Source organism: Ictalurus punctatus, chromosome 24 (assembly GCF_001660625.3).
Source record: "Ictalurus punctatus breed USDA103 chromosome 24, Coco_2.0, whole genome shotgun sequence".
Taxonomy (NCBI): domain Eukaryota; kingdom Metazoa; phylum Chordata; class Actinopteri; order Siluriformes; family Ictaluridae; genus Ictalurus; species Ictalurus punctatus.
Genome location: NC_030439.2, coordinates 9,267,843 through 9,545,342, shown reverse-complemented (window position 1 = coordinate 9,545,342; position 277,500 = coordinate 9,267,843). Strand labels below are relative to the sequence as shown.

General features: G+C 38.2%; 22 protein-coding genes and 1 long non-coding RNA gene across 59 annotated transcripts in view; 17 read left to right on the top strand and 6 right to left on the bottom strand.

Moving 5' to 3' along the window:
* The first annotated feature begins 985 nt into the window (after window positions 1-985).
* Window positions 986-66,201, top strand: si:ch211-199g17.2 (uncharacterized). 10 transcript variants are annotated; one of them, XM_053675430.1, is made up of 68 exons: window positions 986-1,161; window positions 3,339-3,454; window positions 4,663-4,731; window positions 4,961-4,985; window positions 7,831-7,848; window positions 7,976-8,041; window positions 8,147-8,283; window positions 8,369-8,476; window positions 8,630-8,687; window positions 9,483-9,530; window positions 9,628-9,696; window positions 10,431-10,570; window positions 10,680-10,808; window positions 13,711-13,768; window positions 15,983-16,063; window positions 16,154-16,240; window positions 16,667-16,719; window positions 18,397-18,465; window positions 19,160-19,184; window positions 19,397-19,408; window positions 19,611-19,685; window positions 19,929-20,077; window positions 20,226-20,327; window positions 20,647-20,704; window positions 20,798-20,848; window positions 20,966-21,028; window positions 21,384-21,523; window positions 21,626-21,733; window positions 23,764-23,821; window positions 23,982-24,062; window positions 24,433-24,951; window positions 25,400-25,474; window positions 38,689-38,822; window positions 38,926-39,033; window positions 39,482-39,539; window positions 39,709-39,822; window positions 41,127-41,234; window positions 42,463-42,534; window positions 42,637-42,770; window positions 42,869-42,967; window positions 43,060-43,114; window positions 44,608-44,676; window positions 44,789-44,872; window positions 44,997-45,115; window positions 45,219-45,329; window positions 45,406-45,463; window positions 45,548-45,628; window positions 46,418-46,516; window positions 46,644-47,231; window positions 52,220-52,303; window positions 52,708-52,797; window positions 53,628-53,696; window positions 53,789-53,922; window positions 54,053-54,142; window positions 55,554-55,611; window positions 56,282-56,371; window positions 56,472-56,594; window positions 56,680-56,925; window positions 59,960-60,085; window positions 61,081-61,140; window positions 61,252-61,320; window positions 61,403-61,536; window positions 62,731-62,859; window positions 63,020-63,077; window positions 63,177-63,257; window positions 63,505-63,573; window positions 63,649-64,838; window positions 65,698-66,201. In XM_053675430.1, the coding sequence occupies exons 2-68, from the start codon at window positions 3,419-3,421 to the stop codon at window positions 65,707-65,709; spliced, it is 7,770 nt and encodes a 2,589-aa protein (XP_053531405.1). In that variant the 5' UTR covers window positions 986-1,161; window positions 3,339-3,418; the 3' UTR covers window positions 65,710-66,201. The 10 variants fall into 10 exon arrangements, 8 of the variants coding, with proteins under 8 accessions (XP_053531405.1, XP_053531406.1, XP_053531409.1 ...); XM_053675431.1 differs by having other exon boundaries at window positions 42,457-42,534; window positions 44,608-44,667; XM_053675429.1 differs by having other exon boundaries at window positions 987-1,161; window positions 16,670-16,719; window positions 42,457-42,534.
* A 7,139-nt stretch (window positions 66,202-73,340) lies between these two features.
* si:ch211-199g17.9 (SYCE1 domain-containing protein) lies at window positions 73,341-78,783 on the top strand. Of its 2 annotated transcripts, XM_053675426.1 has the most exons (10): window positions 73,346-73,682; window positions 73,794-73,841; window positions 74,269-74,328; window positions 74,486-74,560; window positions 74,667-74,714; window positions 74,940-74,994; window positions 76,278-76,367; window positions 76,490-76,553; window positions 78,270-78,336; window positions 78,456-78,783. In XM_053675426.1, exons 1-10 carry the CDS (start codon window positions 73,670-73,672, stop codon window positions 78,551-78,553), a joined length of 618 nt encoding a protein of 205 aa, XP_053531401.1. In that variant the 5' UTR covers window positions 73,346-73,669; the 3' UTR covers window positions 78,554-78,783. The 2 variants fall into 2 exon arrangements, with proteins under 2 accessions (XP_053531402.1, XP_053531401.1); XM_053675427.1 differs by lacking the exon at window positions 76,278-76,367 and having other exon boundaries at window positions 73,341-73,682.
* Window positions 78,784-78,787: 4 nt separating this feature from the next.
* fam83hb (family with sequence similarity 83 member Hb) lies at window positions 78,788-92,328 on the bottom strand. Its single transcript, XM_017454287.2, has 6 exons — window positions 92,084-92,328; window positions 85,056-85,525; window positions 84,696-84,860; window positions 84,446-84,570; window positions 81,427-84,364; window positions 78,788-80,118 (listed from the first exon to the last, which is right to left on the bottom strand). Exons 2-6 carry the CDS (start codon window positions 85,503-85,505, stop codon window positions 80,098-80,100), a joined length of 3,699 nt encoding a protein of 1,232 aa, XP_017309776.2. The 5' UTR covers window positions 85,506-85,525; window positions 92,084-92,328; the 3' UTR covers window positions 78,788-80,097.
* A 7,537-nt stretch (window positions 92,329-99,865) lies between these two features.
* Window positions 99,866-126,386, top strand: kiaa0319l (KIAA0319-like ortholog). Of its 2 annotated transcripts, none has more exons than XM_017454405.3 (22): window positions 99,866-99,980; window positions 103,364-103,495; window positions 103,626-103,744; window positions 110,446-110,795; window positions 111,089-111,320; window positions 113,821-113,919; window positions 114,019-114,116; window positions 114,213-114,300; window positions 115,275-115,367; window positions 116,634-116,766; window positions 118,381-118,609; window positions 119,702-119,825; window positions 119,936-120,068; window positions 120,215-120,363; window positions 120,497-120,648; window positions 121,208-121,346; window positions 122,934-123,093; window positions 123,810-123,952; window positions 124,055-124,177; window positions 124,276-124,366; window positions 124,631-124,719; window positions 124,806-126,386. In XM_017454405.3, the coding sequence occupies exons 3-22, from the start codon at window positions 103,633-103,635 to the stop codon at window positions 125,000-125,002; spliced, it is 2,934 nt and encodes a 977-aa protein (XP_017309894.1). In that variant the 5' UTR covers window positions 99,866-99,980; window positions 103,364-103,495; window positions 103,626-103,632; the 3' UTR covers window positions 125,003-126,386. The 2 variants fall into 2 exon arrangements, with proteins under 2 accessions (XP_017309894.1, XP_017309893.1); XM_017454404.3 differs by having other exon boundaries at window positions 99,867-99,980; window positions 113,818-113,919.
* Window positions 126,387-127,934: 1,548 nt separating this feature from the next.
* On the top strand, window positions 127,935-136,158 carry cap1 (CAP, adenylate cyclase-associated protein 1 (yeast)). The gene is made up of 13 exons (XM_017454413.2): window positions 127,935-128,091; window positions 130,878-130,982; window positions 131,198-131,298; window positions 131,407-131,484; window positions 131,586-131,729; window positions 132,117-132,202; window positions 132,290-132,395; window positions 132,513-132,690; window positions 133,296-133,474; window positions 133,601-133,724; window positions 133,877-133,959; window positions 134,674-134,817; window positions 134,930-136,158. Exons 2-13 carry the CDS (start codon window positions 130,880-130,882, stop codon window positions 135,011-135,013), a joined length of 1,410 nt encoding a protein of 469 aa, XP_017309902.1. The 5' UTR covers window positions 127,935-128,091; window positions 130,878-130,879; the 3' UTR covers window positions 135,014-136,158.
* A 645-nt stretch (window positions 136,159-136,803) lies between these two features.
* Window positions 136,804-142,737, bottom strand: ppt1 (palmitoyl-protein thioesterase 1 (ceroid-lipofuscinosis, neuronal 1, infantile)). 3 transcript variants are annotated; one of them, XM_017454417.2, is made up of 10 exons: window positions 142,719-142,737; window positions 141,171-141,274; window positions 139,896-140,005; window positions 139,621-139,748; window positions 139,467-139,537; window positions 139,214-139,316; window positions 138,292-138,382; window positions 138,011-138,109; window positions 137,857-137,928; window positions 136,804-137,659 (listed from the first exon to the last, which is right to left on the bottom strand). In XM_017454417.2, exons 2-10 carry the CDS (start codon window positions 141,265-141,267, stop codon window positions 137,537-137,539), a joined length of 894 nt encoding a protein of 297 aa, XP_017309906.1. In that variant the 5' UTR covers window positions 141,268-141,274; window positions 142,719-142,737; the 3' UTR covers window positions 136,804-137,536. The 3 variants fall into 3 exon arrangements, with proteins under 3 accessions (XP_017309906.1, XP_017309904.1, XP_017309905.1); XM_017454415.3 differs by lacking the exon at window positions 142,719-142,737 and adding an exon at window positions 141,672-141,772; XM_017454416.3 differs by lacking the exon at window positions 142,719-142,737 and adding an exon at window positions 141,554-141,754.
* Window positions 142,738-142,983: 246 nt separating this feature from the next.
* si:ch1073-513e17.1 (sialin) lies at window positions 142,984-152,985 on the top strand. 6 transcript variants are annotated; one of them, XM_047150768.2, is made up of 12 exons: window positions 143,000-143,230; window positions 143,591-144,024; window positions 145,471-145,628; window positions 147,509-147,729; window positions 147,895-148,128; window positions 148,237-148,411; window positions 148,657-148,775; window positions 149,084-149,245; window positions 149,411-149,543; window positions 149,751-149,898; window positions 150,430-150,520; window positions 150,636-152,985. In XM_047150768.2, the coding sequence occupies exons 3-12, from the start codon at window positions 145,532-145,534 to the stop codon at window positions 150,780-150,782; spliced, it is 1,527 nt and encodes a 508-aa protein (XP_047006724.1). In that variant the 5' UTR covers window positions 143,000-143,230; window positions 143,591-144,024; window positions 145,471-145,531; the 3' UTR covers window positions 150,783-152,985. The 6 variants fall into 6 exon arrangements, with proteins under 6 accessions (XP_017309898.1, XP_047006724.1, XP_053531199.1 ...); XM_053675224.1 differs by having other exon boundaries at window positions 143,591-144,569; XM_053675225.1 differs by having other exon boundaries at window positions 143,002-143,133; window positions 143,591-144,569.
* LOC124626273 (trichohyalin) lies at window positions 151,596-155,959 on the bottom strand. The gene is made up of 3 exons (XM_047150717.2): window positions 154,998-155,959; window positions 153,805-154,203; window positions 151,596-153,686 (listed from the first exon to the last, which is right to left on the bottom strand). The coding sequence occupies exons 1-3, from the start codon at window positions 155,539-155,541 to the stop codon at window positions 153,412-153,414; spliced, it is 1,218 nt and encodes a 405-aa protein (XP_047006673.2). The 5' UTR covers window positions 155,542-155,959; the 3' UTR covers window positions 151,596-153,411.
* A 4,794-nt stretch (window positions 155,960-160,753) lies between these two features.
* Window positions 160,754-164,023, top strand: LOC100526699 (elongation factor 1-alpha). Its single transcript, XM_017454316.2, has 8 exons — window positions 160,754-160,910; window positions 161,533-161,690; window positions 162,056-162,235; window positions 162,338-162,634; window positions 162,717-162,867; window positions 162,942-163,198; window positions 163,295-163,529; window positions 163,623-164,023. Exons 2-8 carry the CDS (start codon window positions 161,547-161,549, stop codon window positions 163,745-163,747), a joined length of 1,389 nt encoding a protein of 462 aa, XP_017309805.1. The 5' UTR covers window positions 160,754-160,910; window positions 161,533-161,546; the 3' UTR covers window positions 163,748-164,023.
* Window positions 164,024-164,191: 168 nt separating this feature from the next.
* On the top strand, window positions 164,192-168,518 carry LOC108256978 (elongation factor 1-alpha). The gene is made up of 8 exons (XM_017454317.2): window positions 164,192-164,318; window positions 165,221-165,376; window positions 165,872-166,051; window positions 166,183-166,479; window positions 166,685-166,835; window positions 166,948-167,204; window positions 167,884-168,118; window positions 168,194-168,518. Exons 2-8 carry the CDS (start codon window positions 165,233-165,235, stop codon window positions 168,316-168,318), a joined length of 1,389 nt encoding a protein of 462 aa, XP_017309806.1. The 5' UTR covers window positions 164,192-164,318; window positions 165,221-165,232; the 3' UTR covers window positions 168,319-168,518.
* Window positions 168,519-168,656: 138 nt separating this feature from the next.
* LOC108256977 (cyclic GMP-AMP synthase) lies at window positions 168,657-176,882 on the top strand. Its single transcript, XM_017454314.3, has 7 exons — window positions 168,657-169,551; window positions 170,925-170,986; window positions 172,119-172,357; window positions 172,858-173,083; window positions 174,729-175,004; window positions 175,409-175,508; window positions 175,605-176,882. Exons 2-7 carry the CDS (start codon window positions 170,944-170,946, stop codon window positions 176,125-176,127), a joined length of 1,407 nt encoding a protein of 468 aa, XP_017309803.1. The 5' UTR covers window positions 168,657-169,551; window positions 170,925-170,943; the 3' UTR covers window positions 176,128-176,882.
* Window positions 176,883-178,088: 1,206 nt separating this feature from the next.
* Window positions 178,089-181,613, top strand: rpl11 (ribosomal protein L11). Of its 2 annotated transcripts, none has more exon segments than NM_001200111.1 (6): window positions 178,089-178,097; window positions 178,762-178,912; window positions 179,008-179,114; window positions 180,652-180,783; window positions 181,306-181,416; window positions 181,536-181,610. In NM_001200111.1, coding segments are annotated over 6 exon segments (537 nt in total). In that variant the 5' UTR covers window positions 178,089-178,091; the 3' UTR covers window positions 181,566-181,610.
* A 3,901-nt stretch (window positions 181,614-185,514) lies between these two features.
* On the bottom strand, window positions 185,515-193,448 carry klhl43 (kelch-like family member 43). 3 transcript variants are annotated; one of them, XM_017454311.3, is made up of 7 exons: window positions 193,261-193,448; window positions 193,108-193,167; window positions 189,283-189,904; window positions 188,693-189,039; window positions 188,049-188,348; window positions 187,790-187,965; window positions 185,515-187,689 (listed from the first exon to the last, which is right to left on the bottom strand). In XM_017454311.3, the coding sequence occupies exons 3-7, from the start codon at window positions 189,692-189,694 to the stop codon at window positions 186,942-186,944; spliced, it is 1,983 nt and encodes a 660-aa protein (XP_017309800.1). In that variant the 5' UTR covers window positions 189,695-189,904; window positions 193,108-193,167; window positions 193,261-193,448; the 3' UTR covers window positions 185,515-186,941. The 3 variants fall into 3 exon arrangements, with proteins under 3 accessions (XP_017309800.1, XP_017309799.1, XP_017309801.1); XM_017454310.3 differs by lacking the exon at window positions 193,108-193,167; XM_017454312.3 differs by lacking the exon at window positions 193,108-193,167 and having other exon boundaries at window positions 193,266-193,448.
* Window positions 193,449-194,813: 1,365 nt separating this feature from the next.
* Window positions 194,814-203,918, top strand: eloa (elongin A). The gene is made up of 12 exons (XM_017454313.1): window positions 194,814-194,967; window positions 195,769-195,825; window positions 196,561-196,673; window positions 197,545-198,023; window positions 198,168-198,439; window positions 198,581-198,704; window positions 198,856-199,008; window positions 200,746-200,843; window positions 200,973-201,153; window positions 202,194-202,329; window positions 203,018-203,163; window positions 203,282-203,918. Exons 1-12 carry the CDS (start codon window positions 194,896-194,898, stop codon window positions 203,341-203,343), a joined length of 1,893 nt encoding a protein of 630 aa, XP_017309802.1. The 5' UTR covers window positions 194,814-194,895; the 3' UTR covers window positions 203,344-203,918.
* Window positions 203,919-204,417: 499 nt separating this feature from the next.
* pithd1 (PITH (C-terminal proteasome-interacting domain of thioredoxin-like) domain containing 1) lies at window positions 204,418-209,099 on the top strand. Of its 2 annotated transcripts, none has more exons than XM_017454679.3 (7): window positions 204,418-204,954; window positions 205,338-205,544; window positions 207,621-207,664; window positions 207,827-207,904; window positions 207,991-208,095; window positions 208,213-208,321; window positions 208,781-209,099. In XM_017454679.3, the coding sequence occupies exons 2-7, from the start codon at window positions 205,350-205,352 to the stop codon at window positions 208,880-208,882; spliced, it is 633 nt and encodes a 210-aa protein (XP_017310168.1). In that variant the 5' UTR covers window positions 204,418-204,954; window positions 205,338-205,349; the 3' UTR covers window positions 208,883-209,099. The 2 variants fall into 2 exon arrangements, with proteins under 2 accessions (XP_017310168.1, XP_017310167.1); XM_017454678.3 differs by lacking the exon at window positions 204,418-204,954 and adding an exon at window positions 205,145-205,231.
* A 1,213-nt stretch (window positions 209,100-210,312) lies between these two features.
* lypla2 (lysophospholipase 2) lies at window positions 210,313-217,973 on the top strand. Of its 3 annotated transcripts, none has more exons than XM_017453935.3 (11): window positions 210,313-210,335; window positions 211,793-211,855; window positions 212,234-212,325; window positions 212,750-212,781; window positions 213,835-213,900; window positions 214,402-214,449; window positions 214,588-214,658; window positions 214,860-214,933; window positions 215,035-215,136; window positions 215,757-215,933; window positions 217,275-217,973. In XM_017453935.3, exons 3-11 carry the CDS (start codon window positions 212,248-212,250, stop codon window positions 217,323-217,325), a joined length of 699 nt encoding a protein of 232 aa, XP_017309424.1. In that variant the 5' UTR covers window positions 210,313-210,335; window positions 211,793-211,855; window positions 212,234-212,247; the 3' UTR covers window positions 217,326-217,973.
* A 4,920-nt stretch (window positions 217,974-222,893) lies between these two features.
* On the top strand, window positions 222,894-225,932 carry gatad1 (GATA zinc finger domain containing 1). Its single transcript, NM_001201273.2, is given in 5 exon segments — window positions 222,894-223,297; window positions 224,688-224,810; window positions 224,902-224,961; window positions 225,055-225,238; window positions 225,322-225,932. Coding segments are annotated over 5 exon segments (735 nt in total). The 5' UTR covers window positions 222,894-223,117; the 3' UTR covers window positions 225,510-225,932.
* Window positions 225,933-230,211: 4,279 nt separating this feature from the next.
* Window positions 230,212-244,941, top strand: LOC108256774 (protein naked cuticle homolog 2-like). Of its 3 annotated transcripts, none has more exons than XM_017453980.3 (10): window positions 230,212-230,524; window positions 230,722-230,748; window positions 230,847-230,929; window positions 239,721-239,781; window positions 239,993-240,069; window positions 240,148-240,243; window positions 240,337-240,469; window positions 240,565-240,631; window positions 241,376-241,503; window positions 242,314-244,941. In XM_017453980.3, the coding sequence occupies exons 1-10, from the start codon at window positions 230,500-230,502 to the stop codon at window positions 242,748-242,750; spliced, it is 1,134 nt and encodes a 377-aa protein (XP_017309469.1). In that variant the 5' UTR covers window positions 230,212-230,499; the 3' UTR covers window positions 242,751-244,941. The 3 variants fall into 3 exon arrangements, with proteins under 3 accessions (XP_017309469.1, XP_017309470.1, XP_017309468.1); XM_017453979.3 differs by having other exon boundaries at window positions 230,215-230,524; window positions 239,978-240,069; XM_017453981.3 differs by lacking the exon at window positions 241,376-241,503 and having other exon boundaries at window positions 239,978-240,069; window positions 240,565-240,651.
* Window positions 244,942-246,909: 1,968 nt separating this feature from the next.
* On the top strand, window positions 246,910-251,690 carry lrrc14b (leucine rich repeat containing 14B). The gene is made up of 3 exons (XM_017454625.3): window positions 246,910-247,916; window positions 250,535-250,894; window positions 250,981-251,690. The coding sequence occupies exons 1-3, from the start codon at window positions 247,018-247,020 to the stop codon at window positions 251,294-251,296; spliced, it is 1,575 nt and encodes a 524-aa protein (XP_017310114.1). The 5' UTR covers window positions 246,910-247,017; the 3' UTR covers window positions 251,297-251,690.
* Window positions 251,691-254,189: 2,499 nt separating this feature from the next.
* Window positions 254,190-257,930, bottom strand: LOC128629109 (uncharacterized). Its single transcript, XR_008393412.1, has 3 exons — window positions 257,634-257,930; window positions 255,883-255,975; window positions 254,190-254,716 (listed from the first exon to the last, which is right to left on the bottom strand). It is a non-coding gene; the product is annotated as an uncharacterized LOC128629109 (long non-coding RNA).
* A 2,021-nt stretch (window positions 257,931-259,951) lies between these two features.
* snrnp25 (small nuclear ribonucleoprotein 25) lies at window positions 259,952-267,718 on the top strand. Of its 4 annotated transcripts, none has more exons than XM_017454632.3 (6): window positions 259,952-260,513; window positions 260,903-260,993; window positions 262,012-262,117; window positions 262,224-262,298; window positions 265,200-265,265; window positions 267,344-267,718. In XM_017454632.3, exons 1-5 carry the CDS (start codon window positions 260,289-260,291, stop codon window positions 265,255-265,257), a joined length of 555 nt encoding a protein of 184 aa, XP_017310121.1. In that variant the 5' UTR covers window positions 259,952-260,288; the 3' UTR covers window positions 265,258-265,265; window positions 267,344-267,718. The 4 variants fall into 4 exon arrangements, with proteins under 4 accessions (XP_017310121.1, XP_017310120.1, XP_047006340.1 ...); XM_017454631.3 differs by having other exon boundaries at window positions 265,707-267,718; XM_047150384.2 differs by having other exon boundaries at window positions 265,625-267,718.
* A 144-nt stretch (window positions 267,719-267,862) lies between these two features.
* On the top strand, window positions 267,863-274,797 carry LOC108257145 (cell death-inducing p53-target protein 1). Of its 4 annotated transcripts, none has more exons than XM_047150383.2 (5): window positions 267,863-268,110; window positions 268,292-268,402; window positions 268,491-268,571; window positions 271,267-271,414; window positions 273,079-274,797. In XM_047150383.2, the coding sequence occupies exons 1-5, from the start codon at window positions 267,963-267,965 to the stop codon at window positions 273,185-273,187; spliced, it is 597 nt and encodes a 198-aa protein (XP_047006339.1). In that variant the 5' UTR covers window positions 267,863-267,962; the 3' UTR covers window positions 273,188-274,797. The 4 variants fall into 4 exon arrangements, with proteins under 4 accessions (XP_047006339.1, XP_017310117.1, XP_017310118.1 ...); XM_017454628.3 differs by having other exon boundaries at window positions 268,292-268,411; XM_017454629.3 differs by having other exon boundaries at window positions 268,289-268,402.
* Window positions 274,798-276,578: 1,781 nt separating this feature from the next.
* Window positions 276,579-277,500, bottom strand: part of mrtfbb (myocardin related transcription factor Bb) — a 42,602-nt gene continuing 41,680 nt past the window's right edge. For all 5 annotated transcript variants that reach the window (XM_053675205.1, XM_017454622.3, XM_017454623.3 and 2 more), the window contains one exon: window positions 276,579-277,500. This exon is cut by the window's right edge and continues 682 nt beyond it. The gene's annotated coding sequence lies outside the window, so the exon portion shown is untranslated.

Below are 277,500 nucleotides of genomic sequence, written 5' to 3'. Positions count from 1 at the left end.
TCCTCTGCATGGATGAGTCTGATGGTTTGTGGTATAGTCTGCGTTGTAGGCCTATATTAGCTCCAATACTTGACAATGGAGGTGGCATCTGATATGGTTTTCTTGAAGTTATCATAAGGACTAAGAGATAACAGAGGAAGTAGCAGTTATCGTGATTTATGGTACAAACACCTTAGACAGGATATGGAGTGTCTCAACTCAGTAACTGATGTTCACGGGTACACAAGTGTCAGAAGCTAACCACAAAGGGTGTGTATTCAGAATTGTTAAACCGTTTGTGGTGACCTAATAAGATAATATATATGTATACAATAATATAATAATATAATATACATATGTATGTTTTAGAGCCTTGCCAAACCTAGGGTGAAAATCACTTGCAGAGGGGACAGCCAGCTTGGTATTTATATTGTAAAGTACAAGCAACAAGTAGATCTAGTTATTGTTAAATAGCGAATTAATCTCTGTTTGACTTTTAATCATTTCTTTTAGTGCAATAACCTTTTATTCTTTAATTAAACAAATAGTTGAGAGAGAAGATTCAAGAAAAGACAAATAATTGTTTACAGAGTGATTCTATAGAGTTAGAAAAATGGACAAAGTTTATTATTTTCTTCATTTCAAACCCTTGTTGTTTTAATACCCTGTGCTTCTCTATCACACATATATAAGCAGAAGCATATCAGCATCTCTTTTAACATTCTATACTTATTCAGTTATCATGTACGCTATAACAATGTGCATGTGATTGTGCTCTGCGATGGATTGGCACCCTGATTGTACCCCACCTTGATTGGAGAGATTTTCTACCACAAAAGGAATCATTTCACACATCAATCCTTCATACTGTTGGTAAAACAAGCTTTAATGACGCTATCTTGCCTCAGACCATGCTTGTGCTTAAGTTTCGGGCACTGCTTAAATGATCACTAAGGACCCTCCCCGCACACTTTCCTCTGGTTTCAGATCGTGTTCATGGTCCAGGGCGACCACGTGACCTGTGCCTTCATAAGCGCGAGTCTGTCAGGCAGAGCTGGTTTCCTGTCTGAGTACAGAACGACTTCGTAACTAAGTTTATCGGCTTTTGAGAGCGTGTTTGTTTTCTTTTTTCTTAGCAAAATTAATGAAAACGTTGTTCTTTTTTTTTCGGTCGGTGAAAAGGTGAGTACCGTGAGCATGTAAACTATAGTTTATAGTTTAACTTACATAGATTTCAATCCTACAGCTATTCGCACATTCAGTAGCTGTATCTTGGAGGTTTTTTTATTTTTATTTTTATTTTTACATTTTTTAAAAAGAGTTTATATGGCGCATTGTTTGAGAAAATTGTGGCTTCTTTCCCATGCAAAACATTTTTGGGGATTTCATTCCTAGGAAAATCCTGTAACTTGTGTTTTCGTAGTGCTGGGCGAGTTTCACAATTAATTCGAGAATGTAAATGTAATGGATATGCATAAATTAAAATATATATACATCCATGAATACTATTCAAAATTTTAACCGGTTTCGAAGGCGAAAACACAACCACATACTTCTTATCCTGATTAACGCCTCCTACAGCCCCTGCTTTTACTTTATTTTTCTTACGCTGTGGGCAGCCATGTTGGATTGACGTCACTCAATGTACTCGGAAGAAACTCGGGTTTGAGAATTTGACAAGTTTCATGTCACAAAAGACACGGTCCCTATTTACTCTGGCAAGAACTGTCAAGAAAGAGGGTAACAGTTCCATGTTTATCCAAATGTTGTGTTTTTTTTTTTTTATATTCTTTATTTAAATATTATTTATTTAAAATCACCATTGTTTGCACTATTGGCTGTTGATGGAGCTGTTACTGTTTTTGCACATGTACATTTTCCAAAGTCCATTCTAATAAATAAAAAAAAACTTTGGAAATATTATGCAACTTATTTATAATTGCACTATGTAAGAACACAAAAGAAATTGCAATTGTAATCAAGACTTGTTCATAAAGTTGAAAAAAGAGCCCCCCCCCCCCCCCAAAAAAAAAATAAATAAATAAATAAATTTTTTTTAAAAAATAAAATTAAATTAAAAAAAAAAAACTGCACAGCCCTAGTTTAGCGGTGTATTCACCATGGTCTCTTGCACACTCATGTGTTTGTACTGCTGGGTGGGTTGAAGGGTTTATGTTTAAGTAGCCCACTCTATGGACCACTTTCACTTAAACTTACAGAAAAGGTTAATTAGATATGAATTATGTGCGGTGAAAAGAAAATGGAGTAAAAAATTATTTTATATAATATAAAATCTCTGTTGTACCCAGGTCATCATGGACACAAAGCACATCACACAGAGAAACTGCTTTGTTTATTTTATTCAAAGCGAAGTATCTATGTGACACTTGGCCAGAAATCCCCCTCACCTTTTCCAGCTTGAAAAATGAAGGCTGTTGGCATTTTCTGCCCAAGCCCAGACTTATAGCTAGCTGAGTGGGATTGGATACTGACATGGAGCTCAGGTCACTAAATGTGCTATTTTGGACAGTGCTATCCATGCCAGAATTAAATATGCAACTGAGCAAGGATTTACTTTTGAAGGACAACAGAAATATCTATTGAAATGTTCAGAATTCTACTGCGAGTGGGATTTTAAAATCCAGTCCTGCAGAAACTTTTACTAGATGGAAATATTTTCTCCCTTAGTTTGCCTACTTTTCACAAGAACCAAGGTTATTGAAAATATTAACCAAATGGTGATTTGAAAGGAATAAATCTTAAAACACACAAAGTATGTTTCTTCTCAAATGTCCTTTGAAAATAAAAAGAACTTGTTATATAATATTAAAATTCATTTTATCACAGGTTAGTGTTTTATATATTCAGAATATGACATTGTTGTGTCTGAGACAAATATGGACAACTTAATACAAATTTAATATTTATTTAATTGATCATTTCTCTGTTTACTCAGATGATACTGTTGTGTGAATATAGTAGAGTCACAAGTAGAGTACTTATAATTGGTCCCAAAGTACAAGTCATCAAGTACAAGCATGCAGTAATGGAGTTCAATATGATGATGCAGTATGTGTGCTATAAACATGTATATTTTGCAGCATGCCTAAATCTAAAACTGGGCAAACCCAGGGAAACCTGGCCCGTCTGAGCATTGTTGTTGGAATAATTTTTTTTTTTCTTCAAGATCATTTCCACTTGGGCCAGGTTCCTTTGTGCCCAGTTTTAGAAACCTCTGCTGCATGAATATTTATAGTGTGTACTTTGTGTGCTAGAAACCTCTGCAGAATGTGTTTGGGTTTGTTCCCCCCCACTACTGTTAATTGACTAAAGCAAACAATGTGCTTTCTCCTTTTTAGCCTGTGAACAGAAATGCAAATTGGGAAATAAGTTCTTGCACATATCAGAGTAAAACTGCAAAATCTCACTGGATTCTGATATGACCAAGATGATACGCTTCCAGCTCATGTGCCAGGTCAGTTGATCCTTCTGTTAGAAACCACACAGTGGGCAAACAAAGGGTAACCTGGCCCCCATGAGCGACGTTGGTGGAATAACTTCATTGCAAGACCATTGCAGTTGGGTTTTTAATAATCCTTCCCGCTAGGCTTTGATTTAGCCTTGCATAAGAAAATAATGATAGTGACAATGCCACAGCCATCCGTGGCTGGAAGTCAGGAGAGCAAAACTGGCCATGCTCATGGGGTGTGAAAGGTGGCATACTCCGTCTCCCTAGTCAGTCACGTCAATACTAACCAGTCAAGGCTGTCTGTAAGCTCATATATGCAGAAAAGGGTAGATGCTGGTTTCCTCCAAGTGTATTGTGCTGCCCTGTGCCCAGCTTGAGCAGCAGTTGGAAGAAAATATGCAGACGATGGCTTCATGTGTCTAAGAGGAAGCATGCGTTTGGGGGAAAACTGGGGGGGGTTTAGAGTTTTTCAGGGAAAAAAAAACTTGATACAAAGTTATAGATTACAAAGGTAATCTGTCTTGTTTAAACTGATGATAGAATGCTAGAGATTATATACCTGAAGCGATATTATCCCAGATATTAACTCATTGGAAAGACAATAACTTTTGACAAAGTTTAGGTAAAACATGAGACTGTTTCAACCAATATTTCAATTCCTCATTTAAATGGATTCCCTGTTCATCAGACATGCATTCTGTAACAGGATGATATTTTAACCTTCTGTTGTGAAACAAATCTCACAACAATTAAAATTTTGTGGAAATTAAAATACTTAGAATCTAAACAATGCTTCCAAGTTGGATGACAGTAAATCTATTGACTAGCTGAAACATATTACTTAGTGAGCACTGAAGAGATGAGAACCCTGTCCCACTACTAGAAATGTGCTGTGATGGTGCATTGTGCAACAGGAAGCTCACAGCACATCTCAGTTCTCGCAAGGATGTGTTTTGTGTCTTCCTGTTCTTCAGAATTTGTTCTTTCAAGGTAGCCTGGCAAGACCGGTCTTCATGAGAACGCAAGCCACTTATTTAGCAGCAATAAGAATCAGGTGGATTTGCACGTCACTTAGCCAATGGTCCATATACTATTCTTTTTTTTTTTTCTTTTTTTTTTCTTGTCTTCTAATTTTCTTTTAGATTTTTCAGAAATGTGTCCATTACTTTTTTTTCTTTTTTTTAAATCTAATATCCATTCTTTGTTTTGTACAGAACTGCAATGTGCAGTATGAGAAAATTAAGGACTTTAAGGCTCATGTCCGGAATTACAGACATAAGCAGGTATGCTAGTGATGCATGGGAACATTTCAAATGCCCTACATGCAGAGAGGAACACCACATGGCTCCACTGTTAGCTTACTAAACCACTGTTTAAAATCAGCAGCCATTCACATGCATAGTTGCTCAATATTGGCACAGCAAATCAAACACTTGACATTAAAGACTAAACCCAAAAATGAATTGGAATATGATGACCATTGCTATAAATAAAATTTGTTTCTGTCCACAGGAAGTGGCGAGACTTTTTCAGACAGGTAATTTGTACTCCTTTTGTGTTACATATGTGGGTGTGAAGTTGTGTATGAATGCGTGTACCCTAAGTATGGGGTACATGGGTAGGATAGGATTCTTCGATTCTTGGCATTGGATAACATGAGTCAGTCCCAAGCACTCACTAAGCACTTTATTAAGAACACCTGTACACCTACTCATGCATGCAATTATCTAATCCGCTAGCTGTGTGGCAGCAGTGCATAATATCATGCAGATACGGGCCAGCAGCTTTGGGTAATGTTCACATCCACCATCAGAATGGGGTTTCATTTTCTATAACTGCTGATCTCCTGGGATTTTCACAACAGTCTCTAGAATTTACTCAGAATGGTGCAATAAAGAAAAACATCCAGTGAGCGGCAGTTCCGTGGACGGAAACGCCTTGTGGATGGGAGAGGTCAATGGAGAATAGTCAGACTGGTTTGAGCTTACTGTACAATTGTGGTGAGCAGAAAAGCATCTCTGAATGCACGACTCGTCGAACTTTGAGGCGAATGGGCTATAACAGCAGAAGACCATGTCGGGTTCTACTTCTCTGAGTCAAGAACAGAAAGCAGAGGCTGCAGTGGGCACAGGCTCAACAAAAGCCACAACCTATTTGAATATTGTTGCTGACCATTTGCATCCCTGCATGGACACAATTTGCTTATCTTCTAATACTTACAACGTAATGCAACATGTCACAAAGCAAATTTCTCGAACTGGTTTCATGAACATGTTCTTCAGTGGCCTTCCCAGTCACTGGATCCGAATCCACTAGAACACCTTTGGGATGTGGTAGAACGGGAGATTTACAGCATGTAAGTGCCCCTGAAAAATCTGCAGGAATTGTGTGATGCAATCAAGTCAACATGGAGCAGAAAGTCTGAGGAATGTTTCCAAAATCTTGAATCCATATCACAATGAATTATGGCTAGAGATGCACCGATACTAAATTTCTCAGCCGATACCGATAACCGATTATTCAGAGTGATATTGGCCGGTAACCTTTTTATACCTTTTTTAAAAAATAAAAAAAAAATTATAATAATTAATTCCACAGTTCTGAAGGAAATGCAAATAAAAACTTTATTCTCTCCATTTCAACAAGTTGTTTCACAGTAACTGGTTTCATAAACAGAAAACACATTAACATTAACACGAACTAAATTCTGAAGAATAATGTAAGATTTCTTGTCTTATTGAATGTTATTTATTCATATTAACATTTACTGAATTTTAAAAAACCTCCTGTTAGTCTCCCATTCACTCACCACAAACAAAAGCATTTCTACTTCATCATTGAACATCAAACTGGTAATATATAATAAAACCTTTTAAAAAAAAAAAATTATATTAACTCATTAACATTAACTGCATATGAAACATACTACTCTACAAATATATTTTTTCTGTGCATGCTATATACTTTTTGTCAACTCCTCTTCATTTAAATCTTTCAATGGTGTACTTGCCCTTTAATTCAGTGGGGGGGATCAGACTAGATGCTGCTTCACTGTATATAATGTAATAACTTTTGTCATAGATTACTTTTATCTTGAAACAGTGGCAGTAGTGCAAATGAATAATTATCCACCTAAGGGTGACAGAAGAGATGGGTACAGATTTAGATAATTAAATTTAATGAATGTAGCTAGCGTTAAGTATATTAATAACGAAATAGGGTCTGTAGAAAATCTTACTTTTCAATTTTAATTGACTGCCACAATGACAATCCCAGATTCCTCTTCTCCACCATAGATAGGCTGCTTAACCCCTCACCTCAAATATCAGAACTTTTCACAACTGAAAAGTGCACTGAGTTGTAAGCTTTCTTCAGCGATAAAATTACTATCATAAGGCAAAACATAGCCAGTATTTGTCCTGCTGGTATGTCCATATAGCTCAGTAATTCTCAACAAGAATAATCGAGACATTTGAGAAAGTCTGGCTTTCGGTCCAACCACAGTGCAGAAACTGCTCTTAAAGTTTTTAATTATCTGCAAAAAAAATAAGGAGTCGAGTAATGTCAATTCTAGTTCTTTTAGATCTCCGTGCTGCCTTTGACAGTCAACCATGAGATTCTGCTTGACCGACTGTAAAGCTGGGTTGGCTTATTAGGCCTAGTCCTAGATTGGTTTAAATCCTACTTGCGTGGCAGGGAATATTATGGCGCACTGGGTACACACATCTCCAGAGGTCATGTGATATCTTGTGGTGTTCAACAAGGCTCGATTTTTGGTCCTTTTGTTATTTGACTTGTATCAATTAATTATACCAGCTAATGGCAGCATATATAACATCTCCTTCCATCAGTATGCATATCTCTCACCTGCACCAGATGCCCACAAGTCGATTAGCAACCTTGTAAACTGCAGCTATGTATCCATAATCTTGTGGATGACACAGAACTTTCTGCAGCTAAATAAAGATAAGATGGCGGTATTTATTATCTGAAATGATGCACGGAGAAACTTAATTATGCCATATCTAGACTCCTTGTCTCTCAAAGCTAATGACATCAAGAATTTAGGCATTGTGTTTTGACAGTGATCTCAGTTTTAACGAACATATTAGTAATCTTTGTAAAACAGCATATTATCACCTTCGTAACATCTCTAAAGTACGTGATATTCTCTCCCCCACAGATAGTGAGAAACTCATACGTGCATTTGTTACATTTAGACTTGACTACTGCAGCAGTGTTATGGTTGGCTTAAATAAGAGCTCCATCAAACACTTACAAAGAGTTCAGAATGCAGCTGTAATTATTCCATCTGCATTCTGAATCAGGAAGTCATTTTAATACAATTTATTGTTTCCCTATTCTCTATTGTTTCTTTTTAGCTGTACATAAGGGACCAGGTAAGATTTGATACTATATTCCTACTACGTACAGTATATGTAATGTATCTTGTGCATAAATAAGTGTTGGTGGCTGGTCAATATTACTAATGTTGTCTTTTCGCATATTGTCATATTATTCCCATAGTTTACTTTCCAATGTTTGTTTTCCTGGATTACATGAGGAACCCAAACCATGCTGAACCACTCGTTGGTGAGTCTTTGCGTGTGTGTAGTGTGGTGTTTAGTTTTGGGTTTTTGTTGTTGTTTTTTTGGGTCAGTACTTTCCGATTTTATCCACTAATAAAATTGTGTGTAGGTTTCGACATGATGACCATGTTTATTACTCCTGAAAAAATTGGTGCCCTTTACCTGTGCCACTTATGTGAGGAGAAGTTAAACTCTGGAAAAGTTGTATTGCATCTGTGCTCTGATAAGCATTACTCAAGATACTTGGTGAGTGTATGCTATCAGTCAATCCATATGACATTTGTTTTAAATGAGAAAGTCTGAGGCATGGTTTGTTTTCTTTGTGGTTCAGGCCTACACTAATCCAGAGTTGCTGCGGTTTGCTTGGCTTAATGACTCCTCTTATCTGCAATCCAGTGCTACAAACGAGTACAACACCAATGGTTCTGGTAACCTACGGGTAATAACTTTTTTTACATAGAGGAAAAAAAAAAAGGTTTCCTGTTTTTCTCTACTTGAGAAGACACAGCTGTGTGTGTGTGTGTGTGTGTGTGTGTGTGTGTGTGTGTGTGTGTGTGTGTGTGTGTGTGTGTGTGTGTGTGTGTGTGTGTAGGTTTTCGAGCTGCCCGGGATGATGTTGAGGAGGTGTCAAAAACTGCCATATAATCAAGGTTAATTTGTGGTTTTCATGTTTGTCTAATGTTTATTTAATATGAATCCTTGAACCACTTTTGAATTCTCAAGTCTGATTGGTTAGAAGGTGTTGATTAATATTCTATAATAGCACAGCTGTAAAGGCAGTGTTGGCTGTAATGCAAATACTTGACTGTTTCTATAGTAACAGCTCATGCACAGGCACTTGTATGGCAAATGCAGCATGTAATCCAATTGACTACAAATAAAAAAAAAATCTATTTTTTTAAAATATATATTTTCTTTGATAAATAAAAGTAACTGTTCATATGGTGGAGTTCTTTAAGGAGAGATTTCTTTAATATTTTGGGAGGGTCTTCAGTGCCAGAGATAAAGCCGTTTCATTAAGTTTTCCGCTACAGGAAAGTCTATGGCCTGAGAGCTCTGTACTTCAAACTTCAGGAGAAATTGAAGGAAAGTAGTGTTTATAGTGTGTGTTGCAGACAGTCCACAACAATACATGTAATTATAAAAGGATAAAATGTTCATTCTTGAGTAAAAAGATCTAATTTTTGACCAGCTAATGTGTTATAACAGGAATAAAAACATTTCAGGATGTGCTGTTAAAACAGATTTTCTGTTTATTGGGCATGGACCCTTGGCAGTCCATTCTTTGTTGTGGCTCCAAATCTTCTTTAGTAATATAATAAAGCAATGCTGATTTCCTGGAACTTAACGTAGACACCGTCATTTCTCAATAACAGAATGATATTCTTACTATATTACTTCTGATCCAACATCTTTTTTTTTCTTTTTTTTCCTATCATCCCTAGTCATGTCAGTGCTTTCCAAAACAGACAAGCTAATGGAGCGTATCCAAGGTCATTAGTCATTTTATTTCCACCTATTCTCATATATTCTGTGTACTTTTATAGATACTTGTAATGTTTTACATTTATTTAATGTCTTGGTACCCAGCTGGTATACCACGGAGGAAATGCATTCAAGAGTACATCACTGACCCTGCCAGAACTAATCCATTATTGGGTAAGGCATGTTCACATACAGCAATGGTCAAAGATAAGTTTTGGAATTGGATGCAATTTTCTATACCCTGAATGTGAGAATTGTTTTAGCAATGAAGAGCACTGAGAACAATAGAGCAGAATACAATTTTAATAGCAGTCCATGCAAAGCAAAAGCAGGTACAAAACGATGCGAGTCAGAACTGCAGATGCAGACTGCATCTCTTGTTGAAAAGGATAAACCAACATGAAAACTAGAGAGCTGTTTATGGGAGAAAAGCAAGCAATTTTGAAGCTGAGAAAAGTTGCAAAATCTATCGAAGTCCTTGCACAAGCATTGGTCATAGCCAATATAACGATTTGGAATGTCCTGAAAAAGAAAGAAACCACTGGTGTAATAACTAGACATGGGAAAGGTGTTGGATGTAAATCAGATAAGAAATAAAACACAAGGAAGACAATGTAAAATAATTTTTTTTAAAAACAATATTCTAGAATTTCTGTGCGACCCCTGGCGCCATCTGGCGGCCTACCCAGGGAGCCACGGCCCACAGTTTGAGAACCACTGGTACAACATATCTAGAAGTAAATATCAGGAAGTGAAAACTGAAATTCTGATTCTTTTGATCTCAAACCCAAATTTCTTCAATCTATAGTGAAAACTATAGAAATGGCTTCCTTGTTCCAATACTTTTGGGGGTAGATCAAGATGTTGTTGTCTTGGACGGATGTCATGGCTGTCTTTTCTTTTCCCAGGCCTGAGCCTACTGCTTGAGTACTCTTGTCCAAAGAATGAGGGATATTGTGGGTATCTCTGTATTCTGTGCAAGACCAATCTTTCAGCTACTCAAAGCATCTCCCATTGCATCAGCTTTGATCATGTTTACTCATATCTGGTGAGTGCTTATGGGTACAAAATAAACTTTTAATGAGCTTTCATTTTACAGTTTTCAGTCTTGCATCAACAATTTGAATTACTGAAGTTTTTTTGCTCTGCTTTTTTAGAAAGCTGCTCACCCAGCCACTTTAGACTCTCCCAAGAGCAGTTACAGTCAATTCTCCTACAGTTTCCACAAGAAGGTTCTTTATCTGGCAAATCAAGCGCAGACTGTCTGCCCTCCGACGGAAATACAGGTTATACAATAGATTTTTCCCCCCTTTTTTATTTTTGGGATTCAGCTTTTATTGAAAGATGAATGTTAGTTTCATATGTTGTCAGGCAACAATAAAGGATGGATTTGAACAAAGATTCAAGTGCAGTTGCACTGTAGGGAAACTCAGGGTTGGTTGAGTTTGACCATAAAAACACAACACAGTGGGACGGTTAAAACCATTCATCCGACCATAAAACAGAGTAAACATAGGGGCCCATAGGTACACAGTATAGAGCAGATAATGTTAGAATGTTCACTCACCCATGGTAGAAGTCTCAAGAGTAAATAAAGAGGAAATGGGTAATGGGGCAAGTTATAGACTCCTCAATGTAATGATGTGGAAAGTGTAAGGATTTGAGATAAAGATCTAAAATGTTGTGAAAAGTCAAGCCTGAAAGAACAGATAAATGTAAAGTAAGACTAAATATCTAATGGATGTGTAGGAAAGGGCAAGAAGGAGATGACATGCATGACCTGCATGACAGCTGCCCTAATAATGATATTACACACAGGCACAGTTTTTTTTTATTTATTTTTTTATTTTATAAAACAGTATAAGGTTTTGCAGAACACCTCACAGGGCATGTAGTCTTTTATTAACATCCCAAGGCCATTGAGTGATCCTAATGAAGGGAGAGAGGTTTTTGTTTATTGAAGAACATGATCTAAAACTAAGAATTGGAGAGAACAGAAAAAACAGGAATTGTGTCTTCATATGGAATGTACAGCTCAAACAAGAAATGAGAAGTCTCAATTCAGAGACTGTTATACAGCAATGTATGGGTGAGTTTCAAAAGGCCAAGGCATCACAAACATGTATATTATTGTTCTGCAAATGTATAACCATCTAGCCAAAAAAATTCCCCTTGAGCCTCATACAGCAAAGCAGCTAAAATGGGACATGCGAATTCACTCAGTGCATGGGAACTTGTGTAACGAGGATAAGTGTGGAGACACCTGTGATGTACAAAAGGGGAAATGTGTGATTGGTTAAAGGAACCTGTAAGAAATGTGTATATAAAGAACTTGTAATCAGTGGGACATTGGTGCAAGTTACGTCCTCATTTGGTGTACACACCTGGTACCAGCTGGTTTGTTTGCCGTCTTGCTTGACTGCTAATAAACCTACCTCATCTGAATCCAGTCTTTGTCGCTTTGGCTGTTTTATTAATTTCAAGTGCAAGATGGATCTTTTTAATTAATTTTATAGTTTGAATCTGAGCTAGCAGGGACGGTGTTAGTTGTAGAAGCAAAAATATCCTGCAAAAGCAAACCAAAGTGAAGCTAATGGAAAATGTTGAGCAGCGCTAAGTGGAAAAAGATCTTCTGGAAATGATGGGAACTTACATAGCTGGGATATGTGTGGAGAACTGTGATTGGATGTAAGCAGAAGAGGATGCGTGTGATTGGATAGAGGTAGTTAAGAGGAACATGCATGAAATGTATATAAGGATATTTGTAACCAGTGGAACCTTGGTGCAAGTTGCATGTTCAGGGCATTTGTTCTCCTGGTATCAGTTGGTTTGTTTGCTGTCTTGCTTGACTGCTAATAAACCTAACTATTCTAACGGCCAGATGTGACTCAGGTGGTAGAGCGGGTTGTCCACTAATCGTAAGGTTGGTAGTTTGATTCCCGGCCCACATGACTCCACATGCCAAAGTGGCCTTGGACAAGACACTGAACCCCAAGTTGCTCTCGATGGCAGGTTTAGCGCCTTGCGTGGCAACTCTGCTACCATTAGTGTTTGTGTGTGAATGGATGAATGAGACCATTTACCATTCTGAAACCAGTCTTTGTGAACTCTGCTTTTGTTCATTTTAAGTATGATGTAGAATCTTTTGACTAATCTTATGATTTTAATCTGTGCGCTAGAAGGGTCAGTGTAGAAAGGAGGAGTAGAATGTTCTGCAGCATATATAGAGTTGAATATAGAGACCTTTTTCCATTTCAAAACTGTAAAATGTATTCTTTCAATAAATAAAATAACTGATCTGTATTTATATACAGTATATACATACATTATTGTGAATTTCCTTCTGGGATATCTAAAATGCAAACTGTACTTTTTTGTTAAATTGAAATTTAAAAAAAAAAAATTAAGTTTAAGAGCTTTATTTAATTTATCTGACTTGCAGCTTGTGGATTTCTCGTGGCTGTAGGGTATTGTGGAACCATTTGGTTTCCCTTTCATTTCTCTTATGCATAAAATATGTTCTATTCTCTTTTGGCTGACTTTTATTATTTGTGGGTGTATTACTTGGATGTTCTGACCTGAACTGTCATGCCATAAGATAAGTGTATAGAACGTGTCTAAAGAGATGGATAAGTGGTACATATTGTCATGTGAAAGACAGTATTATCATTTAGTGTGATGAGCCTCTCTGAACATGTTATTGCATAAATGACCTAAATATTGGGTTAAGCTTTCAGACATGTAAGGAATGGAGACAAGTTGCGTGGCAAGGCCGAAACAGAACTCGATTACACTCCTGTATTTCACCATCGGAAGTACTGAATATCCTGTCTCCAGACTTATCCTGCCACCTATTGCATTTGACTGAAGCAGTATTCTGATGCAAGAGAATAATATAACATACAACAGTATAATGGTCATTATATCAGCCCATGACATTCAAACCATGCAATTTTCAGTGCATTTCTCATTCCATTATCATATAAAAGGGCTGGGACTTTACTGTCAACCTTTTTTTTATTGAACATATTACATCACTAGATGAGGCATTCAAAGTGGTCAATTCCTTACTTGATTTGAAGACACTATCTTGTGTTTTATTTCTTTTTGTATGTGTGTAGGTTTGTAACATGTGCTGTGCTTATGTGGTTTTTTTTGTTTGTTTGTTTCTTTTCTATTATCTTTTAGAGTGTACATCTGGATCTGGAATGCTTTAAACTTGTTAAGTCCTCAAGTTATGCAAGTGGTAAGATAATACTGACATTAAGGACAGTAAATCAGGTACTGGTTGCAGTCATGATTTCAGTACTGCACTTTTCAGCTGCACAGGAAACTAAATCCACAACAGAACATCTAAAACCAGGTGCAGTGCACTGATGTTGATGTGTATATAGTTTTTGATGAGAAATTGAAGCCACTTCTAAAGTAAAGTAGTTAAAACTGATGAAAATTGATTGTTTGATTTACACGTGGCATGCTAGGCTTTGTACTAGTTTTTTTGACCAATTAGCATCTAAATAACTGTATTACTGTAGATGTATAAACTCACCAGAGGCACCACCAGCCACCTTCCTTACAAGCTTTTTCTTCATAATGTCTCTACACATTTAATGTTGGGTTGTATATGACAAGATAAAATTAAACCACAGTTACAAGGTTGTTTTTTTCTTTGTTAAATAGTAAATGGTAACATTTTATATACATATATATAAAAACACAGAATTGAGAAAATCTAGATTTTTAATGTTACTTGTATATTTACTTGTGTATATACAGTATCTCACAAAAGTGAGTACACCCCTCACATTTTTGTACATATTTGATTAAATCTTTTCATGTGACAACACTGAAGAAATGACACTTTGCTACAATGTAAAGTAGTGAGTGTACAGCTTGTGTAACAGTGTAAATTTGCTGTCTCCTCAAAATAACTCAACATACAGCCATTAATGTCTAAACCGCTGGCAACAAAAGTGAGTACACCCCTAAGTGAAAATCTCCAAATTGGGCCCAATTAGCCATTTTCCCTCCCTGGTCTCAGGTGTGAATGGGGAGCAGATGTGTTAAATTTGGTGTCCTCGCTCTCACACTCCCTCATACTGGTCACTGGAAGTTCAACATGGTACCTCATGGCAAAGAACTCTCTGAAGATCTGAAAAAAAGAATTGTTGCTCTACATAAAGATGGCCTAGGCTATAAGAAGATTGCCAAGACCCTGACACTGAGGTACAGCACGGTGGCCAAGACCATACAGCGGTTTAACAGGACAGGTTCCACTCAGAACAGGCCTCACCATGGTCGACCAAAGAAGTTGAATGCACGTGCTCAGCGTCATATCCAGAGGTTGTCTTTAGGAAATAGACGTATGAGTGCTGCCAGCATTTCTGGAGAGGTTGAAGGGGTGGGGGGTCAGCCTGTCAGTGCTCAGACCATACGCCACACACTGCATCAAATTGGTCTGCATGGCTGTCGTCCCAGAAGGAAGCCTCTTCTAAAGATGATCCACAAGAAAGCCCGCAAAGACGAGCAGACTAAGGACATGGATTACTGGAACCATGTCTTGTGGTCTGATGAGACCAAGATGAATTTATTTGGTTCAGATGGTGTCAAACGTGTGTGGCGACAACCAGGTGAGGAGTACAAAGACAAGTGTGTCTTGCCTACAGTCAAGCATGGTGGTGGGAGTGTCATGGTCTGGGGTTGCATGGGTGCTGCCGGCACTGGGGAGCTACAGTTCATTGAGGGAACCATGAATACTAACATGTACTGTGACATACTGAAGCAGCGCATGATCCCCTCCCTTCGGAGACTGGGCTGCAGGGCAGTATTCCAGCATGATAACGACCCCAAACACAACTCCAAGATGACCTCTGCCTTGCTAAAGAAGCTGAGGGTGAAGGTGATTGACTAAACCCTATTGAGCATCTGTGGGGCATCCTCAGTCGGAAGGTGGAGGAGCACAAGGTCTCTAACGTCCACCAACTCCGTGATGTCGTCATGGAGGAGTGAAAGAGGACTCCAGTGGCAAACTGTGAAGCTCTGGTGAACTCCATGCCCAAGAGGGTTAAGGCAGTGCTGGAAAATAATGGTGGCCACACAAAATATTGACACTTTGGGCCCAATTTGGACATTTTCACTTAGGGGTGTACTCGCTTTTGTTGCCAGCGGTTTAGACATTAATGGCTGTGTGTTGTTATTTTGAGGGGACCTCAAATTTACACTGTTACACAAGCTGCACACTCGGTACTTTACATTGTAGCAAAGTGTCATTTCTTCAGTGTTGTCACATGAAAAGATATAATCAAATATTTATAAAAATGTGAGGGGTGTACTCACTTTTGTGATATACTGTATGTTATGTTAGTGTATGTGTGCATATAATACTTTTGTTATTCCAGTTTAAATGTTTGGGCCAATATTGTTAACATTCTCATATTAAGTTACGGTTGTTTGTCTGTAGCTCTGGAAAAGCTGCAGGTAATATGGAGAGAGAGAAACCAGAGTGAACTGAATGTTAATATTACACCCGGAGAACGGATCAGTAAGTCTCGTTTATTATTCGGCTCCTTGAGCTAGTCTTTTTTCTTCTGAGAATGATACACATTTCAACATCTGCTTGACATCCCTGCAGTGTTTGTTCCAGAGGATTCTAGGTCATCTACTAGCACAGTGACTACAGACAGCTCAGCAGAGCAACAAGAGGAGAAAACACAAATGGGTATAATGGCATTCTTATCTGCTGTTACAGTTACTAACACAGTGCTACAGGCACTTTTGGATGGTTCACCATCACAGGTCTTAATGTTTGAGGTTAACATGAGCTGTTTGTTTTGTTGCACTGTAGATTCTAGTAAAGCTTATTAGTGTAAGATTAAGGAAGAGCATAAAAAACCATCTAGAATTTATCCTCCTCCACAGCCTTCTCTGTTCAAATACCTAGCTTGACCTCAGGGTTCTGGTTAAAACCTGAAACGCAATAATGCTGAAATATTACAAAGTGGATGGAAGCGAAGAACAGGTTGCTCTCCAAAAAGAAACTCCATATATTATGTCTAATAAATATATAACATACAAAACAGAACGAGTAAAATTAACAAGGAAAAGGAGTTAGTAAAGGAATAACATTTTATTACTTTTGTCCCAGAAGGTCCTGTCACTCAAACTACAGATGATCCACCGTGCAAAATTTTGTGTGTAGTAAGTACTGACATGTTATTGTCTTGTCACATACAAATAAGAATTTAAAGGGTTAAGCTTGTCTACCTAAAACTATCTGGTGAATTTATTTATTTATTTATTTATTTATTTATTTATTATTTATTATTATTATTATTATTATTATTATTATTTAAAAGTACCACCAGATATAGTGCTGTGAAAGTGTTTGCCCAATCCTGATTTCTTCTGTTTTTGTGTAGGTCCCATACTAAATAGTTTTAGATCCTCGATCTAAAACGAGATGCAACATAAAACAGCAACCTGAGTAAACACACGATACAGAATTTATTTATTTATTTTATTTTATTAAGCAAAAAGTTATCCAACATCTATTGCCCATGTGGAAAAACTAATTGCCCCCTTTAATGTAAAATCTGCTTGTATCATCTTTAGCAGCAATATCTGCAACCAAATGCTTCTGATAACTGGAGATCAGGCTTTCACTTACTTCTAGGACTCACTCCTATGCTTTGGATCATTGTTTTGCTGCATAATCCAGTTGCGCTTGAGATTCAACTCGCGGACTGAAGACGGGACATTCTCCTTTTAGGATTTTCTCCTAGAGAGCAGAATTCATGTTTCCCTCAATTATTGTTGCCCAGGCCCTGAAGTAGCAAAGCATCCCCATACCATCACACTTCCACCACCATGCTTATCTGTAGATATGATGATCTCTTTGTGGAATTTTGTGTTCTCATCAGTTCAAAGAACATTCTCCCAAAAGGTTTGAGGATCATCAAGGTGTGTTTTGGCAAAATTCAGATGAGCCTTAATGTTCTTCTGGGTTAGCAGAGGTTTTCACATCGCCACTCTTCAATGGATGCCATTTTTGACGTGTCTTTCTGATAGTGGAGTCATGAACAGTGACCTTTATTGATGCAAGAGAGGCCTGTAGGGCTTTGATGTGGTCCTTGGGTCTTTTGTGACTTCTTGGATGAGTATTTGCTGTGCTCTTGGAGGAAATTTTGAAGGTCTGCCTCTTCTGGGAAGGTTTACTACTGTGCTGAGTTTTCCATTCGGAGATAATGGCAGGCTCTCACTGTGGTTCTTTGGAGTCCCAGAGCCTTTGAAATAGCTTTGTAACCCTTCCCAGACTGATGTATTTCGATCACCTTCTTCCTAGTCATTTCTGGAATTTCTCTCAGCTTTGGCATAGTGTGTTACTGGGTAAGACCTTTTAACCAACTTCATGCTGTCGAAAAAGTTCTATTTAAGTGTTGATTTGATTGAACAGGGTTTGCAGTAATCAGGCCTGGTTGCGTCTACTCCAGCTGAACCTCATTATGAATGCAGTTTCATAGATTCAGGGATTTAGTAACTATGGGGCAAATACATTTTCACACAAGCCCAGTTGGTATTGGATAACTTTTTTTTTTTTTTTTTGGCTTAAATAAATAACATTATAAAACTGTATTTTGTGTTCACTCAGGTTGCCTTTTGTTTTATTTTAGATTTTGTTTTCACTTCTGAAAAATTTTGTATGAGAGCTACACAAAAACAGAAGAAATCAGGATGGGGGAAATACTGTACAGTAGTATGCTTGTTTGTGCTACTGAAGATTCTTCTCACCATCCCCTGGGGGTGAATTTTAAAAGTGGTCTAATCCCTATTGTGAACGTGATTTTAGTTAAGTCATTCTCCTGATGTCTGCCATAGGAATGTGACAAGACAGTAAAGTTTATAAAAGATTACAAGCAGCATATTAAGGGAAAGCAACACAAACAGGTGGGTTTTTTGGCTTCTGCCTTCATCCACATGCACATATAGGTGTACAGGCTTTTATCTATTCATTTATTCTTTTTCCTCCTCTTATCCACTCCTGCAGATGTTGACCAGTCCAACCATTGTTATTTATTTGTACTTGCCCATGATCATTTCTAGTGAACATGGTTGTTTGTGTTTCTTATTGTCTCCTACTGTTTTCATAATATAAACAAATTAGTCATTTTTACCTTGGCGACCAGAGCAGTTCCTGAAGATTAATGAATTAACACAGTAAACATGTCCAGCATCATGCAAGTACTGTGGCCTGTTCAGTGTTATCACGTGTAATTGACATGGCCTTTCATTGTCTCGCAAGCTTTATATCTGACCACTTCCACACATGTGACGGTAAAATTACTTGCTGCTCCACCCTTTTTTTTTTTTTTTTTCTTTCTTTTCTTTTTTTTTTTTTGCTGGGTGTTCTCTAAGACCCCATCCTTATGCACACCTCTACACTATGTCTATAATTTATGTGGTGGACTGGAAGACTGCTCTGATTCTGTCATACCAGTGCCTCACATGCACTACCATATCAGTTTCATTGTCCTGATCATAATAAATTAGTAACTCTTGTGTATTTAAACACCGTATGTATGTCGATGCGTATTTAAGTGCCTATTACTAATTTTCATGTTTTCAATGTTTGTGATTACAGAAACTCATTGAGCTGTTTGGACCAGGTAATATGCTAAAGAAATTTTCATTTTACCTTAAAAGGACCTGTATCAGTTGTTTAAAACATGATCATTCTTTGTAAACTGTGACCAGAAGAACCCTAGTAGGAGAAGGAGACCATTATCAATAACAATTTTTAATGTGTGGCTTGGTGTTAGTTGAGATTTAGTGGTTAATTTTGACTAACCCTTTCTGTATCTCTTGTTTCCCTTTCCAGGCCAGTACAGTGGTGGGTACATTTAATTTCAGAAGATTTTTTTTGTTTAATTTGTCAAACTGAACAGTAAGTTCAAAGCAGAAGGTTGCAAAGCCATTAAAGGAGAAATACATAATCATACAGAAGTAAAGCAAATATACAAATGAAGTCCCACCAACACAGATTTTACAACTGAGGATGTGCGCCTACCATTGTTGTTGGTGTCTCTGGTTAGGAACCGTCTCTGAGATTAAACTGTACCAGTTCATATGGAACTGCTATGGCAAGAAGTCGTTTACACCAATCATAGGTGAGCTGCATGATGAATCACGCCATGTCATTTTATGAAGTATTTTGTTAAAATTGTGCTATGCTACAAAGTAAATTTAAAGTATTGTTTTATTTATTATTTAATCAGTGATTGTGATATGCTAGATACTACATGCATTTTCATTGAAGTTAGTCTGTTATTCTCTTGTTTACCAATGAAACTCTGATTATCTCATGTCAAAGTTGCTCATGTTTTGGTTTTATTTGGGGTTTTTTTTTCTAGGCCTTCCATTGCTCACTGTGTTTGTACAGAGGCATAGTGTGGATTTTAAAACACCACCATTCTACCTGTGCCATGCGTGTGAGCTTAACATCCCTGTCTCCTCCACGTCCATCCACCTTACATCCACAATGCACTACCGCAATGTCTTTGTAAGCATTTCCTTTAACAAATTGTTTAGAATGGCTTGTTTAATTGTAGCAAGGCAGATAATTCACGGTACTATTATACATCCACTTTGAGTAAAAAAATTAACTATCGGTCACTTAAACTATCTTACTAAAACTCTATTTTTAATAGGCATACTCCAAACCAGACCTTGTTTTTCTTGAACACCGGGATTTCACCCAGGTTGCACAAGAAGAAGAACTGAGTCAGGGAAAGCAGAAGATGGTCCTACAAGTAAGAAATAAACTGTGCTCATTTCCTGTCTGCAGTTTGGTGTAACTTAATCTATTATTCAGATGTTGTCTCACATATTCAGTCCATTTTCTTACAGACGGGGCAGTTGGCAGGGCTAAGCCCCTCTGTCTTTCAAAGATAAAAATGCATCAATACAATGGTTAATTGCTGTTAAGAAAGATGGAGTATTTTGGACTTTTGTAAGAAGTGTGAATGAATGAATGAATTTTTGAAAATTAAATAAATAAACACACAAATGGCTCATCAGGATGACCAGCTATGTGCATACATATTCACTCATACTGACTGCAATCCCCAGGTGTGTGAGCTTCCAAGTCAGCAGTTTACAGAACTCAGGACCCTGGCATATGGAAAATGTAAGAATTCCAAGTAACTCTTTCAGTCAGAGTAAAGACAAGATGTAACCTTTTCTACTGATTTAATTCCTCTGTTTCACCTGCTCTTTCTAGTCATGGAAACAATTGGGAAGAAATCTCCAAAGCTGAGAAAATGTGTTCAAGGTTGATGCTTGTTTTAACTGGATATTATGTTTGCTTATTTCCAACTCTTATTTCTTGGGTTACTTTATAGATAATGCATCAGCTAAATAACACCATGTTTAATTTTATGTTCTATAGTTGAGAAGCGAGTGACACTGCAGTCATACTCTAAAAGTTGTGAAAGGAAGTCTCCACTGCTTGGTAAGCACTACTACCTACTGTGGTAGTTGTATAGTTACTCACTGTAGCAGTGAAACTCTGTACAGTTACTGGCCACTCTGCAATTGTGTTCAGTTTAGCTTCAGATGGCTGCTACTATATCAATATCGCTATTACCATAACAGGGTCACTGCTGTATTGAGAATGCTCCACCACCTTGAGAATGTTTGGTTAGCTGTGGTCCTTTCTATTGATGATAAATGGTGTAGAGAAGGGCTAACAAAGAACAAAAATTTGTGCATAGCTACTGGAATAGTGTAACTCTCAAATGGTGTGCATGTGTGTATATACTGTATATGTAACATGTACTTGGACTTAATGTTCACTTTATCACCAGGTCTGCAGTTCATTGTGAAATATTCTACAACCCAGCATTATTACAGATGTGGTTATCTGTGCTTGCTGTGTGCAAAGAAGTTTTCAGAAAGGCATGTCATTATCCATGTTTTGAGCTTTCCTCATATTTTCACCTATCTTGTGAGTATTTCGGATAAAAATCAACAGATTATTGCAAATTGAGTCCATAGGGAACGGTGTGTATGGTATATTCAGTAATACCTTGGATGTGCTTTTCTATAGAATATGGCCCATCCTGGTTCCTTGAAGAAAGAGGATGCTGAGCAGGTGGCTCTGATCATGGATGTGGCACAGCAGGCAGAGAAAATCACTCCTAATATGACTTTGCAGGTGGGAACCCTTTTAATGTTTCAATTGCTGTTTTTAAAAAAAAAAAAAAAAAAAAAAAAATCTGTTTTTTGAGGTGTGTTTGTTTTGTTTGTGGTTTTTGGAGAGACCACATTGAAGTGGTCTAAATGAGTTTGTTATACTGAAGCATTAAAAAAGCCCCTGCTCCAACTTAACCCTATCACCCAACAACCCCAGGGTGGAGCTGGGTGTGGTCCAAACAGAGGGTGAAGACCCTTCCCAACAGATGGTACCGGAGGGGGAGGACCGTCCAGTTGCTGGCCAGACACTCCTTTTCTATTGTGCTGCACTTCATCTCTTGCATGTAGAGCTTGCGGCTGATGTACAGCATGGGGTGCTCCTCCCCCTCAACCACCTGGGACAACACTGCCTCCAACCCCCTGTCTGACATGTCTGTCTGTCTGTCTGTCTGTAAAATAAAAGGGAGGGAGAAGTCCAGAGAATGTAAGAGTGGTCTGCTACAGAATGCAGCTTTTACCCAAGTGAAAGCCTGCGGTCATGGCTCCATCCACTAGACCGGATCTGGCAGTGTTTTTTTGTGAGATCCCTTTTTACTCAGAATAATTAAGCACTAGCGGATATTTGTGAACATCCCCGTGCATACACTCACCTCCACCAAACGGCTTTCCCCAAAGCCTCACCTTGAACCAAGCATTGACGAATCAAAGTCTGGTTACAGCCGAAACCACCAATGCATGTTATGTACACCCTTGAATACCCCAATATACAGTATGTCCCAGCTCAGTCAGGGGTGGCCTGCAGTGCGTCGGGGATCTGGACCAACGCTCCCTGCAGCTCCCGAACACCGGCCCAGGCTTCACTCCCACACCTGTGGCCCCAGGGAGGAGGAGGAGGGCAAGCATGGGTTCGGGCAGCTGGTTTTGGGGGAATTGGCCCCCATTTCTGTAGTGCAGGGATGGAGAAGTGCAGAGAGAGAAAGGAGGGGCTTACCTATCCCTGGATACGATGCCAAGTGGTCTTCTGCCTACCAGCCCGCCTCATCGAGCGACCCATGTTGGTGGCATTGGACCCAGTCCTCCATCCCTTCCAGAAGTCAGGTGACGAACTGCTCCAGCACCATGAGGTCTATTACCTCTTTGGCCCCCTCAACCAGCAACCACCTCTGGCAGGTGTCTCAGAGCTTCTTGGCGAATGTGGACGGTCATCAACCAGAAGTGCTGATGGTGCTGTTCTGGGGATGTGGCTGACCTGTTGCAAAATCACCCATTTCAGGTCTAGGTATTTCAGCATGTTAGTGACCAGTAGCTGCTGGGCCAGGAGTTAGGCTTCGCCAGTCAGGAGCAGCAACATGTAGGCCGTTGGCCTGGTCCACTGGCCCTCGGTCCAGCCCCACACCACCACGGAGCACTTGTACAGGTCCTGAATGCGCTGTTCTTGGTCTCAGCTAAGCTGGAGGAGGGCCTGATGCTGGTTCTGGTGGAGGTTGGCTAGGGAAGTGATGATCTCGGCCAGCTCTTAGGACTCCATGACTGCTTCTTCCTCTGTTTTTCCAGGTTTCAGCACCATCGTAACACTTTTAGGGCTTTTATTCTCACATAGGCATGTACGTGCACATGGCTTGGTTCTTTTTACTCTCTCACGACACTCGTCTCCCTTGTCTCAGCTCACTGCAAGAGAACACGCACTTGTTAGTAGAATTCCCTGCAGGTGCGCATTCCTTACCACTCGCCTTCCCCTGTCCCAGCCTCTATTCACAAACAGGCGCTCGAGCATGCCCCTGCTTCCACAATACGAGATATAGATATGAGAACTATAGGTAATGTCTTCCATGTTTGACTAGTAAAATTGAGATAGTAAGACTTTTTAATGTTGCCCTGTCTTGCTGTCTTCAGGTGAATCTCTAAGTCTTTTTTACATCACTCCTTTTCCACATGAATTAAATTTTCACATGTCAAATGACCATTCTTCTCTCAGTCACTGAGGCAACCATTTCAATTATGTTGTTTATTTTTATTTATTTATTTAACAAATATCCTATCGTTCATTTTAAGGAAGTGGACTTGAGCTTTGGAAAATTTATCGAAATTGAAAAAAACTCCTTTATGTCTGGTGAGTGGTTTCTTCCTGTGAGTGAATTAGTTTTAAAAATATGCTTAATATAAATACTTTTAGATTTAATTAAATCTTTAAACAAATTCAAAGTTTATGTGGATTAGGCTATAGTGAGACCCACTGTAAGTAACAAACTTTTTTTTTCTTTATTTTGTAGCTGTGGATGTGCTACAAGTGGTTTTTAGAAATAAAGGACTGGGAGAACTCAAACCTTCTGTTGTTCCTGGAGCAAGATTGGGTGAGTGGAGCTGTTTACTCATTTTTTTTTCCCCTGTGTCCTTTGCTAATGGATGGAGTAGAGGTGGACAGACAAATTGTGCGTAGCATCAAATAATTGGGCTACAGTCAGTTGTTGTGTTGTGCTACAAAATGCAACTATATGGTGTGTACCTGGGGGGGTTTTTTTTTTTTTTTTTTTTTTTTTTTTTTTAAATAGCCAGTGAATATAGCTACATAGTGCCAAATAGTAGAGTCTACAGTTATTACTAATTATTATTATTATTATTACACTTCAGTTAATTTGTGGGCTTTTTTTTAATTAAATGAAGTTACTATTATTGCTTGTGTTTCAGATTATTAATTTATTGCATTTTATTTTTTTTAACCAGTGTCCAGTTTTGAGACGAACAAGAACAATAACACTTCAAAGTTTGAAAAACAAGGGCATGCATCATCAGACACAGACAAATTGAACATAGATGGTACACGCACCGATACACCCATGCCCAAAACAGAAGAGAACATGAATTCAGAATCTCCTGATCTCCTACATAAAGAACATGAAGAGCTACGGAAAACCCCACATATACTCATAACACACATACAGCCTGCTGAACTATCATTAGCCACAACACATTCCAACTCGACATCTTCACAGCCTCCAATTACATCCTTGCCCAAAGAGCAATCTGAGCCCCTGAAATTGGCCCAGAATTGTCTGAATCAAGAAAGACTTCCTGACCACAACTCCACAGAGCATGTTCCAACTGTAAAACATCGTGAACCTCAAGACTCCTGTGTATCTGAACAGCAGAGTGCAGAACTGGCACCAAAAATTGCTATGCAGGTGGAGGATCTGCAGACTCCAGCACAGTTTCCTCCTTACTTGAACTCTGGGACCCCAGCAGGTCTGTATAATTGGATTTTTTTATTTTTATCCATATTTTGTATTCTTTTATTAGGTACTGATAATGATGGCAGATGTAATAATTCTATTAACTATGACTATTCAAGTGAGTGAGTCTTTCATAAGAGCAGTATAATGTGTGCTAATTGTAATGGAACTAATATAAAGTAGAAATTCTTTAGAATTACTCAAGAAGGTAATTAAATCCATTATTGGAAGGTGCAAAACTGGTAGATGCAATGAAGAGTAGTTTAATGCCACACTATTAATACTCCAGGAGGGCATTAGTATTGCAGTTGCTTAGTTACTTTTTAAGGTAATTGTTTGGTTTAAGGTAACAATGAAAGCCCTAGATTAACTTTAAAGACAAAATGTATAAAATGTTAGATCATACCATTAGAGTTCACTCCTTCCTCATAGACTTAATATCTATTTTATATCTTCCACAGTTCCTCAGACCCACTTGTCAACTTGTACTGACCTCCGGTACTACCTGAAGACACCCAACAGACAACCTGTAATAGGTTAGTACTGCAATGAAAACTGTCAGAAGTTAGCTGCCAAATGAGCTAAAGAGGTTATTAAAATGAAAGATCAAGAAGTGGTAGAAGAATGAGGAGACAATCCAGTTAGGTTAGCAGTTTTTGAAATATATATTGCATATAATAATTTTATTTATTTTTTAAACAATTGTAAGTGGGTGGAAAATGTGGAATTAAATGTATGTTGGATGTTATTTTGAGGTAAATCCTACACACAGCAAAGCGAAGGTTTGCTTATCAATATGAAAAATAAAAAAAATGATCATGCTGAAATAACCAAAATAAAACCATTGTGCACTGAGGTACTTGGAGTCCAGGTACCAGTTTATAGGAGAAAATCTTTTTGTTAAGCTTCCTTGATAACCGCATGTTCTGATGGTTAAACCAGGAAAACCCTTGTGTTAGAGGTACATGTCTTGCCTGTGTGCTTGTCTCCACAAAAAGTAACTGGGCACTAGGACAAGGTGTGAAGCTCAACACTAAATGTCTAAACTGGATATTTCCATCAGCCTGTGCATACATGGACGAAAGATGGTTATGGATGAATATTTGTGTATCCTATGGGGGGGAATGCGAATGCCAAAGCTTAGTTTTACAGTTTATGAAGTTCTAACTAACTTCCCATCAACTTTACAAAAGGACATTTGAACAGTTAAAGAAGCTGTTCCTTCTGGATTTTAAAAATTATAAAGGAGGCATATATGACTATTCACTCCATGAAGGTATGTAGGCAGCCAGGACAATTACCCATGCCTTTTTTCTGAGTAAGCAGAGGGTTGTCTATAGCTGAGGCCTGAGAATGATTACCTAACAGGCACAAATATTTTGGTGAGGCATGATTGCCACAGACTAATTAGATTTTTGGATTTGCATTTGTGGAAATATCCACAGTGGTTATGTTGGTTAAGAAAACAATGAGTAAGCAGGATGGAAATAGTCCTGAACGAAAATGAGTTGCATGCCTCTGCATATGCATAAAATCATGATGATGGTGAGTTGGTTATTGTCATCCGTAACAAATATTGTATGAACAATGACCAAACCTCACCAGAAGCCACTTCTTAGTAAAAGGATCAAGATGGCTCACTTGGAGTTTGTGAAAAGGTAATTAAAAGATTATTGGGCCTTAAGAAACAAAATTTTGTGGTCTGATTAAAAAGATCAGAGTCTTTGGCATGGACCTCAGATTTGAGGGAAGCGTCCAGTACTAGAATGACCAAAAACACCCAAGGTCAGTCTTGAACCTAGTTAAAGTCTCTGGAGACAGTGCAGCGATACTCCCCATCAACCCTGGCTGAGCTTGAGGGGTTCTGCTGAGAAGATCCCCAAATGCAAGCGTGAAGCACCAGAATCAAGAAGACTCACGACTGGTAATCCCGGTCAATTGAGCAATTACTAATGTATTGTTTATATGTTAGTAATTAATAGTAATTTTTTTAATTGTTAGAAAAAGGAGCAAAAACTACCGTTGGTTTGTAGGTACTGTACATGTGCATGTCATTAATTATTTAATACAAATAAGCCTCAATACAGTAGCCATATATGGCATATACATTGTCATTCCTGAAAATGGTACTTGCATAATCCTGTTTGATGATTTTGGAAATGCCTACAATGTCACCATTTTTTTTCTGAAATGTGCTTGTAGCCAAAAATCCTAATTTGGACATGTACAGAGCAACATGTCTTGATTGAATTTCCTCTGTCCACAGTTTAATCCGATATGATGTGTACTATTATGCTATTTACATGACCACATGTTATCTGGTAACATCTGACCTGGAAATGTACTCATTTTCTTATTGCTTATTTAATTAGGGATATGCATTTTTATTGTAATGTGTATAGGTGCATCTAAAAAAAAAAAAAGTGAATATTATGGAAAAGTTCATTTTTTTCCCCGTAATTTAATTCAAAAAGTGGAACTTTTATATAGTCTAGATTTATTACAAAAGGGAAATATATCAAGCCTTTTTTTTGTTGTAATCTTGATGATTACGGCTTACAGCTCATGGAAATCAAAAATTCTGTATTGTAAAGAATTTACAATACAGAAATGTCGACCTGAGAAGATCTCTAATCAGCCAATTAACTCAAAACACTTGTAAAGCTTTCCTGAGCCTTTAATCTCTCAGTCTGGTTCAGTACACACAACCACAAGCATAGGGAGCATGAAAGTAAATTTTGCATTTCATTTGGAAATCAAGGTCTCAGAGTCTGGAGGAAGAGTGGAGAGGCACAGAATCCAAGTTGCTTGAAGTCCAGTGTGAAGTTTCCACAGTCAGTGATGTGGGGTGCCATGTCATCTGCTGGTGTTGGTTCACTGTGTTTTCTCAAGTCAAGAGTCAATGCAGCGTCTACCAAGAGATTTTAGAGCACTTCATGCTTCCATCTGCTGACGAGCTTCATGGAGATGCTGATTTCCTTTTCCAGCAGGACTTTGCACCTGCCCACAGTGCCAAAACTACTATTAATGGGTTTGCTGACCATGGTATTACTGTGCTTGATTGATTGGCGAGCCTACTTGCCTGACCTGAACACCATAGAGAATCTGTGAGAGACACCAGAGCCAACAATACAGACGAGCTGAAGGCTGCCATCAAAGCAACCTGGGCTTCCAGAACACCTCAGCAGTGCCACAGGCTGATTGCCTCCATGCCACGCTGCATTGATGCAGTAATTTGTGCAAAAGGAGCCCCGACCAAGTATTGAGTGCATAAATTAACATACTTTTCAGAAGGTCGACACTTCTGTATTATAAATTCTTTATTCTAATAGTTTGATAGCAGGAGGGACACCTGATTCCACCTGTTTAATCAGTTGATCTTGGCTTTCAATAGATTTAGGTGTGGCTTCTGCTTTGTTGGAATGAAAACCTGCACCCATACCGGCCCTTTCCAGATAAGATTGCCCACCCCTGAGAATGACACCAAGGTTTTTGACACAGTTGTGCATATTGGTAGACAGAGGCACTAACTGATTGAAAATAGCAGTAGTTGAGAGGGATGGGCCAAACAATTTTCAGTTTTATCACAATTTAGCTGTAAAAATTCATGTCCGTCCAGCATTTAATGTCAGACATTCAAACAGATTTTACAGAGAACAGCTATTATTCGAATTTACAGGAAAATAAAGCTGTGTTATCAGCGTAACAGTGATATGAATGATGTGACCAAGGAGAAGTGCATATAGAGCAAAAAAAGAGGTCCTAAAATGCAACCCTGAGGAAACACAGCATAAGAGATCTGTGCATGAAATGAGAAACAATTTCCTACATTAACAGAAATAGTTCTCCCCTTAAGATATACAGGTCCCTGAAACCCAGCCACATACTTTATCAAAGTCTGTGCTTAAATCCAGCAGGATTAAAACTGGGAAAGCCTCTTTAAAAATGTGTGAAAGCAAAACATCTAAAGGACAGTTTGTGTACTTTATATAAGAAACTGTTGGATGTACATCAGATACGAAATAAAACACAAGACAATGTATAAGAAACAATTTATTTTATTAGGGATAAACTGGACTGGTGGGAGAGTAATCAGTAGGAGAAGGGGGTTGACGGTAAGGGGAGCGATCAGGAGAAAAGTCGGGGCTGGCAGGATTGTAGGGAGGAGAGAGGTCAGAGCCAGGATCAGAATATGTCATGTCGTCATCAGCATGTTGGTCAGAGGAGTTGTCGGGTGAAGCAGTGAAAAAGGGATCAGTCTGTGTGGAAGCATCCACATATACCTTAGCTGGACTGATTCTGTATCTCAGAGTTGGTGGAAACCCAGAGGCGACAGAGGGAGTGCGTAGAACCTCAATCAGGAGGGCCAAATCCGCAGAAAGATGTGCAAGCTGGTAGCGAGTGTTCAGGTCAAAGCCCAGATCCTCAAAGGAGGGAGGAACAAAAGAGTTGACATTCAGCTGAGAAAAACAAAGAAAAAAGGGACAGTCAAGGAAAACGGTGAAAAAAACTCAAAACACTCTTGTATGAACAGGAGGTCATTCAGTGACCGGCTCCAATAGACAGGAGAGGCACTCACACACACACACACACACACTGTCATTGAGGCATGCAATTCACTGAGTCAGGTTACACTCACACACACACAGAAACATAGGGATAAAGAAAGAAGCCGCGCTAGGAGTTACGTTACTTACACACACACACACAGGAGTAAAGTATGAGGAAACACTTCCAAAAAGGACAAGATATATAAAATATAACTTACCCATGATTAAGGAAAAATAAAGAGCAATACAGGCAAGATCCTCTCTCGATGAAAGTCAGCTCAGAAATGACACAGAAAAGCAGAAGTTAGTTTTTTTAAAATGGAAACCAAGCTATGGCAAAATAAGGGGATTGGAAACTACCTGAAACTCGATTATAAGGGTCACTATAAAGTATAGAAGCTTTGAAATGAGCGAAGCGACGAGACGCACATTAGCTGACATAAGGGGTTTGGAAATCATTCAAAACTCCGGTATATTGGTATCAGGAAAAACCATGGGCTTTATGCATCACCTTGGGTCTTTGTGACCTAAGGGGGGAAACTGAGTCCAAGGTAGCAATGCAAGTACTGTTAAAAAGACCAACAAATTCATCAGGATTGACACAAGAGGATAGAACTTTCACAGCATTTGGCAATTGAATAGATCTATAGACATCATTGAAAAGCTTGGCAGTAGTAATATTGAAGCGACTGGAACAGCAGGGTGGGTGATGAGATTTGGACATAGCACATGACGGCACAGATTCAGAAACAACTGAACAATGATCAGAAATAGCAGCATAACATGCTTTGAGGTTTGCCACAGAAAAACCAAATGATTACACTAAATCAAGAGTGTGACCCTTCTAATGTGTAGGTCCAGAAATGGATTGGACAAGGTTAAGAGTCCACAAGGCATAAAAATTCTTAACAGAGGTTTTGACTGGCAACAGACACGTATAGTAAAATCTCATAGAATCAGAAGGCTATTTAGTATGTGGCACCAGAAAGGCCAGAAAATCAGAAAACTCTTGAATGAAATTCTTGTTAAATTTAGGTGCTCTGTAAACTAGCGTACATAGCAAGGAGGTAGAAAGATCAACCTTGAAGAGCTGCACTTTGAAGCCTAAAAAAATCTCATTTACAATTGAAACATTTCTTAAAAATTGATGCAATTCCACCTCCGTGACCTACAGTTCTTGGAGAATTAAAAACGAACAGACTAGAGGAGCAAGTTCCTTCAGGGCAGTAGAATCACCATGACTGAGACAGGTCTATCACAAACAGAAAATCATAGGAAGTCATAGACCTAGCATAGTCAAAGACCTAGCATTTAGTAAAGTAAATTTAACATGGAGCTCCGTAATCCGCACTGGGTCTGACGTGGCGTGTATTGGTGAATGTTCCAGTGATGTAAGATTGCTGAAATTAACCCCCCCCCCCCCCCCCCCCCCCAATTTCCAGTGCTTCACCTAGCATGAGAATGGCAAAAGTGAGACCAGATGGTCAGCATTTGATAATCAACAAAGGTATCAGTGAGACTGGAAGTTCAAAGTTTGCGTCACGAGCCGCAGTGAACATAGCGTGGGTAATGAGCAACTCCCAGTGTGACACAGGTTTTATAAACTATGGCCAGCAGGTGCAATGACTAATTCCAGTGATAAAGCTCTGCAGATGAGTACCGATTAAACCATTGTAGAAAAGATCATTGTGAAGAACAGCATTACCGCTGCAATGGACATGCCATCTATAGTGAAAAGAAAACTGTCCAAGTATGGAAAAAACACTCGGTCATGAGCAGTGCATCTTTCTGCTCCGTCTGCACGACCAAGATTAAAAGACGTTAGCCTGAATACCTCAGGACCAACCAGAAAACCACTGGGTAGGAAAAGAGGAAACTGGTAAGAACCAGTTAGGCATCTCCTCCGAATTTGAGTGAGAACAGTGGAAACAGAAAAGGCTCACCAGTTATTCTGTTATGGTCTGGAAGAGATCACAAGAGTGTACATGAATGTGACTACACAATTACTAAAAAGGATATTCCCAGAAGTAGACTTGGCAGAGCTAAGGAGGCCTGAAAAGATAGAACTCCTTCTCAGTCATTGGGAAGGAAAACTTGCACCACAAAGGGTGAAAATTTTAGGAGACCTACAATTGGAAAGATGGTGGGTGTGTAGGAATAAAATTGAGAAACAAAACGACACAAGAGGCACCAGTGAGAATAAAACAAAGTTTATTGAGAATTGGGAACAGTGGATTAATTAATAGACAGGTCTGGTTGGGGAATAAGCTGTGGGACGGGCTCAAACTGAGAAAGTCATCAGAACTGTCAGTTAACATTGTGGGGCTGTTAGGCCTAGACTCATGACAGAACAAAGGGGCCTAAAATGAAGGCTCTAGGCTTCTGTTTGAGTAGACATTTGGACCATAGTTACAACTGGAACTATGCAATACAGTGTAGGCGATGGGAAGGCTGAAGGTGTAGGACAAGAACAAAGCCAATCAAACAGAGCCACAAAATCTATGGCCAGATGGGCCAACTGATGAATGAGATGCTGCTCCAGACCTGCAAAGTTAAACAGATGCTGGAATGGAGTAAGAGGACACTTGCCAGCTGACAAAGAGAACACATCAGCACACTATACTCATATTTTAGTTGAACCATGTAGTTACAAATATACTGTATTCTGCATAAGCTAAAGAAAAGTAACAGTACCTTTACCTTAAATGTGACTAACAAAATAAAATATGACCACATGCAGTTGTTATTTAGATAAAGTTGTAACTCGCCCATAATAAAAGAATATACCAAAAATAAATCCAACACAGCAAGAACGGTTAGATCCTCACAGCACGGTGGTCAGGAGGGGAATGCGACAGGAAGATAAGGGGATTTCAAAATGTTGAAACTGGATTCTAAGGGTATTTCTAAAGAATGAACATGGATTTTAAGGGTATTTCCAAATAATAATAATGGGTTTTAAGGGAATTTAAAACAGAGAAAAACATAACGTAATGGGAAATTCTAGAAGAACTGGTGGAAGTACGAAAAGGGGCGTAGACCAGAGACCCTGAGCTGTATAAAAGGAGAAGGAACACCGTACAGATCACTTTGTGACATCTCACTTTGGATCTCATACTGCTATCTGGACAAAAAACTGGATTGTTGCTTCCTCATCTGCTGTGTTCTTGGCTTTATTTGAACATTAAGTTTAGAATTTACTTGTTTATTTGAAAAAGGCACTCGGCACCCCAAGTCGTTTTATATACGACAGGTGGAGCTCATCCGGATTTGTTTGAGGTAGTATGCATGACCGCATACGAATCTGAGAACTGCTGTGGTCAGGTACAAGGAAGTCCTCAGAGGATGTGAACGACTATGGATCTCCAAGCTCCTCAAGGAAACAAAATGGCCTGCGCTAATGCAAGAGGCAAAGAGTTGTGGAGCTGGGATAGTATTGGAGCTGCGTGTGAGCCAAAGTGCGGAGACTGCCACTGCGGGAATTTCCAGCTGGGGGGGAGAGCAGATGATTCTGGAAGAGGAGAAAGAGCTGGAGATCATAAGAAGGGGTCTTACTTATGTGCAAGTGGATTCTCACAGTGATTGACCTCATTGGGACACAAAATATCCATGGATCCAAGAGCCTGCCTCTCTTCTGTATAATCAAAGTGTAGTGGAATCGACTTTCCTGAGAACAGAAAAGCTTGGGAGAGTGCCTGAGTGGGGAAAAAAATCTACACTCCTCAAATTCACAATATGGTTGAGAGCGGTGCAGCAGTGAAGCTTACAAAAGAAGAACTTGACAAGTGGAAAGGTCCAGTCTGGTTCACAAGTCACTTAGTAACACCAAACCCACATTCAATTACCACGCCTGTGCGTCTCATGTGGAATAGCAGCCAGAAGTTCAAGGGCCTGAGTATGAACAACCTCCAGAGGAACCTCTGATGAATCCTATCAGAGCCATCCTACTCAGGTTCAGGAAAGGGGTGTTCGGAGCTTTGGGAGACATCGGAAAGATATATAATTTGGCATGGCTAGAAGAACAAGAAATGCATCTCCATAGATTTCTCTGGAGGGATACACCAGAGGGGGAAATGGAGGAGCACGCCATAATCGAAGTTAACGTTGGAGATCGTCCGGCTGGATGTATCGCATAGTTGATGATGCAGGAGACAGCTGGTCTAGCAGCTTTCGCTCACCTGAAGGAGGGGCAAAGAGTCCTACTAGAAGACAGTTACCTCGATGACATCCTCACATCTCATAATGATCAGAAGAAACTGGTTGAGATAGTGAAGGGACTTGAAGAAATCTTGAAAGTGGGTGGATTCTCACTGAAGGCTTGGGTCTGGTCTGGTCAAAGTGGGAGGTCTGGATCCGGAAGGATAAACAGTCTTCAAGCCTGGCTCCTGAGAAAACAGTCATACTTCCTAACCAGCTGGGTGAAGAGGACAGTAAAGCCCTGGGAATTGGATAATTGGCAGAGGAAGATAGGTTGTATGTCATGGCTTCTGTCAATTTTTCAAAAAGGAAAAAAGAAGTTGAAGTTGAAGACAGCAGGATCTACTTGAAGAGGAGGTAAGACTGAAGACACCAAATCCATTGACCAGAAGGTATCTCTTGAGTCAGGTGGCAGGACTCTATGACCCAATCAGTCTTGTTACATCAGTATGATTCTAGTCAGAAAAGCAGTCCAGGAAGCTGGAAGTAGATGTCTAACGAGGCATATGTGGGGCAAAACACTCTCAGATGTGCGACTCCAGAAAGTCAAGTTCCACAGAAGTCTTACACCTGCCAACTGGTGAGGAAAGCCATGGGGAGTCACGTTCTCAGATGGGAGTGAAAAAACTTACGGAGCAGTATTATATCCATGTGGACTTCAAGCCAAGGAGTGGTTGTTGGACTAGTTGAGACTAAAGCCAAACTAACGCCACTAGAATTGAAGGGAGATCCCGTAAAGGCCAAAGTCTGCAGCACTGTATTTGCAACACGTCTCAGGAAATACTTTGAAAAGTATGGATGGATCAAAATAAAGAAGTGGTTCCATCTTGTGGATAGTCAAATAGTACTTCGAGCTATCCAGCACGACAGCTATGGATACCAAACTTTCTTCGCAAATAGGATTGGAGAGATTCAGAAGAAAGGAGCAACTAGTGACTGGTGGTGGATTCAGGGAATCTGTACATTGCAGAGATCATGTGAGGGGCAAGCCCTAAAGATCTTGACGAAGATTCCATCTGGCAGAATGGACAGGAAAAAGGTCAGTGGAGGAAAAGCACTGAAGAGAAGCATGCATCAGTACCTGAGGAGTCTTTTCAACTGGAAATTCTGAGCAAACTGCTCACCGAAGGATTGGTGGACATTGAGAAGTTCAGTAGTCTGTCCAGGTTGATCAGAGTCCTTTGCTGAGTGTGTCGCAGATTGGGGAAATAGACTGAATCAAGGAACAAATATTCAGCACGTGGAAAACAAGATCCAAAAGGAATTCATGAGCATGTGCTGACTTTGAAAGAAAGAGAGGATGCTTTGAAGGGCTTCTTTCTAGTGGCTCAAAGAAGTATGACATTTCCTGAGACCACACTCTGCAGACTGGCTGTATTCAAAGAAGAAAACAACAGACTTCTTGTGTGCAGTGGAAGATATGTAGCCTTTGGAAAGGAGAGGATTACCATTCTAGTATTACCCATGGAAGCAAGAGTATCATTGCTATTGGCACATAAAGTGCATGATGCAAACCATGAGGAGATTGCTGTAAAAAAGTCGGAGGTTGTCCAAAAGAGTGGTGGAAAGTTATGTAATCTGCAGAAAAGCAAGAGCAAAGAGGTGCAAGCAGATCATGAGTGATCTCCCACCTGAAAGAATTGGACTAGCTGCACCTTTTGAGTTTGTAACAGTATTTCTATTTGGTCCCTATGAAGGGAGGGACAGTTGTTTGGGTTTTTTTTGTTTTTTTTTTGTTTTTGTTTTTTTTTAAAAATAGAGTTCGACTGAAGGTCTGGAGGATTGTCTATTGTTGCATGGCTTCAATGACTGCTAACAACATCTTCCGTGAATAATCAATCCACTGAGGATTTCTTGTCCCAAGAAAGTGTGGTTAGATCCAGGCTCAAACTTCATGGGAGCGGAGGAGCCTTAAAAGATCTGATTTTCTTGGAAAGAGTAGGTTAACCAGAGTTTGAAGAGGAAGCTGGATAGACATGTAACCGAGTGGTCCTGGAAGTTTCATTCAGCGAACTCACCCCATAGGAATAGGGCAGCTGAAGCTGCTGTTTGTGTGGTAAAGAGATCTCTTCATAACCTGGGGGGTGAAGGTATCTTCACATGGGGAGAATTCCAGACTTTTTATATGGCAGCAAACTTAGCGAATGAAAGGCTCATAGATGCATGAACACAAAGTTGTGAGTACATTACACCGAACTCTCTTTTGTATGGAAGAGCAAGTCCAAGAGGAGATTCAGGTGTGTTTTATTTCGCAGGAGGAAGGTTTTAGACTGGCCAATCTATAATCAGACCTAAATCCAGTTGAGCATGCAGGAGACTGAAAGGAGAAACTCCCCAAAACCAACAACTGAAAGAAGCTGCAGTACAAGCCTGGAAAACAACACAAAAGAAGAATACAACAGTTTGGTGATGTCAGTGGGATTTACGTGAAGACTATCTGTTCCTATACTTTTGTTCACCTAAATATTGGGTGGTCTGCCACCAAAGGTGCCATGTTTTAAATGGTTTAACACATCTATATGTAAACATCAGGAAATGAAAGCTGAAATTCTGATCCATCATCTCACTGATCATTTGATCTCAAACCCAAATGTTGTCAATGTATAGTGAAAACAATACAATTGGTCTTGCTGTTCCAAAACTTTCAGGTGGGACTGTATAGTAAATATTGGACAGTGGCATTGCAAAGTATGGTAAGGTTACCAAAATAGCTAAAAACTAAAAATTACCTAGCCATATTATATTGTGCCTACATTTTGTGGATTTTGCAAGGAAATATTAGCATAGCTACCTTGTATTGATTTTGCACTCTAAAATATTCAGTGGTAGAAAACCTGTCAAGTTAGCTGGCTAGCTATGGAATTGCAAGGCCAATTCTTTGGTTTTATTATACACTGAAGACATTTGGGTTTGAGATCAAAAGATGAATGTGAAACAGTAGATCAGAAATTCAGCTTTCATTTCCTGATATTTACATCTAGAAGTGTTAAAAACTTTAAAAATGGCACCTTTTTGTTTGAACCCACCCGTTTTTCAAATGATCAGAAATATCAGGAACATGGGACTGACAGGTGTTTCTTGTTGCCCAGGTGTGCCCTATTAGCTGGATTACTTAAACAATTAATAGCTTTGAATGTCTACTCTTGGTTTGAGCCCTAGCTTTCACCTGCGAAGACTATATTTGTTGTTAAAAAGGATAAACCAACATGAAGGTTAGGGAGCTGTCTATGGGAGAAAAGCAAGCCATTTTGAAACTGAGAAAAGAGGGAAAATCTATCACTGCCATTGCACAAGCAATGCAACAATTTGGAATATCCTGAAAAAGAAGATACCACTGGTTTATTAACAACCAGATATTTGACACTGCAGTTGATGATGGTGATATTGTGAGCTGTGAAGAAACCCCCCCACCCCCACCCCCCCAAACAATGAGGCACTGTGTATAGAACCCCAAGAAACTTAATTCCCAATCAGAGGGGAAGTGTCTCTTTTTCACCTGAAGGGACCATCTGACTCTATTCAGGGAGAAAATTGTGGCATGTCCACTGGCTTAAGGAGTTCCTCAAAGTGCTCCTTCTGTCATACAACAATATCCCCAGTCAATCCGTAGATGATTGTGTGCCTTTTTTTTTTTTTGACTGTTGTAGCCAAAAATATTTGATTTTGCTGCAATTTTTTTTTTCTCATAATTTTCATAGTTTTTGTTTTGTTTTACTTTTTTCCTGGAAAACTACTTGAATTGGTACAAAATTGTTGTTTTGCACAGTCTTTCACAGTGATGTTTGTTGGTAAATGAGACCTTTTTAACTGTACTCCTAATCAGTGCAAGTGAATCGAAAAGGGCTTTGGCTGAATGCATGTTGTGATGACATCACATGACACGTCTTGGCCCAAATCTGCGGTGATTGTAAAAAAATTACAACCACCTCCTGAATATTGCGGAGCTTGCTTGATTTTGCGTTAATTTCTGCAATCATGAAGTCCTAGGGGGACTGCCCAGTAGAGGTCAACACTGCTTAGCAGACCATATGCATGGTCTCCTCTCTACTTCCTGAGGTGCAGATTTAACAGAAAATCTTTGGAAACACCTTAAAGTCTTTTTCCATGGCCTCTTATTTCCAGAGACATTAAATCTCATGGAGGCAAACCTCTTGTCTCCAACTTCGAGGCTATGATGTCTGCCTGAAACCTTTTTCTTCTGGGTATTCTGGAGTAGGAAGCCTTTACTATGTGTTAGGGATATCCTAATATGAGTACATAGTTCAAAATCAACAAATAATGTTTTACTAAACTAATACAAATAAGATGTGCACAATTCTTAGAAAGTTTGCCAGAAACATTCAGAGGGCATCTGGTTGAGATTAAAGGTGTGTATTGGTACTGGGATCTCACAGGACACAAAAAAGTCACCCTAGCAAGAGAGTTTTACTTTAATGTGGGCACTAGTGAGTGATTTGAAGCTTCTGCTCAGATATGAAGCTTGCTGGCCAAAAAAAAGTCCACGTTCATTAAAATGAATGTACAGTGTTCATTCATCCATCATTAGTAACTCCCTGGTCAAGGTCATTTAGGCTATTAATTTGTGTAAATCAAGACACAAATACAGATATTTGAAGCACTAAACAGATGCAAATAGTGGCATTATGTTATCTAGATCAGTGGTTTTCAAAGTTGGGGTCACCAGGGGGCGGCCGGGGGTTCATAAAAAATACGAGGGGTGTACTCACTTTTGTAAGATACTGTGTGTGTATCTATGTATATGTGTGTCTCTCTCTCTCTCTCTCTCTCTCTCTCTCTCTCTCTCTCTCTCTATATATATATATATATATATATATATATATATATATATATAATGTATGTATATTTATTTATTTATGTATATATAGTGAGGTCTGCTTTAAACTTCTATTAAATTTAACATTATTTTCTAAGATTAAGTTTCATTTTGAGTGTTACTTATATGTGTGTGTGTGTGTGTGTGTGTGTGTGTGTGATTTGTTAAGGTTTAAAATCTGTGATTGAATGTTGCACCATTGGTCAACAACCATTCTACATGTGCATCACATGTGCAGAAAGATGTGCGGAGAGCTCCATAATAAAGCATATTTTAAGCCACAATCACCGACTCCAGTATCTGGCAAGTGTTACACCCCCATACATAACTAAACACATTGCTTATTAACTAGTATATTTGTGTATGTATATTTGTAATTGTATATCTGTTTGCTGGCTTGTTTTAGAAATCTCTAGGCATTGGTATCGAGCAGGGCAACAAAAAGGCGATGACTAAATGGTTGCAAGCCCAAGCAGTAATGGTAGAGAATATGGAAGGATGTGGAGAGGCAGAGGTATTGCTTGTATTTTACTTTGGGCTTTATATCCCTTAGGGCATTGGTCTGAATATTTGGGTCCCTTTTACTGGCATCATGAAACTTGAAATGGGAAGTAACACCATGTAATAACCTGATGCAGACTGCACCACATTTCGGTGGAAGCAAACCCCAACCCACTGTTTTCAGGAGGACTAGGGATTGTTTGGTTCTCTGGGCCACACTTGACCTTGAAGTGTTCACACTTCACCAGTCAAATGGTCATTCAGTTCAGGAAAAAAAAAACATTTTGTGAAAGTATAAAAACGACGTAAAATTAAGTTTATTGTGGAATTACTATGGCCAGATAATTACATGTTTTTTTTTATAAAGTTAGTTCAGTAGGCAGTGTTATATTTAGGGTCAACTGGAATAGGCAGTTAGACTCATTACTATCCTGTTACTGACAATTTCCATGTCTCTACAGACAATAAATTTGGATGCTAAAAATTACCATGAAATCTCCAGTGCATGTATCCTATCTGGTGAGCGAAAATACAGTTCATAACGCAATGCTCATAACACATTTTTGTTCACAATGCATACTTTACTTATAAAGCATGTTTATTCTTATTACATTTATTTCTGTAAGAATCATAATACACTAACGATAACCGTTTCCTTTTTCTGTACTTGTGATTGTGGTGTTTGAAGCTTTGGGAACTCTAAGGGACTCTCTCCTCAAGCTGACATCTGAGATGAGTGTTGAAAGCCCAGAGGAAGCGTGCTCTGACAACTTCAAAAGTGATGAGAGCCACGGACCTGAAAGTGCATATATAAAATAAATGTGGGAAAAAATTGCATTAGGGCTGCACAATTAATCGGATATTGATTATGATTTGGACTGCCCACGATTAAATGAACATGATCGACTGTGATATTGACATTTAAAGTTCGTCCTCCGCTCATAGAAAACTCCGCTGTTTTCTCCACTCAAATCAAGCGCTTCCTACATTTACAGCCAATCACATAGGGCAGCGCAGGGATGACATCATTCTGTAGCGCCAAAACCCGGAAACGGAGTTAGCTCTCGAGCTGCCAGTTTCTCTGCGAGCTCCAGCGCTTTGCGCGAGGGGAAATCATGACACTAGCTAGCACGATGCTAAATGGCACTACAGAGGTTTTCGGGGACATTAAACGTCATCACGCTGAAAAGGAAAAAACTTTGCAGATAAACTCAGGGCTCTACAGTGCAACCATTTCACTCGCGTTTGCGACTGAAGTACTTTGTGCGACTGTGAATAAGTATTTATTCGCACTGGTGTGAGTGACCTGTTCGGAGTTGTATGATACAGTCGGAATAAAAAGTACAGGAAGTCCAAAATGCATCTACACCGAGCAACAGTTACTTTCACACTGCTTTTCATCTCCTCCGTCAACCGAACAAGTGTGGAAATACTGCAGAGTAACTCTGTACATCATCTGCTTCTGTCAACTCTCTGATCTCACAACCGACATCTTTTATTGATCACGCACGATGTTCCTAAATTCTGTCATAATTGACAAGCTCAAGTTTTCTCATGCATACCTGTGTTATATTGTGGCACATTAATGCTACCATCTCTTAAAAAAAAAAAAAAAAAAAAAAAAAAAAAAAAAAAACTAAACTTCAATTGTGCTCCTAAATTTTTTTTGTCTTGCGTCTCTCCTCCTGTAAACACTCTTATTGCCTTTTCTGCATACGCTGAATTGTTTTAATTTAGTTGCATATTGTTATATGTGATGCATTTTTACTTATCCTATATTTTGGGTACTATTTTATTTATATTTTGCTTCTACGAGATGCACTTTAAGGATCAGTCTAATTTGATGCAAAGATTTGTACATTAGCAGGAATGTAGCACAACATGGAGGTGAAAGCAGCGGTCTGTTCATTTAAAATGTGAAAGTACAATAAAAATATGTTGTCCCTAAAATCAATGAATAATCGTGATAAATAATTGAGATCTCAATATTGATCAAAATAACTGGGATTATCATTTTGGCCATAATCGTGCAGCCCTAAATTGCATATTTACAAAGTCAGTTATTGAAGAAAAGTTTAACTATCGTTTATGGTGTGTTATTTCTAGCATTCAAAAGAGTAAAGGAAACTGAAGAAAAGGACAGTCCATGTCCTCACCTAAATGAAACTGTGAAGTCCACAGAGCCTGACACTGAGCCTGAAACTCCTAAGCAAAGTATGCAAAAGTGTTAAAGACAAGACACAGAGTTCCCAGTTTATTAGATATTCCTATCTAGTAATGTGTTTTGCCACCTTTGGCCTTCTTAACAGCATGAATTTAATTAATGCTGGATGTGTTATGTAGGAATATTGTATTATAATAAAATTATTGCAATTTTTTGCAATTGTTTTCCAAATCATTTTTTGTTATTATGTTTTTCACTTCATTTTCATTTGAGCATGGCCAATTCCCACCCATCAGCCAGCTCTCCCCATCTTAAGACAGATACCAAATGACAGATACCAATTGACAGCTAATGTGTCCTCTGAGACACAAGGAGCCAGCCAACCACATCTTTTCGAGCTGCTGCTCACTGCTGCTGCTCTAAGGAGAGAGCTATATGGCCTCTTCTACATACATGAGCATTTCTGCGTGCCATAACGTCCCCCTTTGTGTCACTAAGTAAATATGCATTAACACATAAGTGGTTTATGCTTGAAGCATGACTTTGTGTGTTCATGCAGCAGCAGTGGAAACGTGAGATTGTTCACATACTCACCCATGTACTTCTCAAGACAGCCCTGCCTATCCAGTCGAACTGTAAAATATTTAGCAATTTCGTGCATAGTGAACAGACTGCCACGATGTCTGACCTAACATTCAAAAGTATTTATGAATCTGGAAGCTCCAGAAGGCCATGTAAAAAAAAAAAATAATTAAAAAAAAGACCTTTCAGTACATATTAAGGCTACATGAGAGGTTTTTAAAATTCTAACACTAAACATAACTGGAATATGTGAGGCAGCCATCTTACAGACACATACTGTAGTATAATACAAAAGTATAATCCAGCCTTTACACTAGTCTGGCTATTAAATATTCTGCTTCGAAATAACATCAGGTTAAAATCTGAATCTAACATTTAGTAGTTTTTTTTCATTGATATCTTTGCTTTCTACTCTGTTCTCCGATCATTTAAAAATCCTTGAAATTGTTGTCCATTTCAACACTCAACTGGACCCTGCTCTGCTTAATTATTATTGTTGTTATTATTGTTTTTCTTTATTAATATTATTATTATTACACATGCCAGTTATATTAAATATGACTTGCTGAAGATGGAGAGATAATAAACTGGCAACTCTGTGTATGTAATTTTATAAACAACTTGTGTAATTACTTGTTACTTATATACTTGTTGAATTTGCTGTGGAATAAAACTGCATGATTGTGCCAGATCCAGATGACCCTGCTCGAAGTTCACCGTATTTATGGTCTTACCTCACAAGCCCAACTCGCACAGAGCCAGTAATCGGTCAGTGCTGTTCTGTCCTCCTTCACTGCTTTCTGCTTGGGATCAGGATTAGGAGTATTCTTGTCTAACTTTTATAATAACTTTTTTTTATTTCATTTTTAGGTTTGAGTATGATCACAGAATATCGTAATTCCAATGGCCAGAACTCCTTTCTCTGCTCCTGCTGCAAAATAATCCTTCCTACTACTGGTTACATGGACCACCTGATTAGCACTCACCATCGCTTCAACTACATTGTGCGTTATTACACAAATATAAATATTAGAGTGTCTGAGTCTGCCTGTCCTTAAGTTCATCCTAGAGTTGATGATCCCTTTATGTGCTGTTTCAACAGAAAAGTAAGCACCCAGAGTTCAGCATGAACACCAATAATACAGAGCTCCAAAAGAAAGCACAGCTTGTACAGGACAGAGAGGGCTGGGGATGCCTCAAGGTTGTCATCTTATTATCATTATCCAATAGTAAGATATATATAAAATATAACATATATATTTCATATTTGTGACATGATTTTTCATTTTTTAGGTGGTAGAAAAAGAAAATAAGCAGCCTCAAAAAAAGACTAAGCAGCCATCAGAAGGTAAGATTAGAATAAATCAATTACCTATAATTGTTCACCCATTGATCAAATAAATGCATTTTCTAGACTATTATTTAGAATGATCAGTTTAGAGAAGAGATGGTACAGCAAAAAAAGCAACAAAAAAAATATATATATATTCTATGCTCATTTAAGTGCTTGGTGAAGGGGGTGTTAGATTTCCAAGTATCTCAGGAATCTCAGATTATGTCTTTCAGTCCTTCGTCAGCCCTTTTCAGCCTTTTTACTTCTATTAACTCTTAGTTGTATGCTATGAGTTAGAAAGTGTGGTTTTCCTCAGAGCGTTTCAGATCTGGGGAGTCTAAATGAACACACACTGACACATGCATGCTCACAGAGACATCCTGTACTTCATGCAAAACAGAAGTATTTATACACATTCATAACAGCATTGCGTAGTAGGTGGGTTCCAACTTCTGCAGGTGCTAGACAGATTTAGACAAAACACACAGCACACAGGGTCATACAAAAAAAAGTCTTCATGTGTCAGCTATAATAAAGGATGGCAGTTGATCAGCTTATTTAAAGAGGTAATTAAATGAATACATTCATCATAGGTATTTGATAGCACAGAGACACACAAACAGAAACTATAACCCAGTATTCCCCGTATCTAAGGTGTCTTAATAGCAGTTCATAATATAAGAGATTACATGATATAAGAGAATTTCCTTTCAGAGGGTATATTAGTGCATGTGTGTTGTTAATGTTCACATCAATGATCAGAATATGGAAAAATGTCATTGATTTTGACTGTGGCATGAACGTTGGTGTATTCATAGTTACCACGGCATGCAACAAATTAAAGGAAAACCCAACATAATGCATTTTTAAAAGATGTTCAGTCACCATGACACACCACAACGGCTTCAATACACCTTCGCATAGGTTCTACAAGTCTCCATAACTGTACTGGAGGGATGAACACCATTCTTCAAAAATAGTCCCTCAATTGGTGTTTTTATGATTGTGGTAAAAAGCATTGGTGGAACTTTTCATTGCTTTTCACTCATCAAACTATTCAGTCCTTATGTCCTGTGAATAGGGACATTGTCATCCTGGAAGAGAACACTTCCATCGAAATGATAGAAATGTTTCATCATAAGAAAAAACTGATCATTCAGAATAACTTTTTATTGATTTGCAGTGACTCAAGCCAGGCACAAAGGTCACAGTTTTTCCTTTAATTTGTCACCAGTCAGTGTACATATAGTAAATGCTACATAGTCATTTTAGACATAACTGCTGAGCTGACCTAAAGCCAAGAAAATGTTCATCTAGGAAGTTCCCATGTTAGCTTGCTAACTGTCAAGGGCCTAACAAGCCATATAATGTAATATCTAATTACAGTCAGAGTTATAGCTAAGAAGATTACCATTTAGGTAGTTGGCCAAGCAACCTTCTGTCTCTGCTTTTTTTAAATTGTTGTTGTTTGACTGTTTTAGTATTGTGTTTGTGGTGTATTGTTCCAGATGCTGAGAACTCTGGGCCAGATGCCAAGGCCCAGAAACTGGAGTCGTCACAAACTGAAGGTGATGCTGGTGAGGAAAATGTGCTGAGACATGTTGAAATTCAATTGGTTTAGCATCACTGATACAACTATAAAGCAAGTATTAAAGCTCGTCATAATATTTTAAAATATGTTTTCCACAGAGCCACAAGACCATAACAGCCTTAAGCCAAAAACTACAAAACAGCAGAACAAGAAAAAAAAGAACCAACGCAATGCTGTGATTGGTCTGTACCATCTAAGATATTAACAGAAAAGAGACCAGTGTCATATATACTGGTACCTTCAATACATCAGACCAATAGAATGATTCTAACAATTTGTACTTACCCAAATGAAACTGTCTTGTAGGATTGAATTTTGTTACTTGTGTGCATCATGACAAAAAGAAGCTGTTCTTCTGTGAACTCTGCTCTGTCCGAGGTCATTTCAATCACATGTCTAGTGTGACCCACAGGGAAACCTATGTGGTAGGTCATTTAAGGATCATTCTCTCTGCATTATACTTCACTACTACTATGTCTATAGCAAATTATGGATGACTGAATGTTTAACTAATGTGTATATGTACAGAAACTTAAATATCCTGGTTGGACTGCAAGTGACAAAAACAAGGACAAGAAGCTGCATAAGATAGCTTTGCGCTTATCACCGGTGGAGCGAAGCACTGGGATGGGAATGAAGGTAGGAAAATGAGTTATAAAGAGCTTAATTATTGCTTTTCTGGCATATGCTTTTAACTTTGCGGGGGTTCCCACAGAAACTGAATGTCACTGCCAAAGTCTTCACAGCCTTACGTACTGCTCCTCTCAATGAAGGTAGATCATATTTGTTGTCATTCATTAGGCCAATCTTGTTTTTGATGTATGAAAGCATTTGACTGACTATAATTGACTTTGCAGCCCTGAGTCAGCTAAAATTGCTACAGACAAAGCCAGAAGATGGAGTGGACCTGCAAACTCCTTCTTCCCAACCTGAACATGGTAAGAATTTACCGGTATTGAAAACTTCAATTATCCCCAGAATTATTGAACTGATCCCCTTTATTGCATTATTGAGTTGATGCTTTATTTTAAAAAAAAAAAGAAAAGAAAAAAATTCACCTTTCATTAATAAATTATATGAATGTTTCTGATTAAGAGCTGCAGGGACTTCTAGGCCTTTTGAGGAGGCCCTAAAGTCTTTTTGGAACTAAAAATAAATAATAGTGACATTAAGTATTGGGTGGAATTGAACGGGATAACATCTTTTGTGTCTTTGTAGCTGAATGCCAACTCTGGTCCATTGGATTTTTATATATATATATATATATATATATATATATATATATATATATATATATATATATATATATATATATATATAATTAATTGTTTTTGTCAGTGGCTGTTTGTGTGTGCCAATGTCCTCGTTTTCTGTTAGGGTGGTTGCATATTAAAGCTTTGTAAAGACAATTCTCTATTAACTCCATTGTGGTATATTATACTTTAACCCACAACAGAGGGAAATAAAACACAATTCAGATGATCACACTGCCTGATATGAGTTTAAAATACAACAATATGGAGAAACTCAACACCTCAACCAGTTGGTCACTACTGCCTATCATGTGTTCTCTAGCTCAACAACTTCTCAATACTATGGAGTTGTCCATAAAGTATTCCGTTACCACTAGGATGTTATCATTTAACTTTACTTGCTGTTGTTAGTGTGAAGCTCCTGTTGAAGCTCTGTTGTAGTGTAATTAAGGATTGTATTCTGTTGTCTTTTAGGTACATGCATCAGTTCTGGGGATCACATATGTCCTGCTGCAATTACCAACTCTTTGCAGCAGGAGAAATCCCCCCTGCTGGAGAATCGTTTAGTTCCAGGTAAGATCATTCCAGGACTAGCCATTGTGAACATACCGAAAAGAGACTTTTTTTTTTTTTTTTTTTTAAACTTGGAAGGAGTTAACAGCATCTTAATTGTTCCCTATTTTTGTGGGTTTTTTTCTAGATGAAACTCCTAATCCTCTAAATACAGCCTACTCGTGCCACACCCCTCCTCTGATTTCATGCTGTCCTGTCTCAGTTCCTGTCTCATTCATTCCTCATTCATCCCCCTTTTCTACAACTTCTCCTATGTCATCCTCAAAAGAGCTTCATGCTCCCTCCCACCACTCCAGCCACATTTCTCCTCCACCACCACTCCATTCTTCACCATCTCCTGTCCATATTCCACCTCCTCTATCCTCTCAACCTGTAAGTCAAATTCAGTATTTGTTTGTACCACATCCCCTGTATGAACCCATATCACCTCCATCTGCATCAGACTGCCAGGACGTAAACGATGTTGCGCCTCCATATTCATATTCTGCACCTCCTGTGTATGAACCTGTATCACCTCAACCTGCATCAGACTGCCAGGACATAACCGATGTTGCTCCTCCATATTCATATCCTGCACCTCCTGTGTGCGAACCCATATCACCTCAACCTGCATCAGACTGCCAGGACCTAACCGATGTTGCTCCTCCATATTCATCTACCCTTCCAACTCCTGTCAACCTTACTCATCACATGGAACATGAAGAACCTCCAAATGGTAGGACACATACATACATTCTCTCTCTCTCTTCACTTAGTTTGTCTCCATCTATGTTGTCCTCTTCTCCTCGCCCTGTGTGTGCAGGATTTTGTTTCTGTGGTGAAGTAGCTGATGGCCTGCAGGTAGAAACTGTTCTTCAGCCTGCTAGTTGTGGATTGAATGTTGCAGTACCATCTGCCTGATTTCAGTCCGTTAAACAGTCTGTGTGCTGGGTGATTGCGGTCTGTGGTGATTTAGTGTGCTTTCCTCAGACATCATGTATGGAAGATGTCTTGTAAGGCTGGGAGTCTGTTGCCAATAATGAGTTCAGCTGCTCTCACCACTCTTCGGAGGGCCTTGCATTCACGCAGGGGGCAGCTGCCAAACCAAACATTCATGCACCCAGTCAGGATGCTCTCTATGGGGTATTTGTAGAAAATGGTCAGGATTTTCGGAGAAATTAAACTTCCTGAGTCTCCGCAGGTGGCTGGCACATGATTTGAGGACACCAGATTTGGTGCTTTGCTTGTATTGGCCGTCTTGAAAGATCTGATCACATAAGGCACAGTGATGGTTAGTGCGCAGCTGTTGCAGTTCACCGGGAGTTTTTCTGCATGGAAGGTGTTGCTGGCCTTAAACTGAGCATAGAAGGTGTTCTGCTCATCAGGTAGTGAGGCAGATAGTCCCCATTGCAGATTTTCCAACCTTTGTAGTCTGTAATGGAGCACAAACCATTCTACATGTGCTTGAGGTCTGATCTTTGATAGTTCAACACAATCTTGTCTCTGTAGCCATTCTTTGCAGTCCTGATGATCCTCTGTCGGTTGTATCCGGCTTTCCTGTATGACAACAGGTCCCTGAGTTGTAGGCTGAGGTTTGACCTCTAAGTTTGGCCCAGAAATCAGCATTAACCCGGAGTTTCTGGTTCAGGAATGATTTGATACAGACTTTTGGAACAATCTTTTCAGTGCACATACTGGTGTGTAATTGGTGACAGAGTTTTTGTATTCATTAATGTCTGCTGCATTCAGGAAAATCGAGAAGGTCCTGGCTCCAGCCTGTAGAATGGAGTGGGGCTCCCCATTCTAACCATAACCCCTAACTCTTATGGGTGGAGTGACACATGCAGCCCCACCCCACCCCTTTCTGCAGGCTGCAGCCAGGTCTTTGCTCCTATTTGCATGCAAATCACTCTCAAAGTCCATTTTGAGTGATGATCTGATGTCTAGTAGTGTTTGGCGATCATACTGTATGATCAAGGAAGAGACATTTACAAAAAAGAAACTTACTGTGTCCCAAATGACATACTATATACTTATACTATGCACTATACACTCTGCCATCTAGTGTATGAATTTTAGAAGGGTAATATCATCTCAAATGGCACACTTTCAGTATTGTACTAACCAGAAATATGTGCTGTTTCTTGGTCGAGGGCAAATAGCTGCAGGGATGATGTCATATTGTACCGGAACCCTGAAGTTAGCATCAGCAAATAGTTGTTTATTTTCCCCTACATTGTCGCTCCCCCCCCCCCCCTTGTTTTCGCTATTTTTCACCTGGTCATCCACACCCTGAATGTGAGAACCAGCAGTATAATAGCACAAGTAGATTAAAAAAATTCAACCATTGTCTAACTACACTAGAAACTGGACAAAATTATTAATTAGTTAATCTAGAATTTATTGTACTACAATTCTGAAAATACTATAAATTGATAAACTGACAAATCCAATAACTGCAAGAACACGAGGCTGTAAACGCAGACTAGTGAGTATATTTTCCTGTTCACCGGGATGACGTTTAATGCCCCCGAATGGGTCTGTAGTTCCATTTAGCATCTTATCAACCGCCTTTTTCAATACACGTAAAAGCATTTAAAAAATCATGAGTGGGGTATTACCCGTGGATTTTATGTGGTAGAATAAAACGTGAAAATATTTTGAGCTTGTGTTCACCACAGACCTTATTTCAGGTTTTTAACCAAAATCCCATGCGAAAAACCCCTTGACATCTGGACGATGGAAGCGGAAAGGTTCAAATGCTAATTCGTTTTGGCGTTACACAATGACGTCATCCCTGCACCACTCTATTATGTCAAACGCATGTAATGCCGCTAGCACTAGCGAAATAGCCAAACGGATAAAAAAAAATGAATTGCTACATTTTACTGTTGATATTAATGTTTTCCTTTTATGCCCAACAAGACCTCAGTCACAGTCAGGCGGAGTCGTCTTCACAGGCGAATTTTGCACATAAAATGAGGTGTTCATATCTGTTGTGTTTAATTGTTGTGTTCTTATCTGTTGTGTTTAATTGAGCTGCTCTAACGAGGGAATTTCCCCCGTGTGGGATCAATAAAGTTTCTCTCATCTTATCTTCTCCAATTTAAAATCAACATAATTGGTTGTGGTTATGGCTGCTGGTAATGTCAGTATCTGAGCCTGATATAGCCCCTCCCCATCCGTTACGTAAGGAAACCTGCAACCGTTGATTTGGAACGCACTACTAGAAATAAAAGAATTTAAAAAAAAGCCGAGCTCTCACCAGTGGAGACATCTCGCGGTGAACCGGAACTGTAGTATACTAAACCGGATCTAATATTTCAAATCCTTTGTATTATACGGCACATGGATATCGGGGCAACCATGGTCCGTGTTTACCATCGCCAGTTTCTGCTAAACTATAGATATCATCCGATGACCAGATTGCATGATGGTCTGCTGGAGAAGTTACGTGAGCTCGGCTTGTTGCGGGAACCAAGCCTCCAGTCTTCGGGGTCTTGTGATGCCGGTGTCCGGGGGAGAGGGCGTCGTAAGCGCTGTGCGAGGAAGCAGAAGCGTGGCAAGAGGGCGGGGGTCCGTGTTAGGCTAAAGCTAAACGGGCTCCCCTCGTTTCATGACGACAGCAATGCAACTTTGTGCGGTAAGGCTCGCGATGGTGGCTTGTGTGTTTACATCAACCCCGAATGGTGCAAGAACTCAGTGCTAGTTTCTAGTTACTGCTCCTCGCTGGTGAAGTTTAGTCGGAGTGTGCATTCCCCCCAGCGCTAATGTTAAGGAGGCGCTTTGTGAACTGTCGGGGGCTATTACTGCGGAACACAAACCCTGACGGACTGTTTATTGTCGCCGGACATTTCAGTCATGTGAAATTCCAAATCAGCGCTCCCTGACTTCCATCAGGATGTGGACTTTGCGATGAGAAGCGCGAACTCGCTGGATTTTGTTTACACAAACCTGGCAGAGCCCCGCCCCCTCCCGGGTACTCAGACCACCTCTCTGTTATGTTAATCCCAGCATACAGACCGCTCGTTAGACGCTCCAGACTGGTTCTGAAGCAGATGAAAACCTGGACAGCAAGAGACATCTCTGCTCTTCCGGACTGTTTTGAGCACACTGACTGACACATGTTCAGGGAGGTAGCAACTGATGGCAGCTCCACCAGCTTGGTGGAATACACAAGCTGTATCCGCTACATCAGCAGGTGCATCGATGACGTCACTGTCTCCAAGACCATCACCACACGCTCCAACCAGAAGTCGTGGATGACCGTGAAGAGTCAATCCACAGAAGGCTGCTGGTTTATACAACATTCCTGGCAGAATGCTCAGGGGATGTTCAGACCCGCTGGATGGTAGATGTTCTCACTGACCTCTTCAACATTTCCCTGAGCAGCGCTGTCATTCCAATGTGCTTCAAGGCCTCCATCATCGCCCCCCCGTGTTGAAGTCTTCAGCGTCCTACCTTAACAGCTATCCTTGCATTCATCGTCATGAAGTGCTTGGAGTGGCTTGTCATGTGGCACATCAAGACCCTGCTACCCCCTCACTGGAGCCCCCGCAGTTCGCATGTCGTCCCAAGCTCTCAACAGACTGTGCTGTGGTGGGTCTCATGAGCAGTGACAAGTCAGCATACAGAGAGGAGGTGCCGTGGCTAAAGAACTGACCCCACACCCCTCACACAAACTCTTCTCCTTCCTGCCATGAGGCAAAAGGTACCGAAACATTTGGACCCTCACGGCCAAATTGTGTAACAGTTTCTTCCCCCAAGCAGTCAGACTCCTCAATACCTAGAGACTGACACTGACCCAGACACCCATGCACGCATGCGCGCGCACACATTTAGTTCTGTGTAGTGTCCTGTAGCTCTGTGTTGTTTATGTAGCACTGTTCTGTACCAACTGTATATGGTTGAAATGGCAATAAAGCCACTTAAACTTGATATTGTGCTAATATAACTATACTAAGAATTGTTATATTTACCATTTAAATTATGCTTTGTGGCATAGACAGACATGCTTTCTTTAGCCCTATTTGGAGGGGATTAGTTTTCCAGACATATGGCTGCAAAGTAATTGCTACTATGGACACCTGTGATATTTATTGTCAATTCGCATGGCATGAGAGATTTCTGTAGAAATTGCAGAGATGGGTGTGGCTTCATCGTTTATGCTGCCTGCCCATCACATCAGCCCCGTGTGTCATGCGTAACATGGTGCTGCACCTCAGTATTTGGTAATACAGCATCACGGCACTGATGAAGCAAAAGAAACGACGCATTTGGACGAGAGCTGAAACTTTGTTTAGTTTCAGTTTGGGGAGAACGACATTATGAAACGCTGTTTGAACAAATGATATGTAATCATTCTGTTTGGGAGGAGATTTTTCGAAAAAGTTTGCGATAAAGGTCCCTCTGTCAAAGTGCCGTTTGGCGACAGGACTTAAATGCCGAGAATGAATCGACTACCTAAAAAAATAGAGTGCGCATTCGCACGTGATTAGTTTAACCTGGGGTTATTTTTAAAGGCCGTTTTATAAAATGTAAAAGATGCTGTAATCTTCACGGGCATGGGAAAGCGCAGTCCGGAAAAATATCCGGCATGACCAGTTCGCACGGGATTATCCCTTATAAATCTGTTCCCGTCCGAATAGCCCTTTTCACAGACTGTATTCCTAGTGGGGAAAATGCCATTAGTGATCTCTAATTCATCATTCGTCATTGTTCTAGTTGCAGGTCTTGTTCATCCTGAAACAGGGCCAGTTGCCTCAACTTCATATGCAGAGTCCGAAGGTGCTAGTGGATCGAAGCTCAGTAAGTCTGCATTTTACTGCTATGCAATGTGCAGCCACTTCAGTCAGTCTGAATGTATTCAGACAGGGGTGGTTGAATATTCTTAGGTTAAGATTGAGACTGATCCGTTCTGCTTGTATAGCTTAATAAATTAAAAACATCCCATTAATATGATTTAGAATACTGAACTGACTATGCCAATGATGTTTTGTTTCCTTAGTAACAGTGTCATACCTTTCCTGTATATATGTATCTGCTCTTTATGCTCCCTCTTCTCCAAAATTTATTCCTCCCCTTCTCCAAACTCCAAATGCTTTCAGTAATTAGAAGAAGAATGTATTAATAATTCTGTTAATGTTCTAACTGATGTTTAATGTAAGTATTTAGTTTCTGATTGAATTTGAACGTTGTGTCTGTATGTGCAGCGTATCGCCAGTCCGTCCTGAGAAATGAAAGCGAACTTCGACATGACACTAGACCATCAAAAAATTACTATTTTCCAAACCTACCCACAGGTTTGTCACTTTTTTCAGATCCTTAGCATTTCCAGTAGCCTGCGCAGTTTATGCATATAAGCATCAGCTTTATTTCCATTATTTCGCATTTATTGAATGGCGTATACTTGGGCTGCAACTAATGACTATTTTCATAATCGATTAGTTGGCCAATTAATTTTTTGTGATTAATCAGATGGGGGCAAACTTTCAGGTTAGTAAAAAAAACGAATGTATTTCATTTGAGATGATATTACCTTTCTAAATTTTATACACTAGACCAGTGGTTTTCAACCTTTTGTGAGCTTTGGACCCTAGAATATTTCGAACAATCCACAAGGACCCCCTCACTCCACAACAATTATAGGCTATATATTAAACAGTCATTTCTATATATGTTGCTTTATTTTATTAATATTTAACATTAATAATATTAACATTAAAATTGAATCAAAACATTTCAAGATTACATTTTTTACATTTTATTGTTGGTGTGACATTTAATTTCACTCTCTTAATTATCCTTTGTTTATTTTATCCATCAATGCAACACTTGAACTTGTCTACCACTCAGGTTTTTGCAAATTATCATTTCATTTGTAAATAAATTTAAAATAAATCCATCAATGAACGATCATCAGCTCAGCTGACATGATATTTGCGAATAACCGAATTGATCAATTTTAAAACATCTCATTTGAATACGTTTTGATACATTTAAACCCCCACCCCCCAAAAAATATATATGTAGCGTGGTTTCAGATTAGTTGGACCACGCACGGACCAACTAATCGATAATGAGATTCGTTGACGACGTTTTTTATAATCAAGTATTGTCGATTTTATCACAGTGCTGGGACAGAGTCACGCCTCCTGGTTTCTACATGTGAAGGGACTTCCTAACACCGTTCCAATTATAGGTACGTGTGCATGAATCTTTTCATTAGTGTGCCATTGTGTCTATGGGGGAAAAAATTTGTTTGTGTGAAATTTAGCTTATTTGTATTTGCAGGTCTGTCTAATATATTGGAGTGCCGAGGTATTTCACAGCCAACTTTTTTCCTGTGTCTAAACTGTGCTGAGAATGTTAGCAACAAGAACTTTTGTGCCCATATGACCAGTGAACGGCACCAACACTTGTCCATTGTGAGTTCTAGAGTGTTAATATTCATATTAACACTCTGCTCTGAATATGGCCCGTTATGCTTAATAAGAATATGCTCAAAATGTTACGTTAGTTTTGCATTAAATATGTTTGCATATGCTGTTATTTTAGAGCACTCAGTATCATGAGCTATCTCAGCAGTGGCAGACCATTCGTCAGATGACCGTTCGTGACTTGGCAGAGAAGGGGTTAGATGCTAAGGTATGCCATCTAGCGTATTAATCTTCAGACTGCTTCTTTGAAGAAATGAAAATTTTGTCTGATATTCAATTTTAGGAGACACGGAGACACACACACGCCCACTGAGCACTTTATTAGGAACACCTGTACACTTTCATTTATTAATTCATACCATTATCTAATCATATGGCAGCAGTGCAATGCATAAAATCAATGGGCCAGCAGCAGCTTCAGGTAATGTTCCCATCAACCATCAGAATGGGGGGAAAATGTGACCTCGTTGTTTTTGACCGTTGCATGATTGTTGGTGCCAGACAGGTGGTTTTAGTATTTGAGTAAATGCTGATCTCCTGGGAGTTTCACGCACAACAGTCTCTAGAGTTTACTCAGAATGATGTCATAAAGAAATCAAAAGGACATTTTGTCTGTTGATGTTCTGCGGACAGAAACGCCTTGTTTATGAAAGAGGTCAGCAGAGAATGACCAGACTGGTTTGATCTGATAGAAAGGCTACAGTAACCCACATAACCAGTCTGTACAATTGTGGTGAGCAGAAAAGAGTCTGAGAATGCACAACTCATTGAACCTTAAGGCGAATGAGCTACAACAGCACAAGACCACGTCGGGTTCTGCTTCTGTCAGCCAAGAACATAAATCTGAGGCTGCACTGGGTACAGGCTCACCAAAACTGGACAGCTGAATACTGAAAAACTTCACCAGGTCTGATGAATCTCTATAGATATAAATCTCTAGAATTTGGCAACAACAGGATGAATCCATGGACTCAGCCTGGCTTGTGTCGACAGTCCAGGCTGGTCAAGGTGGTGTAATGTTTTCACACTTTGGGGCCCATTAATACCAAACAGCCATCACTTGAATGCCACAGCCTACTGGAGTATTGTTGCTGACCATGTGGATCCTTTCATGTCCACAATTTACCCATCTTTTAATGGCTATTTCCACCATGATAATGCACCATGTCACAAAGCAAAACTCATCTCAAACTGGTTTTATGAACATGACAATGAGTTCAGTTTTCTTCAGTGGCCTTCCCAGTCACCAGATCTGAATCCAGTAGAACATCTTTGGGATCTGGTAGAACAGGAGATTCACAGTATGAAAGTGCACCTGAAAAATCTGAAGGAATTGTGTGTTAACATGTACAAGAATCTCAAAGGATTGTTTCTAACATCTTGTGGAATCGAGGCTTTTTTTTAAGAGCCGAGGGAGGCCCTGCTCTAAAGTATAGTATATATCATTAGTAAAGCGTTCCTAATAAAGTGTTTGGTGAGTGTATATACTGCTCTGATTCCTTTGATATAAGGCCTGCAGTACCAAATTGTATTCCTTTAACTGTATAACTGCTTTCCTTTAACGTTCTCTGCACTAGACCATAATATAGACCTCAGACCCCAGTGTTTTTATTGTACAGGTCATCAAGCTGAACCAAAACCAGCACGAGTCTCTGCGTTCTGCAGACTTCCATGAAGGTTAGTGTGTGCATGTATGTGTTTGTATATGCAAGATATCACCAAAAGTATGTGGACACCTGACTATCACACCCATGTGTGATTCTTCCCCAAACTGTTGCCACAAAGTTGGAGGCACACATTTGTCAAGAATGTCTTTGTATGCTGTAGCATTATAATTTTGCTTTCCTGGAACTAAGAGGCCCAGACCTGTTCCATCATTGTTGTGCACAGTGCGAGGTCCAGAAAGATATGGCTTGCCAGGGTTGGTGTAGAAGAATTATGGTGGCCCGCACAGAGCCCTGACCTCAATCTCACTGAACACCTTTAGGATTAACTGGAACGCCGATTGCATGTCAGACTTTATCATCCAAAATCAGTGCCTGACTTAACTAATGCTCGTGTTGCTGAATGGGCAGAAATCCAGCCACACTCCAAAATCGAGTGGAAAGCGTTACCAGATGAGTGGAGGTTATTGTAGTAGCAAAGAGGGACTAACTTTGGAATGGGATGTTCAACAAGCACATATGGATGTGATTGGTCACATGTCCACATACTTTTAGTGATATAGCGTTTAGCAGAACAAAAGGTTTAATAACTAACTCTCTTAGATGGTTAGATGCATAGTAAATGCAAATGTGTATCACCATGTCATATGTTTATCAGCTGGTTCTGTATTTGCATATTTTAGCAATTGAAATACTACAGAGGATGTTTGGACCATGTTTGGATGAGAGCTCCCAGCCATCATGCCTTGCAGGCCAGAATCAGAGAAGCAATGGTAGTTGTACAACCACAAATTACAGCCCCATAGATGTTTCAATAAGCTATCATGGTCACATTTCACATGCTCATGTCCTTCATGTCTTTCTGTGCTCCAGAAATGGTGAGGTCACCACCAGAGTCTGTGGAAGCTGAAAAAGAAAGAGATCATACCTCACAACAAAGCCATGACAAAACAACACAAATTCAGGAACTTCACGTTAGTCAAGTACCACTCAAAGGTGAAGCCATGAAAACAAAACAAACTGCCTCCTGTGATTTGGTTGTTGATTATCAATATATGAACTGATTCAGTTGTTCATGAAGATTGTTTTCCAGAATTTGATAGTGTGCAGAAAAAGCTTGGTAAAAGCAGTATAGCATGCACCAGCACACATAATCATCTGCTGCAGAGTCAAAGCTCTCCAGAAGCCTTGCCAGAGAGTGAGGCTCAAACACCACAGCCCCAGCATCAGTCTGTGGTACACACAGATCTGACAGCTGAGTCTGACAGGAGTTCACTCCACTCTCATAAGCCAATCTCTAAAAGAACAATGGAAAACCCTGCTGTAGGTGTGTAGTCCAGTATACCTTTCCCTAAAGCCATCCACATCTATCCTTCATGTATAAAAATGTGATTCTTTGTTTTATTGTGCTAATGAAGGCTATCTCTAAAAAAAAAAAAAAGTATTAATGACAAGTATGGATCACATTAAGATATGAGTCATTCTGCAGTTTTGGGTACATTTCATGTCCTGTGATTTCATATTTTTCTTCAGAAATATCCTATTTTATCAATTAAGGGGAAGTATATTATAATCTCAAATATTTTGTGCACCCTGTGTTTCAGTTTGCTTGAAATTGCCTTGATGTTTTTTAATTGACAGTTTTTGCAATGTCAATTTTTTTAAGTGAGTGGGTCTTGAGTTCAAAATAATGAATAAAATTTTTTTTAAAAAATTATCTATATTTATTTCTAAAATTTAAATACTTAAGATTTTTATTATTTATTTAATTCCCTTTTTTTTCTTTTACACTTACAATAACCTATTTTCAAGGAGTATATTCATTGACCTTCAACTATGTTGGGTACATTATGGATTGCAATGGTTAACATTTTTATGATATTAATTCCAATATATATTCAAATTTGAGGTTCACTTGATCAAGAAAATTATGTTCTTGGCCTGCCACTGAAATTGATTCAAAATGGTGAAATCATACCTGTCAACTAAGTTACCCTTTATCGCCATCTTTTGGGTAACATTGTCCACTGATGATAATGAATTACTTGTCATAGATCAGTTTTTGTCATAATTTGATCCTTTGTCAGAGGTGTGTGTGTGTGAGAGAGGGAACATGAGCATGTCTGAGTGCATGAGTGTGAATCATGATGAGTAGGGATTAAGGGTTATTTCACTGATTTTACAAAGTTAACTAGATATTATTCCTTTGCAAGTTGAACATAGAAATCTTCACAACTAATTAACTTGGGTGTCATTGTTGCTGGATAGTGCTTTAATAGCATGTCTCTTAAAGCAATACATTTTAAAATCTGCCCATGATTTTTAATAGATGTCCGCAACAGAGAAACAGCTACAGAGCTACCCTTTGTCATGGCCAAAGACCAAAAAGAGATCAGACAGGAAGATGTCACATCTAGTGACCGGGCGCATCAATAAAAAGTATTAATTACAAAAGCATGTTCACACTGCTTTGCATCTCTCCAAAAAGAGGAGGAGGAGGAACCCTGCTGGAGGTAATATGAAGTACAAAAGCCTATGCTTCCGATTGCAAGACTGTCATTGCCTATTTGACAAGGGATGAAAACAGCTTGAAACGGTTGACAGCAGGTAAAGCCCAGTCACCAGAGGGAAGACAATGATACACAAGAGGTTCCTAAATGATACCTTTTAAAACCTCCACTGAAAATTTCTCATTAAACTTTCTAATTCCAACCTCTCCTAGTCCTTGTTCTGCTGCATTTGTCCCTTCTGGGTAGTCAATCCTGGTGGAAAAGTTACATGCTCTCAAGTTAATTAGGATTGTGGACTTTGAAGACATGGCTGAGTCAGTAACCTGTGATCCAACCTCAAAGGATTTACACATGTGCAACATGTGTCCCAAGTGCAAAGACCAGGAGTTTGCCATAGCAAAACAAGGTGACCTGCAGGATTACCATGCAGTCCAAATCACTCGGTGGTCGACTGAAAAAGTCATTAGGGAAAATAAACATTAATGATTGCAACAGGGAAAAGCTTCCAATTAAAATCACTGTTAAGAAGGAAAGGGACATAGTGTTGGTACAGATGTTTCAAGAACAACTTGGACATTTCAATCAGCATCTATATAACATCATCAGTTCACCCACTATCATTAATTAAAAAGCATGAATAATAAAGTTTTATACGTGTGGACTTTTCGGAGAACTATTCATGTAAGCTTTCAGCAGAAATCCAGGCAAACCAGAAGCAAGCAACACTCCACACAGGCATTCTTCATGCAGATCACGTGCTTTGGCACAATTCTGGGATTAAAGGAGAAGGGTTTATCTGCCATCTGGGCACACCGGCCCCTTATTTTGGATGAAGTAAAGGCCTGCTATCTATCTGGTGAATTTTTAAATAATTTTTTTCAGACCCTGCACCCAATACTAGCAGAAGGGAAATTTCTTCCTCTTCAGCATAGAGCTCACGAACCAATGCTTCAAAAGCAGGACATGGAACTGTATTCCATTACAAGCCATGAGAAGTGAGCTCCAGATGGAGTGGGAGGCCTCCTAAAGCGAACAGCTGATAAGCTTGTCAGTCAAGGCCATGCCATTCCTTCAGCAGAACAACTCTACAATGCTTTGTAGTGTTCTACATTCAGGAGAATCTGGTGGAAGAATTAAAAAAAAAAAAAAAAAAAAGATGCCAAGTAGTCGTGCCCTCCTCTATGCGGATTCACCAAGTGATCACAGTGGCAAGAGGAGAAATCGTGTACTGAGAAGTCAGCGGCCCTTGCATCGCCAATGTTTTTTTAAAGTGTCAATGTGATAACACGCACAACTGTAGCTTTCAGGTTCAAGAAATAAACACTGTGTTGCCACATGGATATCTGCACACAAAAAATACAGTTCTTAAAATTCCTTTAAAAGAATCACTATCAATATGGCAGAATAGATGAAAGATCCCTTAAATATGTGTGCTCCTTGAAGTGTAGCATTTAATCAGAGTAGATAATGGCATACAGTTTGTCTATAACATAGTTAACAAACTCTCCAGAGAAAACATCTTTTCCCTTTTAATATCAAAATGGTGTTTAATGATTAAGCTTTGCATCTAGCAGACATGCTACACTACCGAAATATATAAGCTGAAACCAGTAGCTGTTTTATTGAAAAAGCATATTGTTTTTGTACTTTTTGGTTGATGTGAAATGTACCCCCAATTACAGAATGATTCATGGTATAGAATGATTACAAAAAAAAAAATATATCCTCAATGCTGTTGACTGGAAATTTTCAAATAAGTACAGATAACCTACCCTTCTAATTACATTTAAAGCTAAAAACATTTAACCCATAAGTTCTTTCTATCAGAGCGTACATTATTTTATATTTCAGACGGTCCAAATGTAACTGCCTTAGAAACTCCAGAGTCAGCCACAGCAGGTTTAAGAGAAAGAAGGCCAGATCACACGTCTCCTCATACACCCACAATCAGACAGGAGCAAACTGGTCATGAGGAAGGTAATTTAACTTTTGCATATTTTTATGTTTTAACAAGTTTTTGTGTTGAGCCAGTTTTTAAAAGTCCCCCACCCCAACCTAATCTCTATGTACTGCATTCATACCATACGCGTGATTACCACAGACAAGAGTTTTGATGCATTTCCATGTACTGAGAAAAAATAAATCTGTTTATTTTCTGTCAATATTCACTTACAGTCCCCTGGAGGCCAATTCAGTTGTTTTAGCTGTAGACTGAAGACATTTGGGTTGGAGATCAAAAGATGAATATGAGAAGAGAGTTTAGAATTTCAGCCTTTATTTCTCAGTGTTTATATGTAGATGTGTTACCCAGGTGCATTGTTAGATTGATTAACAGTAAATAGCTCTGAACATCTACTCTTGATTTTAGCCTTCAGTTTCACCTGTGAAGACTGTATTTGTTGTTAAAAAGGATAAGCCAACGTGAAGACCAAAGAGCTGTCTATGGGAGAAAAGCAAGCCGTTTTGAAGCTGAGAAGAGAGGGAAAATCAATCCGAGGCAATGCACAAACATTGGGCATAGCCAATACAACAATGTGAAATGTGTTGAAAAAGAGAGAACCCACTGGTGTACTGAGCAAGACACCGAATGGGTCGGTCAAGGAAAACAACAACAGCTGATGACAAACATTGTTGTTTTGGAGTTTTTCCCTTGACAGCTCTGACAATGATCACCAACAACCTCCACAGGGCAGAGGTGAAGGTATTACAATCCACTGTTTGAAGAAGGCTTCAAGAGCAGAAATATAGAGGCCATGCCACAAAATAAAAATTGGGTGGTCTGATATAAAAGCTTCTATGTTTTATGACATTTAACAGGAAATAAAAGATGAAATCCTAATCTCATTTCACATCCATCTTTTGATCTTTTTTTCCATGGTAATCACCCATACATTTCAAATATTGTGGATAGAGATTAGGTTTACAAAATGCTGGAGTGTTTATTTAGAGTAATTTGTGCTTTATTTTCTTAGTTTACTGTGGGGTCAATATCACTCCCACTTTGGAAGCAAAAAGTTCTAAAGAACCTACAGGTGAGAGAGTGCAGATAAACCTTAATCCTTTTTCAAATGTATTCAGGTTTATAATTTTCATTGTAATGTAGGTCCATATATAAATAAATGGTAACTTTATTGCCTATACAGGGAATTCCCTCAAGCACAGTGACTTGAAGTGTATAAACAAAACTAGAACAGAGGCAGATGCTGTGGTTGGTGAGTATTTGGTTTTACACTGTTTATAAATCTGTACCATTCCTCTGCATAATTATCTGATGCGTGTTCATGTATGTCACAGGTCTGCCAGCAGTGATTGAGTGCAGAAGTGAGGGTCAGTCTTCACTGTACTTGTGTGTCTCCTGCTCCAGCAAACTCGACCATGACCTCATCAACAACCACCTGATAAAGTCTGGCCACAGATATAGTTACCTGGTGAGTCTCATTGGGTTTGAGTCAATAAGATTGTGTTTATTGTTCAGCTAATTAAGGCATTTTGTGGATCAAATAGGGGATGGAGTGCGTAAGTGTTATTGAGTATATACTTTAGTAAAAAGATTTGTTTTCATTTATACTGAATCAACTGCTCTAATACAATTCATTTCACACAATACATCTTTGGCAAGCAGCAGTGCAGCGGATCATCCTTGTCATGGTGCCACGTAACTATGTTTGCTAACTAGTTACATTATGTTGAAGTTAATCTTCGTAGTAAGTATTGCTATCAATAGCAAAGGTTAGTTAGCTGGCATTAATTTTCCCTATAGTTCCCCCCCCCCCCCCCCCCCCCCCCTGACAATATACCCTGTGATCTTTTACCCACCCGGAAATGAAAAGTAGGATGGTAGGATTGGTAGGATTCTTGTGGCACGAAAAATATACCAACAAACACAAATTTGGTCAGTTTAAAAATTTCAAATATCTGCCGGTTTATGTGGACAGTTTTTACATTATAGGACCACTGTATATTTTATCAGTTTTGTCAAGAACTGTTCATTCTCTTCTGAAGTAAGGTGAATGACTTTAGCCATTCTTCACCTTTACAATTCAGTGAGAATTTCAGTCACAAATATGATGCCCACAACAGAAAAATCACGTAACTGAAATACTAATCAGAGTAGCAGCTTTGCAGCTGCGTGTCCTTGACTGTGAACCCAAACTGATATCACTGAGACTACACAGCATTTTGCAGATAAGTGAGAGCTTAACAGAGCCCAGTTTGTCTACAGTGTAAATTCGGCAATTTAAGTTAGTTTTAGCTCTAACAGTTTGAGGCTGTTCTTCAAAAAATATAGTTTTACTTTTAACCCATAACTTCATTAGTATAAAATTGCAGTCTTTCATAAATTTATAATGAGAATAAAACTGTTGTCTATCCCACTTTAAAATGTAAATGTTTAATAGAGTTGAACCAAACCATTTGGATGTGGTGCCTTTCCTTGATGCTTTTTATACTTGATGACAAATAGACCACAGTTATTGTTGGATGTTGTTTTATTTATTTTATTTTTTAATCAGCTAATCATCCAGTACAGCTTATGTTTGAACAGGCAAAATGGAAAATGCAAATCATATAGTATCACAGCTTAAGACACAGATTTGTGTTTTCTTTCCCTGTGTTTTCATCAGAAAAAACGTTACCCCTCTTTGTTTGAGGACTGGTCTGATTCCGATAGTAGATCTGAGAGATCCATGAGGCTCATGAGGCTTGCTCACAGAGTGGAGATGACCAATGAGGATGAGCCTGGTGAGCTACAGGTAAATCACACACTGCTCATAGTTGATTGCAGCAGTGGACGACTTAATCCTTACTCAGCTTTAGAGGTGGGCCACATAGTAGTCATATTATTATTATTATTATTATTATTACTGTTGGTGTTATTGATGTGAATGTTGTGTTTTGTCCTGTCTATTGTAGGTGATGAACCTGAACTGTGATGACTTAAAGGAAATAAAAGGCATTCCATTTGATAAAGGTAATTGCATTGACATTTTATCGACAGGTGATTCACGTTTTCATGTGTTCCAGTTCTAAACATATTTCTTTCCACTTTCTCTGTTTTCTTTTCTCTTAGCCATCATACATTTGCAGAAAATCAGAAAAGAGCAGAACCTTTGTGCACTCAAAACTTGCATTTCTCCCAAGATGGCAAAACGTGAGCATTCTATAATCATTTGCATTGGTTTTATATAAAGACACTTTATATTGTCATTTACAGAGTTTGTTTGCTTTTCTTACTTATTAATGCTGAGTTTTGTAATGATATGGCATGGCCAGAGGTTTGAAAATATATAGTATGATGGATAGATGGAGAGATAGATAGAGAGATTTGTGTGTATCAGAAGAAGCCCTGACTTAAAAACCTCCAAAATAGATCATGATTTACGTTTGTCTTTTACTAGGTTTGATAAAACAGGAGAGAATTGAAACAGACGTGACAACCCAAAATTCATTACAGCTACCTGAGATGAGTAAGTTATGAGACACTTCTAATTGAACTAGTCATTTAAACATATTGGTAAAAACTCTTTTGTCTTCTTTTCTAGTTTCACAGGGACCAAGGAGATCTGCTAAGCGCAGGGCTGTTGAACAAGATTTAGCTCATGGATCGTTTTCAGGGAAAGAACAATGCTCTGATGTCCCATCCAGTCATACGAAACAGTCTCCTGCTGTAGGGAATAACCAAGAACCGTCAGATCTCCCAGTAAAGCGAAACAAGATCTCAGGCAACGATTTAGACAGTGTTACACAGCTCCAGAAGGAGTCTTTTATTTTGACTACAGCCAATCCTATTAAATCATTACATTGTACACCAGCCACAGTTCTAAAGACTTCTAGAAGTTCTCCCATAGACTTAGACCCCAGTTCTCAGGCTTGTAAGAGAACTACTTCCATGGATGAAACTGTGCTTCAAAACTGTATAAAGCAAGAATCTTCATCATCCATTTTCGAACCTCAGCAAACAGACTCCTGTCCCAGCACTAGTACCATCACTGCTCTCTCACCCATGAAGGGTCAAGAAATTGCTCGACTGTCTGAAAAAAGACCTTTGGGGAAAAAGAGCTTAAGTGAGAATGTCTGGAATTATGAAAACCGACAGTTTAGCACCGAAACACCCAGTATGACTAATACGTATCCAGTAGCTGACTATTCTACCAAGTCTGCGGCTATGAAGCAGCAAAGCTTCATGTATTCACCGCACAATTACATTGAAGAGCTCAATCCTCACTATAACTGGAAAATTCCTGATACAATTCTGGACCCCAATCTGACTCGTAATGCAAATGTGTACCTTTCAATGGTCTCTAGATACACCACAACAGCCTCTGTCACTAGTCAAATGTCACCTGAATGTGCAGTGTCTCATCAGTATCCCATGTATACGCATACGGATTACCCTTCAGTTATTGCTGTATCTAATACAGTGGCACCTGATTATTTAGTGCCAGTAGATGAAAGGACCATGAATTATGAAGCATCTGCCCCAGGTGTTTCTACAAATGGTACATACTTCCCGAATGCAAACTCCGCTCCCCCACCGCATACAGTTTATCAGTCTCAACAGGTGTACCAGCCGATTCAGTCATTCCAGGACCCAGAGACATATCACGCCTACTATGCTTGCTGTACCTACAATCAGGGACTTCACACTAACCAAACGGCAGCAGACAGTGAAAATGTCACTTCTACACCTGCATTTGAACATGATGTTTACCCACTGGCAGGCTGGCCACAAGTAAGTCCCATTCTGAAATCCCAAACATTAATTTTATATATTGGAAACTGCTTAATAAATAATTAACCATATATCTACTACTTTCTTTTTTTTTTCTTTTTTTTTTGTCTTGAGCCTCAAATAAGAGACTATGTCCTCTATCTAAAAACATATCCATTTTAAATAGGTTTAGACTTAGGTTTTATCAGCGTGTGGATAACAGTACACTAGTATGTCTCTTAATGTGCTGTGTATAATTAATTTAATTTATTAATGTCTCATTTTTATGTACGTCATAGTTCAAAGGTTGACAATCCCAACTTACATACGGGTAAAATACATTTTTTTAAATAATAATGTTCTAGAATTTTTATGCGCTCACCCTGGCACCATCTGGGGGCACCCCAGGGGGCCATGGCCCCAAGTTGAGAACCACTGCCCTAGACATCTTTCTTCTGGTGTTTTTCAGAGTCAGTAGAAAGGTCTCTTTAGTGTCTTATTGTAACTGTGACCGTAATTGCCTACCGCCTGTAAACTGTTCGTGTATTAAGGACTGTCCCACAGGTGCATGTGTAATAATTCTCTATGGTTCATTGAACAAGCATGAAAAATATTGTTTAAAATCTTTCCAATAAAGATCTGTAAAGCTTATTTGGATTTGAGAAATTATCTTTAGAACACAGTCTCCCGAAAAGGGACTTTTTCTGGGTATATTTTGAGAGTTGAGGAGAGTTTAATGAAAATGTGTGGAATTCAGTGGCTGAAATGGGGTTATCAGTTTTAGAGAACTTAGTTTTAGAGTGTATTCCTGAATTATAGACAGCCTACACATGGGTGTTTTCAGTGGTTGTTAATTAGTTTTTCTGTCACTCTTTTACAGAAAAAGAACTGAATAAGAAACTGCCAAAGGACTTCACAGATGTTGCTGAAAACCAAAGTGAATAGCCAAAACAATAAGCATTAATTTTTTATTTAAAAAATGACCTGCTTTTTTCAGTTCTAAGTCATTTACATAGGGTCTTATAATTCTGCTCTATACATTACTCTGAATAACTGTGTCATGGCTGGCTGTTACAATTCCATGGAATATTAATGATGCATGTGAGATGTTTTGTAAAATTTACTATAATGGTATTTATTGGCCACATGGGCCTTTCCCTTGTCTTATTAGAGATAAGGCTGCTTTGATATTTTTTTTTTAATTTAAATAGTTTTACCCAAACTCTTTTGAATGTATATTATTTTGAAAGGGAATACATGTTTGGAGATTTGAATGTTTTTGAGAAACCTGAGGTTGTTGGGGGTTTTATTTTTTTTGTTTTTTTTCTATTTTGCTGTTGTATTTTTGCAGATATGTTTTGTTAAATAAAATCTCAGAAATGTTTGTCTAATTTGGTTCATTTCAAGGTTGCATGTGCTGAGTATGTGAAGATAACATGTAAATGTAGATACATAACTTTATAGAACATCACCTGCTCATTTTAGGATTTCTGACAGAAACATGGTTGTGCTTTTGTGCGGTTTGTTTTATTAGCTGTGGTATTAGAAGGATGCCAAACAGCATTTTGTTTTACAAATTTACAAACAGATTAGTATGTATTAGTTGTACTTACATAAGTAGTCTTGTATGTAGAAACAGTGTAAGTTTTGGTGTTCCACAAGACTCTGTTCTAGGGCACTGGTTTAATAAGGTTGAGGAATATGTAAAAGACATTAGACACTGGAGCAATTTCGTCCTATTCAAGATATGACAAGACAAAAGTACTACAAGGGCCACGAGTGTAGCAAATAAGCTTTCTTGATGGCCTTTTAGTTGCGTCAAGTACAGCAGTGAAAGAATTTGGGGTAATTCCTTGCATCAGTCTCTTGCTTAAGAGAGCTTCTAAGAACTGCTGCTGTAATAATAAACATATCCAATATCCTTTCAACACACACTATAGTACTCTTTGATTTTTCTCTATATCCGTCAGTATTACTTTAACATTTGGATTATAAATCATTACTCTCTCAAGATTTCTTCCTTGTGTCATTGCAAGAAGTTTTGCCTTGCCATTTTTGGCTTGTTCAGAGATTTAGACCTATGTCTTGATTTCTGTAAAGCTGCTTCATTATTAAAATTAAACTGAAGCAGAGAATATTAAATGTTTTTATGAGTAACAACTAGTGAAAAGTACAAGTATGTCAGGACATCAGAAAAGTACTAGCAAGTGATTTTCTTTTCAGATGTGTCTGTTTAGCTAGTTTAAAGGCTTCACTGGATCACTGATCTTTGCCAGAAAATAATAGATCATATTTGATACCATAACTATCAAAAAATAAAATGTAGCTTAAAATAATTGTAAATAATATTTTAAACTTTTACCACATTTTGATTGTTTTTAATGGAGAACTCCATATAATAAAACATTCATTTAATGGTACTTTACCCACAATGGGCCTCATTATCAAGCTGGATATAAGTGTATTTTGTTTGCTAGAGCATTTACAAAAGAAATTTAGTTTTCAGGCAAATTAAACTAGTTAAGAAATATCTTTATCCTATGCAAGCTCCTAAGTTTGTGTAAATGTAAGAATAAGGAGACTTGTTAATATGGTAGTTGACATGCAGCAGTGGCTGAGCTGCTTTACTGGAGTGTTTAGCGCCTACTGTGCTTAAGACATACTTTTTTTAGCGTTTGACTATCATTTTGTGGTTCTCACTTTGTGAGCTTTTTATATGTTATATTTATAGAGATTTATGGACTTCAGTAAATGTAAATCAGCTATGCCTTGAACAGATTTGGTGGCCCTCATTACAGATGATTGGTATTTACCAATATACACGTGTGTATGAAGAAAAGCACTTAGACCTACATCTTGATTTCTGTAAAGCTGCTTTGTGATTTTAAAAAAATTGAATTGAAATTTCAGTGGATCCAAGAATATGAGCTACTTTTTCCTAGTTTATTTGTTAGATACAGTCATGTGAAAAAATAAGTACACCCCATGGAAATGGTTGTCTTTTTTGACATATTTAGACAAGCAAACATTTGATCATCTTTGAAACAGTGCCTATTAATAAAGTTGATATTTGAACAAAACCACAAGGAAAAAAAGCTTTTTAAGTCATTCAATCAACGGAAGTATCAATAGATGTGATAGTACACCCTTGGCCTCAGAAGCTAGCATTGCCCACTTTCGCAGAAATAACTTCTTGTAGCTGTTTTGCATAATTGTCCACTAGGCTTGCTGGAACTTTTGACCATTCGTCCATGCAATATTCTTTCAGTTGCAAGATGTTTGAAGGATTTCTTACATGTACTGCCCGTTTCAAATCACCCCACAACATTCCAATGGTCTTCAAATCCAGGCTTTGGCTAGTCCATTCCATAACCCCCCATTTCTTCTTTTTGAGTCATTCCTTGGTGGATTTCCTAGTGTGCTTAGGATCATTATCCCGTTGAAAGGTCCATTTTAGGTTCAACTTCAACTTTCGAACAGATGGCCTCACATTATCTTCAAGCACTCTTTGATATGATGCAGAATTCATAGTTGAGTCAATGAATGCAAGCTGTCCAGTCCCTGAGGAAGTGAAGCAACCCCAAACCTTAACATTTCCACCACTGTGCTTCACAGTTGGTATGAAGCGCTTCTCCTGAAAAGCTGTCTTTGGTCAGTGCCAAACATGTCTGCTGTTACTGTGACCAAACAACTCTGTCTTTGATTCACCTGTCCAGAGCACATTATTCCAAAACACCAGGTCTTTACCTATATGCTCATTGGCAAACTGTAGTCTTGCTCTAATGTTCTTTTTAGACAGCAAATGCTTCTTCCTGATATGTCTGCCATGCAGGTCAAATTTGTGCAATCTGTTTCTGATTGTAAAAGCATGCACTTTGACACCAACAGTTGCGAGACTTACTAGTGTAGTGAAAAAACAATCTTTCCAGCCTAAGGCAAAAAACTTCAGAGACAGACGGTTTGTAGATGTCAAAAAGTAAATGAACTTTATTGAAACAATAAAGTGAGAGAGTCTGCAGAGGGTCTGCATTATACATACACAAACATGTCTTTATATATGTCTCTGAAACAGTAAAATTATCCCTAGGTGGGGCGTTCACCTTTTCTTTCTAGAAACAGTCCAATCTCCATTACCTTAACTAATTATTCATGTCCATATGATATTTGCAAGCTTATGTGGCTTTTGTTTGGAAACCCACTTGTGGAATGTGTCGATTTGCTTTTTTATTTCCACAAAGTGAGACTGCTTTAGACAAACACAAGGTTCTTAATTTACTGCCATAGAGTGAAGCTGCTTTAGACAAACACAAAGCACTTAATGTACACATTTCGAATACCACTTGTTAGAAAGTGTTTTATAGTTTTAGATTATGCCTGCTGTGCAGAAGTACGGATTGACACAGAAAACAGTTAGCCCTACTGTTTAGTAAGACAGAGAATTCTTCTAACTCAATACATACTTATAACTTGATCAACAAGTGTACTATGAATTTAGATAATGCTTCCCACAAGTAATTCTTAACTGTTGGGTATACATACCAGATTATACCTGATTAACATATTCAAACATTAGTAAACTTTGTAGTTATACACATTGAAACATTAGTCAGCTTTGTAGTTACACACATTGATTACACTTTATATCCTATACTATCAGGTCCTGTGATGAAATTTTAGGGTTCTTGGAGACTTCTTTTTGCATCAGACCACCTACTCTTGGGCTGAATTTGCTGGGATGGCTGGTCCTGGACAAATTCACAGTTATTTAAAATCTGCACCACTTGTAGATGATTTTCCTTACAGTGGAATAATCATTTGCAGATCTTTTTAAATCCCTTGCCAGACTCAATGGCATCCACAACCTTTCTTCTGAAGGCCTTACAGAACTCTTTAGATCTTCACATGATGACACCACACACCTCAAAAGCAAAGGGAACACCAGACACTAGATATGAGAGGGGTATAATAATACAGGTTCCACCTGCACTCCCTAATCACGAATCCCTGGCTCCCAATATTAAACACCTGATTAAAATTTTATAGATTTGAAGGTGTGATAAATGTAGGGGTGTACTTACTTTTTCCATGTGACTGATCTGTTTTTTTTTTTGTTCATTTAAATTGTGAAAATTACTACAAAATGTAAATTTTATGTCATTTGATAGTTTATCCCCTATTAATCAACACTGTTTCAAAGATGATCAAATATTTGCTTGTCCAAATATGTTTTTTTATTTCCATTTTTTCACGACTGTATCTCAATTAGGTGAGAATGAGCCCATCATAGACTAGCCAGGATAGTCAGAACTCTGACTCATTCCTGTTTTCAGCTGAATTTCCATGACTGCAATTGTCAAGTCCCAACCCGGGTGAAAGGAGATGTAAGTCTTGGAAATTCCCACATGAGAAAAGCTGTGGGTCTCTCAATAGAATATTACAGCCAACAACAAAAATTGTTGGTAAGGATTGTTCATATGTTTGAGTAGTGAAAGTGCATGAATTTGAGCTTTTGCCTTTAATCGAAATATGAGGTTGTTTTTGCCAGCCTAAGGGCTTCATTACTGGCTGTAAGGGAAAGCCAGTCCTGTAGGAAAGAGTTTCCACAGGAGGGGTGTACACCAAGGGTAAATGATGAGGGAAGTGCCTTTCCAATTTATTATAAGGAACATGATAATTTTTATATGATAAGTTCAGTGTATGGAAATATGTTTGGTTTTTTTTGTACTACAACTGTGCCTTTCATGTATGAGCACAAGCATGGAAAATTAATAAGAAATATAGAAAAACAAAACATTGTTAAGAGATGGAGAATAGCATATGCAGTGTGCATGGAGAAAAGTCCTGTTTGGACAACTTCCTGATGGGGTTTGCCTGATTTGTATTCTCTTTTTTTCTCCTGCTATAATATCAGATGATGAGGACAACTAGGGGAAATTATCTATTCAAACTACAATGTCAGGGTCAGGAAAGAGTTGGGGGAACAATCCAAGTGTGGTGAGGCAATTTTAGTTATGGGATGAATTAACATGTGCCCTGCGATGGATTGGCACCCTGTCCAGGGTGTACCCCGCCTTGTGCCTGATGCTCCCTGGGATAGGCTCCAGGTTTCCCGTGACCCTGAAAAAGAGTAAGTGGTAGAAGATTAATCCTTTCCGTTTTAATCCTGTCCTGTAAAGTTTTGTCCAGTAGATGGCAGTGGGCACCTGTAATTTAAGAGCCTGTAAATCTACTTTATTCAAAATACCTTATTCAAAAGTGCTGGTGAAGTTGTGATGCAGATATTTACTGCTCAATAGATGTGTCCGCCAGGATGTGATGTCAAACATCTGTACATCTTTTGGCTCACTGTAATAAACAGTACCTTTTTTCTTGAATATGTTTACACAAATAATTGTTTATTATTTTTGAAAATGTTTTATACCTGTTTTGATATTGCATATACTATATAATTATATTAGCATATTTCTGAAATGTTATAGCTCATGGCATAGTGCTGAACATCAGCCCCTGATAATGCACGATTCCTCCTTTGTATAGACCCCCTTAAAGTCCCAAGAGCGCATATTTGGAATAAAAATGCAAAAAGGGTAATACGTGAATCCACACATCTTCTGTAAAATACATCCGAGTAGAACGTAGCATGTCCATGATATTATAGATCAGATTCTGTCACAATTGCAGCTTCAGCACATATTCAGTTTGTTGCAATTTAAGCAAGTAGCTGACATAAGTTGTTTTTTTGTTTGTTTGTTTTTTGTTTTTTAATGCAGTGGTCACTGTGTAGCCCTGCTGTAATGTTTTACTGTTACTTCAACCATTTCATTATTAAAGGTTGTATTTTCCATGATTGAGCTACCCATGCAGTTCTAGGTAAAGTTTTGTGATTGTATGGAAGTATTACTTGTTTGGATGTAAATATTACCTGTTTTGAGTTTCCAGGTCAGTCGAGCAGCATCAGTCAGTCTGACTTTGTATAGGTTATGCTTATTCAAATTGAATCCTATTTTGTTCAACGTGCATTATGTGGAAAGCCATGTTGTTGTTGTTTTTTTAAATAAAATAAAAATAATAAATAAAATGAATGAAAATAAAATTAAACAAATAGTAAATATTATTTGTGTCTTGTTTGGTGGTAACACATTTTCCAGTTTGAACTGAGAAACTGAGGAAAAACTAAGTTATTTATGTTCTACTGAAAGCAGTATTTTAGTGACACTGACATAATTGTTAAACCTTTCTGTTAAAGTTACTGTCTTTCAGCAATGACATTCATGAGAGGTTACAGATAAGTACTCTTTTCACCATCATGTAATGCATGAGATCATACCCATGTGACATCCAAGGTATGGTGCACGAATAGTGCAAGAATTTTATAATGAATGAGTACTAGAAATAGTTCTCTAGTTGAAGTTTTAGAAAATTAGACACCTTTTGAAGGAGACCTCTGACAAATAAATAGGAAAGACCTAGGTTCTTCAGGTTATTTTTCTCCATAATATAAAAATTTCAAATACTGATTGATTGATTGATTGTTTAGCTGTTATTCCTGAAAACAGGATTATGTGATGGTGTTACCTTTGTGAATAAAACAAAATAATCTGGGTTTGTATATCCGCTGCAGTTATATATTCACCGTCTACTTTATTAGGAACACCTGCACAACGCTCATCGAATTTGTAATGGAAATTGTTTTAGTTTGATTGGAAACTGTAATGGTCCCTGTGGGCCTCTGCTGGTAATTTGTTGCCTTTTATTGGTGGCATGTTATGTCTAGTGGAAACCGTTAAGGACCTACGTCCTTAATATGTCCTACTACATTATGGAAACTATATTTGGTAATGGTTTTAATGGTTAACAGCTGATGCTTTGTAAGGTAGTGGAAATTATTAGACTTTCTGGTTTCTATTGTTATTTTTTTTCAGCAGGGAAGGCAGGAAATCATACAGGAAAGCTGTTCCTAATAAAGTGGACGGTGACTGTACTGTACTGCATGTCATTGTTCTACATGTCATATTTCACTTTGCTTAGTGTTTTGGTCACTAGATGGCGCTTACAGGACTTTCTGAGAATAAGAAAACTATCCCTTTTCTCTCTCTCTCTCTCTCTCTCTCTCTCTCTCTCTCTCTCTCTCTTTTAACCTCTTCAGTTGACTGAAATAAAACCTGAGTCCACAGGTGAGTCGTCACTGCGAACCGAATAACCAATTATATAAATATATGAACCGAATAACCACACCTGGGATACCATGTAGAGCAAATTATTTTGTTGTGTTACTGCTGGTGGTACGCTATTTTACCAGAAGATGGTGCTAATACCCCTTAAATATAATATCAAATGGCTCCACCAGATGTTCAAGGGTGTAGTATACGCTTATATGAAGGTTTCCTTGTACTTCTAGACACTAGAGTATTGAACAGGGGGATTAACCTTAACGCTTTAACCAAGGACTAATCCCTGTTAATGTGAACTCAGAAAGAACTGTTCCCGGAAACGACGCAATAATACCTCCCTGCTGGTATTACCACGAAAAGCACTTGTAGATGTCAGCGGTGTATACCCCTCCGTCAGTTCCTAAAACGTTGCTATATTTGCATTTTTTAAACCGATATGTAGAACTTCACGCAAATTTCCTTCATAGTTCAAAGCACGGTTTAAAATAGTTTTTTTTTTCTGCGCGCGCGCGCGCGAGGAGGCAGTTGGTGTCCGTTGTGTAACATACCAACCGACATATTCTTTAAATTTGGGCTAAGCTAGCTAACAAAGTATTTTCTCACCCACTAGCTGAGCTAACAACAACTTATACATTTACTTGATAAATTATTTAGATATCTGTATTTATATCTAAGAAGGAAATGAGCGTAGTTGGTAAGTCTAGGCAAAAAATACCAGATTTAGCAAGTTGGTTAGCCAGCTCTACAGGTTAAAAAGTTTAAAGTGCTAGTTTAAAGTACTATAATAAATCAAATCTTTTCTTAGAGTCATCCTTCAATGTTGAAGATGTCTTCAGGTTTCCACAGGCTCCTGGTAAGTTGTATTTTGATCAGGATAACAACAGCCAGCAAGTGAACACTTTGGGAAGTCATTTCTACATTAGTATAAAGACAAATGTCTATACATCAGTAAATGTATACGCATTTTACTATATCACACACTCACTTGACAGTTTTAATAGGTATTTAAACTACTTGACCATTTTATTAGGTAAACCTACCATACAGTGCCTAAGTATTCACCACCACCACTATTACCCCCCAAAACAACACCACAAATAAGGTAGCTGTGCCTAATAAACTGTCAACTATCTGTGTCTATCATTAAAATCCAGTAACCTGAATCACAGCATGCTGCAATGTTTGTTTTGTATTATGAACTGTATGCTGTGTTTGTGTGATATTAAAGATAACTATTTCTCAGGAAATTCATAATATAATTCTTACATTTGTTCTAACAGGCAGGGAGAAAGACCTGAAAATAGAAGAGCTGTTAAGCAAACTCAGAAAGTTACAACAAGGTCAGTTTACATACACTTAAAACGTTATTCTTTCACACAAGACTAGCACCTCCTGGCAGAAGTTGTTGGGGCAGATGTATTGTATAAGCATTCCTTTTAGTGTTTCGGTCTAAAAGAAGCAACCTCGTACCATTTCATATTTCACTTCCACTGGCAGTCAAGCTAGTCCTTGAAGAAGAGGTGAAGGAGGCCCTATCACTGTGTAGCACTTTACGTGATGAAGACAATGCATGTAAGTAACGTTGTATACATTTTCAGACTAATGGAATATTTTAGAATATGCCCAAATAAAGTTGTATTACCAATACACATGACCGATTTATGTTCTTCTTTCACAGTGACTGCTGAGATCTTACAGTTACAGGGAATTTTGAGTGAAAAAGAAGGTACAGTAAACTGTCTGAACCATGTCCAAGCACACTTGCAGCCATAAACAGTGTCCACTGGCTATTCAGTAGCCTATGCATATGACGTACCTAGTCATGTGCATAAAATTATAATGGTAATGGTTGTGTGTGGTACTGCCCTTAGTTAAAATTAATATTCCTGGAAAATGTGTTTGTATGACAATTATACAAAATATAAATTTTCCTATTCATATGTTATCATAGAGACATGCAGATCTCTTCAGTTCAAATTGGAGGACTTAGAACAAGAGTCACAGAAGTGAGTACATGAGTACACGCAAAACACGTCATTTGTTATATTTTTAGCCTATCATATTTATTTATGCTTAAATTCAGTGGTGTTGACTAAACTCCTTCATGGCCAATATATTGTAGTTTTAACCATGCATTAAAACAGTTGATTTTACAAACTGGGCAGTGGTTTGTAGGCACCACAACCAACCTTGACTCCAAGGATTTCTTTTTCTGTTTCAGATATCTTGCTTCAGATTTACTGTCCAGTATGAAATTTAAAAGTTAGTTAGTATTTTTCTATACTCCAGCTCTGAAAGCCAAGTATTAATATGTAGATTACGTGGCGCTACACGTTATTATCCTGCATTGTTGTAGATTTTGCCTGCAACTTACAATATTACAATATACTCCAAGCCCAGTTTTTCCATTTCTAATTTGAGATGTTACTTGCCAATTCCTGCATGCAATCTACATCTTTATTACATGAGAGCAAACATTTGCTGCTTAACAATAGCAGCTGACTAATTAGATTAATTAGTTGTGTTTGGAGGAGTGTTAACTACCCAGTTCTGTATATGTAACCTCATAGATGCCCATAATTGATGAGCATCTCTCTGAATTGACAGAGAGACATCAAACCATCCTTTTCACTTAGGAGCTTAGCCATTTGTGTGCTTGTGAACTTAAGCCTTGGTGCACTGTTTCGTCACTAGAAAACAAATTCTGATCCCAGTGTTAGAACACAACCTTCTTTTAGCCACTTAAGAGCTTCTAACACTCGGACTGGTAAAGTGAAGAAGATTTTAGCAGCTGATGGGAAAGGACAAGGACAAATTTTTGTACGTTGTTTGATGCTTTATTAGAATAAATATCTCAAACCCTTGATAAAAAGCATTGTTTTAGACTGAGGAGCAAAGTGAACCAGGTAATATCAGCACTCATTACCTTAATAAGGGATGCTGAAGAGTAGAATGGTAAAAAAGAATTGACTACCAGCCGGCTTCAGGTGCTCAAGTTTAATTGGTGACCCTTACAGCACAAATGATCTGCTCTGCAAGCCATTAACAATGTTATTTTTTAACAGTCAAAATAGTGGTGTTTATCCTATTGAGAGTTTGTAGATGCTGTTACTGTCCTTGAATCTTCAACAGCTTGTTTGTGTTCAGTGTATTACTCACACACCACCTGTCGGACTAACACAATGATGTTTGCACATAGAACTTTGGAAGGGCCTGTTATTAAATTATTACTCATAATAACAGCTGTTAGATGTTTTACTGTAGTAATATCCCAGCCATGTACATGCAGGCAGTCTGAACTGAAACAACAGAAAGAGGAACTTGTACAACAGTACAGCTGTCAGATTCAGGAAACCAAACTGAGACACAGGAAAATTCGGTATTGCTTTATATTCTGAATTATTTAACACATTTTGTTAAAAATGTTAAAAAACTGTATAAGTGATTCCAGAGCTACTCTGTAGCTGCACAGGACATTGATTGTAGCCAATACTCTCCTAGGATGAAGTTTGAAAATCAACTGCAGCAGCTGATTGGACAGCATAAGAATTTCTGCACTTTGTTTGTAAGTAGACTCTAAAGAACAGACAAATAGAAACATTACATTCTCAAGCCTAATGTTCTTTACTTGTATATTCCTTATACAGTCTAGACAAGATACACATTGGGCATACTTCAGGATAACCCCAATTCCGGACAGTATGAAAAATGCTAATAAAAAGCAAAGAGTCATTTGTAAATGTACTTTGACTTGTATTTAAACAAATATATAAATGTATAAAGACAAGATATGTGATGTTTTAACTAATCAACTGCATAGCTTTTTAGAAGATAAATATTTATTTTGAAATTGATGCATGCAGTAGGCTTGAAAAAGTTGGGACAGGGGCAATTTAGGACTAATAGTGATGTGACAAGTTGAAATAAGAAGGTGATGAGAAACATGTGAGGCAATCGTCTAATCATAGTATATAAGGAGCCTCCAAAAAAGGCAGAGTCCTTCAAGAGCAAGGATGGGTCAAGGCTTGCCAACAGATGCATCAGTGAATAACCCAACTCTTTGAGAACAACATTCCCCAAAGACAAATCGATAGGATTTTGGGCATTTCACCTTCTACAGTGCACAATATAATGAAAAGATTCAAGGAATTCGGTCAAATCTCTGAGTAAAGGGCAAGGCTGAAAACCACTTCTGAATATGCGTGATCTCTGATCCCTCAGACGTCACTGTCTTAAAAACCGGCATAATGTAATGTAAGAGTCTGTAATGGATATCCTGACATGGGCTCGGGAACACTTTTGTAAACCTTTGTCACTCAACACCATTCGCCGCTGCATCCATAGATGCAAGTTAAGGTTTTACTATGTAAAGCAGAAACCATACATCAACACTGTCCAGAAGCGTCACTGACTTCTCTGGGCTCGGTCTCATCTGAGATGGACAATAGCACAGTGGAATCGTGTTTTGTGGTCTTACCAGTCAACATTTCATATAGTTTTTGGACAAAACAGCCATCATGTTCTCCGGGCCAAAGAGGAAAGGACCATCCAAGCTGTTAACGGCGTCCGGTCCAAAAGCCAGCGTCTGTCATGGTATGGGGGTGTGACAGTGCTCATGGCATGGGTAACTTGCACATCTGTGAGGGCACCATTAATACAGAAAGATATGTACTCATTTTGGAGCAACATATGCTGCCATCCGGAGCAGGACAACACCAAACCACATTCTGCCCGGATTACAAGCGAATGGTTGCATAAGCAGAGAGTGCAGGTGCTAGCATGACCTGCCTGCAGTCCTGACCTGTCTCCGATTGAGAATGTGTGGTGCATTATGAAGCACAAAATAAGGCAACGAAGGCCCTGTACAGTTGTGCAGCTGAAGAAATGCATAATGGATGAATGGGGGAAAATTCCGTTTGCCAAACTTAACCAACTGGTTTCTTCACTCAGCACCCAAACACTTAATAAGTGTTATTAAAAGAAAAGGTGACAGTACACAGTGGTAAACAGTCGACTGTCCCAACTTTTTTGGAGTGTATTGTTGTCATCAGATTTGTAATGAGTGTATATTTTCATAAATAAATTAATTTCACAAAGTAAAACATGAAATATTGTGTTAATAATGTGTTTTCAATATAGTGAATTGAATTTTCAAATGACTCTGTTTTGTCTTTTTGCATTTTCCATACTGTCCCAACTTTTTCGTAATTCGGGTTGTAAATTATTATATGATTGCTGATGTTTTAAAATTTTTGCCTCTATATTCTTTCATCTTCCTCAGACTCCAGAGAGAATCCCTACTGAGATACAATCTGCTGAATATGCCACAGAACAGTTGCTGAAAGCTGGTTTGTAGATTTATGTACAGTGTGTGAATGAATTTTAGGTGCAGTTGATACAAAATGTCATCCTCTTTTAATTAGTTATATTTTATGTGATATATGTGTCTCTGTGAATGCTGATGTAGAGAAGCAAAAGGTGGAGCAGGTGGAAAATTTACAGGAAGAGCTGAGTAATGCCCAGAGCACAAACATGCCTCAGGATGCTAAGACAGCTGCATGGTGAATCTTTTTTTACATGTTTCACGTACCTGAGAGAGTGTTCATGAAGAAATAGCCACACATCTTCTCAGAAAATGTATTACTTACTCAGTAAAGCTGTACAGACTGTACTAATATTACAGAAAGGTTTATCAGTACACTGGTTTATTAATTTTTTTCCTGTTGTTGTTCACATGCCAATGTTCACAGTTCTGGCTGAGCACAAGTGAATAAAAAGTAAAAGGTACAAAACCACCCATTCAGAATTTCAGTTTTTATTTGTTCACATAATACAAAATTTACAATATGTTCACCAAAATTTTAAATGGAGACAAAAGTATAATCAACATAGTGTCAAAAGTAAAATGTAATAATCATACCCCCTATCAAATACCTAATGTTTTACAGCTTGCACCTGATTAGATGCCCTGGGAGTTCTTTGGTCTTTGACAGTACCTGTTTTTTTGGTACTATAATTAAGAGTTTGCACTGACAAAATAGAGCCTAGGCCCAGTCCTGAGTCTATAGTTATCTAACCATGTATGATAAAAATTACCTTGTATTATCAAGGTTATCTTCGAAATGTCAACTTTGACTCATATACAGTATGTTGTCTTCCAAATGTAATGAGACTGTGAAGTCAAAAACTGCTACTGATTATAATATACTAATCATATATTCTCAAAAATACCCAAAAAAAGAAATATCATATTCTAAAATTTTGGTCCATTGTTTCCTCCATAATTTTGCTAATTTGTTTACAATTTTGACTTCACTGTCCATCATTTAGGGAGATCAATATAGGGCCTCAATAATCCATAAGTGAATATCCTCAAAGTTTTTATTGTTGCTGTTAAGATTAGAACATGTCTACCCTCAGTTACTCTTAACTCTTGTCTGCCATCATAATAGTGCCTTGACTGCCTTAACAAACCTCAAAACTTTTTTCTTACATTTTCTTTTATCTCTCCCTTCTGTCATAGTGTCTCGTGTTGAGATTTCCCACTCACACTCTGTCTTTTACCTCTCTCATACCATCCTCTTCTACATTTGCATGTTACTTTGTTTCCCTTCAACTAACCCTGTTTGGACTCTTTAAAACATTGGATTCTTTAAGACATGTATTCCATTGGCACAGCTAAACCACAGGTGTGGTTGCAGCAAGATGTGTCTTGTAGAGTGTATGATTGGGGGGGGCATCGGTTCTGCTATACTTATACTTTTGTCTAGGCATGTCGGTCCACTTCACACACCTGAGAATGGCGTAATATTGAAAAGTCACAAACACTGAACTGATGCATGCACGAATCATGAAACTTGTTGAAATACTTTTTTGGCCAGTTGTGTTTACATATCCAGCGGGGATAATGTTTGATTTCTGTTATAAGGCAGTGTGCACTGATGCCTTTTAAGGGCAGAGTGAGTTGACTGCGGGCCCCTGGTTGGCACAGACTCCTCAGATTTGAGGGTTTTTTATGCTCTTTTTCAGAGTTTATCATGTCAGTTGCTGGCACCTTTTTGAAGTCTCAGACCTTTTCGTAAACTGTATGCCCCCTCTGCCATGTTTTGTTATCCAAGGTTATTCCCCATCTGTTGAGAGGAAGGAAGGAAAGACATGTAAGCGGATCAAGACCTTACTAACATCTCAACAGACTACAGAACTTTTCTATAAATAGCAAGTGAGCTTACATAATTTGGGATGTAATATAAAATTAAAGGTTGGCATTGACCAAATGCTAAGCCTATCTGTGATAAGCCTACCTGATAATAGAAATTTGTAGGGCTGCAACTAACGATTATTTTCATAATTGGCTAATTGGTCGAGATATACATATATATGTACATTGATATGCATTATTTTTGGGGATACATAAAAAAAAGTACAGATAATTAAACTACAGTCCTAAAGTAATCATAAAAAAACTAATTTTCACTGCACCTTATGATTTCTATGACTCACTGCCTTTAGGCATATTCTTTTTATGTTTACTTTGTTCGTAGCATTTTAATTAGACATTACAGATGGTACTTGCGCTACAACTGTCCCCAACCCCTTACACACAGTGGAGCATTTTGGATATAAACATACGTTTGTGCTTGTGCATCACTGTCATGTTTCCATGCTACACAAGCTCCACTTTGTAAAGTTTGCAGGTTAGAATTTTCTGAGGCATTTAATATAAAATCACCCCTGCCTTAGAGGACTTGGAGGTCGCACACTTTTTTCCGCTGTCATGATAATTACACCTCCGTCTGAGGTCATGCTGGGCATAAAAAGATTCTGGACAGCGTTACGCTGACATAAACAGTAAACTGAAGAAATCCATTTTAGTTGATTCTGGGTATTCTGCTAAACCTAGAGGTGTCGCATTATGTGCATTTGATGTCATGTGCCATCGAATGGGAAACGGCTTATACTTCTGGCTAGTAAATAAAATCTAGTGTTCCGTTTGAAACAATACTACCCTACTAAAATTCATACACAAGATGGTAGAGTACATAGTGTATAGTGTGTAGTATGTCATTTGGGACACAACTTTTGTCTGTACTCTCTGCCACGTTTCTGATGCGTGTATTCGGAACAGAAGTAACGCAGCGAGTAAATGAGATTTGTTGACAACGATTCTCATACTTGATTATTATCGATTTTATTGATTAGTTGTTGCAGCTCTAGAAATTTGTTAACCTACAATAAAACATATTGTGGAAAACTAAAACAAATGGAAAAAAACTAATATAAACACAAATATAATACAACTATTTTACAAAGTTGCTACATTTTTCCCATTTCCTACATAAACTACATTATGAATCATGTTTACTTCTTCTACAATAGCAGTGGTTTTGCTTTGTCTTTCCTACATCTTCAGGTCACTATTCTGGACTTTATTAGAGTACCTCAAAGCGACTGTAGACCTTCTTCTCTTTGCGCATACTCTCTATTCTCTTCAGTAGGCTGTCCCGCTCCTGAGGATTGACTTGAGCTCGGTTGAACCGGTTTCGACTCTGGTATTGCGGGACTGGCTCATGTTCAATATTTGAAACCTGGCCTTTTTCCCCTTCTGCTTTTACAGTCTCATCAGCCTGCTTGGCCAGCTCTTGTCTATTCTTCTGGCTGTTTGCAGAGATTTGCTCAAGGATTACCTTGGTATCATCCCTGAGGTTGCTGCTGAATAGCACAGTAGAGGTAGAGGACTGATAGCGAGAGGGACTTGGCTTATTGATTGATTTAGAATTGTCAGTTGTTGATGTTGACACTGAATCGGAGTGAGTTTCTTTCCCTTTAGAGGAAGTTTCCTCTGATAGTTCAGGGACAGTTTTCATTTGCTTGTCATCTGCAGTACTTAACCCTCCTGCATTCTTTTTTTCTCCTTTGGGCCCCAGAAAACCCTTTAGTCTCTGTGTTTGCTTCTTCAGAAAATCAAGAGCCTTTGTGTCTTTGCCTTCTGAGCCTGAAACATTTAGGGACAAGTTGGAGCCATGTCGACTTAAGCTAAGACTTTCCTTGGACTCTGTGTGTGGCGTGCTTGATATGCTGAGGCTTCGAGACTTTTTAAGTTCGCTTTTTTCAGCATCTGTTGCATCTGTGAGAATATCGTCACCACAGGAGGTGCGCCGTGTGTGAGAACTTTTGAAAGGTTTCAGTGTAAACTTAGGTGAAGGAAAAGGTTTTGGTGTCTTTGGTTCCTTAGCCGTCTCTTTCTTTGCTGCATCTGTAGACTCCTCCATCTGCACAGAACTATCCATATGTATTTTTTCTTCACCAAGTCTTAACTTTGTTGTTACCACAGAGGGTTTTGCAGCAGAATCTATTTGTACCGTTGTTGCTGTTGTTGTTGATCGTGTTGATGTTGTTAATGTTGTTGATGTTATTGATGTTGATGGCGTTGTTGTTGATGGTGTTGGTGTTGCTGAGAAGGGATCTGCATGGGTAACTGAAATGGATGGAACTACGGCTGCTGTTGTGCTCGGTTGAATATCAGCTAGATCTGGCTTTTTTGGAAGTGGCTCTTGACTTTTATTTAAAGCTTCCTCTGTTTGTAAGTTCTTTCTCTTTATAGACAGTTCTTTAAAGTACTGCAGACGGCTTGCTGGATCATTCATGTCCAAGAAGAGGGGTTTCGGTTTTGGCAATGTAGGCTCTGTTTGTTTTGTAATCTCTTTCTCTTCAAGCACAGGATTCTTCGGTTCCTCTTTCATTTCTTTAGTGTTCTTAGCAGGGACTTCCTCTGTTTTGGAAGTTACTTCTTCTTGTACCAACCCCTTACTGTCTTTTTCATCTTTCTTTTTATGCTTATTCCAGTCAAAAGGCTCCCTAGAAAATGATCTCCTCTTTTCTAAAATCTCTGCTACAATTGAAGAGGTTCTAATTGAGTTGTTGTCTTCATCCTCTTGTAGCTTATCTCCAGAAAGTGCAGAGCTGTGTTGCTCTACCTTAGAGGAGCTGAAGATGAGGGAGGAGCGTAACCGTGAGCTCCTCTGCAGCACTGGGTTGATGCGGGTCCGGAACGACTCATGTTTGGTGATGCTGATTTCCTTTGAATTTTTGGAATCCTTTAAATTCATCTCCTTTTCACTATCTGTTTCTGCTGATGTGAATGGTGTCGCTGTAATAGCGGATTTATTTTGAGATTCCATTCCTGCAGAAGCCTGATCAGTGATTATATCTTTTACTTGTTTCCTGTCTGGTAAAATGGGTTTACCAAAGCGAGGCCGTAAATCAAGTTTTGGTTTACTTTGTATGGTAGGTGGCTCTTGTGTGTTAAAGCGAAGCACTGGAGCCTCTGGGTTGTACTGTCTGCTTTCAGGTTGTTGTTGTTGTTGTGGTGGAGGCTCATCAAAAGTGTCTGGGCCAAAAGGCTGTTGCAAGCCTTCTTCTTCAGCATTTTCATAAGTATTAAGGTAGGAGTTGATCCTCCAGCTCCGCAATCCCTGCTTAACATTTTCGTCTTGGGACTGTCTGTCCTGCTCTTCACTGGGGAACACATGTTTATGGTCTGGAGGATGAAGTTGAGTGGGTGAGCGCTGACAGGCATATGCATGACTGAGAGTTGGCCGTTTTTGGTTTGGTTGGCCAAAATGAGCCACGCCTTCATGAAGCTTGCTTTCTGGATCATTGCTAAGATCTTCAGAGGATAAGACATTGTGACTTTCTGGTGCTTCTAGTTCAAGTTGATACATAGGGTCAGAGTATTGATCTAGCTGGTAAAGACTAGAGCTCCGAAGAGGGTCAAAGCGTCCAGTTTCTAGTCCTGTACCCTCACTTTGATAGAATTGTTGGTCTCTCTGATAGTGTGTTTCCATCTCATCCAAGTTGTTCATAACACGATGCTTCATGTACTGTCGAGAAGAGGAGTAGCTCTCATGGGTGCCTTCAGCATAGCTATGCCTTTTATACATGTTCATTTCTAGCTGGCGTGAAGCAATTATTGGCCTGCCTTGCTCCAAGAAAGACTGCTGCATTCTCATCTGATGTGAACTGAATTTGCCAACCTGCAAAGCAATACCTCCTGGCTCAATGGAGTGGCGGAATGGGTCATCCCTTCTGAAGGGCAGAGCGGTATCAAGGCGGTCTCCTCCAAATGGGTATCCCAAATGCTCAGAGTGCCGAAGGATTCCTCGAGGATTCCTCAGAGATTGTGACCTTTTTAATCCGAACTGGTTGCTTAAGTATCCACTAGTGCTGTCAGGTGGCATAGGCACCAGGGAATTTTCAACAACAAGGGGCTGGGACTGAGCAAAGAGAATGCGAAATTCCTCATCAAAAGTGGCCACAAGTTCTCCCAAAAACAAATGAGCTATGCAGCGGTGTATCTTCTCAAATGACCACATAAAACTGAAGAAAAAAGAAAATTTTGAGTGACAATTATTGATTTGGTCTATTACTATTAGACTATTTTAATCGTCCGAAACTCACCTATAATTCCCACTGAGCACTGCTCTGCAGTCAACTAGAAGGAAGCGGTCCATCAACTGTCCTTTAAATGACTTTCCTGTGCGACAGAAATATGTAATGCCAGCAACAGTCCTCACCCGCATCATCTGTAACATATTCAACAGGAAGCCACTGCATAATATGTCCATATATGTGAATAATTATAGTCACAATAACATTCCAGTGTTTTGTAGAAGTAATTTCTTATTACAGGAAGGCAATCAGGTCTTACATGAACCATATCCAGGTTAACTTTGCAGCTTGTCACCATGGCAACAAAGTGATGGGCATTTTGTTCATCCAGTAGAATATAAACAGGCACATGCCGTTGAGCAGCATCAAGCAGATCAGCAAATATATCAACATCTGTGAACATATCCATTACCACTGCAATGACCTATTGGGTAAAGGGAATTATAATGTGGTTAGATATCAGTTCAATCCTGAATCCTTATCTAATTGTTGCTTGGGGTGCTAGTCAGTTCATCTATCCCATGTGTTAGATGCTACATATCATTATACATTATATCATTTTTTTAATCGTCATTATTTTTCTTCAATTAATTCAGTTACTGTATTCTAAGGTACTAACCTGCTGTGCATTTTTAATGAGCCGTCGGGCCTGTTCCTTGATGCTAGGCATTTCAGGGTCTGAGGGGTTTACCAGTGTTCTAACTTCAGTGGGGCCTACAAAACTGTGTTGTTGCAGTGGCCAACCAAGATCCAAACCTGGCGCATCCAAATCAGAGTGCAGTGGCCAGTATGTGTCTGATGAACCATCCTGATCCATTTCATGGTAAGGCAGTTCTGGTACAGATGAAACTCTTTGTGGCGTTTTCACAGTATTTTTAATGTGCTCAATCTCTGGCCTTGACAGGAAATCAACAATATTTGCATTTTGCAAAAATGCATAGTACCCATCAAGATCATTTTCCACCAGAGCATCTATTGCCAGTCTGTACTCTTCCCGATAATGTGGTGGTAGATAGTTAGGATCCAGAGGGTTGTCTCCCATTGAAGAACACTGGGAGCGATGGGCCATGATGGAGTGGGGGGTACAATCTGAGTAAAAAAAACCCACATTTAATATAATGTATCCTTAAATGTTTTATTTACTGTCCTTAGTTTCAAATTGATAAGGCTTAACTATATATAAACCAAACATCAAAAACTACCACAACTGTAGATATTTAGGTTTTTATTTAGAAAAGGTCTGCGTCTGGAACATAAATTCCTATCGGTTGTGTGATTTGCCAGTTATAGCTCCAATATATTATTTGTGGCTTGCCTGTGAGTGTGTGCATTTATTTGTACTGAGTTTCACCATGGAAACATAGGCTGAGGGTTTTTGAGTGACTCACTGTGGGTAAAGGAAGGAGGGTGGCAAAAGAAGGAAAAGTTTTCTGAGACAGGCAGTTTTCTGTAGCAATGCTGTGTTATTCAGAGTAAATCTTTCTTAAGATAGACTGTCTTTTTATGGACACATGAGTATCAAGTATTAACAGTTTAAATATTAACAATGTTAAAATATATTTTCACATATCATTAAATAGCAACGGCTCGACTTTCCTTTCACTGAACTGTCATAATTTAGTTTCATTCACACAGATAACAATATTTACTTTATCATTTATATTCATGCCTTTTTAATGCAAATAGACACGTTTTCTTTCAGTGCTGTAAAAAGATTTACACCTATTGAACTCAAAAGCAATATATCAACATAAAATGTCCCAGCAAGCATGCACATGCCTGGGCATGAGGCCCTGACATTTCCTAATGTTTCACCACTGAAGTTTAGTTTAGGTATGCTGCAGTGTTCACAAACAGTGAAATGAAAAATGTTTTGTAACTGGTCAGGATTTTTATCTTACAAAATTTTACTTTAATTAATCCTCATGCTGATCATGCATGACCAGTCCTAATGAGCCTAGCTCTGTTTGCTAAATCTCTACTATCTTCTAATTTCATTAACAATATAACATATTAACAATCTAGAAACTACAACACAATGAATACATATTCAAAACAATGCAAACAAGTCTCAGTGTAAAGTAATGCATTGGCTTCTGAACTGCACATAGCTCCTGAAACCTGTTTGCTTGACCGTTGCTGTGAAACACTCCCTTCAAATAAAAACAGAATTCGATATATATATATATATATATATATATATATATATATATATATATATATATAAACAAAAGCTACCAACTATCTCATGCTTCTTTTAAGGCAAGAAACAACAACCTAAATACTTAATCATACACAAAATTCCAGATGTACAGTGGATATAAAAAGTCTACACACCCCTGTTAAAATGTCAGGTTTTTGTGATGTCAATTTTTTTTAATCCAAGTTAAAGGTTCATAATTGAACCTGTCAGAACCTTTTTCAACTTTATTGTGAAATTGTAACATATAAATATCACGTCACAAACACCCAGAAAAGTTTTTTGGGGAAAAAAGAAAAACCTTCCAATAACCCAGCTTGCATAAGTATGGACACCATTTTATAATTGGGATTGTGGCAGTGTTCAGAATGAACCAATAACATTCAAACTCATGTTAAATACTAATTAGTATACACCTGCTATCAATGAAAGTGACTGATTACCCCCAAATAAAGTACAGATGTTCCTATAGGATTTTCCTGACATAATCTTGTTAACATCCACCTGGAAAAGCCATGGACTGTAAAGAGCTTAAAAAGCAGGTATGGATCTCATTGTTGAAAAATATAAATTGGGAGAGGGTTACAAAACATTTCCAAGGCACTGGATATGTCATGGAACACTGTGAATACAATAATCAACAAGTGGAGACGTACCTCTAATATTAATGAGAAGACCAGGGGAAAACTGGTCAGGGAGACTGCCAAGAGGCCTACAGCAACATTAAAAGAATTGCAGTACTGGTTGCTCCCCACATGTGACAACAATCTCCACAATTCATCATATATCTGGGCTATGGGTAGGGTGGCAAGATGGAAGCCTTTTTTTAACCAAATAAATAAATAAATAAATAATATTATATTATTATTATTATAAATAATAATAATATAATACATCAAATCTCCCAAAATCAAGTGGAATAATGTTATGGTCTGATTAGACAAAGTCTAAATTTTTGGCCATAAAACCAAAAGATTTGTTTGGAACAATAACAAAAAAAACCCAGCACATTACCAAAAGAACACCATCCCCACACTGCAGCATGGCGGTGGAAGTGTTATATTTTGGTACTGTGTTTCTTCAGCTGTAAGTGGGCCTTTAATCAGGCTGGAAGGAATAATGAATAGTTCCAAATAACAGTCAATTTTGGTGCAAAAATTTAAGGCTTATGCTTAAACACTTAAGATGAGGAGGAATTTCATCTTTCAGCCTGAGAACGACCCAAAGCAAACCTCCAGATCAACAAAGGAATGGCTTCACCAAAACGAGTTAAACAAGGTTTTGGAATGGCGCATAGTCCAATCCTAAATCCAATCAAAGATATGTGGGGTGACCTGAAAAGGGCTGTGCACAGGAAATTCCCAGCCAATATGACAGAGTTAGAATGTTTTTGCAAGGAAGAATGGCAAAATATTGCTAAGTCAAGATGTGCCAAACTGATTGACTCTTAGCCAAAAAGATTGAATGCTGTGATAAAGTCTAAAGGTGCTTTAATTAAGTATTAGTTTAAGCATACTTATGCAACCAGGTTAATGTTAACAGGGGTGTGTAGACTTTTCATATCTACTGTAGCTGCAACATAAAATATAACAAAAATTACACCCTTGTGGTGGTTCTCCAAAAGATTTCACTCCTCAGTACAAGCACTTGCTCCAGCTTTTGTGTTTAGTTGTAGAACTCTCTGCTCTGCCTAAGGCTACTTTGCATTTGTTTCTAGTCTACTGGTGAAAACTGCTTTTGCTGCACTTTTAGCACTGTTGATTTATTTAAATGGATTGTCTTTTACCTGACTTATATGCTGCTTTGGCTAGAAGTGTCTGTGAAATGAAATGTATATGTTAATATTGGTTGTAAGGTTTCATTACAGTACCATAATGTGAACGTAGCTTAAAGGAGGAGCCTCAACAGTGGTTAGAAATGCTGACACAATACTTCTACACAGCAGTGTCCTAAATAAAGTTCTTAAATAGGTTGTATGTTTTCAGACTGTATTTCGTATGTAATATACGTTATTACAGTTTTATTTGATAAAAACTATAACATTTGTCACTTTAAGGGTGAGACAGTTTATTAAATTTAAATCATTTTTAAGATTTAATCTCACACAGCTCGGTTATTTTCATGGCCTGACCCCACTACATTGTGCAGTGCAGGGCGTTGGGAAACACCGGTAAAAGGTTACTGCTTAGGCCCTGAGGGTTTATGTAATGCACTACCCAAGAATCCTCATATTATTACTCACATTATTGCTGACATACAATATGCATGAAACTATGGTCACCTTTAAGCTACTAATTTAATTTTCGGTTAACGAGATGATGGAATACCTACATAGCATTTCTCTTAAAATGCATTTATAGTAAGAAACTTCCAAAGTGATAATATACTATTATTCTTTTTATAATGAATATATAAATATAACTGTTAGCATTACAAAATGTTTTACTGTCTGTTTCAAATAATGAGATCAATAATGGGAGCATATTTAATTGATCACATTCATAACAAGCTGTATCGTTACTAAAAAAGGTTTTGCTAACTATCCAAGATCCTCTTTTTAGTTTCTGAATTAATGAATCAAAGACAGATATTTTCATAATGAGATTAAAGTCTCCATGAATCGGCTCCTTAGCTGTGATTCCATATATTGATGTTTTTCCTTCTGAAAAGGAGGTCAAAGTGATGTGCTGAAGTGCTTGACTGACTTACAATACAGCCAATGTTGTTCAACACATAGGACACCACAAACCTAACAGTAGCTTAGCAAGCATGTTAAATATAGAGAACAGCAAAGGAAATAATGAAAGCCTTCTCCTTACTGAAGCTGGATTAGTGTTCTCCCTCAGTCTGTGGAAGCAACATATTCCAGCTTTGAAGTTGGAAAACACCTCTGAGAAATGCCTGTCACAAAACTGCAACCACATATAAATTCCACCCTCTTCCACATGAATGAACTCCATTTGTTGTTTTTTTCTCAACCCAGAGATTGGCCGATGGAAAATGTGAATAGTGGGGGAAGACACAGCCAAAATTAAATTTATTGCTAACAAGATACTACTGTAGAGCAAGAGCTGCCTCTGGGGGCAGGATGTATGTGGTTCTAAAGCATATTTAATTAGACAATCACAAAGTTTTGCATAGATACGAATAATCGAAAATGTCCTGCAATTAAAATAAGAACATCTCCAAAATGTTTGTTATTGTTGTTTGTTTTGTTTTTTTTAAGATCTAGCATCATATTGGTGTCCATAACACTAAGGGAAAACCACTGAAACACCTATTTTGATATGAGGAGCACTTTAAGTAACTATTTGTTCCTTGTATGAACAAGTCCATCCCTGTCAGACTGTTCTGTCTTGCACGCAGTGATCTTATTTCCTGGTACAGCTTCTCCTTCTCTGATTTAGTTTTGTGTGGTGCCACAGACTGATTTCAAATTCTTTTTATGTTGGTTAAAGATGTATAATTTTACACATGCTTTATTTTTAAGTTTTACTTGTACTATTTTTTTCTTGGGAATCATGTAGAGTGATATTGCTACTGAGATGACAGAGCAAACTATTTTGACTTGGCGTTTGAGTTATGTTTATCTGTCCAAGTAACCGATTACATTTTACCAGAAGTATACATCTATAAATAGTTGCTAAACTGAAAGTTTCATATCTGCTTTGACTTGAATGTGGATGCCATGGATTGTTTGTTCCCCCATGTGTTACGTGACATTAAAATGCATGCATGCATACATACATATGTATATATGAAATTAATCAAACTGTATCAAATGATCGTTTCATTTGCATGCCCATTGAAATACAGCTAGCTGTACATGCACAGTTTCTGAATTATAATAATTTTATCATCTTCATTTTCTCTCAGTGACACTATCAAGAATATCATTATTAATAGTGTCACTGAGAGAAGATGATAATTTTTTTGTTTTATGTAAATATCAAGACAGACTTGCCAAAACTGTCTTCAAGGTTTGCATTGTTACATTATATAGAAAAAAACTACATTTTAAATGTTAGCAGACTTTTATTTTTGTTCTTAACGCTAACAAAAATACAATTCCAGATACATCAGGAATTGTTTCTTCGTGAAGCTCAAAATAAGGTGCTAAAATGCTGGTCAAGTTCTAACCACAAGAGTCCAAACAGTGTCTGATAGATAAAGTAAAATATCTACTATACCAAAAAAAAAAAAAAAAACATATTCTCCCTACAATATGTTGAAGAGTCCACAATTTCACAATTGTGTATGCTGAATAACAAGACACACTGTAAAACTAATAATCTGCACAGAACATTCTATTAATGTTTTGTGTTTTATTTACCTATATATTTTTTTAAGTAAAGGATCAGATTAAGATAAAGTAAAACTGTTATACAGTCTCAACTCTTCTTAATTTTTTCCAGTTTAGCACACACTGACAACTTAGAGACTTACCAGCCTCACATCGCCTTGGGTAAAGTCAGGACAAGGCCTATTATCTCTAAATACCTACCCAGTTTCCTTTAACTTTCCTTAAACCAGAGGAAATCATAGCACATAGATCTTAAGTGCAGATCTATGTCAGTTTTGTCAGATTTGCTTTGGCATTAATAAATCTTACCATGTTAGTCTTTAAATAATGACTGCACTCTCAGCAATAGGCAAATAATACAAGAGATCCATTAACATTAAAAGTATATACAGCACATAATGCGAAACTATACTTACACCTGAACCCTAACTCTAAGCATATTTTAAATGAAACTCACTGCTAAGTTTTGTGTTAGTTATATATAAAGCATTAGGACTGCATAAGTAGATTATAAGGACTAAATATCAACCAAAGTCCTAACAGATAAGACAAGACAAGACTAGATTAAACAGGAAATCTTGTAATGCAACGTGTATGTAATGTCTTAAGATAATATCATTGGTCTTAAAAATCTAAATAAATTGGGCGTGGGATGAGAAATGCCCAGCTACAATCTGATGTTAAAATATACACATCTGAATTGTTATTTTATTTGTAAGCAAAGTTTTGTAGTTGAACTAAACTGAACCAATTCTATTCCATGCCTTGAATTTGTGATCAAGGTTTCAAATGAAACTTTCTAATAAACAGATGGAGAAAACTGCTCAGTCCATAATGAAGCTCTTTTATACACCAACCAGATATTTACGATAAACTTGTCTGATTTATCTTCCATTACAATGCTCACTGTGTGGAATGATGAAGCTCTACCTTTATCAAAGCAGGAAAACAGACAAAAGGGTGTTTTTTTTGTTTGTTTGTTTTTGTCAATAGGTGTGCTAGCTTTCACTATGTTTTCTAATAAATGTATGAGACCAGAGCCCGACTACTAATTAGTGTAAAGTGTATTCTGGCCTAAATAGTACACGGATTAATGACATTTTCAAGGTGATCGAGCGGTGGAGGTCTTTACTTTGTTTCTTACCTTTGAGTTTTTAACAAGCTTTGTGTGTAGTCGCCGCTTAGATAACTTGATGTTCAGGCCGGGAGAGTCGTGTTCTTCCCCCAGTCCACCGAGTGTGGTATGGCGCCGCGTCACATTCCTGGTCTCCACCCTGCCCAGTTCAGATTTAAGGCCGAAACCAGTCCCGGCAGAACCTGTTCGAGCTCCGTACAGCTCGCCTGTGTGCAGGCAACAGCGCTCACTGCGAAGAGGAACTGCTCTGTCCTTCTTCCAGTTTTTTTTCCCCCCCTATTGTAACTCCTCCCAACTTTCCCAGAGCCTCAACGTTCACACCGGCGCTCAACACACAAATCCATAACTGAATTCTTAAGCCAGCCCCAAAACTCAAACAACATGGAAAGCTGCAGTTTTGTTTTCCCCACCCAGTAGTCCTAGTTCTAGCTTCACTTCAAACTGTGCTAATAGTGTGTTTCATAAAACTACTCCATATCCCAGACTGCACTGCTTTCTAACTTCCTTTGTGACAGGGATAGATAGTAGACAGTCAAACACACACACATACACACACAAACACTGACACCCTCATGAAAATGCTATATTATTCATACTGAGAGTAGTAATATTTATAAGGTATAGTGTAATAAAGTTGACATGACCTCTTTATAAATATTATTCATTTAACTGTACTGTTGTTATTGTTGTCTTTGTTGCCATTGTCCTATTCGAACCTGTGCTATACTTTTATTACTATACCACAACACACACACACATACACTCTCGTGTATGTGGGTGGAGTAAGACAGGACATTTATTCACACCCTGACCCAGAAAATCCACACATTCAGAAAATGTACTCCATGTATGTACCCCATCAGCAAATGTACTCATTGCATAAGCTCTGATTAATTTCAGCAGACTTATTCTGACATGTCTATAATGTATTCCAAGCATATTTGTGTGTGCGTGTGTGTGTGTGTGTCTGTGTGCGCGCGCGCTTGTGTCACTTAGCAACATCTAACAGGTAAGGGAGGGGGGGTGAGGAAGGGTGCGGCCTTTGAAGGAATGTGCCAGTGCAAGTAAAGGAGTCACACACAACCACACCCAGTGCTCACTCATTCTCTGCTTACGCACAGATAGACTATTCTGTGTACACAAACTGTCCGCTTAAACATTCACACATTTGTACATCATAAAGTCATTATACTGAATATACTGTATCTACATGTATATTTATGTATCTGAGATGCTTTCTCTCACACACACACATTCACACATACACACACACACACACACACACACACACACACACACACACACACTTTCCTGTGTTGTTTTTCATGCTTTGTGGTTGTGAAAGTCACTGCTGAAAATATGAGCCTAGACTTGACTGACAGGAAATAAAAATTCCAGCCTGAGGACAAAGTCTTTAAGTGAACAAGTAGGTATGAACGTGTTTGGTGTGTGTGTGTGTGTGTGTGTGTGTGTGTGTGTGTGTGTGTGTGTAATCAGAAAGAGTATGAAGTTAGGTACTTTTTTCAAGCAGATATACCTACATAGAGAATGTAGCTCTGAAGTGTCTGGTTTTTTTTTTTTTGTTTCTTTTTTTAAACTCTGATCAGGCTGTAAAGCGTGTCCTCCCAGTCTTTTGTCACAGACTCCATGCAGTGGTCCCACCCACACTCCTCTTCCTGCTGTAATTGTACACCTGTGTATCATATGGCATGCAGGTCACTCTCTCTTAGACAGGCTGGTGACTTTCTTTATCTCAGTGCAAAGCTGAGAAGGACCTTAGTTTTCTTAGTTCTTGCTTTGGATGTTTGTGTGACTACCGTGCATCGGCCTTGTTTAAGGGGCAACTAAGTCCATTCCATTACTTTAGACAAATCAATTTGTTTGTCTGTACAGAAACATGCAGGTAAACATCTTTACATCCTGTCACACAGTAGAGTCATAAATATGCTTCAGGTCTCTTAAATCCCATTCCAGAAATCCCGTTGGTTGCTTATTGACCAGTTATGCTAATAACCATTATATTATATGATATTGATTATGTTCGAGACTACACTGCCAGATGCAAAAATGTCTTATGCAGAGTCTTTGTGTACTGGGAGCATTTGCCAAATTCAGGTACCTTCAGACTAGAAACAAAGTACATAAAACAGCATTTCAGATACTGAAACCACCCACAGCACTAAAAACTGAAACTGCAGCTGTGCCAGGACACTCGTAAATTGACATTTGAATTTAAAAACTGTTCATTTTTATGCAAATAATAATAACAGACTACATTATCACAGAAAAGATGATTGAGTAACAATGAAAAATCACTACAAGAGGATAAATCATGACAGCCAGAAATTATTTTACAGTTAAAATTAGAGCAACTATCTTGGCTGGTTCAGGTGTGTAACAAGATCTAATTACTCAGTGAATAATGAATAATTAAGTAATTACCATGCTCATGTTTAAAGTAAAGTGAGCAGTTGGGATGTATATGCAAAAGACCTGTTTTTAACGCCCCTTTAATCAAAATTCTACATACATTTATATTCAGCTCAGTAGCTACTGTTTGCATGTTTTTTTATGTTCGGATACATGCTGCAAGATTCCACAATAGACAGTCCCTCTAGGATTTTGCGTTCAACGAAATTAACGCAAAATCAAGGAAACTCCATAATATTAGCAGGGGCTTACAAGTTTTCAAAATTACCACAGATTTTCGGCAGATTTGGGCCAAGACGCGTCATGTAGCGTCATCACAACGCACATTCAGCCGAAGCCCTCTTTGATTCACGTGAGTCGAACATGAGTACAGCTAAAAGGTCTCATTTACCAACAAACATCACTGCGAAAGGCCATGCAAAACAATTTCGTGCAATTGCAATTTAACCAATTCAAGTAGTTTTCCACAAAAAACTCTTTTCACAAAAAATCCTGTATGCACTGTATATATAACAGTCTGGTGACAAGTGTGCAAGCCAAGATGACAAAAAGTAGATTACAAATCAATAACAAAAATTGATCTGGTCCAAGAAATGGTCCTTATGGCTTAAAGGTGCATTAGGTAAGATTAGCCTTTTCCCCCTAAGATTAGGTCTCTAACTATTAGGTGGGTTCAAGATTTTACTAAAAATCTTTACTAAAAATCTCTATTTTTACAAAGCTCCACCCCCATGATCTACAGTGGCCCGGAGCGCATTCTGACACAAGCATTCTGGAAGGGAAGTCAGTTTTCTAAATTCGTTTTCTCAGCAACTTAATACACTTCTGCTAAGGCCACAGCTTAATGCATTATTGTTGTTGTTGTTTTATTCATGTTCTACATATCTTCCAGGTTACTTGTACAAGTAAGGATTTTTTTTTTATCGACTACTGGACCTATTACTAAAAATACATTTTTGTATGTCTGTCAGGATGTAATGTAGGTTCAGGTATTAATTATTATTCTTAATTGTTAACGAGTTCAACCTGCCTTTGTGTCTCTCGTTTCAATCTGCACTGCCACATCAAGGTGGCAGGAATGCCTTGCTCCCTGTTTTTCCTGTTGTTTAGTAGTCCAAACACAATAAGACACTACAACAGCAGGTTGTGTTCACAAACAGCACAGGAGTGTTCACAAAGGTAACGTTAAGCATCATACATTGTTTTAGAGCTGCTCTTCATGAATGGACAGGTACAACAGATCCTCTGAGGCACAACAGAGAAGTATGCAGTGGTTAATCTATGGAATTAAAGTGTTAGGAGATTCTGATTGTGCATGCATGATACATTGGTGCAATTATACAAAACTACACACCAACAAGGAGACACAGCCACCTCACTGCTCCAGGGTCCCTGGTCTGATACTGCACTAGTGTTCCTGTATGTATGGAGCCTGCATGTTCTCCCGGTATCAATATGGACTTTCTTTTGGGTTATCTGGGTTTCCTCCCACTATCCAAAAACACTGCAGTAGGTGTGGATTAGCTATGATAAATTGCCCCTAAGTATGAATAAGTGTGTGCAATGTACCCTGTGATAGACTGGAGTCCCATGCAGCCTCATGTTCTCAGGATAGGTGGTGGACTGGTGAATGAATGAAGTACCGTGTAAAAAAAATAATATAGTATGCATACTATATTTACTATATATACTATATAGTATGGTAACTAGTTTACGTTATTACACACCATAATGAGGCACATTCACATATATTAACTATCTCTCAAATGCTTTGTAGTCAGGGACCACTTTAACCCTTGTGCGTCAATTAAAAAAAAAAAAACTGCACATAGGTCCATAGAGAACAAAAATGTCCATGTCCAATATTAATATTATATATTAATTTTTTTTTTTTACTTTTACTGACATCAATTTTTTTTTTTTACCAGCATCAGTTCTGATCATAATTACCAAAATTCATTTTCAGAATTGTAACCCTTTAAATGCTCATATAGTTACCATTTAAATGATGTCTATGTACAGCACTTCCACACAGTGCCTTGCAAATGTATTCAACCCCCATAAAAGTCATCCGATTCATCTGGATTGCAAGTGATACTTACACAGATTGTTCCAGACTGTTTTTTTTTTTGTTGTTTTTTTTTTTTGTAAACCAATATGCTCTGAAATAAACATTTACAAAATGTATTATTTGTCACCTAAATGAATTATTTGTCAGGGAAAAAAACAAAACTGAAAAATGCTGCTTGTATAAGTATTCAACCCCTTAAGTCTAGTACTTGATAGAACCATCTTTTGCTGAAATAACAGCTTTAAGTCTGTTGGGGTAAGTTCCTACCAGTTTTGCAAACTGCTTGGGAATGATTCTCACCCATTCTTCCTGTCAGATTTGCTCCAAGTTCTTTAGGTTGGTTGGATGTTGTTTGTTGGCTGTAAACAGTGCCACCCATTCTCAACGGGATTAAGATATGGACTTTGATTTAGCCATCATAGAACATTCAACTTCGATGACAGTTGATGTGTCACCAACTGTGGTGGTTTATGTTCAGAAAATCTTCTAGTGAAGACCAATTATTAATCAACTGTGCTTCATATAGACACTATCTATCATCTGGATCTTCTAGAACCTGGGGGGTTGAATACTTATATAAATGCTTTAGTTTTTTTTTTTTTTTTTCTTTGAAATACTTGCTAACCAATAATTCATTTTGACTTTGAAAATTCACTGTAAGAGAACATGAATGTGCAATAAAACATAGTGACAGGAAGAATATGTGTATTTATAAAACAATTCCAGGGGGTGAATACTTTTGCAAGCCACTGTATTTCCTTACTTAGGAAATGATATAGCTAATAAACCAGAGATATTGGTTACCACTAATGGTGGAACAGTATGATATAATATGATTTTTTTTTTTTATATAAAGTTATCTGTATCTACTTACAACTTTATATTTTTAAACAAAAATGTAATGTTTTAGTGCAAGTACTGAATTATTCTGATTCTGATTTTAACAGACATGCTCAGCAGATCTCTTTCATTAGTTAATCAAGATAGAAATAGGCCTACTTGAAGGGATAAGTTTATAGATTTAAAATTCATATGTGCTATTTATATATTTCTGTACAATAAGTAGACATGCTCTCTGGATGGGACAGGATGCCGTTATTCTCTCCCTGCACAATGTGAGCTCATGCGCGCGGAAGAGGTGCATATAGTGTAAGGAAGTCACCACTTTCCTCTCAGTGTTACATTCATGCAGCTGCTGGAAAAGATGCGGTGTGAAAGGCTTCATGTGTCTCAGAGGAATCACGTGATTAGAATTCATCCTCAATAATTGGTCGTATGACAGGGTTCTATTAGCTGGAAGGAATTGGCAAATGACCAAAATGGGAGAACAATAAGGTCAAATGTAGCATATTTTATGGGATGTAGCTCATCTCTGTAAATAACATTTGTTTTGTGACAGTTGTTTATAACAAAAGGGTTCAACTAGGATTTAGGAGGTGAGAATCCCCAGCTTTCATGAACATTAACAATGGTGCAACATTACATTTCAGTATATTATTTTAAGTTTGTCCTAAATATTATCTGTCAAATTATTTTCTGGCAAAGATGTGATACATTTATGCCTTTAAACTAGCAAAATTAGCACATTTTTAATTCTATGTTGTAATTCACTTTAATTCAAATGCTTACTGTATATTTACAGCAGTCAGCAATTGCTTTGACTAAAAGGAGACACATTACAATTTTAAAATAAAACAATTTCTCTGTATAAATAAGTGTGAAAATCAATTACATCATTAAAAAAATGATCACCACTTCACTTGCCGTTCACATAAAGCAAAGGTGCCAGAAACACTGTTCCCCTGTGTGCCCCCAAGTTAATCCCTGTCTAACATAACTACTCCGGATTTCCTATACAAAATGTTAATTCTTCTTAATCCAGACCTGAACACAACCCATGGCATCATTTCAGATATGCAGCTCAGCATGGCAGCATCCAGGGCCGAAATCTTGAAGAGTGCGGCTGGTTGTGCTTTCACTGGAAGAAAACACAAATAAATAAATAAATAAATATTTATTTGATGTTATTGTTAGATTAATGTTCATGATTATTTATTTGGGCATAGGGTAGCTTTGGTTCAGCATTTAACCATTTTCAGCACTAGTTTAAAGAATAATGTTATAAATATTGTGAATGGTTACCACTCACATTATACAATATATTCTAATTATTATTTGAAATTCTATCTCAATTTTAAATCTGTATCACACTGCAATGTGTTGTAAAAGTAGTTCTGTAATTTTATTATTTTCATAATGGCAGAAATTACTCTCAGTACTCTCAGGTACGCTTGTTGTAATTATTGTTAATTTATTACAGCTTAAAACCAAAGTGACTGGTCAGTTGAATAATTGTATGCCCCTCACACTGTCCTAATATTAGCACTAATGTCAGCTTCAGTCTAATTGTCATTTTCTACAAAATTGAGAAAACCATTACACACAGCACATTTGCCTCAAACTCCGGGGCTGGGGGCTCGAATCCAGCCTCCACCCTATGTGTGCAGAGTTTGCATGTTCTGCCTGTGCTGTGGGGTTTTCCTCCACATACTCCGGTTTCCTCCTCCAGTTTAAAGACATGTATTGTAGGTTGATTTGCATTTGCAGATTGTCTATAGTGTATGAATGTGCCCTGCAATGGGTGGGCACCCTGTCCATAGTGTCCCACACCTTGTGCCCCGGGTTTCCCTGGGATATGCTCCAAGCTCCCTGCGACCCTGTGTAACATAAGCGGTATGGAAAACGAATGGATGGATGGATGGATGGAGGTTTGGATTCTGTGAATGGAAAGCTATGGAGTAATAAAGTCCTAATAAATAAATAAATAACATTTTAAAAAGCCCAAGTTGCAAATGGCTCGAGAACCCTTGAGACATGAAAATACCACCATGTGTCATTAGGAGGCGCTCCAAACCCAGAAAACATGACATATGTTTGAGAGAAGTGTTTCCTGCAAACGATTTTTTAAGAGTTTAAAATTTGATAGTGAAAATGCACAGAAAATTCTGTTATATAAGGAACATGACACTGAATGGGATAAAGAGTGTAAAATATTAAACCGCGTTTTAAAACTGGTGGACTACACTGGTGGACAACACCGTGGACTACATTCTCATACGAGCTTGTTTAAATTAACTGACTTACATTTGTTTCTAGTAAATAAATGTGAAATTTCTGAAAAAAATTGCTTAACACTTCTAGCAATTTGCTAAGATACGTAAGCTAAAATACGGCCATTGCAGCAGGTGTCGGTGAGGGCGGAAGTAGATTCGTCTATGCGCTGTGTGTATTTCCGTGTGACGGTGCAGGAGAAATGCGTGACGTCGGTACGCACACAGGCATCGGGAAAACCTGCAGCACAAATGGCACGGAATCGTTACCGGTATTAGAGATCTCACTGAAGAGGTGAGGGACACTCTTTCACCAGGTTATGATGAGAAATAATGTGATGTGATGTGACTGTGTGAATGATGATGATGGTTTATCATATTTACCTGCGCATTGAGGTGTTTATAGCCTTGGACCAAACAGCTGTTGTTAGCAACCAGGATCTGTTCGGATTATTGTGACAGATCATATGTGTGGTTCAGGATGTTGTGAAATAACGAAACACCTCATGGTGCGTGTTGACAATGACGGGTTATTTTATTTATTTATTTATTTATTTATTTATTTATTTATTTATTAGGCTACATTTTACTCTAACTTTCCATGATCACCTGCATACGAAGGTTTTATTTATATGAGGTCAACCATTTTTTACACATGTAGAATTTGTTATACTTTTAATAATAATAATAGTAATAGAAATAGACCAAATGTAAAAATAATAATGATAATCTGTTTAATGTAAAAGCATGGCTCACTATTTCACTCTGTCAGTGTTTTTAACACATCCTTACTTGTTAAGCAGCACAAAATTGTTCCCCTTAACCTGATCAGTGATCATTATTGTGTTTATTATGCAGAGGAGAGTGGTCTGTAGATGACTCAGTTCTCAAAAAGAGCAGGATGTAGACTTTCTAACCCATTCTGGGACGGATGGGAAGGGATTGGGATGTACAGTTTGCCAAGACGGATCTCTTCTCCGCTTTTGCATTATGCCGTTAGCTTTAACCCGCTGCTGTGATCAGCTTTACATTGAAACTGTCTAAGCCAGTTTTTCTGTACACACTGTTTCCTGTGAAGCACAACTGTCTGATTATTGGACTTCAGTTTCAGAAAACCTCCATTTACATACGCATACACCTGCAGTGTAATGTCTTATGCATGGATATATTAGCTGTATGCATGTATCTTACACAGTGTTGCCAGTCAACATTTAGATATTACGCAGTAAAATCTGGTTTTGCCTATGAATGCAGTAGGTTTAAAACACACTGATGTTGTCTGTTCTTGTCAAGCGTACAGCATATCTGCAGTTTCATGCTTCAGATGTCGGGTATTTTAATCTCTCAGATGGTCCATGTGCACAGTATTACTCTTCGAGGTGTATCACTGTTCAGAAACATGAGGCACTACTGGGAAAGTGTGTACCATAAGGGAAACCCTTTTGAGGTGTTGCACTACCTTGGTCAGGGTCACAGTGGATCCAGAGTGTATCCCAGCCTATAGCCATAAAGTGGGACTGCAACCAGTCCATCACAGGGCACTATGCACACACCATCGTTCACACCTGGGGCAATTTAGCATAGTATTTTCTGATAGATCCTGGAGTACATTTACACTATGGTCAAAAGTATGTGGACACCTCACCATCACCTTCATAATGTGGGTTCTTCCCCAAACTGTAGCCACAAAGTTGGGAAGCATACAATTGTACAGAATGTCTTTGTATGCTGTAGTGTTAAGATTTCCCTTCACTAGAATTAAGAGGCCCAAACCTGTTCCAGCATGACAATGCCCCTGTGCACAAAGTGAGGTCCATGAAGACGTGGTTTCCAGGTTTGGAGGAGGAGAGAAACTTGAGTGTCCTGCACAGCCCCACTGAACACCTTTGGGATGAACTGTAAGGTTGACTGCACCCCAGGCCTCCACACATGACATCAGTGCCTGACCTCACTAATGCTCTTGTAGCTGAATGAGCAAATCCCCACAGCCATGTTCCAAAATCTAGTGGAAAACCTTCCCAGAAGAGTGGAGGTTTTTATAACAGCAAAAGGACTAAATCTGGAACGGGATGTTCAAAAAGCAAATATAGTTGCAATGGTCCAGTGTCCAGAAACGTATAGAGTATGTGAACACGAGTAGAACATGCAGAACTCCTCAGAGTCAGTAACATAGGCTCAGGAATGAAACAAGGACCCAGGAGCTGTGAGCAGGCTACATTATCCGCTGTGTCACCATGAGTCCATCTTGAATCCAGTTCCCTTGTTAAAGTGTAGATTCAAACCATTTTGTAGCATTGCCAACACTTTTCCTAGTTTATTATTAAATGTTATATATTATTTTGTGTAAATGTATACAAACTCGTAAATGGCATGTTCTGTTTCCACTTATGCAAAATTATCGTCTTGGCTTTGTTCAAACAGTCACATAATAAGTCACATAAATGCTTTCTTTTGGTAATAAGAGACACTCTTGAGTTGCACTGATTGATTGATTGAACTGTTAAACACAGTTACACAGAAACCATTTATGTGCGTAATTAATCTCTTATATTTCTTTGCCCTGTCTTTGTTTATTAAGTAAGGAATAACATACAGTGGGCCATGCCATTAAAGGAAAATGATCCACCCTGGATGGTGGGATACCGTTACCACTCCAAACTGGATTATTTTCCTATAACAACTGAGCACAAAGTATTTTATTCCTCATATACCACAGCAGTCTTCCACTGATTACAATTGTACATTTTTTTTCAATTTAATAATAGTCACATTTTTTAACCGCTTATAGTTGCATTTAATGCTATCGATTGTCGTTGAAACAAGTTAGATTCTGTTATTACTTGTGTTATAGCAGCTTTAGATAGTTGTTCCCTCACCATGTTAGATTGTATTAGAGCGAGTGCATTAATACGAATCTATAATTTATTTTAAAGCTTCATATATAATCATTGTTGCTATTGTAGAAAATTAATCAGTGCCTTCTTATTTGAGAGCTCAATTGTGCTGTGGTATAATATGATGTATATGATGTTTATCAAAATTTGTTGGTAAAAGGAAAACATTTTAGAGACAAGTTGCTTGACTGTGAGTCAGATTTTAAACATTAGTTTAAAATTTTGCAAGTTACCTCAACAAGACCTGAAGTGTGTTTTATTACATTTTTCCTTGTATTGCGTGGGTGAAAAAATAAAGATGAGATTCTAATCTAATGACACAGCCACATCCTGCAGAGTAGGAAGTGAATGAAAGGCTTCAGAAGGTCTTTCTTCATTTGTTCTTCACGTATTTGCAAATGTCCAGTTTTCTTTTTCATGCTCTTTTACTTGCAAACGTGGATTTGTGGCTTAATTGTTCATAGCAGCACTCTGATGTGAGTTTGTTTGAAAAGTTTCTCTTATTATGTTTTAAAACTTGTGCAATTTTCAACCAAGGTGCAGGAGAAGTTGTAACAGTGTAGATCTCCCGAAGCAACACTGTGTATGCTGGGCAAACAAACTTCACTTGGTTATCATTTAACTAACCAGGTCTGCATTAGACTTGGCAGCTGTTTTTTGTATGTCTAGATCCCAGCATTATCATTTATCACAACACAGGGTTGTTTTACTTCCAGTGATTCACTATATCCTTATGAACACAACTTGGATAATGGATTGTTTTTCCTACATATGCTTGTTTCAGATATTTCTGAAAGCTCCCAGTGTAGGAGTGCAATGCTGCTGTGGTCCCTCAAGGTGCTGGTGTGGACGCCTTTTCACTTCTTACCCTGTTCCTCCCACCATCCTCCATTTTCTGTCTTCCACTTGGAGAAAGGTACCTTCAGTATAATAACTACTATTGTTGCACATAACTTCCCATTTTTCTGTTTTGGCCAAATGGCCAAATTGTGTCATATTTATCCTGTGAAATTGATTTACTCCTACATCTTGATCCTTGGTCTTAGTGTCAAGATGCTGCATGCAATAGAAAGAATACAGACTGGTGGTATGCCACAGTGGACTAGATCTAGTCAGCTCTTCCTCATGGCTCTGGGCTGTTTGTTCTGCCTCTGCCCTCCTGCTGGTAAGCTGCATTCACTTATGTAGATTTTATTTGCAGATGATCATATGTATGTGGTGTTAACATGGTTCATGCAGCCTTAATTAATGTGGCAAATTTATATAAAGTCTATTATGAATATCATGCCATATGTTGTTGTTTTTATTTATTTATTAATTTTTTTATGACACAGTTATATAGCGCTTTTATCCAAAGCGCTTTACACTGTGTCTCACTCACCCATTCACTCACACGCCAATGGTAGCAGAGCTGCCATGCAAGTCGCTAACTTGCCATTAGGAGCAACTTGGGGTTCAGTGTCTTTCCCAAGGACACTTCGGCATGTGGAGTCATATGGGCCGGGAATCGAACCATCCCTACGATTAGTGGACAACCCGCTCTACCACCTGAGCCACAGCCGCCGCTAGGTTTTCAAACCTAGCTTTAAATGGACATCTTAGCCTCCTTTTCTATACTGGCCACTTTTTTCAGCGACACATTTGTCATTTAGAAAGTAAATTTGGCATTCATTTTGTTTTTCAAAAAAAATTCTCAAATGAATTCTTTGAAGCATTGAATCAAACCAATCAGCTCAAGATGAATCATGATCTTATAACGGTTATTTTTGAAGCACAAAAATTTAAAAATGTGGGAAAAAAGATACAGTACATATCTTTTTTAAGAGAATGAACTACTGATACCATATACCTTTTATATTGTATTTTTGCGCACAGTCAACATTGTACAGTGCTGTGAAAAGGTATTCTGTTTTTGTGTATATCTCGTACTAAATAGTTTTAGATCCTCAAATGAAATACAACATAAAGGCCACCTGAGTAAACACACAATACAGTTTTTATTTTCAAATATTTTATTAGCAAAAAAAAAGTTATCCAACACCTATCACCCATGTGAAAAACTATTTGCCCCCTTAAACTTGGAACCTGGTTGTGCCACCTTTTCCAGCAATAACTGCAACCAAATGCTTCCAATAACTGGAGATCAGTCTTTCACTTACTTCTAGGATTTACTCCTATGCTTTGGATCATTGTCTTGCTGCATAATCCACTTGCGCTTGAGTTTCATGTGGACTGAAGACCGGACATTCTCCTTTTGGATTTTCTGGTAGAGAGCAGAATTCATGTTTCCCTCAATTACTTCAAGTTGCCCAGACCGTGAAGCAGCAAAGCATCCCCACACCATCACACTACCACCACCATGCTTGACCGTAGGTATGATGATCTCTTTGTGGAAAGCTGTATTTGGTTTCCGCCAGATGTAATGGGACCCCTATCTTAAAACAGTTCCACTTTTGACTTAATTGACCATCTTTCAAAGAACATTCTCTCAAAAGGTATGAGGATCATCGAGGTGTGTTTTGGCAAAATTCAGATGAGCCTTAATGTTCTTCTGAGTTAGCAGTGGTTTGCACCTCGCCACTCTTCCATGGATGCCATTTTTGCCCAGTGTCCTTCTGATAGTGGAGTCATGACCAGTGACCTTTATTGATGCGAGAGAGGCCTGTGATTCCTTTGATGTTGTCCTTGGCTCTTTTGTGACCTGATGGATGAGTAGTTGCTGTGCTCTTGGAGGAAATTTGGACGGTCTGCCACCTCTGGGAAGGAACACTACTGTGCTGAGTTTTCCATTTGGAGATAATGGCTCTCGCTGTGGTTCTTTGGAGTCCCAGAGCCTTTGAAATAGCTTTGTAACCCTTTCCAGACTGATGTATTTCAACCACCTTCTTCCTCATCATTTCTGGAATTTATTTAAATTTTGGCATAGTGTGTTACAGAGTAAGACCTTTTAACCAACTTCATGCTGTTGAAAAAGTTCTATTTAAGTGTTGATTTGATTGAACAGGGTTTGCAGTAATCGGGCCTGGTTGAGTCTAGTACAGCTGAACCTCATTATGAATGCAGTTTAATAGATTTGGGAAATTAACAACAACGGGGACAAATAGATTTTCACACAGACCCAGTTGGTATTGGATAACTTTTTTGCTTCACTAAATAACATTATCTTTTACAAACTGTATTTTGTGTTTATTTAGGTTGCCTTTGTTTTATCTTAGAGTTTGTTTTAATTTCTGAAACAATTTAGTATGCATTATACACAAAAACAGAAGAAATACTTTTTCACAACCCTGTATATTGTATATTCTAATTTAGTTGTTCTTCCTGTTCAGTTTTTTTGTAAGCCATGTAATAATGCTGTGTTTTACTTGGTATTCCTTCATACATAAAGTTGGCTGAATGGTTGACTTAAATAATAAACCAAGCCAAATAAATTTTATTTGTGTTTTATGTAGAATAGGGACACTAAAGCAGCTCAGTCTCCTGAAGAGAATTCAGTTTCTGGTGAAACTGTAGGACTGGTGGTTATCAGAGAGCGTGGATTAGTGCTGACTTGCTCATGTAAATTCACGTTAACTAACACTAGTTTGTTAACTACAGAGCATCCGCTAGTCAGCAAGAACTCCCCACAACCCTATTAAACAGGACCAATAATCTGTCCCTCTGTCCACAATAATCCGGCTGAGCTGAAGTAATATCCCCACCTGCATCACTCTTCACATTAATACTATACATACTATATGTCTGAGAGAAAGAAGGAGAGAGACATGTGCTGTGTTTCCATGGTTCCAGCAGAGATGTCACTCATTTAAAGATTGTGGCAATTATAGTAAATCACTGTTAGAGGTGTTTTAAAAAAAACAAAAAAGAAAAAAGTTGAAATCAGACTAACCAGTGGTTTATTTAGGAGTGTATATTGCAGGTCACCTCAGAAAAGATTCAGCTCAGTCTGAACTGGTTTATTGCAAGTAATTACATTTTCTTATCTAATATTATATTGTTGCTGACTTTAGATGTGCTAGAATGGTTGTTACAGTCACAACGACTGATGGTACTCAGGCTGAGGAGTTCAATGCAGGAAGGACAATAGTAGCTTTGTGCATGAGAAGGAAACTTTCGCATGGAGGGGGAATTGGAAAACAGACTTGCAGTGTGTCCCATCTCTAAATAAAATCCCCAGGGCCTTCATCTGCCATCAATGTGTCTGTAATAGCTATCGCATAATATGCTGCATGCAGCTTGTTTCGGTACTGTGTTGTGTGTGTGTGTGTGTGTGTGTGTGTGTGTGTGTGTATAAGCAGTTTGTTTTGGAGGCAGAGGAATAACAAAGTTGAGAACATGCTGCAGAGTCACATCCTGTCATTTTTGTGAAGGAAACTAGTTACTAATTGTAGCTAAGTGAACAAAACTAAGCTTTAAGTGCTCTGTGATAAAGGTTACAAGCAGCTCTTGTTATGAAATGGAAAATTCTCATTTCCCCCTTCCTGGCCTTCAGTGTTTACAGTTCATACAGTGTCATACTATGTCTTAGTCCATCGGTTTCTCTATTGTCCGACCTTTTTATATATATATATATATATATATATATATATATATATATATATATATATATATATATATATATATATATATATATATATATACACACACACAGTATCTCACAAAAGTGAGTACACCCCTCACATTTTTGTACATATTTCATTAAATCTTTTCATGTGACAACACTGAAGAAATGACACTTTGCTACAATGTAAAGTAGTGAGTGTACAGCTTGTATAACAGGTGTAAATTTGCTGTCCCCTCAAAATAACTCAACACACAGCCATTAATGTCTAAACCGCTGGCAACAAAAGCGAGTACACCCCTAAGTGAAAATGTCCAAATTGGGCCCAATTAGCCATTTTCCCTCCCTGGTGTCATGTGACTTGTTAGTGTTACAAGGTCTCAGGTGTGAATGGGGAGCAGGTGTGTTAAATTTGGTGTCATCGCTCTCACACTCCCTCATACTGGTCACTGGAAGTTCAATATGGAACCTCATGGCAAAGAACTCTCTGAGGATCTGAAAAAAAGAATTGTTGCGCTACATAAAGATGGCCTAGACTATAAAAAGATTGCCAAGACCCTGACACTGAGGTGCTGCACGGTGGCCAAGACCATACCGTGGTTTAACAGGACAGGTTCCACTCAGAACAGGCCTCACCATGGTCGACCAAAGAAGTTGAGTGCACGTGCTCAGCATCATATCCAGAGGTTGTCTTTGGGAAATAGATGTATGAGTGCTGCCAGCATTGCTGCAGAGGTTGAAAGGGTGGGTGGTCAGCCTGTAAGTGCTCAGACCATAGGCCGCACACTGCATCAAATTGGTCTGCATGGCTGTCGTCCCAGAAGGAAGCCTCTTCTAAAGATGATGCACAAGAAAGCCCGCAAACAGTTTGCTGAAGACAAGCAGACTAAGGACATGGATTACTGGAACCATGTCCTGTGGTCTGATGAGACCAAGATAGACTTATTTGGTTCAGATGGTGTCAAGCGTGTTTGGCTGCAACCAGGTGAGGAGTACAAAGACAAGTGTGTCTTGCCTACAGTCAAGCATGGTGGTGGGAGTGTCATGGTCTGGGGCTGCATGAGTGCTGCCGGCACTGGGGAGCTACACTTCATTGAGGGAACCATGAATACTAACATGTACTGTGACATACAGAAGCAGAGCATGATCCCCTCCCTTCAGAGACTGGGATGCAGGGCAGTATTCCAGTATGATAACGACCCCAAACACACCTCCAAGACTACAACTGCCTTGCTAAAGAAGCTGAGGGTGAAGGTGATGGACTAAACCCTATTGAGCATCTGTGGGACATCCTCAAATGGAAGGTGGAGGAGCACAAGGTCTCTAACATCCACCAGCTCAGTGATGTCGTCATGGAGGAGTGGAAGAGGACTCCAGTGGCAAACTGTGAAGCTCTGGAGAACTCCATGCCCAGGAGGGTTAAGGCAGTTCTGGAAAATAATGGTGGCCACACAAAATATTGACACTTTGGGCCCAATTTGGACATTTTCACTTAGGGGTGTACTCACTTTTGTTGCCAGCGGTTTAGACATTAATGGCTGTGTGTTGAGTTATTTTGAGGGGATGGCAAATTTACACTGTTACACAAGCTGCACACTCGGTACTTTACATTGTAGCAAAGTGTCATTTCTTCAGTGTTGTCACATTTAAAGATATAATCAAATATTTACGAAAATGTGAGGGGTGTACTCACTTTTGTGAGATACTGTATGTATGTATGTATGTATAAAAAGGTGGCCAAGGACATCTGGAAGCCAGAGGTTTTCCTAAATTGAATAACCTTTTTGTGTGTGTGTCTTATTTTGTTTGTGTATTCTTTCGTCTGCTGATTTTCCTCATGCTGCAGGGTGACTAAGCTCATATTTATACCCCAGAGAAACAGGAAATTGGAGGTGAACTTAAAGGCTTTTTCTGTATCCATAGAAATAACACATTTACACAGGATACAGAATGCTAAAAAATGTTAAATGTCTGTTTTTTATAAACCCAGTTTAGTTGAGGGATACAATGGAGGGAAGAATGTCTTCAGGCCTGGTAGCCAGTACATTAGCCTGCAAGATTGTAACGTCACATTGTAGTAATGAAGTTGGACTACAATAATAATGAAGCAAGCTAAATAATGTTTTTTGGCCAGTGGGGAGATAAGCCTGACTTAATGTTGGTTAAAGTGCCTGTTTTGAAGAAAAATGAAACTAGGTAAGAGGTTAAAATCCTGAAAACTCAGGGATTTAATTTATTCCATGGCTGTTTTGACCAGTTTCTTTGTAACTGGCATGTCTTGAAATCTAAAGCCATTTTCAGACTCTTGATGAAATTCTTCATTATATCACAGTTATAAACAAAAACAGCTTAATATCATTTGTGTAGGCCTCTGAATTTGTTTTGATCTGTTAACCGTAAAACTGACATTCTGCCTGGCCCAAGCCCCACCCAATTGACTGACCGTAGTATTAGATTTGTGATGCCAGGATGTTATGATGGGTGCACGGTCGCTTAGTGGTTAGCACATTCGCCTCACACCTTGTGAATGATTCCCGCCATGGCCCTTTGTGTGTGGAGTTTGCAAGGTTGCATGCTGCCGGGGTTTCCTCCAGGTACTCCGGTTTCCTCCTCCAGTCCAAAGACATGCATGGTAGGCTGATTGTCATGTCCAAAGTGTCTGTAGTGTATGAATGGTTGTGTGAATGTGCATGTGATTGTGTCCTGCGATGGATTGGCACCCCGTCCAAGGTGTACCCCGCCTTGCTCCCAATGCTCCCTGGGATAGGCTCCAGGTTCCCTGAGACCGATAGCTGGTATAGAAAATGGATTGGATAGCTGTTATTATGCGTGACATCATGGATTCCATCAAATACCAGAGATTTTTTTTAGAAAAAAACATTAAAAAACAAAAAAAAAACCACCCTAATAGAAGACTATAACTGTATTGGGATTGGATCAGTAGGGACAAATAATTGAAGCATACCTGCAAATCCACACAAAAAGACTATTCCAGTCTCCTAACCTAAACCCTATTAAATACCCAAGGGTAGATAGCACCAGAAGTGATCTAGTGTGAACAGGTTTCAGATCTGCCTTTTTTTTTTTTTTTTAAATGAATCATCTCACAGAAAGGATTAAATATCTCATTTTCACTGTAAGTTTATGAAGATAAGCAGCAGAGACCATTTTAAGAAATGGATAAGTAACATCAGCAACAACAACATGGACTCTTTGCTCACACTGTATGTACCAATGGTGCCAATAATTCCACCAGTGTTTACAATAGATACAAGTTTTTTTCTGCTTCTCTCTCCCTCTTGCAGGGGTGGTAGCGAGTATGTGCAGGGTGTCAGGTGGTGTGTTGGGGATCCCCTGCAGCAGTGTGATTGGGCTAGGCTGGCAGCCACTGGCTGTGGATGAAGGTGGCACTCAGTGTTGGGAATCGTGCTGCCTGGAGCCCTCGTGCAGTGCAGTGTGGAGCCTCGGAGGCTACTGTGTCCTGCTGAAGTGCGCTCGGCCCAATGGCTGTGAAATCTCTGCGCTGCCACTGACTCACATCAATTCTTTGGGCATCCTGCAGCTGCTTGACAAGAGCAAGTCAAAGAAGGGAAGAATCCCACGGCAGGCATGGGTTGCTGATGGTGGAGGGCCTGGGCATAAATCCAGCAATTATGTACGTGCTTTTTTTTTTTTTTTTTTTTTGCATTTTGTAATTAACACTTTTATTGATTCACAAGTTAACACAAAGAGACAAACAACATATATAATGAATCAAACTATTTTAACATAAATCCCCACTATAACCCCTCCCGCTACCAACCTCCCACCCCACCCTGGTCCTGGTCCCCACCCTGTACATTGAAAAGTCTCTTATTTTATGCTTTAATTCTATATTTAACATAATACAGAATATGGTTGTTAGGACTTACACAAGTTGTAGGTTTAAGTTCTTTGGCTTTAATCTAGGATGAATTGGGACCTGAGCCCTTCAGTACAACACCATCAAGTGCAGTCGGTGGGATTGCATTCTCTGAGTCAGCCAATAAAGCGATGAATGAGCCTGTCAATGGCAGTGGAGAGGAGGCAGCTTCATCATCATGGCAGAATTCAACAGTGCCAGAAGACAATATGGATCATTCATCTTCCAATAGCAGTTCTGGGTCACCTCATTCTTCCACCCCAGCAGGAACTCCACCCGGTATGAGACACATCGTTACATTTGAGTTTAATTTGTTGTTAGTGCAGCCAATAAAAACAACAAGAATTTATACTGGGACTATACTGTGTCAGTATTTGCTGTGATGCATCTGTCTTAGTCATAAATTAATGTGATGTAATATCAAATAATTGGTCCATTTTGTTAAAACTATGTGACTTTCTTTTATTTAATATCTTTTAAACAGAGGTTTGAGACCATAGTGATACTATAATATAATAATAACATAATAATAATGTAAAAAGGCCAAGCATATTTTGTAAAGAAAATAGTAACAGGTGGCACCATCTGCTATGTAGGAGGGAAAAGGGCCTTATATTTTGTAAAACTGTAAGGGCTTACTCTGCAGGAGGAAACTTCCTTGGGCATTTTTGATCCACTGGGTATGGGTTTAAATTCTGCCCACTAAGATTGTATTCAGAAGCAGGATGTGTCCAAATCAGAGTTTTGCAAAGAATGCTGCCTTCTGAGGTACCTTAATCTGGCCAATTTTTAAAGATGTCAAAACATATCCTGCTATCATATATACCTGTGGACCACTCCTGGTGCTAACATTGGCTGGTCTATTTTCTAGGAGGGGGTACAACAGCCAAGTTGAATAAAATCAGTGGGTTAACTTACATGCTTTTGTGTTTGGCTTATGATACTGAGGAAGTATTAACTTTGATTAACAAGAAACTTACAAAATTTAGTGAACCGTCTGATCCTAGATATTCTCACTGCTGAGCATGGTGGGGTCTGCAAAATCCTGAATACCTCTCACTGCTTCTACATTCCTAATAACTACGCTAGCATTACCAATCTCATAGCATTACCATATGCGCGAGTCCATAGCTACTCCTCCTTAAACAGATGATTCATGGTTTTCCTGGTTCTCTACATTCTGGGGAGGATGGGGTTATTGGACCATAGACACTGTGTTACCAGTTGTCATGTTCATGCTATTAGTTTTTATTTTCGCTCCATGTGTATATTCTCGAGTGTATGCCTCTTAACGCACAGCGCCTCTTTTAGTAATTATGCGTATATTGCTATTCCTTTGGGGTGGAAGGACTAAGTCTGTGGAGGCTTTAAGCTGCCTTTCACCATGGCACGCTCTCTTACTTAAGATCAAGAGTTTATCCGAGTTCTCTCTCTCTCTCTCTCTCTCTCTCTCTCTCTCTTTCTTGAGAACACTGTAACCTTTTCTTGTCTCCATATCACAGTAATATGTCTTTCTTTCTTAGTTTCTCTTATCTTGCAATAACATGCTACTTCTGCATTCACGGCCCTGCTGTATTTTACCTTGACTGATGAGCACACTGTTGCTGAGGCACATGACTGTCTGATGATTTGGGTCTAACCCAATAAGAATGAAAACTATTGTCTGATATACAATATCTGACTATTGTCAAAAGTTTGGCGACACTTGAGCGAAATATTCCGAAAAGCAGCCGATAAGTGTAGAGCATAGATGGGAACTCCTTTAATACTGTTTAAAAAGCATCTCAGTGGGATTCCTCAAGTAATCGTTTGAGAAAATGCCAAGAATACATTTCTAGAAATTCTAGGTGAAAAGGGCATCTACTTTGAAGATGCTAAAATATGAAGTTATTTTTATTTATTTTGGATTGATTTTTTTATCACAACATAATTCCCATAGTTCCATTTGTGTTACTCCAGAGTTTTAATGACTTTATTATCATTATAAAATGTGTGTGTGTGTGTGTGTGTGTGTGTGTGTGTGTGTGTGTGTAAGGGGTTGGGGGGTTGGGGGGGGGGGGGTCAGTAAAGATTGAGTGTGTCTCTACCTTTGACTGATAGTGTATATACTCTCCTCTTTTTGAATAAACTGACAGACTTTGCTATCTGACCTTGTGTGTGTGTGTGTGTGTGTGTGTGTGTCTTATGGCAACTCACCCAAGCGCTTGAAAAAAGATATAGCTGTGGCAGTGTGATGGCACCTTTTATTCTCATCCTCATCAATTTCGTATTTTATATTTTCTACATCATCAAAAGATTTTCTAACAGTCCTGTAGGTTGTGGACGAATAAGTTTTATATTATTCATTTCTTACAGAAAAGGCTTTTGTTTTCACAGAATATTTGTTCTATTTTCCGCAACGATACTTTATTCTGTTACCATTTAAAGGACCTTTCAGGTTTAATGACCATTAACATGGGTAGGTAACCTAGTAATGTGGTACTGTATGTTACTTTCAAAAGCATATCCGAAGCTGAAAGCCTGTTTCCTTACAGGAACCTTCATAGCTATCAAATCTCTGCCTTTTAATCAAACTGAGACAGCGTCATGCCAAAATGACATTACGTAAGCGCCACCAAAAATACAGTAATAAAATGTCACTCTCAGTTGACTCAGGTTTCAGACAAATCAGGGTCCGATTTCATTCTTCTAACTGGGGTGATGTGCAGACTATATAATTTTACATTGCATTTCACTTGTTTTCTTAATCTATAGAGATCCTGATTTGTTTCCACAGCAGTGAAGGAGCTGGTGGTATCTGCGGGCAACGATGTGGAGGTCACTCTTCCACGCAGTGAAGTGGAGTTGAATGCTTTTGTAGTGCCAGCACCCCCTCAAGGTAACATACAGCAATTGAATCACTTGTGTGCTCCACTGTAATGATGGTGTCTTCATTAAATAGTAGAATGACATGGGGTTTTTTTTTTTCTGCATTTAGGGACTAACTATGCGTTTGATTGGCGTTTGAGGACGCACCCTAAAGACTACAGTGGAGAAATGGAAGGGAAACATAGTGGCACACTCAAACTGAGCAAGGTTAAAAAGAATTAGTTCTTCATTCATTCAGACAAATATTCCAATACAAAGAAATCAAAGCAGTGATTTTTATTTATTTATTTATTTTCTCCTCAGCTGACTGTGGGTCTGTATGAGTTTGAGGTGATCGTGGATGGTGATGGTGCACATGGTGAAGGCTATGTCAATGTTACAGTTAAACCAGGTGACTGCTTTTACTATTTGTTCGGTTGCCAAATACAACTCGCTGACATGGCAAAAAAACAGTTACTTGTGTGATCAGCAAAACACCACGCCAATTTGCATCAGCAATGTTTCTGAAGCATTTTTAGTTTGTATCAAGTGTAGCTCAGGGAAAAAGTATTTTAACTATGGTCTAAATTCATTTTGGATGCTTTGAAAGTCTTTAAAATGTAGTTGCTATGGTTACATCGATGTTACAAAACAGGAGTGGAAGCAGAAGCAATCGCAGATCAACATCTTTGTTCTCAAACTGAAGTCAGTAAACAGGAAGCGCGGTCTAGACTGGAAGAGATAATCGAGGTTAAACATAAAACTGGATTCGAGGCAGGGAACAGAAACCGGACACAAAAACAAGACCGCTTAGCATACTTAACGCATTCACCACTACATTCACTTTTCAATGAATACTGCGCGAAGTGTACAGCAACACGAGGGCTTTAAATAACAAACATAATCACTCTTGAACATAGACAGCTGGGACCAATAATGACACACCCTCGAACATCAACCAATGCTTAAACAGGAAGAGAACAAAACCAAAATAAAGGCACGTGTCCATAGGAAACAGTTCATTCCGTAATCTGCGTAATAAAGCCGCAGCGCCATCTGCCGGCGAGATCGTGACAATCGACTTCATTGTATCTTCCCTTCGAGCCCATTAGAATAAAAAGGAAAACAACCTGAAGAGCGTCTTCTCTGAAAAGTGTTAGTTATAATGATCTCTACAACCGGTATGAATTGATTGTCATTGTAGAAAAGGAAATACTGTCTTGATGAGACATCACCATGAGAAACTGACACTGTGACTAGGGCTTAAATGATATTTTTAGAAAACAGTTTCTTCATTAAGCTATTATATAAAATATTTTTTATTAGACTTCACTTTCACTTAAGTCATATAAGGTAATTTGTATGTTTTGTAACATCTCTCCACAGAGCCAAGAGTGAATAAGCCACCTGTTGCTGTAGTTTCACCAAAGTACCAGGAGATCTCCTTACCAACAAGCTCCACTGTGATTGATGGCAGTCGTGAGTATCAGTTTTTGCTCTTGTGGAAACAACACTGTTTAAATAGCCTTTTATTAATACTTAGAAATGATTATTAATACTTGGAATAGAAATGAATGTGATTTAAAAATAAATTTAGATTTATAAATCTAATAAATAGATTTGTAATCAAAATCTCTGGGGTTGTGGCCAGTGATTGGTTACTTTATGAATACAGTGGAGACTTGGGCTTCAACTGAACAGGCAACACTGTAATTGGTGGTAATACTACTTAGAAATATAAATATAGTCCCTCTTGGTTTTTATAATTGATTTCCTGTACAGTGGTGTCTTGCATGTGGAAAAAATGTGTAATAAATATTTTTAATGTAAATACCTTATATTAAGCTGCCATTTCTGGGCAGTATATTTCTGTATGGCATTTTCAAGTCAGACGTGTGAACCAAAAATCTGTCACTGACCGGCAAAGTGAGAAGCATTTTGAACAGTTACACTTTTACTTTTTTCATTTTTGTGACAACTGGTGTAAATTTCCCTGTTTTTGTATAAATTTCCCTCAGCATAAACTGGTTGTTGAATAATTTAGATTATTCAAATGCTATACGCGTATCTAGTCTTAAACAGTCCAGTGTGTCAGGTTTTATGTGTAACAATAATGTGACCATCTACTAAATGGTATATGTGCTATAAGCTGCTTCAAAGACCTGCATTTTATACATTTTTAATAGTCATTTAAAAGTCTTCATCTTTTCAAGACAGCAACAATAAATAATCTGGACCGGAAGCAATTCAGCTTTGATATGGTATATAGTACAGATGCATTAACAATTTAATGCAGATATTAAAATGACTACTCCAGTACCCATGTGGCATATGGTATATTTTACACAGGTTTACTGGAGGATCTTGAGAATTGTACTGTGATGCTAGTTAAAAATCTTTGGACACTATTTTTAAACTGATAAAATATACAATTTCCACCTTTTCTGGTAGAGAAATGCTAAATTGAACATGCCTTAAATACAAACAACAAATGCTTGGCTTGATTTTATGCCTTCATTTTCTTTAAAAGCTTCGTAGCACAATTTGTAGCACTTTGTAGCACTCATTGAACATCCTTAATATGTTATAATTGTTGTTAAAGATTATAACACAGTTTTATACTGTCTAAGTGGAATAGTTTATATATATATATATATATATATATATATATATATATATATATATATATATATATATATATATATATGCAGTATATGGTATTTATATATAATCTATATCCACCAGAGAGCACTGACGATGATAAAATAGTGGCATGGCACTGGGAAGAGGTGAAGGGACCGCTCCGAGAGGAGAAGGTCTCGGCAGATACAGCCATTCTCAAACTTACAAGTCTTGTCCCTGGCAACTACACCTTCAGGTAAAACTTCTATCTTTATTCTAATAAAAGCAGTAATGAAGCACACATGAAAATCGCATCAGCACGGTCAGAATGAACCCTAATTCATTAAAGTACACAGCATTTTTTTCCCCTAAGTATTGCAGATAACATAAGCTAACTCAGTGGTTCCCAAACCTTTCCAGGACAAGGCTCCCCAAATGGCATTAACATTTGACCGAGGCCCCCCTTTTGTAAGATGTCTTTAAAACACATTAAAAATACAGACTTTGGAATATGTCCCCCTTTTTTTTTATTAATAATTACATCTCACATCTTTCCATTACATGACTAGGAATTGATTGTGTGTGTGTGTGTGTGTGTGTGTGTGTGTGTGTGTGTGTGTGTGTGTGTGTGTGTGGTTGTCTGAGAGTGAGAAAGAAAAAAAATCATGTATTTATTTATTTTTCACACCAAATTGTTAAGGCCCCACGGGCGCCCCGTGGCGGCCCCCACTTTGAAAACCACTGAGCTAACTGATTCTTATGGGATCTTTAGCAAGCTTTTGTATATGTGAGCAGCTGCCTCCTTCCTTCTAATGTCTAGTGGAAGGATCACATGTCACTCCTCTTTTCTCTGCCTAATTGATGAGTTCTTCATCATCTTTGGAGGTGCAACAATACTGTATATAACGAAAAGGGGCATTCATTCAAAAGAAAGGTGCACCACCTATTGTTGTTGCTTGGACAATGTGTTGTAATAAAGACAAGCAGCTTTTAAGCCTTGCTTTTATATTGGTTCTTTTATAAATATGTGTAAATCCATCCATCCTCTATACCGCTTATCCTTTTCAGGGATATGTGTAAATGTGTTGTTTTTATATGTTGGTATATCATCATTGCAAATCTGGCCTTAAATTATAATTGAAGTGGCATTTAAAGAGAGAAGAAAAGTATTAAATTTAACTTGGTACCTGGAGACACTTTGTAGCCAATGTGATTGGGTTGTTTGCTATATCGCTTATCAACTTTACAGAATAAAGAAGAGGAACCCAAGGTGTTTGGGTTGAGATTACACCAGATTAAAACTCACTAGAAACACTGTAAAGTTTCACTGTAATTTCAGAAGCTTTCCAGCCACACTTGTACCCACTGCTTGTCTCTCATTTTGCAGAAGAGGGTTATGTAGAGCAGAAAATTGCCTATAGCTAGCAAGGACGTATTATCAGTTACCAACAATAATGACTATTGTGAGTTGTATCTTAACTCTAGTCCAGCAATTTCATGTGACAGGATTGCTGTTTGAAGTGTGAATGAATACTTTATTAAGCTCCTTTAAATGTTTGACAATACCATTACTGTTGATGAAGTCACAAGATTACATGTATCCTCACCAGGTCGATGAAACTAAAGCAGACACAGACTGGTTCTAATTGTGTACCTACTAGAAGTCTATTATTAAATTTTTTTTTAGCTTTGTATACAACACTATTAGACTGTATTAGTCAGGCCTTTTGCATACATGGCTAACCAGCTTGTTTTCTGCATATTTTTATAATGTCTTGGCAAAAAAGCTTTTTAATCTACAACTGTTTGATATTTCTCCTTGAAGGCTCCTTGCACTGTTTATTGTACTGCTTTATTCTTATGTTTGTAGCCTCACAGTGACTGACTCAGATGGTGCTCAAAACTCAACCCAAGCTATGCTGTCAGTCAACAAGGCGATGGACTACCGGCCTGTAGCTAACGCCGGACCCAACCAGGTCATCACCCTCCCACACAACTCCATTACTCTCTATGGCAACCAGAGCACAGACGACCATGAGCCTTTGGCTTATGAATGGTCCCTTAGCCCAGAGAGCAAGGGCAAGGTGGTGGAGATGCAGGTAAAAAAAAAATAAATATATATATATATATATATATATATATATATATATATATATATATATATATATATATATATATATATATAAAGATGTTTTTCTTAATGTACTGTGTGCAGTTGCCTTACAAATAATATATTTTTAAAAAATTAGTGATGCTTATAGATCTGATTTTCTAAAAATATAAAAACATGGCACAACTTAAAGGTAGATTGGTATCTATTAGTTTTGGGTGAACAGTGGACTTGGCATGAGTTTTCTCCAGAAATAATTTCTGTTAAAAAAAATACAACTCTTTTTTTCTTCTTCTTCTTCTTTCCTATTTATTTATTTATTTATTTATTTATTCACCTTATTTACTTTATTTTAGTACTTTATTTATTTTTCCCCTTGTTATTGTTATACTTGTATACTTGTTTGTCTATAATGATGTTGCAAAGTCAATAAATAGAGTATTTATTTAAAAAAACAACAACCTAGAACTCTGTTGATGATAATACATATTGTATCTTGATTAAACCCTGTGCAGATTTGTGGTTTTGTCATTTGTGTAAATTGCAAGTCATACACACAATCGATACAACCACAAATTTATATGTTACACTTTATTACAAACGGTAGCCTCTTTATTAGTATATCTACTGCACAGTGTAGCCAAAACCAATAGCTTTTTACAGTCAGAATACGGGTAACAAAATAATCAATATCGTTTGATATTAATAGTGAAAATTATATTTGGTTAAAGGCTGTCTTCTTTCCTGAATGTATTAAATATGCCCACTTTTTATAACTATAGCCACAAAAGAATTAAATGAAACCTGTTTTTATTACATTAATACATCAATTGTATGTTCACCCCTTGAGTTGTTTCTGTACTCAATCTATACTCATAAACCTATCCACTAAGATAGAATCCTTGTAAATACAACTGCTCAGCAAAATCAATGGAAAGGGGTGGTGTAGCGTATAAAAGTCTTGCTATACAGTAGGAAACCTAATTAATTAGCAGATAAGCATTCGGATGTCTTAGAAGATATTAATGCCTGTATAAATAATATATATATATATATATATATATAATATTCCTTCATGTAGGGAGTACGGACACCCATTCTGCAGCTATCTGCTATGCAGGAGGGAGATTACACCTTCCAGCTCACTGTCACTGATTCATCTGGACAGCAGGACACAGCACAGGTCACGGTCATTGTGCAGCCAGGTGAGTGTCTCAAAACATCCTGAATACCATGAAGCACTGCTTAAAACCAAGGGTCAGCCAGCCGCGGTGTTTATACCTGAGCATGTGTGCTGTGGATGATCTGTCCTTAGAGAATAACAAGCCACCGGTAGCAGATGCAGGGCCAGACAAGGAGCTGACGCTTCCTGTGGATCACACCACCCTCGATGGCAGCAAGAGCAGTGATGACCAGAAAATTGTCAAGTACCACTGGGAAAAAAACGAGTCAGTACCATAATATTTGTCCGATGCTCTTTTATTCACGTTTACAAACACATCACAACAATACCTATGGGTATTCTTGTGATACAACAACAGTTGTGTCAGTACGTGAATCTGTGGCCTCATTACATAATTTTGTGATGACACAGGGGTCCAGAAGGTGTGAAGATAGAGAATTCAGATAGCCCAGTTGCCACATTAACAGGGCTTCAGGTGGGAACTTATACTTTCAAGCTGACTGTGACGGATGAACGGGAACTGCAAAATTCAGACACGGTCACTGTGATCGCTCGTGAGGGTATGTAGCTCATATGATAAAACCACACCACCTGCTGGTCATTTGCCTCTAAGCTTCTGAATGTTTGCTTACATTTTAACATTTTAGCATGCAATAAACTATTCTAAAGTATTTTACTTCTCCCTGAGATCAGAGTTTGACCAGCCACCTGTGGCCAAAGTGCAGTCCAGCGCCCCGGTCACCCTACCTGTCCGTACAGCAATGTTGGATGGCTCCCAGTCCTCTGATGATAAAGGAGTGAACAGTTACCTCTGGAAGCGGGATGGAAGCAGTCCTGCAGCTGGGGTGAGTGCTGCTCATAGTAAAAGCACATGAGGAATTAGTCATATCATACCTGTGATACTGATAATTGGGAAAAGGTAGAAGGAGATAGTTATTGCCCTCTTCTGGTGTCCATTCATTAGCATATCAAGGTGACAGATTTTGTAGTATCATGTACAGTTAATAGTAGCAGTAAACAAATTCAGCGAGATTAGTTACAGTCTATTCTGAAACTATTGGAATGGCAAGGCCAGTTTATTTGTTTGTACTATGCACCAAAGACAATTGGGTTTGAGGTCAAAAGATGGATATGAGACAAGATTGAAACTTGTGTATATACAAGTTGAACTTGGATTGAACACATATCAGACCACCCAATTTTTAGGCGAGCAATAATATAGGAACAGATAAGTCTTAAAATAAATAACATTTAATATTTAGTTGCATATCTCTTTCATATCACCAAATTGTTGGTTCCTTCTTTTGTGAAAACTCTGATTATTATATCCAAAAATGTATGCCTAAGAACCTAATGCTTTGGGTGTGAATCTCATTTATTTCTTATATGATTTATCTTTGGAAGGATGTCCTGAATAACTCTGACCACCAGGCTGTGCTGTTCCTTGGCAACTTGGTAGCAGGAAAGTACAGCTTCACTCTGACTGTAATAGACAGTAAGGGCCAAAGCAGCAGCGACACAGGCACTGTGGAGGTGCACCCAGGTTAGAGTGTGTGGGTATGGGTGTGGGTGTATGGTGGTGTGGGTGTATGGTGGTGTTTGTAAAGGTGTGTGTATGTAAGTGTGTGTGTGTGTGTGTGGGTGTGTGTATGTAAGGCTGTGTGTTTAAGGTGTGTGAGGCTGTTGGAGTGCAAGAGTTTGGTCTTGTCATGAATGGCTGAACTACTTTAAAATGTTTACTTGTAATCAATTCACGAGAAGTTACATTACATTTATATTTACATTTATTCATTTAGCAGACGCTTTTATCCAAAGCCACTTACAAATGAGAAAAATACAAGCAAAGCGATATATCAAGCAGAGAACAATACAAGTAGTACTACCATACAAGATCTGTTAATTGAGTTCCAGAAGAAGCAAAGTGCACAGAATAGAGGTGTAAGTGCAATTTTTATTTATTTATTTTTTATTATTATTATTTTTTTTTATAAATGAGTTGATTAGGTGTTCACGGAAGAGGTGGGTCTTTAGCTGTTTTTTGAAGATGGTGAGAGATTCTGTGGTCAGGATTGAGGTTGGAAGTTCATTCCACCACTGAGGAACAGTTAGCGTGAAGGTTCTGGAAAGGGACCTTGCGCCACGCTGAGTGGGAACTACTAAGCGTCGGTCGGTAATCGATCGCAGATTGTGTGATGGAACGTAAGCCTTCAGGAGAGAGTTGAGGTAGGAGGGTGCTGTTCCAGACAAGGTCTTGTAGGTGAGCATCAAGGCCTTGAATTTGATGCGGGCAGCTACAGGAAGCCAGTGGAGGGAGATGAAGAGAGGTGTGACATGGGTTCTCTTGGGCTGGTTGAAGATGAGGCGTGCTGCAGTTGCAGTTACCATGAAAATGCAAGCTGATATTAATGGAATAGCATTTTTCACCTTAATCCCTATGTAGCACACATACAGTGTGTGCTTGATTACTATGGACAGTTTTCTTGTATTGAGGAAAGATCGGGAAACTCATTTCAGTGAAACGCACTTATATAAGAGGTCTGTGGGGAGTTGTTGGGACAAATGTCTGTGGACATTTGTCATCAAATGTTTATGCAAAGCATACTTATGTCAAAAGATTTCATGATTTCTTCAGTCAAAGGTATTTATAAATTAAGCTCTAAATCTGTTTGAAAAATTTGATCAAATAAAATTATTTTAGGGAGAAGTTGCGGTTATGCAGCACAACCATAGTTGGCTTGGCTTAAAATAAACACCGAAATGCTTCAGCCTTATCAGGCAAAAAATTTCTAGGAAAGTGAAAGTTACTTTTGTTGTATTATATCTGGAATCAAACTTGCGACCTTTTCTGTTGCACCATTTGGGAGCCAGAGTGTTTTCTCAGTGTCTTGTACACTTAACACGTTTCTTTTTAGAGTGGAACGTTTGTCGAGTTTAAATTTGCAGTTCAGCATCTACCCCTCTACCCTTGGTCTTTTTTTTTTTTTATCTTTTCTTTTATTGGTACTAGAAACAAAAATTTCAAAATGATTATTCGTGGTAATTCCTCATATTCCACATATACAGGGAATAGAGAGTATGTTGACAAAGACTAGAATATTAATTTCTAGTTCTCCTTTTTGCTTGTTGGCAGATGTGTGGGAGCGAGACCTTGTGGAGCTAGTGCTGGAGGTGGCTGTGTCTCAGGTGTCTCACAGGCAAAGGGACATGCTGTTGAGGCAGGTCGCCGTTCTGCTGGGCGTACTGGACAGTGACATCATTGTACGGGAGATCAGCGCCTTCAATGAGCACAGGTCTGTCTAGACACCACATATAAAGCCCCGGTTTGAATGCCACAAAGGATTATCATGTTTTGGGGTTTTTTTTGTGTTTTTTTTACCCAGCTTCAGATACTTTGCCCATGGCTTTTGGAGCATCTCATATCTGTTGTACACTTTTCTGGCCACAAGCTTTAGCATCTTGAATGTGTCTCTCATCACTTCCACATATAGACAGTTCCATTCACTGGTTTTGAGTTTTTCTGAGCAAGAGATAGCCAGTGGAGTGAAAAGGAAAAAAAACAACAAAAAAAAAAACAGTTCACATAATCTTGTTTTTAAAAGTTATTAAAGACTTTCATTTGAAGCAGTTAGTCCTGAGTAAACAAGAAAATCTTGCATGTTTGTTAACGGGCTATGGGGAGATCTGTGGTTGGTCATCTGTCATGTTAGTTAAGTGGCCTGTTTCTGTGAAATTAGGTGGTTCTTGGCCATGTCTGTTAATGAAATATACCAGACTCACTAATCCATGATAAAGACATTGATGCTGTACATGATAGAGAACACCCGATTAAAATATCTTTGCTGTATTACATTTGTAGTAATAAGATTTGAGTTTCTGACTGCATGGATTTACATAAAGAAATGGTGATTAGTTCAGTTTCTGGAGCCATGACAAATGAAAAATATTCAGTTTGTGCCACTGACTGATCATTGAAAGCGTGTATGTATGTGACATTCACTTTCCTCAGCACTCGTTTAGTATTCCTGGTGTCTGGAGGACCCGGACGCTCGCCACTGTCTGGTCACAGTGTTGCCACAGGACTCCGTAACAAATTGCGCAAGCAAAAAACCGACTTCCTCGTCTTTAAGGCCCGGCGTGTGGATACAGTCGGTTAGTAGTGGTGATACTCTTACGTGCACCATTAATTGCATATGTGAAGGAATCATACCATTGGCTCTAAATGTTTATTGTGCTTGTGGATCATGTATGCAGTTTGCCAGCTAAACTGCTCCAGCCATGGAGAGTGTGACACGTTTACCCGTCGCTGTGTGTGCCACCCCTTCTGGATGGAAAACTTCATCAGAACCGAGCTGGGCGATGGAGAAAGCAACTGTGGTGAGGAACACATGCTAGAAATATGATCATATTATGTAAACATCACATATTAAATATTTGTTCAGTACAATTATCTGGATTTCTCTTTTCTATTTCAGAATGGAGTGTGTTGTACGTGACAATAGCATCATTCATGATAGTGGTTGCCATTGCAACCATTGTATGGGGCCTCGTCTGCTGTTGTAACAGGTAAAAGATGGGATAACGATGATCATCATGATTGTTTCATCAGATTTACTTATGAGAAACAAACCTCTGAAAGAATGTTGTTTAGGGTCCTTCTGGACAGTAGGAGGATCTTTACTCACCATTTAACAAGGAACATGCGAATAAGCTGTGATTAGCAAGTAATGAGGAGAGAAAGCATGTATTTTGTTGTCTGGTCAATTTGCAGTATGTTGACAGATATCTATTTAATGTATATGTGTCCATCTGTGTGCATGATTTGAGCAGACGCAAAGGAAAAGTCAGACGGAAAAGTCGATACAAAATGCTTGAGGGAGAAGACCAAGACAGCATAGAGCTACACCCACCTAGAGCAGGTAAAGCTGCTACATGGAAATATTACTGAAAAATAACTTACCAGAATACAATTATCATGATTGGGTATTCAATTTCTCTCCATTAGCCCGGCTGAAACCCGTACCTGCGCCCTCTTCATCTGCTCTCATGCACTCCGATTCAGACCTGGACAGTGACGATGGACAAGCAGGTGTGCCCTGGACTGACCGAGAGCGTGGTCACCTGCTACGCCCCCAAAACGGCTCCGTGCGCAATGGCCAAGGGCCCCACAGAACCAAAATGCAGAGGGAGGAGTTTCTATAGTGACTAAACTTTGCTGAAATGGACCTTCAATGCCACAATGATATGTCACTTAGAAGTCTCTTAGCTGGGAGTAAGGGAAACAGAATTAAGTGTAGCCTCTTCAACTGCCACCCCATTCTGAATCTCTGCCCAATCTGAGCCAGAAGACAGGTTAATTCAGTAACTTGGGCATTCACTCCCTTGCTGCTGTCTCTATCTTGTCAGAATTTTTTGAAGCGTAGAGCCATTCACCCACAGGGTCAATGAGAATATATTTTAGAAGGAGACAATGAATATGTCAAATGATAAAGGCTGCTTAAAAGACTTGAAACTCGAGCAAAACCAAGTAGCTCTCTGAGAGAGACACTCCCTCCCAATCCTGAGCCTGTCTGACAGTCTCTTCACAGATCAAGCTTTGATAAACCACTGACCTAACCCCTCTAAACACTGCCTTGAGCATCCCTTAACTAGACAGTTTTCCTACACTTGTGGCAATAGTGCAGACCAAGAGCCTGTCCTCAGTGCTGCACCCACCTTTGCCAAGTTGTATGACTGCATGTATGACTGTTTGGTGAAAGATTTATTTTACTGAAAATAATGCATGTATTATATCAGATTGTCTGGCCTTTTTGGCAGTGTGTGTATCTGTCACTTAAATCACCAGCAAACAACAGTGAAGTCTGCAATCTGCTTAGGTTTGTAGCAGTTAAGAGAGCACCATAATGTTAAAGACATAACAATATTAAAGATCAAAATACACTGGATGTAACACTGGACCTCGCCTTCAGCTTTGCATCTAAGCTCGTGCAAAATCAACAGGGGAAAAAGAAACTGAGCTTGGCGCACACCTCAAGATATAGACCATGTGATCATAGACGACAATTGTATGTCTTGTCTAATTTTAGATTTCTTTTTACTGGTTACTTGATTTTCGTGCAATTTTCATTACACATAATCTTCCTGGATGATCTTTCTGGGGTTTTTTTTTCTGGAAGATGATCTTTCTGGGGTTTCTTTTTCTGGAAGATGTTGATGCTCACTGATCAGATTAAGAATGTCTTTGTTGAAGGCTTCTATGATTTTTATTTGTGTGTGTGTTCAGCACACCCCTGTTTGTGTGTTGTTCTTCGTGTTGACGTATATATTAACTGGACTACTTGAATTCAGTGTCCACATGGTAAACACTGAAAGAACTGTGATATTTTATCCATGTACACTGATTCTATTGATGCTGTTCTTACAAATGTATGTATGGGTAATCTAGACCCCACTGAAAGCAGGGAGAAGAAAAACAAAGAGGTTTACTTAATTACTTGGTCAATGTTTTAGTGAAGGATTCCCTATGCCATGTGATTTAATCAGATGAAACTGGATTATCTTAATTAAATCATGTAATTCTACAATTTGTGCGTTTAATGGTATGGGGTATTGTTATAAAATGAGAGAAATGTCTTGTTTTATTTTATCTTATTCAATTTAATTTGTATAGGGCTTTTAACAATAGGAAATAGATTTAGATATTGTAATAAAACAGATTTACAGAACTCCAGGTCTAGATCTCCATCCCTAATCAGCATACCAGAGGTTACAGTGCCACAGACTGAATAAGTGTTAGGATATTAACACAAATGGATTTTAGGAGATCACTCCAGAATGTTACAACCCCCATTATATATTAGATAACAACAATGGCACCACCAGGATTTAATATTGCATTTGATACAACATGTAGTAAGCTTGTCACTCAAGGTTAATGTCATTGGGTGCACCACCTGCTTTCTTAAGTTGAAGTTGGTGTCATGCTAACACAGTATACACTGATTAGAGCCCATTCTGCCTTCAGTGCAGTATGCAAATTTTTCACAGGTACACTACTGAATCTCTGCAATTCAAAAGGGATTAGAAGCAGAGCAGGTCCAAGCATGCAGGCTTTATATTTTCAGTTTAGAGAGTGAGATGGAAGTGTTGGTAAAAACATGAAAAATTGCAATGAACAAAAGCCACTTCAACTTGTTGCACTGTTTGCCAATTTTAAGTGTCGTGTTATTAAGTTGTTAATTTAAGTGTAAATGTTGTATGAAAAACTTGTGAGTTCAAGAGATGAAAGAATGATGCCTACAGCTACAATCAGTAACTTTCAGAATTATATATACTTTAAGACAAATGATTTTGGACATCAACAACAGTCAAAAAAAAAAAAAAAAAAACCCCACACATTTAAATACTGTAAACTGTGTGTTTGCATAGGGGCAGGAGCACACTGAGTGGGAGTCCACTTTGTCAGCACCACCTAAATGATCTATACACAGTGTCCAGGTTGGTTTTTTGTGCAAAATAAATGCCAAATTAATGACATTGTATTGGCTTCAGAGTTGCTCAGTAGTTTCAAATACATGCATGGGATTTTCTCAAATAAATACAATGCTACAATATCAGTAGCTAGACATTAATTCTTCATGAACTGCTAACCTGTAGTAGACTTCTCAGAAAGGGTGGCCAGGCTGATATCAAGGGTGGCAACTGCTACCTTTGCCACCCATATGGCCACGCCCTTGTGTGTAAACAGTAAAGACCCCTACAGTTTTGTTTTTTTTTTTTTTTTAAATTTGCAATGAGGTTGTGCTTGAGAATGTCAAATAAAGTGTATCTTTAAAAGTAATCGCAATATATCAAAACTAACAGAACTGTCCAAATACTGTGATTTTAGTGCTGTGCATTCATTCGTTTTGTATGATAATGTTCCAAGTTTCCCACTCAAGTCCATCCATCTATTTCTGCTGTGGAAAAACGCATACTCAGGAAATAATGTCCCTTTCTATATCTTCCAGCAGTTGTGTTTTTGTGCTGCTGTCATCCCTCTTTTTCGTCCTTCCTGCTTGACTATTTCTTCTTTCTTTATTTCAGCACTCCTCTCCTCTGCCCTTATAAGGAAGTCGAACGGTGCGTTGTTGAGCTGGGGCGGAAATAGCGCGCGGGGGCTGATGGGAACTCTGTTGCATACAGGAAGACTAGAGATACGGAACTGAGAGACCAAACACACCCACTGGGCTGGAGAGAAAGGGGGGAAAAAAGCTTGCTTGAAACATATTAACGTTTGTCAGAAAGCGAAGGTAGGGAAATGAGTTTGAAATGCTTTAAAGTGTTATTTCTGTGTCATAATAAATCGATGTTGTTGGACTGTGAGGGCATAAATCTGTTCATCAGGACAAAGCGGCGCTGCGGCTTTCAGCCGTTAGATTACAGGCGGTGAAATTATAGGCGGTGACACGGCAAGGAGAGCTGCTTAGTTAGGCGTATTTTTAGCTCAGCTGGTCTTTTTTTTTCTCTTTTTCGTCGTCAAAATATGATGTTTAATTTCGTTTAACGAATGTGCAATTATAAATCAGAGTATTTCACTGGAAAGAAAGTTGTTGGTGTTACATTTCTGCTGTTTGTGCAGATCCGCAGCCCCAGGAAATAGCAAGAGAGAGACAGCCTTCAAATGTGCTGCACTTTCTGTACTGTGTGTGTGTGTGTGTGTGTGTGTGTGTGTGTGTGTGTGTGTGTGTGAGAGAGAGAGAGAGAGAGCGAGAGAGAGCGAGCGAGCGAGTGAGTTTTCTAAAACGATTTGTTCAGTCATGTAATATATCCACAGTCCTCAATCTTGTTTACTATCATTTGTTAGTAGTTTCCGTAATATCAGCCCCTCAGGGTAATATACTTCTTTTAAATCTTTACTGAACACTATAGTGAATGAATGTGGCCACTCATACAGCCTGCTCTAAGAATGGATGTAACTTGGCCTACTTCTCCCAAGACTAAAGCAGAAATGACCCGTTTTTGTCCACACTAGACTGTAGCCTTCTCTCTTCATGTCTTTTGCAAATGCGCTCAACCCCGAGGCTGTTAAACCATCACCACATAACTATGTACAGTTTCGTAGTGAACATTATAACCTAGGGAGTTTAGGCCTGAGCCTTTTGAGTCCAAGGCTGTATTTATATTGCCAATCATTTCTGACAGATTGGATGACTGAGTAAATGCAAAATGCTTGGATGTGATCCACATGGGGGCTTTTGGGTCACAATCGAATGAGGTTCTTACATTTAAACACTAATCTGATTTTCCCGTTCATTCTGAAGTTATAGTCATTATTATGTGATGATGTGCTAGGCCAAAATTAATCATGTGCTACTTAAACAACACAGTGGAGCCCAGATGAAACGTATCCTAATAGTCTGTGGGTAGGTACAAGTGTTTATAAAAAACCTGCAGGGTAGCTATATGACTTGGGCTGTCTATGAGGATGTTTCTCGGGCCATGACAAAGATCTTGAGGGGAAAAATACAAAGGACTAGAGTAATCACAGTGGAGTCATGTGTGCTTTCTAAAACCACAATGATGCTACTTGGAAAAAGTTGCTGTTACCAGCCATGTGCTTTATTGCTGAGTAATGATTGTAAATAGGAACCACATTTGAGTTAAGTCCTGTGCATATGTAAACCGCCAGGACAAAAAAAAAACCATATCTGGGTAAAAATATCTGCCTCAGATCTTTATGGTAGGACTGTCACAACATCATAATTTTGGCTTTGATACTAGGTATATTTTCCCAGTGATCGATATCAAATCGGTGACATTGTCTGACATTCATCACACTGCGATTAAAACATGCAAATAGGTTATACTACTTGTATTTCTGTTTTTGTAGATGTTTTAGGAACATACATATGCATATGTTCACTTGCAGCTTTTTGTTATGCTAATGGTCTTAAAACAAAATTTTCTGGCAATTGTTTCCTACCAAGTTACCTTAAATAACAATTTCCTACTGAGATGCTCTAAACTTTTTTTTTTTTTTTTTTTTTTTTTTTGGGACCAGGTGTGTGTTAAGTTAATTTGAAAGCCAAATAAATAGTTGCACTACTGACTTGGCTCACTGGCCTGTTTGTGCTGGTGACCCCTTGGTATTCAAGCTTTCCAGTGGGCGTGTATAAATTCCTTGCACGTTTGAACCATCTGAGTCGAACTTGTATTTTGTGGGAGAACAATTTTAAACGTTCGATTCTGCTGTTTGGACAGGTGAGCATGGGCAAAAGGGAAGTATGCAGGTTATTTGCCTTGGCATTCAAATTCTCTCAATTTCCCTCTCCTTCTCTCTGTGTTTACCTGATCGGTCAGAGAGTCACTGTATCTTGGTGCTCTGCACTGTAAATCCTTTCTTGGTTGTGTGCATACAGAATTCACTTGGTTAATGTAATCTTGCTAACAGATAATTGCTATGAGTTTCCCCTAAGGAATAGCAAATTAGAATCAGGTGATTGGTGGCACACCTGGGTTACCTGTGGTGTTTTTTGTTTTTTTCCTGTGCAGGAGCACTCAAGTGGACACAATGAGTCAGTTGTTTGGATTGGTAGATCAGGTTTCTCGTGCATGAGGCTGTAAGCTAGGTTTACACATGTATGCCAAAGATTTTCCTGAATAAGGAAGATTCTGCTCAGAAATCTCCCAATAGTAGACAACATTGTGTCAGAAATGTTGTATTTCTTTATATTCATCAAAAAAGTTTTAGATTCCTTTATATTCACATTTGAATAGTTTTGCAATAGTTTGTTGTCCTAAGAGAATGAGGTATGCAATTGTTTTTTTCTCTCTCTGAGAGACGAGTTGTGACGCATCCAGTCTCACTTGTTTGGGAGTCTGTCAGTACATTGTATATTGCAAACTGTAGTGTAGGGTGATCTTATGTGGGATTGTTGCTTATTTCTTTACATCGTTTTCTTCATTGTTAACAGTAATTCTATAAAGAGTTAATAACAAATGCCATAGCATATTTGAGTGAAGGTTTGTCCTTTTCACTTAGTGATTTTAGGTTACTCGCTTCATGTTCTCACCACTAACAGTGCGTCTCTGATAGGCATGGCTGAGCTGGCGAGTCTGGTGCAGAGGTTGGAGGTTGCTGTTGGCCGCCTGGAGGCCATTTCCAGCACTGGGGGTGCAGGTGGCTCCGCGGCTGGTGGAGGTATTGCAAATGAAACACCGTCTCATTCCTTATTACTGATCTAATGCAAACCATATTTTTGATGGAGTGCAAAGGACATCTGACTGCCAAACCCAGGCTGTTTTTAGAAAGTAAAGTTGGCAGTGAATTTGAACAAAAAACATTGCCTGTGCAATGCTTTTTTTTTTTTCATGATCTAACATCCTTTCGTACTCTGGTTTGTTCTTTGTCTACAGCCGTGTCTGCATACGTCGAGGCCTACGATGCTCTGATCTCAGGCCCTATTGCCGAATACGTCACCCTGAGTCAGAAGATAGGCGGCGATGTTCTGAAGCATGTATGTAAAGCAGTGCTTACAGATCAACCCTCCGACCCACAATTCATGTGAATTACAACGGTTTCTTCTGCCATGCTTAATATTCTGTAATCTCATTTGTTTTTGCAGGCTGATATGATGAAGCAAGCTTTCACCTGTCAGAGGCAGCTTCTGCTGACGGCCTCCTGCTCCCAGAAACCCTCTGATGTAAGTAAATAAGAATTACGATCAAGTTGAGTTTTATTAAATGAAGATCAGATTTGTTACAGTTCATTTTGTGTAATTTGTCACGTGTGTGGGGGTCTTAGGCCGTTCTGACATCTCTGCTGGATCCAGTGTCTAAAGTGATCCAGCAAGTGCAGTCGTTCCGAGAGCAGAACCGCTCCTCTCCGTTCTTCAACCACCTCTCAGCCGTCAGCGAAAGTGTGCCTGCCCTCGGCTGGGTCGCCATGGTGAGTGCTGTCAGCATGGCATTTGTGTGAATGAATGGTTATTTACTAAAACTCGGTGTGTATTTGATTTGAAACAATCCATCCATTCATTCATGCAGGGGAAAAAAAAGTATTGTATAGTGAGACACTATGCTACGGTTTTTTTCTGTGATCTGGTGACAATGCTCAGTGTTTCAGCTTAGTAGCTTGGGCATTTGTGTCTTGAATTTTTATTCGACAGTAATATAGATGAGACTATAGTAGTTTTTGTTGCTAAATGATATCATTAATGTGTGTGTTAGCTCTACTGTTATTTCCACTTGAACATGAAACTGAATGTTGAGATTTACATATAATGAATCTTGGTGGAAAAGCCGAATGACCTCTTTCTTTCTTTCATGTTGTCAGGCCCCTAAGCCTGGTCCTTATGTCAAGGAAATGCAGGATGCTGCCATGTTCTACACAAACCGTGTGCTCAAGGATTACAAAGACAAGTAAGCACTATGGTGCCTTATTTACTTATTTTATTTTTCGTATTTTGTGCTCAATCAATTAACGGTCTTATGTGCCTTATTTTATAGGGACAAAACTCATGTGGACTGGGTCAAGGCCTACTTGTCAATCTGGACTGAGCTGCAAGCATACATAAAGCAACATCACACCACCGGATTGGTCTGGAGCAAGAGTGTGAGTTGTGGTCTTGGTTCTATCTTTATTGTTGTTGATGATGATTATTATTATTTTTCTATTGACTTTTGGTTTGGTCATTCTAAGGGTATATTGTTGTTGTTTTTTCTGCCACAGGGTCCAATTGCCTCAGCATCTGGAGTTTCTGCTGCTCCAAGATGTGGAGCTGCTCCTCCTCCTCCCGGCCCCCCTCCTCCATCCGCTGAACTGGAGAAGTCAGGAGGTGGAGATGCAGGCTCCGTCAACCGTAATGCTCTGTTTGCTTCCCTCAACAAGGGAGCTGACATTACTAAAGGTAAAATTAGTCAAAGCCCATTACTATACTGTGTTATGAGTGATGTTAATTTTCCAGCCGATTTGCTTTATTGATATTGGTTGTAAACAAAAAGGTCAGGCTGTCTCAAAGGCAGCTGGCTTACAGAAATTAAGTGAGGTAAATTATTATTATAAAAAATAATTTGAAAAGGAATTCAGCTACAGTTGTCATTCTGAGAAATGGTACATGCCACAATTACATCAACAAACACATTTTAAAAAGCTACATTACAACTACAAGTTAACCTCTGTGGTGTGTTTTATAGTAATGGTTTTAAAAATCATTCTTGGTTCTAAATGTCTTTATCAGCATGTACTTTGAAGCTGTAGCAATCATGGAAATATTTATGGAGCAGATAAGCCAGCTGTATAAGTACAGCATCCACACTGATTAGCTAATGCTAATAAATCAAATGAGAAGTAACTCTCTAGTAATAGAGCAGCAGTAATGTGTTCATTGTTCTGAGGATTTGCTTGTTTGATACAACAAAGTGGTCATGAAAGTACTGTGGTGTTATTTATTTTACAGCTGTCGAGGTCATTTTCTATGCCTTAAACTCTCATGTCTGTTTAATACACATTCAGGGCTGAAGCATGTGTCTGATACCCAGAAGACCCATAAGAATCCTCAGCTGAGGTCTCAGGCAGGCCCTGTGCAAACAGGACCCAAACCTTTCTCAGCAGCCCCCCGGCCAACCGCCACTGCTACCCCGGCCCGCACTCTGCCTCCAGTGCTGGAGCTGGAAGGCAAAAAGTGGAAAGTGGTAAGTGGGAAGAATTGTCACGAAATCTGCGGAATTAACGTTGCTGCCATTAAGGATATATCAGGGTTTGTTTTTTGCCTGCTTCCAACTTCTCAATTTCTGTTGGCTTTTCAATGTAATTAATAGGAGAACCATGAAGGTGCTCAGGGCCTTGTGATCAGTGAGACAGAGCTCAAACAGGTGGTCTATGCCTTCAAGTGCAACAACAGCACTCTGCAGATAAAAGGAAAGATCAACTCCATCACTGTAGGTATGGATGCAGCACTGCTCCCGCTTCACACAAACTGAGGTTTTTTTTGTTTGTTTGGGAGGGTTTTTTCCTCCCAAAAAAGTTGCTTGCACAAAAAGAAGTTACATTTTGTTTTGATTTTTCTTTTTTATACCATGTCACTTTCTCTGCAGACAACTGCAAGAAATTGGGCCTTGTTTTTGATGATGTTGTGGGTATTGTGGAGATGATCAACTGCAAGGATGTTAAAGTCCAGGTGAGTCTGTGTGTGTGTATATAGTACATATTCGGCTCAATCCAAAGAGGGAACACATTTAATTAGGGCTGTACCATGCAACACTTTCATTCACTAAATGTGAATCTGCTGAAACACAATTCCTAAACTTTATTATTATTATTTATTTATGTATTTTTGCACAAATGTCCCTTGTTGCTTGATGTAGTTAAAGGAGTGTGAATGGAGTATACCGCATATTACTTACCTTTTGTATTTTCACAACTTTGTTAAATTCTGAATTGATTTTTGAATTTTATTTAAAAACAAACAAGTAGGTGTCATAAAAGTGACTGTTTATTATGTAAGTAATTCATTTTTCAGTCATGCATTTATTGGAATCTCAGTAATGTTCTGTTAGTTCTACAACGCCGTTACGGTATACCCCGTGTAGTGAAAATATATGGGTAAGCGTATATGGAGATGTCATTAAAACTGTAATGTTCAGTTAGAGGTTACTAACAAGAAAACATTAGTGTGTGTGTGTGTCCAAACAAATAAAACCGAAGTTATTTCAAAAACTTTTTTTTTTTTTTTTTTTTTTTTTGGTTGAGAAGGCATAAATTGAAATGTATTTGAATGCTAAATCAAGTCTATTTGACTGCCTTATTTGACCTTTTATGTTATAGCATATTGTCATTTTACGTTTTAGCATGTTGTCTTTGTTGCATATTTGAATGTCTTCTGTACATGCAGGTTTTGGGCAAGGTGCCAACCATTTCAATCAATAAGACTGATGGTTGCCATGTGTACCTGAGTCAGGGCTCGCTGTCGTGCGAGATCGTCAGTGCCAAGAGTTCAGAGATGAATGTGCTGGTGCCTGGCAAAGATGGAGACTTTGTGAGTGATTGAGTGAATTCTGTGATGAATAAGAGGATTCCCAAGAAATACAAATGTGCAAGGTGGTGATGAAATGAATTTATTGTTCATTTTCTCTTTTTATTTTTTCCAGACTGAGCTTCCTGTCCCTGAGCAATTCAAAACTGTATGGGATGGCAAGAAGCTGGTCACTACAGCCACTGAGATTGCAGGATAAAAGCCTCACCTATGATATTCTGCCCCCTTTGCCAATGCCTACCTGACTGACCAACCAGCCAATCACAAACAAAACTGAAATGCTAATTGTCTCCACACTCCTCATTAGCCAATCAGAGGTGTGGCTGAACATTCCTTCAGCCAATGAAATGGCTGTTTGCTTAAGGCAGCATAATGAAACTTTTCATTCCATTTAATTCTGTTTAATAGCAGTTCCTTTGTTGCCAACAATCAAGCTGTTTTGCTGTTTTCAAGCATTCCAAGGAAAATAAAATGTGAACAGCCAAAATTATGCATATATTCTTTATATTTGTTAGTCAAATTTTTTGCTCTTATAATGAATTGACTTCATTTTTTTTTTTTTTTTTTTTTTTTTTTAAATTTGCTTTACATGATCAGGGGGTAGAAGTTGTTTTCAGGTGAGGGAGTCCTAGTGATTTCTGTTCTATATATGCAAATCTGTACTAAAGCACACACTCTCCTTCCTCAGATAAAATCAAAGCTAGCATTTCAGATACTGATGGTGACTTTATGTTTAGGGGTAATTTAAACCAAGATTTGTGGCATCACCCAAATTAGATGACTAATTAGAGAACGTGAGTGATTGTATAATGGCTTATTGGTGTACTTTCTTACTATCTTACCACTGAAGCAAAAGAAATGTTAAAAGATATTGTAATAATAAATGAATATTTCTTCCATTTCATACTGTATTCTGGTGCACAGAGCACGTTCCCTAAAGCACTGTAAAGTAGCATTCCATGATATTGGAAATAAGAGCTACAGTAAGGACAGACATATAGGGATCTCCTTGGGGGTTTTTTGTTTTTTTTTCTTTAAAAATTCTTAGGCATAAATGCAGCTGCAGAATTCCTGTTGAGACTCTAGATGTCAGTATCATCAAATTGAGCAGTCATTGAATTATTTCTTATGATGGTCAGTATAAAACGTTTCAAGTAGATTTATCAGCCATTATTTTTACTTAATCATCTTAAGTTTTCTCCTCTCATAGCACTCAGGCCATGTGAAATTTCTTTTATTATTATTAATTTGTCTTGTCTTTTAGTTTTTTTTATTTGGTCAACAATTTTAATTCTGCTCATTATTAGTACTGGAGTAAGATAACATTAAAACGGTTTAAATGAATGGCACTTTATTCTGTCATTACTTTGTGGTTTGAATTTTTTTTTTTTCTTAAATTTTTTTTTTTTTGGTCATTTCCTGGAGGTCAGATTGCTACACTAACCAAGTTTCCAAATTTAGAATTCAGAAGAACAAATGTGATCTATAAAGTGTCCTATGAACTTAATGATCAGTTCATACTGAACGTTTACCTGTAATAATCACGGGATGTACACTAAAATGAAAGTCATCAGTGGTAAACCACTAAGTTTGATTAAATTCCCTTAAAGTCCTTTCTAAAGAGAACAGAGATTAGACTTAAAGTACATAAACAATATGATAGCAGAACCAAATAAAGCACACATCCATATAATTCCTTCTTTATCATGTGACTTGGTCCTAGATTCTATCAGCCTGTCAAAATCTTCCAAAAGGGAGAGAAATACTTCAGGTTACATTTACAAAACCATCCAAGAAATCCACAAATCTGCACATCTGGGGCTCTCAAACTCTATCTCACCATTTCTGTACCTGTCTGCTTGGGGACCAGTTTAGGAAGGCTGCCTAGGAATGTTTAAAGCCATAGCTATGCAGTGCAGTTTAAACTGATAGGAACAGCTTTGAAAGCATTAGTGTGCCAAAATCAGCAAATGATCAATTAAACAAATGTAATGAGAATAGTAAAACTTGAGTTTTTATTAATTGCCTTCACATAAAGTACACATTCACATTAGAATCTGATGGCTTTGCAAAAATCAGTCGGTTCTGTAAATCAGATCCACCAGAACCTGGAGCCCATTTAATAAAATAAGCTTGAAAGAAACAGGGATGCATAATTTGACTGAAATTTACATTTTACTGAAAATTTAAAATGATAGTAATATAAAATAATAATGAAATTTGGGTCTTAAAACATTTATGTAAAAATAAAACTAGTAAGTTAAAAAAAAACTTCAAGCAGAAAATTCAGCACAGTCACATGGTTGTGAAAATTGTTATAGTAAGATTAGAAACCTTTGAATTATGTTGTGACTGCCTGGAATTTAGTTTAATTACATCGTTTTCATCTACTCTTGCTGAAAAGTCCAAATGTTTTCCCATAAATGTTAACAACCACTTGAACACAAGATACAGAATATTCTACTGTTTATAGGTTTGAACTCAAATTTAAGACCTATTATGAAGCTTTATGAATTCAGGTTAAAGGTCAGGTGAATCTGATTTCACTCAGGTCAACTTAAGGAAGCAAAACATCAGTGCAATAAAATTGACCTGATTTATAGTTAGTACATAATGTGTCATTAAACTGATATACATAAGTAATCCAGCATTAGGGTATGTGAGCATATCGGTTCTGTCTCTTCTTGTTACTGATCTGCTATTAACACAGACAGCTGGGAGATTACTGCAAATATGGGAGTAACTTGGCATTGAACCACTCCTTAGTAAATTGTAAATGATCTCCATCACTAGCAAGAAAGACCAGTTTTCCAGCTTTATCCATCTCTGCCAGTCCCAGGCGATCCTACAAAACATCAGAAGACACACTGATGGTTTGCTGGCTTGAAATTTCACTTGCAAAACAGGTAGAGTGGAAGCTTATGGGCCTCAATCCTATTTCTGCTTGAACATTTCTCATCATGGATTGAATAGAAAAGTAGGAAACTCAGAAATGTTAAAATGATCATTTACTTAGGAAGGTGACACCTGTGCAATGCTTACCTCTTTATATAAAGCACTTTCCTGCAAAGTCTCAGTCTCCTTAGCCTGACCAGTTTTGAAGAAGCCAAACCACTGAGAGAGGACGTAAAGTTAGCAAAGGTGTGTAACGCTTCATCTTTTAATGAGTAGATTTTAATGCTAGACCTTTTATTACCTCGGATACCACAGGGTCCACAACGGTGTCTTGTAGAAACTTAACCATTACAAACTTCTCCAAAGTCATGAGGTTCTTCTTGTAGGTCTCATTCACTACCTTTAAGAAAAGGTAATGAGGTACAGACATGATCAGATATGTTCTAATCTCATGTACCAGATCATTAACCTAGCACCTGCAACTTATAACACAATTCATTAATGGTAATACTTCCGTATTTCTCTTGGAAAACATGAGTATGAGATGCTCTAAGCAACTCTTGATGAATAACACAGACATACCCGCTCTTGATTTATATCAGCAAGAAACAGGCTATGCTGTTTGTACAAGTCATCGTTGAGTGGATCGTGCCAGTACTGCGCCTGGACCAAGCTAAAGCAAAAGAATGTGCACATTTAAGTACTGCATAAAACACTTGGGGTCAAGCTGTTATAGGAAAATAATCATGGGGTAGTTTATTATCCCTCAGGTTTATTATGTTCCAATAACAGCATGTCCCAACATGTTTTATTCCTCATATAACACGGCATTTTTGCAGACAATTTTTAAAAAATGTATTCATGAACATGCGTGTTTATTGGTGCATTTAATGTTGTGTAACATTCGCAAGATAAGTTATATCATGTTATCACTAATGTTATAGCACGTATACACCTGCCAGCCTCTTTGTTTTTCATTCTCTTCTAGTTAATGACAAAAAATCCAACAGCTTGTTTTGTTACAGAGAAACCAGAAAGTAAAAAGACCTTCGAAAGATGGAAAACTTACTGACCATTACAAAGCACTGACAGTAGTGGAGACTCCATGCATAAATGTTAAATGAACGTCTCCTTGAACAAAGTTTTACCATATCACCAACTATACATTTATCACTTTTTAAAAAAAAAAAAACCTATGCATTGTTAAAAAAATATGTTTATTATTAGGTTTAGTTTATGTGAAGCATCCACCATACAAGTTGTTACTATAGAAATGATCAAATATTAGAACGAGTGCATTAATATCACCCTGTGATTTGAATTACAGGCAGCATTACTGTCAGAGCTGCTGTTAGAGACAATTAATCAACACCATCTGACCAATCAGATGTGTTAATTCAGCCACATTGTTATATAAATATAAAAGACAACTCAGATTTTCCATGGCCAAGAATATAACTGGATGTAAAACTGTCACCATTGCAGAATAAAATCACAGTCTTACTGTTTCTGCACTAAATCTGTGTAGGCCCCAGAGTTCAGTGCCTTCCGGATCCAGTCACAAATATGAGAACTCTCACCAGGGCATCGAGGCAAACCATAAACTCCTGTGTAGCAAAGCAGAACAACAAAACTGAGAAACCAAGAAAAGGAACATGAAACCTGAGCAAGTTAGTAAGTAACATGTCAGTATAACAACACATCACATTTGGAAATGTGATACATACTGTGCTTATATATAAAACATTTTTCACTACCTTGATGCTGTCCACCAACTGAGATGAGATTCTTCATTGGAGGGTAAGGACATCTCTGTGCCACAGCACGTCTGAGCAAAAGAAAAGCACAAAAAAGAGCGAAAATCAGAATGCTTTCTTCTCACTCCAGATGATCAAGTATCGTAGTACTTACAGAAACTGTGCGCCCTGAGAGAAGCCCATTGCATTGTATCCTCCCTTCAATTTAGGGTCCTGTGCTATTTTATCACACGCAAAGGCCACTTGCTCATTAACATCCATGAAAAATCCACTTTCTGTGTCCTGAATGACAGATTAATGAGCAAAACAAAACAAAAACTTTAAAACTGCATTAGTTCCTTTCTTACATTAAAACACAAACAAAAGCTAAAAAAAAAAAAAAGTAAGAAAAGAAACCCTAAAATGCATCATGACATTTAACTTGAGTACCTCTTTTAGAGTCTTTCCAATCATGAGAGACAGCACGTATATACCAGGCAGCTCCTCTTCCACCATTTTCTTAATAGCACCCATGCTCAGAGGGTTGCAGCAGTTATCACCTATACAAACACGATTGAGAATATTCTGTGTGCCAGGTCTGTTATTTACTGGATTACACTTTACTGTTTACAGAGAACACTTTACAGTTAGTACGTTTCACTAATCTTTACATTATTAATTAACATTAGCAAAGTATGAACATCTACATGAATACTCTGGAATAATATATATATATATATAATTTTATTGTACTGACTGATGATTGTTTAAAGCATGAATAAACAAACAAACTCTTATGTAATAAAGCCTTAATTAATCTGTTCTTGGCAGTTAATTGGTGAAATTTAAGTGTAAGGCTTAATGGTACACACTCTGATTTGAGTTCAGCTGATTATCAACATTTAAAAATATGTTTTAGTCGCAGATAACTGTTTTCTCTTCAGTAGGGAAAGGAAAATGGTCGACCTATGTCTACTACAAGCTAGATGCTCGAATGTCCTGTGTTGGAATAATGTTAGTTGCCCCTCCATGGGACTCTTGTTAAAAAACGTAATATCAAGTCTGGCTCTTGAGAAACTTACATATGTCGTGAGGAAGAAAGCTTCTGAATTTTACAACATTTGGGAGGTGTTTTAGGATTTTGTCAAAAATAGTGACATTGAAGTGTGAAGTCACAGAGTATTTGACCAGTCTATGGTGAAAATACGCTGCCAGGTGTTTGTGATTTTACATTTTTAGGTGTTTATCATTTTTTTCTTAGTATATTTACTTTTATTTAATACACTGCCATTTGTTTGCTTTTGATAAAAGTTTAGTTGAATGTATGCAGTGTGTTAAATGTATAAAACCAATAAATATATGTTTTATATATTGGACAGTAGGAGGAAACCAGAAAACCCAGAGGAAACCCAAGCGAGACCCCAGAGCTAGGAGGTGGCAATGCTGCACCACTATGCCTCCCAGCTTATTAGTTAACATTAGACAACATTCAAACAAATAAGAATGCAAGTGTTAATAAATTTGTTTCCGTTGCTTGTGGTGTATAGATGTATAAGTTCATTGTTTGCTGATGTATATTAACGCATTAATCTTTATTGTAATACAAGAGATCAATGCATTCCATTACCATATGCATTTGCACCTTATATAATACTTTGAAATGATGTAGCAAAACATATGGCCCTAATTTATATTAGTTAATATTGAACACAGTTTTGATCTTACCCATTCCATGCCATATGACCAGAGGGATGGAGTTATTGGACCCTTGAGCCACTCCTGAGAGTAAAAGCAGTGATCCGAAGAGCAGCAGGGATGCCATGTTGAGTCTGCAGAGGATCACAACACAACTGAGCAATTTACATAAAAGCATGTGACTGCTCAAGGGGCAAATGCTACAGAGCAAATGGGGGGGGGATATTTTCCCGGCTACAAATAAGGGCACAGCATTGATATGACGTCACTCATTGCCATAGGCTTTTTCCTTCAAGTACTAACACCGAGTTTTTAAATACATCACAGTTTCCTTCCTTTTCATGCTTTTATAGATGAGATCAGTACTCTAACAGCAATATTTACCAAAAAAAACCCAAACCATTTATACTTACTGATTCACTTCCTGAATTCAGCACTAAATCATATGACAGTACTGAAACAAACTGGTGTGCCTTCGCCTTGTAGCCAGGAAAACATCAGTATTTTAGATCATGGCTGACAGATGCAAACCTAAAAGATTCACGTTCAGTCAGTCCACATGTGTTAGAGAGCAGTGTTACGCAGAGTATAAAATAATACAACATAGACTTCCTGTTTCTCCAGTCACATGACCGAGACGCGAACAACGAAAGAGGAGAGCGGGGTGTGTTCACCCAGTGCACCGGCTGCACACATAGCGCGCCTTATCCAGTGTGTGTTCACCTTGGGTGCGTCACAATCAACTCCCTAGCTCCCTAGGTCGTGAATCAGTACATCGTGTACACGCGTTCGGGCACTGGCGGACATTCGGACAGTGATTTCCGGTGACATGAATACGTATTCACGTTGTAAAAGCGTCACCACTGGCATCATCAACAACACGCAGGACCGAAATCTTTCTGACATTATATGTCATATAAATGTGTTAGCTTAATCACATGCGTTTCTGTTGTGGTACGTCAAGCAGGATTGTAAGCTAGCTAGTGTATTTTAAAAAATCATTAAACACTTAAAAGTCGTTACACTCAAACACACTGTATAAAGAACCATAAATAAAGTAAAATAAATCACTAACGTAAGTAAACATTTGGGAGCAACAATAACACGTTTGTAACAGTTGGCTGAGTTTGTCTGGATTTTTTTTTTCGATATATGTCGTCATTTCCAGTAGTGGAACATGGTGCGTTCAAGTCCTCCTAGCAAGTTCGTATTTACGAGTGGGGAAGTCGTAATCACGACGGCGATGTACCTTCTCTCAATTAACTACAAAAATATGGCAAGCTTTTAGAAAATGAAGAACAAAGAATGTGCATCAGGTGTGTTTACATTTTTTAAAATCAATTTATGAAGCCCCCGTAAACTTTCATAGGCTATCATTACATAGGCTGTTATATCATAATTGTATAATGCTATCATATTTTGTGCAGGCAATTTGCTTGTTTTATTGTACATAAAAAAAGCCTGACAAAGACATGTTAAGCAATTAGCTTGTATTTTAATAATTACTGCATATACCAAACACATAATAACTGAAACCAGCTTCTGAGGTGAGTAAACATTCAGTTTCAACAAATTTACCGTCAACTACAGACGTTGCGTCCACTGATTCCGCCATGTTTTCTAACTGACGCGCCCCAAACTCAAAGAAAAGCCAGAGTTTCCCCAGTCCTAAATGCGACGTTGTGGTGGTGTTCATGTGCGTTCAACTCGTAAATACGAGCTTCCGACATGACTTGAACGCACCTATAGTGAGCATCGATGCTCCCTGGTTTTTGCGATGCATTGTGGGATACTTTTTAGTGCACTTGAAGCATTTTTAGATTGAGACAGGCCTTAAAATGGCCGACTGCGTGATCGGTGCCTTGACTACTGAACTAGAGAGCAGATTGAGACGTACCCCTCATTTCCAGAAATGGCTAGTTGAAAAGTAGCGAGATTGACATTAAACGAGCCACTAACCACTAACCCGACTAGACGTGTCGCAGTGTAGCAGGTACTTCGAAATAACAAAATAAAATTTAGTTAGGACGCGACAAAAAAAGTCGCTTATTCAGCACCAGTATCTTTTGACTGAACATTTACTCTCTGTGGTAAGAATATATAACACGACATAAGACATGTATCCTTTATATTGTCACTTTATATTTATACAAATTATCATATAAAGCATCAGATTGTGAATTTTGAAACCGATATAGCTTTGTTTTGTTTTGTTTTGAGCTTTGTGGTGTATCAGTAGTTATACAGACATCAAGTAATAAGTAGCCTACATAACATTGTAATAATACACTCACTAGGCACTGTATTAGGAGCGCATCATTTTGCTCTCAAAACAGCCTCAATTCTCTGTAGCTTGTTTTCCACAAGATCCATGTTGACTTGATTACATCACACAATTCCTGCAGGTTTTTCATTTGCACTTACATGCTGTGAATCTCCTGTTCTACCAGATCCTAAAGTGCTCTACTGGATTCAGATCCGGTGACTGGGAAGGCCACTGAAGAAACTGAATTCATTGTCATGTTCATGAAACCAGTTTGAGGCTTTTGCTTTGTGACATGGTGCATTATCAAGCTGGAAGTAGCCATCAGAAGATGATAAATTGTGACCATGAAGGGATGTACATGATCAGCAGCAATACTCATATAGTCTGTGGCACTCAAGCAATGATTGATATTGGTATTAACGGGCCCAAAGTGTGCCAAGAAAACTTTCCCCACACCATTACACTTCCTCCACCAGACTGGACTGTTGACACAAGGCAGGTTGGGTCCATTGATTCGTTCTGTTGCTGCCAAATTCTCACCCAACCGATGTGCTTCGGCAGAAATCAAGATTTATCAGACCAAGCAACGTTTTTCTAGTCTTCAGCTGTCCAGTTTTGGTGAGCCTGTACCCACTGCAGCCTCAGATTGATGTTCTTGTCTGACAGAAATGGAACCCAATGTGGTTTTCTGCTGTTGTAGCCCAATCACCTCAAGGTTCCACATGTTGTGCATTCTGAGATGCTTTTTTGCTCAACACAATTGTATAGACTGGTTATCTGAGTTACTTCTGGTAACTCAGGTTTTTAAAATAAAAGGATATTTGAATTAGTCTTTCTGTCAACTCAAACCAATCGGGCCATCCTCTGTTGACCTCTCTCATCAACAAGGATCATCACTGGAAGTTTTTTCTTTATTGCACCATTCTGAGGAAAGTCTAGATACTGGTGTGCATTATAATACCAAGAGATCAGCAGTTATAGAAATACTCAAACCAGCCTGTCTGGCACCAACAGTCATGCCATGGTCAGAATCATGGCGGTCACATTTTTTCCCCATTCTGATGGTTGATGTAAATATTTGCTGAAGGTGCTTGCCCGTATCTGCAAGATTTTATGCATTACACTGCTGCCACATGGCTGGTGTTCCTAGTAAAGTGTTATAGGTGAGTGTATATGGAAAGGTCCATATGCATTGTGTATATTGACATTTAGTGCACACGGCATATATCTGATCGAGCTTAGATTAAGTTGAATATGGCCAAGAATATTTTACTATTTACTTTCTGGGGTAACTGTTTTGAGAATTATGTCCCATCAAATTTAGCTAGAATTACCATTCAATGAATGTGCTGTGTTCAGTACATTATAACAAGAAAATAATATTAAACATTTTATATCAAATGTTGGATTTATTTAAAAAAAAATATTAACCTGAATTAACAAATCCTACTGAATGTTCAATGTAATGAAATCAATTTACAGATATCCTTAATAGAAACCTTGCCCATTTTTAATTACATACTATAATAATATTAGACAATAACAGCAATTGTTACAACAACATTTGGATGGATTTAAGTCAGCAGACTTGGCAAGAACAAATTCCTGCGGAACTTCAGTTGGTCACATGTGCTTACTGTTGTAGTTATGCAATTTCCCATATGATAAACATTGAAGTGATCACAGCAGTTTCAGCTGTAGATGTCTAAAAGGATGAAAACAGAATTGTGTAGCTTGAAACAGAACCCTGTAAAGGTGTACATTTGGATTATTGAGGTCATAGTATCAACCACAAGTCCTCCTTCCACATACAGGAATATGTGACGAAGCAGACTCTGAAAAAAGTTCTGAAAGCAGTTTGGATCAGTGAATAGCCACAGTAAACCTGGTCTCTGTTTGGTAAATTATAAAAATAAGAAATCATTCAAAGTACACCGTTTTCTCTGAAGGATCGAACTGTGCATACTTTTTCTGCCTACTTAGAAGCATCTCAAAGTGTTATTGATTTTTCTGAAGTTCATAGTTCAATAGTAGGCAATTTATCTGGACTGTTTTCTAATGCAGGACTTGTGAACACCATGGTTTGATGAGCACCTCTAAAAATTGTTGCATTTGAACATTTACCATGGCCCTACCTGATAGTTGGCCTATTACCTCTAATGTGGAGGATCTGGAGGAAGACCAAACACCACTGCTGCAGAAATATGCCGAACAACATACAGGTTAGTTTCTTGTAAAGGTTTATATGTAATTATATTTCATTTAAAGATTTTCACATAAAGAGTACTTCAAAGGATCATGATCTAATTTGGGCTTAGATTTCATCTTGGAGTAGTAAAGTATGATATTAATATAGTAAAATATGCTTAAACATATTTAGACATAGATCTGTTTTGGATTATTTGAGGCTACAGAGGTTATATGGTTGAATTTAGTCACTGGAAATTTAACGGTAGAAAATTCTGGTTACTTGTGTCTGATTTCTAGGGGTTGTATAGGTTTTCCGAAATGTCTACTGATGCTGGTTTTAAAGAATATTCATTGCAGTGGGTGTTGCAATGTTTGTCCTATCTGAACTATTTTTGCTAGTTTCAGCATATTCTTCTACTGAGAAAACACTATTAAAAATGTGTTACTGATTCTAATGTGGGATTAACTGTACATCATTATTTCTTCATGTTGACTTTTTTCTTCTTTCTTAGCAGTGCAGGGAAAGGTGAGCTAGCTATATATATATATATATATATATATATATATATATATATATATATATATATATATATATATATATATATATATATATAATATTTTATTTATTATTTTTTAAAATTATTATTAAAGGGCCAGTACACCGTTGAAAGATTTAAATGAAGATGAGTTGACAAAAAAGTATATATTGTACAGCAGAAAATATTTGTAGAGTAGTATATTTCATATCCAGTTAATGTTAATATATATATATATATATATATATATATATATATATATATATATATATATATATATATATATATATATAAAGTTTATATTAAATGCTTATAGAAATGCTTTTGTTTGTGGTGAGTGAGTGTGAGACTAGCAGGAGGTTTTTTAGAATTCAGTCAGTTAATTCTGGTGATATGAATTAATAACATTCAAGTTAAGAAATCTTATTTTAATCTTCAGAATTTAGTTCATGTGTTAATGTTAATGTGAGTAATGTGTCTTCTGTTTATGAGACCAGTTACTGTGAAACAACTTGTTGAAATAGAGAAAATAAAGTTTTTATTTGCATTTCCTTCAGAATTGCGGAATAAATTATTATTAATTTAAAAGAAGACATAAAAGGCAGAATTATCAGTATCGGTTGATATCACTCTGAATACTCAGTTTAGAGCAATCCGGTACGCATGTTAAGGGAGATGCTTAATATCGTCCCAGAGGGGAGACCATATCGACTAGAATTTGTCAGATTCTTGATCTTTGTCATAGGTGAGCTTTCAAGTGGTAAACATGTAGCAATCTGTCATATCCACATTTTGAGAGATGGAGCCTGTGATGCAGACCAAAGCAACAAAATGCTTTTTTGGCTAGGTAAACCAGAACAATGAATAACTGCTTTGCATCTTTTTTAAACAAAATATTCACATTAAGATTCAAGAGATACAAGGCTGGGGTCATATCAAAATGTAGTCCAAGAAGATCTTCTATTACATCCTATATTTTTTTTCCAGTATGACAAAATTGTGTTATGATGCCAAAACCAATGCATGAATGTACCTTTATCTTTTATTACACTTGAAAGCACAGACCTGTGGTGTTGGCAAATATCTTCTTAATACGTTTCTGTGTAAGATATATCCTGGTGAATCCCTAGGGGAGTACCTTTGGGATACACGTTATCACATACAACAGGTGGGCTTGATTTTAAGACAAGATCTACCTTTAAGGAGAGATTTCAATAGGTACCTAGCGTCTTTTTCTGAAAACTGTGTCTATAAAAGCTCTCAGATTTTAAAAGATGAGAAATGTCTACCTAATAATAAATTAGTTACTGTGTCTTTGTTTGCTTTTAAACAGTTTGTATTTTCTGAATGTGATATTGAAGTTGTGTGTGTAACAGTGCCTCCTCAGTGCTGCTCTGTGCGATTCAACCTGGCCTTCATGATGTTCCTCGGCTTCGCTGTGGTGTACGGGCTCCGGGTCAATCTCAGTGTCGCTATGGTCGCCATGGTCAATACAACTGCTATCCAGCTATCCTTCAATGACAGTGAATCAAAGGAATGCCCAGCATCTTCTACTACCCCTAACAGCAGCACTGAAAATCCCGATCAGCCAGATGGGGTGAGCGTTTTAGTCCAGTCTCCCTGCCACATCGTATGTAAATGTAATGTGTAAAAAGAAACATCGATGATGTATTATTTTGCATAAAGGCCACACTGCACTTGCTGGGTTCCTGTATGTAATGGTCTCCTTTGCATTTCCTGGACTCATTCTCATGTCTCTCAGGTACCAAGATACTCATGGAATCCTGAGACTCAGGGCTTGCTGCTGGGTGCATTCTTCGTTGGGTACTTTTTCACCCAGATCCCCGGGGGCTACCTGTCAGGTCGCTGTGGTGGGAGTAAGTTCCTGGGAGGAGGGGTTTTGGGTACAGCAGTGCTCACCATCCTCACTCCTCTGGCTGCTGAGCTCGGGGTCAATTGGCTGCTTGCTCTAAGAGCTCTGGAGGGGTTTGGAGAGGTGAGGACACGTTAAAATGCTTTTTATTTAAATAATTACTTTTTCACAATTCATTTTTATGTAATACCACCGACCAAGCCTGAACAAAGATGTCTTTTGTGTGTTTAGGGTGTAACATTCCCTGCCATGATGGCTATGTGGGCCTGTTGGGCCCCTCCATTGGAAAGAGCTCGTCTGATGACTATCTCAGGAGCAGGAGGAAATTTTGGTGCTTTCCTTGCGTTCCCTCTCACAGGCTTCATATGTCACAGTCTGGGCTGGCCTGCAGTCTTCTACCTCTGTGGTAATTAGATAACCCTAATTTATTCCTTTTAAACTCAGCCCAATTAAAGACAGTTTTTCACAAATATGCACAATTGCTTAAATGCAATAACATCTGCAGTAATTAAGCTTGGCTTGTCATGCATTTACAAATAATAATGTAATTTGCTTTGGAATTATGATTTTTCCATTTTCCACTACATTTTGAGACAATTTTAGTCATAACTGACATGGCAATTGGTTTCAATTCTTATGTTTTGCCACCAGGGGGAGCAGGATGTCTTTGGGCAGTACTGTGGTTCATCATGGTGTCAGATGAACCTCAGACACATCCAAGAATAAGTGACCAAGAAAGAGAATACATTATCAACTCTATAGGTTCAGAGGTATTAAGTGATCGTTGCTTAAAAATATGAGTAACAGACAAAAGAGTGGAGTATTTTTGCTCGTACATGTTTGAAATTATACTCAGTGAGTGATATTAAAATCTGACTCCTCTCAGTTGCTAAGCTTGACAATGTAAGTAGATGCAGTGGTCTGTTTACAGCATTGTTTTCTGATAAATATCTATTAATAATCAACTATTTTGGTTTTAAATGTCTTGGATAATGTTTAAGCCTAAATGTCATTACTACTACCTATTGTATTAATATGCTGAGTGTAGTGTACGGATTTTTTTTCCTGTACTGTTCAGGGAGGCTCCCATGGTTGGTCACTGCCGCTGTTGCCTATGCTGTGCTCAGGCCCTCTCTGGGCCATCATCATTGCACAGATGTGTTCCAACTGGTCTTACTACACTCTGCTTACCTCGCTGCCTACCTACATGGACACAGTGCTGCACTTTGACCTGCGCCAGGTTAGACTTTTTAATGGTTTTAGCCCACTGACCACAGTGTCTTAGAGCACTGTGAATAAGTACACACAAATACTATCTATGAATGTCTCAACCACAATTGGATAAACAAGCACTACTCATGAGATGAAAACATGTCATCTGACATTCTCTTATTCTGCTGTGTAGAACTCCTTCCTGTCGGCGTTACCCTACTTGGGTGCCTGGTTGTTCTCCGTGCTCTCAGGTGTGGTAGCGGACAATCTTTTGGAGAGGAAGATACTAAGTGTAACGGCTGTCCGCAAAATCTTCACTTTTGCAGGTTAGTGACAGTGACTGAAGTCTATTTCAGTTGTCATGAGATGGATAAGTCCTTTTAACTTTGGTGTATTCAGTTGAATTGTAGTTGTATAGTACTTTAAATGATAGAGCTTTACAGAAATCCAGATGCCGTTTTAGATTCCTAATGAGCAAAAAAAAACATCTTCTCTTCTGAGTGACACTGGATTGATGTATCTTTGTGTTACAGGTTTGGTCATACCAGCAGCACTCCTGGTTGCTGTTGGATTCTCCGGGTGCAGTGGCATTCTGGCTGTCACCTTTGTCACCCTGTCCAACACTCTCGGGGGCATCAGTGCAGCTGGAGTCTTCATTAACCAGATTGATATTGCTCCTCAGTATGGGCACTATGATCTTCTGATATCATTCCCTGTTCCAATCCTTGACCTCTGTTTCATATGTGTAGAAATATGCTATAACTATAGCCTGCAGTACTGTGCAAAAGTCAGAGACGGTCCTTTTATTTTCATTCAAATGGCCAGTTCATAATTATTGTTCATTATTTGGTGGCAAACAGTAATGATGGGGAAAAAATGGACACTACATAAATTCCAGTCAAACATCCATAGAGTACTCGTTTATGCAGGTCATTACTGAAGTTCAGTATTACAAATAAAATATTTACAGATTGTGACCTTGTGTGTGATTTGCTGTTAAATACATTTCCCCATCATTATTGTTCATTATTTGTATTGTTCATGAATAACACAAAGGACTTCAACAGAAAAACCAGTATGAAATCTGTAAATATTTTATTTGTAATATTGAACTTTAATTTTGCATATATTTGAACTGCACTGCTGTTTAGGAAACATTTTAACAAGCTTGCTGTCTTCTTCCTTCTTTTCGCAATACACCCATGTACTCAGGTATGCCGGCATACTGCTTGGGATCACCAACACTCTTGGCTCTATCCCAGGAGTACTTGCACCAATTGCAGTGGGTCATCTTGCCAATGATGTGAGTTGCATTTACATTACATTGCAGTTACATTTTTAAACAATACTTAAACTTACGTATAACACACTTCACTGTTACAAACACGTTTCCTTACAATACAACTTTCTTCTTAAAGCATTCTCTGATGGGCTGGAGGAAAGTCTTCTATTTGTCAGCAGGACTGAATGTATTTGGAGCCTTACACTACATATTGTTTGGCACTGGAAAGATCCAAACTTGGGCACGAAGGGAGAACCAGTCAGAAACAGAGACTGAAAGATAGCACTAAACTTGTTCTAAAAAGGACGCTATTAAAATTATTTACTTGAAAACATAATTAATTTTTAAATGACTTTCATTATTTTATGTTCTTAATATAAGAACATAAATGAAAAATACATGAAAAAAAAGAAAATTTTTAAGGGAATAAGGGAAATCAATATGTTTGTTTATATACTCGATGTTTGTCTAATCCAGTATAGTCAATAATGTGGTTAAGGTTTATCTGAAAAGGTAAAATAAGGTCCATTCCATGGGAATAACTCTTACCTCTTATAACACTGGAATGTCTCTACATTTTATTTGACTTTATAGAAAATCTCGGTTCATGAAACACCAGCACCACCTTTACAATGTGTGGCAGTAGTTACATGTACACAATGTCATTTTTCAAAGCATTTTGTGTACTTCAACAATTTGTATACGTTTATAGAAACGTACGAGTTTTCTTAACTCTTTATATGCCCATGTTTTACACTTTATAAAAACATTTTTAACAATTGTAGCATTGAAACATTGGAGTTTTACACACAACTGCAAATGGAAATATTTGCTTTTGTGTTGATTTTGTCATTTTTGTTACTGTTATATTTTGTTTGTTGATTCCTATTTTAATCCTTTTTATATTAATATGTAAATTACACTTTCATATGAAAGTCTGAAAGTGTTAAACATTCCGTATAAGAGGGCATTCATTCTGTGGTCCATTCTATGGATACAGTAAGACTCTTGTGAGATGTTTTGAGTAACATGGTAACATAACATAGATTCCCATATATGCTGGGGTTTTTTTTTTGTTTTTGTTTTTTTTTAAAAGATCATGATTAACCAAAAGTTACTTTGGTATTGTTGTACACTGCCAGCCTACATCACATCATAGTTTGAGGGATGAGCATGTGATCCAAGTGGGAACCAAACAAGGGAAGCAGGTTGGGTTTATTTTAATAATGGGAAGACCTTACCTACACTGTACATCTGGTGCATAAATACTGTTATATTGTTACTGATAGTACTTTTATAGTACTTTTAGTATTGTTTTTTTTTCAGAGGGTAATAATTTAAAAAGCTTTTTTAACTAATGAGTGGCAATAAAAATTGAGGTATGCTTATATATAATCTATGGAAGAATTTTAAGAAAGCATTCTCAGGTACCTAATAATAAATGTTAAAAGTACTTTGAAGAAATGTGTGTAATTCTTTTTCTCTGACTTGAATTCTATTGGTGCCACTGTACTAACAAGTCCCTCGTAAGTTGTTGCTATAGAAACAAAAACTTTTTAGGAGAGCTCATTACACACTTATTTACAACTAGGCACAATTTATCTTAGCCAGTCCACCAACTAGCATGTTTTGGAAAGGAGGGAGGAAATCAGAGAACCGGAAAGAAACCCACATGGACACCGGGAGACGTGCAGAAACTTCACACAGACGTTAATCTGAGCTCAGGTGCCACTCACAGCACATACTGAAGTGTTTTATTCCTCTTGTGCCACAGTAATTTTCCATAAAAAATGTTTTATTAAAGAGCGACAAGTTAGCGCCTTATGTTATCACTTATAACCACTTATACCTCTAAACAGTCGCTCTCACACCAGCAAGTTTTTGTTTTTAACTTTCTCTTGAAGTTCTTTCCCATGTCAAAATACTTACAGCTGACTGAAACTGAAGCTGACACTGAAGAGCCCTTACAAAACTGATATATCTCCTCACAGAAAGCTTCATCACATCAATGATTAGATGTTTTTGAAATCTGTTTATGTGGAGCTTCCCTCTGTAACCTATTACTATGAAAACAATAGCACAATGACCACATTCGACTAAACTTTCCAGTCTGTCCAAGCCATCCTGTTTTAAGAAATGAATCTGACCAATCAGATTCAAGCATTCAACAGCGTGGCAGTATAAGGGGTTAGAATATGTACAACACAAAAGCAATTCTCAAAACTATTTATTTGTAGATCATTTGTAACAGTTACTTTTCTTTCTACTGCATGTATGTGTAGTTAATAGTCTACTGCCCACAGACCTACTGTCAAGATTATATTTTATTTTATTTTTTTACCCCAAATGTTTTACTTGAACTGCTCATACATTCACTGTGTATCTGCTGGCAGTGTCTTATAAATCTGTCACTGGCTAAAGAAATGCTTATTTAAAGCTACCACTAGTTTTAAAAATGACAACAATAAATGATTATACATGACAAATGGTGTCAATTGTTTATTTTTTAAATATTTACGTACAGTGCTCTTAGATTAAATTTTTAGGTAAATGTGCAAATGAATATAAGTTGTGCATAAATACTTAAAGTGCAGTAGAAAACATGTAAAAACTACTTACATTAAGTGTGGTAACAAATTGCACCATAAAACTAATTGAGTTGGGTTCAGACTCTTCATAAAGAGCAGTAACGCTAATAAAAACCACTAATAAATAAATACAGTGTACAAAAATTTAGAAACGCCCCAAGTTCCTGCTCATTATTCCATGAAGGATGTGGATGAAGGTGGGTTAAAAATCATGTCCTGTTCTGAGGTGTTTTGTACATTACTACTTGAAGCCGTGTCTGTAATGAACCTGGACTGATTGACTGAGTGCCGGTACTTAGAGACTTTTAACTGCTGTAATGTTGCTCAAGGCATACGCCTCAGGAGTTCCTTTAGTAGGTCATTCTGAGACTCCTGCATCTCTTTAAACATTTCCATTTGCCTGGCCCGTTCTTCTTGTGCTTCCTGCTTTGCCTCCTTTCTTAAGCTCTCTTCATGTTGCCTGTGCTCCAGGAGACGAAGCCGTTCCCTCTCTTCCAAGGTTCTGGCAATTTCTGCAAAACACTCTTTCATGTCCTTTGCTATTTGTTCCTCCTGTGATACTTTCTTCGCCCTTTTGTTTGGTGGTGATTGAGGAGATTCTGTAAACAGGCACACCAAAATCCCATTAGTCAGATGAGTTATGCATCTAGCTTCATGGACAGTAGTGTTAAGAGTAACTTTAGGCAGATAGAGTGTAGCTAGCAAGCTCAAACTCACCTGCATGACTGTGTGTAAATTTTGTGCACTCCTTGGTGTCTGGGATGTTTGCAACACTTGAAGTGGTTTCAGGTTCAGCATTGTTTTTAGATGGAGTAAGCCGCTGTAATGTTGGTGATGGGATTCGCAACAAGAGTTCTCTTAGCAGATTATTTTGAGATTCCAGTAATTCTTTAAACATGGCCATTTGCCTGGCCCGTTCTTCTCTTTCCTCTTCTTTTGCCTCCTTCCTTAAGCACTCTTCATATTGCCTCTGTTCCAGGACACGAAGGCGCTCCCTTTCTTCAAAGTCTCGGTCCATTTCAGTGAAAAACTCTTTCATGTCCTTCACCATTTGTTCCCCCCGTGATACTTTCTTGGCACTTTTATTTGGTGGTGACTGAGGAGATGGAGGAAATTCTGGAAAAAAAAAAACAAACACAAAAAAAAACAGCAAATGCCATTAAACATCAACAGTGAAACACTGACTAAACTGTATGCGTGTAATTGGGGTGCCAGTAGTGGTGCGATAATCTTACAATTACAAATATAAAAAAAGAGATCAGATAACACTTGTTAATCCCATGTGCATGTTTCAGATAGATCACTTAAACATTATTAAAACCTACATGAAACATAATCATTAAATGTGTAAATAGTCATTAACGTGTAAATCTACTTAACAGTTCATGCTTGAAACATCCTTTTCCATGAGTATAAATATGTGTAAAATGTACATTTTAGTTGTTTCCCACCACATTCACTCAACCCCGTCACCTGAACAAATTCCTCCCTGTGATGTGTAATGTTCTACAAGTCACACGTTCAACAAGAAGCATCATCTGAATTTCCTGAAGATCATAGGAAGATGAAATGCAAGATCTCGCATTCTTTTTTCTTTATTATTTTCGATGACATTGTCATATTGACTGTAATGACAATGCCACTTTTAAAATAAAACCCTGTTACCCAACTCAAATGGAATTATTCATTTTAAAATAATAATCATAATTTTAAATAAATCACTAGATTGACATTTGTCCTTATGCCGGTTAACCACATTTTGTGTCTTTTCTAATTCTATGTTGAAAACTCATTATTTAAGAGCCATTTCAACCAAGAAGCCTTAGAATAATGAGACATTGTTGCCCGAGATGTGTCTATGTACACCACTGTGTTATAATGTGTGTAGTTATAATGGAAAATAAACCCACCTGCTGGACTTAAGGGCACAAATTCTGTGCACACCTCAGTCTTCAGGATGTCTGTATCACTCAGAGTGGTTTCAGCATCATTCTCTGAGGGATAAGGCTCTAAAGGACTGAGCAAAACCACGGGGTTTGCAGAACGTCCACCTCCCCATATGTAGTGGCACATATCGAAATACGGCCAGTCTGAATTCCCCAGTTGGGCGTTACGTTGTTTAATTTGGTGAAACTTCTTGCGTAGAGTTTTCAGTTTATTTATGACCTGCGTCTTTTCTCTTAAAACCCCGCGCTCTTTGAGTTTCTGAGTGATTTTCTCGTACACCACTGCATCCCGAACAGTGCCGTTCAGCTGGCGAATGATTTCTTCCTCTGACCGGATAGACAGCAGCTCCTTCGTTTCGGAATCCTTCCAATTTCCAGCCATGTCCCAGCCTTTCACAGTAGCTGTCCCCACCAGATCGCTATATATTTCTGACCTATGTTTTAAACACCCGACCCAAATAATTATGTGACGTTCACCGACGAGTCGACTCTTTGAACCGATTCGCATATATGAGCCTTTCGATGGTTTCTGTTTTTCCTCTTCCTTATCTCTCACTTTTTTGTTTTTGTTTTGTAGATGTAGACAATGTTATTTCTATCACATTGTAATTTAGTCAAAAATGCTTCCATGGTAAGGTGTGTGTGTGTGTATGAGGCAGTATGACTGAGAAGTCGTGTTGAACATACAGTATACTCTGTGTAGTTAGGGAGGCGATTAGTTATAATTATCAATAGAAATGAATCACTGGATCATTTTGATGAAGCATGGACACGACAGGCACAATAACATGATTGCCCTTTTTAACGGTCATGTAATGCTATATTGTTAATTAGGAGGTAAAATAAGATCCGTCAAAACAAGCCCAGACAAAGTTAGTCAATGAAGAACAATCACTAGTCAAACTGTCTGATTTAGAAAATAAAAATAGCAATGAACCGTCTTCGGAGCAGAAAGAGTTGACTCTTATTGGTAAGCTGAGCCGAATGATTATGAATCATTGAAAAGAGCTGAAATTCGCATCGCTAGCTAAAGCTCGTCGCAGGAAAAATGCGTCACAAAACGTCAGCGTCCTATCCGGCAACCTCCGAGTTTTAAGATTTTTCCGAACATTGCTTTGCAGCTGAGTGGATCTGACATAATAACACGCTTCAATGATCATGGAACTCAGAAAGATAAGGCATATGTGATACAATCGTTAATATTAATGGGAAAGTTTCACATTTATAAAATGAAATGGTCTGACTTCAAAACATCATTTTTCTTACTATTACATAGTTGTGTATCTGTTACAAGGTACTTAACCAAGTTTTTCTGTTCATATAGGCAAGGGTGCCCCATAGACCCATCACTGTTTTAATTCCCCTCAGTTGCTGAACTGTTACGTCTGTGTAGACCAACAAAATGCTAAATTAATGTTTGAAGAGAGGCACTCTTTTGGAGAATTTGTCTCTGGTTGAATGTATTTCACACTTTGTATATCCTGCTTTTATGTGTATTCTCTGACTGTTATATCTGTGGCTTTCATTATTTATCTTTTAATCTGGAAGAAACCAAATGGAATATATTAATAGAACTATTAATACTGACCGAGTACCTCATATGATGGTTTTGAATTTTGTACTCTCTTGTGACTTGAGATGTGCTGTATATGACTGATTAATGGAAAATGCTTTTAAGCGTAGCTTTTCTCCTCATAATATCTGGAATAACTGCTTTCATAAAACACTATATTTGCTATACTGGTTTAATTAGCACTTTATTTGAATTTCCAGTGTGTTAAATTGTAGCAGGGATTGTACAACCACAAAATGTGAAACATACTGTACTAGATGTACTAGAAAAAATTTTTTTTTTGATATTAGTAAAATGGTATGAAATGCATTAAGTCACTTTTAAAAAGTACTGTAAGACCTAATGTTTATGTAAATGTTTGACACAGTATTACTTGCAGTATTACTTTTTTTAAAGTGATCTTAGAGCATGGGTTCCCAATCCTGGCCCTGGAGTTCCTCTTTCTTTCTTTCTTTCTTTCTTTCTTTTTAAAATCATACAATGATGACTGTATTCAAAGAACTTATTAATCCCTCTGACTTTTTGAAGTTTTTTAATTATTTTTTTTTACCTCATATATACATTTAGTTTTATTTTATGACAGTTCTTGATCAGACGAAATAGAATACTTGATAGGGTGAATTAATATAAATTTTTCTAGTTTATTTTTTTAGTAATTAAATTAAGCAGCTTTTGACTTTTCTTGTGGGGTGCCTTTACCTCTCTGTCTTTACCTCTCTACACTTGTGAAACACATGGAAACGAGACCTTTTACACATGAATAGGACTTATTTGCATTCTCAGGTTCTCAGACAGAACCCTAGTGTGCTCACACATGCTAGTGACTGCACCTTCAGACATCACACCTTTACGCTCAATTGACTGTGTGAATAAATTAGCAAGTGTGATCATTTGGTTTCTAGCTGTTGAGAGAGGGGAGGGTGTGGTTGGTCAACTGGAATTGTGCTACCATGCAAAGCTTTGGGATTTCATTCTCTTCTATGGGTCATAAATTTGTTTCTTATTATCTTACTGGCAGAAGGGCAACTTGCATAACTAACTTGATAGAGACAAACTTTAATCATAATTGATATTGTGTCCCATATTTGTCTCTTGCCTCAATCTACTAAACATTTTTAGGGTTCTTTCCAATCCTAGACTGATTTAAAATGAATATGATTATTGTTTTGAACATGAAATAAACTTTCATAATAAACTTTTATAAGTTTAACAGGCCTGCTGTATGAGTATGTCCTGGAAGAAAATAGAAGGTTGGGGCCCTTCCTCTCCAAATGCATGACTCAACATTGAAGTCCTGCCAGCACTTGACCCAGATCTAGAGCACCATGTCTCCTCCCACATGCCAATCAAATGGCCAAAGTTTACAGTGGAGTATACTATGACAGTATAAATAGAAATGTTTTTTTCCCCACATAATTTCACCAATAAGCTTTGCAGATATGTTAGTTGAGAGTAAGGACTGTTTTTCAGTGCTGGTAAACAAAGCCAAATGGGGACAAAGGTTAGATAAGTTTTGATGTCTCACAACAGTAGGGAAGCTGGGAAACATAAGCTGTTGCAGTGTGTGAATGTGAAGAGACTGGAGGCATTTACAAACTTACTTTCTTATTCCTCTGTGACAAATAGAGAAAGTTGAATGTACAGAAAGGGACAGCAACTGCTGTTTCAACTGCAGTATATTAATCATTTATGTCTCTGCTTAAGCTCTCCACTTGTGTGATAAATTCTTATCAGTGCCAATCATATGACTGCCTTTTCAGACCACACCATTTAACTCCCTCATTCATACTTTCTCTCTGTCCTACATATTTAACTGATATCTGTGCATCAGAATGCCCCATGGACTTCATTGTCATATAGATTAGTTAGCAATGAAAACTATTAAACTATTTAAACTATTAAAGTAAATGTTACTTTACTTAATACCTGAACAGTGAAGCTCTGCAGGAGCCTAGTCTAAATCAAGCACAAAAGTTTCTTTGGAATACATTATAGACATGTCTGAACATGACACACACATCATTTCTTATTAACAGGTTTTCACACTATATGTAGTAATATAGTAATAAGTAACTATTTGTAGTATTATTTATGTTTGTTTGGTAGTATTTGGTGTTTCATTAAATTATACTTTGCAGAGTGGATAACTGTTCCTCTAAGTAAACTTTCACAACATGAAGAGATCTGGTTCCTCAGGTTGGGTGACAAGTCTCTCCTTTAATGACATTTAATTCATACATGCCTCTAAATGTACGTATGTAAATGTATGTTCTCTTAACATTTTGGGGAAACTAGAAAAGCTACTATATTCAGTTAAACGTGTATAGTATTATCACACACCAACAAACAGAATTTGCACAGGTTTGCATTTTAAATCATATTCACTGTTAGAACTTTGCATACATGTTCTAACTAGTTCAAGGCATTAGGAGGTTGCTTTGTTGTTTCATAGTTTCGTGTTTTAGAGTTCAATTGTCTGCAAATCTAAGTAATAGTTTTTAGGTTCTATTGGGGTTCTATTTGTTTAGGCAAGCTTTCATACATCTTAAGAAACATTCAAAGTAATTAACAAATTAAGTGCAATCAGGTTGTTGTGTTGTGAATACTGTGTTGGAAAAAGGTTTTTCAATAAGTTACATGTCTTGCCTGGTTTGAATATGTTAAATTATCCATAAATTACTGTTTTAGATTTTCCAGGGACCTTAACAACAAATCGTCTAATAAGCAAAGCGTCTGTGAATTTGCTCAAATATAAAACAAGTGCTGTGTCAATAATTTGTCACTCGGTAGTAACATCAATAGAAGTTATATTCTCTGTCCTATGGAGGTATGTGTGCTGTTTTCATAGTGCCACTGTCTGGAGTGTATGAAGCAGTGTATGTGTCTATCTGCTCTATCAGTGTCTGACTGAAAGAAGCAGGTGTTGGTTAGGTCTGTTGAACTAGGGAAGCAAAGGGAGGTTGAGAGGAGGATCAGAAAGATGCCAGCTGCTTGAAATAGGTCCTAAGAAGTGATGGAGACTATAAGGTACTCGCCATAGCTTGGGACCAGTAGGCTATTATGTTGGAGTTTGATAACTTAAGAATGTCTTTATATATATATATATATATATATATATATATATATATATATATATATATATATATATATATATATATATATATTAAAATTCTAAAGAGATTTCCATATACATAACTGTGCCATAAATATAATTTTAAAACAAGACATAATCAATTTGAGCCTTAATTGAATAAAGTGTTTGAATAAAGTGTTTGGGCCTTGATTGAATAAAGAATAAAGACACCACACTGTCCTATCTGCAGATCAAGTTTGAATGTGAATAGGTGAGCCTTTGGGTGGAGGCCTGCGATAGACAATGGTGCTTCATCTCCAATTATCACTCAAGTGTTTCGGATGTAAATATCTGCTTGTGAATACAATGTGCATTCAAGCAGTCTCATCAAGGAGTGTCATCACTTCACCGAATATCAGTAAACCTTTGTTACTGGGAAAACTTTACTATGCAGGTATAGATTCAATAAATAACTGCATAATAGTACAATACAGTACAGTACACCATTTCTGACATTATTCAGTAAAATAAGTGATATTTTGTTTAACTGACATACAGTACACTTTAAGTCTTTATGTAAGCTTAAACTTTAAGGGTTAAAGCATATGTACTACATACTAAACATGCCAGTATACCGTACACAGGCTCCATATCTCATACTTACGTAGGCTATAGTGTCTAAGAGCATTAAGTCCATTAATTCTTCTAAGAGGTATAAGTCTTATTTAGAAAACTATGAGCTAATATATGAAGACTCCTACTTTTACATATTGTATGTGCTGTGAAAATGTAAAACTGTACACAAAGACATATCATGTTCCTGGATCAGTTGACATGTCACATTAGCAACTGTTCATGTTTCATGCTTGCATTAAAAAGATATTTCAGGAATCATAACCAGTCATTATATTTGAAAATGGAGGGATGTAAACATAACAGCATCCACTTATAAAGTATATTTAAAAAAAACTATATTTTTTAATTTTTAGTCAAAAAGACTGAACTTCAGTGGGTCAAGCCCGGAATCCGTGAAGCACAGTGATGACGTCACGGTGCCGAGGCGGGGAGATTTTGCTGTGAAAATGCGTGTGATTTGCGGTTCAGTGCGGGAGGAGGGGAGGAAACTTGACCGCCTACTTGCATATAAATTCCGAGTCCAAGGCATTTTTCGGTCTCTTTCTGTTAACCTGGCAAAGGGGAGCAGCTGCTGCGGAATAATCGCCAAATCTTGGTAAGTGGCCTTTCTGAGGGTTTTTTTTTTGGGGTGCTTAAAAATGATAATTTATTCTGTAAACATTGACCAAATCCTAGCTTGTTGTGCATTTCTGATGTAATTGCCTTCCATTAATTTGTTGGTATGAAAAGATGGAGTGTTGGAATGTTGGATAAGTTTCCTTAAATGACTTTTAAAAGATGGCGTGTTCGGTGACGTTGAGGTTTTTTCTCTCGTGGATATGACTCTTAAACCCCGTTTCAGGTGTTATTTAGTTAGATATTTAGTCATATTGAACAATGGCCGGCGAACCGGCTACAGAACAAAGACTCAGTCAGGAGTCCCTCAGGCCTGTGTGGAAGTATGTATACCCTTCTCGGTGTTATTCGTCATACAAGTCAAAAACATCTTATGGACGCCTTTCCTATTAAGTTGTCTAGTTTTTCCTCAGTGTAGCTTTTCTGTCGCTTAATCCTACGTGGCCCTAAACACGTGTCGCTCCGCGGCGTGCGGCCGGCCTACAGGCCCCGGCTCTCGGGACTCACCCTGGATTATCACCGCTATTAGTGAATCATCACCAAATATGCCACGTGTTAATCAAATGTATTTCGATAAGTAATATGTTCATCATCTTTGACAGAAACTTAAGTAATCATGGGAAAGGAAAAGACCCACATTAACATCGTGGTTATCGGCCACGTCGACTCTGGAAAGTCAACCACCACCGGCCATCTGATCTACAAATGCGGAGGTATCGACAAGAGAACCATCGAGAAGTTCGAGAAGGAAGCCGCTGAGGTGAGTGTTATGTTTTTGATTTTTTACATAAAAATCAAGTTCTGACTCACTTGAGCCAAGATGGCGCTTGAAGCACGCGTTAGTGGGTTTGAGCCGGCAGGGTGTGGGGTGGGTGTGGCTTACGCAGACTCGATGACGTAGCAAAGCTGTAATGGCGCCCACTGCCGCTTATATGAACCATTTCTTTTTAAAGGCCATTATCAATTTTTAAATGGAATTAAAATAAATGTTTTATTTTTCCCTGAAGACTGGTACTTAATAAACAATCATTGCATTTTTTAAAAATAGTGCTTAATATTAAAGATTTGGTTCAATATGCTACTAAACTCCAATAGCAACAAACTGGGTTACTGGTTTAATTTCAGATGGGTAAGGGCTCCTTCAAGTACGCCTGGGTGCTGGACAAACTGAAGGCTGAGCGTGAGCGTGGTATCACCATCGACATCGCCCTCTGGAAGTTTGAGACCAGCAAGTACTATATCACCATCATCGATGCCCCTGGACACAGAGACTTCATCAAGAACATGATCACTGGTACCTCACAGGTATGTATCTGTCTTGAATTTGTTCTAATTTGAATGAAATTAACTGTTGGCTGAAGTTGACTGACTTTGATCTCTTTTCTTCTCTTCCCCTCTCTCCTTTAGGCTGATTGTGCTGTGCTGATCGTTGCTGGTGGTGTGGGTGAGTTCGAGGCTGGTATCTCTAAGAATGGACAGACCCGTGAGCATGCCCTCCTGGCCTTCACCCTGGGAGTGAAGCAGCTTATCGTTGGAGTCAACAAGATGGACTCCACCGAGCCCCCATACAGCCAGGCTCGCTTTGAGGAGATCACCAAGGAAGTCAGTGCTTACATCAAGAAGATTGGCTACAACCCTGCTGCCGTTGCTTTCGTCCCAATTTCTGGGTGGCATGGAGACAACATGCTGGAGCCCAGCACAAATGTGAGTTTTAAAAAAATAACCTGATCTGTGAAATTACTTCACAAAATGGTCAGTGGCCTAACTTGGGCTTTTCTCTCTGTAGATGGGCTGGTTCAAGGGATGGAAGGTTGAGCGTAAGGAGGGAAATGCCAGTGGCACTACCCTTCTGGATGCCCTGGATGCCATCCTGCCCCCTTCCCGCCCCACCGACAAGCCTCTCCGTCTGCCCCTGCAGGATGTCTACAAAATTGGAGGTTTGTATTGTTGTTAGATGCACAAGTTATCCCATTTCCTTTCAACCAGCTCACTGGGTTTTTGATGTCTTTAGGTATTGGAACTGTACCCGTGGGCCGTGTGGAGACTGGTGTTCTCAAGCCTGGCATGGTTGTGACCTTTGCCCCCGTCAATGTGACCACTGAGGTTAAGTCTGTTGAAATGCACCATGAGTCTCTCCCTGAAGCAACTCCTGGTGACAATGTTGGCTTCAACGTGAAGAATGTGTCTGTGAAGGACATCCGTCGTGGTAACGTGGCTGGAGACAGCAAGAACGACCCACCCCAGGAGGCTGGCAGCTTCACTGCTCAGGTTGGACTGTTGCCATTTTCTTGTTTTGAGATGTGCATTACTTTTTGCCTAATTAAGCTTTTGCTAGTGGAGACTTAACCCCTCTCTGCTCTATAGGTCATCATCCTGAACCACCCCGGTCAGATCTCTCAGGGTTATGCTCCTGTGCTGGACTGCCACACTGCTCACATTGCTTGCAAGTTTGCTGAGCTCAAGGAGAAGATTGACCGTCGTTCTGGTAAGAAGCTTGAGGACAACCCCAAGAACCTGAAGTCTGGAGATGCAGCCATTGTTGAAATGGTTCCTGGCAAGCCCATGTGTGTGGAGAGCTTCTCTACCTATCCTCCTCTTGGTAAGCTTCTTAATATAGACTTGTTGCATGTTGGCAGACATCCAACTTTTGGCATTGTGTGGTTTAAGACGACTGTCTTGTCCCTGTTTTCAGGACGTTTTGCTGTGCGTGACATGAGGCAGACTGTTGCTGTTGGTGTCATCAAGAGTGTTGAGAAGAAGGCTGCTGGTGCTGGCAAGGTCACGAAGTCTGCACAGAAGGCTGCCAAGACCAAGTGAATTCTCATTCCAGATGTGTTAAAGGTGGTGGGGCATCCTCCCCCATTTCCTGGAATTTCTCTAAACCTGGGCACTCTACTCAAGGACTGGCTAATGCTGATTAAAACTCATCGAAAAAATTTTCGCAGGAAAGGATAATTAATGTGGCTTCATTGTTTGACCAATAGCATCTTTCAGTTGTTAATTTGAGTTGAATGGTTTAGATCTGCACTTGTTGCCACTGTTAAATTGGAAAGAAAGCTGCTGAGTAACTAATAAAGGTATTAAAAAATTGCAGTATGTGTGAAGCTGATTTCTTTTAAGGACATCATTGCTAGCTGCTTATGCAGCTGTCATTGCTCTTTGTCCAGTGACGTGCTACTCGGTGGTAGTGCTGACTTGTGTCCAATCATGGCTCTGGGTGCCCTTGGTGCCCACCAATGGTGCCCCTGTCTTAGCAGTATCATGGATCAAGTGTACATGCTTTGGTACCCTCCCCATCTGAAGCAGTATAAATTTGGGTGGTCAGTGTGACTCGTTCCTTTTTTTTATCTGGCTTTACTTTGGGGTGTTCAGGCAGTGCTGGGACTTGGTAAGTTGCAATGCTACAATTAATGTTTTGGGGTTTTGTGTGGGGGTGGGGTTTTTTTTTTTTTGTGTGTGTCTTTTTTTGCGCACTAAAACATCCTGGCAAGTTTTACTTAAATGAACCTGACCTGGTGGGGGGGTCAGTTTAAACTTTACTCGGGGTTATCTAGATAGTGGGTATGCGTTAAATTGAGAGGGTTTCTAGGCTCTCTTAAACACTTTTAGTCTGACTTTATCTGGCGCCCTATCGTCATTGAGACGTGCGAATTGCCAGGTTTCTGGCGGTCCTTAAACAACATGGCCGGCGCGCACGAGCACCGCCGGCTCAACATGGAGGACGGGAGGGAGGAGGAGGAGGAGGGAGCCAGGCTGAGTCACCGTCCTCTGATCACACACTTGTACACGGGAGGGGTTATTAAACAACCTGTTCACTCGCAGTCTATATACTTAATACCGGATTTAAGCTATAAATGAACGCGTAGAAGTGGAAATTTGCCTGTACCGGTGGAAAAACAACCGTGACCGGAAATCCGAACTTAAATAAGCAGCAGTGTCCTCTGTTGGTACACTCCAACGGTTTCATTCCGTGTTCGCTAATGGACGCCTTTTCTTGTCCACGGGCGACAAAACATTCACTTGACTGTGTATTAGCGGTAGAAACAACCACTCGATCTACCTGGGTTGATTTATATCCTGTATTTCTATACAGCACCGATATTTAGTCGAGAGTTGAGTATCTCATAGCTAGCGTCAAGAACACAAGCACTTCCCGAGAAGTGACACTTTTATTACTTTTCCGTGAAAATGAAGCTCATCTGCTTAGTCTATTTTGACAGCTCCAATAGAGTCGTGTCATGTGGTAATACCGCAAGCGATTCAACTAATAATGCCCGTGTTTCTCCACAGTAAATCGCCACTATGGGTAAAGAAAAGACCCACATCAACATCGTGGTTATTGGCCATGTCGACTCCGGTAAATCCACCACCACCGGCCACCTGATCTACAAATGCGGAGGAATCGACAAGAGAACCATTGAGAAATTTGAGAAGGAAGCAGCTGAGGTGTGGTTGCACACGGACATTCACTGGTGCTATGAATAAACCGTGAATACATTGCAAAAGCATGCTGCTTGTCTTTTTATGGGTGTGCCTCTCTGGCGCCTGTGGTAGTAAAGCGGTGCAGTAAGAGCGCCGCCTACTGTTCAGCTATAGTTACTGAAATATTTCAGACATTACCAAGTCGTTCATTATTATCAGTTACACAATGTATGGTTTCATTATTATCAGTTACACAGTGTTTTATTTCATTATTATTATTTATACAGTGTATGGTTTCATTATTATCGGTTACACAGTGTGTGGTTCCATTATTAGTATTTATACAGTGTATGGTTTCATTATTATTAGTTAGACAGTGAATGGTTAATATTAATTAATGTATTTCTTTATAATTTTCCTTATTGTTGTAGCAAAACTGATGATATGCCAGTCAAAATTAATTCTAACATTTTTAAATTGTATTATATGATTGGAACATTGTAAATTCTCTACGATTAGATGGGCAAAGGCTCCTTCAAGTACGCCTGGGTGCTGGACAAACTGAAGGCCGAGCGTGAGCGTGGTATCACCATTGATATCTCTCTTTGGAAGTTTGAGACCAGCAAGTACTATATCACCATCATCGATGCCCCTGGACACAGAGACTTCATCAAGAATATGATCACTGGTACCTCACAGGCATGTGCTTTTTTTAAGCAACGTAAAAAATCCTTACAGTGAATAATATAATTATTTTTACTCTATATTCTAATAGGGAAAATGAAAGCCAGTGTATACTAACTTTTTTGTTTTAAATATTTTTGTGACAGGCCGATTGTGCTGTGCTGATCGTTGCTGCCGGTGTGGGTGAGTTTGAGGCTGGTATCTCCAAGAATGGACAGACCCGTGAGCATGCCCTCCTGGCCTTCACCCTGGGAGTGAAGCAGCTTATCGTTGGAGTCAACAAGATGGACTCCACCGAGCCCCCATACAGCCAGGCTCGCTTTGAGGAGATCACCAAGGAAGTCGGCGCTTACATCAAGAAGATTGGCTACAACCCTGCTGCCGTTGCTTTCGTCCCAATTTCTGGGTGGCATGGAGACAACATGCTGGAGCCCAGCACAAACGTGAGAGCATAATACATTTGTATTAATCACCTTTAATGTATACAGTACATACAATAAAAGAGACATAACATAAGTAAAGTAAAGTCAGCATACTCAGAATTAGTACCTAAAACTTCTGGCAAATTTTTTACTAATCCTAATAGAAAACTACCAGAACCAAAACAATGAAAGTGTAACAGTAAAAAAAAATGTCTACCGTCTGTAGATGACATGGTTCAAGGGATGGAAGATTGAACGTAAAGAAGGTGCTGCCAACGGAACAACTCTCTTGGAGGCCTTGGACTCCATCCTGCCCCCCTCCCGCCCCACTGACAAGCCTCTCCGCCTGCCCCTGCAGGACGTCTACAAGATTGGAGGTGAAAATCTATGTGCATTTTATACATGAAGCAAACAAACAAATTAATTAATACATACATATATGTAATTTTTGAATATATTCATATAAAAAATTTCTTGCTTCTCTCTCAGGTATTGGAACTGTACCTGTGGGCCGTGTCGAGACTGGTATGCTTAAGCCTGGCATGGTTGTGACCTTTGCCCCTGTCAATGTGACCACTGAGGTCAAGTCTGTTGAGATGCACCATGAGTCTTTGGCTGAGGCTTTGCCTGGTGACAACGTTGGCTTCAACGTGAAGAATGTGTCAGTGAAGGACATCCGTCGTGGTAATGTGGCCGGAGACAGCAAGAACGACCCACCCCAGCAGGCTGGCAACTTCACAGCTCAGGTTGGACATGATCAAATATGTTAGAAACTACTAGTAAAAGTTTGGACACTAGATTGAGTATAATTGTCTTAAAGACATTTTGATAAAGGCTTATAGTTGAAATTTGTTTCTAAGAGAAGTACAAATAGTAACAGTAATGGGCAAGTATAACTTTATTTCTGAATTTGGATGTATTTCTAATAAGTAGCTTTTACATAAAACAAAAGGTTTTACTTAGAACTGTATAGAAGCCGCCAGTAAGTGCTGGGCCCATTTGGGAATTTTAAGAAAAGCCTATTGGATGAAGCTCCCTCATGAAGCTGGTTGATGACAAGAGTGTGCAATGCTTCATCAGGAATACTGTTAAGAATAGTTTGATATGATTAGTACTTTTCTTGCGCTCTAATTCCATAAGTGTAATAGTAAAAGGGAAGAAAACCCTTCAATGAGTAGGTGTCTCCTCTCACTTTCCTTCATATGGATACTTCTCATGTCATCTGATGCACTCTTACTGGGTAAAAATGAAGAGTCACCGTAACTTATTACTGACTGTATGAAATCTGCATGATGTACCTCTTTCACGTTCTTAATATTTACTACATACTGAAGTAAAAATAAATTTACCATAATATACTGAATAAAACCTATATTGTGGGTTTTAAAAAGTCCTTTACACTGTTCTTTCTTTTTTTTTTTTCAGGTCATCATCCTGAACCACCCTGGTCAGATCTCTCAGGGCTACGCTCCTGTGCTGGACTGTCACACTGCTCACATTGCCTGCAAGTTTGCGGAGCTTAAGGAGAAGATTGACCGTCGTTCTGGCAAGAAGCTTGAAGACAACCCCAAGAACCTGAAATCTGGAGATGCTGCCATCATCCTTATGATCCCTGGAAAACCTATGTGTGTGGAGAGCTTTTCTCAGTACCCACCACTGGGTAAGTAGTTTAATTGAGGACGCTTGTTATTCACAAATCGCTGCCATCTCGACTCATTTGAACTATTTGTTTCAGGTCGTTTTGCTGTGCGTGATATGAGGCAGACCGTTGCTGTTGGTGTCATCAAAGCTGTTGACAAGAAAGCCTCTACAGCTGGCAAGGTGACCAAGTCTGCTCAGAAGGCTGCAAAAAGCAAATGAATCCGTCCATCAGACACCCAAGGCATGTGTAGAGCGTCCCATCCTGCAATGTCTCAGAACCTGAACTTGTATCTTAAGGACTGGTTAATGCTGATAAAAACCCATCGCAAAAGCTTTCGCAGGAAAGAAGGAGATTATCTTTTTTAAAGCACCTTAGGAGAAAATGATTACAAAAATAAAAAAAGATTACTAATAAGGAATTGGTTTTGGTCTTTCTGCTTGTGTCAAAGCATCATTCAGTGCATCTCTTCCATTGTTTAGTTAAGTGTGTTTTGAACTACTGAACATTTTAGACTTCTTTAAAGTTTAATCTTTAAACTTAGCTAGCTTTTACATATAAACTTCTACACGCTATTGGTGAACGTAATGAAAATGAAAGTTGCTATTTGTGTCTATTTATGCACAACACCATTTTAAATTATTACATTAATGCAGTTACATTTAATAAGTAAGTTAACTAAGAGTGTAAGTTTATATATTGTTTTTAAATTAAAGACATAAGAGAAAGGGAAAATATGGACAATACTGTATAATATAATATACTCTTATTTGAGGGGAAAAAAAAAGAAAGTAAAAAGTGGCTTACCACACTCATTTCCAGTATACCTGCTTGAATTATTGTGCAGGGCTGGGCTTGCCAGTAATACATGAACTTCCTGGTCACAGACGGTAAATCACTTATTTAAATTTCCATTAACTGATGGTCCCAATAAATAACGTTAAATGGGAATACAGGTTCTGATTGGTTTGGTTTTCCAGCCCTGTGGATATTGAATGCTCTACAGGAGAACATCCAAAGTGTATAACAAAAATTTGTCCTTTGATGTTGAACTAGAAGCCTATCTAGTCTGACAGCTATGTGCAGGAAATAAGTATTTATAGAAAGTGTGTTAGGGATCATAGGTGTGAAGTATATGATTAATAATTTCTAGCTTCCTGTCTCAAGGATTTAGAAACTGTGTGATTTGACGTAATACAGTCTGGGAGTTAAGTGGCGTTTGAAGTGAAAGGAAACTGAAACTGTAGTGATTTATTATGCATTACTCCTCCTATTTAGCAGCTCTTGGTTCCGGTATGCCTACCTGGAAAACTTCATTTTCAGCGCAATGAAAGACTAAAAGTGCTGTGCTTGCAGCAACACACTCACAAGTATCTTTTCACTCAGCGTTGTGTTTGTGGAGAAAAGCTCGAGCTGTAGACCAACAAGTATTTTTCTTCAGGCTAGGATCTCATGTAAGTCTGTATTCATGTTACCTTCTGTAAGTTTACACATTGACCTTAGTGTTATATGGTTCTGTCTGGGTGAAGAGCTGTTTTGAGATATGGGACATCAATATTTTTACATTTGAACCAGCAAACAACTGAATTAACCAAATTTACACTTATAGCTCACAAGGCTTATAGTTTAAGGTTACTTAAATTGTACATGAGCAAAATTCTAAGACGTTTAGAAAGTCATTTTTGAACACTAGTTGAATACAGTTAGAACCTTATTATTCTGCAATTGACAATTCTGCAAGTAATGTTTTAGTCTATATCTGGCTAATTCATATTAAGCCATCTCTTAATTTCTTTATATAACTAACAAATGGTAATATATTCAACAGAGAAATCATTTTGACTGTATTAAGACCACATGGTGATCATGTACGCTTTTCAGTAAGTTATCTTTTTTGAAGTGTATTGTCTAAGATCTAAAATACAAGGTACGCTACATGGCCAAAAGTATGTTGACACGCCTCCTAATTCTTGTATTCGGGTGTTTCAGTGACACATATTTTACAAACAGGTTTGTAAAATTAATCACATAGCCATGCAATCTCCAGATAAGCATTAGACAAGGCGGTAGAATGGGTCGTACTGAAGAGCTTTAAACATTAAACTTTAAACTTTAAACGTGCCATCTTTGACATGTAACTATCTTATTTAGCGCCTGAAGGGCAGTAATAAATGGAAAAAAAAATCTTTAAACAAAATAATAATAATTTATACTGATCATCCTGTTCACATATCATCCTGTAGACATATTTATATATCGAAAACAACAGATTTGGCCTCGCTGTTCCAATACATTCAGAGGGGGCTGTATATAGAACATCTACATCTAAAAGTTACTCCTCCAGCTCACTAAAGCTTTAAGTCTGTTCTTTTCTCTCAGAGTGTAAATAAAATGTGGATATTAATTTATCAAGGCTGTCTATGTTGTGTTCATCCCATGTTTATATTGGATGTTGACTGGGTTTCAGATAAAACATCATAAAACCAGGTTTATCTGGGAGTTCGGGGACAGAACTTGTCATTATTTTCAAATATTACACCAAAAACAAAATAACACTACAGAAGAATAAATTAGCCCATAGTGGCAAAGTTTAAATTGTTTAACCAATTAAGACCAAAATGCCAGATAGAGCCTTATAGAACTGAAGTCTTGACATAGGTAAGAAATTATTGTAGCAATGATTTATCATATATAAAATCAGTGTAATTTAATTTGTTGCATAGGCTATTAAGAGATTCTTGGAAGTGTTGTGGATATAATAATAATGATCATTTTTGTCAAGGGTGTCAGTGGCTTCATTTCCTAATACTATCATCTGAATTCATAGCTTTAACTGATCATTCAACATGGTGCGAAGCCCACCTGTGGAGAGGCTACCCAGCCCTACAGGTGAGAATATGGATTTTTTTTTTTTTGATGAACACAGAAATTACATATTATATAGTACACATACATTCTTGGATGTCGAATCCTTTGTTCACCTACAGTAGGATCAAATGTGAAGTTGTGAGTTGGATATGTTGTATAGGTTGTTATGTGATGACTCAGTATTTAGAACACCAACCACAACTCTTTATGTATAAAAAAAAAAAAGAAAAAAAAAAAAGTGGGTGGTTAGTGATGGAGAGTTTCTGCCACGTCCTGCTGGATCTGCTCCATAAGTATATTAGAATTGTGATATAAAAGATATAAAATATATATATATATATCTTATAATTATAATTTTATAATTTTAAGTTTTTATAATTATATAATTATAAGTTTTATAATTGTTTTTTTTTCAGGGTTTTAATATCCATTTGCCATTCTTTATGATACGGCCTTGTGTAATTTGTTGCCAACCTAAGTTGTTTGTCATGGTCGCACGGAATATGGTGCTGGACTATAACTCCCATCAGCCACTGAACATCACATGATCATGACACTTATGTCACACAACTGTTTGCACCTGATTCAGGTTTAATGCACACTAGTATTTATATTTATTTTACTAATTTATCAGTCATGTGTCTATTTGATTGTGCAAGTGTACGTTTGAATTTAACATCACTTGCACTGCCAGCTACAATTATTTGAACACAACATTTTTGTTAAATGTCAAGAAATGGGTTCAACCACTTAAATACTCTAGAAAATCTAAGTTAGATATAGGTATAAGTGAATTGGGAAATATTTGTGACTTTTATTTTATCGCTAACTGGAAAAGGTCAATTTGGATCACTCTAATTAGGCACTTGTAGCACATGGCAGACTGTATATTTGCCCTACAGTTGATACTAACACTTAAAGCACCCATTTAGAGTCTCATTAGGATCAGAGAGTGAACAGTGAAGAATTCCTTAAGGACAGAGATCTAGGGATTTGTTGGGACAAATTCCTAATTTAACTGCCAAAATGGCAGTAGGTAAACTACAGAGGATTCAATAATAATGGCAATAAAAATGTTGTTTGTTTTGTTTTTTTACTGGCTATGTAAATATTAATAAAGAACAATCCCCTAAATTAATTATCTCTCTTTAAGGTAACCCTGGAGTAGAAGGCATTGTCAGGGAGGGTTCAGCTATCCCTTCTGAACTCGACCGCTGGATCAGGCAGCAAGGCCGAGACTTACGCCTGCGCCAGGCTGACCGAAGTCATGCTGTGAAACTGGTCAATAATCTGAAAAAGGATTTAATGAAGTTCCTGAAGGAAAATGATGAGCAGCCTTTTTTTAGGGATATTTCTGTTCTCAATAGTGGAAGCTACTATGAATTAGTTAAGGTAAACAAAAAAACACTGACCATGTTCAACATGATTGAAACAGTGTTCTGACTGAAGTAAAAAAAATATTCAGTTTTATTATAACCTGATTTGTATAGTCTAGGAAAGAGATTAAAGGGACCATTTTAGCTTGAAAAAAAAAAACATAGACTGACCCTGGTTGTTCAGTCTGATGGGTTTATATGATATTTTAGGTAATTTTGGGTCATTTTAGGAGTATAGTTTCTCATATAGTATGTTATTAGGTCTGAGTCTTTTGTGAATGCACTGTCAGGGATGTCTTTTAAATATTAAGCATAAGCTTTGGAAAATCAGCCCTATAAACCTGGATTAATGAACGGGGCAGTTGGAAATAATGGTTGCTTTAAAATCTTATATTTAATTACATTTAACTATAATCCATATTTTAGTGGAATTCAGTTTTTCACTCATAAATCTTACCATGTGGAATTAATAATGAACTTTTCTTACAAGACTTACTTTTTCCTGGTTTGTTTTAGATTTTTAAACCCAATGAGTTTGACATCATGTTGAAACTTAAAACACCCCGAATCGTGTGGAAAGCGCTAGAGAAATATAATGGACTTTTCTACACAATTTCCCTTTGCCGACCTCCACGTGGTGAAATACGGGCATTCCTCTTGGAAGATGGACTCATTATTTCAGCCTCCAAAATAATGAATGAAATGCACCATTTGGTTCATAAATTCATCAAAACGCATAAAGGTAAAATCTTGTCATTGCTTTTCTTTCCTTACTACTATCTCTGTTCTAGAAATTAAATTTTCAGGTTAGTACAAAGAACAGTAGAAATTATTATAAGACACTCACTAATCGTTAATAGTTACGAATTCTTAAGTATTGTCACATACAGGTCATAATGTCAAAAGCAAATTGAGTGGTTTTATTTGGTGGTCTGTGCAAGAACAGGTTTTTTGATCCAATGATTCACAGAAAGTAAATAGCACACAGGAAAAGAAAAATTATTTAATGAAAATAGAAGCTTATTTGGGTTTAGGGACACCCAGGTACCACAGTACAGTAAACTGTACTTTAATATGCTGACTTTCCTATGTATTCAAGATTCACTATACAATTATACTGAGATGTATGTTCACGGAGCACTTTATTAGGAACACTATACTAATACTGGGTAGCCTCAATTCTTCGTGGCATGGATTCCACAAGATGTTGGAAACTTACCTTTCAGGTTTTGGTCCATGTTGATTTGATTGCATCATACAATTCCTGCTGATTTTTCATGTGCACTTTTGTGCTGTAATCTAATCTAATCTAATCTCCCGTTCTATCACATTCCAAAGCTGGGAAGGCCAGTTTTGAGATTTTTCTTTTGTGATGGCGCATTATCATGCTGGAAATAGCCATTAGAAGATGGTAAATTGTGGCCGTGTGCCACATGGTGTACATAATCAGAAACAACACTCAAATAGGCTGTGGCATTCAATCAATGGTCGATTGGTATTAATGGGCCTCAAGTGTTCCAAGAAAACATTCCCCACACCATTACACCACCTCCACCAGCCTGGACTGTTGACACAATGCAGGTTGGGTCCATGGATTTATGCTGTTGGCGCCAAATTCTGATCCTACCATCTGTGTGCCTCAGCAGAAATCGAGATTCATCAGACCAGGCTACATTTTTCCGGACTTCTACTGTCCAGTTTTGGTGAGCCTGTGCTCACTGCAGCCTCAGATTTCTGTTCTTGCCCGACAGAAATGAAACCAACATGGTCTTCTGCTGTAGTAGCCCATCCACCTTGAGGTTTGATGTGTTGTGCATTCTGAGATGCTTTTCTGGGGTTATTTGAGTTACTATAGCCTTTCTGCCAGCTTGAATCAGTCTGGCCATTCTCTGTTGTCCTTTCTCATCAACAAGGTGTTTCCATCTGCAGAACTGCTGCTCACTGAATGTTTTTTTCTTTACTGCACCATTCTGAATAAACTCTCAGGAATGTTGTGTGTGAAAATCCTTGGAGATCAGCAGTTATAGAGATACTCAAACCAACCGTCTTACAATAACAATCACATTTTTGCCTCATTTGATGGTTAATGTGAACATCACCCAAAGCTGTTGGCCCGTATCTGCATGATTTTATGCATTGCTCTGCGGCCACACGATTGGCTATTTGACAATTGCATGAAATAGTACCTGTCCAGGTGTTCCTAAAAAAGTATTCTGTGAGTATATATTTGTAATGCATGTGAACATGTATCAAATTTTAAAATTTGATGACCATTTTAAAATCCCTGATTCCCTGTGTGTTCATTTATTTGGTCATTCCATTTCCTGCATCATTTCAGAAATGTAGATGTAAATTCCTAAACTCCAGCTTTTTGGTTTATGCTTCAGTGCCTGCTGGTGAAGGTCGATGGGTGGTGTGCAGGAAAAAAGTAAATTCTCCAGCTGTGACACTGGCATTCCTGGAGGAAAATGAGGGGGCAGAAATACTATCTGTGGATATTGTTCCTGCCCTCGATGTGCCACAAGGCTGGCCAGAAGCTGCACGAGCTGGCCCAGATGTGGACAACTGGCTTGGGAAGAATGCTCGGCGCAAAATTACTGGACAGCCTGTTTACTTTGTCCCTAAGAGACCCAAAGCACGAAACCTCACTAGTATTGAAAAAGGTCTTAATTATGAGACATGAACTACACTGCCAGTCAAGAGTTTTTGAATACCCTCTATGAACATTTTTGGTAAAACTTTAAAAACGGTTCAAGTTATACTCTAAAATTTGAAAGTCAGTAAGAACTCGGTATATGTGAACTGAGAAATGTTTCCAGTAAAATGAACTTCTACTAGAAAAGGCATATCTGGATAGCTTAAATACAAAGTCTTTTATGGAACACTTGTTTCATTTTTTCCTTATTTAATTACCAATAGTAGGTAATCAATAAGTGTAATCAAATGTAACATTTTTTTAAATCACATATTCAAAAGCCTTTGAGTGGCAGTAAATATCCAGTCCATTACAGTAACTGCTAACCTTAGGGACTGTGTGATTCCTGATGAAATGTGTTTTAATTTTCAGAGAGCTGGAGAATATCCTTCTCTCATATTGAAAAAGAGATGATCAGGTTCCATGGGAACAAAAAGACGTGCTGTGAGAGTAAAGCAAAGGAATGCTGCAGGTAAGAATAAGCATGTAATATAATATATTTTGCACAGTTTTTACATGTACTTACTTTTTTGTGTTATTTTTAACGGCCACTGTCATCTATTATTAGGAAACTGTGTTTGCGGCTCCTCAAGTGCCTATTTGAGCGACTGAAGCAGAAATACCCCAAAGAGCTTGATCCTCTTTGCTCCTACCATGGGAAAACTGTCTTCTTTTACAACCTCTGTGAGAGATTTGAAGACTCACTGTGGACTCCTGGCCAGCTCTCAGTCTGCTTTATGAAACTTCTTTGGCACTTCGAGCGTGCTGTAAATGCTGGCTCGCTTCCCCACTTCTTTGTTCAAGACCACAATCTGTTTTCTCCATCCAGTTTCCCCAAGCGTAGTCTTATGTTTCTGGGCAATGCTTTGAGGGAGCAAATGGAGTCAGGGCTTCCTCTTTTGCAGGTCCCAGAACCTCGTCCAGCACTTTGCTGTAGTCTGCAGCCTCAGCAAATTTCCCCAGAACCAGTCACAAAGTGTGACACTATGTTATGTAGAAGCAGCTCTTTTAGACAGAATTCTATTTTGCTGTATGTGGTTTATGCTGTTATATTTTGCGGCATCATATATGCACTTTTTGTAAAAACTTGACAGCTATATTTACTGTAGATGACATCCCAATACTGTGTGTAAATACATATAAAATAAGAATTTTAAAACAGTGAAAACAACTTAAAATGAACACATTTACTATGCGTGGGTTATGTTTTAATCAATATACCATTACGATTGTTTCAAGTGTTTTTAAAATTGTATTTTAAGATTAGGGCAGCACAGTGGAGCAGTGTGTAGTGTTGTCGCCTCACAGCTCCAGGCTTCCCGATTCGATCCTGAGCTGTGTGGAATTTCTGAACGTGTTACCTCTGTGTCTGTGTGGGTTTCCTCCCCGTCCAAAAAACAAACAACACTAATGTGTGTGTTTGAATGGACTGGTGTCTCATCCAGGGCTCTCAGGATAGGTTCCAGATCCACTTGACCCTGAGCAGAATAAAGTGATCACTGAAAATTAATGACGTTTATTTTGAAGGTAATAATCTGAAATTGTTCATGAAAGGAAATTCTATTATATCATGTACTCTCATATTATGAACTGTATAAAGACACCTTAGATACGGGGAATACTGGGTTATAGTTTCTGTTTGTGTGTCTCTGTGCTATCAAATACCTATGATGAATGTATTCATTTAATTACCTCTTCAAATAAGCTGATCAACTGCCATCCTTTATTATAGCTGACACATGTAGACATGTCTGGTACCTGCACCAGAGAAACTGTCCACGCACTGCTTCTTATCTATGTGTATCAATACTCTTGTTTTGCATGAATAAACTGGATGTCTCTGTGAGCATGCATGTGTCAGTGTGTGTTCATCTTAGACTCCCCAGATCTGAAACGCTCTGAGGAAATCCACATTTCTAGCTCATAGCAGCGCAGAAAGTTAATAGAAGTAATTGTAAAACAGGCTGAAAGGCATGACGGAAGATCTGAAAGACATAATCTGAGATTCCTGAGATACATGGAAATCTAACAGTTCATCTATCAGTATAAGTTCCGTTTAATATTCATTTGACATGAAATTATGCATTCTGAGTCAATTCTTTGGTTACATCAAACTATTTACTGTAAAACTACATGCATTATTAATGTTGTAATTATGATTATAATATTCTGTGTCACCATAAATGTAAACTTCAATACTGGAGACAGTAATAACTGCAGAATAAAAATAAAACTACTTTCTTATTTTTTGTAAGGTGTTTGCTACCAATGCCTTAAAGATACTAATATATTTGACAGAGAAGATCTACAGCATCCATTACAAATAAAATAACATTAAACACCTTACCTTTATACTGTGAAGCCTAATTAAATTAAATTCAGACATGTAACCATTAAATCAACCATTAAATCATGCATTTAAAAGACAAGATAAAGAAGATAATCTCTACTAACAATTGTGAATTGACATGATACAATGTTAGAAAAATTATAGTAATGATAACTTTAACATTTATAAAGGTGATTTAAAAAAAGAACTAAATTAACTAAATATAACTAAATGTGATTCTTCCCATTTCATAATGGCAAACAGTTTAATAAATTTCTGTTTTAAGAATTGCAGCCTTTTACAGTCTAAATATGGTTATACCACAATGAAGTTAAAATGCATTCTCCCGAGAATACTAATCATAGTTCAGTGGTTTATAAAAGATAGTGGATTCAAAGTTAATTAATGTTACATATTTTTCATGTTCAGTGTTATATCCACTAGGGCATTGTGGATGAATGATCAACGTGAAGCCAACTTTATTCCAGGAGGAATCGCATTCTTGTACACTGAGAGCAGTTTGACGTTTATGAAAACAAAACAAAGCAAAACAAAAAAAAAGATAAAACATTATAGCCTATATTGAACACAGTGATCTTTAACTACGGCAATAATATAGGAACGATTTACCGCGACCAGTGTGTTTTGTCCGGCTTCTTACTAGGTGAACACGCTCCTATAAATTCTCTGCGCCGGAAGCGTAACGTCCTCTTCTAGTGATCCAACATGGCGGTGAGTGCATATGAAACATTAATGAAAATGGTGTACAGTTGAAATCTGAAAACATCGCATTGTTCCCGTGGTATTTTAGGGACATCTATGATACGCGGAGTAGTAGTTTTATCAGACCTACAATAATATGGTTGTATTTGATACGGAAGTGGTGTAAGGTGAACGATAAAGAAATATATAGCAGTTAGCTTAGCAGTTAGCTAGTGCTCCAGCTGAACGAGTGGCACAAGCTGAGGGCTGGGGCTCGATACATGTATCAGTGAAAGTGGTACAGAACTGAACAGTTATTCATTTAAAAACTGATCCGTTTCTAGAGGTTTTGTTTTGTTGTTGTAGTTGTAGTTGGGGTGTACCCTCTTCAAAAAACACCGGTTAGTTTATATGGTTGGAGCCGGTAAAGTCTAAGTCGTGGATATGTCCGGGCATGCTTAGTGTGGGAGCTAGATGAACTGTAAATGCTTGTGTTTAAAACTTGGTAGTTCGTCCACATTTCGATATCAAAAGAGTATTGTTTTTTTGTAGTCCTGGTTATATGTTGACCAGTAAAGTACATCATAAAGTACAGCAAGATGGACAGCTGCAGAGTGGTAAATAATGGCAGCGTGTGCATACTGTATTGAAACTACCAGATATTTGCTTTTAACCCAGTTTGACTTATTTGCAGGACCAGGGTGAGAAGAAGGAGAACCCCATGAGGGAGTTGCGTATTCGCAAACTGTGCCTGAACATCTGTGTTGGTGAGAGCGGTGACAGACTGACCCGTGCTGCCAAGGTGCTGGAGCAGCTCACAGGCCAGACTCCTGTCTTCTCCAAAGGTAACCTCTATTACTTGTGCACTTTCAGAACATTGTTGTTGAACTTGCCTTAATGTGGCATTCACTGTATATTTTGAAAATGATTTCTCTCCTAGCCCGCTACACTGTAAGATCCTTCGGTATCCGTAGGAATGAAAAGATCGCAGTCCACTGCACTGTTCGTGGTGCCAAGGCCGAGGAGATCCTGGAGAAAGGATTGAAGGTGAGATTCGTTCTGCTTGTCTTTACCGTTTTAGTTAAGCGTTAATATCTGATTTAGTTCTGTACCTGGTTTGACTAGTTGTTAATGTGCCATAGTTGCATGCAATTTTTTGAAAAGGTTACATTGATCATGATTACACACCACCCCAGTTGTGAGCCCACATAGGGTCCCGCCACTTGATTGGAGTCAAGATTTTGTCATAAATACAAAAATTAAACTCTAATGGCGTACAAGTGAATAGAATATTTATTGTGGAGCCACTTGATTTGGATTTTAAAAAACTACTGTTTGTGAGTAGATTTTCTTTGGACTGACACAACTCATGAAATCGGTTTTTAGCTTACACTGTGTGTGTGTGTGGTGTGTTTTTATAAATGTGTCCTAGCTTTTGACCGGCTTTTGGCCTGTCAATAATGAAGCAGAGTGCACTCAAAACCATACCTTGTTAATAAAAATTGAGAGAAAGTTGAATGCAAACCAGAACGCTGATGTACGCTAAAGGTTTGGAGACACTTGACTGAAATGTTTCTCATGATCCTAAAAACCTTTTGATCTGAAGGTGTATGATTAAACGTTTGAAATCGGTGTTGTAGACCCAAATATAATCGTGCCAACATATTCATTTCTTTCGTTAGAAAACTAACTGCTGTCCAGCACTAATAATGAACCCTCTTTCAAAATCTCGCATCTCTTTTCCTGTTGACGTATTGATCCAAAATCAGTGTTTTTTATGTTAATCATGTAATTGTATCTTGCAATTTTCCTGCCTGGAAGCATGTGCATTCATTGTTTTTCTGTTAATTTGTTTAGTTTTATCCTGTAACTTGTCATTCGTCTGTCAATAGGGACTCGATACAGGACACTAATTTTGGCAGACGTTGTCAAGTATGCTTGTTGCACAGTACGAGAGAGCTCACACACTTGCAAATGAAATTATTGGTTCAGTTCCTTCAAATATTAACAGCATGAAACAAGAATTGAGGTTATGGGCTGAAACATGGGTACATCTGTTATGCACGATTTCTTAATCCCACAGTCTTAACTTCTGACAACTTGCACCTGCCTAAGATTAAATGTGTAACTTTAAAAAAAAAAAAAAAAAAAAAAAATTTTTTTTTTTTATATATTTATTTTTTAAAGTGGTTCCTCCAGGATCCCAGTTACTATTATGTATGCTCTTTTAACTGTTCAAATCCCTGCAATTTTAGGTCTTTGCAATACTGCCTCTTGAAGCTAGTGATGAAACGAGATACTGCAACTTTACACTTGTCCCCTTAAAATCCCCTAAACCCTTTTCAGTTCGTTATAAAACCCCCCCCCCCCCCCCCAAATCTGTTCATCTGTTTTGTTGGCTGTTTACATTCTGAACGCACACATGGATTACTTTTCAGATAAGGGAACCCATTTACAAGTTGAGGTGGCATGTGTGTACTATTGGGTTATGTGTAGTGATTTATTACTGGGTTTGACACCGCTGCCTTTAAATAACAGCTGGTGAACGGAAGTTAATCGTCTTTTTATTACCTGCTGTATTCAGGTGCGTGAGTATGAGTTAAGGAAGAACAACTTCTCAGACAGTGGCAACTTCGGCTTTGGCATCCAGGAGCACATCGATCTGGGCATCAAGTATGATCCCAGCATTGGCATCTATGGCTTGGACTTCTATGTGGTGAGTGAGGTCTTTTTTTTTTTTCTCACCTTATTTTTATACTTTGATTCTTCAATGCATAAAATATTTCCTTATAATGATCCTTTCCACTGTTTCCTTGTGAACATCATGAGAGTAATATGCTATCAAAGGCTCACGTGTTCTGTCAGTCCCTCCGGGATTTTGCAATCACAGAAATTAACGCGAAATCAAGCACTCTGCAATATTTGCCATCGTCACATCATTCAGGTCTCATTTACCAACATTCATCACTTCATAAGAATGCGCAAAACAATTTGTGCAATTACAATTTTACAAATTCAAGTAGTTTTCCGCAAAAGAATAGCACAATAACTCTGCATATTGCATCGCTAATTTAGAAAGAGTATTTTTGGGTGCAATAATCCCCCAAAAAACTGCAAAATCCTGTACAGACTGTTCTGTAAAGTCCTCTGAGATTTGCAGCTCTGTATTGAGGGGTTTCTGTATAACTAGCAAGTCTGGTAGAACGCTCTTGATTGACTTTGTGCCTTGTGATTGAAGGTTCTGGGCAGACCCGGCTTCAGCATCGCCGATAAGAAAAGGAAAAGGGGACGCATTGGCTTCAAGCACCGCATCCGCAAGGAGGAAGCCATGCGCTGGTTCCAGCAAAAGGTGTGTTTTTTTGGGGGGAGGGTTACTTTGTTACCCATTAATGTTTCTTTACACATATTTGGGGAAATTGCTGTATATTTTCATTGTTGGTCCGACTGTTCTTTCTCCTTGTTTTTCAGTATGATGGCGTTATTCTCCCTGGCAAGTAGAGGACCACCACTTTGTTTATAACAAATAAATAAAACCAAAAGCCCAAATATTGCCTCCATGTCTTTTTTTTTTTTTTTTTTTTTTTTTTTTTTTTTTTTTTTTTTTTTTTTTTAATTTATTTATTTTTTTTTAAATAAATTAAATGAATGTTATAAGCTTTATGCCCACTGCTTTTAGTTTGTGTGCCTGTCATGATAACTACTTTTGTTGGATGATTTATTGTCCCAGAAATTTAGATAAATGATATTCTATGCCACTGATTTATAATTTTCACTTAAATATTTATAATTTGAATTCTATGTGAACTCTAAAGACATTATTTCAGTTAGTGGATAATACTAGTGAGCACCAGATTTTTAAATCAACAGTCCACAAGAGGGCGCAACAAACAAACTAAACGGTTCCTTGTGATATTGTTTATTGAACAAACCTGGCTATTTTCACAGTGCATATATTTTAAAACTAAAGTGCAGAAATGATAAAATCAGAAGATTTATCCTAGGTGCTCAGGCCAGTTCTAGTGTTCATTTTCACACTGTTAGTCTTTTTTTAAAAATAAGACAAAAACTATCCTTTAAATTCAGTCAGTATTTTGTCATACTCTGATTTAAAATGACTTTGAATATTAGTGAAAGGTATTTTAATTTGAGATCGTGCAAAAATTAAACCTCGTATTCATTTAAACATGTATCAACAAATATATGAAAACTTCACTCGTGTGAACCTGATCTGACATATTAGTGAGACGCTACTGTAATACAATATTGTAAGGTCTTTGCTCACTGTCCGTGTTTTAGTGTGGTACTACGGAAAGAGCGTATTCACTTGAGCATTTGCATCATTTTGTTCAGAAGCAAGCGATATTACATTTATGTTGTGTAAATGTCTGATTAACCTATGTGTATAGCATGCATATGGGTGAGTTACTTAACCCTGTTCAGCTTAAGCGGCTCAAACCCTGACATTATTGACGATGACTGTGTTTATTTGAAACGCTTGAACTATTAGTTCTCGATTTTTATTTTTCAAAAAACATTGTTAGTGCATTGTTAATATACTGAGTCATTGTTTCAACAGTATGTTTTAATTAAAATTGGTTTTGGGGTTTTTGCTGCACATTTTAAATTTGAATTGTATTCAAATGTGTGTTTTTATCTTAAATTCAACGGATATTCGAAGTTTGAATTTTAATTTGACAGCCCTAGAGCAGACAGAAGCAGCGTGAACGTCTAAAATGTTGGTCACATTCATTCTTATGTAAACAAACATGCGTGTAATCACAATGGGCATTATCGAGGTTGGCAAAAGTGATCGAGGTCATGTCCATTTATCGTAGGATAAGTCGATAACGTAATTATCGTGACAGGCCTAGCAGCATATGCAGTTGGGAGTGAGCAGATAAGTAGTTTTGCCAGTCTTTACTTTCTGAACAGTTGTGTTCAAATAAAAAGTTGTGTTAATAAATGTTCGCTTTTATTAACACACAACTTTTTATTTGAACACAAGTGCAAATATTTTTTAAATAGCTTTTATTTCCGTATTTCAAATGTAGTGGAAACGTTTTTGATAACTGCTGTGCATCTGCATTGCATCGAGTCGACCCACTTCTGGCACCTAGAGACGGGTATTTCAGCCCAGGAAGAATGAACTACGTTCCATAGTTCCTGTGAGTTTTTGGGTGTCGCTTCAGAAACTGTTTTTATTGTCACCCCACAAGTTTTCAATGGGGTTGAGGTCAGGGGATTCAGCCTGCCACTCCGTTACCTCAATCCTTTTTGTTCGGAACCAAGATGTTGCTTGCTTACTCGTGTGTTTGGGGTCGTTGTCTTGTTGAAACACCCATTTCAGGGGAAGTATTTTGATGTATTCAAACTGATCCATGACCCCTGGTATATGATAAATAGGCCTAACACCGTAGTATGAAAAACATCCCCATACCATGATTTTTGTGGCACCATGCTTCACTGTGTTCACAGTGTACTGTGGTTTGAATTTAGTAACTGGGGGTCACCTGATGTACTGTTGATAACCACTAGACCCAAAAATAATAATTTTACTCTCATCAGTGGACAAAATGTCACGCCATTTCTCTTTGGGCCAATCGATGTGTTCCTTGGCAAATTTTAACCGATTCTGCACATGGTGTTTTTTTTCAACAATGGTGCTTTACGGGGGCTTCTTGCTGATAACTTTGATCAAATGTCTTCTGACTGTAACAATACTTACAGGTGATTTTAGATCGTCTTCGATCTTTATGGAGAAGATGATTGGCTGAATCTTTGCCACTCTGACTATTCTTCGATCCGTTTTAACAGTTGCTCATTTTCTTCAGCATGTTTCGAGTTTTTGTTGCCATTTTAAAGCATGTGAGATCATTTTAGCTGCGCGTCCTATACTTTTCTGCACTTCTTTATACGTTTTCCCCTTTCCAATCAATGTTTGAGTCAAATGACATTGTTCCTTTGAACAATATTTGGAACGGCCCATTTTACTTAGCAATTCAGAAGGAAGTATATTTTATACCAATGTGTGAAACATTAGCCTCCCTTCTTCCTTAATAAAGGACACTTAATGACACCTGTTTTTTCACAGAAAGAATGAATTGTCTAATTAAACTCCACACTGCTATTATTTTGAACATACCTCTTTCAATGAACGAGTCCATTACTCAGAACTAGCAGTGGTTCATCAGGTTACTGATGTTGTACTGCTATTTATTAAAAAAACAAACAAAAAAAAAACACAATTGTACCTCTTAAACATTTTGTTGGGCCTGTAATTCATCCCTTAAATTATTCAGATTTTGAGGTTAAAATAGGTATTCCTGTCTATTTCCATTCTTTCATGGTCTGTAGAGCTGATAGTTGACTTTAAAATCTGCTCCTTGGACTGCTCCTGTTGTTTTTTTCCTGTTACCCGATGGCACTGAAGTCAAAAGGAATATTCAACTACACCCAGGCAAAATGCCAAAAGAACTGGACAAAAAATGACAGTAAAATCTGTGACCAACTGCAGTTTGTTGTACACTGACTTGTGATTGTGATCAACACACAATGCAAGCAAGTTGACAACTTGAGTAAAAAGAGCCTCGTGATATTTGCCATGCCTGTTCAAAGCTGCAGATGAATCAGTTTGTCTCTCCATAACCAGTGGGTGAAGTTTGTTTTTGCTGATCCTGCAGGTGTATTCCAGAGAGTTTCTCTCGGGATAACACGGAGTACATGGGTCTGTTCTTTCCTTTGGGATTTTATTGCATTCAATAAAGCAACATATTCTTGATTTGGGTTTGCAGCAGCTCCAGGTTGCAAAACACTTCTTTCTAATATGGGATCTGCTTATATTAATGTATAAGCAACTTCTCCAATCAGCTATTCGGTAACGAAAATTCTGGAGAAATTTAACATTGTCATTGATTCATAAGTCATGAATTAAATCACTAATGTTCAAACACAGGGCGCTAGGAGCCATATTGCTGAACTTGCAGCGTGAATATACAGTAAATGAAAATGAGAGTCTGCTTGGTGGGTTGGTGGATTGTGATTGTGACAAAATCTTGTGTTCATAAAGGAGATACCATGTTGGCATATTTTTTATAATGTGGTATATTTGACATTTTCAAAGGGTAAAAATAACTCTAAAAATATTAACCCATTTATGATATAAAATTAACAACCCAACTTTATGGGTTAATTTAACCCAAAATGTGTTTTGTCCTATATTTACTCAGCCGTTGGGTTAAAAATAACCCAAATAGTTTATTTAGAGTGTAGATAGAGGCAAACTGGATATTATATGGCAAACCCTAAAATGAATCTTGATTTATTATTATTTATAGTTATTTATTATTAAGGCTTTCAGTGCTTGTTCCACCATTAGATCAGTCAGATTTAAAGTGACTAATTTATAATCTCAGAGTAGTTTTGGGTTGTAAAGATAACACGAGACATGTTATGCTTTGATCAGTTTGGCTTTATTCAAGTGAAATCCTATACTAGAGAATTAGTGCCCTCTGCACCATTAGCAACATCTACATTATTATGTCTCCATTCAGCACAAAGCATAAGCCTTAATCAGCTGGTGACCACATTATAAAGGGAACATTGTACCTAAATGAAACTATCCACATTATCAATGACACTTCTTCTTGCTTTAATTTCACTTTTCAAAATTCTCTCTATGTCTGGAACAGCATTCACTCTCTAGGATGTTCACTGGTTCTCTTAGGAAGATAGTTGGGTTCTGTATACAGTTGAATGGAGTCTGTGATATCACTAGAAATGCAGATGCATGCAGATCCAGAGAAGAGGAAATGGTATTATTAATCCATGGGTCATCATTGCAAATTATTAGCTACAGTTTTGAGTTGTTGACTATCTTTTTGTAGAACATACTGGCATTTCATTTTTACCATCTTGGAATTCTATCTTTGTAGATACACAGTAACATGTTTTTGTTTTTCCACATAGAAATAGGAGATGCAAACATTTGCACTCAATTATATATATTTGTGGGTTTTTGTTTGTTTGTTTGTTTTATTTTAGTTTGGGGAATAATTGATTTCCAAGAAGCTCAAGGGCATATTTTCTGTTAATATGTCTGAGGGAACAGTGTCCAGCCATTGACCAACTCTCTCTCTCTCTCTCTCTCTCTCTCTCTCTCTCTCTCTCTCTCTCTCTCTCTATATATATATATATATATATATATATATATATATATATATATACATACATACATATATATGATTTTTAAAAATGTATGTGTGTGCATGGGGCACTGTGAGGGACTGCAGTACCATCCAGGGTGTATTCCCACCTCGTGCCCAGTGTTTCCAAGATAGCCTCTGGTTTCACCACGACCCTGATAAAGTGGTTACTCAGTATGAATTAATGAAAAATTAGTTATTACTATTTTCTTCTTTTTAGTCCTTGAGGTGATCTTGGTATGATAAAATTTTGATAAATAATTAGACTACAATAAATATGTAATAGAGTAATAGATATACTGAGATGGATATATATTATTTTAGTAAAACAATTTGCATTTGTGATTGCAAGGTGATAATTTGCAATGAATTTCTAAAACTCATTCTAACACTTGCGTGTATACCCACACGGCCTTACCCATTCACTTACTCAAATGTTTGTCCCATGCACTCAGTAGTTATGATTGCCTAGACATTGTCACACTGTTAATAATTGGGCCCTATTCTACACTAAACTCCCTAACATCCCTATGGAGTTCTACCATTCCATCTCCTTCCTTTAAATGTTGAATCCTCCCTGGCTCGTAACTGCCCACCCCTTCTCTGTTGTTCTCTTTCTCTCTCCCCCTCACTACTAATCTTGGCCTTATTCTTTCCTCCCTCCCTCCATCCCTCATGCAGTCATGCATGAACCCTGTTCTTCATGGTTGGGAGTGTTACGATGTTTGCGTGAAGTGTGACGTGGGGGGAGTGCCAGAGCGCAGCAGGATACTCCCACTGTGGGCTCGGGCAGCTCTTCCCCAGCTGACCAGCTGTCGGTACCTGGGTCATAGCGCTGCACTGCTGACTTATAGCGCTTCTCAGCTTCATTCCATCCACCCACAAGATATAGCTGGTCACCAAGTGATGCCAGACCAGCCGTGCTTACTCCTAAGGGCAAGGAGGCAACCCTGCTCCACTGGCCATTCTCAGGCGAGAATACCTCGGTGATCAGCACATCCACACGCTCTCCACTTGGGCCCAGCCGGCTGCCACCCACCACATAAACTTTATCACCCAATGTGGTGGAGCAGTGCCAGCCACGAGGCATCTCCAGTTGTGCCTGCTCACTCCAGGTGTCGGTCTGCACATTGTAGCTGGCCACAGAGCGAGAGTAGGCACAGTTGACATAGCCACCGGTCACTAGGATGTCTCCAGAGGGTAGGACAGCACTGGCATGGCAGCAGCGTGGCAAGTCCATGGGAGTGCGGAGCTGCCAGCTGTTGGTGGAGGGCAAGTAGCTCTCTGTGGTGGCCAGCAAGCCATCAGTATTACGGCCACCAATTGCATAAAGGCGCCCATTTGTGGCCACAAGGCTAAAGTGAGTGCGACGCTGACGCATGCTACTCAGGTGCAGCCACGTGTTAAAGCGAGGGTCATATCTGGGGAGTGGTGCATAGTGAGGAAGTCAGGTTGAGGTCATTTTAGTCCAAATTATTTCCTATATGAATGCTTTACAACACATTGCAATCTAAAGTGTACCTGCACAGAGTGCTGACAGCGTGTTTGGCCTGGTTTCGAGCATCGTTCTGGTCCTCTCCTCCTGCCACATACAGGAAACCATCAATCACAGCTACACACTGGTTAAAACTTTTAGCAGGAAGCTGGGAAAGATGGCGCCATGTGGCAACTCTATCACGAGAGTCTCTCCATAGTACCTAGAGACAAAATATGAATAAGAGAAATGAGTATATGAGAAACTACACAGATTAGCAGAAGCAGTTGTGTATGAAAGGCTTACTTCTCGACTCAGGGCACGCTCAGTAAGGGAGGGGCGTCCACCAATGGTTAGCAGAACAGTCTGGCTACCTCGGACCTTCGTGCGGCGGGATTGTAGTGTGTTCTGCTGGTATGGTAGCAAATGGTAGTTCATGGCATCCACCAGTAGACGGTGGCACTGAGGATCCTGCATCATGCGAGCAACAGGCTGAATCTCCCTGACCAGCTCACTGGCAGCGATAGTCTCGAACCGTACATGAGACAGTACGTCATAAGCATGAGCCTGCCTCTTTGGATCAAAGTCCAGCCACTTCATGGCCACCTGGATCCAAAGCAAGGTTATAGATAGAGCTCCACATTGAGTATCACACTTGACTGTAATTTCACATATAGCATTTAGGATTCCATCATCTCACTTTACACTAATTTTATTTCTATATAAAGTATGTAAGTATTTATATTTACTGCTATTTTTAAAATACTTCTGTATCAGACACATACTGTAATTAGGCCCTCCTCAGGGTCTGTGAATCCCTTCCTTTCCCACCTGTCCTGTCTTCCCCAATGGTATATACAGCATTGATATATACTGTATAATATAGCAGCTCCAATATGGCTATAAGTAGCTGGGACAGTAGAAAGCATTTATGTTTGGTGTGATCCTACCTGGAAGGTGGTGACCTCTGAAGGCAAGATAAGATTGTCATCCTGCAGAAAAGCTGTGATCTGTTCTAGGGTGAGCTGAGTAAACTGGGGTGTCTCTGCAAACTGGGCAAAGTTTTCCATCACAAAGCGACGTGCAGAGTCCCGCACAGGGCCCAGGCTGTAAGCGGCTCCAATGTTCCACACATACACACAGGTGTGCACATTTAACTCTGACATCAGGAAGTCCATGCACATCTGGAGGAGGTGGGGGATTTGCAGGGTGCAGGCCGCAGATACAGTACAGCCAATAGTGTAGAGAGACATGTGCACACGGCCAAGATAAGCAAAGGTGATCACATTGGCTAGACCTGAGGGTAGATTATGAATTGATTAATTTATGTGGCATAAAATGCCATTTAGACTGAGGACTTTTCTTAAAAATCCTGAAATTGGTAGATTTACCCATTAAGTGTTATCATGAATTTGGTCAACATGTATGTAGAGTTTATATCATAATTGATGATGTTGGTGGTTTTAGTGAAACTATGCTAAATCTAATGCAATGTCAGTGATGACCATACATAAAAAACTGCAGATATTATGCCATTTACCTAAAGGTGATAGGGTAGGCAACTCCAAGCGCTTGAGGCTGGGGTCCTTGGCTAGAACTTCCCGCAAGTACTGGCTGACAGAGGATATGACCAGCTTGTGGACATCGAAGGCCTTAGTCTTGCAAGCCAGCTCCAGGTCAGTGAGGAAGCGCTCCTGTCTCATACGGCTCAGCTCCTCCAGAAGAGCGGATCCATGTAGGGGACGAGTCATTTCCCCGCCCAGGCCAAAACCCCTCTCTCCAGGCCGAATCACTGGTGGCAGGGTCATTTCATTGAGACGATTCAACTGCTCAATGCTGAGGGGCATTTCTAGTTTTTTTACCCCTGTCTCAGGGACCACTACCTCAGTCTCCAACTGTGCTGGCTCTGTAGTTGTCTTTTTGGGATGGGGCACCTTCTTCTTGGGGGCCATGATGACAGATGGGCTAGTTTTTTTGGTTATCTATGTTAGATACTGATGGCAGTGATTTCGAATTCACAGTAGTGATATTCTGTCAAAAATATGGTAATAATTTTAGAGTATTTTTAGGTGTTTTGTTAAGGTTTTAATGATTTTTGACTGATTAACAACCGACTGAAAATTGGTGAGGTGGGTGGAGGGTTTTCACACAGCACACAAAACCTAGGAAGAAACATATTATGGTAGCATTACAAAAAGACTGCAGAACATGACATGCCTAGACTACAGCATACTTGTAATACATCATTCTTGAACTTGGAACAAGGGTGATTTGCAACTGCATGTGGTCTTGAGGAGGGAGTTATCAGAATTACATACTGTTCATTACATTCTAACATGTATGCTGTCTTACACTGCAATAAATGATATCTTAGTAAGTGAAAATATCTTGAATATGGGCAAATTCATCTCATATTACTTATTATGAGATTATTATAAATCAATATAAGATTTTTATACAATATAACACCAGCCTGTTTAGATGCTTTTATATTTACATTTCAAGCCATACATTTTCTTATTCTATTCGCAGATTAGTTTGCTTCTTTCTAAAAGCAAAATTAAAATTAAAAGAATTGTCTGCCAATACTGTACAAGACTAGAAAATGTCTAGAAATAGGTTTAATAACCATATAGTTGGTTAATTTTAATCTTATAATAGGAAATACTCGATGCTAAGATGTCTTCATTTGGTAAGATGTCATTTTTTATGCATTTGATTCTAGCCTTTTTCTGCATTGCCACTTTGAATTTTGTAACTGAACGCTAAATATAAAGTACATGCACACAGGTGCAAATATCCTTTTATATATAATATAACTACCCACACATTCTCTTTCTTTTGTATAACTTAAATAATAATGGCACACTTGTAATTTGTATTATTGTAATTGTCAATAACACCAAGAGCAAAATCCTGTTTGTGTACACCTAAGCTCACACACACACACCTAGTTGGAGTATGATACCCAGGTGCAATCAAGTAACTATCTAAAAAAATATAAAACCACAGGAGAGCATGGCTGGAGCTGAACTGCTTAAATTACCCTATCACTGCCATCTGCCTCTTCCACGCTCCCCTGTGAAATCCCCCTCTGATTCCCTTGGCTCTCCCTCCACTCCTCATTCTATCATTACACAAAGGTCTATCAGTTTGTTTGTTTTTTTTTAAATTCAGGTACACATATGTTTGTAGGAGCCCATCTCTTGCACAGACACAGACTCACTTAAATGTATTATTATGGTACATATCATGGTGCATAAGTGGTACATAGCATGTACTATAAGAAAATGAGAGGGAAATTAATGAGAAAATTCACATAAATGTCTTAAGAGTTTGTCCATCAGTTCCTTTCTTTTCAGTAATCACTGTCTCCTGTCTGTTGATCTGGACCTACAGTATACAGGTATACACTAGGCACACAGCAAAGATAAACCCTATGTTCAGTATGGTATAATTTTAGAATTATCTATTGTGATTTTTTTTTTACACTTGTAGGAGCAGTATAAGTTTTTATCAAGAGACAGATGTCGTCGTGGATGAGACCAGGCGGACTGGGTGAGCAAAACTACCATCAAAAAATCAATCAGTGACTAATATGACTAATAAATCACTTTATTTTTCTTTTTTTTTAAATCCAACTTTTAAGTTCAGGACAGATTAAATTCCTTCCATGTCTTTAATAATCTTTAACCATAGTTTAGTGTGCAGTTAAAATATGTATAACTACCTCTCTTTAATAATGTACTTACTAAAGCACTTTATGATTAATATTATTCATGGGCTTTCTTAATATTCTGTATGTACACAGTGTGTACTTTAAAAAAAAACAAAAAAAACAACCAAACACTGATTTTATGTTAGCTATTCCAAAAAAAATTGGTTTTAAGATTTAAAATTTTATGAATTTGTCTTGTACATTCCATTTTCTCAGTTTTATAATCACTGAGTTGTTTGGGTGAATGCTGTCAGTGGATTGCACCATCCTAACTGTCATAGCACATGTTACATGGGTACAGCCTGTCAGTGCTGTCTCACATAACACCACAGCTGCTGCTTTCTCTGAACGGTGTGAAGGACACTTAGAGCCATCATACAAATATACATTTACATTTAAATTTACGGCATTTGGCAAATATACAACCACAATCAGAGAGAGAGAGGAGAATGAAGATGTCAGAGAGTAAAACTATGTCCCAAATCATGGAACTGTGGCCAGAATTACACAATTACACTTTGTATTCCATCCCCATCTGACACATTACAGCATACTTACACTGAGACCAACTACGTACTAAGCCGAAATACGGCTAAATGAGAAGAAGAGAATAAAGAAAAGGAAATTTGGTGACTGACACAGGCAGCAGCATGGGGGTTAACAAAGGTTGAAGTTTGGAAGTTAAGTATCTGATGTAGATTTTTGTGTCGGCTCATTATTCAGTTAAATATATATATATATATATATATATATATATATATATATATATATATATATATATATATTTTTTTTTTTTTAAAAATATTATTCAGTAACTACAGTGAAGCTAATATGAAGGGTACATAGTTATGCAGAATGTAACTGAACTCACTCGTGGATGCTGGGAGGTTATTAAAAGTCTAGGTCTAATTTGTGAAAGGAACTTAAGCTAAGCCACATTGCATAGCTGATGGAGAAAAATAGCAACTGATTAAGACAATTAAATAAGAATATGCACCACTAAATTGCACTCTCAGGTTAAATAGATAGATTTATATTGCAACCACAAGGTATTTCTCGGGTGCTAGTTTCCCTGGATTAGCACCTGATTCTGAAATGTTACTATTTATGAGACACATTTAAGTGATAAGTGAAATAAGGACTGATAGGCCTGGCAGAGGAAGGAACATGCAATGATGGGATTGAAAAAGGGAATGACAGAGAAGAATTATGAGGGTAAAGTGAGATGAAAAGTAGTTACTGAAGGTGGTTTAGTGATACCAGGCAGCTGTCATGTGCAACGCTTGGCTTCTGATTGTAGGCCTATTGCCCACCACCCTAAGCCACAGCATGCCTTCTCCTATCTCAGCCTGTTATTTATAGAGACTCGAAAACATGCTGTGACCTCAAAATGAGAGGAATAACAAGTCCCCCCTCACTGTTTTCAACACAGGCTCTGGCCATTTAAATTTAGACAACCTTCCTGAGTTTATTTTGATCCCGATATATGTTTACGCTGTAATGCATGGCAGTCCAACGTTTTTATGGTGGTTAGAGCCTTGGCAAAATAGGTTTAACCCAAACTAAGACCAATTTACTTTGTTTCTTGTTTAAGATAACAAAGATTCATAGGTTTGTAAATTCTTTACATTCATTTTCGAAACTTACTTTTTCAAATGTACAATTCTACCGGAACAAGTCATTTTTCTCTCGCTCCCCAAGCAAGACCTATTAAATGTAATATTATAAATGATTACTTATCCTTGTACTGTCTAATGAAGGCAAGCAGACACACATGTCTAAAGACAAAAAATGCTTTACCTTACTTTTCCAGCTCTCTTTATCACTCTGTTCTCTTTCTTTGCTCTCTCTTTTTACCATTCTTAACAAAATCCTTTTCTGTTTTCTTCTTCTTCTGTGGTGCTATATCCTTGTGTCCTCTGTCTGTCTGTCAGAGCACTGTCCACTTACAAGCCTGAGGAAGAGAACTTCCTAACTAAGCTACGTCACATTAACCCCAAGGCCTGAGCTCCACCTGGACCTACATCTCCATATACAGCTAGCTGCCCCTCCCCACCAAACATAGCACACATCCAGGCCTTGAGCCTGAAATGGAAAGGAGGTGGGCATTGCAGTTTTCTTCAGCCATGCCAACATGCTGTGCTCATGGGTTTTTGCTGGAGACTGAACATGGTCTCTATAAAATGTGGGACGCTGTCACAGTTGTAATCATTCATCTTCAGATCAGATCTGTAGTGACACTTAAGACCTACTATTTGTTTTGGGGTAAACTAGTTAAGTGAAATACTATATGTTTTTACATTTTTTAAACAAGGCATTGATAATAGAGCTCAACATTGGGAAACAACATATAGATGGTCAAAATTATTAAAGGTAACATTGATATTGAAGAGCTTGGGTGACTGTGTGCAGTTTCTGTGCATGTTCTACCCCATGCATGTCTGTGTGGGTGGGTTTTCTCTGGGTTTTCTGGTTTCCTCTAATCTCTTTAAAACATGCCACGTGGGTGGGTGGATTGACTAAAATAAATTGCCCCTAGGACTGAGTGAGTGAGTGTGTGTGTGTGTGTGTGTGTGGTGCCACCTCCCGTCCCATTCAGGCTATTTTCCCAGGAGATGTTCTGTATCCTTGTTACCAAAAATGAGTTGACAGAGTGACTTATTAATATGGTGCGATTGGCCATAGATTATGCTTTAAATGATTAAATTACACCCAAAATGCATGTGTGTGTCAGTCTTATCGATTTAATTGTACAGCCCTGCTGACAAAAACAACAAACAAACCAAAAAAACCAATACAAACCCTCATAGAATTTGTAATGTTTTTAATGGTTATAATGGGAATTGTACTGGTTTTAATGGAAACCGTAATGGCCTCTGTGTGTAATTTGTTGCCATCATGGCATGTTGTGTCTAGTGGATAACATTAAGGATCACTAATGGTAATGGGAATAGTTTTAATGGTTATCTGGTGGTTTATAATTTCTGTGATGGTTTGGATGTTTCTTTTTCCAGCAGGGAGATCACGCAGTGATTTTATATATATATATATATATATATATATATATATATATATATATATATATATATATATATATATATATATATACACACACACACACACACACACACACACATATATATGTGTAATATATATATATATATATATATATATATATATATATATATATATATATATATATATATATATATATATATATATATGTGTGTAATATTATATATATGTGTATATATATAATTTTTTTTTTCTTCCCCCTGAAATTAATTCCTGGCTACGCCACATAGCCATACACGTTCACGTCATAAGTCCCTTGCCTGTGCTGAGTGTGATGTATTTCCGGAATCTCCATGGATCAGACTGAGCAGGCGCTGTGTGGATGAAGTGGTTTCCGCTCACTGTGTACCAGCTGTAAACATGGCGGAGGAGCTATTGGAGGCAGTGGAGAAGTTGCAGTCACGGCTTTCAGAGAACCAGGAGCCTCGTAAGGTAGGACCAAGTCATTCAACCTCGTAACGTACACGCAGCAGCCCACAAATAGATAAACAAAACCGACCGTTTTAAAAAAAAAAAAATGTGTATCCATGTATAGGAGCGTTTCCGCGAATAACAATAACTCAGATCTAACCACCGATATTGCTTACGTTTACGTTTAGTGCGACACTATGAGGACTCTTTAAATAGAGAAGTGCTAGGCAGAGTTTGCCAGCGTATACGTTTTGTCATGGTTGAGTAAATGATAAAAACCTATGTTTAATCGACTTGTCGTATTTTGACCGAGTGCTGGGTAGGAGCTGTGAGAAATGATGATCGATTTTTTTTTTTTTTTTTTTTTTTTAAGAAAAAAACCTTACAGTAACAGACAGGCCGTGAATGATCTGATTTAGCAAGCTAACGAGATTGTAGCAGCTTTACAGAGGCAGGAAAAACTGAGACTAAAGTTCAACATGTCAGAACTCAAAGTCTCCGTTTATTTACCAGAGATTTCTGAAATTGTGCTTTCAAAGCTCGTGACGTTGCCAACCTATGTGGATAAAAATGATCTTTGTTTTGGTAAGTTGGCTAACTACAGTCCGTGTCTTGCAGGCCTCATGAAACCTGGCATTTCCACGATTATTTTACAAATTTACACATAGGAATTATGATCTGTATTTATTTTTTATTATTAAAAGTAATGTTTGAGATTTTGCTGCCAGTAACCTCACTTAGCTGCTGAGTGAGAATCCTGTTGTTTTGAAGTATTTGTTTGACATAATGAATTCATCTGTGGTTTATTTTTCTTGTGTCCAGCTGTTGAAAACACTTAAGAGATTGGGAGAGCTGCCTATGACGGTGGATATTCTCGTGGTAAGATGATTTTTTACCATGATTTTGTTTTCATTTCCGCTTCGGTTAGCATGGTTGCCAAAAGAGACACTTGGTTATTTTATAAATGTAATAAAGGGCTTATTCGAAAACATTCGAATGCTGTGGGTTGTGCTTTGAAGTTTGATTTCAACAAACATGCATTGAAAATTGTTTTTATCATGCCAGACGAATAGGGTTTTCACACACAAAACCTACGACAATGTCGACATGAAAGTACAGTTTGTTTTTTAAAGTGAGAGAGGGTTAGGGACAGAACAGAGAAGAACAGCAGTAAATGTATAGTAAACAACAATAACATAATGGGCCCATTAAAACGTTTGCCTTTGCTGATATTGTTTTATATTAATTACTCGAGCATTTTGGTTGCTAGATAACCCATGACCCCTACCCCTCCCAGTATCACCCCCCATCACACCCGGTTCTCACCCAAAGCTTTTAGTCATGTTGGAATGGCTTTAGACTTGGCTTCAGTTGTGGCTTGTGCAAATATTTTCGCTGGTCCATCTCTAAAATGTCAGCATGCCTTTGCCAGTACAGTATGTGAACTTACTTCTGTACACACATGAGCCTGCACATTATTTATAGGGAAATGTACTAGGTACTGGGTTTTCAGCTGTATTGTGCATTCACATTTCCTACTGATTTGATACTGTTGAATTCCTGAATACATGTGCATGTGTGAAACTGGCTTAATTGTGTTCTTCTGACCTGCAGGAAACAGGTGTTGGGAAGACTGTAAATTCTCTGCGCAAACATAACATTGTTGGGGAGACAGCAAAGGATCTTGTGGCAAAGTGGAAGAAGCTGGTACCGCAGTCTGCAGATAGGTGAGCACTGACATATATGAACTTAGAGTGAAGACCAAGAGATGTTTAACTAAACACAGCAAGTTGGACTTAAAGAGCCACATGGCATCGGGATGCTATTGACATGTAGTACTGTGTAAAAGTCTTAGACACATACAGGGAAATGCTGTAAAGCAAAATGCTTTCAAAACGAATTAAATAAAATGTTTCTACGTTTAAAAAAAAAATACTGTAAAGAGCAGTAAATAGTGGTAAATGAAACAGTCATTGTTTGGTGTGACGACCATTTGCTTTAAAAAAAATTTAAAAAAAAAGATTAGTAGTCTCCGGTACAATTAGTGCAGTTTTATAAGTAAATGAGCTGTAAGTTTTATTGAGCATCTTTGCAGAATCAGCCATGGTTCTTCTGGAGACTTTGACTGCTGCACTTGCTTAGTATTTTTGCTGCAAAACCCAGCAGCCTTAATTGTGTTTTGCTTTTTTGTCTGAAAAGTGGTCTTTTACGTTATATGCTGCTTTCTTTACAGAAATACAAACATTTTTCTGTAACATTTATTTTTGTACTGCAAAACTAATGTTTGGAAATCTAAAATGTTTTTGTACTGACTCGATAATGTAGAAATCAGAAAATATAAAATCTATACCAAAGTTTGTATTAAAAAAAAAAATAGCGTGCCTAAAACTTTTGTACAGTTGTGTATCAGCATAGAAAGATGTGCAGCTGATGCTGATATAGACTTAATACAAAATTGCATAACTTCTTAAGCTTGCCAGAATCTTGGATAGAGGAGCTACATAGTACTGTAGCAACAGAGATACAATACTGTTCAAGCTGAAAAACTGTTGCAGTCTTTAAAGGCATTATTAATCGTGTGGTATCATTTTCTCTCAGCAAACCTAGTAACGCTAAAGAGACACGCTCCCACTCACGTCCAGACAAGGCCAGAGGTTACAAACGCATCAGACAACCTTCACCAGAACAACCTCCACCTGTAGAGGATGAGGAGGATGAAGAAGAATACCAACAAGACTACTCCCCCTCCCCACAACACTACAGTGAACAATATAGTCACAGAAATGTAGGGGGTTATCATTCGGAGGAATATGAGAGTCCGGTAGAAGAGCCGGTACCTAGTCCTCCACAAAAACAAATTGGACACAGCAAGCCACATAGGGAGCAAACCAGAGAACATGGCTCTCATTCCTCCAGGGAACAGGAGAGGCGGAGTCGCCCCACTCAGGTTCAGAGTGAAACACAGAATCGCCATGATAATAGGGAACAGAAAGAAACCACGACACACCCATCCTCTAAACGAAGTCATCACTCCTCCATACAGGAAAATAGGAAAGAAAAGAAAAGAGTCAGTGATGGTAAGTGTTTTGGAGATTTCTTTGGCTATTAATTTGACAGTAAATTGACTTAAGTTTTTTGTCCTTCATAAATGTCACATTTGTTAAGCAAAGTATGAGGTACATAAGAATAGAATACATTCCTGACTCTGTGGCTGTTTCCAGGCAGGGAAAAAAGAGACAAACCAGAGCCTGAGCGAGACGATGATGAGGATCATTCCTTTGAAGCTCCTACCATGTCTTTTGAATCCTTTCTGACATATGATGAACCTAGTCCCAGTAAGAAAAAGAAGAAACTCTCTCGACCATCTCAGCCTGTTACCCCTGCTGCTTCAGTATCCTCCAAGTCCAGCAAAGCTAATGGAACTAGCTTTAAACGTCCTGAGCCATCTACCGCATCAGTATCCACGCCCACAGTACCGGAGAAACGCAGGAAGGTGAGGTCATTAGGCCAGTAGGTAACATCTAACATGAGTAATAGTTGAAACACCATTGATCATGATTTTTCTCTAGAGAACACAACTTTCCCTGCTTTTTATGTGTTAGAATATAAGTTTGACATTTTCATCATGTTTCAGGTTATCCCTCAGATAGTTGATGTGGTGCCCACTCTACCTGACATTCCTCTGCCAGCGATTCAGCCCAACTACAGACCCCTGCCCTCAATAGACGTCACACCACTGTCCCCACAGAGACGCAAAGGTTGGGGTCTTTAATTTTGTCTCCTCATCATGTTTATTTAATGAAAACTTAAATCTGTCCAGTGTGTACAGAATAGAAAAATATGATTGAAAATACCTTTGTCTTTATGTGCTCGTCAGGAGTCAGGGATTTTTCTTTCTTTTTCCTGTAGTTCCAATAGCATATGACGAAGAGGATGCTGGCTTTACTGGGCGGCGTTTCAACTCCAAAATGGTGGTGTACTCTGGCTCAAAGACCTCATGCTTGCCCAAGATGATGACCCTATATGAGCAGTGCATTAGAGTTCTGCAGAACAATATTGACTGTGAGTAACATACTGAAAAATAGACACATGTAGGGGTGCGGGACAAACCGATGGTTTACAAATGAAACAGAAATAAAAAACTTGGAAAATTTCCAGGGTGTATTCCTGCTCCATGCCCAGTGTCCCCGGGATAGGTTCTGGGTTCTTCGTGACCCTGACCAGCATAAACTGGTTACTAAAAGTGTGAGAATTGTGAGTGAGGTAGAATTTTTACACTCATGGTTGACTACAGATTACTTTAGACTGCTGAAGCAGTTTGGTTTCCCAGTGGAACGAGAACTGTAACTTTACCAAGAGGCACTGCCTCATAGGTCTTTGCGGTTTGCTGAGCTCCTACTCTGTGCCACTGCTTTAAAAGTTATATTAAATGCAGCCTATTATATTAACAGGCTGTTATAACAGCAGTTATATCAAATGCACCCTGTTTCCAGTTGACCCATCAAAGTGCAACCAATGAGATGGCGTGGTGCAGATCCCGAGTCATGATAGCAGTAAGAAAGGGAAACCACGCTGGCATCCTGTTAGCAGTGCAGTGCTTACAGGCGTAACGCTCCACTTTTTCACTTGAAATTGAGATACAGATTGCAAAACTGCATTCAAATAAACTGCACCTAGTAGCTACTTTACAGTTCGCTGCTTCACTACATTGAATATGTAATGATGACATTACACATGTCTCCAGCCTCAGCAGCCTGTGTGGAAAAAGCATAGGCTGCATGTAGAAAAATAAATAAATAAATAAATTGCAGATTGTGTCAGCTTTCAAAACCTAACGATGCATAGTGTTAAGTTTAATTTGAAATGTTTGAACGAATTTCCTGTTTGATCAGTAGTAGATTTTCTTACCCTTTATAGAAAGCTGCGTAACTCAAATTAGATAATCTGTCATTTACAATTATAGTACTGGCAGATGCCCTTATCCAGAGTGATCTACACACATGCTTTGTTGTCTTCATCGAAACAGTGGTGCAGCAGAAAAGTGTTTGCCCTTTGCAGGTTCAAATCTCGATGATTTCACAGCCATCTGTGTTCAGGAGACAAGGGCGCAAAATTGCCCATGTTCTTTGGTTATAGGGATGGCTTTCTCTCTCTCCTGTCAGTTACAGCAACATTAGCCAATGTTATGTGTCTGTGAGCTCATGTATGTGGAAGAGTGTAGATGAGCATGAGCAGCAGTTTGAAAAGATGTGGTTGGCTGGCTTCACATGTCTCGGAGAAAGTACATGTTATTGTAGATATAAAAGGAGCACAAGTAAGGGTGGTGTGTGTGTGTGTGTGTGTGTGTTTTTTTCTTTTTTTATTTTTTCTTCTTTCTAATTCAGTTCCATTGGTAACGATTAATTTTGGTAGCAGTTTCATTTAACATCATGCCAAGCTCTTGTAGATAAACTTGCATCATGCAAATTCACAAACATTAGAAGTGTAAGCCAGCAGAAAACAAACGTGCCTGGGCTGTGGTCTGAAATCAAATCTCATAATTACATTAGGGTGTTTTTGGCTATGTGCTTCTTCTCTTTGTAGCAAAAACATGAGACAAAATATGTCTGTTGTGTGCAGCTTTTTTGTCCTGATGCGTACTTCTCTGTATGAGGTTTTTCAATGCTTCACTGTTGGGTTGAGAACAGTCTGCCAACCAAATTGAGTCTCCTGCACAAGATCTCATGCTTCATAACAGCCACTGGTTAAAATAAATAAATAAATCAGCATTTGTTGAAGTTGAAGTGTTTTCTTCTTTAGCAATTGATGAAGTTGGTGGTGTGCCTTATGAGATATTGGAGCCAGTTTTGGAGAGATGTACTCCAGAACAGTTGTACCGCATTGAACAGTGTAACCAGGTATGCATATACACAAAGGCATGTTCACACACACACACACGTAAACAACCGAAAATGCATGACGATTTTTAGAGATGAAGGAGAAAGGGGTTAATGATGTAGGGATAACATTGTACACATTTCCTCAAGTCTTTTATAGAAGAATCAGATGAGCTGTGGATGCGACACTGCCAGCGGGACTTTAAGCGCGGGTCTCCTCAAGAGTATGAGTCCTGGAGAGAGCTGTATCTGCGCTTACATGATGAAAGGGAGGAGCGCCTGCGCAAGCTCACACAGAATATCAGCTCTGCCCATGCCAATAAACCCAAAGGTATTCACACTTCCTATCTGCATGGGTCTTACTGATGAAAAAAGAGGGAAACTGTGCATCGACTCTGCTTTGTACTCATGAGTACTTCCCTTGCAATTACACTTACTTACCATATACAGTTGTTTTCATGACCTTATTACAGTTACCCTCCACTTTATTAGGAACACTGGTACAACTGCACATTCAAACCGGACTGGTTTGAGTTGACAGGAATTCTATAGTAACTCAAATAATCTCTCTTTACAACCATGGTGAGCAGAAAAGCATCTCAGAACGCACAACACATCAAACTGTGAGGTGGATTCTCTACAACAGCAGAAGACCACATCAGGTTCCACTCTAACCCATGGCTATCATGGAAACAGACATGCAGAAAGTAGACAGTTGAAGACTGGAAAAAGACCAGGTGATTTTTACCCCCTGATCTACAACTGTCCAGTTTGGGTGAGCCTGTGCCCATGATAGCCCCAGATTTCTGGTCTTGGCTGGCAGGAGTGGAACCCAATGTGGTCTTCTGCTGTTGTAGCCCATCCACCTCAAGGTTTGATGTTTTATGCATGCTGAGATGCTTTTCTGTTCACTACGATTGTAAAGAGTGATTATTTGAGTTACTATATCCTTCCTGGCAGCTGGAACCAATCTGGCCATTTTCCTCTGACCTCAGCAAGGCGTTTCCACCCACAGAACTGCCGCTCGCTCAATGTTTTATGTTTTTCCACATCATTCTGTGTAAAATCTAAAGCCTGTTGTGTGTGAAAATCCCAGGATAGCAGCAATTTATAAAATACCAGCATCCACACCACGATCAAACTCATAGAGATCTTCATTCTGATGTTTGATGTGAACTTTAACTGAAGGTCTTGACCTGTATCTGCATGATTTTTTGCATTGTGCTGTTGCCACATGATTGGTTGATTTAGATAACTGCATGAATGTGCAGTTAGTTGTACAAGTATTCCTAATAAAGTGAACGGTGAGCATATAAAGGATAAATGAACTGACAGCCAATGTAAAAAATTACCCGTGTCTTCCCCTGACAGGTCGGCAAGTAAAGATGGCTTTCGTGAACTCTGTTGCTAAGCCCCCTCGTGATGTTCGGAGGAGGCAGGAGAGGTTTGGCACTAAAAACGGTTCTACCAGCACCAGTACTAGTGCTGCGGCTCCCATCCCAGTCAAGTGAGTAAACTCTACATCAGCTTCCATGCTGAATCATGCAGGTACACATACGGAATGTACATATCTTGCATTTGTCGTGCTCAAAATAGCCTACAAAATTGCGACTTTAACAACTTCATAACAATCGTATCCCTGCTCATGTATAGCAATTATATTGCCAGAAGCTTATTTTTCTCATTGACAGAGCAAACGTCTTTTGTACCAAAATCAGATGCTAAAAATGAAATTCCACCATGAAATAATTGTGTATAAGTGGCACCCATTCAGTGCATCACTGTCTGTTTGTGTGAGAATGCCTTTCGTAGACACTGCAAAATACCACAGGTGTTATCACCTTACCAAACCACAGTGTTTTTAGTGTGTATATTTAAATTGGCCTAAATGTATAATTGATATATTAAGGGTGCTTGAACTGGCATCTGTGGTATCTTGTATATAGTTAAGGCCATATTCATATTATCATTTGGGCCTTCTGACTGCGTGATATTGGTCAAATAACACAAGCTCAGTTATAATAAAGACATGCAAATTTGCTGTTTTAAAATAGTTGATATTTTAAGATGCATTATGGATTTGTGTTGGACTTTATTATAGATTCATCTACACTAATGTAGCTCTGTTATGGAGTACTGTACACTAAATTAGATGTCACCTTTTTAAAGTATGTCATTATAGTACTATATTTCAGAATCAGACCATCAATGCCACATAGCTCCTACAGTCAGTCGAGTGATGATGGCCAGTCTTCCTACAGCAGTCCTCCTGAGCCATCTCATTCTCATGCTCCAAGCAGCAGTGCTGGCCATAGTTCTAGAGACAAGCCACAGGTCAAAAGTGAGTAAACTAAAAATCAATGAGATGATATGATGCTTTCATCATTTCAGTGATCATTTATAAAGTCATGTTAGTGTGAGTGGCGTCTCTAAATTTCTTCCTTTTTTTCCCCCCACAGAAATTGCCCCTATGATGGCTAAAACTATCAAAGCCTTTAAGAACAGGTTTTCTCGGCGGTGAAGGAAAAAGAAAAATTTTAATGTCATGGGTATTGAGTCCATTCTCATGTTTAAATAATGCTTAAAGCTGCAATGCCCTCGCTCCTCTTTTTTTATTTTATTTGTCATTTTAATTGTGGATATGCAGATCAGAAACAAACACTTCTTGCCATAGGATGTGGTCATATTTCTCTCTTTTCAGAAGAATTGCGTATTCTACATCACAGTACACTACAATGGGACATTGGATTTTATGTTTTCATTTTGGTTATTTAATTACTGTTGCAGACTAAATTCTCTGCATTTTGCTTTTAATGAGGACAGAACATCCATAACAGTGTGTTTGTAAGTGTTTGTTGTTTCAGTTTGAGTTCATTCACAATGATGTAAACATAAATATAGTGGGAGAGAGTGAGAGGGATTAGGCTGATGATGAGGACCCAACACATCCACTCGACTATTTATTTTAATTCTATGGCCCTGGTTTCCCTTAATTTGGGCACATGAAATTTGAGGACGATGATCAAAATAATAATTTTAATGCATTTTAATAAATGTTATATGGACATTTTTAATAAAATGTACGTTTCCCCCTTGTGTTGTTTTTGTGTCATGGAGTCAACTTTTTTTTGTCAGTAGGACAACCGATGTTTAATCTTTTTCAACAGTAATTCTCGTGAAAATCTCAATATTATTACATTTCAGTGAGGCTATTAAATAATCCAGGATTTGTAATAAAGGAAACGCCACTAAAACAAACCCAGAGGATGAGTCCGAAATCGCGTACTGAGACAGCACATACTAATCAGTAGGCCTATGTGTGTGTAGTATGAATACAATCCCGGACATACTATATCTGCCGTGTTAGCATTGTCATGTGACCTTTGACGTCATCATAAACGCAACAATCTTCACAAGACCAACAAGATTAAAGCAACCGCACTAACGGCAATATGCACACCAAGAAAGTTAACTGAATTATTAATTTAATGTGGACAGTGTTAACATGCTGAAGTAAATTCGTTTGTAAAAATCTGGTGGTCCCTTTAAGATTTTTTGTTTTTATGATGACGTCGAAGGTCACATGACAATGCTAACATGGCGGATGTAGTATGTTCGGGATTGTATTCATACTACACACACGCATACTGATTAATACATACTGGCATAAAGTTGGCTTGACGTTGGACGTTCGATATTCGCAGATATGCGGAAATGCTCTTGAGCTTTAAATGATGGTGTATTTTGTGTATGGGCCTACTCAGTAATAAAATACATGGCAATTTTTATATATGATTTAATAGTTTGTTACATATCAAAAATCTAAAAGGTGTGCGTTATAGCTGACACCTACACGAACACTTTGCAGTTGGTTATATGACTGTAAGTCATTCCCTTCAAATGCTATTGAAGTTAGAAACATGTTTAACAATGTCGTATGTAACTTTAGAGACGGTCCCTTAATTTCCGCATATCTGCGAATATCGAACGTCCAATGTCAAAACAACTATATACCAGTTTAATACTGAATGTTTCAGCGGCCGTGCAGTAGGAACTGTCACAGTACGCGATTTCTTTTTTTGCTTGTTTTTAACTTTTATTTATTTATTTCAGGAAGCACAACTGCAATAAGGTAATAAAAAATACCATACTATTCCTAAAGAAATTATATAGAAAAGCAGTTTCTATATACAGTTATATAGAAAGCACAATACGCGATTTCGGACACAGCCACGGCTTAATAACACAACATTAAACGCAGCAAGGTGTCGCCCAATATGACGTCAATTACGTATAAATTAGGCGACTATAAACGCTGCTCGCGATTGGTTACACTCGCCTTCTCACTGTCCAATCAGAGAAGCAATAGGTTCTTGATATTTTGGGGGAGTTTTGCGCGTTGCATTATTGTACGTGGGTTAAAAGAAGTCGCTGCACATGTTAATGACTGTTTCAGTAAGTAGCTAAATTCTAATTTCAGAGCGTGAGAGTACTTTTTTTATACTGATTTGACAGATTATATGCGCTATGTCTGGACACGGGCATGGGCACGGACATGGTCACGGGTGTTGTGAAGATGATCATGAACCCGCCGAGCGGGGTGTGGAGTATGGTCTGTACAGACGCATCGACATAGAGAAGCTGCAGTGTCTCAATGAGAGTCGAGATGGAGACGGCAGACTCGTGTTCAAACCATGGGATCAGCGCACAGATAAGGAGAAGGTACGTGACTGACTTATCATCGTGATTACTCCATGAAGAACTTGGTGAGGTGAAAAGTTATTGGATCAATTGTTGGTGCGTTAGAACAGGAAACTCCCAAAGCTGTCGGTTGTGGTGTCTCCAGAGCTGTGTCATCTCAACCCAACCTTAGAGGATAAGGGGCATTAGAGCTCTCTAATGTAGGGACTGAATTTAAGGCAAGACACTACACAGTGAATAGGGGGTTTCTTTTAAACAATATATCACAATCGATTTTAACCAGTTGACTATTATTCTTAGAAGTATACTTTGTAAAAAGATATGCATTTATTAAAACGGATAAGGCTTTGTCTAATTAAATAAATGCACATTTGTATAGACCCTGAAATCAAATGGGTGTTTAAGAGCTTTTTATATTCTACCTTAGTTTTATGACATAAACAAATAAAATTTCTTTTAGAATTACAGTTTATATTTCATCAGGTTTGGGGAAATAATAATTGTTTATTCATTAATTTAATGAGTCATGCTGTACTAGTTTTGTGTAGCAGCTGGTAGCAAGCATGGTTCATCTATGCATTCTTGGCTGTGTATCTTCTTACTCACTGTTCCCCTTTTCAAGCACCCCACTGTTATGAAAATATGGCTGATTGTTGTAGATATATAGTGCTATATCATTAAATTCACTGACTGGTGAAGTGAATCGCTCATGTGGGGAAGAGATGGAACCAGGATGCAATATGGGAAGAGGGCAAGCTGGTGGAGGAAGTGTGATGCTCTGAATAATGTTCTGTAGGGAAATCTTGGGTCCTGGTATTCATGTGGATGTTACTTTGACATGTACCACCTACCTAAACACTGTTGCAGACCAAGTACCCCCCTTCATGGCAACAGTATTCCCTAATGGCAGTGGCCTCTTTCAGCAGGATAATGAGCCCTGCAACACTGGAAAAATTATTCAGGAATGGTTTGAGGAACATGAGAAAGAGTTCAAGGTGTTGAGTTGGCCTCCAAATTCCCCAGATCTCAATCTGATCGTGCATCTGTGGGATGTTCTGGACAAACAAGTTCGTTCCATGGAGGCCCCACCTCACAACTTACAGAACTTAAAGGATCCGCTGTTAACATCTTGGTTCAAGATACCACAGCACACCTTCAGAGGACTTGTGGAGTTCATGCCTTGATTGGTCCGAGCTGTATGGTGTTTTTTAAAATTTTTTTTATTATTATTTATTTATTTTTTTAAACAAAGCAAGTTTTTCAGGGATATATGACTGTGATTTTGGCAAATGGCCAAAAAAAAAGCGCCAAGGTTAGCTAATGCTGTGTGTACAAGTAGGGAAAAAAAACAGTGAAAAAAAACATGTTTCTGTCGAGTTTTTATTTTTAATATTTGATATTTATAGCTACAATTTAAGAGAAGACATTTATAGATGCAGTTTATCCAAATCCCTGAACAATTATTCACATGACCAAAACTGTCATTTCTACCTGCAGTGTCTTGCCTTAAGTCAAATAGTACGCCACCTAAACTAAAAGTATTCAAAATATGTCAAATATAGCAATATTAGCTGTAGTTGTATTCTATTTGGTATAGTTTGCAGGTTTGGTTGTAGCCTATGATTGAAGTAAACAAACACTGACGCTAATTATTTTCTTTTCATTATTGATCTAGGAAGCAGTATGTGATTCCTCACTCCCCATAGACACTTGATCAACCTGACTGCCACCCAAAATACTGCACTATGCAGTAAATCAGGTGTGGATGTCCCAGTATGTCAGTCTGTCAGTCAGATGCTAGCATAGAAGTGAAGGCTTGTCAAGTTCACCCCACTACTAATAACAGTTCTTAAACATGCACATGGTTGTGCAAAATGGTGGTTGATTTTAATATCAGTAAAATAAGTCTAAAGGAATAATAATAAAATAAAAAGGATTATGCTTGTTGGGACGGTTATTCCACATACTCACTGATGTTATAGGAGCATCATCCTTGATCTGATGTTTTTAAAAATTCATTCAGTGTGTTTGTTACAAAAATATTGTTAGCGTAATAGTTCAGTTGATTTATCCGTTATAATTTTGTTTTATTTCTAGTTTGTGGAGAGCGACGCTGATGAGGAGCTCCTGTTCAATATCCCGTGAGACAGTGATTCAACTCTTGCTCATATAAGTGCTGCATTCATATAATTTATGTCCAATTTGTGTGGACTGTCTTCCCTTTTTTTTTTTTTTTCTTTTTTCTTTTTTTTCTTTTCTTTCTCTCGTCTTCTCTTGATTTCTGGTCTTGACTGTTTTGTCAGGTTTACTGGAAGTGTAAAGCTGAAAGGGATAATCCTTTCTGGAGAGGATGATGAGTCCCACCCAGCTGAAATGAGGCTGTAAATGAAGTATAATTTAAATTTAAAAATGAGTCTTAAACAGTCGATTTTTATATTGATGTGGATTTTAATCTCTGTTTGTGCAGATACAAGAACATACTGCAGATGTCATTTGATGATGTAAGTAGAGAGCCAGAGCAAGCATTTCGTCTTAACAGAGATCCATTGGCTGAACTTGAGTATCCAACTAAGTAAGTTTCTGAGTATGCACACAGTTTGTAAAGATAATTTGTAAAGATAATACAAAAGTTATTTTTACTCTTGTCCTGTGTGATAGCCAATTTTGAGGCCTTTTTCTTTTTTTACAGGATTGCACGATTTTCTAATGTTGAACACTTGTCTATTCATATTCCTCGAAACTTTGGGGCTGATTCTACTCGTATCTACTACATTGGACTTCGGGGAGAATATACTGAGGTATTCACCAGGGTCTAGAAGACTTAATGAATGAAGAATCAGTAATAGGTTTTGGTGCTTACATCCAAAAATATACCAAAGCCAAATATTCCAAGCAGGAAATAGTGCTGTTGTCAGTTATAAAATGGTTTTTTTTTGTTTGTTTTTTTTTTTCCCCCCCAGAAAGGGCTATTTTACATGTACTCTTGTCCATATCAAACTCCATCCATTTTCTTTTACAAGCACTGGTCTCACATTGGAGTACTATAGTACTCCATGTATGGAGACAAATCGAACATTTACAGTACTGCATCCTATGTTTGAACATGCAACGACAGGTGTTCAAACAAAGGGTGACAATAACAATAATAAGGGACAGGTGTTCAAACAAAGGGTGTTAATGTGGTAATAAATATGGTTTAAAAATTATTTAATAATTGCTGGGTTTTTTTTTGTTTTGTTTTGTTTTGTTTTTTGCAGGCTCACAGACACGAGGTGACAATCTGTAACTATGAGGCAGCAGCAAATCCAGCAGATCATAAATTGGAAGCTATTACTCCGCAGACACACTTCATTTCATAACGAATTATGTGATCTTGAGCTTTTGGTGTTGAGAGAGAATAGACGTGGCTGAATTTTGATAATAATGAGAGAGTAATTCTACTGCACATTATGAGTATGAGTAATGCATTGAGTAGAAACGTGTTGGACATATTTCAAGAGGAATGGTGATTTGATCATGGAGGTTTGTTCAGTTGAAACTTTGTGTGTTAATAAATATTCAGAGAGGAAAAAAAAACATTTTATGTCCTTTTTGAATTAATGTAAATGGTGTTTGATACAACCTTAAAAACAAGTGCATATGAAAAGAATGTTGAAAGTGGAATTCTTGGTGGAATTCAGTGGTCTGTTTGGTATGAGTTTAATTCACAATGAGGTATTATATAGACCAAAATGGGTCCATGGTTCAATCCTGAGTTTAGACTATAATTAAACTCCCAGCATGTTTTTGGGAAGGAGGAGGAAACCCACCTAGACATGGGGAGAATATACACATAATTATGCATGATTGGTTAGTTAGGTGTAAATGTGGGTGTGTGCTCCCTTGAAATTGATGGGTGTCTCCGGTCCAGGGTGTATTCCCACTTTGCCCTCAGTGTTTCCTGGATCTTCTCATGATCCACATCAACCCTGATCTGGATAAAACGGTTGCTGAAAATGAATGTATGATTGACTGCTGGGGGCATGATGGATTAGTGGTTAGCATGTTTGCATTACACTATCTGGGTCGGGGCTCGAATCCTGCCTTTTCCCTGTATGCACGTTCTACCTGTGCTTCTTCCTGGTTTCCTCCCCTAGGGGGGGGGGGGGTGTCGCCTGCCCTGGGATAAGCTCCTCTGTGACCCCATGCAGGATATGTGGGATGGATGAATGAAGAAAACTAGACAATAACGTACCTGGACCAGAACATTATAGTTTAGGCTTCTACATTTTAGTAAATAGCATCTCTACAATTAATTGTACTAATTGCAGTATGTAGCATATAATTAGTCTTTATTGGTCACATATACATTGCAGCACAGTGAAATTTTTTTTAAATAATAATTGACACCTGTCAATTGCAAGGGACTACACACACACATTCACATTTAATTAACCAATCTTGCATAATTAATCCCAACACTTTAGTTGGTGGGGGTCAGAGCACAGGGTCAGTCATACAGTGCCCCTGGAGCAGAGAGGGCTAAGGGCCTTGCTCAAGGGCCCAACAGTGGCAGCTTGGTAGTGCTGGGGCTTGAACCCCAGACTTTCCAATCAGTAACCTAGAGCCTGGCAATGCTAGGGCAATCAGTTTGCATATAAACGTTTTTGTATTAATTACAATGGTAAAAAAAAAAAAAAAAAGACAAATTGTTAAAATGTTTTCGATCAAAGAGGAGGAGGGGGAGCGTTAAATATGACGTCACGGTGAGTCTTCCCCGCCCATCTCCGGCACAAGCGGCGGAAGTTCCGTTGTGACCTGGGATAGCAAGTGGTGAGTGTATGAATTTACAGCACTGGGCCTTCGTTTGTATTTACTCTTTTATTCCTTGTAAACAAAAAAAATGTTGTCGTCGTTTTAATAATCATTTCACGACGCAGTAGTGTGTTGATAAGAGGCGACAGCTCGGCTATTGAAGGTAGCTAATGCAGTGTAGTGAAGAGGGAACGGGATTAGCCAGACAATACAGCCTGCTAGCTGCATGTATGAAGCTGAATGGAGCTGAATATGGAGCTGACTGGTTAAGCAGGATTAAGCTGTTTATTTGCGGAAAGCTAGTTTGCAACCTGAATAATTAAACTGGTTTGCTTAGCAGGTTAAAATGAGCCGGGTTGATTATTTCTCCCCACCCCGTTGTTTTCCATGTCCACCCTTCTTCCTCTTAGTTTGAATAGCAAATGAAGGACGACTCAAAGCGCCACACAAACACGCTCGGTTTTTATTTGCTGGTAATTAAGAATGTTATAATGGTAGCCATATTGCAGCATCTGGTGCACAGGGTTAATGATCTACTGTATCGCTGGCCCAAAAGTCCATCTGATATAAGATATTCCTTAATTATGCTATAAAATGACACGCACTGTGCTGTGTGGGTTGATCAATAATTACTCATCCGTGTTGTCCTGGTTCTTGGTTTCTTTTGTTTTGTTGCACTGGAGTTGCCTTTCACTTTCGGTGATAAAATGAAAGACTTTCCTGGAATACTAAGACATTTATTTCCAGACCTGGAAAACTCTGAAAATGGGAATAATAATAATAATAAGAATCATTTATATATAAAAAAAAAAAAAGTAAAAAGGGTATAAATCTTTACACAGTCCCTTATTTCCTTATCTACTACACCTTTTCTGATTCAGCTTTTGGTTTTCATGATATTGTTAATGACGATTAAAAAAAGGAAAAGGCTAGCTCACATAATTGTGATGATTATTGTAATGACACGTGTTTTAGATAAGACGTTATCTACTATATAAAGCAACATTACCAGTGAATATGTGTAAGCGATCTTCCACATTTCAGTTTGTAAATATCTTTTATATTATAAGATCCACATGTAGGCACCAGGGTAACGTTTCCTTGATGTAACCTTTTGAAGTTATCAGGTTTTCTTTTTTGTAAACATGGTTTTATATTGCGCAGCCTGCTGCTTCTGCTCATTTTTATTCTTCAAACGCAGAATAGGCAGCTTGTCTTGTTGAACTTAATTCAAGTCAGCTGAAGTCTTGTGATGGCAGAGATGTGACCGAAGCAGCTCACAGACAGGTTTGCGCTGCTCTCAGAATTAAAAGCCATTAAAGTGGCATATAGTCTCCTTCGTGTGGCTTTTATATGCCTGAAATGGCTGGCACTAAGCCCAGTTTAAGGAAATTACCCTAGTGCTTATCAGAAGAGATATTCTTGAGACACAAAATGATAACGATTCCTCACACATATTTTACTTTCTATTGTAGTCACGTGTTAACAGATATTTTACCTCCATTCTTCTTGGCTGCTAGTGTCATTAAACAAAACAGGTAAGCTTTAAAGGCTTAGGCAGTCAAAACAATGAGCTTATTTCCATGATGGATTTACATCCTGAAGACTTGCTTGTGCTTGTTTAACTGTAAGTGTAACTGGTCAAAAAGCCTAATGATTCATGGGCAAGGTTTAAACATTAACTGCTTTCTGCTTCACTTATTAGTGCTTTGCTAAGTATTGCATTTCTCTTACCTGTTTAAATAGTTATGATGAACACTAATTATGGAGGCTGTTCTCTTAATGGACTCTGTAAATTAATTCCAAATCTGCTGAGTAAATGGAACGGAGACGTTTCCGTTTTCTAAGCATAAAACCTGACATTATGTCTGAGATGTATTAACTGGAATTAAACACTGTCTGTTTTCTGGTGAAAGCACCCTTCCAGTGTATGTGTGGCAACAACATGTCTGTGCCGCTGCTCGCTGAGGCTGTGACCGTTTCTGGGACGGAGAAGGAGACTGCTGCGGTGAGAGACTGAAATATAAAATGTTTTTCTTGCATAGACCCATATTATTCAGTAATACAGTATCTCTGTGATCTGTTTGTTCAATCTGGAGAGAAATATTTTGGCAGTGATGTGAGGAAAAGAACAAATGCTTAGTGGTGCTACTTTAAAAAAAAAAAAAAAAAAAACATTATTCAGGTTTCACTTGATAGATTTTATGGACTATTAGTTCGTGTAAATTTGGTTTAACTGGCTTTAACTAAAGCAGCTTCTTTGGATAAATTGGCCAATCTAAACAGACAGCCTTCACTAGCTGAAGGATAAGTATTTTTTATCAGAGACTCAGCATGGCAGTTATAGGATTTGAGTTCGTAGACCTGATAACCTGACAGAATTCCCAAGATCTTTTCACTGTTACACATTTCACTCTTTTTCCTCATTACAGGTGATCTTCCTTCATGGTCTGGGTGATACTGGGTAAGTTCTGATTTCAGGTGCATCTTTAAAAATGTGAATATTGTGGAAAAGGTAGATTTTTTTCCCCCTGTAATTTAATTCAAAAAGTGGAACTTTCATATGGTCTAGATTCATTACACATAAAGTAAAATATTTCAAGCCTTTTTTGTTTTAATCTTGATGATTACGGCTTACAGCTAGAATGGAAATAAAAAATCCAGTATCTCAAACTATTAGAATAAAGAATTTATAATACAGAAATGTCAACCTTCTGAAAAGTATGATAATTTATGCACTCAATACTCAGTCGGAACTCCATTTGCACAAATTACTGCATCAATGCAGCGTGGCATGGAGGCCATCAGCCTGTGGCACTGCTGAGGTGTTCTGGAAGCCCAGGTTGCTTTGATGGCAGCCTTCAGCTTGTCTGTATTGTTGGGTCTGGTGTCTCTCATAGATTCACTACGGGGTTCAGGTCAGGAAAATTGGCTTGCCAATCAAGCACAGTAATGCCATGGTCAGCAAACCAGTTACTAGTAGTTTTGGCACTGTGGGCAGGTGCCAAGTCCTGCTGGAAAAGGAAATCAGCATCTCCATAAAGCTCGTCAGCATATGGAAGCATGAAGTGATCTAAAATCTCCTGGTAGACGCTGCATCGACTCTCGACTTGAGAAAACACAGTGGACCAACACCAGCAGATGCTATGGTACCCCAAATCATCACTGACTGTGCAAACTTCACACTGGACTTCAAGCAACTTGGATTCTGTGCCTCTCCACTCTTCCTCCAGACTCTGGGACCTTGATTTCCAAATGAAATGCAAAATTTACTTTCATCTTCCCTATGATTGTGGTTGTGTGTACTGAACCAGACTGAGAGATTAAAGGCTCAGTAAACCTTCTTTATTCTAATATTTTGAGATACTGTACACTGAAATCATGGCACCCACTTCTTTACCTAAATCATGCATTTACACTTAATTTAATTGTTGCACTGTTTGAGTAAAAAAGAGATGCATCATACTTGCATTCATGACCAGCTGTGTTTCTAATATTGTCACTTGTTTTTGTTTAGGCATGGCTGGGCTGATGCCATGACAGCCATTAGGCTGCCCTACGTAAAGTACATCTGCCCACATGCGTAGGTATCTGATATGGTCCAGCATTACTTGCTTTGATGAATTGAAACCTGTGTACAAAGTTAATTATTTATTATTTGTAAATGTTTTTAACATCACTGTGTTAGTTTTGCAAAATTGGCATAAGACTTAGTCTTAGAGTTTTTCAAGTCAAATGTATTGTGAATTAGTATGTGAATGTGTGCATGTGTCCCATCCAGATTGTATTCGTGCATCACGCTCACTGTTCCCAGAAAAATAAATAAAATTTAAAAGACTAATAAAATGAATCATTTCAGTTCTATTTAAACAAGATTTCAGAACAACACTTGATAAATGGATGGTTGATGCTCTTCATAACACATGGTGGATTGGAGTTCTCAAATAAACAAATAAAAAAACGTCTCATTTTGAATGACTGGAATTAAGCATCAGTATTTATAGATATAGTTGCACTTTGGTGGAGTATTTTAAATATTTCCTATTATTTACAAATTCATTAAGTCATTTGTTTATTCCTACAGACCCAGAATTCCGGTTACACTCAATATGAAAATGACTATGCCCTCATGGTAGGACATTGTACATTATTAATAACAAGTCAGGTTTGAATATTTCTACAGAATTCATTGTATAGAATAGCATATACTGACTTGTGTGCAGTAACAGTTTTTTTTTTCTTCTTCTTTCTTTCCCCCCTTTCTTCCAAGGTTTGACCTGATGGGCCTTACCCCAGAAGCTCCAGAAGACGAGGCCGGCATTAAGAGAGCAGCAGAAAACAGTAAGTAACAAATTGTAGATTTAAAAAAAAAAACTCAGGCAAAAACTCTTTCACATGGGGAAGACCAGTTGTTAAGCTATTCTTATTGCTTAACAACTTGATGGATTGTCAGGGACATGTTTGTAGAATTACTGTAAAATAAGACGAGATTAATTTGATGTAGTATTCTGACCAAGGACTTATTTTCCCCTTCTTCTAAAGTCAAGGCCATTATTGACCACGAGGCAAAAAATGGTATACCTCCTAACCGTATCCTTCTTGGTGGATTCTCTCAGGTGAGACAAATGCCCATCTGTCCCAGAACTTTTGTATCATGGGTATTACTAGTCTGCAAAAGACTAAAAAGAAGTCTTTTTTGCTTCTTGTGTTTCACTAGGGTGGAGCTCTATCACTGTACACTGCTCTCACCTATCAGCAGAAGCTAGCAGGTGTAGTCGCTCTAAGCTGTTGGTTACCACTTCATAAGACCTTTCCACAGGTGTGAGCTTCAAGATTGTTTGTGTGAGAGAGAGAGAGAGAGAGAGAGAAACGTGTGTTTGTGATTAGTATCAACATGTTTTATTACTTTTTTTTTTTTTTTTTTTTTTTTTTTAAACAATGTTCAGATTCTTTCATACAAACATAAACCATTGAAAACAAAACGTGAAATCTTTTCCTTTTTTTTCCCTCACAGAAAACCATTCGTCTTTTTTTATTTTTTTTTTTATTTTTTTTTTTTTTTTTTTTTTTTTTTACTGTGTGTACTTTAGCTTGTCTAAACCCATGAATCTGATCAGATTAAACTTGAATAGTGTTGCTAGATCAGGTTTGCTCTCTTGGTTGGCTGTGTTTTTGGGATTCAGATTCTTGATCTCCCAACCATATGGAGAATGCTTTTCTGTTGCACCACTCAGGAGCCCGGATTGGATCTGCTGTTTAATACCTTGATCAAATTTAATCACATCTTTACATAGATGCCCCATTTCAGCAGCTGATTGGCTCTAAACTCAGGTGTTTAAAGAGGACAGCAAATGTGACTTCCCTAGTTGTTTAGGTGTTAGCCTTAATGTGTCGCATGTGAGTATCCATGTTTATGAGTATATGTTTTTGCTTCATTAGGCAGCGAGTGGCAGCGCGAACAAGGATATCCCCATTCTGCAATGTCATGGTGAGATGGACCCAATGATTCCATCACAGTTTGGGGCCCTGACAGCCGAGAAGCTTAAGACCATTGTGTACCCACAGAGAGTCACCTTCCGCACCTACCCAGGCCTCATGCACAGCTCCTGCCCTCAGGTGAGTCTTCTCGGGTTATATAACCCTTATTGTAAGCAGACCTACCACTTTTAAGAGCTGTTATCAGTTTTGAACACCGTGTGGAGTAGAGCTGTCAAGATATGAAAATTTCATATCATGATTATCGTGACCAAAATGATCATGATTATCAGTATTTTCACGGTGTTGTTGAAATGTACAAAAAGTACTGATACACACCCTGAAATCATTTAAACAGGTTTCATATCTGACTATAAAGTGATGGATGGTTGTCACTAGGCTTGCTGCGATAATTTAGTTCAGTTAGAGAACATGGCAGAAGGCAGTGACGGCGCTCGGGAGATTTTCCAACCTCCTAAGAGGACCAAATCTGAAGTGTGGTTATATTTAGGATTTTACAAAAAATGCTGAGGGGAAACTTAATAGAAGATGGTAACCCTGTCTGCAGAGCTTGCCAGAAGAAAGTTGCTGTGAAAGGGGGCTTTTCGTTGGCACTTTTCCTTCTCCCCCTCACTTTTAAAATGCCTTTCTCTTTCGAATTAGCGGCAATTTGGAGAACAATAGTTTGAATGGTGGGTTCATTATTCTTCTATAAAACGCAACAACAAAAAAACAGTACCATTGTCTTGTCAGTCAGCTCGCCTCACTCTTCCTTTGTCGGCTCGCCTCACTCTCGTCACGTGATAAATGAACTCTGACTCCTGCTGATCTGTGCTGTGACTCATGCTGAATTGAACAGATGCGTTCAGTTTTTAATTCTTGCGTCCGTTTTCATGATCAAAAAAACAATGAAACCGGTAACCATTTCAACCCTAGTGTGGAGTTATTTGATTCTCATGTAAGCTAATGTTTTGTCTTCCAGCAGCACTCTTTCTTCACTTCACAGTGAACTATTTTGGGGTTTTGCTATTTCTAGTTATGTATGAAAGTGCAGTGGAGAATATCCACTGCACTCAGTCACCTGATGTACTGGAAAAGGTTAATATCCAAACAAAGTAACCCAGCAGGATAAGAAAAAAAACTTTTGTACACTCAGAAATGTGTAAACAGTACCATTCTTTGTTGCCACAGTGGTAACATTAAGTGTGCACCTTCTACACGTCCTGGTATGTATCTTTTACCTAGAAAGGTGAATACAAGCTTACAAAGAATAATGATCTCACTCCACCAACAAGGCAGTGTATAGTTTAATATCTTTCTGTAGGGAATAATATGTAGAGCATCATTTCAAGTTAACATTTGCTGTGTTAATGCAACAACTCCAGGACGTCTATAACCCACTCGGGTGTGTGAAGTCATTTTGTAGTAATATGCTGTATATGTGCTTCTGTTAATGCTCTGTCTGTCTGGGTTTGTGTGCAGGAGATGGCTGCTGTGAAGGAATTCATTGAGAAGCAGTTGCCCCGAATCTGACCTTACTGTAACCCTTAGTCAACGACCTCTCACCTCTGACCTGCCATTCTCCCACAGGAAACAGCCATAAGCATCCCCTATCTCACACACATACATTCATACATGCAAACCGAGGCATACACATCTCTCTGTACAAAATGTGAAGACGTTCCTACATTGGTGTCTCATGCCTTGCTTTGTTAATTCATATACAATTGATGGACAGTAATTTGAGTTTGTGTCATTGTACATGATGTAATATTCAGTGCACACACATACATGGGCAACACATTTACTCAGTAGTACCCTACCATATTTGGGAGAATCGCTGCCTTTCATTACACATTCCCATCAACACTGAAATGTTAACCCATTTCTCTGCACATTTTTAGTCTCTCCCTCCCTCCCTCCCTCCCTCCCTCTCGCACGTGCTTTATGATGAGAGCATTGTTCTGCTACACTGTAACTGCTGCCGTCTGGAGTGACTCATGCCACACTGCACTGCATGCTGCTCTCAGTCCATGATGGCAGGGAAAGAGGAGGAGCGCCATGCTACCTCCTGGTGCTCTGGTTTACGCTGAATATTTTCTTTTGGGTTTGATACAGTTGAAATGAAACCTAACAAAACTGCTGAAATAAACCAAATAAATAAACCATGTAAATTTTCAACCATGCTTTGTTTTTTAAAACCAATCTTTCATGTTGTACATAAAGAAACTCGCTTGATTAGAAAGGCTGCATTCAATTGTGTGCCATATTTAATAAGTCGTTGAGTTAAGAACTTGAGTATTTACCACAGACATAATATTTAGATGATTTTATAAACGAAAAACTAAAAATTCAGTCATGAGAGATTTTTGGAAAAGTGGGAATCATATAGAAAAGCTTTACTGCGTATTATTAGTGTGCATCACTCCAGGTGGCATCATTTCATAACCCTGTGTAGAAAAGTCTTTTCCAATCACTAAATTTCTTCTTCTTGACCACCAGTTCAGTCACTGAAATAAAGCCACAATCTGAGATTTGTACAGCAAAAGCAAACACAAAACTTTAGAACTTCTGATCTCTTGATGGTTGATTCATCTGTCATGTGTGCGTGAATATTACAGCATTAATCTGATTTAATCTGATTGTGGCTTTTTGTGGTGGGGTGATGGGGAGGATCATTCATTTTGGATTTATTTGTATAAATATTACATTACAACAGGTTAAAAGGTGAAAGGTCAGGGTTACATGGCTGAACAACAGCAAATGCAACACGTGCAGTTGTTTCTTTAAACAAATAAAAGGAACTTTATTAGGATCCATAAATTAGATGCATTGGAAAAAGGACGACATGGTTTACAAACTTGGTTCATCTCTATTACATATTTGCTTATGTACTTTTAAACATTTAATGAAATATAACAACAGATTGTTGTTTGAATGTTGTCTCACTTTTCTTTACTTTCAGCTTGATATGTTTCACCACATTATCTCAGTATTACTTAATTGTGTGACCTTTTCTCCCCAGTCCTGTGTTTTCTGACTTCTGCTGCCATACTGGTCTATCTGCCTTTAGCACTCCTCCTTTTTTTATTAACTACTTTTTGGAACTTAATTGGTTATATTCGGTTGGGGTCTCAAGGCTTGAATGTTGTGTCAGTTGCGATGTGATGAGCCCAGGCTGTGCTTGCTGAGCAGAAACTGTTAAAAATGTGGGTAAAACAGTGAACTTATCAAAGGGGTGTTTTCTTCCTGAGTTGTATTGTATCATTAGTTGATGTTTTATCATTTGTGCTAATTTTCAAAATTAAGTTGTACTTTCATCTGTGTCTTTATTTGATTGAATGTGCTGAGGGACCGTTAGTTCTTTAATATTTCCCTAGATACTTGTATGTGGAATAAATAATGCAAACTGCAGCAATACAATAGTCTTGAAGGTTCTTTCTTTCTTTTTTTCCTACCTTCCTCCCTACCTACCTACCTACCTACCTGGATGAAAGCAAGTGAACCAAAACAGACTGGTGATGTACTATATTGTTTTTACAACTAAACAGACAAAAATGACTTAAAAGCTCTTTTGTTGGACTTAGAAAACTACTGAAATGCTTACATTGCAAATGATTTAGAAGTTGTTGAGGGAATTGTTCTGCTTCAGCGACAAAACCGTAAGTTTGTTAATCTTACAGAAATCAAATATTCACAAGGAAAAAAATGAAGGTGAGTCCTAATCAAGTGCAAACCTTACCAGAATACTTAACAGGAAATTAAAATTAGGCTACCACCAAGAGAGACATTTAGGTGAAAGATGGGTATGTGGGTATTTGGAACTTAGGATGCAAGTCCTTTCTTGTACTATCCGAAGAATGAAACATGTTATGATATAGCAGAGCACTTTGTCTATAGGATCTCTTAAGTACTGAAATTATTCATAATTGCAACACTCCCAGTGACAATTTGTGGCTTCATGAGATAATTGCACTGATTCATTGGAGCGGTACATAGAACTACCATAAGTGCATATCTGGACATGCTTTGCAGTGTGGAAAAGGAAAACTAGTGAACAAGATTTGCACCTGTCATTACATACACAGTCGGCTGAGAAATTAAAGGAATAAACAACTTATAGTGTCACCACAAGTCACTAAAACAGCTTCAATGCACCTTGGTTAGAGTCTCTAGAACTGTACTGGAGTAATGAACGTCATTCTTTCAACAGAATCGAGTTTGATGATGGTGGTGGAGAACACTGCCTAAAATCATTCCAAAATCACCAATACATGTTCAATCCTTTAGTTACAAGCTAAGTTTCTACACTTGCACAGGTAGTTGACATGTTTGTTAAATTTGTTAGTTTTATATGGCCATACAGTAGTATACTGTATAGGTCCTATGTACAATGTTGAATTTCATTTATCTAAATGTATGGCAAATTATTTGAGGGAAGCTTGATTACATTTCCCCAAATCTCATTGTCAAATCCTCCACCCCCCCCATATTATCGCAAGAAAGGATAATGTCTGGCAGGCACTATATACACTGTATGGACATATACGAATGACCTGACAGTCACACTCATGTCCTTGTTGAACATCACATTCCAGATTTATTCCCCCAACTTTTGCTATTATAATAACCTTCAATCTTCTGGGAAAGCTTTCCACTACATTTTGGAGAGTGGCTGTGGGGATTTGTGTTCATTCAGCTACAAGAGCATCAGTGAGATCAGGCACTGATGTTGGGTGAGGAGGCCTGGGGCACAGTCCCCATTCCAGTTCACCCCAAAGGGGTTCAGTGGGGTTGAGGTCAGTGTTCTGAGCAGGTCACTCAAGTTCTTCCATACCAACACTGGCAAACCATGTCTTCATTGTCCTCCTTTTGTACGCAGGTTTGGGCCTCTTCACTCCAGTGAAGGCATCCTATACAATTGTGTGCTTCCAACTTTGAGGTAAAAGTTTGGGAGTTTGGGGATATGTCCCACATATAGGTGTGATAGCCAGGTGTCCACAATCCTTTGGCCATATAGTGTACTATGTTAGAAAGGTTTGAAGCTACTGCAGCTGGAGGGGGATTAAGACAGCAGTTAAAATAATACTGTTACAGTCAAAACTAGCTATCTTTCCAAATACCAGTGCAAAAATTTTTACATCCTGTTCATTAGGAACATATATACATCCTATTAATATCTCCAGTCCATACAGCCTTTGTGATCAAAGTTCTACCCTCTTCATCAGAGTGTTGTGTTAGTTGCATAAATGGAGGATTTCTATGCGGTAAGATACTAACCCCATGAACAGCATGAATAAAACTACACCTGGCCTAAAGTTGTTTTTAAATATTCACTTGGTAGAAAGCTGGGCATAGAGTGCAGGTTTAGCCATTGTAAAGTACCCATGGAGCAGCTTAGGGTCAAGGCCAACAGTGATTTCATCAAGAAGCAAAAAAAAAAGCTCTACCATGATTCATGCAGGGAGTGTGTGGATTGCTTAGACTTATCCACCACAAATGCAGACTTGGAAGAGTTACACTACCATGTGGACTTTGGTAATACCTCTCCTCAGGAGAGTGAAAGTGACTTCAGGTCAGAATGGTCTAAGGAGAGAGATTTATAATGTAGCTGAATAGCTAAATATAGTGATTGCATAGCGATTGCAATAATGCAATAAGAAACAATGAAGAAAATGCTATCAAGGTCTGAGTGAAAAGAAATTTAAAAAACATTTACAACATTTTAGCATACAATATGGGATGTAATCTTTTTTTTTATTTTTATTTTAAAAAATTTTTTTTTAGAGGTGATAAGCAAGATAAATCTAGACTACAGAGAGACAAAAAAATGTATGTATTGAAAAGAAAAAAGATTCATGCTAGTCGTCAAGGCCACATTATGTGCTGTAGAGTAAAGTACTCACTGGCTCTGGATGAAGAGTAAAGATCCAAACCCAGCTTCACATGTTGCAGTAGAGTAGGGCAGGGGTTCCCAAACTTTTCCAGGGCAAGGCCCCACAAATGCATTAACATTTGACCGGGGCCTCCCTTTTGCAAGATGTCTTTATATAAAAGTCTGTATAAAATACAGACTTCTGAATATATCCCCCCTTTTTTAAAATTAATAATTACATCTCACATCTTTACATTACATTACATTAGGAAGTGATTGCGTGTGTGTGTGGTTGTCTGAGAGTGAGAATTTATTTTTCACACCAAATTGTTGAGGCCCCACGGGCGCCCCCTTGCGGCCCCCACTTTGAAAACCACTGGACTAGGCAAATACAAAGAAGTTCTGGGAAACTAGAATTGACTGCTGTAGTGAGTGCTGAGTTGCACTCATAGAAAAAATGGTTCCTTGATATTTTTTTGGATGGTTACTGGTTGTACTTTTACAGTATTTTGAACACACTTCCAGCATTTGGAGAAGAAGAAAAAAAAACCCCAAAACAACAACAGTTTTTTATTTTTATTTTTTATTTTTTTTTTACATATACAGTTCCTGTTCTTCAGTAGCAGGGCTGTGCAGATACAGTACATACTTTGCGGCAGGTGCTGGATCATGATTTTAAACACCAACTCAGCATATTCATATGAAACACTGACATCCAGACAGAGCATAACATTTAAATGAACATAGCATGTGTTTTGTAGTCAGGGGTTAAATTCACATAAGATACTATAACAGTATGAAGCTAAATATGAAAATGAGTTGACAGGGGCTTAAAATCTTGCACATGCAGACATATACTATCGAGTATGACATTTAATATTGCTTTCTACTGTACTTCTGTTCCATTATATACTGTTATTTCTCCTAGCACACTATGTAGCACATTATATACATGTAGCATATTCTCAGTGTATTATACTGATAATAAAAGTGTTTCTGATTTTGAGATATTTATCATGTAAAGGTTCCAGTTTTACTAAGTAAACACTGTTCGAAGAAGACATAGACAGTGCTCTACTTATAGTTAAGTAGTAAAGGGTTTGAGTATTTAAGTATTTACACAATAGTTTACACTGTGTTCATTGTTATTAAATTGAACACCTGTCTTATATTTTGGAGTCTCTGCTGGATGACCCGGAAGTGGTAACCCGGAAGAAGATTTTAGCGTTGTCTATTTGAGTAGATAATGTAGGGTAGTGTTTGTTTTTAATGTTTCTACTAAAAAAATGATAAATATATATTTCGAGAAACGATGAATAGTGTTAGCGGTTGCTGTAGGTTTCGGTAACACAAACGTGTTCTCGTGCGTAAACCGAAAACAGCAGAGAAAGTAGAAGAGCTCGCAATATTTTTGAGGGTTTTTTATTTTTCTTTCTTGTGTAATGAAACGATGCCGCTGGGTTTAAAGCCATGTTGTGCTGTCTGCAAGACGAATTCATCCTCGATGTGGAAAAAGGGAAACCAGGGAGAAATCCTCTGTAACAACTGTACAGCTAAAAGCAGCATCACAGGAGCGTCAGGACTGACGGTGTCCTCCAGCACACAGCAGAGTAATGGCGGGGGCAAGCAGGTCTGCAGACACTTGTGTCTTCACATGGTGTTTTCGCATACAAGCTTCTTAGGAAATCAGTCCCAGTCTGTGTAACACCGAATTATGGGTAATGTCATTGAAAATGGTTCAGAAACAGAACAGACAGAAGCGTCTGGAAAGAAGAAAGCACTGTGTAGAAGGAAATTGTATTGCAGAACCATTGTGTTGCTTCATGTTGTAGGCTTGCTTGTGATTCCCATGAGAGTGCTTGTCATAGATCAAATGTATACATGCATTTGTATAACGCAGTAGTATACAGAAACTATTGTTGACATTATCACCACTACTGCCTAACTACTTAAGCTCAATAACATAATTGTTAGTGCCAGAATGCAAAGTGCGTTCACATGCACGTCAGTTTTCTGATATTAATAACAATTTGGCGATATTCTAATTAGTATTGAGTCAAGTAAACATTACGCAACCCGATTCAGATTAAGACAATATTCTGATTCCCTGGAATCAGTCTACAAGGAATTGTGGGTGCTAACAGGTGCTTAGCTGTAGACTAGGTGTTTAGGAATGACAAGTCGGGCATACTTACAACAACCATGTATACAGGATTATTCCGGTGCCTGTACGCGTTTAAACATCGTATTCAGAATATGGTTGTAATCCGAATATAAACCTTAAATGGAATTTGATGTGCATGTAAACATAGTTAGTGTCTCTCAGTCATCCAATCATGCTGCTACTCAACCCGGTGTAATTTGTCAATGGACTATTTTATCACTTGGTTTTTATCTGCAAGGTGTGAAGAAAACTGTAAGCACGCTTTCATTGGTAAAACAAAACATATAGCAGACTGAGTCAACTTTGGTTTCACACACAAGACACAAATCAATAAACAAGCTGGTCTCTAAAGGTTGTCTGAGTTTGCTTCACTTGCAGGCCATTGTACAGGGTGTCCCAAAAGTCTCCGTACATAGGGGACTATGTTTGCCAGCACTACATCGGTTGTGCCTTCCACGAACATCCACTTCTCGTTTGGTCCGCTGCACGTCATGTCTTTTTGAATCTGATAATAAGTTTGGAAACAGCATCGTGTGTGATGCGTTTGCCATGTTTCTCATTCCATTGCAACCTTGCGACAGCTTCCCGAGCCAGCAAAGTCAATGATTTCAATACGTTCTTCTTTGGTCAAAGGCATTCTTAAAGTTTATCTGTTGCTAAAAAAAATAATTTCCCCAATGTATGGAGACTTTTAGGACAACTGTAGATCATCAGTCATCACGTTGCTGTAACAGACCAAGTGTGAAAACACCCTAAAATTAAGTTTTCATAATGTTTGTTAATTGCATATTTTAATTGCATTGAACCTAATAGATCTATTTTTAACATTTCTTTGTGTATTCTGGCATGTAAACAGTCTAAACAGGAAATCCACAGGCGGTCAGCAAGATTGAGGAGCACCAAGTACAAGGCGCCTGCGTCCGAGAAGAAAGTTTCATCAAAAGGAAAAGGAAGACGGCATATTTTTAAACTAAAAAATGTAAACGCTTCTTAAGATGAAATCTGTAGATATTTTTAAGTTCCTGTCAAGTCTGTCAAATTTTAAGACAATTACGCTTTTCACCCCTCAGCCTATTAAAGCTCCTGAGTCCGTGTCCACCATAATCACTTCAGAGTCAATCTTCTACAAGGTAGATAACCCTACTCATCCACATATCTAATGGGATATAAAACAAATACATTTTTCCAGGTCTCTAACTTAATGAGTCTTTCTCTTCCATCAGGGTGTTTACTATCAGATAGGGGATGTGATAAAGGTAACAGACGAAGAGGATGGTAAACCTTACTTTGCACAGATCCGTGGCTTTGTTCAGGACCAGTACTGTGAGAAAAGTGCTGCATTAACGTGGCTGATCCCTACACAGTCGAGTCCAAGAGATCACTTTGATCCAGGCACTTACATAGTCGGTAAGTGCATATACAGTTTTCATGTTCAGAGACACACTGACAATAAATATGAAGATTAAACAAAAAATGTTTTAATTATACAGGTCCAGAAGAGGATTTGCCCCGAAAAATGGAATACCTTGAATTTGTTTGCCATGCACCATCAGAATATTTCAAGTCAAGGAGCTCACCATTTCCAACAATACCTATTCGCCCAGAGAAAGGCTACATTTGGACTCATATTGGACCTATGTCCACTGTGGCAATCAAAGAAACTGTTGGTTGTAATTAAATCTAACTTTATAAACTGAAATCAATATTTGAATAATGATTAAGGGAGTATTATATTCTTTATTATGTCAATGGCAAAATGTTCTTTCTCCTGACATATATTCTGATGTTCCTCTCAGTATAGTGGTAGTCTAGTGTGGCTACCATGTGACTGTTTCATGGTTAGTTTGGTACCATTTCGGGTAACAAATGAAAACCTTCTCAGACACATTTTGGAAAGACAAACGCCACGTTGTAATGTACAATGTAAGGAGAAGACGGCTAGTCCTCTAGAAGACCTTGTTCCTGCCCAGTATAGTGCAGAATTCTAAATAGTTTGACAGAAGTCTGTGCTGGATGTTCAAGCAGAAACTAATAATTTGAAATAAATGAAATCATTTGTCATTTGTTAAACAGAAAAATTAATGAAATAAATTCAGATGGTCCATTGATTTTGCCTTTCTGAGAGATCGACAGTCTAAATCTCTTTACGTATGAGGCACGTTAAACAGTGTGGTGGTAATTATGTCAGAGGTATTCCTTTTTGTTAGGCTGTTCTTCTCTCTGGCTTTTTAGACCATAGATCTTTCTGTTCTCCTGTTGAAAATGTGTCTTTGTTGACTTTCAACTGACTATTATGGAGTTACTCTAATTTCACTAGGTAAGTCATGTGTGATATCCTCTCAACTTTCTTGAATGTTGTTTGAGGCTATAGTCAACATTTATGGCTAAAACTGCTCATGATCCAAACAGCAATGCATTTTAATAGTCCAATTTAATAATAACAAAAGCAGGAAGTAGTTTTTCTGCATCATATAACATCATATTTATTAACATAAAAAATGTGTCTAAGATGAAAATAGCTGTCATAGTGATATCTATATGCCCTTCAAATGAGAAACTGGTGTCAAAAATCAAACAAACATCTTTTACTCCTATACATGATGTAAAGGCCATCCAGAGTTACTATATAATCAGAAAGCTTTCTTCTAACTGCCTGTGGCCTTGTCTTTTCAGAATTAAGTAGGAGGCAGTTACTCGGTTCCTCAACTTTATTAAGATGGCGACTGTCATCTGGTTTTGCTGAAATATACAACTGTATGTCCTCAGCATTGCAGTGGAAGCTAAAACCATTTTTACAAATAATTGTCCCAGGAGTTAGGATATACATAGGTGGGAAAAACTGAGAGTCTGTAACAAAGTGTGGGGCATCTAAATCCCGACTGAAATCTTTCATGTATGTGATTCCTGTGCAAGCATGAGTTTTACTGAGCTATGGCCATTTTCTAGGTTACTGGAGATAATGTGGAGTTTTGATATTGGCCTATACCAAACTACGGGTTGCCACCCCATATGGGGTCACTTGATTTACAAATGTACAAGAAAAACTCACATCTCCTCTTTTGTTTCATAAATTATTTTACAAATGAACCAAGGATGGATTTTGAGTGCTAATATTTTGAAATGTTACATATGTGTGGCATCTTGGAGTCACATTCAGAAAAGCCACATTTAAATGAATTGGACATGTCATTATATTCTTTTTCATTATAATGACGTACATTTCTGTCAGATCGAACCAGTCTGGCCATTCTCCATTGACCTCTCATCAACGAAGTGTTTCCATCCACAGAACTGCTGCTCACTGTATGCTTATTCTTTATGTATGCTTTTTTCTGAGTAAACTCTAGAGAGTGCTGTGTGAAAATCCCAGGAGATCAGCAGTTATCGACATTCTCAAATCAGCCCTTCTGACACTAACAGTAATGCCACAGTCAAAATTACTGAGATCACCCCCTGCCCCCGACTCCATTCTGATTCTTGATGTGACCATTACCCGAAGCCACTGGCCTGTATCTGCATGATTTTTTTGCATTGCACTACTGCCACATGATTGGCTGATTAGATAATTACATGAATGAGTAGTACAGTGTTCCTAATTATGTCCTAGGTGAGAGTACATTTTAGTTCAATATCAATATATCAAATTGTTGTATTTTTTTTTTCTGGAATTTTTTTTTCAAATTCTTGTATTTATATGATCACAACTTCCCAATTCACAGACAAAACACTGTCATCAGCAACTCACTAGAGGGTGTAACAGCACACCCAGCATCCTTACTGCTGATTGAAGATGTTTCCAGTTTATCGCATTCTTAAAATCTGTATACTTTATGTTGATTCATGCCTAAGAAATACCCAAATTTACTTTTAAATTTAAGGCATTATGATTTCTGTAGTCCATTTATCTTGTTTTATGTTATTTTTCACCTGTTACTCTCTCTGCTTGTCATAATAAAGGCATCAAAAGTGATGGCTCACAAAATCGCACTTAATTTATATTGCCTTAAATCCTTATTTCTTATGTGATTATTCTGTCAATATATCCATCCAGTCATATTCTACAGCCACTGTGTATGGTTAGTAAATGAAACCTAATCTAAACAGGTAAAACATTTAACATTGTTACATTACATAGCGACTTTCACCAAAACAAATCTGGAGTCATTTTAATACTGTTTTGATTGCAAAGTTTTGCATGAACACAACTGCAGGCAAATATTAACTAGAATAGGGTGAATTCAGATACACTGGAACAGTATTTTTGTATCGTCTGAGTTTTCTTGCCATTAATAAAATAAATCCCATGAAAACACACTATACAATTCTGAAATCCTCAAGAAGCTGATAATCTACATATAAAAGGGAAAAAATAGCATTCCTTTAGCCTGTTATATCATATTCTGAAGAAGCATGACCCTTTTTTCACATGCTCATCTGGTTGAAGCTTTTATACAGCGTAACTTACAATTCAGGCAGGATACAACTGAGCAGTTGAAGGTTAAGGGTCTTGTTCATGGGATTTGAACTAACAGCCTTCTCATATGGAGCTCAACCCTTTAACCACTAAGCCTCAAATAGATTACACTGATTCAACCACGTGAATTAACCACAATTTCAGTGCTTTACTAGCATATAACCTTAAACTCAAAGAAGGTTTTTGTTCACCCTATATAGTCACTAATATATTGGGGCACAAGAAATGATCCACTAATTTTCAGATCTTGACACACAGAAAAATATCTCACTCTTACCTAAAACGCTGGATATCCCAGAATGCACTGTATTTTACTGTAAGCCAGTACACTGCCCTAATTGTCCAATTGTTTACATTACAATTGTGTAAAACATTAAAACAGCATTTTACTGTAAAATAAATACTGTAAATTTATAGGATTTATTTACAGTGATAGCACAATGGACTCCGAACAGATGAGACATGTTTATTTTGAGTTTGATACAGGGAAAACAAATACATACCTCTGTTCATTTGCTTTAAACAATCTATTTTCTGTATGGATTTTTTTTTTAAACAAACCATATCATAAGTTTGCTAATAAGACCTGACGTTAAAGCTCTGTGAAAACGCTCCCCTTTCTGACCTCAGGTCTGATGAGCTGCCTTCAGATAAATAATTTATCTAAATTCATATGATTGGACAAACCACAACAGAAGCTGAGCTAGTACATGTTTAGAAAACCAGAGATGATATATTGGCAGATTATTTATTTATTTATTTAAGATTAGGCTCTGCTACAGTATTTTCCTTAAGTACTCGATTTGATTGGCTGGAATGCTGGGTCTGCATCCAGAGATTTGCATCCTGCAGATTTTTCATTTGCACGTTCATGCTGTGAATCTCCCGTTCTATCACATCACAAAGGTGTTCTTCTGGATTGAGATCCAGTGACTGAGAAGGCCACTGAAGAACAATGAACTCATTGTCATGTTCATGAAACCAGTTTGAGACTTCAGCTTTGTGACATGGTGCATTATCATGCTGGAAATAGCCATCAGAAGATGGTCAATTTTGGCCATGAAGGGATGCACATGATCAGCAACAATACTCATATAGTCTGTGGCATTCAAGTGATGATAACTGATTGGTATTGGTAACGGGCCCAAAGTGTGCCAAGAAAACATTCCCCACACCATTACACCACCTCCACCAGCCTGTTAACACAAGGCAGGTTGGGTCCATGGATTCATGTTATTGCTGCTAAATTCTTTTCAGATGTTTTTTTCTTCAGATTCAAACCAGACTCAGTTTGATCAGCTGAAATGCAGGGTCTGTATCCGTACCACCTTGTCGTGCAAGCTTTACATGTATGTCTGTCCAGATAGTCAACTTTTTTACTATTACTTGTCTAGTTTGACCAGATTATATATATATGCTATATAACCAACTGTTTGTGGACATCTGACCATCACACCATTGTGAATCTTCTCCCAAACTGTTGCCACAAAGTTGGAAGCACACATTTGTATAGGATGTCATTGTACGCTGTAGCTTTACAGTTTCCCTTCACTGAAACTAAGAAGTCCAAACCTGTTCCAGCATGACCATGCCCCTGTGCACAAATCGAGCCCCATGAAGACACGGTTTGTCAAAGTTGGAGTGGAAGGACTCGCGTGTCCTGTACAGAGCCCTTACCTCAACCCCACTGAACACCTTGGGGATGAACTGGAACGCCGACTGCACTCCAGACCTCCTCACCCAACATCATGCCTGATCTCACTAATGCTCTTGTGGCTGAATGATCACAAATCCTCACAGCCAAGCTCACAAATCTAGTGGAAAGGCTTCCCAGAAGAGTGGAGGTTCTTAGAACAGCAAAGGGATGTGATGGTCAGGTGTCCACAAACTTTTGGCCATGTAGTATATGTAATAAATAGGCTCCAGTTGCTGCTCAATAACCAATGAGTTACGAGAGGCGCGTCTCGCGAGGAGGGGGGGCTTTCACAATTTAAGATGTGCGTTTCTGCCTCACAGGGGAAAAAAGCCTCATGTGGAACATTCCCACGCAGTAATCTACAGAACTTCAGTCTATTACTGCACGGTAGGGACAATCCCACATGCAGCCCTGCCACTTTAGTCCTCCTCCGCCTGTCATGGCACAGAGAAGCCTTCAGATCTTCCTAACAGGCTAATTAAAGCATTATAAAGGAAGATGGGGCTTTTGCAGTCGAAAAATGGTAAGATGCTTTGTTTTTGTTTTTTTGTTTTGTGTGTGTGTGTGTGTGTGTGTGTGTGTGTGTGTGTGAGAGAGAGAGAGAGAGAGAGAGAGAGAGAGAGAGAGAGTAACATTTTCCTGAGATATAGTGTAGTGGTATATAGTTTATAGTCGGATTATTTTATATCTCACCTCACACATCCTTTCTGTTCATTTTAGCGTGTAAACGCAGGGAAAGTCCAGAAGGTATGTAAGCTGTGTGAGCTTCGACATCTTTTTCAGAGTTTATTGTGGATATTTTGCGTTGCTGAGCAATTTTTGCGAGCGTCTCTGTAATTTTTTAGGTGGCACTTTGGCGACGAGTTCTCTTCTCGTGCAGGGAGAGTCGGCTCATCCCAGCGAGTCACACAAAATCCGAAACAAGCAGGTAAGAGCGAACTCACCCATTTAACACTTCCCTTAATAGCATAGCATACATTTATTTATATATTATACGTTAATTGCACACGGTGATATTAATCAGTAAAGGTGTTGCTTAAAAAACAAGTTTACTAGCATATTAAATCTCTCTCTCTCTCTCTCTCTCTCACTCACTCACACACTCACACACACACACACACACACACACACACACACACACACACACACACGCAGTCCTGCTGGGGGGAAAAAAACAATAGAAACCATCACAGACATTCTAATAGTTTCTACTACATATTCCATTACAAACGAACAAAAAAGCTAACCATTAAATCCATTACAATTACTGGTCCTTAATGGTATCCACTAGACATAACATGCCACCAATAGAAGGCAACAAATTACCAGTAGAGACCTACAGGGACCATTACAGTTTCCTTTAAAACCAATACAATTCCCGTTATAACCATTAAAACTATTACAAATTCTATGAGGGTTTCTATTGTTTGTTTTTCTTTCAGCATGGTGGCTATATGATATAAAGTAATGGGATAATACTCCCTAGAAATGTAGGAGCACAAAATATAGTGAAATGGATCCTATATGTATTAATTTCTATGATGTTGTCCTCATAAGATCTTTACACATGTTCGCTTGCCTTAAGTAACTCTGTAACTTCAATATATCACCATGGTTTTTGCCTGGAATCTAAACGTTCTTGCACTTGTCCTCTATAAAGTACCAAACATAGGAAATGTGATATGTTTAGAGCAAGGTATGAAGTAGACACTGGTTTCAAATAATGTTGATTGCTCTTATCATCAAACTATAGGTGCATTTTTGATTGTTAAAGAATTTACATGTTCTTTTTTTGGCAAATGTTATGATTTGGTTGATAAGTACCTTATGGTGGCCACAAAATATGATTTAGTTCTTCTGCAGCATTGATTCTGCCACAGTGTATATTTAGACAGGAAGCGCTCTGTGATGCTTAAGCCATTTTCACCAATGGATAAGATACTTTTTTCAAAGTAGTTGTAACTCTAAATCTAAATTCTTTACACTCAGAATTGAACTCTATATAGATGGACTAAGCTCTTTAATGGTGTTTGGGAAGTGTGCTCTTTCCTGTCTCTCCTGCACTCTCATTCTCTCAATTGAGCCTGGAACCTTCATCACAGTGTGAAATGCATATGGCCGGCAGCCAGAAGAGCAGGGCCCTTGAATGCAGCTCCCTCCACCACACATCTGGTAGTGGTTTTGAAAACAGAGAGGGGCTGTCCTGGGAAAATAGGGGGAAGTGGTTGGAGGAGGAAGAAGGAGGTGTAGATAGTGGGAGGAGTGGCATGACAAAGGGTTGTGGGAGACCACTTATGAAATGGAGATGGCTGAACTTGGGGAGTTGGGATGAGAGGCCTGGGGTTAGTGAGGATTCCTCATGCAGAATCTCAGTTCAGTCTATTAAATAAGTGTTGTTGATTAGCAATTATTTATATTATAAATTTGAGTTCTGCCCAAAAATGTTACAGAATAGATAATTATAGCTTAGGTATGAAGTAAGATCTAATATCTGAACAGGGCTAGTCCTGTAAATGCAAAATATCATACTGCAATGCATTTTATAAAACACACAGGACAAATGACGTCAACATGTCCAGTAAAGTATTCATATATATATATATATATATATATATATATATATATATATATATATATATATATATATATATATATAAATATTATATTAAATATACATTTGTAAATATAATCCCTTGAGTCAATTTGCACATTTTATTACATAACAGTGAAAAGTAATGTGTGGGCCAGTTTTAAGAGCGCCAGAGTTTTCAGAAGAACCTTAGTTCTATTTTCTTTGATTTATTCGTACTTTACAGCCATTATTTATTTATTTATTTATTTTAACATATTTGGACAAGCAAACATTTGATTCTCTTTGAAACAGTGCCTATTAATAAAGGTGATGCATTCTATCAAATGACACTACAAAATGTCAATTTTATGTAATTTCCACAATTTAAACGAACAAAAAAAAACAACAGATCAGTCACATGGTAACATAAATTATGCCTTCAAATCCATAAAATTAGAATCAGGTGTTCAAGATTGTGTGTCAATGATTAGAACCTGCCTAAGGAGTGCAGGTGGAACCTGTCTTATTTATACCCCCTCATATCTAATGTCTGGTGTTACTTTTGCTATTAAGATGTGTGGCGTCATCATGCCAAGATTCAAAGAGTTCTGTAAGGTCTTCAGGAAAAAAAAAGGTTGTGGATGCCTATGCATCCACTGCATAGGCAAGGGATTTAGAAAGATTTAGATTCCACTATAAGGAAAATCGTCTACAAATGACTGCCAATTTGTCCAGGACCGGCGATCCCGGCAAATTCAGCCCAAGGGCAGACCGTCTGATGCAAAAAGAAGTCTCCAAGAAACATAAAATTGGATCAGGATCTGCTAGTAAGTCTTGCAACTGTTGGTGTCAAAGTGCATGCTTCTACAATCAGAAAGAGATTGCTGGTCAAATTTGTGCATGTGAGACATGCCAGGAAAAAGCCTTTGCTGTCTAAAAAGAACATTAGGGCAAGATTACAGTTTGCCAATGAGCATACAGGTAAAGACCTGGTGTTTTTGGAATAATGTGCTTTGGAGAGACAAATATTGTACGGTTTTGTATTGTATGGAAGAGTGGTCAAAAATTACAGCAAGCCTGGTGGACAGTTATGCAAAACACCTACAAGAAGTTATTTCTGCTAAAGGGGGCAATACTAGCTTCTGAGGCCAAGGGTGTACTTACTTTTTCCACAGAAGAATATCACATCTATTGATACTTCTGTTGAATGAATGACTGAAAAAGCTATTATTCCTTGTGGTTTTGTTCAAATATCGACTTTATTAATAAAGACACTGTTTCAAAGATGATCAAATGTTTCTTGTCCAGATATGTCAAAAAAGCCAACAATTTCCATGGGGTGCACTTATTTGTTCACATGACTGTACATTCATTTTTAAATAAAACACACAAAAATGTTTATTTGCCTTCATTTCTTCTGGAGATGAGGTTAGCATGGATGATTTGTGTATTCTCTGGGTTTAATTATAACATTTCCCTTTTGTGTGAACCATAAAGCCTGGGACACTTGAAAGGGCCAGGCCACTGTGCTCAAAGCATCCAGTGTTTTCTTGGAGAGCCTGGATGAAACCCCTCTTTCACCCTTTTTCCGCTCACAGACACACTTCAAAGGCCAGGGGGAGGGGAGCGTGTGCCACAGCCACTGAGCCGTGACTCTGCCTTGAGGAAAAAAAAACCTAGAATTGACTGTAACTTGTTTACTCAATTGATTCAAAATCTAAGCAGCCAACTTGAAGCATCGTTGTGTAGCACATGATTTGTGGAGCGCTAGAACCAGTTGATGCATCTCTCAAATTGTTTCCTTCAGTAAAGCAAGTGCTAAAACAATTTGTTAGGAATTTAGTCAGATTGTTTGTGTAGTTAAGCTAATGTCCCACCATTTCTCCTGAACTTTTCTTCAAACATTTACTTGTTGAACAAAAGTCTTTTTCTTCTTCTTTTTCTTTTTTTTTAAAAAAAACAATCTTTAGAAATTACTTCACCACATAGCAGTAAGAATATACCTACATTATTTAGCTTGAAACAGTGTTTGTATAATAAACAAAGAGGTTGTTTCTTCCTCTTATTAAAGAGAAATGAGATATACTGGTTTATGGATTAGTCTTGAAGTTCATATTCTTGACATCCAAGCAATGCTCTGAAGTCTCCCATCAACACTTCTGTAAAGTAATGTGAGTCATGCTGAAGTACTAAATAGAATAACAAAGGCTCCATTCACTACAAAACCTGTTTGCTTTGACAGACTTGAAGAATGCTGGCATAAAAACAATGCTGTGGATTATATTTAATGTGTAGTGAAGTACAGAATATTTAGTAGTAATGTATATGTTGTTTACAATCCAAAGCTGAGTTTTTCTTGTTCGTTGGTAATATTTTCTTTTTCTGTGAGCAGTGTCAGAGGAAAAGACACTATAGTGTGGTCTTCAGTGATTCAGTGTGGTTTTGTCTATCTAACTTGTTTATCCATTTGCTTGCCTGAACACAGGTTCAGGTTTGTAGGAGAGTTTAGTTTACAACCATAAAAGATAAAAATCATTCAATTCCAAACTCCACAATAGTGGAGACAGTATATTAGGATGTTTTAGCGTACCATAGGCCCTGACCGTATCCTAACCTTCTTTGGCTCAGTGATGATGCAATGATGGTGCTTTTACCCCCCTCTCCCTCATCATGTAATAAGGCTTTAGTCCAGGTGTTTGGTGACAGGAAGTGAACTGAAACAAAGCAGACCACTGTTCCCAGCATTGTGAATGGGTTCAGAGAGTGGTGTGTGTGGGTAGTGGAGAGGAAACAGGGTTGGTGGGGGTGGCTGGTCTTGTGACACCCAGTGTAGGACAGGAAAAGGCCCCCCTCATGCTGGTAACATGAGCAAACATGAAAGGCCCTAGAGCAGGCAGAGCGTGGCAGTGGCTTGGCTGTGATGATGGGAGAAATCACTGGCAGAAAGGCCAGTCACTCACTGCACTCGTCTGCAAAGGGCTTTGTTCTCCTGTACTGGGCTGCACTTTAGATGCACTGGGCATCTATAGATTTTATGGTCACACATTGTCCTTGCTCTTTGCTACTGCTCCTCATTATGTTGAAACATTTCCCTGTTTGTTTGAAGTTTAATTTGATGCAGGTCACTCATATGTATGACAGATGTTTCCACAGGTATTTGCTTCTTTTTATGGAAAGTGCAGTGGTTGGTGCGAAACATATGCCATGCACATTTTGCTTGTAGATGATGCTCTGTGTGTGGCAGTATTTACTAGGAATATAAGTGACTTAATGAGTCTGGTTTTATTATGCAGGCTGCTGTAAAGTCTGGCAGAAATAGTACAGTATTTATCATGCAGTTGCTTTCTGTTGCTTTTTTATTCTCTTAAACTCCATATTGCATATGTTACAAAGTTAATTTGTACTATTAGTGTGAGGATCAGGTTCAATTGTTGATCTATTGCTTCTGATCAAACCAGAGTGTGCATATTTGTTTGTACTACAGTGCCATTGAATGCATGATCCTGCGCATTCAGTTTCCCAAACAGCTTTGCAAAATTTTAGAATATCTTAACTGAGAGAGAGAGAGAGAGAGAGAGAGAGAGAGATAGTGAGTGAGTGAGTGAGTGTGTTCATTGTGATGTTCACTCTACTATTTAACTGTTGTTAAATGGTAAATCTTTGCGCTGTGCTATGTTTGGGAAACTCAACCCTAATTGGTCAGGTGTTGATTAACTTTCTTCAATGGCAGCTCTGACAGTAGATCCAGCTTTAAGGTTTATATTAAGGGACTTGTTCTAATATGTTATCTTTTCTATACAACTTAAACATGGGACTACTATGGAACTTGTATGGACGCACTCATGAAATGGATTTTCAATGGTTTTGTAACAATCAGAGGTAAAGCTGGTCTTTCAAGTTTTCATACCTGGGAAAGTCTTCAGGGCAGAGGGCTTTGTTTATTTTTTATGACATGACAAAACATTTTTTTTGTCTTTTTAACTTCAAGAGAGAGACAAAAGTTGAGTTAAGGGTGGAATGACTGTTTATAGCTGCTGTTTCAATGACATTCCAGAACATGAAATGTAGCTATAAATGAATAAAATGTATGATGTTCAAGTTTTTAATAAATAAAAAATAGTTAGCAGTGGCAAATTGTTGTAATATAACAGCAATAAGTCACATCGGGAAATGCTGTTATTGGAAAATAAACAACTTCAGGGTGGTGACGCATTACAACACCCTGTTGTTTATGTAGATTTCTATATATGGGCATCTATAACAATTCCTGTGGATTTGCATCTTTCTTACTGACAAAAACATACAAATGCATTCACAGCATATACAGTATGTAAACATTAATGCAATGGGACATCATGGGCAAATTGAATGCAACATTTTAAAGAAATGGAAAAGCCTGGACTTACATAAAAGTTTATCACTAATCACTTAGTTATCACTAAGGTTTTCATTTATCAGTGACAATTATGTATTAGAAATTACCTTTGTAAATGAGTTAATGCCTTTGAACAACAAGAGTCAATAGACTAGAAACACTTGTATATAGCAATGATGTGTACTACCGTAGAGAACTGCCAGTGAAGAAATGAGGGTTGATTGTAAACTAAATAATCCTGGCAGAAGCCATCTAGACACTAGTAATGGCAGATTTTTACTTACTACTAGTAGTAGTAGTATGGGTTTTTTACTTGCTACTGACAGTAGCATGGGTATAGAACAGATAATGCTATACCCATTTCAGAAATCTTACTCTAGTATACCATTGTACAGTGACTTCAGATTCTTTTTCTTACAGTCTTTTGGTCAATAGCCGAACAATCAGTAGTCAGTTTAGAAGAATGGTATGGATTTTTTTTTTTATTATAGTGATCTGTTTTATAGTGAGAACCAGATATACAACCCCAATTCAGAAAAAGTTTGGATGCTGTGTAAAATTTATATAAAAACAGAATGTACTGATTTACAAATCTCATAAGCCCATATGTAATTCATAATGGAACATAGAAAGCCAAATAGCAAATGTTTACACTGAGGAAATGTACCATTGTAAGGAAATTGAATTTCATGCCCACAACACGTCTCAAATAAGTTGGGATGGGGGCAACAAAAGGCTGGAAAAATAAGTGTTACTAAAAAGAAACAGTTGGAGGAACATTTTGAAACTAATTAGGTTAATTGGCCAGTAACAGGTCAGTAACATGATTGCCTCTCTAAGATACTATTTTTATACCCAGAGTCTCTCAGAAGTAAAGATGGGATGGAATCTGGATGGAAGCATATGTTGCTCTAAAATCTGTATATACCTTTTCAGCAGCCCCATACCATCAGAGATGCAGGCTTTTGAACTGAGCGCTGATAAAAAGCTGGATAGTCCCTCTCCTCTTTAGTCCTCATTAGTTTAGTCCATTGTTTCAAAAAAGAATTTAAAATTTTGATTCGTCTGGGCACAGAACAGTTTTCCACTTTGCCTCAGTCCATTTTAAATGAGCTTTGGCCCTGAGAAGACGGCGGCGTTTCTGGATCATGTTCACATATGGCTTCTTCTTTGCATGATAGAGCTTTAACCAGCATTTGTGGATGGCATGGCGAACTGTGTTCACAGACAATGAGTTCTGGAGGTGTTTCTGAACCCATGCAGTGATTTCCATTACAGAGTCATGCCTGTTTTTAATGCAATGTCACCTGACATTGATTTTTGCCCTTGTCCCTTGCACACAGGGATTTCTCCAGATTCTCAGGATATTTTGATATTATGTACTGTGGATGATGAGATATTCATAGTCTTTGCAATTTTATGTTGAGGAACATTATTCTGAAATTGTTCCAAAAACTGTAGACACAGTTTTTTGCAGATTGGTGAACTGCCCATCTTTACTTCTTTTTGAGATGTGTTGTGGCTATCAAATTCAAAAGTACTTAATTTTTTTCTTAAAATGGTACATTTACTCAGTTTAAACATTTGCTATTTGGCTTTCTATGTTCTATTGTGAATAACATATGGGTTTATGAGATTTGCAAATCATTGCATTCTGTTTTTATGTTACACAGCGTCCCAACTTATTTGGAAGTGGGGTTGTACTTGTACTTAAAAAGATAATCAAGTCATGAATTAAAAACTTAATTAAAATTTGCTGGTTTAATATAAAACTTTGATGGTGTCGACAAATTCCACCAAAATTGCACAAACCAACACAGAAATACCAGTTTTTCCTAAACATTGCTTATGTAACCTGTTATGAATGCTTGTATACCTTTTAGTTAGCGCACATGAAGGCAGCAACAAATATTTGTAGCTTCATCACTGGATCACTCGGTACAACCTCTGTGTTCCATAGTTTGTAATTAAGATGTTTAGACCACCCTGTTTTGTGTTGTATAACTCTAGTTTGAGGCCAAGGAGTCAGCTTTCATATCTGGTGTGACCTGTGGGGATTTGATTTGTCTTATGGATTGTTTTGGGGCACATGAAGTAAATTATGATGGAGAGATTAGTTAAGATGGCAAGCTGTTTTGCACTGTAGGCTGTTTTACTTCCTCCTGCTAACATCAAGAATGTGTCTGGAAACAATTGTGCTCGAGACCACAGGAGTGCAAAGAATGAAGTGAACTTTTTTCTCCCCTTCATAGAGGATACATTAGGGGGTTGATTGTAAACTAAGACAAAGTGCACCAAGGTTGTGTGTGTGTGTGTGTGTGTGTGTGTGTGTGTGTGTGTGTGTGTGTGTGTGTGCGCGCTTTACATGTCTCAAGCAAGGATGAGGAAAACTCAGTTTCATTTATTTAATAGTATTGTGTTAATCAAGAGGCTGTGAGTGCAAAAATAATAATAATAAACTTTAATAAACTTTAAAAAGTTATGGAAGATATGTGCATGTGTCTAGAAGGGTTGTATTTCAGACAATTTTAAGTTTGCACAGCTTTTTTTTTTTTAATAGACAGAAAGTTGGAACACACAAGAAAGAGCTGGCTGAAAAATTGAGCCTCTGACCTAGACATTGATATTACAGCTTTACAGATGTGCTGGATTCTCCAGTTCTCTCAACCATTTGTGTCTCTACCAGACAGACAAACAGACAGACAGACAGACCGGCCAAACATGGATTATTTTCTCACTGTTTCTCCCACTCTTTTGTTTTTTTCTGTGTAGGATATGTGTGGTACAGAGCTAATGGATGACCACTTCTTGGATCATGACTGCCCTCTGGAGGGTAAGTTTAGAAACCCTGATGGGAGCTTACAGAATAACACGTTCCTGAGAACCTCCGTTACCATCAATGCAAGTCATAAAGCCATTATATGAATATTGGCAATGGTATGGTTACAGCTATGCTGTTTGACTCATTTGGACATACAGTATATGCTATTTATTCGCTTGAGCATTTTTGGCCTTGTTTTTATTTGTAGTAATCTTGCCACCAGAGAGAACAGCTGAATGTCAAAGTTACAAAGTTTCATCAGAAAGTGCAGATCCCCCAAGGAGGAATGCAAAAACTGATGTGAGTGAACGCCCTGAAAAGATTATAAATGAATGACGTTATGGCAGTCCAAGTAAGAACCTTTTATGTCATTTACAGGACATGGAGTGTAATGTCCCCTTAGTGGATAAAAACAACCAAGAGTGGGTGTTTACTTTGTACAACTTTGACAACAGTGGCAGAGTAACCAAAGAGGTAATGGCTATATTAGCAACAATCTGCATGGCTCTGAAAAAAAACCCTACCACAGTGTCTCAAAGTTTGTGTGTGCGGGGTTTTATGCTGTAGGATATGTCCACCCTGATGCATACCATCTATGAAGTAGTGGAAGCATCGGTCAAACAGACTGCACTCTGTGACAGCAAAACACTGCGTGTCAAACTAACTGTAACACCTTTAATATCCAGTAGCAACAGAAGAGGTGAGTCTTTCCTCATGTTTATTTAGAACAGATTATTTAATTTTTAAAGTGATTGAATAAAGTATTGATCAGGTGGAACTTTAATCCCCTGTTAGAGCGAGATATTAGTCTTCCACAGAACGTGCAGGATCACCTGGAGGAACACCACCCGATTCACATCAGGTCAGCTCATTATTTAAAGCGTGAGTTCCGGCTAGAAGAATACCTTTTAAAAGAATGCATACTGAGACTTTTTGAAATTAGACAAGGTTAGGGTAAAACTTCCATCCATCCATTTTCCATACTGCGTATCCTATACAGGGTCATGGGGAGCCTGGAGCCTATCCCAGGGAACTCAGGGCACAAGGTGGGGGACACCCTGTATGGGGTGCCAATCCATCGCAGGGCACAATCGCGCATACACACACACATGCTACAGACAATTTGGAAATGGCAATCAGCCTACAGTGCATGTCTTTGGATTGGGGGATAGGAAACCAGAGTACCCAGAGGAAACCCCCAAAGCAATGGGAGAACATGGAAACTCCACTCACACATAGCGGAGGCAAGATTACAACCCCCAGTCCTGGAGAGGCAAACGTGCTAGCCACTAAGCCACCCTAAATGTTAACTTGTCTAAAATATTTAATATTTGTTTCCTTTTTAAGTAATAGTGTAAACAATGGATTTCTCAATCATATGATGTATCTGGGTGGCACGGTGGCACAGCAGGTAGCATTGCCGCCTCACAACTGTGGGATCTTTGTTCTGCAATGCACTGGCATCCCATCCAGGGTAAATTCCTGACTTGTTTCCAGTGTTCCCAGGATAATCTCCACATCCACCCTGAGTAAGAACAGTTACTGAAGATGATACATTTTTATAGTATATTGGATGATCTTTTTAGACATATTTTTAACCCCACAGAGGACAGAGCACAAATCCTGCTGTCAGCTCTGAGAAGAAAATTTACCGCATTGATGAGAACACAGAACGCAGAAACCACTATTTAGACCTGGCTGGGATTGAAAACTACACCTCCAAATTTAATGCAGGTATAGGTGTGGCACACCATGAGCTCATTATTATCCAGGTTAACAGGTCGCGTTGAAACTTTTCATGTTGGTTTCGAATGGAGAACTTTTAATTAAAAGAACAATTAGAAAATCTCAGCACAGTGAATGTTGGTATGTAGTGTGTGCAGCACAGCAGCTGGTAAAAATGCCTTTCTTTTTTCTTGTGATTCTTTCTAATAATTACCTTATTTCAATCAGCCATGTCACTGTACATACAAATGTTTATAAAATGTTACACACAAAAGAGTATAATAGAACCAGTCAAAAGTAAGGACATTTATGGAGGGTTTTTCTTTATATGTGCTATTTTACACATTTTTAGATGGAATTACATATAATTTATATAAGTTTTAAATAAATTTAAATGATGTTGCACATTCTTGCCATTCTGTGAGCAATGTAGAGCACCTCTTAGAAAAAAAATCAGAACCCTTAATTTTGTTAGTTATCCCTCTGGGGGACCCTGAGGGTGTTCTGTAGAACCCTATAACTTTCTGTCAGAAAGGGCTCCCTACAGAAATATTTTAGGAAGCTAAAAAGCCTTATTTGATGAGGTGCCATATTTTGATATTTCTGTTCAAATTTCAAGCCTTTAGACCTTTTAAGATCTAAAAAAAAAAACTCTGTCATTTCTGTTGAAACCTGCTGTACTGTACCAAATGCTAAATATGTTTACTAGATAGCGTATAATTTTAGGTGTGTTATATATGTATGTATTCAAACAGCATTTATTAAGAGATTTATCAAATTGTCTCCAAAGTTGTGATTGGTAATACCTATCTGATTCAGACCACCCACACCAGTCACCCAATGAGGAGCAGTGTCAGGACAGCCCCACATATGGCACCAGCTCTGCCCACCATCGATGGCCTCAGCTAGATCGTGGCAGCCTGGGGAAGTCTGGTGGCCGCCGCCTCCCCTTTCTCAGGTCTCTGCGGAGCCGCAGCAAATCAAACAGGATTTATGGACATCACCCAGTCAGCTGGTGTTGTCCTCCTGTTCCACAGCAGCAGTCTCTGCACTACAGTCACAGTAAACGTGTTCATGCCAGGCCTCGTGATGCCAAATCAGCCTCTGTGCCTCCTCTAGGGCTAGATTTGGAGCTGCAGCCTGGTGGCATTTCTCCTGGTGGATTCATGCCCATGGCTCAGAGGCATGAGCACCATCACCTCCATGAGCATCACCATCATCACCACCATCACCACCACCATTACTATTCCTCCTGACTGCAGCCTCTCAGAAAGAAAGACAGACTGAGAAGGAGCTTTTTTAGGTGGTGACCCTCAAAATTGCACACACAAAATCTTTCTTCATAAATCACATCCAGAATCAGATGTGGAAAGGGACAGTATTTCTCCGTATTTGAAAGAAAAAACACAATTTGTCAAGGAATTTAGGGGGGGAAAACTATGCAACATTGGGTGCTACAGTGAGGGAAAAAAGTATTTGATCCCCTGCTGATTTTGTACGTTTGCCCACTGACAAAGAAATGATCAGTCTATAATTTTAATGGTAGATTTATTTGAACAGTGAGAGACAGAATAACAACAAAAAAATCCAGAAAAACGCATGTCAAAAATGTTATAAATTGCAATTTAATGAGGGAAATAAGTATTTGAAGTATTCTTATTCTCAATCAGAAAGATTTCTGGCTCCCAGGTGTCTTTTATACAGGTAACGAGCTGAGATTAGGAGCACACTCTTAAAGGGAGTGCTCCTAATCTCAGCTTGTTACCTGTATAAAAGACACCTGTCCACAGAAGCAATCAATCAATCAGATTCCAAACTCTCCACCATGGCCAAGACCAAAGAGCTCTCCAAGGATGTCAGGGACAAGATTGTAGACCTACACAAGTCTGGAATGGGCTACAAGACCATTGCAAAGCTGCTTGGTGAGAAGGTGACAACAGTTGGTGCGATTATTTGCAAATGGAAGAAGCACTAAAGAACTGTCAATCTCCATCGGCCTGGGGCTTCCTTGCAAGATCTCACCTCGTGGAGTTGCAATGATCATGAGAACAGTGAGGAATCAGCCCAGAACTACACGGGAGGATCTTGTCGATGATCTCAAGGCAGCTGGGACCATAGTCACCAAGAAAACAATGCCAAACAATTGGTAACACACTACGCTGTGAAGGACTGAAATCCTGCAGCGCCCGCAAGGTCCGCTGCTCAAGAAAGCACATATACATGCCCGTCTGAAGTTTGCCAATGAACATCTGAATGATTCAGAGGACAACTGGGTGAAAGTGTTGAGGTCAGATGAGACCAAAATGGAGCTCTTTGCCATCAACTCAACTCGCCGTGTTTGGAGGAGGAGGAATGCTGCCTATGACCCCAAGAACACCATCCCCACCGTCAAACATGGAGGTGGAAACATTATACTTTGGGGGTGTTTTTCTGCTAAGGGGACAGGACAACTTCACCGCATCAAAGGGACGATGGACGGGGCCATGTACCGTCAAATCTTGGGTGAGAACTTCCTTCCCTCAGCCAGGGCATTGAAAATGGGTCGTGGATGGGTATTCCAGAATGACAATGACCCAAAACACACGGCCAAGGCAACAAAGGAGTGGCTCTAGAAGAAGCACATTAAGGTCCTGGAGTGGCCTAGCCAGTCTCCAGACCTTAATCCCAGAGAAAATCTGTGGAGGGAGCTGAAGGTTCGAGTTGCCAAACGTCAGCCTCGAAACCTTAATGACTTGGAGAAGATCTGCAAAGAGGAGTGGAACAAAATCCCTCCTGAGATGTGTGCAAACCTGGTGGCCAACTACAAGAAACGTCTGACCTCTGTGATTGCCAACAAGGGTTTTGCCACCAAGTACTAAGTCATGTTTTGCAGAGGGGTCAAATACTTATTTCCCTCATTAAAATGAAAATCAATTTATAACATTTTTGACATGCGTTTTTCTGGATTTTTTTGTTGTTATTCTGTCTCTCACTGTTCAAATAAATCTATCATTAAAATTATAGAATGATCATTTCTTTGTCAGTGGGCAAACGTACAAAATCAGCAGGGGATCAAATACTGTTTTCCCTCACTGTATGTGTAGTAATACATCATTTGCTTTTTTCATAATCTAATACTAATAAATATGTTTTACTACCAGAAAGTTCAGAAACTCCAGTAGATTCTGATATTTAAATAAACCCTTACAGTGATGTATTATGCTTGTAAATATAATTGTGCAGAGTTCTGTATTGGCATAGAATGTAATTCATTAATGTATATTTCCTCCTGAAATCTAGCTGATATGGCTGTTGTTTTAGAAGTCACCTCACTTTTCTAAGCCCAGAAGACTGATAGGAAATCTCTAGATTTTCTATAAGAAATAACCACTCTTTTTATGCAACCTATATTTCTAATGTGTGATGAAATTGTTGCATATTTGTACATTAAAAATATATAACCAGTAATCAATGGTTCAGTAATCTTGAATCAGTTGTTTAATATTCATATAAATTAGAGTCTAAAGATTTTACAGGAAATAATGTTGTAAATTTTGAAGACTGTGGTGTTTGAAAAATATATTTATGTTTAAGAATTAGACCATCCAGACCAGATTGTGAGTGTACAGTATATTTTAGTACATAATCTGATATAATGTTGTAGAGGTCATTTTTATACAACGTGTCTGATAAGGAAACTATAATGTAATTTCTAGTATGAAGAAGTCATGATAGGTGTATAACCTTTTTTAATTAGGAGACGTGAAAATAGTATAAACACAATCACAAGAATGAAATGGTTATCAATACATACCTAAAATTCAGTATAATTTACATAATTGTATACATAAATTGCTACTTACATAGGCTTACACAACAGGAGTTGTTATTGAAAATGTATGGATTGGACTGCTGTTAAATGACTGTATGCTCTCCGAGGTACATAAGGTATACAATCTGCGAACATGTGGAGAATGTGAAAGCCACAGCAGTTCATGCTGCACACAGTCTGTTATTAATTACAAGTTATATAGTAGTTGCAGTTGTAGAAAGGGAAAAAGTTTTGGATTGGCTGATGGGTTCTGAACATTTAAGGGGTTAAATGACAAAGACCTTTTAATTAGCATTCAGTTGGCAAATATATTTATGTTTAATGTTATCTAGAACCTGATGGAGATTTAAATGATCCATACTTTAAAGGTTACAGATATTTATGTGTAAATGTCACAGTGTGGAAAGCCCGTTGGAAATGTTCAAATCATAGACTCGTCGATAGTAGTAAAACTGACATTATACTGTTCACTTTAAAAAGAACACGTTCTTTTTAAGAACGTTCATGCAGTTATCTAATCAGCTAATCATGTGGCAGCAGCACAATCCAGAACTTATGTATATATAAGTCAAGAGCTTCAGGTAATGTTCACATCAAACATCAGAATAGGGGAAAAAATGTGATCTCTGTGACTTTAACCATGGCATGGTTGTTGGTACCAAATGGGTTGATTTGAGTAGTTTAGATACTGCTGATGTCCTGGGATTTTCACACACAACAGTCTCTAGAATTTACACAGAATGGTGTGAAAAACAGAAAACATCCTGTGAATAAATGACTGCAGGCTGAAACACCTTGTTGATAAGAGAGATCAGAGGAGGATGACCAGATTGGTCTTAGCTGACAGGAAATCTATGGTAACTCAATTAATCACTCTTTACATCCGTGGTGAGCAGAGAAGCATCTCAGAATACCTTGAGGTGGATGAACTACAACAGCAGAAGACGTCATCAAGTTCCACTCCTGTCAGCCAGGATCAAGAATCTGAGGCAGTCATGGCATAGACTCACAGATACTAGACAGTTGAAGACTAGAAAAGGCCTATATAGATCACATTTTGCCCCCATTCTGTTGTTTGATGTGAACATTAACTGAAACTCTTGACCTGTACCTGTATGATTTTTATTTTTTTTGCTTTGCACTGCTGCCACATGATTAGCTCATTAGATAACTTCAGAAATGTACAGGTGTTCCTAATAAAGTGGACAGCGAGTGTTAGAATTCACCAAGATGGTGCTGTGATGGGGTGAGAAGTTTACGGGTGGGTTACTGCAATTTTTGGCATTTTTAATCTAACTTCTTGAATATTTATACGACTCGCAGTGTTATTCTTTGCTTCATTCTTAATCTTGCATACATGACATTATGTATATAGTACATGCAGTATGTAGGAGGTAAATAAGGAAAAATCAAATAAGTCTCTTCTACTGCATGGCCTAGCGAATCAGAAGTGTTGCTTGTTACCATCCTATAATGCAAGTCATAGTTTCAAATAGAACCTGAGAGTCAGCTTGTGTCTGAATCCACGAGACAGCTGCTGCTAAAAATAAATCCCTCTCAACTACCACCTCCTCACTCTCACAGCCCAACACACAACTCGACACATCCCATGCTCATACACATGCTACGACGAAAGGAGGGAAAAACACTTTCAATAATCTTTCCACAAGGCTGACACGTTTCAGAAGAACAAAAGAGTTGCCAAAAACAGCATGAAAACTTTGAAATTCTTAGCAGCAGAGGGTTTTGTTCGAAGTGGCCCATGTGCCATTAGGAATCTCAGTTGCTTATCTTACAATCTCTACCCAATCCTGTTTAAGGCAAGCTACCTGCTAGAAGAGGCAGATGTGCTCCATAACTTGGTCAAGACATGGCCTCTTACTGAGCTCAGTCTGCGGAGATTACTGGGGAAAACTTCAGACTGCCAGATAGATCTCACCTCACGCACCTGCAGCCTCTGTCTCAAAGCCATGATGATGGGCTTGAAGGAATACATTCTTTATGAACCAAGTACGTATGCTAAAGTCCTGCGGGTGGTAGATATGACTGGTCTGCAGGATATTGAGCACCAGGCCTGCCCATGCAGAAGCTCGCTGGGACGCTGGGCTCGGACTGAATTGCTCACACGCATGTGCTACGAGACCATGGTGGCCATGCAGGCAGATCAGGCAGCAGCATCAGCCTTTGAGGTGGACGTCCAACTCAACGCCTTTGTAACAGGTCGAAACTATGAAATGGTGGTCCAGGCTCTACTGTTGCTCAGGCACTGCCCGTTGAAGCTGCGTTGTGTGGGATTGCGTATGGACTCACTTCCTCTGAAGGATCTCTTCTATTTGCTGCGCCTGGTCAACACAGAAGGCCTGCAGAAGTTGGAGGTGGTGCATAATGTACATCTGGAGGCTCCACATCTGGAGGTGATGCTGTCACAGCTTCATTTTCCCCAGCTGCGCTCGCTCACTTTACCGGCACAGGCACTGGATGTGCGCAGACTGACTCGGGGCGATGAGGACCTACTCACAGTGCTGGGAGAGCTGATGAGCAAGATGACAGAGCTGAGAGAGCTTTACCTGGGCTTCTCGACCCTTACAGGCCAACTGCGACGACTGCTCAGGTGATGTACAGTAATGTTTAAATCATCACCGCCTCACAGCTCCAGGCTCCCCAGTTCAATCCTGAGCAGGGATTTTAGTCTGTCTGAGTTTGTCTCTGGGCTGTCTGGTTACCTATCACAAAAACATGCAGTGGATTAGCCACGCTAAATTGCTCCTAGGTATGAATGAGCATTTGAAGGTGTGTGTGCATGGTGACCTGCGATGGACTGCCATGCCGTCCAGAGTGTATTCCTGCCTTATGCTCAGTGTTCCTGGGATAGGCTTCAGATCAACCCTTACCCTTCAGAGGTTACTGAAGTTGAATGAAAGAAAGAATAATAACTGAATGAACAACAATAATGACCTATAAATAATTTTTCTCAGACACAAAAATGCTTCCTAGTAAAGAAACAATACAATACAATACAATACATTAAAAAAAATAAAAAACTACAGATAGTGGTGTGGTTATCTTTGGATCTGAGCATATGTTCGGTCCCAATTTTTTGTATCAATAACTTCTTAGTAAATCTGCAAAATGTAAAATGTTTACAACAAAAGTTTACTTATAAAATGAGGTTCATTTCATCACTGGTCGTTTCTCAAGCACGTGCCTGTGCCAACCATAAATAATTTTTTAACTCAGTCATGCTTCATGCATGTGCTCTTACAGTATTTTAATTATTATTCAACTTTTAACATTCTCCACTACACCATTTCAATACAGACAGTTAACCTAGATAATACAGTGCCCTCCACTAATATTGGCAGCCTTGGTAAATATGAGCAAAGAAGGCTGTGCAAATTGTCTTTATTGTTGAACCTTTTGATCTTTTATTTAAAAAAAATCATAAAAATACTCTGCTCTCATGAATATCAAACAATTACAAGCACAACACAGGTTTATATATATATATATATATATATATATATATATATATATATATATATATATATATATATATAAAAAGTTAAATATGTGTGCCAAAATTTGAAAGATATATTTGAAATATATTCCCATTGATATTTTAAATTTTTTTTAGTGGATGACTAGGAACAGGAAATGGTTCAACCATATCATCCTGTTTCACAGGGGTATAAATATGAGGTAACACATAGGCCAAATTCCTTTAGTCATTCATAACAATTGGTAAGACCAATGAATATAGCTGTGATGTGCAGCAAAAGGTTGTTGATCACAAAATGGGAAGTGTCTATAAGAAAATAGCAGAAGCATTGAAAATGCCCATTTCCACCTCCAGGGCAATAATTAAGAAGCTCCAGTCAACAGGAAATGTTATGAATCAACCTGGAATTGGACATGTGTCTATATCGTCTCACTGTGCACTGTGCACTGTGAAGAGGATGGTTCGAGTGGCCAAATAATCTCCAAGGATCACAGCTGGAGAATTGCAGAAGTTAGTTATGTCTTGTGGTCAGAAAGTCTCCAAAACTACAATCCAAACTCACCTCAAGTTGTTTGGAAGGGTTTCAAGAAAAAAGCCTCTACTCTCATCCAAAAACAAACTCAAATGTCTTCAGTTTGCCAGACACTACTGGACCTTCAAATGGGATCGGGTTCTATGGTCAGAACAGTTAAATATGGTGGTGGATCTTTAATGTTTTGGGGCTGTTTTTCTGCCAGAGGACCTGGACATTTTGTTAGGATACCTGACATCATGGACTCAATCAAATATCAACAGATATTAAATGAAAACCTGACTGCCTCTGTCAGAAAGCTTAAAATTGGCCATGGTTAGATCTTTCAGCAGCACAATGATCCAAAACATACATCAAAATCAACACAAAAATGGTTTACTGACCACAAAATCAAGGTCCTGCCATCCCAGTCCCCTGACTTGAAACCCATAGAAAACCTGTGGGGTGAACCGAAGAGGAGAGTCCACCAGCGTGGACCTCAAAATGTGAAGGATCTGGAGAGTTTCTGTATGGAGGAAAGGTCTCAGATCCTTTGTCATGTATTCTCCAACCCCATCAGGCATTATAGGAAAAGACTCAGAGCTGTTATTTTGGCAAAGGGAGGAAGCACAAAGTATAGAATAAATGGATGCCAATATAATTGTTGCACACCTATATTTAACAAAGATATCTTTTTGGATAAGCCGGTGTTTGGTTTTGTGATTTTTTCAAAAGGTTAAACAATAAAGACAATTTTCACAGCCTTCTTACTCATATTTACCAAGGGTGCCAATATTAGTGGTGGGCACTGTATATCATAAACAAATGATATAAGAAGTATAATAAAAAAAAAAGGGAATGTGCATAATCACTCATCACCTTGGTTGTTTACGAAGGGACAAGTCAGTTATTTGTTTTGCCCGACTGTTAGAATGCAGACAGCTGCTCCATACTACAGCTAGATGATGATTCTGGCATCCGTGTAAAATCTCTCAAGAGAATAGTCAGAACAGTGTAACAGCAAAAAATAGAAAGATAAAGCTGATCTATTAATAACTGTAAAGTAAACTGAAGGTCATGACCTGGGAAGCTTTAATAACATGACAACCTTCTTTATTCTATTCTTATTGACAGCACCCATATAAATACTTTGCCAGGTGTTTAGGACTTGTTATTGTGCCATAATGTTATACAAGTGACCTATGTGTATTGTCCTCAGTCCTCTGACCACCCCACTGCAGTGTATAGAGCTGGCTAACTGTTGCCTAAGCCCTGTGGACATGGCTTACCTGGCTAACAGCCTGCACAGCGAGTTCCTAGTGAAACTGGACCTGAGTGGTCATGTGGTGGCTGACCTCTTCCCCAACACCTTCCGTAAACTTCTGCATCGCTGCTCAGCTACACTCAGCAGTCTGAATTTGGAGGAGTGTGGCCTGTCAGATGAGAACCTGGACCTCTTCATTCATGCACTGGGACCTTGTAATGCCATGCAAGAGCTTAAGATTCTGGGAAACCCACTGAGCACAGCAGCCCTGCGCCAACTCTTTAACATGCTGGCACAAGGCTATCCAGCTCTGAGGTAAGGGCATCTATCAAGGAACACTTCTTATAAACATTTTGAAATTGGTGTATACTGTTTTGTTTAGTCAAATATATCATTGCTAGGTATATAGAGCTGCCAGTGCCTCGTGACTGCTATTCTGAAGATGTAACCTACCCACTGGATGATTCCACATTACTGAGTTATGATCAAGACAAGTTCCACCAAGCCAGAAGTGAACTTGTGGGCATTCTGGAACAAGTTGGGAAAGGACATATTGAAGTATGCACACCGCTGCTTGGAGTCTATGATCCTGACATCCATGAGACAAGCAATGAACTAGGAGTTTCTATGCTGCGCTCCTTTAATACAGTAATAGGGAATTTTATACACACTGTGACAAGTGTGAATGAAAGGAGAGAACACAGCCTAAATGAGTAAGATCACAGAAATGGGAGATTTACTCAAAATATAACGTCTGATTAAATTTGCAGTTTGAGGCGCAAGAGCTCCAAAATATGGGAAGAGACAGCAGAGTACACGGTGAAGAAAATGGCCGGAATTGTGCAATAGAACTAAATTTAGATCATTAGTAGTGTAATTAGTAGTGTATGAACTATTTTTTCATAAAAACAGTTACCTACATAGAAGTGTCAACATTGCTAACAAAAAATTTCTAACAGGAAAAAAACCCAAAATAATTTAACATAAAAAAACCCCACTACATTCTCTGAAAAAATAGTACGAAACTTTGTCACTGTGATGTAACATCGAGAAAATACAAAAAAATAGTTCATGCTACTTTATATTATAGATTCCCCCCCCCCCCCCCCCCCCCCCCCAGATAGCCTTTAAGAATGCCTTTGACAAAAGAAGAATTCTAATATTTTGAGTCACTGGATTTTTGATTTCCATGAGCTATAAGCTGTAATTATCAAGATTAAAACAAAAAAGGTTCGAAATATTTCACTTTATGTATAATGAATCTAGAATATATGAAAGTTCCACTTTTTGAATTAAATTATGGAAAAAACGAACTTTTCCACGATATTCTAATTTTTTGAGATGTACTTGTAGTCTCTTATGTATGGAGACTTTTGGGACACCCTGATCCCTGGAAGCATGGATTCACCTGGAAGCATGGATATACATGGATATACATGGATATACATGGATAGAAATGGATATACTCAGGCGACCCTAGATTATGACCTAGGGGACCTTCTGACAGATTTATGTTGTTATTATGTCTTCATATTACTCAGTGATATTGTTGTGACCCTTTACTTTCATGGAGGAATTGCAGTAGACATGGGTTTCAAAGACTTCATTTCTTTATTGAAAACAATCATAAGAGCGTAGAAAAACAAATAAAGAAAGGGGCTACCCTACAGCTTCTGAAAACCAGTACTCTACAGTACTTAAAGTACCCTATCCTACTGGGCTACCCTACAGTTGCTGAAAACCATTCTCCAACAACACCCACAGATAAATGGTTTAAATCACTGGACTCATTAACCTTTCATTTCTATTGGAAAAACATGACACCTAAAATATCTCTGGCAAAATTACAAAAGACAAAATCACAAGATGGCCTAGACACACAAAACTTTCAATATTACTTTTTTAGCAAACCAGCTACAATATTTATTGAAATGGATTCAGAAAAACAATTATAATAACTCATGGATAGACATTCCTCAGTTGCAGACCTTGCCTTCCTACCAAACTCAATTAAGCAAATGAATTACTTTAAAAATATCACAATCGCTTCAACTCTGACAGCCTGGTGGAAAGTAAACAGAATTAGTAAATCACTACTAACTTCATGTAAATACATCCCGAGCTGGCACGATCCTGATTTTTACCTGTACAATAATCCTGTGCACTTTCCATCATGGCAGCACAAAGGAATCACTCACCTCCATCCTTTATTCCAAAATAAACAGTTCATATAATTTAATACACTAGTCCATAAATACATTTTAGGGAGGGGACAGTTTCTCCAGTATCAACAAATAAAGTCCATTATTAAATCAAAGATTAATATAACCAATAACCCATTACCCCCTTCTCAGTTAATGGAAGAGATAATGAAAATCACTAACTTAAAAAAAATAAATAAATCCAAACTATATAAACTAATATCAAATACTGATGTAACTATAATACTACCAATAATCAAATGGGAAAATGATTTGTCTGTCTCCTCCAACCCCGAACTCTGGAAAGAAATCTGTAACAATACTTTCTCTATGACTAGCAATACACATTTACAACTCATACAGTACAAGATTATTCATAAGACCCACGTCACTAGGGCTGGATATTGTGACCAATTTGGCGATTCAATTTGATTGTTATTTATATGGTTTCCTTTCGATTCGATTTAATATCGAATTAGTTATCAATATTTCATTTAAAATATTTTGCAGACATGGAATCCATATTTTTATATAAATGCTGGTAACTGAAACCCTCTTACTTAGCTATATTACTGAAATACACACTTACATTAACAATAGGGCCCTCACAATTATGTATAATTACTTTTCACTTTTACTTTGAGTAACAAGAAATCATAAATATGTGTGTACAATGCACACAAAGAAAGCACAAACTGCACAATGAAAATTACTGTAAAAAAAAACCAACAACAAAAAAACATTGTAAATGTGCAACAGTGAAATTTATTAACAACTTCAAAACAGGACAAGAGTTGAAGTACAGCTAATATTCACATCCTCTCAAGTAAAGCATGCCATTAAGAATCGATTCTGGGATTTCACAACATTCACCCACAAGAAGAATTTTTTTACATTTAATGACATCTGGAACCCATTTTAAATTCATTTTAATCTAAATCAAACACCTGGAACCAGACCCACTCACTCTCCCAGTCATAGCTCTACAAATTTATAAGAAGGAATTATTTACCTATTATTACCATTATTATTGCTAATACTATTAATACTTCATTACCATCAATATTATTAACACTGTTGTCAGCATTGTTGTCACTGTCATTATTATTGACATAATTATGGAAATACCTTTATATATAGTTTATTTAATACGTGCTTTCTGATTACTATGGCTGTATTATCATATTGTAACTATATTTATAACCCATTAATATATAATAATAGATATTTATTTCCTAATACTACACGTAGTACATGTGATTATTAATATTAGATTCTGGAAACACATATATCTATAAAACTACAGTCCTTTTTTCTCTCTTTCTTTCTTTTCTCTTTTTTAAATATATATATATATATATATATATATATATATATATATATATATATATATATATATATATCCCCCCTGCCCGAGTATGTTATTTAAATAATTGAATAATAATTGGGCAGACTGAGCCAGAGATCCCTTCTCTTTGATGCACATGGTGAGACAGTGACTACACCGACTCTTTGATGCACACGGTGAGACAGTGACTACACCGACTCTTTGATGCACACGGTGAGACAGTGACCACACTGACTCCCTTGTGGGATGGCTCCCCCCACGGCATTTGAGAGGGGTCTTGGATGGGACTGAATGGTGGGTCAGTTCTCTTGATTCGGACAGCAGGACATTGACTACACTGACTCGCTGGTGGGCTGGCTCCCCCCGCGAGGTTTGGGAGAGGTTTTTGAAGGAGATTGTGCAATGGGTTGACCCTCCTCATTGGGGTTAGAGGGCGACCTGCAGGCCTGCATTGCTGGTCTCGGTTATCAAGATACATCAGAGTGCTGTGTCTTGGCTGGGGGTGCCCTACTGTCCTACTCTGATATCCCTCGAATGGTGGCCCGTCCACGTATCTCCTCTGTATGCCTCCTCCCTTAATTTCGTTCCCTGTAGTTAATTATATATACATTATTTTTCTTTTCCATCCCCTCTCTACACTTTGTTCCACAGCTTGCCTTACATAAATATTTACATACATACCGAATAGAGATGTACACACACAACCTCACATCTACACTTCACATAATCACATGTAAAACCTGTTTTGTTTGTTTTTGGTTCATTTTTTTGTTTGTCCTGTTTTTAAGTTGTTGTATTCCAATATTTTGTTAAAAAAAAAGGAAGACATACTTAAAATTCTAGTATGCAAACTTATTTTTTCAAAGTATGCATATAATTTATAAAGTATCTGTATGTATTTTGTGAACAACTTCTTTTTTTATATACACATACTTATTGTTTAGTATTTGTACATATTTTCAGTGATTTGTATTTTCAAGTTTCTATGCTTAAAGACTTCTATGTATTAGGTAAACTTTGCTTTCTTAATTAATCCATTGGGTAAGTTTGTTAAACTTTGCTAAATTCTGCTGCAGTGGTAATTTGGCTTAATGGGTAGTATATTTGTTGCTTCATGTTCCGAGGGTTGCCAGTTCAATGCTGAACTGTTATGGGGTTAGAATTGTTTCATAATTCCAAATAAATAGATTATGATCCACAAATAAATGTAGTGAGAGTCCCAAAATTAAACAAATTCACAAATAAATAAAATGAGATTTGCAAACAAAAAATTGTTTGCAAATATTGTTTGCAAATTGTTTACAAATATGTTCTTATATCACAAACAGAATTTTCATCCAAAACATTCATTTGTGAATCACGGCCTGTCTATTTATGGATTGCACAAGTATTTCTGAATTTTGAAATGCATCTAGCTTCAAAAGTGCATATAAATCCACAAATAAGTGGACTCCACCCACTGTCTACTCAAGCCAATCAAATATATGAATATATGTGTTTTCACCAGTTTTCAATTTTTTCAGTTTGCCCAGATTAATAAGTTTATGTAATGCAGATATGTGCTTCAGTATCCTTAAAACAACACAGGGGCATTATTTAAATGCTATAATTCATACAGTGCTGTTCAGCTTTATGTAACGAATAGTGACAGGAATGCCTTAAAAAAGTAGTATGTACTTTCTGAACTACTCCTCAACTTATTTGTCTTTTCTTGCCAATAAAAAACTGCCTCATGTCTGTTCCCTTTCTCTTACTTGAGACGTCAAGTTCTGTTTCTGAATTGCTCCAAGGCCTCAATGGCATCTCTTTGCATGGGGAAACCTACGCCCTGCCCTTTCTGTCGGCACCTGTAAGAGCGTACAACATACACACACACACACACACACACACACACACACACACACACACACACACACACACACACACATGCATGCACACACAATTAGTGATGATCATGCTGACTACAGTTGTGCTGGTATAAATTTTGTGTACAATTTCAACATCAAAATCTGCTCCTGTTCCAGCCACACATGTAGGGAACAGTTTATATAATGACAAGTGCTTCCGCTTATTCCTCCATTCACTACACAGTGCCTCCATCTGTATTTGTTTAGAACACATTATCTATTCATCCTGAATATTGTATTCGTCTCTATCATACACACAAGATACATTTTACAGAGGCTGCAGGAGCTGGAACTGCTTTTTCGTCTATCTACTTAATAAAAGTGGCATTACTCTGCCCCAAATATAGCTTACTGCACTGTAATCTGCCCTGCTGATCTCAATAAGATGTTTTGAAAATGGCTGCCTGTTAAGGCTGTCCATGTAACATGGTCACTTAATGAAGACAAACTGTATTTTTATTTGTCAGCATGTACATTATGTGCTGCATGCTCCGAATTTGGCTCCAGGAGATGATACAAACAAGAGAGCATCTACAGTCAGTTCCAGAATTACTGGCATCCATGGTAAACAATGTTTCTGTCATCAACTGCTGTTTTCCTTGGTCAACCTGTTCGATGTCTGGTTGTTAGTACACCAGGGCTTTCTTTCTTTTTCAGGACATTCCAAATTGTTGTATTCACTATGCCCAATGCTTGAGCATTTCCATGACTCAAACCAACAGTAGACATTCAGTGTTATTAATTGTTTAAACAATATATCTAACAGGGCACACCTTGGCAACATGTCAGTCACATGTTCCAGTATTTTTGATCATTTGAAAAATGGATGAGTTCAAACAAAACATTGCCATGTTCTGTCTTTAACACAACTAGATGTATATATCAAGAAATGAAAGCTGAAACGCCTATTGTCTCATATTCATCTTTTGATCTCAAACCCAAATGTCTTCAGTGAAAAGCAAAGACAAAAGCATCGCCCTTGCTGTTTGAATACTGTCTGAGGGGATTGTACAGTATATAGCCATTGCCTGATTTATGAAGTCCAACACACTCTTATCTCATTTCACATGAGCATTCTCTAATCTTCCACTGGAGATGATCTTCACCATCATCAACAGCATCATCCTCACAACACCAGTTGAAGGAATATCTTTTGGAAGAATGGTTAGTACAGTCAGAGAGACTTATAGAACTCTGGCAAATGCATATTGTAGCAGTTCTAGTGAACCTGTAGTGAGCCAAAAACTCACTAACACACACTATATTGCTTTTTCCATCGGTGTATTTACATTCAACATGGGCCTTTCAAAGTATAGGTTTCTAGCCAAGCTACAACTCTTTTATGGCACAGGTTTTGGATGTACAGGGAGTAAAGAAAGAATATAAAGGCAGCTATTTTGCCCTGGTTCACAATAGTGAATCCTTGAGGACACATTTAACCTGTACCTTAGGGAACAAAAACAGTGTCTTATGTACTGCTAAGTGTACCGTAACCGTTTTTTCTCAGTGTTTCAGCTAGTTAAGTTTAACTAAACATTTAAAATCTTGCTGTCCTGTATCTTCCTGGGGACACTATATTTACACTATGTTATACTCACAGCAGAATGATCCGGGGACCATACTATGAAGATCCACTCATAGCCCTGATTGTTGGTGCTGTCCAGCCTGTAGAGGACGAAGGCATGTCATCCTCCAAGAGAGGCAGGATGTAAATCCAGCTCCCATTTTTGCGCTGCAGATCTGGTTCTTCCCAACACAAGCTGTTTTGAAGAACACAGCAGAACTGTAGGCTTACTTTTTGGTTCCATTTGGATGTATATATTTTACTTACTTTAATATTTATAGTATAAATAATAATATATATGAAGTCTTAATAAATATTAAATAAATAATATATAAAAAATATTGCTGAACTTTATTACAAAAATAAACAGTACTGACTGTACCAAGAAAATGTACTGTAGTTTTTAAAATTAAATGAATGTATAAATGTATACATTCATTTAATTTTAAAAACTACAGTACATTTTCTTGGTACAGTCAGTACTGTTTATTTTTGTAATAAAGTTCAGCAATATTTTACTTTGAGTATTCAATTGACTAATTGGTTATTGCCAGGTACTGCCCAGCTTAGTTATCGGCATGGGTAAAATCCACAATCATCCACCTCTAGATAATTCTCTCACACACATAATAGAGTTAAGAAGTAAAGTAGAAACCTCTGAAGGGCCACTGTTTATGCATTTGTATCCCGGATTTTGCATTCTAGTGTTTCATAACATCCAAATATAAATAATTTTTGATATTGCAGTCAATGTGCCTCATGAAATAAAAGAGAAAAAGTTGAAATGTAAGATCCAGTTATCCAAAAGACTGCGACCTTTCTAGAAGTAAACAATGATATGAATTCCCTAAAAAGGATGCCAGATAGTGTCGTGGCGAACAATCTTTCCAGCCTAACAAAGAACTTCAGAGACAGAGGGTTAGTAGATTATTGAAACAATAAAGTGAGACAGTCTGCAGAAAGTCTGAAAAACGCAAACACATACAGCCCTTATACCTTTCTTCACAGTGTACTAATCTTAGGTGGGGTTTGCCTTTTCTCTTAAAAACAGATCAATCTTCTTGGCCTTTAGATATTGACCTCCACTTTGTTCAGGGACTCATTATTCCATTTCTGTTTGTCAAACGTCTGTGAAACTTGTTCAGTTTATGTCTCAGTTATTGAATGTTTTTATGCTAATACAAATATTTACACGTTAAGAAATAAAAGCAGTTGAATGTGAGAGGACGTTTATTTTTTTGCTGAATATGTGTGTGTGTGTGTGTGTGTGTGTACACACACACACACACACACACACACACACACACACACACACACACACACACACACATACATAGACTCACTAAGCACTTATCTTTATCAGGAACACTATACTAATATGGATAGGGCCTCTCTTTGCTCTCAAAAACAGCCTCGATTCCTTGTGGCATGGATCCCTCGAGATTTTAGAAACTGAAGGCAACTGAAGAAGATCTAACTCAGGTGTTCTTTTAACTTTTCCAGGGCAAGGCCCCCCAAATGGCATTAACATTTGACCGAGGCCCCCCTTTTGCAAGATGTCTTTAAAACACATTAAAAATACAGACTTCTGACTATATCCCCCTTTTTTATTATTATTAATAATTACATCTCACATCTTTACATTACATTACATTAGGAATTGATTGTGTATGTGTGTGGTTGTCTGAGAATGAGAATTTATTTTTCCACACCAAATTGTTGTGGACCCTCAGGCGTCTCCCGGCGGCCCCCACTTTGAAAACCACTGATCTAACTCAAAGTCATGTTCATGAAACAGTTTGAGAAGACTTTTGCTTTGACGTGCAATAGTTGTATGCAATATTTTTGCTAAACACTTTGCATTAAAGCTGAAAGTATCCAAGGAGGTGGATAAAAAAGTTTCAATAAGATTTGAACATGATTTCATATTAATATTAACATTAACAGTGGAGTACAGCTCTAACAAACACCTCATCTATTTTTATCTAGCTATTTATAGGATAAACAGAGTCTGTATGAATTAGAGGATTTCTGTTAAGCACTTCAGGTAACTTTAAAAAGAAAATTTAGTCTTTACTTTTAGACGCCAAAACATATACAATAGCTTTTAGAATAATATATTTGTATACGTTTTTATTTTATTTTTTTAAATAGAGGGACCGTATATTCAGTACTCCAACGACATCTTTAAAGAGGAGCACCTCGGACTTCCTCCATTTTGTGGATGAATCACAAATGACTGTGTGTTGGACAGAGAGTCTGCGTTGTGTGCACTAGAAGCCGCTCGTTCACACCCTATTTAGTGCACTTATACAGGAAGGACTGAGCAGTTTTAACTCCAGCCGAGGATTCATGGTCTTGTTGTTGTTGTAATCATAGCGGAACGCTGCAAAGCGGAACTACATAACTGGTGTGTGTTTGTAGAGACGAATCGGTTAGTGTTTCGAGCTGCAAGAGGACTTTGTGATTTAAAAAGTATTCAACCACGAATACTAAAATTGAAATGTATGACTTGCTGCTGTAGTAGTTGTGTGGTGCATAAGCGTTTGATTTTGTATTCTTATTTAGCTAACTTTATAAGCAAATCACAAACCGGACGTAGGTCCATCCTATCCATTCCCCCCTGTACACGACCCACACTTGATAGGTCCACAATAGCAGATCGAAAACTGGATATTCAGTGTCCGAAATGAGCAGCGAAATAAAGGCGGAGGAGACAGAAATTAAAGGTGTGCACGAGACTGAAATGGAAGTCAAAAATATGGAGGAGGAAACCGTGAAACAGGAAGAAGAAGAAGAAGAGGAGGAGGAGGAGGATGAGGAGGCACTTCCACATTCTGAATTTTTGGATATTTTTCAGGAAGGCTTGGCTCTGATTGTACAGGACCCTCTATTATGTGATCTACCGATTCAGGTTGCTTATTTTCACACATGGCCTTTACAACAACTCTCTTAATAACATAAACATCAACATTAATAATAATAATAATAATAATAATAATAATAATAATAATAATGGTATAATTAAACTGATAGATATTTTCATTTTGGTGTTAAAACTGTAAAATTGCCCAAACTAACAAACCCCCGTCTCTCTCTCTCTCTGTCTCTCTCTCTGTCTGACTCTGTCTCTCTCTCTCTCTCTCTCTCTCTCTCTCTCTCTCTCTCTCTCTCTCTCTCTCTCTCTCTGTGCCTCTCTCTCTCTTTCTCTCTCTCTGCCTCTGCGTCTCTCTCTCTTTCTCTCTGCCTCTGCATCTCTCTCTCTCTCTCTGTCTGTCTCTCTGTCTGTCTCTCTGTCTCTAGGTCACATTGGAGGAGGTGAATTCTCAGGTAGCTCTGGAGTATGGCCAGGCTATGACTGTGCGTGTGTGTAAAGCTGATGGAGAGGTCATGCGTAAGTTCTTCTTAATTCTTAGTCAGCGTAATCCATTTCTATTTTGTCTGTATCAAGAAATAAATGCACAGCTCTTGGCAAACTACAACACTGAACCATTGTATGAACCAGTGCGTGGTTCCATACTGTCTGTGTTACTTGTTTTTGCCCCTTGTGTATTTTAAAATAATACATTTCCAAACATATATTTTAGTGTGGTTTATTTATTTATTTTTTTGCATATTCTAATCAGAGGTATCGGTACCCACACAATTAACACGTTTGCCTTGCATCTCCGGGATTGGAGGTCCGAATATTGGCTCCACCCTGTGTGTGTGGAGATTGCATGTTCTCCTCATGGAATTTCCAAATTGTCTGTAGTGTGTGAATGTGAGTGTGTGTGTGATTTTTCCCTGCGATGGGTTGGCACCCTGGAGGGTGTTCCCTGGGATAGGCTCCAGGCTCCCCACGACCTTGTGTAGGATAAGTGGTATGGATAATCTTGGTCCACTTCTCCATGTAGAACATTTCAAGCTCCTTTATATTTTTATATGTAGGTTTGCAGGCACTTCTGCAATTCAGTTCAGATGATATGTGACCAGTAGGGTTCAAGTCCAGAGATGGAGATGATTGATTATGTAGATTTTTCCTGAAATCATTTCTGTTGATTTGGATGTATACCATATGGGGAAAAAAATTTGCAACACCTGACCATCACACCCATATGTAGCCATTAGCTGGAAGCACACAATTGTATAGGAAGTCTTTGTGTGCTGTAGCATTACAATTTCCTTTCAGTGGAATTAAGAGGCCCAAACCTGTTCCAGCATGACAATACCCCTGTGCACAAAGCGAGTTCCATGAAGGCATGGAGTCCTGCACAAAGCCCTAACCTGACCCTACTACAGAGGCTGGGACTCATGGCCTCTGTATTTATATATATATATATATAAAATAAAAAAATACTGTTTATAGCTTTGGTCCTTTGTCCAACATGCTGTGCAGTTTTATTGACTGAGTGGAATGATCTTGTCTTCAGCGATCGTGGTGGTGCAGTCTGCTACTGTGCTGGATCTGAAGAAGGCCATTCAACGCTACTTGGAGCTGAAGCAGCAGCGTGAGGGTGGCATAAAACACATCAGCTGGTAGGTCTCTCATGTCCTGAGGGCAGTGAATTATATTTTCTTTTAAATGCCTTAGAGATTTTGGGACTAGAAGGACTGTGTGAATATTCTGAAATCAATCTTTCAGGAGATACGTGTGGCGAACGTTTCACTTGGTCTTTAACGGGGAAAGGTTAGAGGACGACAAAAAGAAGCTGAAAGAGTAAGTGCCAAGAAGTGTTTTTTAGTAATGTCACAATCTAAACATTTATGTCAAAAAGAGTACTGATTATCCATTTGGTGTTCAGAGGCATGCAGACAGATAGATCACTTTATTAATCTGAGCGGGAAATTTGGCCATTACAGCAGCACAGAGAGTTAGAAGAATACTAAAAGTAATTTAACATTATAAATGAAATAAAATAATAAATATATAAAAAGAATACAGTGTGAGAGTGATGTGTAGTGCAGTGGCATGTAAACATTGTAGATATAAGCAGCAGACTTGAGTGGAATTAAAGTGGCAGTTCAGTGCAACACTGTAAACAGTGATAAAATAAATAGGGATATACAGTGCCCTCCACTAATATTGGCACCCTTGGTAAATATGAGCAAAGAAGGCTGTGCAAAATTGTTTTTATTGTTGAACTTTTTGATCTTTGTTCAAAACATTCACTCTGCCCTCATGGATATCAAACAATTGCAAACACAACACGGGTTTATCCAAAAAATCTATGTTAAATATAGATGTGCAACAATTATTGACACCCCTATGAATTCATATGAGAAAAATATATATGAAGTATATTCCCATTGATATTTTAAACTTTTTTTAGTACACCTGGGTGAATAGGAACAGGAAATAGTTTAACCATGACTTCCTGTTTCACAGCAGTATAAATGAGGTAACACCACTGATATATAACTGGATAGCTAGTGCCGCCATCTTTGTATTCCTTAACATTCTGAAATCACTATGGGTCGTAATCAGTGATCTCTCTCTCTCTCTCTCTCTCTCTCTCTCTCTCTCTCTCTGTATGTGTATGTACGTGTGTGTGTGTGTGTGTATATATATATATATATATATATATATATATATATATATATATATATATATATATATATATATATATATATATATATTAGTAAAATGGCTGCTTAGTCCCTTAGTCAATCATAACAATAGGTAAGACCAAGGAATATAGCTGTGATGTGCGGCAAAAGTCTGTTGAGCTTCACAAAATGGGAAGTGACTGAGAAAATAGTAGAAGCATTGAAAATGCCCATTTCCGCCATCAGGGCAATAATTAAGAAGTTCTAATTAACTGGAAATATTATGAACACAACCTGGAATTGGACATGTGTCTATATTGTCTCAACACACTGTGACGAGGATGGTGGTTCAAGTGGCCAAAAAATCATCAAGGATCACATCTGGAGAATTGCAGAAGTTATTTGCGTCTTGGGGTCAGAAAGTCTCCAAAACTACAATCTGAAGTCACCTACATCACCACAAGTTGTTTGGAAGGGTTTCAAGAAAAAAACATTCTACTCTCATCCAAAAACAAACTCAAGAGTCTTCAGTTTGCCAGACACTACTGGAACTTCAAATGGGATGGGTTCTATGGTCAGATGAAACCAAAATAGAGCTTTTTGGCAATAAACACCAGAGGTGGTTTTGGTGCACACAGAGAAGTAGTGATATGGAAAAGTACCTCATGTCCATGCTTAAATATGGTGGTGACTCTTTAATGTTTTTGGGCTGTTTTTTTCTGGACATTTTGTTAGGTTGAGGGTTTTTTTTTTTTTTTTTTTTTTTTTTTTTTTTTTTTTTTTTTGCATGTACTGCCCGTTTCGAATCCCCTCACAACATTTCAATGGGATTCAAATCCGGGCTTTATCTAGGCCATTCCATAACCCCCCCCATTTCTTCTTTTTGAGCCATTCCTTGATGGACTTGCTAGTGTGCTTAGGATCATTATCCTGTTGAAAGGTCCACTTTCGCGTCAACTTTCAGACAGATGGCCTCCCATTATCTTCAAGCACTCTTTGCTACGGTGCAGAATTCATAGTTGAATCAATGCTGTCCAGTCCCTGAGGCAGCGAAGCAACCACAAACCATAACATTTCCATCATCGTGCTTCACAGTTGGTATGAAGCGCTTCTCCTGAAAAGCTGTCTTTGGTCTACCCAAACAGTCTGCTGTTACTATGGCCAGATAACTCTATCTTTAATTCGTCTGTCCAGAGCGCATTATTCCAAATGGCCTGGTCTTTGCCTATATGCTCATTGACAGACTGTAGTCTTGCAAAGGCTTTTTCCTGGCTCGCCTCCCATGTAAGTGAAATTTGAACAATCTCTTTCTGACAGTAGAAGCACTTTGACACCAACAGTTGCAAGATCCTTCTAGCAGATCTTGTAATGAAATTGTGGGGTTCCTGGAGACTTCTTTTTGCATCAGACAGTCTGCTATTGGGCTGAATTTTCTTTAGAAAAGTCATTTGAAATTTGTGCTGCTTGTAGATTATTTTCCTTATAGTGGAATTATGTATTTCAAATAATTTGGAGATCTCTTTAAATCCCTTCCCAGACTCCTAGGCATCCACAACCTTTTTTTCTGAAGGCCTTACAAAACTCTTTAGATCTTGGCATGATGACACCACACACCTCAATAGCAAAGGGAACACCAGACACTAGATATGAGAGGGATATAAATAAGACAGGTTCCACCTGCACCCCCTAAGCAGGTTCTAATCACTGGAACCCAACCTTGATTTTAACTTTATGGATTTGAAGGTGTGAGAAATGTAGGGGCGTACTTACTTTTTCCATGTGTTTGATCTGTTTTTGTTAATTTAAAATGTGAAAATTACTATGAAATGTTATTTTCAAGTGTCATTTGATAGGATGTATCAACGTTTTGAAACAGTACCTATTAATAGAGGATCAAATGTTTGCTTGTCCAAATATGTAAAAAAACAAAACAAAAAAAAACATTTACATGGAGTGTATTTATTTTTTCACATGACTGTAAAACATATGCAGATTTATTCTTCTTAGAGTTATTATATCAGTCTCTTGTATAATTCCTTGTATTATTTTCCTCTTATGTTTCTGCCATCAGCTATGGAATCAGAAACAGGGATGAAGTGACCTTCATGAAGAAACTGAGGAAGAAATGAACATACTTGTAAGATTGCTTTTGTTCCTTACAATTTTGTCTTTCATTACAATCTATCTATCTAGCTATCTGTCTGTCAATCTATCTATCTAGTGTGTGTGTATGTGTGTATATATATATATATATATATATATATATATATATATATATATATAAAATATACACACACACACAGGTCCATATATATTTGGACACTGACACAAGTTTTGTTATTTTAGTTGTTTACCAAAACATATTCAAGTTACAGTTAAATATTAAATATGGGCTTAGTGCAGTCTCTCATCTTTAATTTAAATGTATTCACATCCACATTGGTGGAAGGGTTTAGGAATTACAGCTCTTTAATATGTAGCACCTTCTTTTTCAAGGGACCAAAAGTAATTGGACATTTGATTCAAAAGCTGTTTCATGGACGGGTATGGGCTATTCCTTTGTTATTTTTCTCATCAGTTAATCAGCCTGGAGTTGATTCCAAGTCTGGCATTCGCATTTGTAAGCTGTCGCTGTGAACCCACAGTATGCAGTCAAAGGAGCTCTCAATGCAAGGGAAAGAGGCCATCATTAGGCTGCAAAAAAAAAAAAAAACATCAGAGAGATAGCAGGAACATTAGGAGTGGCCAAATCAACAGTTTTTGGTACATTCTGAGAAAAAAAGAACGCACTGATGAGCTCTGAAATGCAAAAGGGTCTGGATGTCAATGGAGGACAACAGTGATGGATGATCGAAGATCATAAAGAAGATGGTAAAGAAAAACCCCTTCACAACATCCAGCAAAGTGAAGAACACTCTCCAGGAGGTAGGCATTTCATTATCCAAGTCTACTATAAAGAGAAGACTTCACGACAGCAAATACAGAATCTCAAGAATAGAAAGGCCAAAAAACATCTAAAAAAAAAAAACAACCAACCCAGCCCAGCTTTGGAAAAGCATTCTTTAGACTGTTGAAATGAAGATCAACCTGTACCAGAATGATAGGAAGAAAATATTATAGAGAAGGCTTGGAATGGCTCATGATCCGAAGCATACCACATCATCTGTAAAACACGGTGGGGGAAGTGTGATGGCATGGACATACATGGCTTCCAATGGCACTGGGGTTTATTGATGATGTGACAGAGGATAGAAGCAGCTGAATTCTGAAGTGTATGGGAATACATTGTCTGCTCAGATTCAGCTAAATTCAGTGAAGTCAATTGGACGGCGCTTCACTTTACAGATGGACAATGACCTAAAACATACTGCAAAAGCAACCCAGGAGTTTTTTAAAGCAAAGAAGTGGAATATTCTGCAGTGGCCGTCAGTCACCTGATCTCAACCCCATCGAGCATGACTTTCACTTGCTGAAGACAAAACGTAAGACAGAAAGACCCACGAACATACAACAGCTGAAGACAACTGCAGTAAAGGCCTGACAAAGCATCACAAAAGAGGAAACCCAGTGTTTGGTGATGTCCATGGGTTCCAGCCTTCAAGCAGTCATTGCCTGCAACAGATTCTCGACAAAGTAGTAAAAATGAACATTTCTTTTATGATTACGTTAATCTGTCCAATTATATTTGACTCCCTGAAATAAGGGAACTGTGTATAAAAATGGTTGCAATTCCTAAACGTTTCATATGATGTATTTTTGTTCAACCCCTTGAATTAAAGCTGAAAGTCTGTAGTACATCTCAGTTGTTTAATTTCAAATCCATTGTGGTGGCGTACAGAGCCAAAATTCTGAAAATAGTGTCACTGTCCAAACTGCAGGCCTAACTCTCTCTGTCTGTGTGTGTGCATGTGCATATATAATGTATAAAATGTCTGTTATGCCCAAGTTGAGTGTTTTTTTTTGTTTTGTTTTGTTTTGTTTTGTTTTTTACATTCAATATTCAAAATGTGTATCGTGAGAGGGACAGCAAGCTTTTGTGATATAATTAGAAACCATAAAATTTGCCTAAATACACAACATAATGGGGAATTCACAGCCATATTATCATCCATCGTTATACACTATATTCTACAGGCTAAAGTGAATTATGAACACACTTTTTGTACTTTTTGTTCCAGTTACTCTTTCTTTGCACTTTTTGTTCATTTTAGATAGATTTATCCACAGCATCCGCCTTCTAGACGACTCCGCTGATCTAGGAATATGCACACTGACATGTAACCACATCTTTTAAATATGTGGACCTTGTTCCTGGTGCCACGACACATTTCCCAGTCTAACGTTTCCTCAGTAAAGAGTCACATTGGAGAGCTGCATTTCTACTATAACCGCCTTCAGGAGCTTTATTTTATAAGGAAGTACATTTTCAAATACTTTTCTATTTTTTTGTACTGTTGAATCCGAATCATTCCTTGGACCATGGACCAAATCTTTTTAAGGTGCCTTTGAAGCTTCTGAGGTCGAGTACTCATTTCTATTTGTACATAAGTGTTTTTTTTGCCTATTAAAACTCCATCTTGTTTGTGTTTATGTTTGTTGCTGTTTTTTCCCCTCAAAATTGTTGATTAGATGCTCAAAAACATCTCATTGAGCTAGTTTGACTGTCATTCGGCTGTCAGTCGTGCCGATTGGCTTTATTTGACGTTTTTGGTTAATATGGCAGCTGGTTTGCAATGCTGATTATAAGCAGAGTGAGCATCACATTTCGTAAGTGTGAGAAAGTGAGACAGAGTCGAGGATAGAGAATAGTTGCGTCTCCTTCTTGGCGTATATCATGGCTGCAACGTCGAAACAGCAGAAGCTACAGAGGATCAATGAAGAGCTGCACAAGCTAACACTACACAGAGATCAGCTCAACAGTAGACTTCGTTTACTGGCTTTGCTGAAGGAATTCCGGCAGAATGCTGGCTACCATGCGGAAGGTCAGGACATTTTCTTTGCTGATTCCGTTATTTAAATAATAATAATAATAATAATAATAATAATAATAATAATAATAATAGATGTTCAAGAGAAATATAGCTAGCAACTGAAATAACTGAAGTAGCACTTGTCTTAGTTGGTTTGATTGACACAAATATTTTAAAAAAATTTTATTAGCAGTAGGTGAACCTACTGAGAACGACGAGTATGAACGGATACAGGAGGAACTCAAGGCACTTTCAGAAAGGAAATTAGCACTACAGGCGTTACGAGAAACTCTGGAAGGAACAAGTAAAAGTTGTATGTTTTATCATGTGTATATACTTGATATCTCCACTACGGATTTCACATCTTATAACATTTTTATTTGGTTTTATAGGTGATACTTTAAGCACACCACAAAAATATGACCCTTCGGGTAATGAGATATTTATAGTGGAGAGACCGCCGTCCTATCCAGGTCAGAACGCTGGTTTTATTATGCCACACATTCTACAGTATTTCATTCAGTGTTCATTCTTATACAGCTTTTCAAAATGTTATTTGTTTGTCTTTTGATTAAAAAATCTTCATGTAGCTATTTTAACTAATCATATTTTTGTCTGAGTGTGCACATTTGTCGAACTGTAACTAAATTACACGACTAACTCAACTGTACACAGTGGAATAAATCCTTCTGTGTTTAAGGTTTTTTGTACATTTAGTGCAGCCTCCATTTCAAAGTACAGCACATATACACAACCATGTGAAGCACAGCTTGTGTAGAGACAGTTTTACACTTTATAAGATTTTTAGATCCAGATCGCAACCAATCAGCAGGATATTTTAAAAAGATCTGTAAGTTTAATTTCTCAAAACAAATGTATAACCCATTCCTGCACAAATGCTCCTGCGTTTGCATTAATATTGTCCTTACAATGTATTTTTGGTCCCATTTTCTCAAACCAATATTGTTTTTGTCTCTTCAGTTAAATTTCAAAATGCTTTGTCAACAAGAAAGCGTTTATTTATTTATTTATTTTTTAAAAAAACTTCTCCTTCAAAGCTAGTTTCTGTGATACAAGGTACACTCTATGGCCAAAAGTACACATACCAATATGAGCTTGTTGGACAATCCATTCCAAAACTATGGGCATTAATATAAAGTTGGCCTTCACTCTTCTGAGAAGGTGTTTCAGTTCATCCCAGTGGGGTAGAGGTAAGGGCTTTGTGCAGGAACCTCAAGTTCTTCCACATCCAACTCATCAAATCAATGTCTTTATGGACCTCACTTTTGCGCACAGGGGGATTGTCATGCTGGAACATGAGGTTCTTCCCCAAACTGTTGCTACAAAGCTGGAAGAAAACAATTGTCTAAAATGTCTCTGTATGTTGTAAGAGGCCCAAAAACCTGAAAAACAACCCCAGACCATTATCATCCCTCGTCCATCACACTATACTGGTGGCATGTCCCACATAAACCATCAGAATGACATCTTTCACTACTCTCTCCCTTCTCACTATACCATCTACCTTCCCTGACACAATTTACTTTTCCCTATCACCTGGTGCACTGTAAATAAATTTCGCCTTGCACCTACGTGCTACTGTGCGTTGAGCCATGATTTCACACATTTTGTGTCCCCATGAGCCTTCAACATGAATCTCCAGCATACCTGCTGGATCACAGTATGATTTTATGCATTGCACTGCTGCCAGACGATTGGCTGAGTAAATGAATGTGTAGGCATTGTCACGATACAACGTATGAAGCATGGGTCTTTTAGTTCCCCATTCAGCTCTTAGCTAGTTGTGCTGTTGGGGTCATGTTGCTCTCTGTAGCATCCCTAGATCTGTTTTTGAATTGTGCGTCCTCCTCCACTGAGTAGAGTCTCATATCAGCCGGGAAAGGCTGCCTGATGCAACAGAGAGACCCGTACAGTCAGTCCATACAGGATTTTGTTGAGTTTTTTGTGATCGTCACGGCCAAAATTGCTTGATTTGCTGTGGCTTTTAAAAAAAATTTTGATTCAATTTGCTGAATGCTTTTTTTTTGTGGAAAATTGGCGAAATTGCAATTGTAAACAGTGATGTTTGTTGGTAAATGAGACCTTTTTAGCTGTACTCCTGTTCGACGCACGTGAATCGAAGAGGGCTTTGGCCAAATGTGTGTTCCACATTCCAAATCTGCGGGAATTATAAAAATCACTTTAAAAATTTGCTTTAATTTCTGAGATCGCAAAATCATGAGATTCTGGAGGGACTGAATAGTGCTCTTATTTGGGGCAGATTCAACACGGTCATGTTTCGGCTCCCATACACCAGACCTTAAATATTATCCTGCTTGCTGATGACTGCAGCCGTCACTGTTTCCACGAGCTAACATGCTAGTACGCTAGCTACTTACCTAACAGCGTGTTTAGGAGAAGTGTTTCTTTTTTAAATCCCTGTAGCCTCTCCTGATTCGAGTTTAACAGGAAGATACTTTTTCAGAGGGTGGAATGTGGGCTTGATTAAGCTTAAATATTTATTTCACCTCATGTAATCTAAGGTGTATTTATGTCGAATCCATTGTCTGATTTGTGCAAGTCAACAACCATGTGTCGTGGTTTTTCCTGTGGTAATAGATGCCAGAGGTGTTTAACTTCATAGATATAACCCAGAGAAAACAGGATGTGGTTAAAGGCAGTGACTTCTTCAAAGCAAATGAAAACGTTTTGAAGAATGAGTTTTTCAAGTTAGTTTACAGTACACTAAAATATTCCATAGGGATGTTGAAAATTTTATTTCTAGAGAGAATTTATTTATTTATTTAAAAAATGAGTGATGTTTTTCCCCCTCTTATTGTTTAAGTGGTAAATTTCTAGTTTCCAATCGTATTTTTTTAAATGAAAGGTGCCATTACTTCTGTAGGGCACGGTATCTCTATTGCACTGAGATCTCCCAAGAGCATCAAGGGCTTTTGCTTTCAAGCATGAATTCATATTCTGCTGAACTCCATCTCCATGGGTTTTTGAGACTAGTGTGTACACATTTAGTGTATGTTAATGCCACTTAATTCATTGGTATGGGGAGTACTTTCCCCTCCCCCAGTATGTCTCAAAGTGAAGTGTGTGTGTGTGTGTGTGTGTGTGTGTGTGTGTGTGTGTGTGTGTGTGTGTGTGTGTGTGTTTCAGCTCCTCAGGTGATTTCAGATATACAGAAACTACCACGACATCCTTCACAAATACAGTGTCCTTACTGTGAACAGTACATTACTACAGAGGTGAGCACAGTGATTGGGAACACCACCTGGCTCGTGTGCCTGGTGTCCACCTTCATTGGGTGAGTATCATTATAGGTGTTAAGTGTTTTCTTCTAATACTGTGTATAATCTTTTCACATACAAAAAGAACAAGCATATTCTAACAGATTACATACATAAAAAGCAATGCACTCCTCACAGAGGGCATTAGGATGCAAAACAAATATGACCTATAGCTAAAAGTTCCTCTGTAGTTAGTACATGGATATTATCAAAAAGTAAATCTTGTTAAAAAGAAAAAAACAGCAGCATTTTCAAATTTAAACCCCTATAACCTGATACATCGGAGAGCAAATGTCCTGTTACAGAGAACAAGATAAACTTATAGAGCCAACTAATCCATCTACAATAGCACCACACATCTTCAGTTATTACACTACATGTATAGTTTCTGTGTAACTACCAGTCCCTCCAGGATTCTCGATTTTCCGATCACAGAACTGAACACAAAATCAAAGAAACGCCATGATATTTGAAGGAGCTTACAGATTTTCAAAATTACGGCAGATTTTCCATAGATTTGGGCCAAGACAAGTCATGTGATGTCACATTCAGCCAAAGCCCTCTTTGGTTAATGTCGAATATGAGTACAGCTAAAAGGTCTCATTTACCAGTTATCTCATCTCAATCTCATTACAATTTTGCCAATTCAAGTAGTTTTCCACAAAAAAGGCACAAAAATATCTGAACTACTGACGTATTAGAGCAGTGGTTCGCAAATGGGGGGTGGGGGTGGGGGGTCACGGGGTCACGAGAGAAACTCTGTCTTTTGAAATGTTACTGGGAAACGCATTTGAACAACGAGTGAATGCTCCATTTCAGTCTCGCATAGTTCAGCAATAAAAATGGACATTTCTCAATCCATCTACTTCCGCTAAACAATCTCAAATTGCATACTTATGTACTAGACTGTTACTGAGTACTAACACTACCTGGTTTTCCAGTTAATGTTAGCGTTTCAAATCTTAAAAACCTCTTCAAACCTAACTAAAGCTGCGTTCTGTGTACCAGTCTTCTGTATTTTCTAGATTAGTAAATACTTTTGAATGTAAGGTCAGAGTTTATGACTTTTAAGACGCAGTTCATAACAACAATCACGATCACAGAGGAAAGTTTAAAGAGAAACAGGGCTCTCTGAGAGTCAGTGTGTATAACATCACTGTGCATAGCATTTTACAGTCCGACTCGGAAACCTGATGGACAGGGATCTGATTTTCTGATTGCTCTGACGTGCAATCTGGTGAATATTGCTTTCAGATCTTCTGGATATACATAAGATACACAGAGTGTGTGAACAATGTTGCTTGCGTTGCTGTTGCTTCTGTACGCGCATGTGAAGTCATGACCGCTTGACATTCGGGCCGTATCACAGCACCCGGGCATGGATTACTCGCTATAACAACACAATATTATTTTAGTCACTTATGTTACATCTGTATGTTTCTAATATAATAAAATGGTAAAATGTTATAGCAGTCCTATTATGAATTTGGGGCAAAAAAAGTGGTCAAGGCTTGGGTCACAGAAAATTAATGATGTCCATTTGTCGTAAAAGTTTGAGGAGCCCTGTATTAAATACACTTAATATAAAGCAGGGCTGGTGTCTCGGATGACGCTCTTTTGATAATAGATCTTTTACTAATTACATAGACATGTGTCTTACATTGTTTGTTCCCTCATTTAGCTGCGTAGCTGGCTGCTGCCTCATCCCCTTCTGCATCAGCGCTTTCAAAGATGTAGTGCACAAATGCCCGAAGTGTCGCAGTCACATTCACACGTGCACCAAAATGTAAGGAAAAAGCAACGCTAGAAAGGAGAAAGCCTTTTCCAGGGATCTAGGAGTCTGCTTTCTGACTAGCTGCATGAAGGTGTGCCTGTGTGCTCCACTGCTCTCCATGAAAAAAAAATGACAGAACACATGTTCTAATATCGGAGACTGTGAATAAAACCAGTCCGTTCTGATTGTATACAGGACACAGACATTTTAATGACACACAAGGCTATATGTATAATAAAGATATGTACAATGTTAAATTCAAGCCTCATTATCTACACTGGCACATGGCATGTTGGAAAAAATAAAGAGAATATTTTCATATGCATAATAAAAAAAAAAAGTTACAAAACCAGACTGTAGTTGGAAAGCAGAACTAAAACTGAACTTGAGTACTCTATTTTCCAGTATATACAATATACACTAGTGTTTATGCAACAGGAGTTTGTTCCATTAATATAAAACCTAAAAACATGTTTTATGATTTAGTGGTGGTGACACTCCACTGGTGTCTGGTCAAGAATGAAACCTGCCTCAAGTTAAACCAGTTCCTAATATAACCTGCTCATTACAGTACATAGTAGATCTTTGTGGACTTTCACCTGATGCCTCTGTCTTGTGCAAGCCATTTTTGCTATTATCTATTGACTATAAATTATTACACAGCTGTTTTACTCTGGTGAATTCAGAGCATATTCATATTTTTTCAAACTGTACTTTATTTTGCATTTTTGTACTTTAATGTTGCTGATTGTGTGATGAAGGCAGGTACAATTCACCAGTAAACACATCAAGGAAAAACTTGGTCTCTATCTGCTGAACTCTAACTGCATTGTGTTGAAATGATCGCCTTGTTGAACTTTGTGATCAGAGGGATGACAAGTAACAGTCGAAGCTAATGTCTGAATGAACCAATGAATTATGCAGCACCTAATATACAGTTCTGATCATAAGTTTACACACCCCCAGCAGAATGGCAAACAAAAGATGTTTGTTTTCTTAAAAAAAAAGGTAAATCATACATTTCTTTTATTTAGTAATGGTGCTCAGATGAAGCTATTTATCATCACAAATTATAGTAATCCTAATAATAACTGAAATTACACAGGTGACCCCTGTCAAAAGTTTACATACCCTTGGGCCTGTTTATGCAGAAGTAAATTCACTGTGAAGGTTCAGAATCCGACTTGTTTGACTAATGTGTGTGTGTGTGTGTGTGTGTGTATAAATAGTGTGTTTGGTGTACATTTATATTTATTTATTTAAGCAAACACTTTTATCCAAAGCGACTTACAAATGAGGAAATACAAGCGATAATCAAGCAGAGAACAATACAAGTAGTGCTACCAAACAAGATTTATAATCGAGTTCTAGAGAAACAAAGTGCGCAGAGTAGAGGTGTAAGTGCGAGAGTAAGTTTTAAATTTTTAAAAAAAAAATAATGTGGAGTTGGCATTTTAGGGCTTAGTTAAGTGCTCACGGAAGAGGTGGGTCTTTTTTGAAAATATTGATTGATTCTGCAGTCCGGATTGAGTTTGGAAGTTTATTCCACCACTGAGGGACATTTAGTTTGAAGGCTCTGGAAAGGGACCTTGAGCCATGCTGAGTAGGCAAAAGAAAGTCAACTGGTCTGTGAGAGAAAAAAAGTAATTCTACACAATAAATGAGGAAAAAATATCAAAGATTTGAAAATGCCAGTCATCACTATTCAAACTCTGATAAAGATGTGGAAAACCAGTCGTTCTTCGGATACCAGGCCAACATCAGGTTGGACCAAAAGGATTTCTGAAACAACCACCAAGAAAATCAATATACTGTAGGCTTATCTGAAACTACACGGTATGGCCATTTCAGAATGTACAATAAGGAAATATTGGAAATATTGAACTGCATATGGTACAGTGGTAGCTCAGATGTTAAGATATTGGCCTACTGATTAGAAGGTTGTGAGTTCAAATCCCAGCACTGCCAAACTGCCACTGCTGGAGCCTTGAGCAAGGCCCTTAACCCTCAACTGCTCAGCTGTATAAATGAGATAAATGTAAGTTGCTCTGGATAACGGTGTCTGCCAAATATAAGTGTAGAAAAAGCCATTTTTGCACCCATACCCCAAAATAGCCTGCTTGAAATACACCAAACTGCATCTAGCTTAATCTCAAGATTTCTGAAATAATTTAGTGATAAGAAAATTGAACAACCTTAACCATCATGTTTAGAGAGGAATCAACAAAGCCTATTATCAGAAAACTTTGCAAGAAAATTTGCATGCATCATCCAGGAAACTGAACATGGAGCGCAAATGGACTTTCCAACGTGACAGCAATCTACAGCACAAGGCGGAAGTTGACCTTCCTGTTTTTGCAGGGGAAGAAAGGTAATGTTCTGGCATGGTCCTCACAGTCCCTGGACCTCAAAATTCATTGAGCCACTTTACAGAGTATTCAAAAGTTCAAGACGACATGCAAGGCATTTGGCCAAAAATTCTGGTTAACACTTGGATGTTTAAACCCAAATTGCAAATTTAACTTGTGCAAAAAATAAAAAAAACATTTGCGAATCCAATGTGTTCAAGAGAATAAAATTGCCACTTCTGGGGAAACAGGCGCATCTCGCTGTCTGGCATTTTCTTAGCCAATTATCCAATCACATTATTTGTTGAGGCAAAGCCACATGACTTTTTTGATGCACATTGAGGAATATATTCAGTAAACATGTTTCCATCATAGTTTGTGTGCACGTCTTCCTAACGAATAAAAACAATTATCCGCTTCAATTGAGCACATACGTTTTTTATGCACAATTTGGAGATTTGATTCACGTCTAGTGTCTCCATCCAGTGTTTTTTTATGCAATATCATACAATTCACATACAAATACATGGATGGAAACAGCTATTGGTGCTCAAGACACACAATACTAATTATATTAAGTAGCAAGGGTATGTAAACTTTTGATGTGGATCAACTAATTTCAATTATAATTCTGATTAATATACAGTAATATAAGCAAATTATGATAAATAGCTTTAATCTGTATAATCAATCATATTGTCTAAAAATGGTGTAGACTCTGCCAGGGGCATGTAAACTTATAAGCAGAACTATATTTCACATTAGGATTTTTAAAAAGGCTTTCTGTTTTATGACTGCTACATGTGCGAGAACAGCAAATAAAAATGAAATGTTAAGCAGAACGCTAAATATCTCTTCATTTGCTGCATTACATACTTTTGTCTGAAGGTACAGTAATGCAATAAACTGATAGCAAGTGTATTCTAGATGCAAATAACTGCTACATTTTTGACACCAAATGTGTGGCTTAAGTGACTTTCAATGCAACTACCAAGCTAAAGCTAAATCCTAAATTTAAACAACCTGTCTGAACACAGTAGTTAGTTGCCCACGCGTTCATGTCTTCCAAAACATAACATTTGATTTTTTATTTTATTATTATTATTATTATTTTTTTTACAAATAACACTTAAGTTATCAAAAGGAAAACATTACTTTGGACCACCATGTAAATTAAAGAGCTATAAATGTTAAGAAAATGTTTGACATTTTCATCAGTTGGTTACTGGCATTAAATTATTGGTCACATCACAGTCCCATGTTCATGTCATGTTTCTGAGTCAATTTGTGTTTTATGAACAACTAAGCAGCTCAGTTCCCATATCAAACTTTAAACTGTTAAACGGAACCACCACATGTTTGTTTTTCTCTTATTTAAGGCACTGATGCACCAGTGATTAATATTACTCCATCACTAATGCTGCCATTATTCTCTTGACACTTGATAAATGTGGCTCCTGGTTTAGACAGGCCAGTAAATCAACCAAAAAACAAAACAAAACAAAACACAAAACCCCAAAGCCTGTTTAAGTTGACCTGGATAGTGTAGTCAGTGCCCTCTACATGCCCAAAAGATGTGTCCAGGCCAATACTTGTGTGTTTTCTTTTTCACAGTGATGATAATGACATGGCATTAATTATGAGTTTCTCTGTAAAATCGTTTCATTTTCACTTTAGTAAACAAACTTACTCTCTATGACCCTTTTCTTTGGAACACTGTATGTCTGACATTTGCATACAGATGGCGCAGAGCTGCTGCAAAACAGAGGTCATATGTTAAGCCAACAAAGCTGGCAAAGTCACAAAAGAAAAAAAACAGAAAAGTAAAAAAGTAAAAAAAAAAAAAAAAAAAAAGTACAGTATACCTTACAAATATTGGAAAATAATTAACAAAATGGCCGACATTCTTTGTGCATCCTCAAAGACAGTTATTAGTGCACAAATTGGAAACATCTGGCTACCAGCCAGGCCCAAATAAAAA

Bases quoted from the DNA above. Each gene is read 5' to 3' on its own strand.
- fam83hb (XM_017454287.2), bottom strand. From the start codon at position 85,505: ATGGCCCATCGCTCCCAGTGTTCTTCAATGGGAGACAACCCTCTGGAT. The intron at 84,365-84,445 runs GTGAGTTTCGGA...TTTTTTCTTCAG, and splicing joins GTGCTCAGTGGGAATTATAG to TTTTATGTGGTCATTTGAGA. The intron at 80,119-81,426 runs GTACTCTAATAA...TCCTCTCAACAG, and splicing joins AGGTCTACAGTCGCTTTGAG to ATGGGGAATAACCTTGGATA.
- si:ch1073-513e17.1 (XM_017454409.3), top strand. From the start codon at position 145,532: ATGGCCCTACCTGATAGTTGGCCTATTACCTCTAATGTGGAGGATCTG. The intron at 145,629-147,508 runs GTTAGTTTCTTG...TGTGTGTAACAG, and splicing joins ATATGCCGAACAACATACAG to TGCCTCCTCAGTGCTGCTCT. The intron at 149,899-150,429 runs GTATGGGCACTA...CCATGTACTCAG, and splicing joins CAGATTGATATTGCTCCTCA to GTATGCCGGCATACTGCTTG.
- eloa (XM_017454313.1), top strand. From the start codon at position 194,896: ATGGCGGAGGAGCTATTGGAGGCAGTGGAGAAGTTGCAGTCACGGCTT. The intron at 194,968-195,768 runs GTAGGACCAAGT...TCTTGTGTCCAG, and splicing joins AGAACCAGGAGCCTCGTAAG to CTGTTGAAAACACTTAAGAG. The intron at 196,674-197,544 runs GTGAGCACTGAC...ATTTTCTCTCAG, and splicing joins GTACCGCAGTCTGCAGATAG to CAAACCTAGTAACGCTAAAG.
- LOC108256977 (XM_017454314.3), top strand. From the start codon at position 170,944: ATGGTGCGAAGCCCACCTGTGGAGAGGCTACCCAGCCCTACAG. The intron at 173,084-174,728 runs GTAAAATCTTGT...TTTATGCTTCAG, and splicing joins ATTCATCAAAACGCATAAAG to TGCCTGCTGGTGAAGGTCGA. The intron at 175,005-175,408 runs GTCTTAATTATG...TTTAATTTTCAG, and splicing joins CCTCACTAGTATTGAAAAAG to AGAGCTGGAGAATATCCTTC.
- LOC108256978 (XM_017454317.2), top strand. From the start codon at position 165,233: ATGGGTAAAGAAAAGACCCACATCAACATCGTGGTTATTGGCCATGTC. The intron at 166,836-166,947 runs GTGAAAATCTAT...CTTCTCTCTCAG, and splicing joins GGACGTCTACAAGATTGGAG to GTATTGGAACTGTACCTGTG. The intron at 167,205-167,883 runs GTTGGACATGAT...TTTTTTTTTCAG, and splicing joins CTGGCAACTTCACAGCTCAG to GTCATCATCCTGAACCACCC.
- cap1 (XM_017454413.2), top strand. From the start codon at position 130,880: ATGGCTGAGCTGGCGAGTCTGGTGCAGAGGTTGGAGGTTGCTGTTGGC. The intron at 131,730-132,116 runs GTGAGTGCTGTC...TCATGTTGTCAG, and splicing joins CCCTCGGCTGGGTCGCCATG to GCCCCTAAGCCTGGTCCTTA. The intron at 133,475-133,600 runs GTAAGTGGGAAG...TGTAATTAATAG, and splicing joins AAGGCAAAAAGTGGAAAGTG to GAGAACCATGAAGGTGCTCA.
- LOC108257145 (XM_017454626.3), top strand. From the start codon at position 267,963: ATGGCTGCAACGTCGAAACAGCAGAAGCTACAGAGGATCAATGAAGAG. The intron at 268,111-268,288 runs GTCAGGACATTT...AAATTTTATTAG, and splicing joins TGCTGGCTACCATGCGGAAG to CAGTAGGTGAACCTACTGAG. The intron at 271,415-273,078 runs GTGAGTATCATT...TCCCTCATTTAG, and splicing joins CTGGTGTCCACCTTCATTGG to CTGCGTAGCTGGCTGCTGCC.
- lypla2 (XM_017453935.3), top strand. From the start codon at position 212,248: ATGTGTGGCAACAACATGTCTGTGCCGCTGCTCGCTGAGGCTGTGACC. The intron at 214,450-214,587 runs GTAGGACATTGT...CTTTCTTCCAAG, and splicing joins AAAATGACTATGCCCTCATG to GTTTGACCTGATGGGCCTTA. The intron at 214,934-215,034 runs GTGAGACAAATG...GTGTTTCACTAG, and splicing joins TTCTTGGTGGATTCTCTCAG to GGTGGAGCTCTATCACTGTA.
- rpl11 (XM_017453923.1), top strand. The intron at 178,913-179,007 runs GTAACCTCTATT...TTTCTCTCCTAG, and splicing joins GACTCCTGTCTTCTCCAAAG to CCCGCTACACTGTAAGATCC. The intron at 180,784-181,305 runs GTGAGTGAGGTC...TTGTGATTGAAG, and splicing joins ATGGCTTGGACTTCTATGTG to GTTCTGGGCAGACCCGGCTT.
- klhl43 (XM_017454311.3), bottom strand. From the start codon at position 189,694: ATGGCCCCCAAGAAGAAGGTGCCCCATCCCAAAAAGACAACTACAGAG. The intron at 188,349-188,692 runs GTAGGATCACAC...CTTTGGATCCAG, and splicing joins CAGAGGTCACCACCTTCCAG to GTGGCCATGAAGTGGCTGGA. The intron at 187,690-187,789 runs GTACACTTTAGA...ACCACTCCCCAG, and splicing joins GCTGTCAGCACTCTGTGCAG to ATATGACCCTCGCTTTAACA.
- lrrc14b (XM_017454625.3), top strand. From the start codon at position 247,018: ATGAAAACTTTGAAATTCTTAGCAGCAGAGGGTTTTGTTCGAAGTGGC. The intron at 247,917-250,534 runs GTGATGTACAGT...TATTGTCCTCAG, and splicing joins CAACTGCGACGACTGCTCAG to TCCTCTGACCACCCCACTGC. The intron at 250,895-250,980 runs GTAAGGGCATCT...TATCATTGCTAG, and splicing joins CAAGGCTATCCAGCTCTGAG to GTATATAGAGCTGCCAGTGC.
- snrnp25 (XM_017454632.3), top strand. From the start codon at position 260,289: ATGAGCAGCGAAATAAAGGCGGAGGAGACAGAAATTAAAGGTGTGCAC. The intron at 262,118-262,223 runs GTAGGTCTCTCA...TCAATCTTTCAG, and splicing joins GGCATAAAACACATCAGCTG to GAGATACGTGTGGCGAACGT. The intron at 262,299-265,199 runs GTAAGTGCCAAG...TTCTGCCATCAG, and splicing joins GACAAAAAGAAGCTGAAAGA to CTATGGAATCAGAAACAGGG.
- si:ch211-199g17.2 (XM_053675428.1), top strand. From the start codon at position 3,419: ATGACCAAGATGATACGCTTCCAGCTCATGTGCCAG. The intron at 19,686-19,928 runs GTGAGCTGCATG...TTTTTTTTCTAG, and splicing joins GTCGTTTACACCAATCATAG to GCCTTCCATTGCTCACTGTG. The intron at 24,952-25,399 runs GTCTGTATAATT...TATCTTCCACAG, and splicing joins GAACTCTGGGACCCCAGCAG to TTCCTCAGACCCACTTGTCA.
- kiaa0319l (XM_017454404.3), top strand. From the start codon at position 103,633: ATGCTGCATGCAATAGAAAGAATACAGACTGGTGGTATGCCACAGTGG. The intron at 114,301-115,274 runs GTGACTGCTTTT...ATCTCTCCACAG, and splicing joins CAATGTTACAGTTAAACCAG to AGCCAAGAGTGAATAAGCCA. The intron at 120,364-120,496 runs GTATGTAGCTCA...CCCTGAGATCAG, and splicing joins CACTGTGATCGCTCGTGAGG to AGTTTGACCAGCCACCTGTG.
- ppt1 (XM_017454415.3), bottom strand. From the start codon at position 141,745: ATGTTGTATTATTTTATACTCTGCGTAACACTGCTCTCTAACACATGT. The intron at 139,317-139,466 runs GTAGTGAAAAAT...TTTGCTACACAG, and splicing joins AGTTGGTGGACAGCATCAAG to GAGTTTATGGTTTGCCTCGA. The intron at 138,110-138,291 runs GTATGTCTGTGT...CTTTTCTTAAAG, and splicing joins CTGATATAAATCAAGAGCGG to GTAGTGAATGAGACCTACAA.
- LOC108256774 (XM_017453979.3), top strand. From the start codon at position 230,500: ATGGGGCTTTTGCAGTCGAAAAATG. The intron at 239,782-239,977 runs GTAAGTTTAGAA...TTTTATTTGTAG, and splicing joins TCATGACTGCCCTCTGGAGG to TAATCTTGCCACCAGAGAGA. The intron at 240,070-240,147 runs GTGAGTGAACGC...TGTCATTTACAG, and splicing joins GGAGGAATGCAAAAACTGAT to GACATGGAGTGTAATGTCCC.
- pithd1 (XM_017454679.3), top strand. From the start codon at position 205,350: ATGTCTGGACACGGGCATGGGCACGGACATGGTCACGGGTGTTGTGAA. The intron at 207,665-207,826 runs GTGAGACAGTGA...CTGTTTTGTCAG, and splicing joins GAGCTCCTGTTCAATATCCC to GTTTACTGGAAGTGTAAAGC. The intron at 208,096-208,212 runs GTAAGTTTCTGA...CTTTTTTTACAG, and splicing joins GAACTTGAGTATCCAACTAA to GATTGCACGATTTTCTAATG.
- si:ch211-199g17.9 (XM_053675426.1), top strand. The intron at 76,368-76,489 runs GTATTGCTTTAT...ATACTCTCCTAG, and splicing joins CTGAGACACAGGAAAATTCG to GATGAAGTTTGAAAATCAAC. The intron at 78,337-78,455 runs GTTTGTAGATTT...ATGCTGATGTAG, and splicing joins AGAACAGTTGCTGAAAGCTG to AGAAGCAAAAGGTGGAGCAG.
- LOC124626273 (XM_047150717.2), bottom strand. From the start codon at position 155,541: ATGCGAATCGGTTCAAAGAGTCGACTCGTCGGTGAACGTCACATAATT. The intron at 154,204-154,997 runs GTGGGTTTATTT...TTTTTTTTCCAG, and splicing joins TGTGCCCTTAAGTCCAGCAG to AATTTCCTCCATCTCCTCAG. The intron at 153,687-153,804 runs GTGAGTTTGAGC...GCCTGTTTACAG, and splicing joins ATTTACACACAGTCATGCAG to AATCTCCTCAATCACCACCA.
- LOC100526699 (XM_017454316.2), top strand. From the start codon at position 161,547: ATGGGAAAGGAAAAGACCCACATTAACATCGTGGTTATCGGCCACGTC. The intron at 162,635-162,716 runs GTGAGTTTTAAA...TTCTCTCTGTAG, and splicing joins TGCTGGAGCCCAGCACAAAT to ATGGGCTGGTTCAAGGGATG. The intron at 163,199-163,294 runs GTTGGACTGTTG...TCTGCTCTATAG, and splicing joins CTGGCAGCTTCACTGCTCAG to GTCATCATCCTGAACCACCC.